At 39.4% G+C, this 256985-nt stretch overlaps 1 protein-coding gene across 2 annotated transcripts; it reads left to right on the forward strand.

The window, feature by feature from the left end:
- Positions 1 to 8223: 8223 nt before the first annotated feature.
- PTPRO (protein tyrosine phosphatase receptor type O) lies at positions 8224 to 241793 on the forward strand (the record flags this gene model as incomplete). 2 transcript variants are annotated; one of them, XM_080810594.1, is made up of 26 exons in its annotated part: positions 8224 to 8298; positions 133852 to 134125; positions 147812 to 147970; positions 149756 to 149908; positions 152148 to 152591; positions 154439 to 154600; positions 158299 to 158495; positions 171503 to 171623; positions 171966 to 172159; positions 173275 to 173386; positions 177960 to 178111; positions 180095 to 180215; positions 196766 to 196905; positions 199572 to 199704; positions 201634 to 201754; positions 205941 to 206009; positions 208380 to 208463; positions 214572 to 214607; positions 219276 to 219357; positions 227746 to 227836; positions 229181 to 229257; positions 229836 to 229970; positions 230202 to 230324; positions 233646 to 233800; positions 234880 to 235015; positions 241673 to 241793. In XM_080810594.1, the coding sequence occupies 26 exons, from the start codon at positions 8224 to 8226 to the stop codon at positions 241775 to 241777; spliced, it is 3651 nt and encodes a 1216-aa protein (XP_080666720.1). In that variant the 3' UTR covers positions 241778 to 241793. The 2 variants fall into 2 exon arrangements, with proteins under 2 accessions (XP_080666720.1, XP_080666721.1); XM_080810595.1 differs by lacking the exon at positions 208380 to 208463.
- Positions 241794 to 256985: the final 15192 nt, after the last annotated feature.

The raw sequence follows: 256985 nt of genomic DNA on the forward strand, positions 1-256985 counted from the left end.
CAGTCAAACACTGAAGGATTGCCTGAATTTTGAGTACAATTCTTATCCTAATGAAAATTATTTTCTCTTTTATGTTTCTCTCTTTGATAACTCACCAATCACAGGTACTGCACAAGGTTCTCCAGGGAAATTCGTGTGCAAATAATGTCATTACCTTGCCGTCCCCTATTTGTCATTTCTTTAAAAAAGCGGAGGTGACCTGGAATAGAGTTTCCCATCTTGAAAAATGAAACCAAAATGTTAACATAAATATTTCATATTTTTTGATAGTATAATTATCATTGGCAATTATGCTACTTTATTCATTCAACCAATAGTTCCTGATAACCTACTTTATTCCTGGAACTGACTTAAGTGCTCTGGAGAAAATGGCAAGAAAATACTTGACATATTTCCTGGGCTCACAGAGTTTACAGTCTAATGAAAGATAGACTCAAAGCACAGGGTGATAAAAATTAAAATAGAATATCAACAATAAAAAATACTAGAAGGGCTATGACACTTTAAACAATGGGATTAGTCTGAGGAAGTGAAGTTTGAGCAGAGATCAGAGATCAGATTAAAGAGAGGAGAACATTCCAGAAACAGAGAATAGACACATGTTTCCATGTCAGGAGGGAACATGGTATGTGTGAAATTTAGAAGTTCAGAGAGCAGAGAGATGAAGGTGTGACAAGAGACTTGAGATGCAGGTAAGGGATAGATGGCTTTATGGGCTAGACTGAGGAATTTATCACTATCCTAGAAGTATTTGGAAGTCACTGGTTGGATTTATGTAAGGAAGTCAGCGTGATCAGTTTTATGTTTCGAAAACTGGTTCCAACTGGCTACGGATGGACGTATCTTCCTGTTAGGTTTCAAGGTAAGGTAGAAGGAGCTAGAGAGGCTGAAGATAGACTCTTGCAATTAACAAAATATTGTAATAATTCAGGCAAGAGATAACAGTAGTTTGAATTAGGATGAAGATGATTCTATTGAGAGAAGTGAACTGACATGAGAAATATTTCAGAAATAAAATGACAAGACACTGAATCAAATTGGACATGGTGCTTTTGGAGAAGGGAGGGAACCATCAAGGGTGACTCCTTGGTCTCTGGCCCATGTGGATGGTTTGGTGTGGGTATCATATATGGAAACAGAAAATTCTGAGGTAATGTTTTGAGTTCAGTTTCAGACTTTTTAAGTTTGGGGTGTTTAAAACATTCAAAAGGAGTTTGAAACATGAAGTGAGCCGTATGGGTCTGCATGGGTCAAAAGAGGTTCTACATGACCCCATGGCTCATCCACATGGGTGAGGATTGAAGACATGACCATAGATTTGATTAGGAAGCACAAGAACAGAGGAAACTAGAAGATTTTAGGAGTAAGCATTGAAAATTGCAATGTTAAAGGACAAGGGGAGAATGATCCAGAAAGGGAGCTTTCAAAAGAATACCCATTGATATTGAGGAAAACCCAGGGTTGTGTAGGGTTATGGAAAGTCAGAGATGAGAATGTTTCAGGAAGTGGAGAGAAACCAACAGAGCATATGTTCCCAAGAGAATCCTAGTAACCTTGGTAAGACCGGTGCTGGTGAAATGATGGGAGTAGAAGCTAGACCAAAGTGGTTTAAGAGTAAGTAGGTAGCAAAAATAAATGGAGGCAGGAAAACATGCACAGCACTTGTTGAAATATTCTTGTGAAGGGGCAGTGGTGGGGGGTGAAAGGTGAGGAGAAAGAAAAGGTAGCTACTGACAGCATGAATATTTTGGTGAAGGTTTTCTTCCCTTCAATTGTAAAGATGTGAACGTGGTTCAAAAGCCAAGGGATGGAATATATTAACAGAAAGAGGTTAAAAATAAGAGGCAAGGAAGATTGGAAGAAATAGGCTCTAGAAAATAGGTAGTAGAATTATCCTTACATGGTTACTGAGAGACAGAGAGAGCTCCTTGTTTCTAACAAAAAAGCTATGGGATTCTATTTACTGTTAGAGAAAACAAAAAAGTGGTCATCTGAAGGCCAGTATTTCCTCTGTAAGGTAGAAAGTGATGTCAAAGCGCTGAAAGGGTCTGTAGGGAAGAGGGTGGGGTAATTGAGCTAAGTAGAAAAGGTTGGAAATGATTGTTGTTTGTGTAAGACAGTAAGTTAACAGAGAACTGTCATAGGCTTGACATACATTAATCCCTGATTGGATTTCATTAAAATCATCCTTTGTCCTTCTCTATATGTTCAATGCTTACCTTTATAATTTCTCAACATTATCAGACTGCCAAGCAAAACAGCTGGAATTTGTACATTCAACTCCCTTTCCCAAATTGCTCCTCTCGTCGTACTCAAGCAGGCATAGCTAGAAATATACAGCTTCCCAGTTATACCTTTTCTTCCTGTACCTTTATGAGGAGGATATCCTTCTCTTGGGTACTGGAATTTTCCCCACAACATTTAGGCCTTCCTCAGAATTTTTCTTCTAGATCCTTCTGCCAAGACAGATAATGATACCGATTCGTCAGTGACATCCCCTACTCTTCTTTGATCGACAGTCACCTTTACCCCTTCTCTCACAGTTAGATTTGACAATATTACTAAAGTTGTGATTTTTAGTGTAAAAACTGATTTGGTGTGATTGATTTAAAGTATAATTGTCAAGGCAATATTATTGTGCCTCTTGGTAAAATCCTTAGCAGTTAAGGCAGCACCTTTTCAAAATGTGTGATTAATGTTTTCTCTACACAGCACCTGAAGTCATTATGACCAAATGACCAAATAATAATATATTTGCAACCACTTTTCAAGTGACACATACGTAGACATTACGTATGAGGCATACCTACCTGTAGACTACAACACAGTAAATGTTGTATTGCATCTTTAATTTGAAGGGAAGTAAAGAATGAAAGGAAGCAAAGCTCAGCAGATGCCACTGTCACTGAACAAATAACGCATCTTGCTTGATCTGTAAAGTAGATTCAAGTTTAAGCCTTGCTTTTCTGCCAAGCTAAAGTGAATCCTCTCGTGTAGGACCTTAATGCTTTAAATTATAACTAGTCAAGAAATGCACTAATGAAAGAGAATTAAGTGAATGATCATAACAATGTCTGGGAAGCTCAGAAAACAAATATTATAAAAGCTTATTAGCTAATGCATCACCTATAAACAAAATACAGGATAAAACTGCATAACTTAAGGCTGTTTAGTATCTTCTTCTTTTTTTTTTTTTTTCCTAATTTCCAGGGCAACTAAGGAAATGTTAAGAACACGCAGTAATCCTAGAATATAATTGAAAGAAGAGAGGGTATCTAAAAATGACAATCTTCGTGCTCGCTTCGGCAGCACATATACTAAAAATGACAATCTTCTTCATTTAGGATCCTTCATTCTATAGCCTGCAGTTTGTGTCCAATGTTAAATATCTGCTCTTGTTTCTCTGTAAGTTTTCTTAATTCCTTGGAGCAGCTGATCATGTGTCATAAAACCTATACCTTGTAATACACTATTCTTATTTGTTTTTTCTTAAAACCATGCAAGAGTCAAGTAAAAGAAAAAGCCCTGAGTAGGAACTACTTAAGAAGGAAAAAAGGCCATGGGAAAAAAATTCTCCATGGAGAAGCAAAAATGACCTTCCGTGGTGAGTTTTACTGTTTTTCCAGTGTGGAAAGAGTAATACGTCTCAGCAGTTGGAACACGCGATCCACCTGAGGGCTGTCAATCATTCTCACTTTGAAAGACAGAATTTATGAGTTGTCAACATGTCTTGGAGGTGAGAAACCAGTGTTCGTGAAGAGAAAAACTAAAAGAAATGCTCAAACAAATTGAAAAGCAGAATGTTGCTTGGCCACTGGATCTTAAGCACATATTACACATAGTCTCCAGCTCGCATGTTATAACAATGGTCATATGTGTGTTATAGATGACAAACTGCATGGCTAGGACTGTGCTTTTCAATGTCAATGTCTTGAGTTTTTTTTTTTTTCTGCATTCTGTCTAAAGTAAACTGTTTGTCATTGAGCGACTCCCATAAATACGACTTTAATACCAAAACTGCTGACAGCCTTGTAGGCGATTTCAGTCGTGGAAGCCAGGGCTGAACACACTGAACTGCATTAGAGTTGGTCCCTGGAGAACAGAATTGAACTTCATTGGCAAGAGCACTGTAAGGGTTCCATTTGACTCCTCATTAAACCTCTCCGAGGGATTACAGCTCTTTCTTTCTCTGTGGTCGCTACCGCTTCTCTTTCCATAGACGAGAGAGATGTGAACACACAGGCATTGGCACATTTTCACATGTTTGGGAAAAGATGGATTTGCTTAACAAAAACAAAGCCTCTTGCAGATTTTTAGAGAGATCTGCCAGTCTCTTGTTCACTAGCAATGTTATTATTACTTGCAAAGGCTGTAGAGAGCTTTATTTCAATTTGTGCAAATTCATGTTTTAAACACCCGCCTGAGAGCACATAAGAGATTCTGTTTTGTCCGTTTATCTTTTCTCCAAGAAAAGCGGCCATAGGGGTAAAATAGTTGGTGATAAGGATCTGTGTCTTCTTTACCTGATAGTATTGTCAGGACGATGAAATCAGAACAAACAGTTTGAAAGGATCGGTGAAATACACATTACGACTTGTACTATATGCCCCCATGACAGCTCCTGCCGCTTTGGGGTCTGAAAACTAACATAAGATTTACCATACTTTGGAAGTATTCCACTGGAAAACTAGTTGATAGTTAAAAGAGGCACAGAGCGTGCCCTATAGATTGAAAATCCCAAACATCTGATGATCTAGTTTTCACATTCTTCTTGGGAGCCTCTTCTAAGAAGATTCTCAAGACTGTTACTGTTTTAAGTGCAATAAAAACAAATGAAACTCTTTTTTTTTTTTTTTCTTTATCATCAGCAACTAAGTAAAACACTCTTCTCTGGAGAGAAAATCTTCTGTGGTTATGAAATGATACTGTCAGTCTTCAGGCCATCTAATCATGGTGGTACTTAATGGAATATTAATAATGCTAATTATAAATACTTTAATGGGGAAAGTTTTGCTGGTTACCATTCACTGTTATTGTTCCCCAGAAGTGGTCCATATGTACCCATGTATGAGGGCATTAAAGGCTAAACAAATTGTGGTATAAGTGAGGAAGAAAAAATAGAAAGACAACATAGCAAGTATGATTCTGTAAAAATATACATCACTATGAAATTTCTTTTTGCATTTACAGGATGACTGTATGATCAATAGAATTGCTTTCTACTGCCCTACATATATCAGCTAAGCCTATACCTGTGTATCTACACACATACGCTCACATACATGTACACACACATTTAAAGATCTTTATATATATATATAAGCAAACCATAACATGGACACTTTAAAAATCAAACTCGATTCAAAAGAGGGATCGTTCACAACTTGTGAGTATGCTTTTGCCACTGGTCTAAACATATCTTTAGTTCTAGGCATTAAATCACTTTAGTGCCACTTTCGAGAGAGTGTGGGAATAGAATGTTGCTTTCAGGAGCTTCAAACTAAAAGGAAAACATATCAAAACAAAGCCGCTATAGGTCCAGTCCCAAGAACAAAATTTTCAGGTAGCCCATGAGTCTGACCCAGAGGGAGGGAAAAGCAGCTAATATTTTCCCAAGAGAAAGAAAAGGTCCAGGCCAAAGTATAAAGGCACTAAAAGTGAGCACATGACGGGGAAGAACATGACAACAAAAGATGCTTCTAAAAGAAGACACCAAAGACAGTATTTTCACATAAATTCAGACCATTATTCTTTGAGCATTCTATGAGCATTTAGTACACATACATACACATGTAAATATGTTCAATCTAAATTTTTCTTAGACACACATATACATACCAACCAAGTGATTTGTGTTTGGTCATTAAGTTGTCTAGCAAAAAGTTGAGTAAACATAGCCCTGGGTCATTTTTCATGCCACTACTCCCTAACTGTCGGTCTGAGGCAAACTCCTACATTCATCACCAAGGTCACCTTGTCTGTCTCCTGGTGCTGAAGCATGTCTCAAAGACAAATAGGAAGTTCCATTATTGGCAAGGCACAGCAAAGGTCATTTACATGATAATAAGAAGTGATAAATATATATACATATTTTTGAAGATTTTATTTATTTATTTGACAGAGGAGAGAGCAAGAGAGAGAGCACAAATAGGGGGAGCTGTAGGCAGAGGGAGAGGAAGAAACAGGCTCCCCGCTGAGCAGAGAGCCCCATGTGGGGATCAATCCCACCACCTTGGGATCATGACCTGAGCGGAAGGCAGATGCTTAACCCACTGAGTCACCTAGCACCCCGGAGTGATTTATGTTTGAATAGAGTACACGTAGTTTATTTTAACAGACATCTTCCAAAAACTACACATAACAACCAAAGGGACATAAATAGTTTGAAAATAAACAGCTAAGAAGTAGTTGCCTGAGCTTCTAAAAAGTCACAGATCAGTTATTCATGAGTAATTCACACTTGTTAAAAAATATATAGGTGAAGGGGGTCAAAAGTTCGAAGTTTTCAATTGCAAACTAAATAAGTCAAGCAGATGTAATATATAGGATGGTAATGGTAGTTAATATTGTATATTTGAATGTTGCTGAAAGAGTAGATCTTAGTTCCCATCACAAGAAAAAACACTGTAACATGTGATGACCATGTTAACTAGACTTGTTTTGGTGATCATTTCACAATATACAAACATTGAATCGTTATGTTGTACATCTAAAACTAATATAATGCTATATGTCAATTATATCTCAATAAAAAGATAGATCAGGACCGTCCTATTTATCTTTCACCTAGCTTTCTCCAAAAGTAACATTTTATTTAACTACAGTATGTATCAAAACCAGGAAACTGACATTGGTACAGTGCACAGATCTTATTCAAATTTCATCAGTTTTTTTTTTAAAGATGTTATTTATTGATTTGAGTTAGAGAGAGTGGGAGCCAGAGAGCATGAGTGGGGGGAGAGGTAGTGGGAGAGGGAGAACCAGGCTCCCCACTGAGCAGGGAGCCTGACTAGGGGCTCCATCCCAGGACCCCAGGATCATGACCTGAGCTCAAAGCAGGCACTTAGCTGACTGAGTCACCCAGGCGCCCCCAAATTTCACCAGTTTTACAGACATTTGTATGTGTGTGCTCTGGGCCACATGAAATTTCTATGCGTTTGATCATCTAGGCAGATTTGTGTAGCCACCACCATAATCAAGATCCGGGAACTGTTTCATCAGCACAAAGATTCCTCGTATTACCTCTCTTTAACTACAAACTTCGTCCCCGCCCCACAACTTTTGCTGGTGAGAATGTAGAATAGTATACCACTCTGGAAAGGCTCAACAGTTTCTTTAATAATTATACATTTTTCAAGTATGTTTATAAATATATGCAGTATATTGTGATCCCCCCCTCCTTGGCTTTTACATTCCACTTCAGGCAACTTGACAGACTTTGGCATCAAAAGACAGCCCCTGAAATTTGTAAGAGTTGATTTCAAATGGAAAGAGTATATAATTATACTCTTTCCTCCTGGGTAGGAGTGGGTTGGAGAGAATGGAATCCCCCCATCAAACGCACATGCCTGCACCACGCACTCCATCACTCCCATCCCAACCACCAGTTCCCTCCAAGTGTTTCTGTACTTCTATACAGCAACTGAGAGCAGATGCAGGAAGATTGAGAGGAGACTGGGATCGGGTCCCCAAGTTGCTCAAGAGGAGTCAGGGAAACCCCGCACTACTCCTCAGTCCCCAAGACTGTGGAAAGGGCTGGGGCGGAGCCTGCAGTGGGGGCTGTCCAGCGGTAAGAGGCGGCAGGCGGACCCCGGTGGGGGGCTGGGAGGCTGCTGTCACTTTATGAGTCCGCGGCGCAGAGTGAGAGTATCCTGCTGCCAGACCACGGGCTGGGTGCTGGGCCCCCGCCTCTCGCTCGCCACGCGGACCCGCGTCTCCACCGGCAGCCTCGGTGGCAGCGGCGGCGGAGCCTCGCCCACTCTGATCCCCACCCTCTCCATCCTTAGCTGTTAAAGAACGGCAGCGCCTGGCACGTTCCGGGAGGACCCCCGGCGCAGAAGAGGAAAGGGAGCAGGCGCAAGGGGACTGGAACGGCAGCATGCGCCAGCCTGGAGCAGCCTCGGCGCCCACGGTCTGAGGCGGCAGCCTCAGTTCGCCATTGTGAGCCGCCGCCGGGGGAGCTCGCACGCGCCACGGTCCCCCCGGGTCCCCTTCGGCACCGTGATGGGGCACCTGCCCACGAGACCGCGCGGCGGCCGCCGCCTCCTGTCTCTGCTGTGGCTCTTTGTGCTGCTCAAGGTAGGGGAGCATCCCCCCTGCCCCCGACTCGTGCCCGGGCGTCCTGCCCGCGTCCGCGCTCAGACGCCCCGGCTCTGCCGCGGGGGAGCGGCGCGCCCCGGGGTGCGATGATGGCCCGGCCGCGGGCAGCGCCGGCTGTGCAGCCTGGACGCAAGCTTTGTTGTTCTTCCGTGTGCCTGCCTGCTCCCGGCGGTTTTGAGGGCTGGGAGGGGGCCAGAACCGGGAAGTTTGCTCTCTCCAGCTTTCACCCTTTGTGCTCTTTTACCACCGCCGGTATCCACATCAAACGTGGGCTTGTTAATTAGTGTTTCGCCGGGCAAAATGAGGTCACTTTTCCTTCTGGTCACTACCGCACCCCGATGCTGTTTAACCTTACCGCTCTCTCCCCAGTGGTATGTGCGGTGCTTTGTCTTAATTTACTTTCTCCTGGAATTATACACCTGGGGCTGAGCTGCCTGTCCTCAGAAAGACTGCCGGGGTGGGTCGTGAGCACGGTTTTCTTTGAATAAGGAGTGTCAGCTTGAGCCTGGAGAGGACTCCCCCCTCACCCAGAGTCTTCATCTTCAACCTGATAATTCCCTTTACAAAGTCTTTACACTCCCCCCTCCCCACCTTATTTACAAAAGCTGGCACCTCTAAATTTAAAAGACAGAAAAATCTGTAAAATTCACTTTTTGAGTTTTCTTTGGATTGTGCTGCTTTAGGCTGTTATTTTGAGAAAAGTGAAAGGGGGGGCTACTTTTTTTTTTTTTAATCCTAGTTTGACAGCTATACTGCACATAAAATCTTTAAAACAAATTTCAGCTTGATGTTTGCTTGGAAAGTAGTGTGAAGTTGTGAGGTAATTGTCTACCACTTGTTTCCTCAGTGTGTCTACTTTAGTTTTGTCACGGTCCTTCCTTTCCTTTCCTGGCAAAGTAGTGTGTCCACAGGTGACCCGGAGCTGTCCTTTCAGCACCACCGTGATACTTACCTTAGAGATGGACAAAACACTAATGGATGCAAATGTTTCCTTACCAAAGAGTCACTTTTTGCTTACATGCACCATTAATTATGAATGCTTGACAAGGAAATAGTGGAACAGGACCAGTGGATTGAAAACAGCCATCAATCTGAAATATTCTATGTTTTTATTCATCTTAATGGAAAACAGGAAAAATAGTTTCAAGGAGAACGAGCAATAGAGTGAATAAATAAATTTCTAAATTATATTTAATATGTTTTTACGTTTTTCTTAAGTTGGTAATAATAATTTTGTTTAAAATCTGGTAAACAAGAAGGCTGGTCATGTGTTTTCACTATAGGAGGTTGTTCTTTTAGCACCTACCACTAATTATATTAGACTTATTTAAGCTTCCTGTTAATTTTTCTATTTGCTAAATTCTGTCATCATGATTACGTCTATGCAACACTTGTGATGAATCCAAAGTGGGAAATTGGATCATCACACATTTTTCTAAGTAACAACTAAGACTTACATGTATGACATCCGATCCAAACCTAACCTTTGACACAACTGCAGGATTTTATTTGAATTCTTCATAATGAGGGAGAATTTCAGAAATGCTCAAATAATGGATTTGAGAGTGGGGGTAGAGTGCTGCAATTAAAATGTAAAAACTGTGGCAAGACTTCTAATGAAAACTTGATATAGATGTGAGAAAATGCAGTCAATGTTGGCATAATGGTATTCTCAGTGACTGTAAGAGAGTCCCTCACAACAGGTGTATTTTTGCACATTTGCAGATTGGTGTCAATTATGGTTAACTGCATCACATAGTAAATACATTGACAAGGCTTGACATTTAAATAAACATTGTAATGGGGCAACTAATTTTGTAGAACAAGTCATTACCCTTCATTTTATGTAAGTGCAGTGTTTGTGTGACCAGGATATAAAATGTATCAGATGAAAAATATATATCTGTATATACACTGAATATCCACCACATGATAGTCTATCTTCCAGATATTTCCCATATGCTATTTCATTAATCTTATTTTGTTATAGTTGACAAGTAATATCCAAAGTGTTAAACTGGGCACAAGGGATAATGCATTTACATTTGGGAATAGTGTATTACATGATAAATTTGATACATCATATAATCTCTTTATAATTTGGAAATATATTTGCATGTACATTTGCATTTCCTGAATAAGTGTCAGTAAAGTAGACCTGAAAACGATTCCGTTATTAAATAGCACAATGTTGATTGAATCTCAGTGATAGGATCTATGTGCTGAGTCAGAAACAAACCATTTATCCAACCTCCCGAAAAGCTCTGTGGCTCTCATTATGTCAACAAATCTTTCACTACTCCATATGAAATACCTTCTATGTAAGAATAAAAATTCCTAAGATCCATAAAGTTAGAGAAACCAAAATGGGAAGCTTGATTTATAGTTTTATCTCTTCCAGTCATCAGGAGTTAGCAGCTAGGTATAAGTGATGGGAAAGTCTGAAAATTTGAATCTGTGTGACTCATTATAAGCAGTTTCATTGAGATAGCCTAAATGTGCCTGGCCATGGAAGTCTTTGTGCATCATTCCTTATCCATTACTAAGTGACAGAAACATTTAATCAAGCATCTCAGATTGTCTAAATCATCCACTGTATGTTATGAGGCTAATATCTGCATATGCACAATGTTCACTATGAAATTTTAAAATTTCATATCAGTATTGATGGAACATATAAAAATAGAAAATAAAAGTGGAACTCTATTATCAGGTATACTGGGAGCCTACCAATATGAAAACTTCTACCCACATATGAATGTAAATGGAGTATTTATCCAATGAGACTCCCTCTTGTGCATCTTCCCAGCATTCCCAGTGAAAACAATGTAATTTCTTTCACCTATCCTATCTTTACTAAACCTCTTCCTGAAAATTGCTTCCTGTATCAGTTCACTCAGTATCAGTATTTTGTCAACTAAGAAGCAAATTGTAGAATATGACATCATAGGAATTTTAATTCTTCCTTCCCTGAAATGGTGCTCATTAGTAGTCAAGTGGAATGTTTCCCTAAACTCATAGTCTTGGCACGAATCCTTCTTTCTTTCCATAACCTCCTCTCTATATTTTCTTCTCGGTCTGCTCTTACCTGATATGTAATCAAAGAACATTAAATTTGAAAGAGGCCCTCATTATATTATCTGAAAAGAGGTTTAGGTTTAATTTTATAAAGCATGAGTGTTATGATGTAGGCCATAGTACTTCTATTCAGGAGAAATATCCACTCACCAAGGTCTGTCTGCCTTTCTCCACTTCACTATCTCTCCCTCTCTCCTCTCCCACCCCTCTTTCACATGTGTGCATGCACACACACACACAGAAGTTTCACTTCCACCTGGAAGTGTCATTCACATTCTATATTCCACAATATTGGCCAATGAACCATAATCTTTTCATCTTTCTGGAGCAGCCTAACCCACCCTCCTCACAATGAAGTTTGCATTATTAACTCCTCTGTCAACTGACTCCTTTGATAAATGTTGTTTCCAGCCTTTTATTTTTATCATATCTTATTTGGTTTTTTTGTTGCTAACCTTTTAGAGAAATCCTTCCACATAGGACATCCCCAGTGAGCTGAAGAGTGTTCACTGGGCTGGGCTTCTACTGGGGATTGAGAAATAATCCTCCACTACATGCGTATTTACCCTTATTCTTTGTTGTGTGAAAGATTATTGTTATAGTAAAGAATAAGAAATTCACGCCTTACCTCTGCCACATTTTGATCCATAAGAAAATGCACATCTATATGGATAAGTAATTAAAAATGACATAAGAGTTGTACTTTGTTTTTAAATGTAGCACTATTTCTAACATCTAAATAACTAGCTTAAAGGTATTTAGACTTATAAGCACATTGACTCCTGAACTTTATCAATATAATTCCACCTGGAGTCTTGCAGGTTTGCAAAGTCCATTTGAGGTGAGAGACAGTTGGTGCCCTTACTTAGACCATTGTGATAGGTAGCAGTGTGGCACACTAAAGGCTTAAGAGGAATGACTACATATATTTAGTTCTCATTTTCTTCCTAATTTAATACTTTCAGGTGCACAGTTCCGGTGCTGTTGCATTTCCACACGTTTAGCCCCCCTGCAATGATGAGCTTTACTAGAAAGCACCTATATGCTCATTTTATTACTCCAAATACATTTATTTCTGAAATAAAGAAAAGTATATTGTAATTTTTTGGTCTTCCACTGCGCTTAGGATCTGGAATTAGGCAAAGAATAGAAGCTTCATGAACAGAATTAAAATTTGCAACATTATACAGTTTCTGCCTCAAAAGTGTTAAATACCATAATACTGACTTGTGAACACGCCTTAAAGGAAAACATGAGAAAATTATCATTATGTGAATTAAATTATTATAATTTCAGTGCAATCATTACACTAAAAAATAATAAAATGTTACCAGTTCTCTATATTAAGAACTTATTAAAAATTATAAATCAAAATACCAATGTATTATTTTTTCCAAAAATATAGCACTCTTGGTTGCTCATTTATACACCAGTGTTATCTCAGCTGCTATAGGCTATCAGTGAAAAAACAGAGTTGAAATAATAGGGGAAATAGCTTTCATTACCTCTATATGTGACCTGTAGCTTCAACCAATGCCCAGCAATGCAGGTCATGTTCTTGCCTCCTCTTCCATATCATCATTGTTCTGTGACCACTACCAACTACAACTGACAAAGATTTCTGCATGCTTCCAACAGAAATCTAATTTTTGCCATAACTTTGCCCTTGAGAGATGAAGCCTTTTCTACACCCTAGTCTTGGTTCTGTCTATGGTAGTGTCTAATCCAGGAGTGCAACTCAAAGCCTTAAAGAACTCTTCTATGATGGCCTCAAAGGCCCATTGGTATCAGCTCTTTCTGCTTAAATAAATATGTGAGAGACTGCTTTGTGCACTGTGCCCTTAATCTGAGGAGCCAAAACAAAGTTAATATGGCACAGGTGCTGGGTCCACCAATAATGGGTCCATGGTCAAAGGAGCGAGACTGATACAAAGCGAAGGTCAAGCAAAGCTTTATTTCGCGCCAAGCATCGAGAATCAAACCGACCATCAAACCGACCTGTCCCGTCCGGTCAGGGACGTGCCTTACAGAGAGGGTGACCCCTCCCTGCCTTACAGACTAACTTTTATAGAGCAAGGGCCATGTGATTGAGCCTGGCCACACACAGGTGGCCAATTGAACTACAATTTACTCTATAGTAGCTATTTGAACTAGCCTATCACCTTGGTCAGAATTGGCGCCCAAAAGGAGGGGGCCCACAGTCCTTGGTAGCTAGGGAGACAGTATGGGCGCTCTACTGATTGGATGTCTCCACCTGACCCAACTCATCCCTGCATTCGGGCTGTTATCTCCACCTGACCTGACCCACCCTTGTATTTGGGCTTTGTTACCTGGAACTGGTTTCCCGGACTTACTTTTAAGTAAGTTCCCGGGGGGGGGGGGGGGGGGGGGGGGGGGCAGGGTCAATTTAAGTTTTACTGCATAAACAACAAAATGGCTGTTCAACCTAGGTGGGGCCGCTCTGGCTAAATAGGCCCTTACACAGGTAGAATAAGAGGGTGAATGGGGTGGGATGAAGCTAAAGGCAGAATACATAGCCTCTCATCCTCTTTTCTCCTGGCGTTATTGGCTCCAACAGGTTCCATATTGTTTCTACCAGTTATTCAGAACAATATGTAAATAACGTATTAAGAACTTCTCATGTAATCTACAATCACTAATTACTCCTAATTAGTAAGTCTTTCCTTTCACAAGCTTGTCCTAGTTCTCCAGAGTACTGATCCTTAGTTGTTGGGGTATTTTTTTTCCATTTCCACATGGCACTTTCCAATTTATTTCTATTAAGTATGACCATATCTTAATCCTGTGTCAGAAAATCATTCTCAACTCTTTCATTTAGAATCTCACTCTCCAGTAAAAGATGTCTGCTTTCCTAGACATTCCAGTTACCTGCAAGGCCAACTCCATTTATTTCTGAAAATATTAAAACCACCAAACAAACAGAATGTTGTAGTGGTTTCTTGATAAGAAAAGTTTGTCCTTTTCTTTTTGCCAGGAAATTGAGATGAAAGAAGGGAAAATGATAAAAGCTTGGGAAAATGCTTCAGAAACCAGAATTAGAACTAGGACTCTGAGTCTGAGAATTGAATTACAAATTACAAATATGCATAATAATTCTGTAAGAAAATGAATATAGGGAAAACTGCAGTCCAGTTCCATTCAGTTAATCAAACATTGATTGAATATTTATTGTGTGCCAGGAATTGTACTGGATGTTGTAGGTACAGGAATGGATAACCTTCAGTTGAATCCTCACAAATGACATAGTGGAAATAGACATAGAAAAAGTCATTAAAATGTAGTATGAAGTGATGTTTTGTGTTTATTTGTTTGTTTAATAGAGGAAACCATGGTAAAATGCTAGAGGAAACTATATCTTATGGGTTGGGAGATGATTTCTTAAAGGATAACCTGAGCCTAGCCTGAGTTAGGTTAAGAAATATGGACACAAAGAGAAAACTGCACGAGCAAAGGCCCAATGTTGTAAAAAGCAGGGCAGTGTTTAGGAAAATACAAGTGTGTACAAAAGGAAAGGGAATGGTAGATGCCAGATCAGGGAGACTCCTACATGCTGTGCCAAAAAGTAGGATCTTTATTTTCTAGGTGAAGAGGATCATTGAAGGGTTAGCCAAGGTTTAGCAGGGTAAGATTTGCATTTCAAAGAGAGCTTTTGGCTGTAAGTAAAAGGTTATCCCTGAGGTAGAGCAGATCTGGAGGCAGGTCAACTGCTAGGAAGATATCATAATGGTCCCATTAAGAGATAACAAATGTTGACCCGAGGGTGTTGGGAAAAGACACTAAAAGAGGAGAGACAACGTTAAAAATAGCAAAACTGACAAGATTGGTTTGGGCCTGGGAAGAAGGTGATATTCATGCTAATTTCTAGGTAACTGACTCCTTTGCCTGAAATGTTGCAGTTTTTTTTTTTTTTTCAGTGTTCCAAGATTCATTGTTTATGCACCACACTCAGTGCTCCCTGCAATACGTGCCCTCCTTAATACCCACCACCAGGCTCATCCATTCCCCCACCTGAAATGTTGCGATTTTAATGGTGTGTCTTGGACAGTGTCCATTTTCTTCCAGCTCAGCTACCCCCTTTGCCCTCATGCTTGGTACTATTATTCCTACTCCACACTTTATTAACAGTTCCTTGATTAAACTATCTAGGATTCCCCCTGAGTATCCTACTGGGACCTTGACTGATAAAGGACATGATGAATTTAGCAGAAAACATCTTGAGTTTGAAGCCCAAAAAATCACACAAGTACTTTTTCAGTGTAAGTCTGACGTCCAGGGGCGATGGTAGACTGGGAGATGTGAATGGGGATGTCTCAGCAGAGAGCAAGGCGGAGAAGGGCAGTGGGCCACAATGGGCCTTGAGGAGCACTAACATTTAATAAGGAACCTAAGAAGATGAAGAAGAAACAGCCAGAGAGGGACAAGAGGAAAGCAGAATCAAGGAAATCCCAGGTCTAGGAAATTCCAAGTGGGAAGGATTGGCCAACAGTGTCAAACGCAAGAGGAAGATCCTATAAGGTAAGATCTGGAAAACATCTTTGGACAGGAAAATCGGAAGGCTGTTGGTCTCTGTGGAGCTTGGGAGGAACTGAGAAGTAGAGAACCGGCCACTGATTTGTCAAGCTGCATAGGTGTCAGGTCAGAGAGACCAGATTTCAGTCTTACCAACATGCGGGATGTGGAGAAAGTTGTTTCACTTGTGTGGGGGCCCCTTGGGTGATCTGTTGTATTTACCTCAGAGGATAATTGAAAGGACTCTAAACAGTGCCTAGAATACAGTAAGCACTCAGTAAGTGTTACGTGGGAAAGAAAGAAAGAAAGAAAGAAAGAAAGAAAGAAAGAAAGAGAGAGGATGGTGAAAATAGCTAAAGCAAAGGCAAAGAGGTAGAACAATAAAAATGTGTCTAGAGCAGCATCTTCCAAAATGTGCTCCATGGAACATGAGAGACTCACAGTGTCAACAGATGTTATTCTGTGGTAGCATGAATTTGGGAAATAATCTAACTTTGTATAAACTACTCTTAATTCATTATTATTAAATTTTTTGTATCAGAACTTCTCAGAACCCCTATTGTGTTAATATGCTTCATGTTTTCCAGAAGGGAGACCTACATGCTAGCATGTAGCATTTCCCCAGTTTGACTGTAGAAATCATTTTCTAATGAATTTCCTTCATGCAGAAGAATTTGCATGAAGGAAAGCAACGATTCCCAACTTTCTTATCAGGGACTGATGTTTGGGAAGCTCTGTTAGAAGAAAAAAAAAATGTACATATTCTTCTTATTTTATGGATTATGCTAAGTCTAGCTTTGGTAACTTTATGTACAGAAAGGTTCTTTGGCTTTTGGCTATTAAAAATGGAAACTTCATTTTAACCTTATTCTTCAGTATAATTATCTTAAATTACAACTTGAGAGAACAATATGTTTCGTTTGGTATTATTTGTCTTTTAGTTTTACCGCCAGTTGGTTATAAATGGTAAAATCACTATCAGCTGAGAGGCAGCTGTTCCACTTTTAGACATCCGTTTCGTCGTTTGGTTGGTTTGGCTTTGAGATGAACTATTTCTGGTTGTAGCTTTCACACATTACTACTATCTCTGTTTCACGTTAGTAGAGCACTATGTTGTGACTGCTCCTGCTTTCTTGCTTGTTCTGAATAACTACTTGCCAACAGACCTGAAAGGTGATAAAGATAAAATGTGAGAAGCTTGTCATCTCTCTGTCCTGTCCTCAGCTGTCCATCATACCACATTAAGCGGTTTCTAGCAGTCCACATTTTCTGCCTGTTACACTTTCTTCTTTTTCGTGGCTTCAACAGCCATTTGGGGGGAAGGCAACTCTCATTCTTCCCAGGAGGATCTCATGAGGAGCCATGATAAGGGTTTGAGAGTGCTCGTGTAAGAAAAATGCATGGTCCATAATAAGCATTTTATAAATGCAGATTTTTATTTTATTCCAATTTCCATTCAAAAGATATTTCCTCAACATGGCTTTCATGAACAACCAATCCAGGACCTCCCCATCAGGGGTCCCTGGGTGGCTCAGTTGGTTAAGCATCAGACTCTTGATCTCAGCTCAGATCTTGATCTTAGGGTCATAAGTTCAAGCTCTATATTGGGCTCCATGCCTGATATGGAGCCTACTTTAAAAAAAAAAAAAAAGAAAAAAGTCTCCTGAAAATTTTACCACTTTTACCCAGGTTTATTTTCTTCAGAGAATGTATCACTCACCATGTGATGTTGTACTAGATCTTTATTATGACTTACTCCTCCATTGGAAGGCTTGTAGCTTTCATAATCTAGCAAGGACTTGATCCACTGTGTTCATGCTATATCCCCAGCTGCTAGAAAAGCCCCTGGACCACAGTAGGTGTGCAATAAATACTTGTTGAATAAATGAATGAATGTCGAATGAGTAAATGGGTGAGGAAGGTCAAGTAGAAGTTATGGGACAGACTCGAGAGGAAGAGCAGTGTGCAAGCTTGCCAGGGCAGAAGGCAGCTGCTGGACAGCAAGATGAAGTCAGAGGGAGGGTCTGTCAGGCAGTAGTGCTGAGTGACCTTTGGGAGGGAGGGGAATCAGAAAGAAAAATGGTCTGGAAACGTTGTTTTGTTGATCTTGTGGAGGAAGCAATGGCTTTGTAATAAGTGAAAATGAACTTTTAGACACCCAAATAAGTTTCCTCAGGTATTATTTTCCTGGGATTTTATTAGGTCAGAATAAACCACCAAGGACAAAGGATGTGTATGGCTAAGCAACAGATGGGTTCCCTGGTGTGATGAATTCTCATCTGTAGTAAAGTAAAAACTTGGATTTTTTTGACCACTTATTTCTATCTTACTCAGTATGTGTATAATTTTTATTTTATTTTATTTATTTATTTGACAGACAGAGATCACAAGTAGGCAGAGAGGCAGGCAGAGAGAGGAAGGAAAGCAGGCTCCCTGCTGAGCAGAAAGCCTAATGTGGGGCTGGATCCCAGGACCCTGGGATCATGACCTGAGCTGAAGGCATTGGCTTAACCCACTGAGCCACCCAGGTGCCCCTCAGTATGTGTATAATTTACTTTAACTTCTAAAACAAAGTAGCTTCTGAGTTCTTAAAATATGAAAGTAAGTTCTCTTCTTGACTTTACAAATGGAAAACATCAAACTGAAAAGAATTTTATAAACAATATTTTTCCTCATTTTCCACTCGCCATGCATGAATAAATATTTCATTATCTGGGGGACCTAGGTGGCTCAGTTGGTTAAGCATCTGACTTAGGCTCAGATCATGATCTCAGGATGCTGAGGTTGAGCCCGCTGCCCTGGCTTCACACTCATTTGGGAGTCTGCTTCTCCCTCTCCTTCTACCCCTACCCCCATTCATGCTCCCACACTCTCTCTCTCTCAAATAAATAATAAATAAGTAAATAAAATCTTTAATAAAAATAAATAAATAAATAAATATTTCATTATCCAAATATGGACAGTTAAATGGGTTGATTAAATTAGTGTTGCATTCATTAAAAAAATATATATATATATATATACACACCAAAGACTGAACTGTCATGTTTTCAAATGACAAAAATACAAAAATATGATTAAAACAAATGCTCTTAGTTATGTAAATCAGTATTTCACTAGAGAACTAAAAGCTATTATGTCAGTTTCTAATATTCCAATCTATATCTGTAGTCTATTACTGTGCTGGTAAAGTGTGGAAATTTGGGTTAGTTGTAATTTTTTTCTATTAATTCAATTTTGGTTTTGTTTGTCAATTAATTAATATCCTTTAAAACTGAAAATAGGAAAAAATTGTGATCACACATTGATACACTCTCATACATGGCTATTAATTACAATTCTGTGATTAATAAATTATTTTCCTTAAGTGCAATAATCTGCTTTTTTTGAAATATCAAACCAAGGTTTCTGGAAATCTTCAAGAACACATTTATAGGAGTCTCTTTCTGTCTCTGAGTGGCTGCATCAGAATTAGACTAATTAGACTACATCATCCTCTCCCTTAGATAAACCTTCTTATTTAAATCAAGTCAGTGGCCCGTAAAATAGACATCCTAGTGATACTGCGGTGGCATTTCTATTTACTTTGACATTGTGTTGAAAGCCATAAAAGGGGAGTGTTCTTGCCAAATACTGCAAAGTAAAAGCATCATATTTACAATAAGTGCCAATGCCATTACCATAAGAAATGCCTTATTACTTGGATGTACTTAAAATTCCCAGATTTTATCTAGGAAGAGAAATTGGCTTCTTAAGTTTCTGAATAAGTTGATTAATAAGGTGAATAATAAAAAGCCAAGGGAATTGCATATTGTCTGGAATGTATTATTAAACAGTGAGTCACGTGATCCTCCCTTAAAGGATTATAGAAAAATCCTTTTGTATTTTGTATTGTATCAGTACAATAGGGTTATTTACATATAGATACAGTGATGGGATGTGGCCAGGTTCATTTTTTTCATCATCACTGAGAAATTCCTCTACAGTCTTCCCTAGCTAATTTATACTTTTTAATTAGTCTCTCGGAAATGACTAAAGGCTTCACTCAAAGTGGTTAGATACTTGGGATTTGTAATATGGAAATTCTGGTGTTGTCAAAACTGTGTTAAAATGATTGCAAGGGCTTAGAATGAAGTATTATGGACTTAATCCTAAAAACAGCTTACCAGTTGCTTCTTTTTAATTAGCTGAAACTGTTAAATCTGCTAAAAATCAGCCGTTCTTCAGAGGTGCTCCACATTGCTTCCTCGAATTCATTTTTTGCATTTTTGCAACTAACAAAAGACAGCTGTATCTTTGAGTCCTTTTTCATCTGATTGATGCACCATCTTCTTATTTATTTATTTTTTTGAAGGCTAATTGGGAACCTAATGAGACTCCTTCTATTGAAATTCTTGTTTCTGTGCCGAGGCCTTCAATTAGTCTTTTACTCCGTGCCTTCTGGAGGCTCTAAAGAAGGGAGTTCTTAATTTGGAATCTCTAAGTCAGTCTGAGTCAGGTGTGCATCACCATACACAAGAATTTTATAATAATGGATTAAGAATTCGAAAACGAATACATGTTCACTGAGGAAACTGTGTCAAATACAGCATGCAGAAAAAGAGGAAAGCAGTCATTCCTACACACTCTATTCCAAAATAACCACCATCTGGGGATATAGCATTCCAAATTTTTTCTAATGTCTGTGTATCTGAGTTTGTAAAAAGAAAAAAGTATCAAACTATCCTACTATTTCAGCATACTCTTTTTACTTAAATGTATTATGATAATTTTTTTTTCAAGCATTTTCAGTCCTCTTCAATTTAGGACCTTGGACCGTAGGTCTTTGGGTCAATTGTATTCAACTCCCAACAGTTTGCAACAGTTAAGGATGTGGATGATTATACATATCGATTATGACCACAAAATGTTGGGGATCATTCCTTATATGTATGTCTCTCACTAGTGTGACTACTTCAGGTGCCTGGGTGGTGCAGTCCATTAAGGGTCTCGACTCTCGGTTTCAGCTCAGGTTGTGATCTCGGGGGCCTGAGATTGGTCCTGCCATGGGGCTCCATGCTCAGTGCGGAGTCGGCTTGAGAGTCTCTCTTGCCCTCTTCTCTGCCCCTCCCCACCACACTCTCTCCCTCTCTCAAATAAATAAATAAATCTTATAAAGAATTAATCACGTAGAAAAAGTTCAGATGCTGTATTTGTTACCCATTTCTCCATAGCTAAATACTACACATAAAAAAATTAAGAATATGGGCTTTCTAGTCAAAAAGATGTATAATTTCTGATCTTTTCGCAGAAGACACACATTACAGTGGTTGTCTGGATCACCATCCCTTCTGTGGCCTCGTCTGCCATCTTCCCCACCATCTGCCCTCCTCAGAGGAAACCTTGTTCTGATTCGTGTTTTCTGAAAGGTGATACCATCATCCTACTTGGCCCCTGGACAGAGTGATCAGTTAAGGGGGTGAATACCTGACCCCAGGCCCATCTGGGGATTGTGCCTCACTGATCATCACCTTTGAGACTGGCATTCATCTAAGCCAAACCTATCAGAAGCTATCCCTGCAAGTATTTTCAAACTGGCAATGGTGGGGAAGAGTCCTCTCCTCTTGGTTGTGGAGTTAGGACAGGAGCTAAGACATACAGAGCTAAGACAGAGCTTGGAAACTGTCCCCAACCATAAAACCGACTCACTAAAAGACCCCCCCCCCTTTTTTTAACAGTGTAGTTTCTTCTTAAGTTTTTATTTAAATTGCAATTAACATACACTGCACGGTCAGTTTTCAGGTGCACAGTATAGTGATTGAACACTTCATGTACCATCCTGTGCTCATCACAAATGCCTTTCTTAATCCCCTTCACCTATATCACCCACCCCTCCGGCAACCATCAGTTTGTTCTCTATATCTGATTCTTGCTCTGTCTCTCTCTCTCTCTTATTTTTTTTTCCCTTTGCTTGTTTCTTTTCTTCTTTTTTAAATGTTTTTTGAGATTTTATTTGTTTATTTGGGAGAGAGAGAGCACGAGAGGAGGAGAGAGGCAGAGGGAGAGGGAGAAGCAGACTCCCCGATGAGCAGGGATCCCAGGACCTGGAGATCATGACCTGAACCGAAGGCAGACGCTTAACCATCTGAGCCACCCAGGCGTCCCTGTTTGTTTCGTTTCTTAAATTCCACATATAAGTGATATTTTTTGACTGAAAAGGAGAGAGGAACAGTAGAGACTTCAGCAAGACTATCTTTCTTTCTTTTTTTTTTATTTTATTTTTAAAAAATTATTTATTTATTTATTTGACAGAGATCACAAGTAGGCAGAGAGACAGGCAGAGAGAGAGGAGGAAGCAGGCTTCTCGCTAAGCAGAGAGCGCGACGAGGGGCTCAATCCCAGGACCCCGGGATCACGACCCGAGCCGAAGTCAGAGGCCCTAAGCCCTGTGCCACCCAGGCACCCCAAGACTATCTTTCTTTGGGACACCTGGGTGACTCAGTCACTTAAGCGTCTGCCTTCGGCTCAGGTCATGATACCAGAGTCCTGGGATTGAGACTGGCATCAGGATCCCTTGCTCGGCAAGGCATCTACTTCTCCCTCTGCCTGCTGCTCCCCCTGCTTATGCTCTCTTCTCTCTCTCTCTCAGACAAGTAAATAAATAAAAAATCTTAAAAACAAAAAAAAAGACTATCTATCTTTGCAAGACTACCTCATCTCTGAGACTCTAGAGTCACTCCACACATACTCAGAAAGATTACAAAACAGCAGTCTACTACAGTGCAATACCATCATAGCCAAGCAGGCATAATGGCAATGCTTGGAATCTTTGAGTAATCTGAAACAGTGATTATACAATTTATCATACTAACCGGGGCACTTGCAAGAGTGAAGAGATCATTATGCCAGGATAGCAGATATAAGTCGGCCTGTTCTGGGAAAATCAGGACAGATGGTTACTCCTTCCTGAACATACTAACAAAAATGTCTGATGACGAATGTACTCACTAGCTCCTCACCCGTCTCACCCATCTCTAAAAAACCAATGGTCGACCTGACCACACTGAATTAGCCATATACAAGGAACTAAAATCATCTTCATCAAAACCTACTGTGTGTGCAGCAATGTTTATAGCAGCTTTGTTTGTACTACCTAACACTGAAAATTACCACAATGGCTTTCAATAAGTGCGTGATTAAATGAACTGTGATGTATCGATACCAGGCAATACTATTTAGCAACTACCTGTACACACATTTCTTGAATGAACCTCAAGAAAATGATGCTGAGTGAAAAAAGCCAATCTCAAAAGGTTGCACACTGTAAGATTTCATTTATAGGATATCCTTGAAATAACAAAATTATAGAGATGAGAACCCGCTCACAGTTGCCAAGGGTCAAAGATTAGGTGACGAGGGGAGAGATACAAGGAGCCTTGTGACAGTGGAGGAGCTGTTTCTCTTGATCGTGGTGGTAGTTACATAAAATTGTCCCTATGATAAAGGTGTATAGGTCCATTCAGACTCATCCAAAAATTAGCACATAATAACTGGTGGAATCTGAATAAATTCTATGGATTGTACCAATGTCAATTTCATAATTTGGATATTTTATTCTTTGGATATACAAGATGTCCACATTGGAGGAGGCAGGGTGAAAGGTACATGAGACCTTCCTGTACTTTTTTTTTTGCCACATTTTATAAATCTATAATTTTCTCAAAGAAAAAGTTTAAAAAACATTATTAAGTCCTTCCTTCCCCCATCCCCCCCTTCCCGCCTTCCTCTTTCCCTCCTTCCCTTCCTTTGTTCCTTCTTTCCTTTCTTCTCTTGTGCCTGACACTCTGTTAAATATTTTAACTGACTAGTTGACAGACAGAACCTCTTTCTTATGAGGACTGTCTCAGAAAGACAATAACTATATTTGTAGGGAATGTAAAGATACCTAGGCAAATGTGAAAAATATCAGGAAAATACACAAGGACCTCAGTAAAGCACCATTAGCCACAGACTGAAATGCATTATGAGGAAGGTTGGATATTGAACAACAATCTTTTTTTTTTTTAAGATTTTATTTATTATTTGACAGACAGAGATCACAAGTAGGCAGAGAGGCAGGCAGAGAGAGGAGGAAGCAAGCGCCCCACTGAGCAGAAAGCCCGATGCGGGGCTTGATCCCAAGACCCTGGGATCATGACCTGAGCCGAAGGCAGAGGCTTTAACCCACTGAAACACTTAGGCACCCCTTGAACTACATTCTTAGAAGATTTATCTACTGAGTTCTGGAAAGGACCACAAGTTATTGGTCCTTTATAATTCCCATAACACCAATGTGAGAGACAACATTGTAATGACTCTTCAGAAAATAGTTGAAGACGAAGTGATAGAAATTACATTGTGAGAAGGACAAAAGACTGCATTGATTAAGTTATAGCATTCTTCCTTTCTTTTAGCAGTTATTAAGTAACATATCTGGAAAAAAGATAAATAAATTAAGATGAAATAGTGTAAAACAAGCTTAGGAGGTTTGAGTAAAACAGGGAAGATGAATGGAGGATATATGAAGGTGAATAGGTTTTTCACCATTTCAACCAATCAATCGTCAAGCGTATATTAAACATCTAAGAGAGGTGCTGTGCTCATCATTTTTAAGAGTCTAAGACACTGTTATGCCCCCCCCAAATCCATAATGTAAGGGGAAATAATATAAACATGTAGCAAGTTAAAAGGCAGTATGTGACTTACTACTCTAAGAGACTCCTGAAGTTATAATACATTTATTTGCAAATGAATGCGACAGAGGACTGTAGGCAGCAAAGTGTCCTTGCCTTCAGATAAGGGACAAAGCACTTAGGCTTGAAGGAGCAATATGTTCATGAAGGAAGAAGAAGTTTAATCTGAATCTGGTTCAATACTTCCCAATAAATAGACGAGATTAAGGAAAGCATCCCAGATTGGAGAAACAGAGGAACAAAGGTAGGAAAGTGAGAAAATGTAGGCTCTGTTTAGGAGGCTTGAGTAAAACAGGGTGGATGGGGATTCGGGTCCTAAGGAGGCTGAGTGGCTGGAAGCTAGGTGGGAAAGGGGGTTCTGCCCAGCCATGAGCTTCTTATTCACAATCTTCTGTACAATAGTGTTACAAAGGCAAATATTAAAATGAGCTTTAGCTCAGCCGTGGTGTGCAGGAAAAAAATTATCATACCTCATTTTAGCTTTAATTGCTTTTATAATTCTGAATTTGCTGGTAAATGCAAATGCTTAATTCTAAATACGTGCGCTCTGTCTTAATTAGATAAAATAATCCTCTGTTGGTTCGGTAGTTCAGTAAATTAGTCCCTAGACTTAAATTCCCCTGGATCATGTTGTTTATGCATTAATCTGTATGCACTCTTAGAGATAAATGGAAAATAAGTGGATTTTTTCAGAGGCAAGTTGTAACTGTCAGCATACTTTTGTCAACCTTAAAAATAAAATAGCCAATTAGTTTACCCAAAAAACGAGTTTATTCAGGAATAGCAGAGGAATTGCAATTTGGGATATGCAAACTCTACCAAACCACAGGCAAGTACAGAGAACAGAGAAGTATTCTTTTATAGAGGAAAAAAGAAATTCGGGAAAGGCTATTTGTCTACAGGAAGCGAGTGAGAGTTTGGGGTTGTGGCAACTTCTTATTGGCTGAATTGTGGTGGTTCTCATTGGCTGGGTTGTTGCTGGGCCAGGAGAAAATCTGCCCTCCTCCTGCTGGGGTAGTGAAGTAAGCTACTCCTTATCAAGTTACTTAAAGTAAGCTGCAAGGAGTGGTACATGCATCAGGACCTTTTTTTTTTTTTTTTTTTTAGATTTTATTTATTTATTTGAGAAAGAAAGAGCAAGAAAAAAGAGGGCGCGCATGAGCAGGGGGGAGGGGCAGAGGGAAAGGAAGAAGCGGATGCAGGGCAGGGAGGCTGATGTGGGGCTCCATCCCAGGACGGTAGGATCATGACCTGAGCTGCCACTTACCCACCTGAGCCACACAGGCACCACAAGATCTCCATTTTGAATGAGATTTTCTTTTACTTAGTTTCATACTTTAAAATTTATATCCTCTGCATGTGACTAAAAATTGCCATGTTTATTATAAAAATTATAATTAACATACATATTCTGTCATACTTGTAGAATTTCTCCTACAGTTTTAAAACTACAAGTAAAAATTACATTCTGCCAGACAAAACTGAATAGAGGATCTAAATATCTCTGTTATATATATAAACATCCTTCCAACGCAGCAACCAAGGTCCTACCCGTAGTGCCACATTTATTTATAAGGTATATACAAAAGGAAGCAACCAGTACAAGTATCTCTGGCAGAAATGAGAGATACGTTCTTGTAAAACTCATTGGCTTACTGGAAAGGATGGCGGTCGCTTCTTGAGGGGCTGCTGGTTATTGGGGACTGCCCCAGGGACTTTCCGTACATGATCTCACTCCACCCTTCTATAATCCTGTAATCATCATCACCATTTTAATTATGAGTCAGCTGAGTTTCAGGGAGGTATTGAAGGCATTAGGAGTGAAACCGTAGAACTTGCATACTCCATCATAGCCATTCGTGCGAAAGCTCGGACATGGCTTCCGTTTTCTCATTCACTAACTTCTATTTTCTGTCTCTTCCTCTTAAGAGAGAAATATCCTGAGACACAGGAGAACTGAATCAGTTTTTAAGTCATTGGTGAGGACTGCCATTTGGAAAGAAGTGGGGTATGGGTTACTGCTGGGGACAGTTGGTTCCTGCTCACCCAAAAATCTTTCTTGTGGTTCTCCTTGCTATCAATCAGTCTGTCAGTCCCATGTTCCGCCTTCAATTTAATGAATCGGGGGCTTCTTCCCTTGCCTAGATAATTGCACAGAGCTGAATATAACCCAGGTGTTGATGAGAAAAGCTCATACTTTAATTTTTGCACAGAGCATTTAGAATCAACAATATAAGCACCCAGGAAGATTGATGCCCTGGCTTTGGAAGCCTACCCAAGCTTCTGTGGCTTGCTGTCTTTGTGTACCGTTTACACCTTAGACAGGCCTTTCTCTCCATGAAAGATACCACCTGGACAAAAACAATTTTAACACTAATGTCTTCCTTTTGATTGCATTAGATTTGCAAATTAAACAGATTAATGGTAGTATTCTGTGTTCCTCTCAGCTCTTCTGTTTAATACTCTTATCTGACAAAGTGTAAATAGAAGACATAATTAATTACTCATGACTTGCATGTCAAGTTGCATAAAAAATTACATCCCCAAGACACTCGTTATTACATATCTGACTGTTCTGTGAAATTGCTTTTGGAAAGAAAAAGCCTACCTGAAGATAAGAGTTTTGTTTGTCTTTTCTCTTTTTATTTAATTTACTAGAGTATTTGAAAAAGGATGTGGGAGAAAAACATTAACTGCTAACATGATTTTTAAGGAGCTTTCTTCATTTGCCCAAGGATGTGTTATTTTTGCTTTTTTACATTTTTCTGTCTGGTTATGAGATGCTAAGCTCTGTATATGAAAGTTAAAAAAAAAATGATGCTTGGGGTGCCTGTGTGACTCCTTCGGTTAAGTATCTGCCTTCAGTTCAGATCATGATCCCAGGGTCCTGGGATGGAGCCCTAGGCGTTGGTCTTTGTGCTCAGCAGGGAGCCTGCTTTTCTGTTTCCCTCTGCTCCTCCCCCACCCCATCATGCTCACTCTCTCTCAAATAAATAAATAAAATCTTTTAAAAAATGATGATGCTTGCATAGAGGGAAGGCCCCAGAACATGGCTATTAACACTTTGGAATGGGGCCCGCAGAGAAATTATTAGCCAAGCACACTGTGCCATACTATCCCCTCCCTGAATTACTGGAACCTTGAGCTGGGAAGTGTACTACCAGGGCTGAAAATAAAATAGAATAACTGTTCAGCCATTTCTTCTGTCTCATCTGTTTGAGTTGATCTGAATGAAATGAGGTCTGTGCTTTAACTGGAGAGCTCAGCATTTCATATTTAGCTCTCAATCTGTTTTATGATAATTTTTGAGGGAACAGACTGCTCATGACAAAATGTGCTGTGCTATTATTAAAGGTGTCCTGCCTTTATAGATTTCTATCACTTTGGAGCAAAATGATGGGAAGATTTTTGAATGAGCACTTTTTCTAAGTTTTTAATATTTAATACGATGTAATAGGGTTTTCAAGTTGAAGAAAACCAAATACCTGATGGGGAAAAAAAAAAAAAAGTTAGGGTTTATCAATGGAACCAGGCAGCCTAGAGGAAAGATTACTTGCCCACAAACGCTTACTCACTTCACCCCTCTGTAAAAATGAAAATTGTAATCACTTCTACCTCATGGGATTACAGTGCAACATAAATGAGATGATCTCTGAAAGGATTTCATACATTGTAAGACACAATTTAAATATATGATATTATATTATTAAAAACAATTGTATCCCCTGTTTCATTTGCTCTGACACACACAGGTTTTCTTTTTTCATATTTATGTGTATCCATCCATGTGTGGAGTGCGTGTCATGCTGGGTTATACTTAATATTATAGTACGTTCTTTTGCTTTTTAAAAAATAAAGTTTACCCTACCCAAGTTAATTTTGGGTCGCCGATAATCACGTCTTGATTATATGACTGGTAAGATTGAATATACAAAATTGATTAAATATACATGTCTCATAGCAAAATATTTTCATGTCAGCTTTGCCTGTTATCTACAGATCAGATCATTGAAGAAAGAAGAATTTTTAATCAGTTTGTACATGTAATACTGTCAAGCATTCTATTCATACAGTATTTATGTATATGATCATTACTCATCTTTCTTATGGCACATTGAACCTTCATTCATTCATTCTTTCCATGAACGTTCATTGAGCGGCAATTATGTGCCAGATCCCATGCTAATCATTCAGTTTCTTCAGGTCTCACTCATCTGTGGGTATAAATTGATACATATTTACAGTAACTCCCAGTATAAAGCAGTTGGCCCCATCAGTACACATAAGGCCACAGTCTTCTTCCTATAAAGGGCCCACTTGGGTATTTCTCAGACTATCCAGTGGGACATTTGCTATGGAACCGTAGTTCCTCTCAGTGCCCCCTCCACCCTTACAGGCCCTACATTTGCCTATTAGACGTCTCCCCTAGTCCACTGGGTACTTCTTACTCCCACAATCCCAACACCTTCACTGCCTCACTCAGCATTTTCTATCCCCTTGATAACTGAGGATTTCTTACTTGGTCAAGCTTGTGTTTGGCTTTTGTTTTTCCTCTCAGAGCCTGTCAGCTGTGAGCCCATGGATTTCTGGAATTCCTGTCCCACTAATCCTTCAAGCATGTGTGAATTCCATTGAGACAGGAGCTGAGATCTGACTCCCCATCCCCATCCTGTAAAATTAACAGTAGCAAAAATTACTTCTCTAATGTGATCTGTCTCACATTTACTGTGTCTACTTTCTAGTCAAGTCAAATAAACTGGTAGACAGTGAGATAATCAAATGCTTTAATAGCATGCAGAAAGATAAACAGAAAAACATGAAGACAACCTAACTACAAAGAATGTGGAAAGATTATGTTAAATACATTCTCTTTTATGGTCTTTATAAAAATTTGGCATCTTAATTGAATGTGAAAATAGATACAAAGTCAAACTTTAATTTCTATTGGATACTCTGCCCCAGGTATTTATTTCTCAATTCCTCCATGGTTGGGATATTACAAATTTTTAAAAGCCATATTTATCTCAAAAGTATTTGCATTTTATTAAATGTCCAGGTAGCCACTTTACATGAATTCAGAATTAAATTTAAAAAATATGCTTTATTGTTCACATGAACATATCTTAAATTGAAGGAGAATTTTATTTGGGTCTATATAATCATTATCACGTTCTAATTAGAATAGAATAAAATAAATAAAATATGAAAACCAGGCTTATTTCTTGGAAAAAAATAAGAAATTTACACCATTTTGAAGTTCCCACTTCTGATTATTATTAATATTTTTAAAATCTCAGAGTTATGGAAATATGGGAAATATGTTATACTTTAAGTGTAATGCTTGCATATTACATCATTTTAAGAGTTATTAGTGAGCGTGACCCAAGTGGTTCTAAAATACACTTATTTTGAAATTTAAGTTCAAAGAGCAGATCATCTTCAAGTATTTCACAAACATGGCACAGATTTTTTTAGAGCGTACTTATCCAAAGGAATAATTCAGGAGAGCCAAATCCTACTAGACCTCCTTCCACGTAAGTCTTACAAAACTTGGATATTTGCAAATCAGTCAATGAAAAAATATCAATTTCTTCCTTTTAATTAAATAACTTAAGATTAATAAAACACCTATTAAAAGAGATGAAAGCAAATGTAGCAAATGTTATTGAAATGGCTTTATATTATAAATTAAAACTTCTATATATGATCTTTCAGATCATATAAAATTCATGCAAAATTTCCTTAATGAAGTTTTCAAAAATACTATGTGAAAAAAAATGGGTTTTAAGTTTGTGATTTCATGGCTCTTTTCATATGCTGATTTCAGTTCAATATCAAGTCTCTCTCTTTTCACAAACCATCTGGGAGATTGACAAGTCGCTTCTCACCAGATGGCCCAGCAGACCAACCTCTCACTTCCATGGCACCATACCTCCATGATAAATCCTGGAATGCTCTGGTAAAACGTTTCTGCTCAGGAAGAATTCCACAGCTTGTGGCGTTAAGGGCCCATTCACCAGTGTCCTCCTCATTTCTCCAGGTGGAGACTGGATGTGATTTCCACCAGTGCCGAAGTGTTCTAAGAAGCAGAAAAATTCATTCCAACTGTGTATGCTCACCAGCCTCCCATTTCCCTATCTTTCTACAATTTCTCTTTCTGCCTCATCTTTCCCTCTCTACTCCCTAGTCTAAACTTCTATTATTTACACTATATATAGAGAATCTTCTTTCTTCCTCTTCTCTTCTCATATATAAATCACTGGAAAATATACATTAAAGCATCAGAAAATAACTACACAGTTTTTGGTTCTGGGAGTGGGGAGGGGGTAATATCGTCCTGAATCTACAGTGCAGCTTGTTTGTATTTGGTAACAAGAAATGTAATTGCCTGTGTCATTTTATAGAATAACTTCATGTTTTAAAGTCACTGCCTGTGACTAGGCTCTCAAGGCCTTTCTAGTTTCCTTTTGTCTTTAGAAATATCAGGGAGGCACTAGACAAGTTATGAAGGGCAAGGACATGCAAAGGACTCTTTTCTTTCTTTCCTTTTTTCCCCCCCAATTTAGAGATCAAGTCTGACTTCAATTTCTTCGCCCATCCCCCTCCACTTCTGTCTTCTGAATGCCCTCTCATAAATTTTATGAATTCTTCTAGCTCTTTGGTATTCAAGAATAAGTGTGAATCAGAAATGTCTACAAATACAATAGATCTTATTTCTCTGGTGCCTTGAACATCTTTCTTTTAACATGTTCAATTTTAGCCTCCCCCTTTTTTACTCTCTTTCCTCTTTCTTGACTTTCAGGCTTTAGTGCCTCTGTATTCGCTGACAGACATAGAAACTGCCCATATCCCCAGGTCCATGTTTTGAACAATGAGCCTAAGTGCCTGCCATGTCACTCCTTTCACTTAGCAGTGGCTGAATGCCACAGATGTGCTACCAGTGTGAGCACAAACCGTATCGCATAAGAACTTTGTCTCCAGGAGCCTTATTTCAAATCTCCTTTTGACTTAAGTTTTCAAAATGCTATCTTAGGTGTTACTTTATTTCTCTCATTTTGTCCCCAGCATGGCTATTAGAACAGCATACCCCCTTATTTTGTATCTGCGGAGGTTTGTTTCTCTTTTTCTTAGATGTAGAGCCATAGGAAATTGTCCACACCTTCCCATAGATGAAAATAGCTTGAGGGAACAGCCTTTTCTCAACCCAATGGGATACAGATCCCAGGCAAGAAAGCTTAACAGCCCCTCCAGGTGTGATTTTTTAGTCTAGAAGAACATTAGCTAATCTTTCCCAGGAATCCTCTGTGTTCTATTTGTTGTGGAGAAAAAAAGAAATAAGATAATCAATGAAAGAGGATTATTGATTATTTTCTCTTGATACAGAGAAAAGAGATTAGTTTCAGCAGGTGGTGGGAGAACTACCAACTACCAATGGAATTGGACAAGATGAAAATCTGTCATCTCACTTTTCTGTTTAAAACACATAAATGGCTTTCCATAGGTCTTTGGATACAATCCACACTCTTTCATGGGCTCAAATACCCTTCTTGATGTAGTTTGGGACCACTTCTAGTATCATTTCTTCAATTTCTTCACTTTTTATGCTGTGGTTATTCTGAATTTTTCTCAGTTCCTCATACTCGACACTCATTCTCACCATCCTCCAGTCCTTTGAATGTGCATTCTCTCTGCCTAGAAAATTCCTTTATCCCATATTTTCCCCTGAACACAACAAGCATATGATCATCCTCCAGGTCCCAGCTAAGATGACCCTTTATCCACAAATCCATTCCTTTCTCTCTCTCCGCCCGACTGGGAGAAGAGCCTGTTTCTCCCTTCTCCCTAGAATTCCTCCCTACTCCATTCCTCTATGTCTGTCTGGAAAAGTCTTGTTTTTTTTCCTCAAGACACAACTTAAAATCTTGACTTCTTTGAAACCATTCCAGCCACCTTCCAACTGTGGTGGACTCCTTCCTCCTTAATGCATCCCTGTAACATGAAGATATGTCTGCCATTGGCTTAGTTGTACTGTAGTGGCAATACTTGTCCTTGCATTTGTATTCCTGGTGGGGCTGTAATATTAGCTTCTTGAGGATACTGTCGTAGAGCATATTAGGTCTTTTTTGAAATTTTAATGCCAGTGTAGTTACCATGTCTTTATTATCTTTGTATTCTGAAAATGGTCTTTCCTTGTCTGTTCACCCTAGACATGTAATTACTTTTTAATTATCTGTCTCCCAATTACTCCGTAAGCCCTGTAAGGGAGGAACTGTATTTTGCTCACCCCTCTTTACCATTCACAAAGGCTGGCACGTACAGACATTCAAATACTTTTAAAATAAATGTGTGCATTCATATTAACTTCATACAAATGATAAATCTTTCTGTAAGTAGTCACAAAAAAGACAAGACAGAGACTGTTGATGGCCCTTGATTAGCCTTTACTAATAATGCTTATGATTTATGATAAATCTGAGATTATAGAAAAATTGCTTTGGTCTGTTTGGGTATAATTCGTTTGCCATGGACCCATGAAATTTGAAGATCTAGAAAACATAGTATCTAGGATTCTTAAAAAAAGTTATAGCAAGTAAATCAGATAAGAATATCAAATTGTCTAATTAATCTATGGCCCTATAAAATCAGCTAATATAATCAAAAGACCTACATACCTATTGTCATCTACATACATTTATTTTGTCATTCAACACGCACTACCGATCACCTAAAATATGTGAAGCTCCTTTGATGGGAAGAATAATGGTCTCCAGAGTTGCCTGCATCTTGGAACCTATAAATATGCTACCTTGGGTGACAAAGGAACCTTTGTAGATGTGATTAAGATTGAAGGCATTACCAAGACTGAAATTATCCTGGAATTTCCAGTTGGGCTCAATATAATCACAGGAGTCCTTAAAACAAGTACAAAGTAGAATAGATCAGGATACACTCAGAGACCCTCAGTCCTTGCTGGCTTGGACCACAAGCCAGGGTGTACAGGCAGTTTCTAGAATCTGGGGACAGTCCTTAGTTGACAACCAGCCTGGAAATGGAAACTCGGTCCTACAAATGCGAAGAACTAAATCCTGTCAACAACCTGAATGAGCACAAAGATTCCCTCTTAGAGCCTCCAGAAAGGAATCCCTGCCAACCACCTTGATTTTAGCCCAGTGAGATGCATACAAGATTTCTTTACCTTTAGAATTGTACAATAATAAATTTGTGTTGTCTTAAGTGGCTCTATATGTAGAAATCTGCTGTGGCAGCAGTAGGAAACTAACACAGCACTGGAACGAACTCTCAGGAGAGAACAATAATCAAGATATTTTCTCAATTATAGTTTCTTCTTCAAGGCCTTCTTGAGTACCACACAATTGGTTAGGAAAACAGATGTATAGACCAATAATGCCATTACAGTGTAATTAAAACTATGATAGAAATGTATGAGTTTTATACTTTAAAAATAGTGATGGAGTTAAAGAAGAGCCAACTGTATTTGGAGCAGGGTCAGGGAAACTTTCAGAGAAGAGGAAATTTTAATATGGATTTTTAAGTGATAAATAACTAGTTTTCTAATTGAATGGAGAGAGAAAAGACACAGCACCTGTTGGAATGTTGGACTAAGAAGGAGTATGGTTTGAGACGGGGTAGATAGATGGGTATTGCAGGGACTTCATTATCATACAGATTGGTTTTGGATAAATAAGATGGAAGCAGTTTTGCTGTTAGATAGTATGATCCAGCCTCAGTGTACAGAATAAAGAGGCAAGATTGTATGCAGGGAGTCTGCTATGATATTCTTAGCAAGAAAGGATGAATTGTCTGCCATTTCCCAGAATTTTATTATGTGTCAGCAACTATACTGACACTTTACATATATAATCTAATTTAATCTTTATTGATCAGTCTTGTGAAGTAGATGTTACCTCCATCTCACTGATGAAGAAAACAAGGCTCCTTCCAAATTGAGGCATCCCTGGGTGCCGGGGTGGCTCACTTGGTTAAGCATCTCCCTTCCTCTCAGGTCATGATCCCTGGGTCCTAGGATCAAGTCCCACTCAGCAAAAGGCCTGCTTCTCCCTCTCCCACTCCCTCTGCTTGTATTCCCTCTCTCGCTCGCTCTCTCTATGTCAAGTAAATAAATAAAATCTTTTTTAAAATGATGCATTCCTCCAAAGAGGTAACAAAAATGGGATTCAAACCCTGGCACTAGTGGAATTAGAACTTGCACTCTAATCATCCAGTTTTCATGCTAGGAGCAGGGGACTGAAATAAGAAGATGGGGAGAAATTTAATACGTAAGATCAACTGGGCTTGGACTGATGAGATACGTGACAAGGAAGAGAGAAATTAGGGCAACTACAAGTTTTCTGGCGTGAATGATTGAAGACGGCACTGTTAACTAGGGCAAAGGCCATAATAGAAATGTTCTGGGACAGAGGTGGGCTGAGATAAAAGTTAAGTTTTGGATTAATTTAAGGTGTGAACAGGATATCCAAATAAAGATTTCCAGAAGCCAGGTAGACACAAGCTTGGAGTTGAGAACTAAGACAGGGACTGAAGGTGGCATTTGGAAATTATCTACCTGTAGGTAAATTTCATAAACTAGAACATTTCATATAAAAGTCTTGGAGAAATCCCCTATTTCTAAGGGACAGAATATGAGCCTATCTTTAACTCTTTGAGAGTTGCATGCTCTGCTGACTGACCCAGCGGGCTCTAATGGACAGAGAACAAGTCTATCTTTAGCTCTTTTCTGAAAGAAATTTTCACCCAGGGTAGGATATGGCTCAGCCTCACATCAGTGTGCTCCATGTCAGACTGGGGCTCATAGCAGAATGGCAGAGGACAAATGGTCCAGGGATCCTACCCATGTGTCCTGCCTGATGGGGTCAGAGCCCTGTTCCCATGAAAGACCCTCTGTGCCATAGAGCTCTGACCCTCTGTGCCTTGGCAGCCAGTGTGAATGTAAGCACTTTGCTTTAGAAAAAATTTTAACCCCTTAAAGAACATTTTGACTTCCACCTGCCCCCCCAGTTAGCTGGTTATCAGTCCACTAATAGACTGACAGCTCAGCCAAAGGAATAGTGAAGGCCGGTTTTGCAAAGAATCGTGAAATCTGGCTTGAGATCGTTAGTGGAAAATGAGAGAAATTTAAGACAAACACTGCTCCCTGTTCTCTGAGAAGAATCTTTTAAATGAAATAATTACTGTCAAATATTCTGGTATGGAATTTCTTGAAACTGCCGGGTTACTTTATTAGAGGGGGAAGCAGGCACTAACTGCAAAAGACTACCTCTGTTGTACCAGACACACAAGAAGAGATTTTCACCATTGCTGAGCTATTTATACACAGCCAGCTTCTGTGCTCAGTTCACACACATACACAACTCCCATTGATATCCGTGGAAGCTACAGACATGTGGCTGGAAGAGAACTTGGCCTACAGAGCTGCGAGGCTTGGCATTCTTGTGCTCACTATGACAACTTCAGAACTGGATCTCTTAGCACATGAGCTCTCTGAGAAGAGTTCTTGATTTCTTTTTCATTCTTCCTCATTTTCTTAGCCTTGAAATACAAAATGGAGACCAGAGACACTATTCGCCTCACGGGTCCCCTCACTGTAGGAGGGACTTGGAGAGATGGAGACCTTCCCGGTTTTGGATCAAAAACTTGACAAAATCTTTCTGTGGAAGTGCTGTAGTCCCCAGGGTACAGACTAACAGTGAAGCTTCCCAGTCACCCTGGAAATAAAGACAAAATACGTCTTTAAACAACTTTTGAACTCAGAAGATTTCCAAGTCCAAAATTTAATTTGCAAGTCACCTGTTCCAAGAAATACTTGAAATCTGTCACTAATATGTCCCTTATCTTCTTTCGTATAGAAATGGTTGCGTTTCTAGTCCAAGTGATTCTGGTGCGGAGTAGCAAGACTCCTCCCCGCCCCCACCATATGGTTACATGTCAGACAAGGGAATCAGGGTATCCAATTCCCTTGGACAGAAACACTGGTAAGCATAGGAACCAAAGAAAGATAATCGGTGTAAGCGACTTAAAAGATGAAGGGAGCACGGGGAAATGGAGACTCCTGAGATCAGGAATTGAAAGGAAACAAAATTTTAAGCTCTTTGGGGACAGTTCTCTACCGCTTAGAGAAAATTGACAAATGATACAGCCAACAGAGAGGAAAGCAAAGATATTAAAGAAAAAAATATTTTTGATCATATCATTTAAACACCTGGATCCAATCATGCCCGACTGGATTTCTCCAATACGAAAGAAAATAAATCCCTTTTATTCTTAAACTGGATTGAGTCCAGTCTCCATAATTTGTAGCCTATGAAGATTTAATTTAAAAAAAAAAAAAAAACCTGTTCATGTTAGAGATTATCTCCCCTAAAATGTACTTCTTCCATCCCATTCACACACTTGTAACATCAGCTCTACACATACAGAAACTTTCCTAAATAACCACAAGGGAAATATGTCCTTTGCAAATTACTGTGGCTACTCTGTGCACTAAAAATGATTGTAAAGCACAGAGTCTCCACGTCTCTTCTCTATAGGGAAAGAGGAAGCCTTGTGGATGCCCTTTGAGGAAGCATTTCACTGTCTTGGCTCTTGCCCAGTGCAGCACCTGACAGAGGCTGAGCCCAGCACGGAGCCCCAGTGATGGATCTGGCAACAGGGAGAGCATGTTACAGGGCTCATTCCACTTGACCAGCTACCATCACTGAATCCTTTCTCCCCAAACTGTTTGAGTGCATTTTTTAGAGAAAGGAACGGTTCGTGGTTTGTAGTAGCTACAGAATTCACTATTTGCGGAGGAGTGAACACCAAGGATGGAGGTGTTGAGGATGGGATTTTCAGAAGTGGGAAAGCCCAGAAGAGATCAGGCGTCTTCTGCCATTGTGAAGTTGCGCTGTTCCCATCATCCAAAAGATGGAGGAAATGAGATTCAACCTGGATATACACGAACTGGAGAAAGAGCTTACATAAACAGATTTAGTTACCTTCATTTAACATCCCAGTGAGTCCGCACAGAACCTTAATCATCTCTCTGTGCACTAGATCGCCATCAGTCATCCAGAAATATGTGTCAGGAATAAATATCTATGATCTACTACCTGAGGAATTTGATTTTTGAAGAAATTGTTTGCCTTCAGCATGGTCTGATTCTTGGCATCACTATCGATGCGTGTTTTCTCACATATAATGACTAATTTTCCAGACACTCACCTTAATACTCCCATTCATATGCAGGTTACAATATCCATCAGACACAGAAGTTTCTCACCACAAACACCCAGCATAAAGCTAAAATATGTTAAAGTTTAAGTAGTTTCAGTCATCTAAGAGAATTGTAAGCATTTATTGAACTATAGGGGTAACTATCAGGCAAGGCTCTGGTTAGCCACAACTTACACGTGTCATTTGTTGTAATTAAATCGTATTTATGCATTGTTTCTCTTCCATTTTAAAGTATGCATTTATTTCTTACTGAGTAATAATAGGAGAGACCATTTGAAGAGGGCTTGTTATATGCCATAGTAAGCACCTTATATACATTGTCTTACTGAATATTCACAGCAGCATGAGACAAGTAAAGTGACCCTATATTTGCAGAGGAGAAAAACAGTCCTTAGAGATGCGAAATAACCAAGCAAGTAGGATTGACTCCAAAGCCCATTCTCACATCCGCTAAGTAATCAGTTACACTGCTGTGTATTTTCATGGAACTTTGTGTAAAAGGATCTCAAAAGACCAAAATCCTCTATGCATGTAGTTACAAGGCACAGTCATCCCACTGTTCTGCATATTTTTCCTCAATATATTTCCCCTGAGTCTATACGGATCCACTCAATTGTATTATTTTTGAAATTCTTAGCAGAAAAGGAATGTAGGAAAGGGAGGATGAAGGGGAAGAGAAAGGAAGAGAGAAGCACACAGATTACAATGAATGTAGAAATCAAGGTAACTGCGACTCATGTTGGGTGACATTTCCTTCTGCCTCCTTCCAGTGCTGCCACAGGAGATGGGCTTCTTGCTGGTTGGGTTCCCCAGTCTCACTGCTTCACCTCCAGCACTCTTTTCCTACAAAGGGCTGAAGGTAATGACCAGAAATGATCTCTTTCTCATCCTTGCTCACAGGTCGGTTTGGGTTTCATGGAATCAACGGTAACTCTGCTCTCCCTCTCCCATGGATATCCATGTTTATTTCCCCATCTGTGGCCGATGACTCATCAGCAAACCCCCTTTCTCTGCCCAGGAATAGCCCATTTCTTGCCTCGGAATTTTAGTTCCCACTGTTAAGAACACACCACCAGTAAGGACCTGTATCGCCAGTGAAGCTTCCTGAGAAGCAGAATGGTTCTCATGTACAGGATGAAGGATGTAGAAACTTTTTAAAAAAGAGTTTCTTTATTTACTTGACAGAGAGATCACAAGTAGGCAGAGAAGCAAGCAGAGAGAGAGGGGGAAGGAGGCTCCCCGCTGAGCAGAGAGCCCGATGCAGGGCTCGATCCCAGAACCCTGGGATCATGACCTGAGCTGAAGGCAGAGGCTTTAACCCACTGAGCCACCCAGGCGCCCCTAGAAATTTATTTCTGATCTCCAGCGGGTTTGCAAAGGTGAAACTGAATCCTCTTCTCATCTTTCTCCTCATCTGATGTTAAAAAAAAAAAAAAAAAATGCTTGCAATCTTGCCCCACAAAAGGACATTGGAGTCAGATCTGTTTAATCTGATAATCATATATCCTCATTGAAAGTTACCGGATAGGACGCCTGGGTGGCTCAGTTGTTAGGTATCTGCCTTTGGCTTGGGTCATGATCCCAGGGCCCTGAGATCGAGCCCCACATTGGGCTCCTTGCTCAGAGGGAAGCCTGCTTCTCCCTTTCTCACTCCCCCTGCTTGTGTTCCCTCTCTGGCTGTTACTCTCTGTCAAAAAAAAAAAAAAAAAAAAAAGTTACCAGATAGTTTAATGTGTATTAGACTGAAGTGTTGGGATTAAAACTCCTTATAAGTATAAACCGAAGTTTTCTGTGGCTATTCATATTATTATATAAAAGAAAAATAACAAAAAAGTGCTTTTATTCATTTGAGAAGGTAACTGGTATTTGCTAGCAAAGGAGAGCGGCAATATAATTAACTGTGTCAAAATGTTTTCTTTGTTCACGGTTAATCTAACTGCAGCTGCTAGGAGGCAGAATGCATAAATATGACTGTGTACTTTTAATTACAGAAAATGACAGGCGTAAGTTGTGACTGGAGCCTTGCCTGATACTGTTACAGATGAAAACGTTGCTCAGAGACTCATTGAATTAATAAGTAACCTTTTGTTTTTCTGGCGTCAAAATTTTATAGATGCTAATGGCCACCAAAATAAAACAAAAATTCAGAATTTTAATCACCCCAAGGAAATGTAAATAAAATCCGTGTAACATATACAGAGAAATCATGGCACACAATAACCAATTTTTTGCCAAATAGTATTTCACGCATGGGACTTTGTCTTGGAGAAAGAAGTGTGCCATATATGTAAAGTTTCTAAAGATACCTTTAAGAATTAAATTATTTTTTCCCAATTTTCCTCTCCATTCCATGCAAAGAAGTCAGTCCCAATTTCAGTGCTTTTCCTGAGTGCTCTATTAATAATGAAGGAAAAAATAGTTTCAATTTGATGATTTTTGTGTTCGAGGGTATAGAGCAATGCCCATCCATGGAAAGATCCATATCCCTGGGCCCTGGGGTTCATTCCCCTCTGAATGTTTATGCCTGCAAGACAGTACTAACTAGAAGTGAAGTCACACTTTGTTCTTTGGAACATTGTTCCACTTGTCTACCTTTCCCAGCTGAGTAGTACAACAGAATGTTCACTAGGCTTTACATCAAACAACACATTTTATCTTCTTTGTAACCCCGAGCGAATACTTAAAACGTCTCTGAAAATCAGTTCGCTCTTCTACAAGGATGAGATGGGCTAATTAATGTTTAAATCTTAAACGTAGTAGTTATTCAAACTGTTATTTTTTTAAAAATTTCTTTCCTGCGATGATTTTCTAAATCATCCCTTTCCTTTAGATACCTTTCCTCTTTTTCTGTACAGTGTTAGGCAGACAAGGGAGGTGGTTTTGGAGTCATGGTCAAGGCTGCGGATAAGTGCTGTTTTCCAGCTTTCTTGTTGTCTCCATTCCCCTGTTTATCCCTCCACTCAGGCAGTGTGGGGGCGGCTGTCACCTTGGTGACAACAGTTTTGTGCAGCGCATGTGGTGTGAACATCGGCCTAGGGCAGGGTATAAACAGGTTCTGCTGTCGCAAGTAATTCGCTATAAGCAGATAAGCTATTGCCTTTGTTCTCTTGGAGCTCTGCTGTTGAAATACACTATTAATAGAACATGTTCGTTGAAATTGTGCCTCTCCATCTCTAATTACTGCATGCCAACCTATTCTGACTGCTACTGTCAACAACTGATGGCTGTGGCACAGTGATGGTTTCAGACTGTGCCCAAGGGGGTTCTTCCCCTCATCCTGCCTTCAGCCCCCTGCGTCACATGTGTGGTTCCTGGGCTGATTCATTTCAATGTGCCGAATGGCTTCAACGAAATAAAAATGAGCATTAAGAAAATATTTTCAAACCAGCAGATGTTCATTGTAGATCGACTCTGTTGATGGGAAAATGGAACAGTCACAGACCTTGATTAGTTAAGACAATCTATTCATTCTTGAGTTCAACTTACCTGATGTTGATGAAGACAACTGTCCAACGCCATCCTTATTCCCGCCTCCTCCCCAAGGTCTCCACACATTTCAGACCAGGCCAGAAACCACGATCTGGCTTCCTTCCTGCTGCAGGCAGTCAACTCTGCTCAGTTAGGCTTGAGGTCTTAGAGAATCTCCGATCCGGTTTCCAAGTTGCATCAATGAAAGAAACTCCACACTAAATGAATGATCCAAGTTCTCACAGTAGCCAAAGCAAAGGCGGGACAAAAATCCAGGTTTCCCATCTGTCGATCTAATATGCTTTCTGCCTCACTTCATTGTCTGTATTTTTTGCTGGTTAGCTCATGTCCCTGATGTTGCTGATAAAATGTGAACAGAAGTTGTCGGTGGAGGTACAAATCCCAGGCCAATGCGGAAAGTTCATCACTGCCAGAACTTCTTTTTGGTTTTTGTTACATCTGCTTGGGATTTTACGCTCAGTTTACATGAATTTTCTCAAAGACCCATGCTATTTTTGGACCACTTCCTCCTGATACATTCTATGGAATGAGATCAAAATGATCAAATACATTGCATGTACTTGCACACTGAATTTTAGTGTCTCCGGAATTTGCTCAAGTTCTGTAATCTAAAACCTCGGCTGAAAATGGGTTGTCCTCCAAAGCAAGTTTGCTATCAGCAAGGTGCAAGGACACCATGTAATTTCCAGAAGATCCAACCTGCTAATTCTGAAAGAAAGAGTATATTCAGGAGAGGCAAATTGTCTTTTAATAGATTGAGGAGGTGCTAATTAACACTTACTATAATACTGATTCTTACCCATGGATGAACATAGATGTATTTTTTCCATTGGTTCAAGGATTCTTTCAGGTCCTTCATGACTGTTTTATGACTTTTCAGTGCCTTTGTTTGATTTATTCTCAGGTATTAAAATGTTTTTGCTGCTGTTGATCATGTTTTTCTAATTCGTTTTTGTTGACTTGTTGAAACAGAGTTGATTTTTATGTTGATCCCGAGTCCGGCATCATAGCAGGACTCTCTTTGGCTCAAAGAGTTTGTCTTTCCACTTCCCAGCCTCATCTTCTCCCCCCAGCTTTGCTTTAACCACACTGACCTTCAACAGTTCCTAGAACTCTCCATCTATTTTCCTTACTCAGAGAGCCTTTGTTCTTCCTGTTTCCTGTGCCTCAAGTGTCTTCAGCTCTTGGAAGGATTAGCTCATTTGTCTTTATCTTTCCAGACTCCATTTGAAAATCAACATATTCAGGAGGTTGTTTCTGACCACACTATCAAAAGTGGGCTCTCCCACTACTTCACTTTTCTGAAATCACCAGCATCATGCTTTACATTTTTTGAAAAATGTATCCCAAGCTGGAAATATTTTTATTTACTTATGTATTTACATCAAAATATGAGTTTCAGCAGGGAAGGAATTTACCAGTGTGGTTCACTGTTGTCTTTTCTGCCCCCAGAATCAATTCTGTCTGACAAATAGTAGCTACTCAGAAAAATGAGAATACAGAAAGAGAGCTGAGGTTAATGATAGAAGATCTCAAGTTATAGCATAGAAGATACATTTCTAAGCCTATAATAATGTACTTTGTATCCATTGTCAAAGGACAAAAATAATATAAGACCATAATGAATATTCACGCCTAAGAAAAATTACAGAATTTTCTGTTCTACCTGCTGTCTCAAGGTAGTATGCAGGAACAATTAAAAATCAACATGCTATTGGCACCTAGCATTTAAACAGTTTGTCCTATTTTCAGACATGTGTGTGTGTGTGTGTGTGTGTGTGTGTAATGACCCTTGAATTTGCCATAGGAAAAAAAGTTATTCTGGTGTGTTAAATAAATAGATCAAGTATCAGCAGTGTGTCTGGTTTTATTGAAAAGCACAAATGATCAAATGAGTGAATGAATTAAAAAAAATGAAGTTAGTTGTGTGGAGGTTAGGCAAATATAGAAAAAACAAAATTCTTGACGTTTGTCAGGATGTAGATGCTGTGCTATGTTATAATATATGATATAGCCCTTAATGTTCAACATTAAATCAAACTTCCATGTAGAGAATAATTTTCCCTTTATTATCCCTATTCTCATACCAAGCTCCTTTATAACAGCATAACATAAGTACAAACTATCCTGTGGAACCCGTTTATGAGGATGATTCCATGTGTGTTGCTATTACTAGAATATGCATTCCCAGGGCGTCCCATTCTCCAAGCTTCTGAGCAACCCTGAAAGTCACTGAGGACTGCAGATTCACCAGGAATGGTGAAAGATACCAGTGGCTATTGCGAGAAAACAATGCAAAATGAAGTGTAAACCTGGTTGGACAATATATAAGGAATTGGGTTTTGAGTCCAGAAGCATTTTTCTTGGTCAGGCATCAGAGCTAAAGGTCAAGCTTTGTACAGTAGCGTTGTATTTACTTTTATTTTATTTTATAAATGCAAAGCAACTCCAGTATTAAAAGTTCAGCTTTTCTTAAATGTTTCTAAATAAATTTTATCTAAATATTTTATGTGAGATTTACTCTGAATATATCAGGCTTTTAGAGAGAAAACAGCAAATAGGAAATAGCTGATATTTACAAAGTATTTCCTCAGATTACTGTATCTTATTATCATATGCCCTTTCCTCTATGATATAGTTGATAAAGGTTTAAGAGATCACTAGAAAATGAATTGGGAACTACGAGTGCGGTCTAGTAAATTAGGAACCAAGGCACCAAAAGGAGTGACCTCTTAATCTAGATGTAGCTTTAACTATAATACAAATTCTAGTTCCAAAAAAATGAAATTATGACATGCATGTTCAACAGATGTTAACAGATTACATGAAAACTTTTTAAAAATGTAAATCTGGGTTAAGTATTCTCATTATTATGGTCTAATACATACAGAACTTTCTAATTCCAACTCGGAAAAGCTAAACTTATATACCAAAAATATTTTCAATTAAAATATTTTAAAACATTATATGTGGTGTTTATTATTACTTGAGCTTTTCACCTGTTATTATTTAAACTACTCTTGGAACACTTTGCAATATGGGACTGGAATGAAACTTACAAGAAGGAACAGCTATAAATTCAAGATGGTGGAAATTTAATTTCTCTGCTGACCTTGAGTATGTCTGGGAGGAAAACTGGCATTCTCTTAACAAAACAAACCAGAGTTTAGTTTCTGTATGGCGTGAAGTTTGAAAGGAATATGGAATGAAAGTAAATATTTAGAAGATTAATTCCTTGAGCTTCCTCAATATCTTGGTTTTGCAAGACTTTGAAACTATCTTCTCCAGGGACAAAAGAAAGTAATTACCTCTCCTCCACATGGTGTTTAATCATGCTCTATTTTTCAAAGAACAGCTGTGCAACTCTGGCCAGGCTACAAATTAAACACACCTCCTTCAACTTGCCTAGATTTAAAAGATAATGAGTATGTTGGGTGACAGAATCTGAATTCCAGAAGATTTTAATAGGCTGGAGCTATAGGCTGAAAATAAGATGAAAGTTATTAAGGATAAGTGCAAGATCTTCTACTTGGGTCCAAGAATCCAAGTGAGCAAACCCAGAGTGGGGAAGATATGGCTTAATAGCAAAGGAAGAGCTGAGTGGATTTGGAAACACATGAATTTAGAAGCTTTATTTGACAAGAAGCTAAATATGAATTAGTGGTTTGAACTGATTAACCAAAAAAATTAATGTGACTCATGCAACGTAAGTAAAAGGATTCGTAATTTAAGACCTAACTTAGGCTGACAGACAAAGAGTAATTGTGATGAACTTAAGGCTTGTTGCAAACAAACAAAAAAACAAATCTGGCTATTTAAAGTTTCTTCACATGGAGACTGAAAGATTTGCACTGACATAATGTTCATTTTGCTAGTTTTACTAAAACTTGAAGAGTTCCCCTTCTGACAGAATTCATAAACTTGTAGACACTTGGTGGCACCAGAATCTTATGTATATGAAGATATTAGCATATACACTGCACATAAATCAGTGAAACCAGGTGCAGCACAAATGAGATTACACTATCCCTTTAACTCACGTCACACTTTCTAAGTCTACTTTACTTTCATTATTCTGGAAAACACTGACAATTGACCATTGTACAACACAGAAGGAAAAATAAGACCTACATGAAAATCACAAAAAGATCTGGGAATCTGACATACGATACATTTTTGAGGCTTCCCCCCAGAACATAGAGAGTGCACCACGATGTGTGTGCCAGGAGATAAAATAAACCTCTAAGCATATGTAAAAGAGCGAGGTTATTAGAATCTATGTGAATATTCATTATTATAGAATTGGTGCATTTCCCAGGTGGGAAAAAAGTGTTTTCTTGTCTTCTTTCACTACAAATAAATCACTACAGTAAAAACTCTCAGGAGAGTGTCAGGTGAACTTTCTGGAAATATTTACCATAATTGATTTCTGTGGGTTTCTAAATGCTTTAGTCCAAAACCTCATTTATCAACTTTCTGTCTATTTCATTGTAATTGCTGAGTTTCCTATTACTCTATCCTGACAGGTCAAGGCAGTGCTGACACAGGAGGGTTCATGTTAGATGGAGAAGAGCACATTCCAACATGCCAGCCCAGCAATCCAGGTTCTTGACAATAATTAAATTTACAGGGGAGTTATCCTTGTTTGACAGGGAAGGAGTGCGATGATTTGCAGGACTCATTAAGTCTTAGCAACCATACTGCATACCTGCACCAAAACTTGCTGTGAATTTTTTTTTGAAGTATATGTGTTTGGTGGAACGAGAAAACATTGAATAATTTTGTTCTGCAGTGGTGGTATAGGTGATATTGCTGAACCTTACACTGGAATTCTGGAATCACGGGTCCCATTAATTGAACAATATGAGCATGCTCTTTGAAGAGACTGATACACCACATTTCACTATTCTAATACCAATTCATTGCAGTTAGAGATGCCTGGCCTGGGATCTAGAGATAGTAACATTGTCAATGTGTTGATGACCAAATCTCTTGACTTCTACATTTGACCTGTCCATTACATTTATCCTTCTCTGGACTTGACATCTTTTCCTTTCTAAAATTAAACTTTGTCCGTGCTCTGAATCATTTCCCCAACTTTGACCATTTGCCTCTGTCTTTGCAAAGAGTTCTGAACCTAATTTTAACTCTATTGCTTTTTCTACACTGGCCACATCTCTTATCCCCTTATCACCAGCAGTGGTCTTAAGGAACCCTAGACTCTGGATACCCTTGTCTCTTACCCTCCGTCTATGCACCCGGCCCTCCCTCCAAAGCTGGCTGATTTACATGATCATTTAATTTAGGTATCAAACAAAAGTATAGAAAACTTTGCTACTGTTTCCTACTGTTTGAAATGTATCAGATCCTTGGGAATTCAAAACTCTGCTCCTTGCCACATGGTTTTCCCTTTGTCTGATGAGAATCTGACTTGAAAATAACCGATTTTCTAAAAAAAAAAAAAAAAAAAAGTCAAACTTGACTTTAAGTAAATGGGAGCAGATGGAATTTGTATTTTATCTAAATAATACATCTACATTAAAGAAAAAGACTGTTTAAGGAAAATTTGTTAAGCAAGACACTGCCTCAAATAGCTTCAAACCCTTGGATGGTTGAGATTCACTGGATGCTCATTCTCTGGGTCCAGGTTCCTCCAGATTCCTAACTGTACTCCCCATTTCTCAAGCTTTTGAAAGTAGCTGCTGCCCAGAGTGAAAAGCCCTCTCTATGGAAAATGCCAAGTGCCAAAATTTTAGCCATTGGGTGTGTCATGCAGTGACTGCTGATTTTGTCCTTTCAGTAAAGGGAATGGGAAGATTTCAGCACAGAGTCTGAGCTTGAGACAAAATCAAGAGAAAGGCAGGAGAAGTAACAGGGTCCTCAGAGTAAGATGTAGGGGGAATTAGATATTTGCTGCCTTTCCTATCTCTACTTGTCCTTGATCTCTGTGCTGCTTACAATAATTGGACTTCCTGTCCCTTCTCACATCTTCCCTACTATTTCTTGTGGTTTATTCACTCTAACTCAAAAAACATTTTTTAAACTCCCAAATTTGACCTTTATTATTATCCTCATTTTATAGAGGAAGAAGTTGAGGAGCAGGGAGGTAAGGTCACACAGTTGATAAGTTGCAGAGTGAACCATTAGGCTATACATTTCCAAAGAAATTTAAAGACAGTACCCTGAACTGGAGTTCACAGTGGAGGAAAATGAAATTAGTAAAGTGTATTAATTTTTGTGACTTTTTTTTATTGCGGGCTATGTAAGACTGCCAATAAATTAATGTTATTTAAAACCACAACACAAAGGATGTTGAAATACTTGTCCCATTTAGACCCAGCCTCTGTTTTCTGGATTTTTTCATGGCTATAGAAACTTTACTGTAGAGTATTCTTTGATTGTATAAAACAGTTTTTTATTTATCTGAAATATTCTATCAAAAATTAATAAAATGGGACAGTTCCTTTTTCTCCATTCCATCAACAAAAAACATCCTCTTCAACCTAATTAGCTTGCTTTTGTTTAAAAAAAAGATTTTATTTATGTATTTGAGAGAGAGAGAGAGAGCACAAGTGGAGGGGGAGCAGAGGGAGAGAGAGAGAAGAAGGATCCCTGCTGAGCAGGGAGTCTGACTCGGTGCTCAATCCCAGGATTCTGGGATCATGACCTGAGCCCAAAGCAGACACTAACCGACTGAGCCACCCGCGTGCCCCTTAACCTGCTTACAAATACATGTCGTCAGCATAAGAAAGGCAGAACCAGAACCGGGGAATGGATCAGTGTGTACCCAGCCATGCCACCAAAGGGCTATGAAGGGCAGCGCCTGTTATTGGATAAATGGCAATATTTCAGTATGTTAAGGATAGTGTAAATCCGGCATCCTCACCCATCAGATGCGGGGACAAGAGTTGCTTATAAACATAGCTCCTGCCTTCAACTAACTCACAGCTACTTGCTAGAGTGTGTAACACTACACTTTGGTACATCAGCAAAATGACGTTAGTAACACAGCTGTACCCAAGCCGGCCAGGTGCAACACAGTCCAACAGCATAATGAGGATATCAGGTGCACACTCAGAGTCACAATTATTAGGTGACAAATGTCGCACAAAACGTATGCGTATTGTTTTGCTTTGTAATGTTCTGTTTTGTTCTTCTTGCGGTATTTTTTGTGTGGCATCCGTGAAGATAAATTATATCTGATCAGAGTGAAGAAATACTTGGGACTGTTAGTTTTTAGCCTGATATTTACTGAGAAGTTTGTCACGGATGTTTTTCTGAGATTACAGAATGGCATTTCACAGGTAAATAGCTGTTAGTCTCTGAGTTAAGATTTTGACTCATAATTTTGATCTCTAATATTGATACTTTTGCCCTAAGAATTTTGAAAGACTTTTGAAAAATGTAGTTGTAACTCAGAAAAGTGTCCCATTTTTCTTAATATGTAAAAATACGTAATATCTATAAGGGTTTAAGTGAAGATTTTAGTTAGATAAAAGCTGTATGTAAAGATCTTTCTGTTAAAAATACATGTGTAACATAATTGAGATAGCATCTAATCCATATTAATACTTAGAGAAGGGTTTCTGGATGGCTCAGGGGTTAAGCGTCTGCCTTCAGCTCAGGTTATGGTCTCAGGGTCCTGGGATCAAGCCCCACACTGGGCTCTCTGCTCAGTAGGGAGCCTGTTTCCCCCTCTCTCTGCCTGCCTCTCTGCCTACTTGTGATCTCTCTCTCTCTGTGTCAAATAAATAAGTAAATACTCAAAAAAATACTTAGAAAAATTTCTTAAGTTAGTTGACTGAAATGTTTCCTTTTTTACCTGTTGGAAAGTATGTGTGTATGTGTGTGTGTGTGTGTATCTGTTTGTCTGTGTTGGTTCTATAAATAAATAATAAGTGACCAATAAGCTGATTAGGAAGATGATAATTTTTCTTTTCTAAAAAGAAAAACAAATTATAGGTATCTGATAGATAGAAAGAAGAAGGAGGGATATTCCACAATACTGTGACCAAATCTTATTACTTTTATTGAGGTGTAATTGCCATACAACTTTATATTAGTTTTAGATGTGCAACATAATGATTCAAAATTTGTATACACCATGAAATGATCACTGTAATAGGTCTATCAAGATCTATCACAATACATCCATATATACATTTTCGATGCAGCAAAACAGAGTCTTGAGAACAGTAAATAAGGCAATTTGAGCCACATTGAGGGTAATTTCTTTTTATCTTTTGAAGCCCTATGAGGGATTTTACAGGTTATTGGGGGAAGGTAGTCAAACAGTTGTGACTGATTTTCCCATAAACCATTCCACAGCTTTGTAATTGAGGTACAATCAGTCCATAATGTCAATCATAATGTCAATCATAATGAGCAGGCCTCAGTTAACAGTGACTGTGTCTTATGGTTTTCAGTCCTGTCCATAAATTGAAGACCCCTAGGTTATTAACTCCAGTCTAGGTCTCCCCCAGAACTCCAGACTCATGTATAAAACTGTGTGCTTAGTATCTCCACTTGGATGTCTAACCTGTTCGCTTGCGTTCTTCCCCATCTCAGTCAGTGGCAATCCCATCCTCCTAGTTGGTCAGGTAAAACATTTTGAATCTTCTTTGACATCTTCCATGCTCTCAAACCCCCACACTACCCAACCACCTCGGATACAATGAAGTGCACAGAACGTATGTTTGCTTGGTGGACTGCTCTGTTTATAACTACACACTCTGAGCCAAGCCAGCAGTGGATACAGCTGTAACTCTACTCTGTCCCAGGCAACACTGCCTGTCCTTCCTCCCTTTCTGGGTCCAAGGGTGATGGAGGAGCCAATAAAGGCTGTTTGCTTTACTCTCAAGTCGATCAACCAATGGAACAATCATCTGAACACGTCTCAGTAAACCACATTAGAGGCAAAGTGCTTATAATCAGCTATGAGGCCTTTCATGACACCTTTCATGAGCCCTTTCATGGACACCTCTTACCTTTTTGACCTAAATGCCCTTCTCTACACCTGGCTCTGTTGCACTCACGGTCTTTTGCTGTTCTGCCAATGTGCCAAGTATGCCCCCACTCAGAGCTTTACACCAGCTCTTCCCTCTACCTTGAATGTCCCCTTGCACCTCCTCTCAGCCCAGAGTGGATCCCTAAGCCATATTTGGCTATTTATTCAAATTCAGATTTTCTCAGGGAGCCTCACTTGCCCACTTTATATAAGGGTTTAGTTCAACATCTCCCCATCACTTTCTACTCCATTCTTTCCTTGTTTTACTTTCCTCCTTAGCACTTTTGCTGTGGTTCAACATTTAATATGTTATTGTCTATTTCCACAATGTAAGCAGACATTTTTGTGCACTTGAAAAATTGCTGCTACATCATCAACACCTAGAACAGTACAAAAGCCCAGAGTTGAACTCAAAAAAAGTACTGTTGAGTGAATATGTTGTCAGAAATGAAGGAATAAATGCCAAATTTAATAAATGCCAAAGGAAGCATAGATGAATATGCATTTTATTAATGAGCCTGGATTTAGCCTCTAGGTAAATTTCTCCATCATATTTGTTTCTCTGAACATGTCTCCCAAGATTAATCACTGAGGATATTGTAAGTCCTATAATTCTTGCTTATCCTTACACCTTTAATTCTTACAAGTAGTTAAGTAGACTTATATTTCTGAGATGACAAAGAGGGTTATCCCTTGGTTGAAAATAAAGTAAATCTGCTGTGGGGGCTTGGAGGGGTGGGAGGGAAGAGGACAGAGATAACAGCCTCACGTTCTCCTCTATGGGCAACCCTCTTGGGGACCATGAAATCCTGGGGAGGAGAAGCACTGAGGAGGCAAATTCTGTCTCACTATAGAAGCCTTTCAGATAGATGAAGCTTAGTTTGCCAATGTACTGCTTCATTAACTCTCTAACCACCCCATGGGTGTGAAGGGGACTGCCATACATCTGGAAAGGAGTTTTAATTGGGCTTTCAGTCAATATGGTTTTATAAAACGAAAATTAAGAGGAGAAATCCTTCATTAGAAGGGTTCAGTGAACATGTAATCTGCAATGAGAAGGAAGATTTCTTTGAGTTAGTGTGTATCAAGGAGACCCACCCTATAATTAAAAACATCTCACAACTGAAAAAGTGTGACAGGAAGAGAGTAGTCATTTTTTTCTCTTTGACCTTAAAGTTTTCAACTTCAACTCTGATTTTCCCATTTACCTACTTGTGTAAATATGCCAACACTCAAAGGTTCAAAGCTTAGTGTAAACCTACCACGAAAGATGTGAAATCTCAATACATTCTTGTGGCTTATTTAAACAATTCATCCAACTTTATCTCCTTTGAAAGACTTCCTAAATTGGAAAAACTTGATGGGTTAGTTAAATATTCCATTGGAATTACTGCATTATTAATCTGAAACCTAACATAGACTATAAGATTTGCATTATATTAGCTCACGTCTCTTTCCTCATTAGCTTACTGGATACACCAAAGCTATTTATTCAATGAAAGGTGACTTTCAAGTTCTAACATTTCCTTCGTTATGTATTGATAATATTGCCCAGAATAACTCCACAGAATTTGGGAAATTCTGACAAGTAAAAACTGAGGCATGCAAATCAACAATAAAAAAATTAAGTTTATTTCCTCTTCAAAGATTAATGTAAGTATGTATGTTATTTCAATTATGTGACATATTTTAACAGAAGTTCTTCGAAAATTCTTGTGGACAGAGCCTTTGTATAAACTAAGATCGTCACAAAAACTAGTATAAGCATTTAAAATATTTTAAAGAAAAATTGGAATGTTTCTCACATGGCTGCCCCTCATTCCTAAAATCCCAGCTTCCTTTATGTTTGAACCCATCAGTGATTAAAAAAAAAATAGTGGGGGCACCTGGGTGGCTCAGTGGGTTAAAGCCTCTGCCTTTGGCTCTGGTCATGATCCCAGGGACCTGGGATCGAGCCCCGCATCAGGCTCTCTGCTCAGCAGGGAGCCTGCTTCCCCCTCTCTGCCTGTCTCTCTGCCTACTTGTGATCTCTGTCAAATAAATAAAAAAAAAATAGTAAGTAGCAAACAGCTCTATGAACAGCAACTTCAGGTCTGTCATAACAAATTCAGTGAAAAAAATCTGTAATACCAAAATAAATCCCGAAGTAGTTGAAGCCTTACATGAAATTAAAGTTGTTAAATAATTTTTAAAAATAATATTGAATATGAATTTAATTATGTCATGTAGGGGACTTCTCAAAGCATAATTCTAAAGGCATAATTTTTTTAACTTTCTGTTTTTCTGATTTCATTATAAATAAATAACAAAAGCTATGCTATACATGAATGACAGGAGTCTTCATTTTTTTATATCCTTGACACTTTTAATACATAAGCATTTTTGCAAATCAATTAAAAAGAGGAATGCTTCAATAGAAAAATGGGCAAAGGAATTAATAAGTGATTCCAAAATAGAAAGTACAAATGGAAAAAAAAGCATGAAAAAATATTAGGGAATATTATAGAAATTTATAAAGAAACTCATGAGTTCTTTAGAAGAAAATGTGTATTCTATTTTTCTTGGATGAACTATTTTATATATATCTCGTACAACCATGTATTCTTAAGTATACCTTAAATAAAAAATGTCCTTGTTAAAAAAAAAAAAAACTTTAACTGAGGGTACTCTTTTAAAACAAAGGCTATCAGAGGGAAGGAGGGTGGGGGAATGGGTGAAATAGATGAAGGGGTTAAGAGTACACTTACAATGATGAGCACGAAGTAATGTGTAGAATTGTTGAATCACTATTATTGTACACCTGAAACTAATATAACACTGTATGTTAACTATACTGGAGTTAAAATTAAACACCTGATTTTAAAAGTCAGGCACAAGTTGAAAAAAAAAAAAAGAAAACCCCACTCTTTTGCCTTTCAGAGTCACAAAAAGATGAAAATAAATCATAATTCTCTCTTTTGGCAGTGATACAGGCAAAAATTCTATAAACTTCTTAAGAACAAGTGGCATTAAAAATCAAAAGCCAATATATATATATATATATATATATATATATATATATATACACACACACACATACACATTTACTCTAGTAATTCCATTTAGGAGTCTAACCTATGGGATTAATCAAAGATGACACAAAGCCTTTGTCAAAGATGAGTGCAATGATACATATGAAGAATGTTCATTGAAACACTACTTAGAATATTAAAAAACTGAAGAGGCCTACATTTTCAACAACCAGAGATTGTAAATTGTGACATATTCATGCTTGGCAAGCACAAACAAGAATGTTGCACAAGATACCATCAACCTGGAAAATGTTGATGATGCATTGTTAAATAAAAAAATAAATGGGCTGCTTATTATGTTGCAGATTATTATGATGCAGATTACAGATCTATCTTCACTAATGTATTCATATTAGCTTTTTCAAGTGGGTACAACAGTGATTTTCCAAGTTTTACGCAATGAGTATTATATTTATAATTAGAAAGAAAGGATATTTTGTAAAAGCTGTAATACTTTACAACCAGCAAGGAATCTCTTAATGTAAAATAAGCAGCAAAACCTACAAGCTTACATTTTTTTCTTTTAAAAAGATTTTATTTATTTATTTGACGGAGATCACAAGTAGGCAGAGAGGCAGGCAGAGAGAGGAGGAAGCAGGCTCCCTGCTGAGCAGAGAGCCCAATACAGGGCTCAATCCCAGAACCCTGGGATCATGACCTGAGCCAAAGGCAGAGGCTTTAACCCACTGAGCCACCCAGGCGCCCCAAGCTTACATTTTTTTAAACACTGAAGATAGGAAAATAATAATCCCCAGGCATTACATTATATGTATGTGTGCTTGTGATTTTATAAAAATTAATATATAATAAATAAAATCATTTAATTATTGGTTGTTATTAATTATATTATTAATTCAACTAATAACAAATGTTTTGATTAATATTATTAATAGACAGTATTATTAGTATTAATTAATGACTGAATTGTGAGTAAATAATAAATTTATTAATTTGCAATACATTCAAATAGTCTTTCAAAGTGAAAGGTACTTTCACTTCACAAAATTCTTTAAATTGTGAGCTCTCCTAAAGACATTCTGTTCACTAAACGTTCTTTTAAGAATTCTGTGTGCCAAATACCTGTGATATATTAACATTGATATATATTCCTAATGAACCACTCAATCACGTGTGCAGAGAATGGTTTCTGCCTTCTTAGCATGTTGGGATGCAATTTAAAAATTGAAATCCCTGATTAACATGAATCTTGGGGCCTAAGGAGAACAAGCTAGACAAAACTTCACTTTTTTCTGTCTAGAGCAGAACCCATTCATACAGTAAAACTCCATTCTCTTTCCATAATGCCTTTTATGAAAGAGACTCTAAAGTCCATTATGGAACTGCTTAGGAGGTTCCTTGCTATTGTGAAACCCAGCCCCTCTGGAGTGACCAGGACTGCTGTATAGCCGTGGAGATACGATTTGATATCTCCTTATCTGTCTTAAAAGCGGAAGTAACAAGTAACTTCTCTAATTAAAACCACTATGATTTGGTGGGATTTTATTTTTCTTTGAGAGGGAGGACAGTATAATTACACAGATTGGAATACAGCCAAAACAGTGCAGCAAACTACTTGAAAGTGAAATACGCTCCAAGGACTTAGCTCGGGGAATCAGCTGTTGGGTGCGGGGGATGGACATGAGAAGCACATTCAGGACTCTCCCTCGTGGCTTGTGACTTGAACCCACCCCTGAAGATAAGCTAGATACTGATTTCAAAATATGAAAATAGTCAGTTTTCCTCAGTAATTTAGCCTGAGGGGGAAAAAACTATCTTATCAGTGCCCAGGATTTTCACAGGCAGTGTTGCCAAGGACATTATTTTGTGCTGGATTCAGACGCAGACTGGTACAGGCAGGTGGACCATCTATATTTGTCAGTTGATTAATTAGAGTTGGTTCTGAATCAGTTAATGACATGACTGTCACAGGGGCAAGTCGGAGTGTAAATTTATAGGACAGGCAATAATTACTGTCTCCAGATGTTTTACATGGAATCTAGTTAAAACACATGGAAAAAAACTGAAACAGAAGTAATTACAGTACCTATGAGAAGCAGTTAGCACATTCGGATCCGTATCTAAAATGCTAAGTGGGCACAGGGGCTTCATAGAAACAAACGTAATTATGGAGCATGAAGTTGAACCTAGGCTTTGCTGCCTTGGACGGTGACTACCAGCACGGTCATGGCGAATCGTCTTGTGAGAAATGCACAGTGGGACAAGAGAAGGAAGTCATTTGGGTGCTAGGAATGCCATCACAATTGAGGCCCACAGGAAAAATTTTCATCAGTTGTTTTATATTGTTTCACACCAAAGGTTATTTTGGAGAGGAAGAGAGTAGGAATGGTAGAAATTGAGAGATTTCTAAAGTTTCCCAAAGTCTATTTTGAACTTATTCTCAAATTCAGCAGTACCTTTTCATCTTTTTTTCCTACCCATTCTATTTTATGAGTGTAATATGTTATCAGATTCTTCTAGTTCCCTATTGAGGGCAATGTGTATCTGTCAAAAATTGAGGAAACAGTTAAGGAGGCTAAAATAAGAATAGATGAAGTAGTATTTATTCGAAGTGTAATTATTAAACACCTATTGTGCACAAATACTTTTATGTAACTTAGTAACTGATATATTTATTTTTTAAGAAAAGATTTTATTTATTTGACAGAGAAAGAGAGAGACACAGAGAGAGAGAGAGAGAGCAACAGAGTGCAAGCAGGGGGAGCTGCAGAGAGAGAAGGAGAAGCAGACTCTCTGCTGAGCAGGGAGCCTGATGCGGGGCTCGGTCCCAACACCCTGGGATCATGACCTGAGCCAAAGGCAGATAGATGCTCAAGTGACTGAGCCACCCAGGCACCCCAGTAACTGATATATTTAATCAGCACTCAATAAATGCTGATTTCATCTTTGTTGTTTACTAGCAAGGATAAATTCAGATGCAAAGATGTTAGAAAATATAGAAACAATAATTATAACCAAATGTATGAAATTCTAAGACAGGAATTTTTTTTTTTTAATCTGTGTTCCAGAGAGATCTTAGGGATTCAGGCCTGTGAATAAATTAGAAAAAGTGTCTATTTTTGTACTCACTTGTGCATACATTTTAGGGAGTGAGAATCCACATTATACATCATTTTCCCCAAAGATTCTATCTCTACAAAAATGTAAAGAGCAATGGGTTGAAGAAAAAGAATGAGGATCACAAATAAGTTAAGGATTGTCTGCTGATTGGTACAGACATTTGTCTATAATTGCATTTTATAAATGTTTTAAAGCACTGTATTTTTATTTCCTAGTTTTAGAATGGCACAGAACAATTCCAAGACAAGATTAATAACCATTGGGAGGACTTTCTTTTCCCAAATAGAAACTGGATCATTAAAATACTGGGAAGAGAGTAGGTAAAATGAGAGTTAATGAAGGGAGTTTGAATGTCCAGGATATTAGAGTAAAAACTTCCATCAATCCACTCCTTCATAAAAGCAATGAAAACAAGGGGGGAGGGTGGAGCGGAATTACCCAAATCAACTTTTTCAGAACTCAAGAAATTAACGACTTGCAGCAATCTGAAGAGTGTTTAATCCCCCAGCCCCCATAAAAGAAAAATTATTGCACCTCAGTGAGAATAACAAGATTTATGGCTTTTGTACTCGACCTACCCCCATGCCCTTCTCCTAGTTCTTCAGTAGCCTTGTGAAAGAACAGCCATGGAGCATGGGGGTAAGCCAAATTTGGAGTTCCTCAAGATCCCTAGGGCATCATCACTATTTGATCTATCTCAACGCTTCTGAGAAAACCCCCATTCAAAAGGCTTTGTCATTATTTAATCTGATCAGAGCTCAAAAGCCCTACCTCCAGAGTATGTGTGGAAAACAACCAACAGAAATTGTTTAATATCACAGCTACTTACAGCATCAATTGGGACAAACAAGAACATGGACAGAAAAATAAAAGGAAGGCCTGGCAAGGAAAGGTTCATAGGTCTTCGAAAAGGTCTGACATATTGCCAGGGATTTGGAAGGCCACATATATAAGCAGGGTTGTGTCCATGTGAGAAAAGACACAGAAAGCTCCAATCTCTCATCTCTGGTTGGTCTTGAGATCCTGTACAAGCAGGAGGTAAAGGCAAAGGCAGAATTATACATTCCCTGAGCATTCCTGGAATTCCTCAATAAAGGGTTCCTTGACAAAGGGTTGAAGACTTACTGGTTCAAGGCATTTAAGAAAATATGTGACCAATCATTTTCTGACCACTTAGCTAATAAAAGACTTCAGTGGCTGACCACCACAAGGAATATAGACTTTTCAGAATTAGTTCCAGAAAGTCACTAAACAATTCTCCCCTAATTAATTAATTAACAAACCCAGCATCACAAACAACAAAAAAACAACAATAAATCATGGAGAAAGGATCTGAATTTGAGATTTGCCATATTCTATGATCTCAAATATTCACTTTCCAACATGAAAAGTATGCTTGAACATAGGAAAAAATTAATCAATAGAATCTGTCCCTGATCGGAGCCAGATTTTAGACTTACTAGGCAAAGACTTTAAATCAGCAATTGTTAATATATTCAAAGAACTAAAGGAAATCATATCTAAAGAATTAAAGGAAAGTATGACAGCAATGTCTCACCAAATAAAGAATATCAATAAGGGGACAGAATTTTTTTTTTTTTAAGAGCCAATAGAAATTTTAGAATTGAGGGGTGCCAGTTGGTGGAGCAGGCAGCTCTTGATCTTGGGGTTGTGAGTTCAAGCCCCATGTTGGGTGTGAAGCCTACTTTAAAAAACAAATAAAATTTAAAATAAATTCTAGAATTGAAAGTATAATGATTGAAATGAAAAATTTGCTAGAGGAGTTCACAACAGATTCAAGCTTGCAGAAGAAAGAATTGGCAAGCTTCAAGGTAGGTCAATTGAGATTTCCCAGTTTAAGGAACAGAAAGAAAAATGAAGAGGAACAGGATCTCAAGGAGCTGTGGGTCATCAACCACCATACCAACATATGCATAATGGGAGTTGCAGAGCAGAAGAGAGAAACGGAGGTGCAGAAACAATATTGGAAGAAATCCATTTCAAACTTAATAAAGGTTTTCTTTCAATGCCCTGCCCTCTCAGTGCGCTGCTCAGGACTCAGTCTAAGTAACATTCCTACCAGAAACCTGTCTTTGTGATGGTTTTCTATATCTTCTATATAACACAACAGTATAAAGCCATTAATGTTCACCATGTTGTGTATTTTCAGTCAGCAGTGGTCAAATGTCCTTTCTAAGACTCTGTTTTGGTTTGTTCGCACCATTAATCCCCTGACAGTTGCAAACCTCAGTTGTTGCTTTACAGATGAACAAGAAGGCGAGAAGACAACAACCTCCCATGGTATTCTGCTGTTACTTCATGATAGAATTTGGTCATATTTATTGGAACAGTTTTTCTCCCTGCTTTGATCAGCACGTAGTTCCTCTTTCTCTGAATTCCCATGGAATATATGGTAAAAGACATGCTTGACTTGTTAATGGTAAAAATATACTTAATAGGCTTAACCTCCTTCTACCTTTCCTTCCCCTAAATTGAAAAGAACTCTCAGATGGGGTTTATGTTTAAGCTTCAAGATCTAAGTTGGAAAAACATCTGTCCACATTTAGTGAGAGCTTCATGGCTTTCTAACTTTATATGATTTTTAAGCTGTGAATTTAAAGTTCCCTCATCTCTAAAATAGACAATAGCTTTTTGTGGAAGGTAAACTGAGAAAAATAATTTAGAAACATCTAAAAATATTCTTATCATTCTACAACCATCTTTCTGAGCCCGGATTCTCAAGCAAACAAACCAGATGACCAAAGCTCATAGGCAATTATTTTATTAGAGAACACAATCTGGAAGCAAGAAAAGAGGAGGCAAGGAAATCACAAAGCCTGTCACCACTTGGGACCAAGCAAACTGCACAGATTTTTGACAGTCTTTCAAGGGACTGGATAAATCACTGACTGTCAGGACAGCCCATTTGGGAAGAGGAACAGAGAAGAATTTAACAGCTAGCTCCCATCTCCCAAAGCTCCAAGATTCATTCTCAGGGATAAGTTACCCACACTTCCAAGTAAAAGTGCTTGGGCTCTCCGAAAACTCTGATATCACATGCTTCAGCACCAACAGGGAAGCTCGAGGGCAAGAGGGAAGAATCCCACAGCACAGATTGTAGAGAGAGAACAGGACGTCCTGAAGCCCTTCAGAGCCCCTGCAGAGCTGCTTGGAGGTGGCTGCGGCGACCGGGGCCTCAGAGGCAAGTGATGCTAACAGGTCAGGAGATGAGGCATGGAAGCCTTGGATTTGCCAAGGCTTTTCTATACAGAGGTTCTGTATAGAAATGCAGCATTAACTCCATGTTCAAGGGACAGGTAGGAACAAATATGCTATTGCTCTGGTCTTGGGGAAAAGTGTACAAAGGTTTGATTATGCCCACTTCAAAAGGACCACAAAAATTAAAAAATTTTAGGACATCACAACTAAGCACAACTTTCGGCTTTCATTATAAACCTTTGTATGTATTTTAATTCTTCTTCGTCAGCTCACTGTAGTAGTCACCTCAGGCTGACAAAACAAAATACCATAGTTGGGGTGGCTTAAACAACAAAAATCTACTTTGTCATGGCTCTAGAGTCTGGAAAGTCCAAGATTAAGGTTCTGGCCAATTCCTGGTTCCTGGGGAACACTTTCCTCCTGGTTTATAGGCAGCTGCCTTCTTAGAATTTACGATAAGAAGAGATGACATGTTTTTTTTTTTTTTTTAAAGATTTTATTTATTTATTTGACAGACAGAGATCACAAATAGGCAGAGAGGCAGGCAGAGAGAGAGGAAGGGAAGCAGGCTCCCTGCCGAGCAGAGAGTCCGATGTGGGGCTCGATCCCAGGACCCTGGGATCATGACCTGAGCTGAAGGCAGAGGCTTTAACCCACTGAGCCACCCAGGTGCCCCGAGATGACATGTTTAAATAAATTAAAGCAGGAATAAAAAAATAAAGAGCAAGAGGTTATTAAAACTGGTCACTCATTCTTTGAAAAAGAACCAAAAAAATTTCTACATATCAGAAAATTTAATGAATAATATTAAAAATTAAATGGAGGACTTAACTAGTAGAATACATTCAACTGACAAAAAGATGATAAAATGGATCTGAACAAAGTACAAAGAATGTAGCACAGAGAACACAGCTACGGGAAGCGCAGAAGGACAGAGGGAGACAGTTCAATATATATCTAATTAAATTCCCCAAAGGAGTCAATTCTGAAATAGAATATTTGTCATAATGTAAACAAACTTTTATTCCACTATTCTGAAAATATAAGAATCATTATGTTAGGAATTGGAAAAATCTAATAATTATATCTGAATTTATTATTAGAAAACACATTTTATTTTTTGAATAAAAATACTCTCACAATAGAGACTCAAGCCAATTTTTAGTGCCTTTCTCTGTTTCTCTGCCTCTATTGTATCTCTATCTTTGTCTGTCTATATAAAGATTAGATAGATAGATATCTGATCATACAATCTGATATGCATGTATAAGTTGATATATATAACTTTATGTGTGTGTGCATATTTATTATTCTGAACAACATAAAATTGCCATTTTGAGTGTCAAAAACAGCTGCCTACAAGCAATTTTATACGGTTAAACTTACATATTCATGTTTGACTGAAGATGCCCTATATGTTACAGTCTTTCCATGTGAGGGCAGAAAGGATTCTGTTTCCCTAAGGATTCTCAGAATTCTGTCTCACACCCAGGAGCCTATATGATAGTAACATTGCTTCAGGATTGCAGAACCCCCACGCGAAGTTACAGAGCTTAGTGATGCTCATGGTAGTGATGCGCAATACTGACCTGATTTGGCCAGACCTTCACCTCTATCTCCCCATCTTCCCCCCAACAGGCAAGTTTCTAGATCTAAGGCTCTTATTTCTCCAAAATCTGTTTGTAGAAGTCCAGTAACTTCTTGGCTATTTATTTTTGCTACCAAGTATTAGTGATGCCTGATATTAGATTGCTCTAAGATGAAGATTGGAGAGGGCTTGAAATAATCAGTTAGGAAATTCTTCAAATCACATGCTCTATGAAATTCTTGCAAGCCAAACCTATCTCAGAAAGAAAAGAACACGAGCAACCTAGAGGAAAATTACTCCATGTGTACACTGCTTTCATCATGCCACCACCGCTCAAACACTTGCAAAGGTCTTCATGGCTTACGTGGTGCATTCTAGATTCCTTTATTCAATGTTCAGATTCTTCTGAAACATGCCTCCAGCCCTCATTTCCAATCTTACACCCCAGTAACCTAAGCATCTAGCACAAGGCCATCATTATCACCTCCAAAGTAAGTTGGAGCTTTAGCCTACTCCAGTAAAAAATGTTACTGCCCCAGGAAAAACCCCAAACTCCTTAGCATGTTGTTAGCAAAAAGTAGGGGGGAGCTGTCCTTACCCCACAGAACTCTTAATTTCCCACACATGGTTACTTGCTCTAGAACCCCATGATTTTCATCATGTTGTGCCTTGACCTACATGGCAATACCTACTCTTCCCTTTCAAATGTTGGTTACTCAGTGAAGACCTCCCTGACATCCTCGGCAGAGTTTGATGCCTTTTGCTTTATGCTTTCCTAGTACTTTATTTATATCTCTCCCTGCCTCTCCCCCAGGCTACAAATTCACATTTTGGGGGGGGGGAGGGTGTTGCTATCTGAGTATATCAGTGTCTACAACATAACTGGTACTGTGTATTTCTGCTGAGTGAATGAATGAACTGACAAAGGAATAAAGGGCCAATAATGCAAGTTACTTAGATAAGGGAAAATAATGTTGGAACACTAATATTTTACTGCATAACAAACTAGAAGAATCTTTAACAGTGGTTTTCAAACTCAAAAGCATATCTCCCTCATGATTCTGGTCTTCGGAGAATACTTTCTATGTTGCTACTATTCCAGAATTCAAAGATTTTTTTCTGGTTCTTCCAGAGACTATAGTTGTACATGTACGGGGCTGATTAGTTCCCTGATCTCACAGTTTGATTTATGTGAATCATGGCACTACATAAGGAAAGCCAAAGGAGATCCACTTAGCTATAAAGAGTGCTCATTATATAACAACCTCCAGCTAGGCCAACACGGAAGTGCTCAGGGAATGCTAAAGGAAATCGTGGATTTTTCTTGCAAGCACAAATGATTTTTTAATGATAAAAAACAATATGCATGCTTGTCGTCTTAGTAAAAGTATGATTAATTCCCATCATGTGAGAAAATAATATGTGGATTACCCAAGAAAGTTTTAAATCTTAAAACAAATTCCAGAAGAAAATATATAAGGACCAGAATAAATATTATATATAATTTTTATACTTCTTTTGGATAATATAGAAGAGATATCTATCAACCCATCCCATAGTTTTATCATAAAAATCTGGTTTTTAATTAAAAACACATTGAGCTTCTTTTTCTTCCCATTTTAAAAACTGCTCAGAAATTATAAGATTTGAAAGGCCTTTGGTAATAGCCAGCAAGTTCTGCCATTAACAAATGCCAAAAGAATAATGAAACACCTAATATGATAAGGTACTAATGTCTGAGTTGAATAGCCCTTTAATTAGAAAAAGTTCATATATTAGGATTCAACATTAAACAATGATTGATAGATATACCATGTGCTTTTTTCAGTAGGGTAGATAACAACATGTCCAATTTTAATGTAAATTTAGTGGTAATATTAGTGTGTTTCTCTAAAATGCTGTTTGATTAGTTTCAGAGGAGAAAAAAAAAGTCTTGATCAGTGAACACATCCATAAAGTATTAATAATAAAACTCCTTAAATGATTGTATTCTCTGAAATTGTTGCCATGGCTGGCTGGAAGGCTTTCATGCTTAATAAGCACATATATCCTTTAAAAAGTGAAATCCAGATGAGATGCTCATTCATTTTTCCATCCTAGAAAAACATCTACTCTTTTTGACCTCATTCCTTGTTCTCAGTGACTGATTGAAGAAAAAAAAAATCCTATTTTTTTTTCTGTCTTCTTAAAGAAAGCTCTATTTTGACAGTATTTTTTTTTCCTCTAGGGAATCTTTAAATAGCCAGGTAACAAGAATTCTCAGAGTGAAAGTTACAGTGAATGTGAAAGCAAAAAATGACATTCAGGACAATTTTTTCTCAAGTTTCACATTCAGAGAGCTCCATTTATTAATGAAGATACTGTGTTTCCCAAATATTGCTGTCACATTTGGGAAATTGCTTTTATCTATACTTATCCTTTCTCACAGCTTTATCTATCATCCAATTCCATCCATTCACCTTCGATCCATGTTTCAATGCCAAATGCTTTCTGGGTGAATTCCATATTCAATTCCACAGTCTAAAATTAAACTTTTCATCTCCCACCCCCCCAAAGTTGCTCTCCTCCCAGTGCTGCCTGTTTCCCATTGATACCACCAGTTGGTTATCTGGGTTCAAGAAATTGAAAAGAGTTAGCTATCCATTTACTTCATGTTTCTAGAGTCTCCAAATAAAAATTTCCTTCAAAATACTTTTCTCAAGTTTTTTTTCATGTTCTGTTTTAATCTAGGTTTCCCCTAAAAGCAGAGCCATAGACCAAAGCTTATGTCAAGGTCATTTATTTTATTTGGAAATATAATCTTAGAGAACAAGCATAGATGCAGTGGTTTTAAACAGGAAAAGAGGAAATTTGAAAATGTGCTTTTGTGAGCTGCCTCAAGAGCAACCATTGTCCAGTCTCACAGGACCTTCTAAGGAGCCTTATGAAATATGTTTGAGAAATAATGGCCTAGGCAATAGGGGGAAGCAATTCATTCATTGGTTCCCATCTCCATTATTAAGGTTGCAACTTAAGTAATGCATCTCTGGTTGTGCAAGCATGAGGGCCAAGTAGGATTCCATGATATCTCACACCATTTTGCCAAGAAGTCCCATTCAGGAAGGGTCCCATTGTCTTGGCCCCAAATAAGGTACTATAAGGCTGAACCAAGGTGAAGCTGATTAAGTATGTAATGGAACTGGTCAGTAAAGCAGGGGTTGGGGTAAGAGATGAACTAAGATGATATGAAATGACCAATACAGTTCATTCCTTGCACCACTCAGACCCACCATGTCCCTCATTAGGTAAGACCTGTCATGTGCCCCCTTCAGGGTAGTGATTGCCTGTAATCTCTGAAGAGGCTTAATTCTGTAGGTTATTGGGATGAATTCCAGTCCTCACTGTAATAGCCAGTGCCTAGACTGTAACAGATATTTACCATCTCCTTCTTCACCATTCATTCCCTTCATCCTTAGCCAATGCTTTGGCTGGCCTAGTTTTCTTGTCTGCTGGGATGGCCCTTAGTTTGATACTTAAGAGATCTGTACACGTAGTTGCCTTTCCTTTTTTGAACTATATCTGTTATAAATGTCCATTTGCATTATCCCTTGGCACAGAAACACAAATACTCACTTCTCATGAATGTTGTAGTTCGACACATATTCCCCCCTACTCCCATTATATATCACCAATCCCAGAACTTCATAGAAATTAGAGTCAGTCACCTCTATTAGAATAGAAATTATTCACCTTGCTCCTGCAAAGGCATGGGCAATCCAAAGTGACGAAGTAGTAGCTATAGTTTCAAGTTAAAGTGGAATATATTAAAAGTTCAACTTTGTCTTCTGGTAGAAACAAACCCTTTCCACAAACCAAGGCCACTAATCCTGCAGAGCCCATGTCTGTGGAGGTGAAGATCACAAATTCCACAAGTGGGTCACTGAGAAGAATGATGATATGAACCAACCCACTTTCACCCTTTAGTTCTGGGACTAGTTCTAGTTCTAGTTCCAGCTACTGGAAAGAGTACCATTTATCAGCCATTGATTTAATGCATACACCACATCCTCGAAGATAGTACCCCAAACAGACAGTACCCAAGTTTATGTCTTCCTTGGGCCTCTAACTGATCATTCCATTATTCAGCTCCTAGGTGAGGAGATATATGGTGGGACAAGTGGATTGTGTATTTAAATGTCCATTCTTCAATCCCTGTATCATAAAACTAAGATAACTATGAGAAACCATGTATATATATGTCAAATATTGTATAAGCCCTATGATGATGGTGTCAGTGGTGGCCCTTGAGACAAACAATGCAAATTCATATACAGATAAGGTGTCAATTCATGAAGGGATGAATTTTTGTTCCTTCTACTGGGATTGAGTTTGATATAATCAACCTACCACTGAGTGGCTGACTGGTTGCCTTGAAGTATGACTTCATAGAGAGGGCTTAATTTTGTTTTCTACTCCTATTACCAATAGCTAGATCAACTTTAGGGAAAGACAGCCCAGCAACTGAGCCTGCATAGCCACTGTGGTCAGTGTCTTCATGGTCACATTCTGCTAGGGTTGGGATTGCCATAGAAAGATGTTTGCTAACATCTACAGGACAAATTTTCTATCTGGTTATTGAGCTCCTCTTCTGAGGTAGATGCTCCCTACTGGGCATTAGTATGAGACAGACCAATGTACATTTTGTCCCCACTTCTAGAGATCCAATTGTGTCCATCTTCCCAAGATTTCATTGTCTCTTATCCTCCATTTTTCTTTCTTCTGAGTCCTGGAACCACTGCCCAGGTGCCCCAGACTCCATGGGAAGTGAACTTCCAAATGTTATCTTTGAAGGTCTATTCCATTCTCCTGTCCTTTAGAGTTAGCCCTATGTAAGCCTCAAGTGTAACAATTAATTATCCAGTAAAGTGAACATGAGCAATTTGTACCAGCTTAACTGTGAATCAGGCCTCAGTTTTTCCTTTGTCATTTAGTCATAAGGAAACCTAAGAGGCCATAGCTATGTGTTGTGTCATAAGAACTAATACCACACAGTTGGTTTAGGTGTCTGGCCACCTGTTTATTGTAATTTATTTGTATCTTCTGGAACTTTGCCTGCCCAATCTTGAAGGCTGCATTCATAGTAAACCTCTACTCTTCCTATCCCACTTTATGATTCAATGGGTCTAAGGATCTAGAATCACGGCACAAATTATTTTTTCCAAATGTCATGTAACTCTTTCTTGCAGGAGGAATGGCCTTGCTGTAATACCCCAGGGGTTTTTGTTGTGAGTCTTCTATTGAGGTTTTCCCCCTGGCACATAGGCAGTTTAGGATGACTAGAATACTGGCCACTTTCTACTAATCATGCCAAATTACCATTTATGTCACCAATATAACAAACTGACATGATATGTTGTGAGATATAAAAACCATCAAGGTTCCTGCCAATGATATAGTGACAGAGAGGAGATTTAATGTCCTACTGTGAAGCAAGACAGTGAATGTATATTGTTGTCCTTCCCACGTAAAAGTTAGCTGGTTTTGATTTCTCTTACCATAGGGAGTTGAGGAGAGCACATTCACCAAATCTGTTGTAGCCAAGTACCAAGTACAAGAGGCTCTAACTGAAAAGGTGCCACCTCCAACATGTGGTAACTAGGACTCCACTTGGTTCATTTTTGGTAGTTCACTGTCAAGTGCTCTGATCCTCATTTATTCAAGAACCAGCCAAATTAAGTAAATGGCATTATTAGGTGAATTATTAGGTGAATCTCCACGATTGCAACTTAAGTTTTTCAGCTATGCAGTGGTGTTAATGTCTGAGATTCTGTTGGGCACGATGTAAAATTTCTGATTGTTGTCTCTGCTGGAGGTGGTGAGGGGGGATGCAGTTCACTTTGCCTTCCCTACCGTACAGACTGGAACCCACTAATCAGGTTGCCAATGTGAAAACTCTTCCAAGTGCAGAGTAGAGCCATCCAGGAGCCTGGAGAAATAACCACAGGGTTTGTTCACGTTCCCATTAGATTCATTTGAGATGCCCTTGAACCCAAAGTCTATCACCTAGAGAAGACACCCACAAGAGTGAAAGAAACTGCACATAATAGAACAGATGAGAATTCTCATAACACTAATATTTAGGAGGGAGGCAGAGGAAAAACCTGAAGCAAAAGAGATAGAGACAGGGGGTCAGAGAGAAGAATGAAGTGACAGCCATATGCAACAAACCTAGGGCAGAATATATTTTAAGGAACAAGCAGTGGTCATCAATGTAAAATATTGCCGAGCATCACAAAGGAATTAAGAATGAAATAGGGCCAATAGACATAGAATATAAGACAACATTGTTTACCTTTGCTTGAGCAATTGAGGCAGAAAACAGAAGCAGGTGTCAGATGGTGGGGGCTTGAGAACTACAGGGAAACTAAGGACTCTGAGGCATTGAGTTTAAACTATTTCAGTAAGTTAACCCCTGAAAAGAGCAAAAGTGATAGAATGCTGACTTGGAGGGAAGGAAGAAGGAGAACAAGGTGGTGACTATTGTCACTGTTATTTAGGATTGGGGCAGCATGAAGAAGTTTTAGTCAAGATGACAGAGAGAAAGCAAAGATACAAGAGAGTGAAAAAAGAATCTTCTTGGGGTGCCTGGGTAGCTCAGTTGTTAAGTGTCTGCCTTTGGCTCAGGTCATGACCCTGGGATCCTGGGATCCCGGGATCCTGGGATCTAGCCCCGCATTGGGCTGCCTGCTTGGCGGGAGGCCTGGTTCTCCCTCTCCCCCTCCCCCTGCTTGTGTTCCCTCCCTTGCTGTGTCTCTCTCTGTCAAATAAATAAATAAAATCTTAAGAAAAAAAAAAGAATCTTCTTTCCCCTGAAAGCCTTAATTCTTTCAGTTCCATAACAAATCTCATAGCCAGCCCCTTCTTGGAATAGAATCTTTAGTCTCTTATATTGGCTAATTTTATGACCAACATCTTAATTTTATTTCCTTATTGCTTGTAGCTTAGTACAGTAAGATTTGCAAAACCATTAAGTGTCAGACTGCAGCATAGAGAAGGAAGGGAATATTTCCACAATTACCTTGCCCAAATTGAAGCTGTCCAAATTTAAATTACTAGTGCTTTTTAAGAGATAACAACCTATGCCCAAATTGAAGCTGTCCAAATTTGAATTACTAGTGCTTTTTAAGAGATAACAGCCTATTTCATTTTATTGTCTCTTAATATATGACAGCACTGCAGAATTAAAGATCACACACGCTGATGATGAAAGCCCTCGTATCAGAAAATGGGATATTCTGGTGTGCCTGAAAAGATTGATTAAGCAATGAACCAGGACAAGTGTATGGTTGTTTCAAAGTAATCAGGCCTTTGGGACTACTTAAGGTTATAAACAGAAGCAGGTGTCTAATTCCTCATGAGTCCTTTTACCATTGAGAACACAGATCACGCATGGGTGTGTGTAGTATACCATTTTTAGAGGGTGTTGTAGTCTATAAAAGTTCACTTCTTTAATTTCTCTTTACAAGTCGGGTACCTTTTTGGATGCATTCCCATAGAAATGCATCTGAATATACGTGATGTCAGAGATAAAAATGTATGTGCGAATTTGCACATAAATATACAGGTTCATATATGTAAATTGTGTATATTTGGGTGTGTATATTTGTATGTTTGCATGTGCAATTAAGGCTTCACCATACGTGCTGGACTCATTTGAATCACACTTGTGTCTTCAATTGTGACTTTAAAATTAAAATGTGCGAAAACAATTTAGTTAGGTGTTTATGATTAATTTTGAGAAAAACACATGTATCCTAAATAATACTATTGCTTTAAACATTACTGAATTACTCTGTATTTTAATTGAAGTTACTGGAAAGATTGGTTTGAGTCAGCACTCTTTTTATAGTTAAGAGCTAACTCTAAAATTCTAGATCCAAGATATGATTCTTAACATGATGTGATAATAATGTGTAATTAGTGGGAAAAAACAAACAAACAAAAGGAAACTCTTTATCGAACAAAGAATCCCGAAACAGAAATTCATGAGGCTGGTCAGATATCTACAGGCTCAAGCACTTGCTACTTAATTTTTCATCTAACACAGGCTCACTTTATAACATTGTGTAGAGTTTTATGATTCTTTTGAGGAAGAAAATAAAATGGAAGTCAAGGAAGCATTTTTATTAAGTCATTTACTCCTCTTAACACAGTCTTTCCCCTCGAACATTTACAATAAAGCAGACTTAATCCTTTGCCTTCCCATGGGAAGTCGAACACAAGAAAATGGAATTATAGAAGGATCACACACAATGTAAAACAAAGTATTTTTAGAGAGTACTCTCCCAGGAAATGGCTGAGTTACATGATGTAATTAAGGCAATCTCTGGGAGTTGTGCCATTTTGGGACGTCCAAGAGCTTGGCATTCACCTGAATTATTGGATATTCTTCCTTTGCTTCTAATGCATCGCTAAATTCTAAGACCATTCAGTGTTTGTCCTCATAAATGAGGTACTGTGATATACTGAAATAATATAATATTTTAGTCACTGGCCTACCATCCAACTTTGTAACTCAAAGATTACATTTCTTTCTAATTAGATTTGCTTTCCTTAGCCATTAAGATCGAAGCAACTGATAATGTTTATATCTCTAACAACTGTGTTTTATTTATACAAAGGAAGAACAGAACTAAACTTTCATTAAACAACAACTATGTGCCAATTACTGTGAAATATGTTTTCCCATGTGTTGTTTACTCCTTATAATAACCCTAAGAGATTAATATCATTATTTCCATTCAGCCGACAATACAAGCCAGATCTCCCTGACTGAAAAGTTCCTGCCTCAAGCTGACAGAGAGAATGCAGACCTCCTTCAATTAGAGTGTTTTGATCTGTCCTCAGTTGCCCAGTGTTCAAAAGAGCCACACTTCTGAACTTGGATTTTACAAGCTTACGTCACCTCTAAGTGAGAACACAGATATGTACTCCTTGAGGGCAGTACCTTCAGAAGATCAAATGGCCCAGAGGAGATAGAATTTATGTCTTTGTTCTTGTGTATTCATCCATAAACCAAACTTTATAGAACACCTATGTGCAATCTACTATTTTAGGAGCTGGAAACAAAGCAGAAAAAAATTCCAACGCTCAAGGATCTTACATTCCATAGCATTCTATGAGGGAAAGAATGCACATAATATACCAGAAAGCTCTAAATACCAAGTGACCCATATAACCAAAACCATACCTATTTGACAACTTAAATTCTCACAAGGTAGGCCTTGCAGAAGTTGGGAACATGCAGTATTATGGCAATGGACTACCATACCTCCTCCCTCTGTTTTTAAATATGGTTCTTTAGTACCCTGAAATAACGTTCTTTTTGCCATGTTCATTTTTGCCTTCTCTTATTACTTTTAGTCTTTGACCCTCTGGGTGGAGTGGGGGTAAAAATGGACAGGGATGGCTTCTAGTTCCAGATCTGGTAATTTATGTACTAGCTAGAGCTATATTTCTTCAGAAAAAATAACTCTCCGAATCTTGGCTTTTTATTTACTTCATCTTTACCATAAAACTAGTAACACGTACTATAGAGGGTTTTGAGAAATAAATAACATTTGAATTGTCTGCCCTATAAGTAGGCATTTACTAAATTTAGTTGATTCCTAGAGTATGTGATCCTTTGTAGAAACCTTATTTTTTAATCATGTGCCTGACTCAAAGTGGGGTCTCAATAAATTCTTGTGGATTGAATGTTCACATTTGTATTTCAAGTATTTTCAGGATAACACACTTAATGAATGTCAGTATGTATAACATAGTAGTTATCATGTATTAGGCATAGCAAATTAGTGTATAAAATTATTGCCAATTATTAGTAGGCATATCAAATTAGTGTATTAATCAGGGATGAAAACCCAGTCTTCTTAGTGTCTTCTTTTTTCCTTAAGAATAGGGTTCAACCCTTCAAAGGCTTTCTAACCATTAGACCTGACCCACAATAAAATGGATTGGATTGTTCAGAGATAAGAACTAGATTTCCACAAATGCCAACAAAGTGGCTGAATGGGCACCCATCAAGAAAGTGGAAAATGGCAGGGACTTCTAAATTAGTTGGAAATTGTCCAAGATGATTCCCAAAGTCTCTTTCTTGATGATCTCATAAGTCTAAACAATATACAATGCTTTATTTAGAAACAAGTCAGAAAAAGGAACTTTCTGTTTCCCATTACATGTTTCACAGGGACATGTCAAGCATTATTTCATCCCAAATTCTCTTTATAGATAATAAAACCATCTAACAATAATATAACTCTGCCAGGCACTGTTCTGAGTTCTTGACCCACACTAGCTCATTTAATCCTTACAGCAGTCCTCTGAAGTATAGGTACTATTCCTTTCACTGTCTTATACATAAAGAAACTAAGGCATAGAAAAGTTAAATAACTTGCCCAGAGTCAAGTAAAGAAGTGACAGAACTGGAACTCAAACCCAGGGAGTCCAGCCCAAATCCAACCAGCATGTAGTGTAAAGACTGCCCACAGGACAATACTATTTGTCACAGATCCAGAGTTTGTCCCACTAACCCAGAAGCTCCACGAAGGCATGGACCATGTATGCTTATACTCATCCTTGAATCTACAGTACCTGACATATAATAGGTAAACAATGAATGATTTTTTTTTAATATATGGAGGTTAATCTGGCTCCTATTTTTCATGTCTTTTAAAAGGTATATCACAGAGGGATGCCTGGGTGGCTCGATGGCTAAGCATCTGCCTTCAGCTCAGGTCATGGTCTCAGGGTCCTGGGATTGAGACCCGCATTGGGCTCCTTGTTCAGTGGGAAGCTTGCTTCTCCCTCTCCTTCCATCCCCTGTCCCTGGCGGTGTGTGCGTGCTCTCTCTCTCTCTCAAATAAATAAATGAAATATTTTTTTGAAAAAAGAGTCAAGGAGAACCTGGGTGGCTTAGTCATTAAGTGTCTGCCTTTGGCTCAGGTCATGATCCCAGGGTCCTGAGATTGAGCCCAATGGAGAGCTTGCTTCTCCTTCTCCCCCTGATCCCCATGCTTCTCTCTCTCAAATAAATAAATAAAATCTTTTTTTAAAAAAAGGTATACCACAGAAAAGTGGGCTGCTAACTTTTATATCCAGATTATTACTTATCTGATTAGAGGTAGTGGTTGCTAAATGCTTATTTATACTATAATTAGTACCAAAAAACCTTTAAGATGACATAACATGAATATATAAGTATTCACAGTAGGATGACCTAAATTAGAAGTCAGTAAAATCAAAAAGCAAAACCAAGGGCAGAGACATACCATGGAGATAGGTTCATATAAATACACATACAATTTTGTAGTTACTTCAAGTGGGTCACACATTTGACCTAAGCTTTTCCACAGGCACAGGGGAGAGAGAAATTGATCAATGTAAAATTTTACCTGTCTTTAAGATATAAAAGGAGTATTTCTAAGGAGAAGCAAATCTATTCTTAGTATTAAACCAGGAAGAAAGCTCTTCCAAGGATCTTCAAAAGAGACCCTGCTAAGGAAATGAACAATGTCATCCAGAACTTTCTGTGTGCATTCTTTCTACATAGCCTCTTAACAGGAGACCAAGGCATCACAGGAGCCTCATTACTGAGGAAGGAGCTGTGCAGACAGCGGGCTCTCCTGTAACCAGCTGGTGCTCAGTTTTAGTAAGAAGCTTGGGGTAAGATGCTAAACACCAAATCCTTGCATGTAGCTCTGAGTTAAAGGTAGCAATAAGTTGAAACAATACCCCCCATAAACTCTTCTCAGGCTATTTTCCTCACAGTCACCTGAGTGTCACTTTGAATCTCTTTAAACACCATCTCCCTGTTTTTTAGGCTGGAGCCTACAATCTTTCATAAGACCTACAAGGCCCTGTGTAGTCTGCTCTTCCTCCGCCTCCCAGTGGTCTCACCCACCACACCTCGTATCCCTGTACCTATTCTTCTCTCCCTTAGGCTAAATCACCCTCATTTGTTCTTCATGCCAGTGGCTCTCCATATGCCATTCCATTTGCCTGGAATGTGCTCTCCCCCTCCCCATCCTTTATCTCATTAATTGCTGCTTCTCAAAAGCCATACACTGTGGTTGTCACCTCTCCTCCCCCTCCGTAGGCTGGACACCTTGCATCATTACAGACTGTCACCACACTTTATATTTCCTTTGTGGAAAGTATCAATATTGTAATGAGCTCATTCCACTTCTTCTCCAGCTGGTTATCATATATGCATAGATGAGCATCTACTTTGCACTGGTACTTTTCTAGCCCTAAAAACATCCAGAAACAAAATATACAAACCCCCCTGCCCTCCTGTAGTTTGCATTCTAGTGTGCAAGGCTAAGTTCCTTCAATAAGATGATAGTGCTATGTGGTCGGTGATTATTTCTGCCTCGTTTACTGATGCATCCCCAGTACCAAGCACAACGTGTTGCATGGAGTTTGTATTAGTTGAAGTAACCTGAATAATGGTAGGGAGACAAAGGACCCTAAGGTTTTATTGGCTTAAAGCATTGCAGGTTTTTAATTATTCCATGTGACTGAGATCTCATAATAATATTGCCAGCCATTATGCGAGAGAGAGAAAAAAACTCTCCAGAGTTCTAACCAGCAGTTCAACCAAGAGTTAAATACTCTAGCCCAGAAGCACACGAAACACTTCCACTACAGCTCATGGTCCAAAATAGTCACCTGGCCGTATCTTACTACAAAGGGCCGAAGAATAGAACCATAATTATTTGGCAGATATCACTACTGACTATCACAGAGAGAACTTCATAAATATTTGAGGAAAATATGACTTAATAATAATGGAGAATAGTTATGATACAGATAAAAGGCTTGTGTGAATTTCTCTGTAAAATACATGTATTCATACAATGTGCACAGTAGGTATAGATTAAGCTAATGATAAAATGAGTTTTCTTTACTTCCTCATACATTATCTACCTATCGTTTGATTTAAGTCAATAAGGAATGACAAAAGTGCTCTGCCCAAAGTATAAAGTAGGTATCCTATAGACAAACAGCTGAGAATTCACTATGTATTAAAAATAGATTCTTCAGGGGCACCTGGGTGGCTCAGATGGTTAAGCGGCTGCCTTCAGCTCAGGTCATGATCCCAGGGTCCTGGGATCCAGCCCTGCATCAGGCTCCCTGCTCAGCAGAGAGCCTGCTTCTCTCTCTCCCTCTGCCTGCCGCTCTGCCTACTTGTCCTCTTTATCTCTTTGTTGAATAAATAATAAAAATCTTAAAAAAAAAAGATTCTTCAAAGGAACTATAAAATACCTCATAGGTCGGATTTCACTGGACTGGCTCACATGGCTGTTTTCTTTGCACTGCTTCACAAATTAGACTTCAAGGCATCCTGCAGGTTGACTGAGAAGGAAGATCTATCACAGATTTTGTTCCCCTTGCCAACTCTAATTTTGTATTTTGCCTGAACATTCAATTTCCTATATTTAATTAAAAATTAATTAAAATTCATTAGAGTATAAATTGTATCTCATAATTTCATTGAATTCTAACTGTGGGTCATGCTTCTTAAACACAGAAATGGTCTAGCATTTTATTTCAATATGAAGTGGGAGAATTGACAGGATTATTTTGATGCCCAGATGGGGATTTGGTATTTGTTTGACTGAATTCAGTCTTAAATTTAGAGTAAGGAAGGAGCTTTGGGAACTTAAATTAGAAAGATTAGCCAGAGCAATAAGAAAATCCAGTAGGAATTCTTTCTTTTAAGATACAAGATTTCTGTGTAATTTGTTTGCCTCTGCTTAGTAGGATTTTCAGCTGCTAAATTCTGAGACTTATGAGCCCTTCTCTGAAAGTCCACGGTCCTGTTTTAGAGCAGTACTTCCTACCTCGAGTCTCTGGACATACTTTTGGAAGACTGAGAGTTTCCTATGTAAACAGTTAAATGTTACTTTCTGGTTTAATAATTGATATGCATAAAAATGAATATAGGTACATATAACAATGTTCTAGAAAATAAGAATGATACATGCTGACATTTCTTTGAGGTCTGACTTTTATCTATTTCTTTTTAAAATTTTATTGTGGTGAGAACTCAACATGCCATCCATCCTCTTACTACACATCATTGTTGACTGGAGGAGTGGCGCTGCACAACACACCGCGCGAGCTTCTTCAGCTCACTCAGCTGAAACTTTACGCCTTGATTAATAATGTCCCATTTCACCCTCTCCCTGGGTCCTGGTAATCACCTATCACCACCTTGTCGGTCTTTGATTTTATGAAACTGACCATTCCAGACGCCTCATCTGAGTGGACTTATGCAGTACTTGTCTTTCTGGATCCTGGTTTATTTCACTTAGCTTGATGTTCTCAGAGTTCACCCTTGTTGTCACATAGGGCAGGATTGGCTTCTTTTGAAAGGCTGAAGAGTATTCCATTGTGTGTATATACTGGACATTCTGTATGGGTTCACCTGTCCGTGGGCACACAGGCTGTTTCCGCTTCTTGGCCATCGTGAGTAACTGCAGTGGCCATCAGAGTGTTTAATCTCCCCTAGAGGTCTCGATGTCTGTTATGTCACTGATACCAAGCCGTGGTCATCTAGTTATTCTAAGGATTGATATATGGAATAAAGAAAATAGTTAGGGATGAGAAAAAGAGTGGAGTCAAGCCAAGTGGAACATAAACAGTAAGCGAAGTGAAGGATAGTTTCAAAATCACCAAAGTTAGATTGGTGTTAATATGTGTTACTAAAAAGAACTGACATGTCACACTTGGTATTAAATACATGTATCCAATGCAACTTGGGGTCAGCAAACATCATCTGCTACATTAAATCAATGTTGACAGTTTAAAATTTACAGGTTTTTCCATAGGAGACTCTTAATCTCAGGAAACAAACTGAAGGTTGCTGGGGGTTGGGGGGGATGGGGTGGCGGGGTGATGGACCTTGGGGAGGGTGTGTGCTATGGTGAGTGCTGTGAATTGTGTAAGACTGGTAAATCACAGACCCGGACCCCTGAAACAAATAATACATTATATGTTAATTTTTTTAAAAAACTTATAGGTTTTGTAGTTTTATTTCTAGTGGATTGGTGAGCTTTTATTTTATAATCTATGTGCACAGGAAACATTTAGTTTCTTATTCATTTGAGAGTTTATATCTGTTTGGACTTTACAAACCAAGAATAAAATTCAGACCCTTCACCATGACCTGTAAGGCCAAGAATGAGCTGACCTCTTCCCACCTGGTCCCTTCCCATCTTGTCACATTATGTTTGGACACACTGTGCTTGACCATACCATGCTTGACCACTGTACCCTAACTCCACAGGCATTTCTGACAATTCTTAAAACACACTCAGCCCTCTCTTACCTCATCACTTTGAACACTTGGCATTTCTTCTGCCTGGATGCTTGTTAAGGCTTGTAACAAAGCTAGTTACTTCTTCTTCTTTTTTTTTTTTTTTTTAAGATTTTACTTATTTATTTGACAGACAGAGATCACAAGTAGGCAGAGAGAGAGGGGGAAGCAAGCTCCCCGCTGAGCAGAGACCCCAATCCTGAGATCATGACCCGAGCCAAAGGCAGAGGCTTAACCCACTGAGTCACCCAGGCGCCCCAAAGCTAGTTACTTCTAATCGCTCCAATTTTAACTTAACATACCCTTCCCTCATCTCCCTATCTCCTCGACCGTAATTTTCTATCAGAATCCCCCATTCATTCCCTTCATTGTAGTCAGCTCAGTTTATGACTTTATTGACCTGATTATTGCTTGACTTCCCTAAACACCAAACACATGCACACATACACACTCTGCAGAATGTGAGGTCCATAAGCACCATGACCTCATCATCTTATTCTTCATTTTATCCCCATATCTTAAGAGTGCCTGGTACAGGGACGCCTGGGTGGCTCAGTGGGTTAAGCAGCTGCCTTCGGCTCAGGTCATGATCCCACTGTCCTGGGATCAAGGCCCACATCGGGCTCCTTGCTCGGCAGGGAGCCTGCTTCTCCCTCTGCCTCTGCCTGCCGCTCTGTCTGCCTGTGCTTGCTCTCTCTCTCTCTCTCTCTCTCTAACAAATAAATAAATAAAATCTTTAAAAAAAAAAAAAAAGAATGCCTGGAACATACACTAAATAGTATTTGACTGAAAAACAAAATCCATCCCTCACTAGTCTCCATTTCTATCTTTCTAAAAATCTTTGCTAATTTTATCAGCAAAAAAAAAAATGCTGTTGTTTTTTAGTTTGCCTCTGATTACCCATGGCAATGGACATTTTTACAGGCATATTGGCCATAGTATGCTCTGTTAGTGAAATTTGTATATTTTGCCCACTTTTCTTTTAGGGAAGCTTTTAACATATCTGTAAGTGTTATTTATATAATCAGGACATTGGTCTCCACCATTTTGTGTATTACAGAAATGTGGCTTTTGTTATTTTATGATGTTTTTTTGTGCCTAATACTTTATAACATGAAGGTTGTCAGTGTTTTCAGGTGGATGCTATTAATAATTTCATAGGTGAATAATCTGAAACTAAGGAAAAATTTACAAATGTTTTAATAAGATCAGTACCATATGATCTCACTCGTATGTGGAATTTAAGAAACAAAATAAATGAACATGGGGAGGAGAGGAAAACCAAGAAAGAGAGCTCTAGAGAACAAAGTGATGGTTACCTGAATGGGTGTGTGTGGGGGATGCATTAGGTAGGTGATGGAGTTGGAGGAGGGCACTTGTGAAGGGCACCGGGTGTTGTATGGAAGTGTTCAGTCACTCCATTCTACACCTGAAACTAATACTACACTGTACATTAACAAACTGGAATCTAAATAAAAATTGAGGAGAAAAAAAAGATCTATTGAACTCAAAATTCACATTTTTTTCTACTCTACATGAAGCTGACTTGTGTACAGAGAGTCTTCATAGAGAGTCAATATGTCTCAATGCTTGGCAGAAGATAGCTACTAAATCTATATTTCTGTGCATATGTTTAAGGGAAGAAATAAGTCTGATTGTTTTTTGTCACATTCACATGAATATATCATGAATGTGATTTAGTGAAAGATCTAAGGATCCAAGGATTCCCAATTTCAGAAAGACTGTCTTGATGTTTGTATTGGAAATTGCTCACTTGCCTGCATTAAGACTGTGTGGGCCAACTGAAATGTTATGTTTCTGAGCGTTGGGCCAAATTTTTTTGTCACCTAACAGTGCTATTTCATATTAATTAGAAATTAATTGATGGTTCTATGAGCCTGGTTAATACAAATGGGAAAATGCATTAGTTTCTAATTAACTATTAGGTAGATTAAAATGTTTAATAATACAAAATCTATGAAGAGAGGAAAAAAATCAGTGGTATTCTTTTTAGTGAAAAAGTTTGTAAGCCATTACCCAAGATCATCTTTATTTTCATTTGAGGACACAGAGTATTACACTTTAAGACCAAGGATTTTAAAGTAACTCTTTCTCATTTTTAATTTATTGGAAGACAATTAATTATTACTCTTCTAAATAATATATCCTGAGTGACACGCTTTCTTTATACTAGAAGATGAGTTGGTGATAAACAGTTCTCTTTTATTAAGAATGATGGACGTATACCGTCTTAACAATGGAGCAGAAAGAAAGGAGTAAGACAAGAGGTACAGTGGAAAAAAAGTAGAAAAGGATGTGAACATGATGCTTACAATTGTGGCATCAAGTAAAAATTCCAAATATTTTTGTGTTGTTGCTAAAGGAAACTTTATTTCAGATTAAGATATTAAAGTCATTTCATTTAAATTTTCATTATACAATTTAGTATTAGTCTTTTGCTCACCGTGCCCTAAGAAGTTAGTGGCAGTGTTGGGACCAGGATTCAGGGGTCACCTGAGTCTACTATAATATTCTTATAACCATAACTCGCTATTTTTAACTCCGATGTGGTTGGATTTGTAATTACCACAAATGATGACACACACCATCCATCTTCTACTGGCCACTGTGAGCGCAGTCATTGTACATGGTTACTATTAAAATAAATTGCATGACACATGTAGGGGTACGTGCAGGGAAATGGTTTCTGTAATCCCAGCAAAGACATAAAGAGCCGTGAAACTTCAAATGAAATTCTTGTTTCTGGAACAGCGAAATCAATCATGAACCCTGCAACTTCAATCCGAGAACATGTTTTAATCAACATCAATTTTTTCTTGTAGTCTTATGTGCAATGTCCACCTTGAAATACTGTCATTTTTTAAAGTGATATAGATACAGATTTTAATCTTCTTCCTTTGGTATTATAGCCCTTCTGTTTGCTCACTTTCCCATTAGGCTGTTTTATACGCATTTTTTATTCCAGTGAGCCTTCTTGGTTAAACAAAGGTAATGATGACATGGTCTTAGATTAAATTTAGTTTTGAATGTCTTCTTAAGGGTTTGAAATCAGGTCACAGTAAAAAATAAGTGCTGTAAATTCAAAGTGTCCTGATATAATTGTGTTTGTAAAGAGTGCCTAAAATGTCACATAAAAATGATGAGGCTCAGAAAGGATCATATAATATTTTGTTAACTTTCTGACTTTTGGTTACACTTGACACAATAAGAACTAAAAAAGAAAAATCATAGAAGGAGCAAATTTTGCACCAATAGAAAGTGAAACCACACAATATTTTCCTTTTCCTGATTTTTCTCTAGTCACGAAAATAGTATGGACTTAAACATCAAATAGCATAGAATAAATAGTAAGTAGACTGTCCTGATTAGAAACAGAAATTAAGGGGTGCCTGGGTGGCTCAGTCAGTAAGGCCTCTGCCTTCAGCTCAGGTCATGATCCCAGTTTTATGGGATCGAGCCCCCAAGTCAGGCTCCCAGCTCATCAGGGAGTCTACTTCTCCCTCTCCTTCTGCTCCTCCCTTACTCGTGCACACACACTCTCTCTCTCTCAAATAAATAAATAAAATCTTTTTTAAAAAAAGAAATAGAAACTAAAATGAAGAGGTAGACATAGCGGTTTGGGTACATAAAGTATTTTGCAGTCATTTGTTATTTCTTCTATTCAATTCTGTCACCATCTGAGTGATTTCCCTGAGTTTTGGATTATATGCCACAATTCCTCAACCTACCTCAGACCCCAGGTCCCCTCATCATTTGCCTTAAGATAAGCTTCATCTCTCAGTGCTGAAATTATATTCTGACCTCCACTCTGGTCTTCTGTTTTGTTTTGTTTGGACTCAGCATTGTTTAGAGAAATCTAAGAACAAATGTCAGTCTAGACCTTCGTATAGCCTGTAGTCATAATTCAGTTTGTTCAAAGGTTCATGGAAATTCATTTTGTTCGTAAACACAAAATTACCGGTTTCTTTTCCTAATTCAATTGATCGCCAAACCTGAAAGTATTGATTGAATCCCTGGAATGTAGTACTAGGGTGTCTCACCCAAAAGGAACTTCAAGATATCATTCTTTGAGCTGTTCTGGGTCTTGTGAGAGAAACAGAAGGAGCATCCAATGCATTTCTTCCCTTCAGGTAGCTTACCGTCTCCTTGGAGCACCAAAGAAGTACGATTAATGATCACAGGCTCTATGTACATTATTGTATAGCTTGTAACTCTACTCATTACTATAACCCATGATGAACTTCCTACCCTGCAGTTACAACTGGGGTTTCTAACTTTTCTCTTTTAATAATCCAATACCTTTTTACTTTCTCTTCCTTTTTTCATTTGATTATGTTCATCAGATATGAAAATTCTATCTTATAGGATTTCAAAAAAAAAAAGGAGGGGAAAATGAATACTACAAAGAATAAGCTTAGAGATGACCATTCCTTCAAATTTGTCTTTGATCTTTGTGTAAGAGACTTGCAACCATCTATTTATTTATCAGGCTTTTTATTCTCTTTACCTTCCTGGCAATTTCAAAGTTGACTGCTCCTACAAGATGAGGAAATTAAATGATGAGAGAAAACAGGCGCTGCTGGGACAGGATGGGGAATTTGTTGGAAAGGACTCATTTGATTTCCTTAAAATCCCAGACTCTACCTCAAGATTATTCTCTTGAGTACCCTCTTTTCTTAAGCAGTATTTTTTTAAGTACCCTCTTTGACCATTATTTAATTTTGGTCTCGAGAATTGAGATTCTATTGTTCCAAGAGAGAATACAGGTTTTATATTAACCTTTTGGATACTTCCATCCTTTAGATATGCCTGGAAGCTTCCCTGTGCAGGAGCCGGGGCAGGGTGCGTGGGCAGGATTTGCAATGGTGTTTGTAATCGCTGGTTTGTTCTAGAATCATCACTGTTCTTTTTTTCATTATCTCACATTAGAAAAAGACAGATACATATAGTCATTTTAAATTTAATACTGTATAGAAGGCTGTGTTGTCAAGTATCTCTCCCCAAATAAAAATCAGAGACATCCTCAGGTCCTGATCTCAGGATTCTGGGATCGAGTCCCACATCAGGCTCCCTGCTCAGCAGGGAGCCTGCTTCTCTTTCTCTCCCTCCCTCTCCCTTCGCCTGTCTCCCCCACTTGTGTTCTCTCTCTGAAACAAACAAATAAAATTTTAAAAAGAAAAAAATCAGAGACATCCTACGTTTGACAAAAAAAAACCACAGTATTGGAGAATGGATCTGTCATGAGAGGTTCTTTTTTTTTTTTTTTTTTAAGATTTCTTTTATTTGTTTGAGAGAGAGAGAGAGAGCAAAAGAGAGAGAGAGAGCATGAGCAGAGGAAGGAGCAGAGGGAGAGGGAGAAACAGATTCCCTACTGAGCAGGAAGTCCAAAGTAGGACTTCATCACTGGACCCTGGGATCATGACCTGAGCCGAAGGTAGACACTTAACCGACTGAGCACCTGGACACCCTAAAACAATCCTATTTTCAATGAATGTGATTAGACCCCTGACTCAATTTTTAATTTATTGAGCACTTTGGCTCAGAGTTGGGCTCCCACTCAGCAAGGAGTCTCATTGTCCCTCTCCCTCTGCCCCTCCCCCCTGCTCATGCTCTCTCTCCCTCAAGACTGAGAGAGAGGGAGAGAGAGTGCAAGCCGGCAGAGCACCAAGCAGAGGAAGAGCAAGAAGCAGACTCCCTGCTGAGCAAGGAATCCTGTGACTCAATTCCATGAACTTGGCATCAGGACCTGAGCTGAAGGCAGAAGCTTAACCTACTGAGCCATCCAGGTGCCTGAGAGGTTCCATTTTTAATTTATGTCATTTGAAAAAAAAATTTTTTTAACTTTGATGGTAGTCAGACTTGCTATGTAGGTTTTTTTTTCCCACATACATTATCTTTGAGGTGTGAAAATTTTAAAAAATGCACCTGATTTTCCACTCTAAAAAGGCATATAATCCAGTGTAATTTCTCTTAGCTCCAGTTTCCTTACCTGAAAATGGTGATACTGATATCAACCTCCTTGAGCTGTTAAGAGTGGTGGATTCTTAGAAAGCACCAGGTTTGACACAAAAGGGTCCAGTGTATGGTACTGCTATTAATATTAATATTTAGTCTCATTTTCTTCAAAGTTGAGTTCAAGTCCTAGTTCCCTCTAGAAAACCTTACCTGAAAATGCGAACTTTTGTGATCATTACCTACTCTAAACACTTGTCTGTATTTTGTCTTTTGACATAAGCTACTTCATACTTATGCTAGTTTTTTTTAATGTTTGTCCAATCTCCCCAGATAGATTGTAAACCTCAAGAGGTAAGGAATGACAACACCGCTGTATATTTCTAGGACCTATTTATCAGAGTGCCTTGTGGCTAGGAGACTCTCAAGAAAAGTTGGGGTTAATTCAATTATATTTTCACTTCCTCGTTTTCTTGAAAAAATAGGATTTCTAGATTAACCTCCTAGAGGTATTATTTTAAAAATAGTATTTTTTAATGATAACTAACTTGATCGATGTCATCTGCTTACCAGACTCTAGAAACAAAGGATCTCATGGGAGTCAGCCAATGAATATCACAACTGTGTCAAAACACTGTAGCTGATTTCAAAACCTGGTTTTGTCTCTCACTGTGCCAATTTAGTTTCCCCAAGATGTTCCAAATTTGAGAGGCCTGACAACAAAGGGCTCAGAGGTCTTGCCAGCTTCATAGACCCAGTGTTGGTTGCCTCCCTGAGAAACGTGAATTTACAAAGGAGTTTTTCCCTGGCACTTACAGTTAATTAGAAGGAGCACAAGCCAACACAGTGTTTTGCTTTCATTTGTGAAAGCAACATTAACACTTCTGATAAGCAGCAGACAAGAGTGTAAAAGTAATGTTTTAGTGACAACCCATAAAAAGTGTCCTTTCATCAGCTTCTTAGAATCTGTTCCTCTCCCCTTTACTCCCAGAGTAGGGACCACTGGATTCGACGAGCTTAATATAACCTCCTGGTAATCACACCTGCCTGATTAAGGTCTAACAAAGAGTTACTAGCTAAAAGATAATGGAGGGAAAAAGAGACAGATAGGTAGAAAGAAGGGGGGAAATTTACCAATGTAGAGAAAAGCAATAAAAGTTTTCATGAAAAGAACACCATAAGTATGGCATCAATAGACACAGCTAGTGAAACACATAAGAAAAATAATTCCCTAAATGCAACATGATCTCTGGCCTTTTTCAATAGGAGGGCAAATGTTAATCAGATTTGGCACAAACTAGTTAAACTCCATGACCATTTTTTCCTCACTGGTGCCTAATTCTAACAATAGAATTTTTGTTGAATAAATCACCATCGAAAATCACTGTGGCAAAGAAAAAGAACCAAGTATGTGAGCAAAGATGGTCCTGAAATTGAATCAAGTTTCTCCCACTCCTTTTCTTAGTGTGTAGTCAGAGGCAAATTACTGCGCCTCAGTATCCTAATCTAATCATGGAGATTTTGAAGTGTTTATTCAAGGCCAAGAGCATTTCTAAGGAAATGTGCAGTGTTTGGCATTCAAGATGGTGTCTTGTGTTGTGTTTGTATAGAAGTTTTGGACTTAAAGTCTGATAATCACATTAAGCATTTTGATTATTTGCTTATTATTTAAGAGGTACCAAATCATATTTGATGGGGGTGGTGAGCTGGGCTAGTGCTTTGAAGGACAGCTCCAGAGTTGGAAGAGCTATGAAGGGGGCCTACTCTGGGAGGGTGTCAGAAAGGTGAATCCTGTAAAGGGAAGGAAGGAAGGAAGAAGGCCCGATGTTGGGAAGAGTAAGTGGAGGTTCTTGCGGATGGGATGTCCCTGGAGCCCCTCAAAAGATTACTGATGTCCACAGCGGGCTGAGGCTGGGTGGGCGGTGTTTTGTGTGTGGTTAAAGCAGGAACCAGAGGATCATCTTCTGGAGGACGTTTGACACCAAGCAAGGACAGCGCTGAAAACCTGCATATTTAGAACCATCTCTTCTATGGGAATCTGACAGCCTCTGAAATGTAAGGACTGCCTTCCTTGAGTGTGAAGCCATGGGGGGGGGCACCCCGAGCCCCAGGTACAGATCTGTCCCTCTTTGCCTTCCAGATTGGAGTATGAGTGATGTCCCCAAAAAACAAAGGCTCGTGGATCCCGAAAAGGGTGGATTAGGAAAAAAATTTATTTATCCATCTAAATTACGGGGAAAAAAATAGCTATGGTCGACATTAGAAACAAAATATAGTATGTGAAGCCTTTCTTTGAACAAGCAACCAAGTTAGGTCTTGCACAGGCCAGTGGGGGAGGGGGCATAGTAATGTTTTTAAATAATTAATAAGAAAGGTTCATAAATAACATTGGATTATTAAAGATTCCTTAAGGCAATCATATTTGCTTAGTTTCATCTCCAATGTAAGCATCAGGTATCAGTATCCATTAATTAAACTGAGGCATTATCAAAATAATAATTATATGTATTGTCTCTTATGTATCATTTACATCATATGGGTTTATAGACTCTCCATACATAATATATCTTCATGACCCAAATATACAAAAGCGATTCTGTGTAAATCACTCCTTTGTAGCTCATGGGGACAGGTGTTTTTAGAACCTTTTTACCAATAGAAAAAGACTGAGAATGAAAAAAGCAAAAAATGTGCTAGAAACCAAGTGGAAGTTAAAAATGATCCAGCATATTCTATATACATTACTTATACTTCTGATGAAAATGGATTTGTATGAATAATTTCCAGGTATAATTATGAAGATTAACTTGTTCACATAAATAATTGTACTTTGTAAATCAGATTCAAATCTGTTTTTCATTATCAGTTGGTGGAAAAGTCCTGACAATAGTAAAAATATTATTGTGTCTAATAGAAATGTAAGCAGTACTACAGAGAATACTGTAGGTGGGATTGAAATGCGGGTAATTCATGTTGGGGACACCGTAAGTTCCTTATTGAAGGAGTGATTTATTACTGACTCCTACATCCAATAGAGCTCGTGATATTTGACGATAACATCAGAAGGATAGTGGTTTAAATCTTGGCACATAGAAATTTTCTGTGCCTGACAGCTAATTTTCCAAACTGAGATCTGGATGCTACCCAATTATCTTCCTAAAGAAATTACATGGGCAATTATGCAGTATTTTTGGTAATGAGTAAATGTTAGCTCACTAAATTAAAGTCTGAAGAAATAAACTGTTATGAAAAAAGAAGTTATTATAAAAACTGGTATCTGAACTGTACCTTAAAGAGAATGGTCATTCAGTAATTTTTAAAATTACCTATTTTAAGAAGAAGGATGTTTGTTAATTCAGAAGGTACATTTACTTCCAGAGTCAATCAAAGCAATTATTCAGATTTTTTTTATTATTTATTTATTTATTTGACAGACAGAGATCACAAGCAGGCAGAAAGGCAGGCAGAGGGTGGTGGGGAGCCGGTTCCCCACTGAGCAGGGAGCCGGATGCGGGGCTCGATCCCAGGACCCTGGGATCATGACCTGAGCCGAAGGCAGAGGCTTTTTTTTTTTTTAATATTTTTATTTATTTATTTGACAGAGAGAGACAGCGAGAGAGCGAACACAAGCAGGGGGAGTGGGAGAGGGAGAAGCAGGCTTCCCGCTGAACAGGGAGCTAGATGCGGGGCTCCATCCCAGGACTCCAGGATCATGACGTGAGCTGAAGGCAGATGCCTACTGACTGAGCCACCCAGGTGCCCCCGAAGGCAGAGGCTTTAACCCACTGAGCCACCGAGGCACCCCAATTTTTCAGATTTTTAATCCCACCATCTCCTAACTTGTTTTATTCAGAGAATTATCTATGGTCTCAGTGTTTCTGGATATTTGCTTCCATTGGCTATACACAAAATGTAGGCTGTTATTTCATGTGAAATGAAGTCAAGAATTATGTGCAAGTCTTTTTCCCGGTGACCGAAGTAAGTTTTCTTTGAAGGAAGCAGTCCTATTTTTAACTTCTTTAATTTTAATATAATTTTTAGTTTTTAAATTTTTAAAAAATTCAAATATAATTAACGAACCATGTTATGTCAGTTTCAGGTGTATGATATAAGGATTCTACCATTCTCCACATTACTCAGCGCTCATCGTGATAAACACATTCCTAATCCCCTTCACCTCTTTCACCCACCCCCACCCACCTCCCCTCTGGTAACCATTTCTTTGTTCTCTATAGTTAAGACTGTTTTTTAAAACTTCTTTAAATAATCTCCTTTGTTTCTGCCTCCTGCGTATATGTCACTCTTGGAAAAGGAACAGAAAAGATGACTGTGTCTATGGAGAAGCTAAAAGCAAAAAACAGTAGGTCTTTAAGATCTCAACATAATCAACAGTGGTCCATATTCAAAACAGAATGTTCCAGGGCATCCTCACTGCTAGCCTGAAGTCTGAACAGAGCACTTGAGCACTTTCAACCTTGACCTAAGAACTTGGTCGCCACATTTGATTTTTAACATGGAGAGTCTAAAAGACAATACTAAATTTTACCTTGATGCTTCACTTAGGCCATAGTCCACTTGGAAAGTGATTTCATGTTATTCCATTTTTGAAAAAGAGCTTAATCCTCAAATAGTCTGTGATTTACAAAGACTCAGAGCATTCTTTGGGGTCATTTTACTATATTTAGCCTACCCCTGTTACAATTTGTGGGAAAATAAATTATCTTGGCTAGGCAACAAGCTTCCAGCAGTCTAAAAACAATCTAAATAATTATCACTGAATAAGGAAAAAGAAAGCCATCAAGACTCCTTGAGAGAAGCATGCTGGAAATTCTGCCAGAACCATTTACTACCGTGTTTATTGTTTTCACTCACTAGGCTCAGATTCATATGTCAGCAAAATTATGAAATGTCTTTGAGGTCACTCACACATGGTTGAAACTATGAATCCTTAACCTGGAAATGCCAGATTTTCTGGTGAGACTAGCATCTGAAAAATGCCTTATGATATTTTAAAACACAGTGTTATTATTTCCTGCCCTACAGGATACTGTTCTTTTTGAAAACCAATTCTTACCAATTAGATTTTTTCCAATATTTTGTACATTCTGAAATCAATGTACAATGTCAGCTACCACATTTTATATATATTTCAAGAGAATTAAGACTTTTTTATTAACAGTTCTATACTCTGGCTATTAAAATCAAATGGTTTCACTGTGAGAGACGTTTTCATGGCTTCATTGGATAAGGCACCAAAAATTTTTTTTCTGTTTCTTAAGACACGAGTTTAGCTGCTCCTGTTTTGGAACAAAGAAAACCCTTAATTAACATTCCTGTAACTTCTTTTTTTTTTTTTAACTCCAGTTTGTAACTAGTTGAGTCATTATCAGAAAATGACTTAGGGCGCCTGGGTGGCTCAGTTGGTTAAGCATCTGCCTTCCGCTTATGATCCCAGGCCCTGGGATTGAGCCCCCTGTTGGCCTCTCTGCTCAGCGGGGAGCCTGCTTCTCCCTCCCCCTCTGTTTACCACTCTGCTTACTCGTGCTCTTTCTCTCTCTCTCTGTCAAATAAATAAGTAACATCTTTGAAAAAAAGAGAGTGACTTAATAAACAAATTGTCTTGGATAATGTTGTATTTTGTAATTCTTTTATAAATGAATATTTGACAAATCTTTACATTCTCCTCAAAGATTTATACTACCAAGTGCTAGCTATTACTTACTGGAAACAGTATTACATTTCACAAAATACCTTAAGTGGAGGTTCTTGATGATGCATGCGTGGAGATTTGGGGAAAGCGTCATTCTTGGATAGACCATTGAAGCTCCAAGCCCCTTTCCCCATACTTTGCCCTATGTATCTCTTCCATCTGGCTGTTCCTGAGTTCTAGCCTTTTACAGGAAGCTAGTGAGCTACTGTCCTTATGAGAAAGAGACAAAAATTTGACCACAGAACAAAGGAGGATGACAACATAACAACTGGGGCCAATGCTGTGTTGCTGACTTTGAAGATGGAAGAAGGGGCTTAGAGCCAAGGAATGCACCTAATCAAGCTCCAGAAGCTGGAAAAGGCAAAGAAACTGATTGTTCCCTGGAGCCTCCAGAAGGAGCTTGGCCCTGGGACATCTTGATGTTGGCTCAGTGAAATTGATTTCAAATTCTGACCTCCAGAAATGTAAGACAAGAAATGGGTGTTGTTGTAAGCCAAAAACAAAAACAAAACAACACACACTCACACACATGCATACACACCCGCCTTTTTGTCCTTAAAGAAAAATACAACTGAAATGAATAGATGTCCTTGATACAGTTAATGACTGGGTGTGATTTTTTAGACTGGGTGACTATATGCTTTGAATAAAACTGCACTAATATGTTTTAGAATCACACTCTTTTTGGGATTGAAAAAAGATTTTAGAAGATTTTAAATGATGAAACAAATTTTTTTGAAGTGGGAAACAGATTTCATTTGAGCAAAGGGTTCCATAACTGAAAGAAACAGGGTTTAAAACTACCAACTTGGGATCAAGTAACGTTGCAAATTAAAGTTTAAAGGTCTGTGTACTGAATAACTATTTCCATTTATCTAAAAACTACAAAACATGAATTGCAAAGTAATGAGAAGGGAAACCATTGATCTTTCTGTTCATTTGCCTTTGTGTGATTTAGATTCATTTATCACAGAATCCCTAATAATGCTAGCGCCATGGTTCTGTAGGCCATACACAAAATATTCCAGAAGCCTGAAAATCCTAACACGGGGCCTTCCATCTGACAGATTGTCAGTAAATGCTTATTTCTCGATCAGAAGCTAGCGAGGCGTATTGGCATAAAACCTCTCCTTTTCTTCCCTCCTTTATTCTATCTTGCTCCAGCTCAGTCCTCTGCATGGAAGCTTTTTTATTTTTCCCTGGTAAATTGGGGACTTAAGCTTGTTTCGCTAGAGATGTGCCCTTTCTGTGGAGTATCCTTCTAAGAGTCATAAAGTTCTGGTTCATGCTTTTGACAGTCTTTATTTCAAATTTTTAGTTTCTTTAGCTGCTTCAATTATAATCATAAATTATCTTTTAGGATGGCTTCTCTTTCTCACAGTTACCTTGGCCAGAAACTCAATTATCTGAGCACCTGTAAAAGAAACAAGAAAGTGTTGGCCAACATTTTATTCTTAAAAATGCCAGAAAAGGGGGGAAATGGCTGTGATTATTTTTATTCTTGAAAAAAAAGAAATTTAATCTTCTAATATAGCCACTTAGGAAAATACCATTTCCAAATCTGTACTTGATTTTTGCATGGAAAATTGGTCTAAATCTACTCAATTATTTTTTAAGCCTACAATGTTACTATAGAGAGTGCAAGGCCAAAACTTCCCATTAATTTCTTCAAGAATAATTTCGAAAGCTAACTCCACCAAGATGGTGTGAAATCTAGAAGGCATTTGTGCATGAGAAGTTCTAAGAAGAAAAATTGTGCAGAGCTGATGTAGCAGAGATGGAAAGGCTAAGAAAGAACACAGAGACAAATACAGAAACAGCTGCCATGCACACTTCATAGAAAAATACTCACATTTTGGAAAATCTGTAAATAACCGGAATTGCTTCCCTTGCTGACCCATCCAGCTGCCCAAGGGCAAAATACCCTACAGGGCTTCTTTGCAATCTCCCAGCTAATCAGCAACTTGCTCAAGAAAAGGTGAGCAAAACTTGCTGTTCCAAATTGTCCCCAGCTTTTCCTTCTTTCTGTCCACTTTTTCTTATAAAAATCAGTGCTTTGGTTGGTTCATATCAATTTATTATACACTCTATTGATTATGGAAATAAAATAATGTGCTGAGAATGAACTATATGTCTTTTTATTACTTTTTTTCTGTTAATCTTTCAACAGGAAACAAGTGTTTAGTTTGAAGATGTATCTACATATAATTATGATAGCCAGCTTCAAATATTAAAAGGCTATCATGAAAAAGAGAGCAAAAGTTTCCGTTTTGCTGTAGAAAAATTATGCCAACAGGAGCTAATCACGTGATAAAGAGCTTTATTAAAATCAGAATACCAGTAAAGTCTCCTGTCTAACTTCAGAGATCGTATAACAGACATGGAACAATAGGTCTCACATATTTTAGTCCATAATTATTTCTCTGTGAGTCCCATAACAGTGGACCACTTGAAGACAGGGACTATATCTTATCCAACTTTGTATCTCCTATACTTAGTGCAGTGTCTAGTTCACATTCATTGAACAAGTTTTCTTGAGAAGTACTAAAAGTCACACACTTGAGATTTTGACTCTGGGTGGCTCAATCAGTCAAGCATCTGCCTTTGGCTCAGGTTCTAATCCTGGGATCAAGTCCTGCTTGGAGTTCCTTGCTCAGTGGGGAGCCTGCTTCTCCCTCTGCCTGCCACTGCCCCTGCTTGTGATCTTTCACTCTCTCTCTGGCACATCAATCAATCAATCAATCAATCTTTGGGAGAAAAAATAATTTCAGAATTTTTTGCAATGCCCTGTCCTTGTCAGGTTGAATGAATGATTGGATTGTGAGTCTCAAGCTTAACATTTCCCATACACCATGATTAACGGGCAAGCTAAATCCCGGCTCTTTGCTGTTAATCCAATTTCCCAGATCCTTATTGACAGCCCTCTGTTAGGAAATTAGAGGGTTTTTTTTGTTTTGTTTTGTTTTGTTTTTTATCTTCTGGCAGGGGTTTCACCGCTTCCTCTTCTCTTGGCAACTGAAATAATCTTCTCCGTGACTAAGTGGGGTTGTGCAGATTTCTCCAGGTTGGGAACGACAGCACGCGAGTCCCCTGGTTTTCTCTTCATTACCTTTATGAATTTGACCTTGTGTCAGTGGTTGGCCTGAAACAAATAGTAATAGAAAATCAATAACACTGTATGAGAAGAAGTGGGAAAGTGGCTTGGATACAAATTTTACATTAATTCCCTGTCTCTACAGGAACTTATTGAAAGATTCTCTAATTTTTATTTACCCAAGCCCTATTTGTACCTTCCTGAGGGCTGCGGAACTCTAGATTCCCATGCTTTGTGGAGCTATCCGAATAACTTTCTGGAAATGGTCACATCCTTTGTTCCTACACAGTCCCACTTTATGCAAAAGTACCGAGTATAGGTTAAAAAATTAATTATTAATACTTACGCAAATATAGATGTTAAGAGAAAGCAATGAGTGAATCTATTCATATTTGTTACAAGTTTTCAATAACACTAGAATATGACATAAGATAGAAGATCATTAATTCTTGTCTGTATTAAAACAGCAAAAGAACACATTGAGAATGACTAAGTCCAGTTTTCTACAGTGGTTGTGCAATGAACTGGAAATACTTCAAACCCCAATCCTCCCTATTCAGTGTGACCCACTGTCCCAACAGCATTAGAATTGTCTGGAAACTTGTCCAAACTGTAGAAATTAAGTCCTGCCCCAGACTTATTAAATAAGAATTGTATTCTTCACAAGGTCTCCAGAAAATGGTATGCACATTACGTTTGAGAAGCTACTTCAATGAGTACGTAGTAAGTACTGATCGTACTCCGATTTCTTCTTCCAAAGGAACTGATGGTAGAATCTTAACCAGAGTGATGAAGGGAATGCAGTTGAAGGACAGGAACATGGGTCTGTTCTACATTCTCAATTGTGTCTGCATTGCTCCCCCAAATCTCCTTCTGAACTAAAATTCTTCAGGAACTTTAAAGCTAAGAGTTAGTCTTTCCTGGAACATGCACTGAAATTATAGGCTTTGTGAATCAAGTCTATGCTTGGTAATTCAACAAAGCACAAAAATAGTCAAGAGCAATGCAATCCCAAGTGAGATGAGATTACCACCTGCCCACCTGTAAGTTGTTTCTTACTAGTCTGTAGCAAGACGAGAACCTTGGTAGAATGTGCATGATGAGATAAGCAGACTGTGCCAGAATGTAAATGACCTAATCACTAGGCATTCTGTTCATTTCAGCTATTTTTCTTTTCCTAGAAAAACTTTTCGATGAAGGCAGCCATGTGCTGACTTCCATTCAGGTCAGGCTCATGGGCCTTCTTGTTTGGTAAGAACTTTGAGCAGCATAGGCAAAGAAATTCAATGCAGAGGGCCTCTCTACTTGCTAAATGTGAACATGCTTAAACACTCCAAGTTCTTCATATTATAGCATAAATTAATTGCTAACATAGATTAATTTTACCGTAACTCCCTAAGGTCTATTGTGTTCACTGGTAGAATCCCAGTACCTGGCCCAGACATGGCCTTCAATAAAGATCTGTTGAATGAACGAACTACCCAGCTCAACTCCTGTCATTCTTGTTATTGTTTTGTCTTATGAGCTTCCTGAATTACCAATGTTTGGTATAGATATGGTTAGTCTTGCATACAGGGTCTTCAGCAGAAGTGATTGTAGGGACCAGTCACACTAGACACACATACGAAAGTATTATATATTACAAAAAAACTAGAAAAATTATGATAGTTTTGGAAGCTTCAAGAGTAAAATCTTGCATGGCAGATGGTACATTTTCTATGATGTAAAATTTAGAGCATTCCTAATGCATATTAAATCAGACTTTTGAGCTAGAGTACCCCAAAGATCAAAATAGATGCAATTTTGAAAGAAGAAGGGTGAGTTCAAGGCATAAACTAAATAGGCACAGATCAGCTATGATTTTATTTTTAGCAGATATTCCTTTGCTCCTTGAGAAAAGCTTCCTTTCCCTTCATTCATGCCAACAAGTCATTTATCATTTTAAGATGCTCCAAGGAGACTAATTGATGAGATATAATTTTTTCAGACCCAGGAGTTTCGGAGAAAGGTCAATGTGGTAGTAAACCTGCCTATTAAAAATAGCATTTATAAACTGTGAGAAAAGACTACATGCCAGAGGATGAAGCAATTTAGATTTCCTCCTCTTTCAGAATCCTTGGAAATAAATATTTTTATTACACATGAGAGATGTAACCACATACTTAATGAAGCTAAAGCAAAATCATTTTCTTAATAGTTAAGATGAACTTCAAGCCATCTAAGCCACAGAATAAAGAGTGGTGACCTCAAAGATTGACCTATGGGAATTCATTTTTCTTTTAATTAAAAAACGGACTATGGTAAGAAAATTACTTGGTGCACCACATTTATTTAATGCCCTTTGAGAGCATATCATTTCGGTAGACACTGTGTGCATGAGAGAGGAAAGGCACAGAAAAAGTGAAAGCTAGTATGGTTTATTTCTTTTGTTTTGTTTTTGTCTTTGGGGACTAGAGAAGTAACCCAACATTGCATAGACTTCATCAGCATGACCAAATGTGCATTCAAAGCATCCATTAAATAAACCAATGGAATCAGTCACGTATTGGACGTTGCCCCATCTGATTCACACCTGTCAGGGCCCCTTAGTTTACTTTTACAAAACTAAATCTGGTATTGTCACTTTCTTGCTTATAACTTGATGGTGTTTCTTTCATAACTTCAGAATGGTGCCCCAGTTGCTTACCAAGTCATGAGAACCTCCAGATCCCACTTCTGCCTGGTTATCCAACCTTGCCCAACTCTTGTACCACTCACTTCACACCTAATTCTCCTCCTCAGCAAGCATCAGTGTAAACCACCATATCTTTGTGGGGTTAGGAGTCTCCCACTGCCTAGAATGGGATCATATCCTTTCCATCCTGGGAGATAGTCTTTCATCTATATCAACTCAACTCAGGCATCACTTCTTGCCCATCCTACCACATTTCCTGGCCAATCCATGCCATCATAAAAGGGATCCTTGAGAGTCCTTATATTTTTGCAGGGATTAAATACAATACTATATGTAAAGTATTTAGCACAGTTCCTATAAATACTAAATAGCTATCCTTATGTATTACAATAGTTACCCTATGCTGAGAAATGATGTGATATGGAGAGACCACCCAGCTCCCCTACTCACTAGTTCCATGGAACTAGATCACTTACTGAACCTCTCTGTGTGAGTTTCCTTACTTGTGAAACAGGTACAACAATAGCTCCTACCTCACAGGTAGTTGTGAGAGTTGAGTAAGTTTGTACAGGAAAAACATTTAGTACCTGCCACTTAGTAAGTATTCTGTAAATGTTAATTATGTCGGTGATGTATTTTTAAAACATTTTTACCATAAATTTCAAATATATGGAAAATTGGAGACAATAATAAAATGATTGCCCATGTGATGAGCTCCCAGTTCTAACAGTGATCAAGTTTGTCATTATTATTTCATTTATCTACCCCTCTTTTGTCTAGATATTGTCCTCAGAGTAAGCTAAAGCAAATTCCAGACATCATATCAGGTCACCTTCAAATGCTTCCCTAAAAAAATGACTACTTCTTAAATAGAATCATAATACCTTCTACCCTCCCCACACCTTCCATATACATCTTTGTAGTTCCTACAATCTTTCGTTGAACTTAATTGTTTTCTTGTATTTCCATCTGGGCTCTGAATCTTTGTGAACAGTGGTTCTGCTTGAGTCACTTTAGATTCTAGCTCTCTGACTAGAACATAGGAGGAGCTCAATAAATACACTTTTTAAAAAGGGAGAGAAAGGGAGGGAGGAGGGGAAGGAAGGAAGGAAGGAAGGAAGGAAGGATGGAAGGAAGGAAGGAAGGATGGAAGGAAGGAAGGAAGGAAGGAAGGGAAATGGCTCACATAACAATGTAAGATGGTTGATGTTAAAAGATACAAGACAGTACAGGTAATGCCTAATCAACAGTAAGAACCAAACACTGTGGTCCAAAAGAAAAGATTCAAAAAAACCTATGTATAGGAAGGTTTGATTTGCAGGTAAGTTATTAGTTCATTGCCTGGGCCAGGTAGGGAGGAAGAAAACAAAAATAAAAGAGTGTGTTATTCTTTATCACCATGGTGCCAAAATATTTATTCTGGAATCTGTATCTGTTTCCCACTTCCAATAATTTATATTACTTATCATTACTGAAGGACAACTATATTCAGTGCTTTGTGATATCTAGTGTGAAGAAAAGAGTGTGCAAATTTCAAATATCAGATCATCTCGAATCGAATTCTAGCTTGACCTTTACTAATTCAGTGATCTTGGCAAGTCACTTTCTGTCAGAAGTTGGAGGAGGGGCTGTAAAGTATCCCCCAAACTGAGAAGGCACTTGGAGAGCAGAAAATGAAGCAAGACACCCCATAGAGTCTAGAGTTTTCTTCAAGGTAACTTACGGATCGGGGATTGGGCAGTTAACAATGCTGTGCAACTGTTCTCCACAGAGTCCAGCCCTCAGTCCACAGGTTTTATAGAGCGAAGCATGTGCAGAGAGCACTGTGGTGAGGTCCAAGGGTCTACCACTTAACAGACCTGTGGGGGCACCCGTGAGCCAGGAAGGTGGGCGAGGAAACTATGTTACCTCTACTAATTATCTAAAGAAGTTGAAGGAGGACCAGAGTGAGCCTTCCTGCATTCTGGTCAGGGCGTACATGAACCTCCAAGGGGCCTGGAACACGTAACCCTGATGCAAGTCATCGCACAGACATGAACAAGATGGAGGGCCAAAGATGGAGTCAGTACTATCAGCATTCCTACACCCTCCGTGCCTCAGTTCATTTTTGAAGTGGGCAAGTAACAGCACCTACCTCGTGGGATTGTTGAGAATACACACATGGTAGACTTAGGACCATACTTGATTTGTGATTTTTTTTTATTTTGGCTAATATTATTACTACCTAACTATAAGAAAACAATGAAATAAATGTGAAGCTTTCCATTTAAGAATGATTCAATTTAAGATACTTTTCGTGCCACGGAGTTGTTAAACAAATCTTGCAGCCATTCTAAAATAACTTACCCCAGGGAGTCGGATTTGGATATTGCCAAACCAGGGAATTAAAATACTTTTTGGTTGTCATTCACTCTTACTTCTGTCTAATGTGATTGCAAAGAGGAAAGAGAAGAAATTGCCACCACATGAAATGGATTTTCACTTTTTTTTTAAACTTTTTTTTTTTAACTGTTTTTCAAGGCATTTGAGACAAGCAACACCATGGACCCACTGCATAGTTATTAAGGTGGTGGGTTGGTGCAAATGGGACTTTATAATGAATGAAATAGCAAAAAGTACCTTGAAAAAGAATTATACTAATTGTATTATCTATAATTGAGTGTCTGCTATGTGCCAACTATTTTATATATTAGATTGAACCAAGTAATACTGCCAATATTTGACATTTTTAATCTAAGAAAATGGCCGTGGAATAAGGCTCAGCCTAAATACATCTTTCCATTCTTCCAAATCACAGCAATCTCTCTCTCTCTTTTTTTTTTCCCCATGAAGGACATCAGGGCTTAGAAAGATTAGGTGACTTGCCAAAACCACAAGGTTATAAAGAGACAGCATGGGGGATATAAGCCCAGGCTTTGGGAATCATCTCATTAGTGGCTAATTTCAACATCCTTTGCATATTTCCTGGTCATGTGAATAATACAACATGTAAGAAATATTTGTTATAGTAAATGAGAAGCTAGGCAAAATTAAATATTTAAAAGAAGGTAAATATTTAGTGATTAATCAAAGGTAATACAAAGCCTGCCACTGTGTTAGCAGAACGTGTGGATTAAAGATGTGAATCCTGTGTTACATAAAACCAAAGAACATTTCTCTTCCATGTAATAATGAGATAATTACCATCTATTGATTTGTGTACCCTGTTGTACACCCTCTCTCTAAATTCTAAAAGGTTATGATCATAGTGAAATGCAAATGGAATTTATTATTTGTTGGCTTGACTTTTTAAGGGGCAGCAAGAAAGAGAAAATACTACACATTCAGGGAGAGGATCATTTTAGAGAATTTGAAGCAAAGACTCGGTGGAAAGCAGGGTCACCTGGTGGAAAGTGCCCCTGGCTGGGGCACAGGAGAGCAGAGCTCCTGACCTACTTCTCTATAATTGCTGTGAACCTCGGGTAAATCCCTCTCCTTTCGGAGGCCTCTGATTTTACTTATCTGAAATAAGATGGCTGGACTAGATGCTCTCCAAGTTTCCTAGAGTTTTTAAAATTTATTGCTCTTGTAAAATTAGACTGTTAATTATCTTTTAAGTTTATGCTTTGCAAAGTGTTAAGATGGAAGAAATTAAATGGTAGAACATGAATTAGTTTGTGATCGGAAAAATTTTCCATATTTAATTATAGTTTATTTCTTGTAAAAGTGGACACAGAGATGGGTTATAGTAAAACCAATATTGGACAAGGGCATGAAAAAAACTGGAAATTACTAAATACTTAAACATTTTTGGAAAATCAAATATTATTCAATATTCTCTATATACACCCAATTTTACTACTTGCTGAAGTGCTAAGGTGAGTGCAAACATTTTGATTCATTAGATCTATAACATAATTTGGGGGACCTAGAAGTTTTGTTCTGTTTTGTTTTTACAAGCGTACAAGGACATCTCAGCTTTATTTGGTTTTGGAGTTGCTTCTTTGCTTTCGACATCATGCCAGTAAAGGCAAGTAATGGGATAATCATAGGTTCACTCATATCCATTGCTTCTGCCTGTCAATATCCTAATTACTTCTCTAACCCACTTAGATGACTCAGAGCCAATGCCATGAATACTGATGCTAAGAGATGATGCCATCTCCAATAAGTTGGAGACAACTTATAGTTCCATCCTGTCTTTCTGCTTTTACCCTTCCTCCAGCTAAGACTTTAAGGGCACAGTTAGAGCAGTCTGGTCATCAGAAGGGAATTCATTAGCCTTTTAAAATATGACAGCCTCATAGAACAGACAACCTACAAAAAGAAGCACCTTGGACTTGCTGGACAGCATTTCCGATTATCAGCATTTTTTTCTGGCACTTTAAGTTGTAACTGAATATTCTTAAATAAATATTGTAGGAATATGGGGTAGAACATATGTATTAACTTTTCAGTGAAATATATTCTTATTTATTTATATACAACATGCTCTATTTTAAATCTTATATTTATAGAACATCATCATTCAGATATTTGACAGGATAGGGTTTCTTTTTTTTTTTCTGAAAAGGCTTTTCCAAACCAGAGTATAAAGACAGAAATATTAAAAAGTGACATTGATTGATGGTGAAAATACCCTATTTTCTTTTAACATTCAACAGCTTTTACATTCTATGATTATGGCTGCAGTAGGAATGGATTTGTTAAAGACTGTGGAATCAAATTATAATTATCCATGAAAATAGAAAGGAAGTCTTTTAAAATAAATATTCAGTCATCACTAGCAAAGATATCATTAAGTCTGTACAATGCTCTGGCCTCTACCACATGTAGAAAAATAAACTAGGAAGAGCCTTGCTCCTTAAGGAGCTTACAGTCTTTTGGGAGATCCACACACGAAAAGATAAAACAACAGGAAGATGGTGAGCAACCCATCGTTGATACATGAACAACAACACCACAACATAATGGGTGCATGGAAGAGGGGACTCTCTTCTGAGAGCTAAGGAGGTACTCCAGAAGAGAAAACATCTGAGCTGAGTATTGAAAGAAAACAGAGACTATTGCCAGGTGAAGAAGCAGAAACGGCCTTTCCACCAGAGGAGACATCCACAGATGTGAAGGAAGTGTATGGAGTGTTTAGGGGATGGTGGCCAGGCCAGGGCAGCTTGGGTGTGAAGGTGAGCCCGCGTCCCACTGGGCAGACCATTCCATGTGAATGATTGTCACTCCACAGGTCCTGGTCTCATCCGGGAGACTAGATGGGTGTCCCTCTCCTCCTCTAGGCAGAGAGGGCTTCCTTCTGAAGCTGCAGTCATTTCACTCATGTTTAAGTTTGCGTTTTCCCAATCACTAGAGATTATAATAAGGTCGGACCACTTGGCTTTCATTTTTCTTTGATATATCTCTTTCATCCATTTTCCCCATAATAGGGGGTATAGCTCAGTGGTAGAGCATTTGACTGCATTTTCCCCATAATACATTGCTGTTTGCTTTTTGACATCCAGAAGCTCTTTACAAGTCGTGATCATCACCATTTGCCGTTTTTATGTTTGGCTTGTGATTCTCCAGCATTTTGCTTGTTTGTTAGTTTGTCCACGATTTTATCCTGTACACGTGCTTTATTTTTCTAAGTGTGGTGAACACACACTTACTACCACAGGCCCCTCCTGTAGGCCATGCCTCACCTGCCCCACAAGCTGCGAGGCTCCTGCCCTCTTTAGCCCTCATTCCTCTCCTACCACCCATCTAGAGCCCAGCCGAGTCTAAAAGCAGACTTGTTCCTTCAATGCACCTCTCCTTTCTGACTCCTCTCCTTCAACCACAATGATATCTTGAAATACTCAAATAAAGAAGGAAAAACTAGGTGTGCTGGGGGGAAAAAAAAGTTAACAAATTTACTCTTCATAACAACTCTAGGCAGAAGGTATGAATATCCCCAGATTATAAGTAAGGAGGCTGAGCCTTATCATGAGAGGTTAGTAACTTGTTCGTGTGTGTGAGTCCAGGAAATGTTCCATAGTGCAGGGTTTTGAGCCTGTGCTATCCTGCTTTCTTTAAAATTTAATGATTTGCAATTCATTTGGTGCACAATTTGAATTAGAGGTCTTTTCCCCTCGAATGTGACATCATTTGTTGTACTAGCCACTCTTTCCTGGATTGATTTGAAATAATAAACTTATTCTAAAATAGATGTTGGTATCTACATGGATTTCTTTGTAGCTCCTTGATTCTGTCTTATTGTTCAATGTGTTCCTTCCTTCACTGCTACCGCATTGTTCTAATTGTGACTCTACAGCACCGGCGCTGTTAAATGTTAGAGTAAGTGTCCTCTTTTTTTGAAATATTTGTCACTCTTCCCATGCATTTACCCTTCCAAAGAAATGTAGAAAATCAGCTTCTTAAATTCTAGAAATTTTTTTTTGGAAGGGGGTGGGTTGTAACTTGTAACATAATGTACTTTTAACTTAATTTGAAGACAACGGGCATCATCAAAATGATTATCTCTTTCATATGACAATACGTTCGTTTTCCATTTATTGAAGTATTTCTTATATGTCACAGCATTTTTATACTATTCTTCTGAAAGGTCTTATGCAATATTTGCCAAGCTTATTGCTGAGTTTTTTCCCCACTGTTTTCCACTTTTTTTAAAAAAATTTTTTATTAATGTATAATGTATTATAGCCCCAGGGATACGGGTCTGTGAATCGCCAGGTTTACACACTTCACAGTTTTCTCAGACTCTTAATGCTTTTTTTTTTCATATTATATTGCTATTTATTTTTTTATAGTTTTTATTTTTTTAAATTTCTTTTCAGTGTACCAGAATTCATTGTTTATGCACCACACCCAGTGCTCCATGCAATACATGCCCTCCATAATACCCACCACCAGGCTCACCCAATTTCTCATCCCCCACCCCTTCAAAACCCTCAGATTGTTTTTCAGAGTCCACAGTCTCTCATGGTTCATCTCCCCCTCCAATTTCCCTCAATTCTCTTCTCTCCATCTCCCCATATCCTCCGTTTTATTCTTATGCTCCACAAATAAGTGAAACCATATGATATTTGACTCTCTGCTTGACTTATTTCACTCAGCATAATCTCTTCCAGTCCCATCCATGTTGATACAAAAGTTGGGTATTCATCCTTTCTGATGGAGGCATATTACTCCATAGTGTATATGGACCACATCTTCCTTATCAATTCGTCCGTTGAAGGGCATCTTGGTTCTTTCCACAGTTTGGCAACTGTGGCCATTCACTGTTTTCCATTTTTAATGAAATCTTAAATTTCATTAAAATTTCTAATTGGATCCTGCTGATGTGTTGAAAAACTATTAATATTTGCATGTCTTGTATATAATCACTGTATTAAATTCTTATCTTAGTTCTAGTAGTTTCTTAATTAGAATTTTTCTTAGTCATACCTATGAAAATTGTTACCTTTATCTCTTCCTCTGCTGTATTTATATTTTTTAATTATATTGTCTCCTTTTTTATGTATATAATGAGAACTCTTGGTGATAATATTCTTAATTTTCTAGTTCCTGGTTTTAACTGAAATGCTTCCAATGTTTCATCATTAATATGTCCTTACACAGAAGTTTTGTTTTTATTCCTGAGCCTTTATCCATCCTTATGTTTAAATGCCACTTTATCCAGTCCAGGACTTCAGGTTCCCAATCCTTTGTCTCAACTTTTTAGATTTTTCCAAATGTAGCAATCTGTGTTTCAGAGGAGAAGTCTGCTACCAATGTGAGAGTCATTCCACTGTGGTTTGCCACGGCTTTCTGTGCTAGCTTCTAGAATTGTTTTATCCTTGGAGTTCAAAGATTTTACCTGAGTTTCATCTAAATGTATGTAGATTGGGAGTTAAGGTGGCTAGACAAAGTATCAGACACCCAGGTTAATTTAATTTCAGATAAACAGGGGTACCTGGGTGGCTCAGTCATTAAGAATCTGCCTTCGGCTCAGGTCATAATCCCATGGTCCTGGGATCGAGCTCCGCATTGGACTCCCAGCTCAGCGGGAGGCCTGCTTCTCCCTCTCCCACTGCCCCTACTTGTGTTTCCTCTCTCACTGTGTCTCTGTCAAATAAATAAATTTTAAAATCTTTAAAAAAATAACAATTTCAGATAAACAATCAATTAAAATTCTGTCTTTCTGTCTCAAATGTATTTTTATTTGCTAAATCTAACAGTCCTTGCAGAATATTTATTGTTGTTATTATTATTTTTACTTTATTATTCTTTGCCACTTTGTGAGCCTTTTTGAACTAAAGTCTTTTTTTCAGCTCAGAGAAATATATCTTTTTATTATATCTTTGACACTTTGTACTGTGTCAGAAAATTGGTTCTTGAAATCCTTGGGTATATTGAATATAGTGTTACCTTTATCCCCCAGACAAGCTGTTATTAATTTGGTTGTGTATCTCAGGTTCTTAGATGTTCACATGATAGAACAGAACCAGAATGGTGGGTGGGTGGTTGGGGGGTTTTTCCTTTAGTCTCTCTGTTCTTGTTTTTGGGGAAAAAATGGATACAGAATACCCTGAATTAATTCTCTATTTCCCATAACTTTTCTATTAAGTTTATATTTTTGTCTTTTATGTTTTATTTTGGGAGATGTTGTCAGCCAAATTAATTTTATCATTTAGACCCTCCATTAAAGTGCTAAATTTTAGTTTCATGGTTTTAATTTCTAAGAATGTTTTCTTCATCTCAGATTATTCCTTTGTCATAGTAATTTGTTCTTCTACTGTGACTCTCTGAATTCTCTTCTGTTACATTATTTTGGAATCCTCCAGGATTAATTCTGTTTAATCAGCTTTCTCCTTATACATGAAGGCATTCGTTTTCCTCAAATTCTGGTAGCCCTTGGTTATCCATTCTCATTTATACACACTCATGTTTGTAAAAGAAGGATTGTAAAAGAAGGGTTTATCAATATAGGTAACAAGGATGGCTCTCACAATAGCTGTAAAAACCTGCTTTGCAATAAATCTCTCCCCTGAATAGGAGAGGGAAATTTAGGATTTCTGGGAATGAGGTTTGGGGATGGTGGATTTCTTTCCTTATATAAGCAGGAGGAGGCAGAAAAGTTGGACCCTTTCATTACTGTCAAAGCAAGTGTTCCTCTGGGTAGCACTTTTAAGATCAAGAGCTTTAACAAAGGACCATGTGAAATTTAAGAAAACAACAACACTGCTTTTAGAACAAGTTGATTTGGAGCCATTACTACAAATAATTGCATTGCAAGGGTGCATGATTCTTAAAATAACATAGTGATCCTTAGCCACACTCACTGTGTGCCCAGCATTGTCTGCAAAAGGCAAGGGAAGGCAGAATGGTGCTATTTTCCATCTGTAGGAATAGAATCTCTTCTCTTATTTGGATATTCAACAGAAAATAATTAGTGGTCAAATTGAAAATACAGAAGCCTACTATAATACCGTTCAGTTTCTTTTTTTTTTTTTTTTTTTTTTTTAAAGATTTTGTTTATTCATTTGACAGACAGAGATCACAAGTAGGCAGAGAGGCAGACAGAGAAAGAGAGGGAAGCAGGCTCCCCGCTGAGCAGAGAGCCCGACATGGGGCTCGATCCCAGAACCCTGGGATCATGACCCGAGCTGAAGGCAGAGGCTTTAACCCACTGAGCCACCCAGGCGCCCCCCGTTCAGTTTCTTATAAAAGGATTACATATGAAAGTAGAGCTGAAGTTCTGAAAAAAGTGTGTTTGCACTTTCAAATATTTTGCTATCTAAGTGTTGGATTATGCCACACTTTTAAACCATATGGTGCAGTTTACCTGCCTTGAGGATTAAAACACACACAAAATATTTTAAGTTTTAATTTTCTTTATCTCAAGCAACTACTTTCCTTCCTCCTTTTTGTCTTATTTTTAACAAAATTTTCAAATTCAAAATACATTCTGAGTATGTATATGAAGCAGAGATGATGCTTTGCGATGTCAAAGAAGAGAAACCTTGCATCTTTCTATTTGCTATCCTTAGGGTAGGACTGTCCCACCTGTATATGGTTCAAAATGAATCTCTAGCCATCACTCTACATTCTAAGAACCAAAGGGGAGGAGGAGGATAGGAAAAGAAGAAGGCCACATGCTGCTTGTTTTTTAAGGGAACTTCTCAATATCTACCTTGAACTTACTGCCACTGAAAGGAATTTAGTCACATGGCACACTTTGCTGCAAGGAAGGCTGGGAAATGTAGTCCTTACTCCAGGTGTCCATGTCCCCAGTTCAAAATCAATGACCTGTGTTCCAGATTCAAGGAAACTGGACATGAGGACTAAATGCATGTGTGATTCTGAATAAGATTCTAGACATGAAAAATAATTTACTATAGAAACCAATGTTGGGACCATGGGTGAAACTGAAATATGGGCTGAGTTTTACATAATATTATAGTGTCAATATTAAATGTCCTAAACTTGATAACTATGTTGTGGATATATAAGAAAATGCCTTTCTTATTGAGTAAATATGCATATGTTAAGAAGTGAGAGAGGTTCTGATTTATGGAATTTACTCTCAAATGGTTTAAGTTTTTAAAAAATGCATTTTGTAATAAAATTATACATAAATTGTTGGATAATAAATATATATAATAAGATTATATAAATGGGTGGATAGATTGATATATAAAGATGATAAAGATAGATAAAGATGGACAGACAGACAGAACAAATAAACAAGACAATAAACAGACAGAACAAACAAAGCAAACTGCAAAATGTTAACGACGGGTAAATATGAGTAAACAGTCTCTAGGATTCCTTTATACTATGCTTGTAACCTGTATATGAGTGAAAATTATGTCATAACAAAAAAAGGTTTTTATATCAAAGGTTCTAAGAAAAACTTAAATAGGTTTAGGTTTGACTTAATGCCACAGAAAACACAAAGTGCTAATGCTTCAAAAAAGCAAGAAGTTCACATCTTGCTCACATAGGTGTGCGCATCTGAGCCTGGAATGGTGCCTCTTGGTGCCAGTAATGCAGACTCCTTCCATCTTGTTTCTCCATTCATGGCTCCTATTTTCCCAGTCACCACATGAGCCAAGACAAATGCTGGAATTCTGGCATCTCAGCCAAAAGGAAGGAGATAACTTGGGGGAGGGGGAAAAAAAAGCACATTCCTTTCCTTTCAGAACACTTTTGAATAGTTGCACTTTCCTGTTACATCCCAGTAACCAGGAATTGGTCCTATAACCATATATGGCTGCACCATATACACAACCTTACTTCTCCACATTCATATACTCACTAAAAATCAGGGGTTATTGTAGAAATTGGATATTGAGGATAATGAGGAGTAGCTAACACCCCATCTGAACGGGTTTTCTTTTTTTTAATCTCTTGAACCTTCCATTCATTTATCCATTCATCCATTCCAAAGATACCTCTTGAGTGCTTAACAGGTACCAGGCACTGCACTAGGATTTGAGATAAGACGATGAGAACAGACACATATTCTAAAGTCTAAAGGACGGGTGAGGATAAATTATTCAAAGAAGGGCTGAAGCAGAAAGACCAATTAGAAAAAAGAGCATATGCACAAGTCTCAAGGTGGGAGGGAGAATATCCCAGTTAAGAAACCAAAAGATCTGTCTGGTTGGGATGCAGAAAGCCAGATGGTAAGTGGGAGGAGAAGAAGCTGGAAAGATTATCAAGGTTAAAATAATGTGGGAACTAAGGCAGGCCCATAGAGGTACTTGTGTAATAGGAATCCCCTAAAGGGTTTGAGGCAGAGAGCAACACGATCAGTTTAATAATTGGAAGGATTTTCTGAATACAGTGTAAACAACAGTTTGGAAGAGTGCAAGAAGATAATAAACTTTAGAAATCCATGCAAAATAAGAGAGAAGGAAATCTGGGCAGAACCAAGACATGTTCAGGAGATAAAAACCTCAGGACACGATAATTTAGATTCAGTAAGAGAGGGAGGGTGAGGGGGGGAAAGAAGTTGAAGGTGACCCCACATTTCCAGATTGTACATTTCTAGATGGATGGTGAGATATTTCCTGACACAGGGAAATACCAAATAAAGATTACATTTAGGGGCAGGGTGTTGATTTTCAGTTTAAGAGCCTTGAGTTCAAAATATCTTTCAGACATCTGAACAGGTATTTCAGGGAGGCAGCTCAACCTACAGGTCTGGTGCTCAGAGGAAATGTCAGGACTCGAGAAGCAGATTCTAGAGTGTTTGGTACACGGATCGTTGGTAACAAAATCACAATCCCAGATGTGATCACCTGCAGAGATAATGGGAGAATTTAGAGCTTGAATATTGAAACAAACAAACAAACAAACCACAAACAACAGGCAAAAGGAGGGTGGCAAAGGGGACAGAGGAGTGGCCGGGCAGGCGGAAGCTGAGTCAGAAGTTTGTAGTGTGGTAGAAGCCAACGGAGGAGCCCTTGAGAGCACTACATGGAATCCCATTCTGCAGAGCCGTCAAGGAAGACAAGGCCAGAAAGTCAAATTTCAGGCAAGGGGGTTCTGAAATGTTACTGCAAGCATAAGGGGTGACAAATACCTCTTCAACTCATTGGAGTGGGGGGGTGGGTGTTTTGTGTTAACATGGGGACTGCTCTGAAGATGATTCTCCAATGATCCTAGTAAAGACTTAGGTTTGTTGAGGACTGCATTCTGCAGAATAAATGGAAATAGTAAAGTCATTCGTTTTTTTTAAACCACTCAATATTTCGATGTTGGTTTCAATAACACAATGTTTAATCAACTTATGAATTTCCTGTCACTCAGGGGGACAAATGGCTACTGTTTCCAGTTCTAGGGTAAGATGACTTAGATGTTTGGCCTCAGAGCCACGAGCTGGATCTTGACTAAAAAAGTGGTTATTTCCCTCAGGGACACTGCCTGGATAGCACATGAGACTCTAAAAACCAAAATTATGGCCCACTAAAACTGCCTTCAGTCTCCCAAAGAGTGGAACTGGGTTTGAGAGATGGGATTGTACGGTCATCCCTCATCATCTCAGAAGGGATTAATTAGTTATTTCACTCACATTGGAAGAATTTGGCTTCAAAAACTGTACCTTTTTACAATAAGGAACCATGTTAAGTGATCCCTTCTTATAATTAAAATATTTTAGTGGGTGAGCAACATAACTGCTAAACTAAGACCTATAGTTATTTTAACAAGCAATTACAATTGTAATGGTTCTAATAATTGTTATCATTCAACAAAATAGGTCTTTCTTTCTTTTTTTTTTTTTAAAGATTTTATTATTTTGGGGTGCTTGGGTGGCCCAGTCAGGTATGCACCCAACTCTTGGTCTTGGTTCAAGTCCCTGTGTGCCTGGACCATGGGTCCTTCTTTTCACCAGTTTGCACAAAGATTGTTTATTTGCAAATGAGTCCTTTGGTAAAAATGTCCTTCACAGAATTATTTCCTTTATTTCTACTACAAATCCTATGAAATTTTAGCGTAACTGCTAGAGACTGCAAACAATTGAAAAATTATTGCCTTATCAGGTGAAAACAGATGCAGCCCCAGATGAAATACCTTATATTCAAATGCATGAATTTCCCATTTCAAATCCAATTTCAAAATACATGTTGGCCTCTATTCAGCATTTGGGTTTTGATTCACAAGCAACAAAGTAGCTGCATGTAAATTGATTTTGGTGGCATATCTTTCAAGTAATGGTAAAGCAACTGAGGGCAAGTAAGTGCTTTATTTTCTAATAGTAAAGTCACAAAGATCAATATTTCCGGGAAAAGGGGGAAACCTTTCGCAAGGGGTCTGCAAATCCACTGAGCATCAAGCATTGTTCACAGAAACATAAGAGCTATTACTGGTACCGCCTGCTTTTCAAAAGTTCATGCATTGCCCTTTGCTTTTACAAAAGACCTACATTAGTACCTGTTTTTGCCAACCAAAAGAAATTTGAAGAGAATTTTCACTCTTACAGGAAAAGGTAGAAAGCAAAAATAGCATTCGGTGTTTGTTGGTAGAGACAGCAGGGCCCCCCCAACTTTCTTCCCCAGGAGTCACCCTGAGCATCTCAGCATCAAGCTAACAGAGCTTTGAACTGTGTCTGTAAGCATCTCCCTTTATTTTGTGCATCCATTAGCAAGATGTGTCCTGAGGTTGCAGAAAAGCCTAAGAGAGGTTATTTTGGTCCGGGAATGCGGAAAAAAAATTTTTTCCCTACAAATGAATGCTAATTGCTTCTCCACTCTATGCGATTTCAGGTTCCAAAAGGTTTCAGAGGCATGCTGTGCTTTTGGATAGCAGGGAAACCAGGCTTCCTCGGTTCTCTCCAACTTGCCTGCCCTAAGATGAGAAGCTCTGATTAATTTGTTCAATCGCTACATACACAGAGCATCCCCCATCTTCGTAACTTGTAGCTGGGAAGCTGAAATGAGGTTATTGATCTTCTCAACTATGAGAGGACAAGAGTAACTGTAACCATCAAAAATATAACAGACCTTTCAGAAGTCTGTGAACTTAGCCATTCAACTAATGGCTCATAAGGCATTATTTGCTATGATTTGGGATAGTTTTACAAAACACAATTTTCTGCTCTCTTAAAAACGAATGCAAAGAAAAACGAAAAATTTTTGTGTCTCTCAACTGACATGACACATTCATTCTCCACTTGGTTAGTGTTTTGTCATTCTCTCAAAAAGAATTTATTTATTAACATCAACACCGATGCAGCTTTGCCCTGCATGGGGCATATATCTGTTGTTCTTTCAAAATTTCAGCTGAGGTTGACTATAGTTTCTTGGGAAATGAATAGCAAAGCATCTCTTTTTCTTCTTGACAATCTCTCGACATAATTTTATTTTACCTCCATCAACTTTTCTCTTTTTCTTACATTCCTTACGTTTATATCACCACTCTTTGTTCTCTCCTGATTCAGAATTTCTGAGAAAGCCTGGTCTGGAGTAACCAGCATTCCAAGGTTAGAAGAAATAACCAGGCCCTAGTGAGAAATGATGGCTCAGTCACACGAATAGCCATATACCTGTTTCCCCAATACTAACCCATATAACCCCTTATCTTCATTGATATATCATGGAAAATGGTCCCATCAGCCAGCCATTGGCTCAGACTATGATTTCTGGCCCAGGAAGTTCTAGTCAGACTACCTAGATTGGTTTCAGTTTTTTTTGAGTTATCGATTGTAAAAGACCAAGGTTACACTCTTCCCTGCCCTTAATCTACATGAACCACTATTTCATCAGAAATAAACATGTGAAGAATTACATTAAAGCAGACATATAAAATCAAGCCCTGATTTGGTTTTTTATTATTACATGTCAGCAGACATACACCATCCTTGGGCCAAAAACAACTTCAGTGTTTACCCTCAACTGATGTGCTTTCATTGTCCCAGATTATTAATACAGTTTCAGACTGGCCCTGTCTACAGATCACTCTGGGTGGTCATGACCAAGATGCCTGAGACAGCTAGTTTCACTCTGGACTCTGTAATTGGCAAACACTCTAAAGTTTCAATCACCTGAAAGCGGAATACAATCGTCACTTAAAACTAATGCAGGCAGAGAATATGTGTTGATGGACAGAGGTTTTCCCATGTATTGATTCAGAAAGGCATGTCATAAAGCAGTATGAGCTCGTTTTTATTAAAGAACAAATCCGCAGTGAAAGAGTCAGCAAGTGTAGAGTGGCTACTTCTGGGTGATAGACGTATGACTGAGTTTTTTCCTTGGTTGTTTACGTTTTCTTATTTATTTGACCTCATTTTGGTATCGGGATCATGTATGTCTTTTACTAACATATTAAGACTCGTGGAACTGATGATTTTTTTTTTTAATTTACCATTTGTCCATTTGTTCAGTATTTTTGAATTTCAATTCAGGGCCTATTACTGTGTCTCAATATGCCATGGAAAGTGGCTGGCTTGAGGTCCCCGTAAATACGGGACACAGTCATAGAGGTGACAAAATATAGGTGCCCAAATGGAAGGGCCGAAGTTAATTGGAGTTTTTATTTTCATAGCATCTAGTTTCAAAGATATATTTGGTTGAAGAGTAGCGATTTCATAGGCCTCACCTAACAGGAAATGGAATTATATCTAAGCAGAGGAATTCCTCTCACCCTCTTCTAAATTACCATTGATCACATGCCCATAACAAATGGATAATTGTTACTTTTCTCTATTTCACAAAATATACTTTGGTACCACCATTTAGGGGGAAAAAAAAAAGTTTAACTAAAATGAACCAACTTGGACTGACATCAACAACAGGTTTTGCAAATTTCTTCTTGGTTTCTGCATTGTAAGTTTTCTACAGTAAATTAATCCTTATCTCCCTAGGGCAGGCTTTTGACATTGTCTGGAACAAAACTCAGCCAAATGTCAAAATAGGAGGGACGGAAACAGCTCAACTGAAACCTATCAGCCAAATCCAACTTAGAAGAATTTATTTATCTGGGACAGAGAGCACTTAAGAAATTGATATTGGCAAAATGGAACTTGTGGCATATTAATAAAAGGCACTAAACGTGTAGGTTTTTAGAACAGTGAATCCTCTAGCCCTCTAATGCCTCATTAATATGGCGTCAGGATATCCGGAACAACGCATAAGAGCAGTGCACCTCCTCAGTAGAATATTCTAGTGTTCTTCACAGCTTGAAAAGGAATAAATTATCCCGAACTTTTCCCTTAAACTTTGGGGTTTTGTATTTTAAATTATAGAAGATTATGTTACTTGAGGCTTCAATCTTATGAAGATGCCCCCATCTCTGTAATTAAAGGCTCCCGCTCAGGGTAAAGGGCATTATTAGAAGCAGCAGAATAAAATATAGTATTTGCTTTTCGAAACAGTCTTCTCTCCTCCCCTGCTCACTAAAGAAATGAGGGGCAAAGAGGGCCCACAAGGTCCACAAGTACCGAGCTAGCTAAAATAGTGGGAGAATCATGCAGCCCTCTCTCACTTAACTGGGGCTCAAAAGCAAAGTAAGAAAAGATCCCCTCAGGTGCCCCCAAGACCTCTGAGGAAGGGACTCCGCTTTGGAAAGAGCAGGCTAAGTTGCACTTCCCTTTTTTCCTTTTTCTTACCGCAAGAAGGCAAAAATAACAACACCACCCCAGAGAGGAACCCCTGCATGGATCATGCATTACTCGTGCTTGGCACAATGACCATGCATCATTTGGTCCTCACTTGCCCAGGTGTTGACACCAGGCCCAACCTCTAATGACTCCTTTGATATTTGCTTCTTGCAGCCTGTGTTCAGGGTATGATTCATCAAGCCCACCACAGACAGCTGCCGAAAAAGCCTAAGATGTTAGTTAGAGAACCAGCCTTACGGACTGACATGGCTTCTTACCCCACGACTCTCAATGGCAATGAAACGGAATAACATCAAGCGCCCATGCTTTTCTCTGTGTTAATAGATTTCAGGGAAGAAAGGCAGTGGAAAATATAAATGTCAGAAAAGAATGAACATTCAGGTCCAAAATGGTGCTTAAGTAAATAAAAAAAAAAAATCACAGCGGGTTCTTATTGTTCAATTCCAGTCCATTTGCCAAGAATAAAAAGACAAAGCAAGGTGAGTGAAAGGCAGGATAGCAGGCTGAGCAGGAATTTGCCACCTTAGCTTTAAATGCTTCTGAATTTATGAGTCTCTCTGTTTTACCATCGGCCTTCCCGGACCTCACTTGACCTCCATCCAGAAAGATGGGGGCAGTTTGGATGAGCAAGACAGCACTGATGTGGAATTAACTCTAGGAAGAAAATAACACACCCACCATGAAGGAATTACTAAACTTAAAAACAGTTAATGAATTAATTCCTAGTGGAATTCCTGAGGGATGCATTCAGAAATTTGATTCACGAATTTGCCACAAACCTATGCCTCATAACAGTTATATCTCCACAAATGAAGGATCCAGGAAACCCAATTTTTGAGAGTTGAACTGGCCAGCTACCTGAGTGGGTTGCATCTTAATATCTTCAAACAAAAAAAGACCATTATAGATATATTGGATTTCTGGTTCTTTTGAAACTCGTGATTCAGTATCTTATGTCAGGTTCATTTCAAAAGGATTGTGATTTATAAGGGAGAAATTGTGGATTTCGTGAAGGTCTTCTTGGGGAAATATTTATTTTGTATTGAAGTATAATTCCAGTTGAGCTGCCTCGCAGAAATGAGTGAAAATTGCTTCTGTTGTCATCGAGATAAAGGGCGGTTTCAGTTTTCAGAAATTCCAAATTATGTTCACCTGTGGCAAGAGTAACAGTAGAGTTACAGATCTATAGCCATGCCATAGAAATATAGAACTTCTCTGAAACGTGGTGATTATCTCATCTCTTTACCTGTTAGATAGTGGAATGCAAAGCATTACATGCATCTATACTTTCCCCCCTGCTTATCCATCCCAATATAACTTGGTTGCAGTATATGTTAAAAAGGATGTTTTCTTATACTAGGAATGCTCCTCATGGGATCATATGTAAAAGGATCCATCCAGGGTCATAGTTTTGTGTATTCAATCTTCCCCTTCTGATTATGCAGGAACCGTGGAAAGGAATAGAGAATTGGCCCATCTGCTTGCACATACAGGTAGTTCTTAAACAGTAGGTTCTCATCAAACACTTCTTTGAATGGTTTCCTGGTAATAATGTTCAAGTGCCGGGGCACCTGGGTGGCTCAGTGGGTTAAAGCCTCTGCCTTCAGCTCCGGTCATGATCCCAGGGTCCTGGGATCGAGCCCCGCATCGGGCTCTCTGCTCGGCGGGGAGCCTGCTTCCTCCTCTCTCTCTGCCTGCCTCTCTGCCTAGTTGTGATCTCTATCTGTCAAATAAATAAATAAAATCTTAAAAAAAAAAAAAAAAGAAGAAGAATGTTCAAGTGCCTAGCCTGGCGTTCAAGGCTTGTCTTCATTTACTCTAATCTAGCCCTTTGTCTTGTTTCTTATTCTCACGTAACCAGTGCTAAATCACTGCATAAAACCTTGGACTCTACCTGAAAATGTCCTATTCTTCACACTGTCTCGAACAAACTCTCCTCACCATTTTCACCAGCCCGAAGGATCTGATTAAATTACGTCTAAGATCCCTTCTAATTTTAAATGTAATGATTTATGATTCTAGGAAGTACCATTTCCTGCTTGAAACATTCTTTGATTCCCCAGGCTGAATATAATCTCTCTGGCTTTGTTCCCTGCTCTTTTTGCTCATTCATGGTCTGTATGTTACCTATTTGTATCCTTGTTTGTATCCCCTGCTGTATTTGCAAGTTCTCCGAGCAATGCCACATTTTGTTCACCTTGTGTCTCCTACAGCCCCAAGGCAGTACCTGGCTTTCAGGATATTGTCTCTAATTACTGAACTGCAGTGAGTACTAAGCAAAATTCCCACCAATACGGGAGTTTTATATGATGGCTTATTTACCAGCTCTTCCTCTCCTGTGTGTTGGAAGCCCTCTGCCCAAAGTAGCACAGGGAGATGGCTGTTTTCTGGTCCTAATTCACTTCCTCTTTTGCCTTGGCCACTCAGCCCTTCTGCCTATGTTGACCATGATGATGTGACTGCCTTACAGAAATTTTGCTGTTGCACCAAAATACACCGATTATAAGCCTTTCTGTCTGTAATTGCTTAATTGAGTTCTTAAAGCCCAAGCTTTCTGCCTCTGTTACATGGAGTTCATCAGATTTACCCGCTGCTCTTTCTAGATCTAAATCTGATTCCCAATCCATACATCCCTGGAAATGTACAGGTGTACCCCTGTTTTCTGACTCTTTGATAGGCCATTGCCATACGTAAAGAATTATATTTAATTGTCTGATACAGAATGGCTGATGAATTTTCTAGACCTGGAATGGGAAAAAGACTATTTAGTTCCAAGGCTTAAAGTTTTACTCCCATGATTTCCAAACCCACATTCCTCTAATGCTTTGAACACCTACTGTGTAACAGTTTCCATGCATATTGTCTTATTAGCTTCTTGGAATAATTCTAAACATAAAGTTGATAAAAACGGAAGGGTAAGATACAAAATCAAGTAAAACTAAGGCTCAAACTCTTTAATGGGCTAATGTAGGTCATAAAGCCAGTAACAGGCACCTAAGGCAGAGTCTAGTGCTCCAAGGGTGACACCCAGGGTGCCAATTTGTCAGCTGTGGTGGCCCATGGCTAGTTCTTCCCCTGGTTCACTTCGAGCCTCTGAGCCCCATCTGTGTGTTGCTCCAGGGGTGGGAATCACTCTTTCCTGAAGATGACTTCAGAATGGAATATCAGCGAATTGCCTTGTCTGCTCAGGGAGCTGTTTCACACAGCAAACACCTCCCAGTCAGATGTTCTGCTTAACCTAGGTGCTCTTGGCTTTGCTGATTAACTATTCATGCCTGTTACCAGTGAATAAAAACTAAAACTAAGACTTACTCTGCAGTGTGTTCTGTGGACCAGCAACGTTAGCACTGCCTGGGAGCTTGTTAGAAACGCAGACTCTTGGGCCTCATCCCAGACCACCTGAACTCTTATGACTTTTAAGTACTCTAGGGCACCATATGCATTTAAGATACTTCCTTTATGGTATAGTAATATCTTTAGTATGTTTGTGATTGAAGGCAATCAAAAAACTCTCAATTGCTTGGTTTTTATTCTTAATTTATTCATTATTATAAAAAAAATGATAAACTCTGAAGACAGCCTTCATTGCCTCTTGGAAAGCACTTCCTTGTTTACAATAACCTCACAACCTGAGTGCCAGATTTGACTTAGACCTCTGCAGCACGCAAAGAAAGCCCATCTAAGTCAGCTTTCTTATGGCAGAAAGAGAAAAGAAAAATCAATTGATCTGGTAGGTTTTGGAGGGCAAAATATTCTAATGGAAATATCACCGGCGAGGGTTCAAGAAGTTGTGCATGTGAAGTCTTCCTTTAGCCATAGCAACATTTTTCTGGACAAATCTCCTGGAGCAAGAGAAACAGAAGCAAAATAAACTATTGGGACTACCTCAAAGTAAAATAAAAAGCTTCTGCATAGCAAAAGAAACCATCAACAAAACTAAAAGACAAGCTCCTGAATGGGAGAAGATATTTGCTAATGATATATCCAATAAGGGGTTAATATCCAAAATATATAAAGAACTTACACAACTCAACACTGAAAAAACTAACAACCTGATTAAAAAATGGGCAGAGGACCTGAGTAGACATTTTTTCAAAGAAGACATGTAGATGGCCAATGGACACATGAAAAGATGCTAACATCACTGATTATCAGGGAAATGCAAATTGAAACCATAATGAGATATCACCTCATACCTGTAAGGATGGCTAAAATTAAAATGACAGGAAATAACAAGTGTTGGCAAGGATGTAGAGAAAAAGGAACCTTCTGTTTACTGTTGGTGGGAATGTCAATTGGTGCAGCCATTGAGGAAAACAGGAGGAAGGATCCTCAAAAAAATTGGAAAACAAATACCATATGATCCAATAATTCCACTATTGGGTCTTTACCCAAGGAAAGTGAAAACACTAATTCAAAAGGCTATCTGCACCGCTATGTTTACTGCAGCATTGTTGACAATAGCCAAGATATGGAAGCAGTCTACACATCCATCAACAGACAAGTAAATAAGGAAAATACGGTGTGTATAAATGCATATGTGCACACACTTACATGCAGTGGATTATTATACAGCCATAAAAAAGGATGAGGTCATGCCATTTAAGATGACATGGATGGACCTAGAGGATATTACCCTAAGTGAAATAAGTCAGCTTGAAAAAGACACATACCATATGATTCCGCTCACAAATGGAATCTTTAAAAAAAAAAAAATGACTAAACGAACAAAGAACAGAGTCAGATCAATAGATACAGAGATCTGTTTGTTGCCAGATGGGAAGAGAGAGAAGAGTTGGGCAAAATGGGTGAAGGGGAGTGGGAGATACAGGCTCCTGCTAGTTATGGACTGAAAAAGTCGCAGGAATAAAAGGCCCAGCATGAGGAAATACAGTCACTGATGTCGTAATAGCTGGGGATGTGCCGGGGACAGTTGGTAAGTCCACTTGTGAACTTAGCATCATGTATAAACTTGTCAAAGCACTAAGTTGTACACCTTAAATGAACAAGCATTGTGTTTCAACTATACCGCAAAAGAAATTGTCTTCCTCTAAACAGCCAGATAGCATTGGGCAGGCCCCTTCCCACCTCTGGGCGTTGGGTTTCCTCATTTTTATTAATTTTGGATCACAACATAGACTAAGGCTCCTTCCCATTCTAAACACTTGTAGGCACTCTACCACTACTTCCTTACTACATCTCTCCTTGTCCCCCTCATCTGTTTTGCTCCTGAGAAGCCCAGGTCAGTTTTGCTTCAATTATTACTAGGACTTCTAATTGATCTCCTGCTTCATGCTGCCCTCTCCCAGTCCAGGTCCACACCACCACTAGCTCTGTTCTCAAAAGAAAATCTACTCATGGCCATCTCATGCTTACCAGATTTCAGCGGCCCCAAGGTAGTGTCCAAACACTGGACGTGGCCTTCAAGGCCCTCCCTGTTCCTTGAAGGTGCTATGCTGTCCTCTATCCCAGTTTCCAGTCCCTCTTGCCTGAAATATCCCCTGCCCTCCAGCCTCGTTACCAGCCGAGTCCTGTTTATTGTCCAAGCGTCTATGTCACCATTACTGGGTAAGGTGTCCTTGTTACTGGAGTACTTTGTCATAGTATTTGATGCTTCTTATTGTTACTACTCATTAGAATGAATCCTCCTGAGGTCTGAAACCAGTCTTCCCTGCTCACAATCATGATCTTGTAGCTAACACCAAGCAAGTGCTGTGAATTATTGTTTGAATTACTTCTATTTGAATTCCTACTCTTCTACTTCCTAGTTATTGATCAAATAATAACAATAATAATGAATTCTAAATGTTGTTTTAAGGATGAGGCATAATTAATCTAAAGCACCTAGAATAAACCGTGGCATATATTAGGCACTTAAGATACACTATTACTATTGTTATTCTTTTCTTTCTTTAATTATAGCACTTAGTATGGGCTTAATTATAATTACCTGATAACTAAAAATCTCTTTCTTACTTTGAATGCTAAAGGGAATAGACAAAGAAGTAGACATATTAATCAACTACACAAATGGATCAAATTAATGGTATTTCTTTATTCCAATGAAATAGAGAATCATATTGTTATGTACTAAATATATATAATTAATCAAATTTATTATAAATTATGCAGCAATATATTTAGAAAATATTGTATTGAATTATCATAAACTATGATTAAATTCTTCCAGTAAATGTTGTATGATTTGTTTCCTCGAAGCTTAAGCTAATGGAAAAGGCCTGGGAGAAATTGCCATTTTGAAGAAAACAGATCCTGGATACTTATAACCTAAAAGGAAATCTGGCATGCGTCTCTTAATATTCTTAGAAATTACTCATTGGTTCAGCCTTTATTAATTTATAACTCTTCAAAGTTATGAATTGAAAGGGGTCCTAAAGCCCAATCTCCCATCCCGTATTTGAATCTCCATGGCACCATCCTTGCCAAGTGGATGGACGGCCTCTGCTTGAGCAATTAGACCATTAAATCTCTATTAGTTCCCATAGCAACATAGCATTTATTAATGGTTTATCTATGAGTATATAGAATATATTCTCTGCAAACCAGAAACAGATTATAGTGTAGTCATAGGAGGGAACAGGAAGGTGAACAATAGATAAGGAAACAATAGAGTTATTAATAGAAATTTAGCTTAGATTTTCTTTCTCTGTCAAGTGTTAAATAATGACAGAGGTAGAAGTCACGACCAGCAAAAATTGAAATATAAGTGTTACTGTGTCACTGGCTTATTGTTCACTCTTACACTCTTTCCCAGTTTACAAATATTTTTCACTGTCTCCCACCCATTCTTCCCTTCTGTTTCTTTAATCGTTCCTCTTCATCTGATGCCTCCTTTCTCTCCACCTGCCCCCTTGACTATTTCCCTAATCTCTCTTTTGGTTTGGCCAAATATTCTTTTATTTCTATAATGCAAAGATATGATTTTGTTTTAATAATCCAGAAACTGAACTATCATTAAAAATATTTAGACGTATTAAGAATAGGCTGGACAGACACATAAGAATATGTCATTAAAGTCTCCATTCATGTAGATTAGGTGGATGGATGATTTAGGTTTACAAATATCTGTTAAGTTCCAAATAGTAACACACTGCGATAAATAACAAGTGAAATCTGAAACTGAATGCCTGTCTTTTTTTTTTTTAAGATTTTATTTATTTATTTGACAGAGAGAGATACAGCAAAAGAAGGAACACAAGCAGGGGTAGAGGCAGAGGGAGAAGCAAGCACCCCACTGAGCAGGGAGCCTTGATCCCAGCACCCTGAGATCATGACCTGAACCGAAGGCAGGCACTGAGCTACCCAGGTGCCCCTGAATGCCTGTCTTTAGAAAGTTAAAATCTAGTGGAAATTTATAGACAGAACTAACTGAACACAGCACAAAGCAGACCATAAGAAGCCATACAAAGAGATGAAAATAAGGAATTTAAAAAAAAATTGATACAAAACAAGAGAGAAGGGGAATATTATTCAGGGAGGAGGAAATAGAAATAGAGTAATTGGTAAGTGGAAAATTAATGTTGACCATAAGTATTATATTTCAAGGTATTTAAGATAAGAAAGGCATGTTTCAAAAGAAAAAAGGCATGTTTCAGAACTTAAAATATATTGATATTAATTTTCAAACTCAGGGGCATCTGTGTGGCTCAGTCGGTTGAATATATGACTCTTGATTTCAGCTCAGGTCATGATCTCCAGGTCATGAGAACAAGCCCCACATTGGGCTCCTCACTGGGCATGGAGTCTGCTTAAGATTCTCTCTCTCCCTCTCCCTCCACCCTCCCCACTTGTGTGCTCTATAAATTATTTAGTTAATTAATTAATAAAATTAATAAAAATCATATAAACCCCACACTTAGTCATTTAATAAAAGTACTGCATGCTATGACTTTACTAAATCTTACTTATGAATTAAATAAACACTTTGCAAATAAAGATATTTTATTAAGGCAATAATGAAGATTATTATAAATTGACCTAAGGTACATGTGTCAGGCGACCAAGAACAGCTTCTGCCTTTAAGAAGAGAAACCTTAAAATAATAGGTAAAGATGTGGAAAGAAGTTTAAACATTTCTGTAAAGAATCTTATTAAAAATTTTCACCATTGCCATTAGATTCTCTACCATTGAAGTTTTCTAATGGTAAAAACCACTTTTCAAGATTATCTCAATGATGCAAGTATTTCTATTTTTCACCTTTTAAGATACATATTATAGACAGCAGTAAGAAAATATTTAATGATGAAAAACCAATTAGCAACAAGTGCAGTATGTCAAGTAAAAGCAATGCTATTTTCTTACCAAATAGCACAGCATCATTTATATAAATGCTATCCTTTCCCAAAGAATAGAATCCTTTCACTTGATGCAGTAAATTGCATACTGTCTTTTTACAGCTGTTCTGAAAGACACAGATATTTTTGAGCTTCATTTATAAAACATAAATATCAGACTATTGTTATAGCCTTCTTGTAATTCAAAATAGCATTAGTGCCAGCTGAACATATCACTCACACTGTGGAAAGTGAGAAATGGTGACATTTTAAAGCTAACATCATGAAATGAAGATGAATATATGAAATGTTACTTCAAATGGTTTAAGTAGATGTTATTAATACTTAACATGAGGATAGCAGGATCTTGGTAAAAGAAAAGCCATTTGAAATTATTTCTACTTCTTGTAGGAACAATCCACCTGCTACTAGATGTGTCTGATCCTATGTACAAAGTGATGTGTCCTGGGAGAGATGTAGATATTGGGCTGTGAGGTGACGGGAAGAGAGAGACCATTTTTCAGGAATGGTTATAAAGGTTTCTCAAAGAAGGTGGCATTTGGCCAACAGACGCATCAAAAAAAAGCTCCACATCAGTCATCATCTGGGAAATACAAATCAAAACCACAATGAGATACCATGTCACACTGGTCAGAATGGCTAAAATTAACAACTCAGGAAACAATAGATGTTGGCAAGGATGCGGAGAAAGGGGAACCCTCCTACACTGTTGGTGGGAATGCAAGCTGGTGCAGCCACTCTGGAAAACAGCATGGAGGTTCCCCAAAAAGTTAAAAGTAGAGCTTCTGTAAGACCCAGTAATTGCACTACCAGGTATTTATCCAAAGAATACAAACACAGTCATCCGAAGGGGCACCTACACCCAATGTTAATAGCAACAATGTCCACAATACTCAAAATATCCAAAGAGCCAAGTTGTTCATCAACAGATGGATGGATAAAGAAGATGTATATATAAAAGGTGTGTATATAACATACGATATATAGGACTATTACTCTGCCATCAAAAAGAATGAAATCTTGCCATTTGCAATGATGTGGATGGAACCAGAGGGTATTATGCTTAGTGAAATAAGCCAGTCAGAGAAAGATGAATATCATATGATTTCACACATAGTTGGAATTTAAGAAACAAAACAGAGGAGCATAGGGGAAGGGAGGGAAAAATAAAATAAGACAAAATCAGAGAGGGAGACAAACCATAGGAGATTATTTTTATTTTTTTATTTTTTTGATTTCTTATCAGTGTACCAGAATTCGTTGTTTATGTACCACACCTAGTGCTCCATGCAATATGTGCCCTCCATAATACCCACCACCAGGCTCACCCAATTCCCACCCCCCACCCCTTCAAAACCCTCAGGTTGTTTTTCAGAGTCCATAGGCTCTCATTGGTTCACCTCCCCTTCCAATTTCCCTCAACTCCCTTCTCCTCTCCATCTCCCCGTGTCCTCCGTGTTATTTCTTATGCTCCACAAATAAGTGAAACCATATGATAATTGACTCTCTCTGCTTGACTTATGTCACTCAGCATAATCTCTTCCAGTCCCGTCCATGTTGATACAAAAGTTGGGTATTCATCCTCTCTGGGGGAGGTATAATACTCCATAGTATATATGGACCACATCTTCCTTATCCATTCATCTGTTGAAGGGCATCTTGGTTCTTTCCACAGTTTGGTGACCATGGCCATTGCTGCTATGAATATTGGGGTACAGATGGCCCTTCTTTTCACTACATCTGTAACTTTGGGGTAAATACCCAGTAGTGCAATTGCAGGGTCATAGGGAAGCTCTATTTTTAATTTCTTAAGGAATCTCCACAGTGTTTTCCAAAGTGGCTACACCAACTTGCATTCCCACCAACAGCGTAAGAGGGTTCCCCTTTCTCCACATACTCTCCAACACACGTTGTTTCCTGTCTTCTTAATTTCGGCCATTCTAACTGGTGTAAGGTGGTATCTCAGTGTGGTTTTGATTTGAATCTCCCTGATGGGTAGTGATGATGAACATTTTTTCATGTGTCTGATAGCCATTCGTATGTCTTCATTGGAGAAGTGTCTGCTCATGTCTTCTGCCCATTTTTTGACATGATTATCTGTTTTGTGTGTGTTGAGTTTGAGAAGTTCTTTATAGATCCTGGATATAAGCCTTTTGTCTGTACTGTCATTTGCAAAAATCTTCTCCCATTCTGTGGGTTGCCTCTTTGTTTTGTTGACTGTTTCCTTTGCTGTGCCATAAGAGATTCTTAACTATAGGAAACAAACTGAAGGTTGCTGGAGGGGCTGTGGGTGAGAGGATGGGGTAACAGGATGACGGGCATTAAGGAAGGCACTTGAGGTAATGAGCACTGGGTGGGGTATACAACTGGTGAATCACTGAACTCTACCCTTGAAACTATAAATAAATACATACATAAATAAACAAACAAACAAATAAAAGGTGGCATTTTATAGAGATGTCGGTGTCAAATGGAACTGGATATTTGAAGTAGGAAAAAGGATATTTCAGGCAGAAGGAATACAAAAATAGAACCACAGAGGCAGGAAAGTGCCTGGGGCATATGGAGCAGGGAGTTTGACAAATGTGTGGGGCTCATGGAATTCCTGACAAAAATGTGGTGGCAGGTAAGATGGGATAGTACATTTGGAGACAGACTGTGGAGGGGGGTGAGTGTCACGCAAAGGAATCTGGTCCTAATTTGGTAATGAATATTAAGCCCAGGGATTCTTCCCCGAAGTTTTTAACCCAGAACATTCACACGATCTGAACCCTGCCTTTGTGGGGGTGCTCAGAAAGCACCCAGTTCCACTAGGTACTTTACACACATTATCCAATAGAGTCACCACAAAAGGATGGTTGCAAGAAGGTGAGCAAGCCCATTTTACAGAGGAGAAGCTGTCTCAGAGAAGCTGCATAACTTGTCCATGCTCAACAGTCTAATAAGCAACACTTTTTTACACTGAATTTTATGTCCATGACTCTTGATAGTCCTATTTTCATGATTTTATTGTTTAACCAAGATCTTGTAACCTCATAATTCTGTTAGTATTCATAATTTGGTATTTTGTTTTTAAATATTTAACTTATTTATTTGACAGAGAGAGACACAGCGAGAGAGGGAACACAAGCAGGAGGAGTGGGAGAGGGGGAAACAGGCTTTCCACCGAGCAGGGAGCCTGATGCAGGGCTTGATCCCAGGACCCTGGGATCATGATCTGAGCCAAAGGCAGACTCTTAACAACGGAGCCACCCAAGAGCCTCATAATTTGGTATTTTGGAGAAGAGAGAAAATGGGAGAAAGTTAGACAAGTTTAGAAGTCAATTTAATAAAACAATAAGAAATAATATTTCTAATTGAATCATATCTGTCCATATATCAAGTAAAATCAAATCTGAGCTACCATTGTTCCTGAAAAACGCACGCTGAGAAACTGCATGATTATTAATTTAGGATTTTATTATGATGTTGAGGGCTCTAACACAAGTGCAAAATTAAATCCCTTTCGTGGTCTGTTAGGTTTCCTGTGAAAATCAGAAACATTTGCAATGTAGCTAGTAAGAGCTTCCTTAGCCAGATTCATTAGCTGTAATTTCCACTTCTTTTAAACCACCAAAATTAAGCACTTAGTATGTGTAAGGCATACAATATTGCAAGTATCTTAACTACATTTTTCTCAGTGTATTCTCATAACAACTTGTAAGGGGAGCACCCTTTTCCCATTTTATAGAAAAAGAAACTAAGGTTCGGAGAGTTCTGTGTGTGATGGCACAGAATTCAATGTTCAACTTTATTTGCCATTAAGTCATTACTCTTCCTATTACTTAAAGTGACATTCATGATTCTTGGTTGCAAAGAAATTAAGTAAAAGATAGTCTGAAATGCAGCTCATGGCAGTAACACAGACTTTGGAATCAAAGGAATGTGGATCGAATTCTCTTGTCTACCACTTAAAAGCTATGTGACCTTAGATGTGTTATTTAATCTTTCTGAGGCTCAATTACCAATCTGTAAAATGCAAATAATAATGTCTATTTCAGAGGGTGGCTAAGAAGATTAAGCGAAGTAATGCCTAAAAAGTTCTTAGCACAAAGTACATTTTTAAATAAAAGTAAGCTCTAGTAATAGTAGCAGTTGTAGTGTGGTATTTCCTTGATTTCTAGGTCCCAGGTACCATCTGCGGTATAATCTGTTCCAAATATTTGGTGCAGACCTCTCTTCTGAATTCTGGATCCGTGTATCTTACCACCTACTTGACATTTGCACTTGGGTGTCCCACAGCCACCTCCTACTCATTAGGTATCAAAATGAACTAAATGAATGGTACACATCAGTCTTCTCCTGACCTTGGTAATACCTGTCGTCTTTCCTGGAGATGATGATGATAATGGTGATGATTATGGAGAGGATGATGATGATTTCATATACACATGAATGAAATCATGGAGCACATGAAATCAGCACCACCACCAGCTCACAGTGAACTCAAATCTCAGGTCTCTGAGTTCTGGGGAACATACCCTCTGAATTTCTGCTGACATCACCCTGGTCTTAACCATCTTCATTTCTCCCCTATTCTAGTTCGATTACACCTGCTTCCACCTATCCTCACCAAGGAGCTCGCTGCACTATATCCAGAAGGAGCTTCCTGCACCCTTGAGACCTAAATAAAATTGGCCTTAAATCCCTTACCATCTCTGATGGAAGTCCACATTACTTTGGGATTTTTGCCAATTTGGAGGACGTTTGCCTTCTCACTCCCTCTTCCCCAGATGCCAAGATCCACAAATAGCGCTTCCGTGCCCCAACACTTGGACGTGAAACACAGCCCGTTTAGCAAGTTTCACAAATGACCCACTCACACAAAGCATTTGTGAGTCTAGCAAATATTATTAAAGATTGGCATTTGGGAAGATGGATAAGTGTTTACTATTCAAAATGCTAACTTCAAATGGAAAATTAGGCATTTCCAGTTTTAAAATGCTCTTCGACCTCCTCCATCTGGGTATTTCCACTGGCTGATTGCCCTTCTCTCTCCCAGCATCACACCATCTTGCTGGCTCTTCTCTCTGTGTTTTTTTTTCTAGCCCCTTCCCTCTTATCTCTCCCTCTTCCTTTCTGGAATAAAGCCATTCTTTTCTTTGTAACTCGAATACTAGTTTGACTGGTTTTTTGTTCTTGTTTTTGTTTGTTTCCCTAGATTCTTCTTCTCACACCAGTTAGAAGATTCCCTTCTATCCCAAGTGGCTCAATATCAAGCACTTTTAGATTAAAAGTTCCCCCAATAAGAACTTGAGAGCCAGCAGTTAACATAATATTTTACTTCTATTACAGATGCAAATCTGATTATTTCATGCCCCTAATAACCTATAAGTGGCTTCCCATTGCCTTGAGCATAAAGTTCAACTTTTTTTAAAAAGAATCTACAAAGTATCCCATGATCCAGTCTCTAGTATTGGCCATTCTGATATTGTTCTGGTTTCTCAAATACACTGTGCTTTCTCTAGTCCCCAGGTCTTCAAATACATTGTTCTTCAGAGATCTGATGCTTTCTTCAGCTCCTCAACAGGCTAACTCTTACTGATGCCTATCCTCACCTGTTTAGACTCTTACTTCCACCAGGTTAGATCCTCCTGCTAAGGTCTTCTCAACAATGCCTTTTCCACTTATAATTATTTAATTATCCAAAATGATATATTTCCTCACTTTTGCTGTAGACCCAAAAACCATTGGGACAGCGACCAAATTTCTTTTCTTAACCATCATATCCTTAGCACCAAGCATACAGTAAGCACTCAGTTTTTAAAAACTACATGAAGGTAAGCATTGAGCAAAGTCTGTATGTAAAGTATTGCACTTCATCTCCCTAAACTTCTGGGCTTAAATTTACCTGGCACAGTCTTCTAGGAAAACCATAAAATCTCAGTGATGGTGGAGGGCATAAGAAACTATACGCATTGAAGGTCTTGTGGTTTTGTTGCTGAGGATGTTAACAACTCAGGGGAGTTAAAGGTCAGCACACACAGAAGGTCACAAGGGTCTCACCTAAATATGCTGTGAACTATGTGTTTGGTAACTTGACTGCCCTCTTTGTTAGCTATCATCAGGATTTAATTAACTGGTGTCACAGTTGGAGAGACACTTGATGCCTGTGGGGATATTTAACTGAACTCATCCATTCTAAAATAAATGATTAGCACCATCATCATTAGCTTTCAAGAAGTGGGACAGTTGCATTTTCCTAAGCATCTTTCTGAGGTAAAACTGTTTTAAAACTAGAAATACTGGAAAGGATAGAGAAAAGTTTTGGGGGATACAACATTGAAGCAAAATTCTATTTGTGAGGGCCTGATTTTATGAAAATAACACTTACTTCATAGACAGAATTCACCTGCCAGGAACCCCTATTTTTCATAACACATTAATCCAGAAGAATGTTGTGTATTTTTAGAAGTGGCCTGATCATTGAACTGTTGAGAACAAATGCATTTTGTGGCTTCCTGGACTGTGACCCCACCTCCCCCCGAGTCAGTCATCATCCAGGCACAGCTTCCCAGGTCTCAGAGCTACTCAGCACAGTAGGTCCTGGAAACTGTTCCCATGGTAACCTTCAGTCAAATAGGGCAGCTCAGGTTGTCGTACGCAGGCATAATAGAACAAAAAATACCGGATGCTCTTGTTCATGATGCCACAAAAATGGGTGATACTGATTACTGGATAAACAGACTGAAAGACAGAATAGCTATTGAACCATATATGAATCACAGTGTTAGTGTCCTAAAAAGATATGACTTCTACAACCTACATGTCCTAAAGAAAATCAATGTGAAAACATAGGTCATAAATTTTGCAGTAACAATCAGGTATTGCATTCAGAGAATCTACTAAATATTTGGTAGTGGGTTAAGTAATGCACGCATAGAATCTCATTTGTTTCCCCTCAAAAACCTATTTATCTTAGTGTTTCCATGATTTACCCGGAGTAACTGAGGCTCTCAGAATCAAAATGAGAGAGTATCACTTAAGTGGGACTTGCACCCAGGTGTGTCTGTCTCCAGAATTAATTAGGTAATTAATTAATTAAAGATTTATTTACTTATTTGAGAGAAAGAGAAAGTGTCAGCAGGAAGCAGAGCAGAGGGAGAGAGAGAGAATCATGAGCAGACACCCTGCTGAGCGTGGAGCCCACCGAGGGCTCCCTTGATCCCAGGACCCTGAGATCCTGACCTGAACTGAAACCGAGAGTCGGACACTCAACCGACTGAGCCACCCAGCTGCCCCAGAATTTCTTTTAATCTCTCAAAATTGTCTTTTTTTTTTTTGGTGATACCACCTTTTTGGAGCATCTATCAATCATAACCTAGAGGAATAAGTCATGGTTTGTGCTGAGGGAGTTCACCACCAATTAAATACAGATATGAGAAGTAGCATGTGGGAAATCATTCTGGCTCCAGGATCTGATCGTCTGAGAAGAGGAGCATAATAGAGTCATAAAATTTGTAGTTAAAGAATTGCCTTGAGTGCTAAGTCCTCCACATCATCGTAAAGTAGCCTTGAGAAACCCGTTTAATTTCTTCACACCTCAGTGTTTTCACCCGTGAAGTGAGATAATAACTTGATGGGATGTTTTGAGGATCAAATGAGAAAATGGAATTCAAAAGTGCTTTAAAAAATATAAAATGTGATACATGACTATTATTATATTCCTAAATAGCACATTGGATTTTGGCACATCTCTCCAGCAGAGCGTTTCTCTCATTTAAAAATGCCAAGTTAAATTCTTTCCTTAAGCATGTTTTGTTTAATCTCCAGAATTAAGAGTTCTACAGAGCTTGTAGTATAAGCCTGTATTAAGAATTAGGAAGTAATTACTGCATTAATATATATAATAAAATGCCACTTAACACACACATATATACACACCCAGTAACTGATAAGTAAATGCCATCTGTATTTATTGTAAATGAATGCATAGGGAGTAACAGACTTTAGTTATCATTTCTGCTTTCTGGCTGGGGAGAGCAAAGAGTATGATCAGAAGCTCAAGGTCCAAAGATAAGATGTTTGATGAAGGAAATGACACTGCAACAAATTCAGGTGTTGTGATCTGGCAGCCTCTGGACTGAGACTGACCTGCAAAGGTGTTTTCTTTGGCCAGCATAGTTTTATTTTGTTATAATTTTGCTTTTCAATGATGCTTTTAGGTAATGCATGCACCTTCCCATCGGCTAACTATTTCATCAATCAATCCTGTCACCCTAGATTGCTTCTCTCATTTATATGACCTGCCTGCCAGGTGAGTTTGGACTCCTTTACCAAAAAGAGGCAAAAAGAGATGAGGACTCTCTATCATGAAGTCATAAAAACAGAAGTGAGTGTATTTAAGCATCTAAAACATGAAAGGTTGACCTGGCGTGGATGTGGACCAAGGCACAGAGAGAAACCCATAGGTTCTACCTGAAAAGATACATTTAGGGCACTTATATTGAAGTCTGGTATTACACGGCCAATTGTAGCTATATTCACTCAGCAGGCATGCATCAACAGCTTGCTGAATGAGCTTCAGAGAAGTTTCTGGCAGTGCATTATAAGCTCTGCATAAGTTAGTGTCCTTTACAATGATAGTGTCCTCCTTATCATCATCATCATCATCGTTATTATTGGTTAGACAGGACATTAGGAAGGACAAAGGCACATAATACCGATCTTCCTCTTCACTCCTAAATAGAGTGAATCCCCAGCCTCTGGCACAATTCCTGGTATGTGCTGGCTGCTCAGTATCTGAAGATTGCAGACGTCATGGAAAATGAGGGGGAGGCCACCATCCCTAGTCTTTGAGAGCAACATCCAAATTCTATCCTGACAATTTCTGAAAGAGAGCTGTGAATAGTTCTGAGAAAGTGTCAGGGCGGGGGCTCTGCTCTGTCAGGACAGCTCCGGGGACTTGATGCTCCTGAAGGAACTGAAAAGAAGGAAGATCTTGTTGGAAAACTTCTCCCACAGCTGGACAGGAGCTAAATGGATGAATTCCACAGCGTCTGCAGAGAAGTATGGCCATAGTGCTATAGAAACACCAGACACCATTGATATCACTATTGAAAAGAATTGAGCATCCCATTACTTCTTATGTGGTAACCTTAGCACAGCAGAATTTTCTAATTGTTCCCTCTAAAATGTCCTCTAATATGTCTAATCATTGATTGGATTGCCAGCTGATGCATTAATAATGTTCTAAGTGCACGTCACACAGGCAGATATGCTTTGATCAGCATTGGCTCAGACTTTCATCGGGTCTTACCTGAAGGGTTGCAACAGCCTCCTTATAGTCTACTGGCCTTAGGTGGGCCCACTCGGGCAATCCCTAACTATACTGGTCCATGTTCCTAACTGTATCGATCTTTGCAAGCTGTGACCTAATTATGTCACTTTCCTGCATTAAAACAGACCATGATTTCTTTGGGCCTAAAAAACACCTAAATTCACATCTTGGACTAGCCTATCAACCCTCCTCTCTGAAAGTGCTACCATGATCTCACCACCCAGAGGCCTGTGGGGTCTTCTTCCCATTTTTTCAGATGATGTACTGACCTTTCTTCCCCTGGAAAACTCCTGAGAATTTTTCAAGCATCACTTTCAACTTGCAATCTTTCCTTATACCCATTGCAGAAGCAGAATTAATTGCTTTCTTCTCTACACGTCTAGAGCACTGAACAATTCTCTTGTGTTGACCGGGACTTTTGGCTGTCAATTTTGGAAACCCAGCTTAACTGACATAAGCCATCAACTGGGATTTATTCACTCATGTCCCCAAATTGCACAGGGGCATAGCCTTAGGATGACTGAACCAGGGCCTCGGACCACATCAGGGATGCTCCCTCAAGCAACTGTCTTTGTGGGGCAGAATGATAGACACGGACTTCTCCAGTTTTGCATCCATACATACTTGGAGCCAGAGGAGAAAAAACTCTTCCCCACTGATTCCAGTTATAAAATTTCAGACAAAACCTTCTATTGACTAGCTTGGTCCCCAGTAGCACCCCCTGGCTCTCTCCATGAAGGGGGAACTGGGCAGTATGATTCACCCTGACGGAGTCAAAGTACCTCCTGCTCTCATCTGGGAGTAGTGCACTGCTATTCGGAACCCCCATCGGGATCCCTTCTTGGCTTTATGGTGGGAAAGAAGCAGTGCTCCAAAACAAGAAGATATAATCAAGGGATCCCAGACAGGCAGCAAAAACAGGCATCAAACAGTTTTTCCAACTCTGCAACTAGTAACACTCAACATGCTGTTATAATTATGTATTTGGGTGAGCCTCTCTAACTTGAATCTGAGCTCTAGGAGGTGAAGCCCGCCATCTTACTCAAAGCCTGTCACTAACACCCAGCAAAAATACCTGATGCCAAGTTGGCTCTCTGCTAATGTTTATTTGTTGTTGAAATGATAGAATGGATAGCTCTCCAATGTGAAAATAACGTTAAGTGAAAATGATCACAGAATTCCATAGAGTTGTAAAGTTAGTTAAATGAATGTTTATAGAACTTCTTTAGTTGACAGGTCATTGAGAGATTCACAACTTAACTACAACACAAGAACCTTTGAGACACAGGTAATATTTATTGGGTTCATCCTATTAGTATTTTCTAAAAAGCCATTTAATTCTTACCCAAATCCCATGAGTTTATAGGAAACACCCCTATTTTAGAAATTAAGCAGTTGGGAATGCCTGGGTGGCTCAATCAGTTAAGCCTCTGCTTTTGACTCAGGTCATGATCCCAGGGTCCTGGGATCGATCCCTGCATTGGGCTCCCTGCTTAGCGGGCAGTCTGCTTTCCCCTCTCCCTCTGCTAGCTGCTCCCTCTGCTTGTGCTCTCTCCTCTCTCTTTGATAAACAAATAAAGAAAATCTTAAAAAAAAAAAAAAAAAAGCAGTTCCTTGCATTTTCCCATGTTGTCAGATAATATGTTGCAGCAAAGGAGTAGAAACTCAGGTCCTCTGATTCCAAGTCTATAGCTGTGTTCTTAAGCAGATTATTTAGCCTCTCTGAGTAAAATGGGGAGAAAGACACTTACTTCTAAAGATTGTTGTAAGGAAAAAAGGAAAAGATATAAAATGCCAAGTGCAAAGCATGGTCTAGATTAGGGGATAGATAGCTAACAGTTGCTATATTTGTCAGAGATGGTGGAAGACTTCCTATGATGTCAGACTGGAGTATGTGAGACCAGTTCTCTTCTTGTCCCACATTCCAGGTACTCATCGGGCATTTTTCTCCTCTTTAATGCTGCCCGCTCTCTCTCCAGTAGCTTCTGTCCCGTGGGACTGGCCATAGAGCAGGTTACAGGTTCCTGGGCTTCCCCTTCCTTTCTGAAGCCAAGCACCCCACCTCCCTTTGCTGCCTCGAGCATCCTCCCTCTCCTTCGGGAAAGAGAACTACTGGGAGACATAAGGATGTTTGGATCCCAGACCTTGTTCCGACATCAATTAGCTGGGTGACATTTGCACCGTTATTCTTTCAAGTGTGAAATGAGAGTGTTGGAGCAGAGAAATTTCTATATTAAATTGTATTATGCAGAAGAAATCTCAGTAAAAATATTTTCATTGCAGAGTCAAGCAATACTATTACCCAGTTTCAAAAAAAAAAAGTTTTTTTTAAATACTTCTCTATCAACCAAATAAATCCATGCTGGCCTTGCCTAAGTTGAAACCCATTTCTGTAACTTTTAACTCTTTCTTCTTGCTTTACGTCTCGGCGGGGGTTCTGTGCCTGCAGCTTGCATCTGGAATCTTCTCCTGAATATAGATTCCAGGAAAAGCTGAAGCACAGAGGACAGAGAAGAAATGGTGTAATGACATTTCTTTAGGCTCACTGCCTAGACTCACTTGGCCTGCTGCCTTATTCTCATTAGTCCCACCGACTGAATCTGATTAGCCTACCCCGATTTATTTTTGGCGACCTGGGAACACATGGGCCAATGCTTATATTCATGGCTGATACGATCATCGCCAAAGCTGTCGTTAGATTTTGGAAGATTAGTCCCTTTCCCTGAAAGATTGCTGTGTCTATGAAGTATCATTAGATACATATCTCTTAAACACTTTGCAAAATTGAGTTTATGTATCCCTCTTTCCATTATCACAGAATTTTTTGTTATTGGCCATTAAAACATAGAGCAAAAAATTCTTAATAATTCTGAGCCTGATGTTTGCACAGTTACCGTTTTCTGAATTAGTGAATCCATTTCTGTAACCAATAATGAATAAAAGCCAGAGTTCAATGTTATTAAATATTGGATGCTTGGTTGAGCTTTGCGGTTCCACCTGGATCGCTGACAATAACAGTGAGTCACATTTTCTGTATGTTTGTTATGTTTTCCAAAAGTACACAATTTTAGAAACCTACCCATGTGTGTGATGATGACAGACAATGAGGAGAAAAGGACATTTTAAAAGTCAACACAGGGGCACCTGAGTGGCTCGGTTGTTAAGCGTCAGCCTTCGGCTCAGGTCATGATCCCAGGGTCCTTGGGATGGAGCCCCGTATCAGGCTCCCTGCTCAGCGGGAAGCCTGCTTCTCCCTCTCCCACTCCCCCTGCTTGTGATCTCTTTTTCGACGTGTCTCTATCAAATAAATAAATGAAATCTTTAAAAACATATATATATAAATAAATAAAAATAAAAGTCAATCAATCCATAGTGACTGATCTGTTTTATAGAGTTCTGACTAGGACCATCCAGACCACAGAGTACCTGGCATAAGCCAGGCAGTGGTCCTTGAGCTAGAGGTGCAGCCAGAAATAAGATACAGCCCCTGCCCCTAAAGAACCTAAGGTCTCGTATGGTTAGAATGTCATGAACACAATTCAATGTTAACATAGAATTAAATTTCTGTTAATGATCGGTATTCTTTACAAATACTAGGACTTGTAAGAATTAGATTTCTAAAACAAGTAAATAATGGGAAAAAATCAGCACTTTTTTTAGGTACACTTAGAGCCTCCTTTCTGATACTGATATGTACTGTATGCTTGATTTGGCTACTGACAATATGGGCGGTACCATTAGGTTAATTCTAAAAGGCAAATGTCCACATATAATTTTAATGCAATCAGCAATTCCTTCATTCATTTAACAGAGACTTACCAGACTGAGTGTTAGGAAAACAAGTCAAGAGGGGAAGAGAAACAGACATGTGGACATAATGAAGCTCAATTTTGGTACTTGTGTAGTTCAGTGGTTAAGAGTCCAGACTAGATGTGTGACCTTGAGCAGGTGACTCAATGCTTCTGACCCTCGGTTTCCTTAACTACAAACTGACATTGATAAAAGTACCCATCTCATCAGGTCATTTTGTGTATTAAATGAGATGACTGTGTTTATAGACCTGCTTAGCTTTGTATCTGGATCCTGGTAAGTCCTAAGCAAGTTTTAGCAATTGTTCTGTCCCCCCTTCACAGAAGAGAGATCTGAGGCTCAAAGCAGGGAAATAACTTCCCGGACCCCACATACCCCGAAGATGAATTAAAAGCAAAGCAGCAATGATACAAAGTATGTGAGTCTTGTGGGAGACCAGAGAGCAGAAGGACTATTCTGCTGTACAGTATGGGAAAGAATCAGGAAGGGATATTTAAACCAACCACACCATGGCTTTTCAAATACTGTCCATAAACATTGATCTAGAAACCTTAGAGCGGTTTTCATTCCCCTGACCACTGCCTTTTCCAGTTATCCTCAGTCTGGTTCCTTCTTCAAAGAACCTGTTAGCTTCTCTGACTAAAGACTGGCTAACCTCCAGTGAGGAGGATTATCACAGGATTCTCAGTCCTGACTTTTTAAAATTATTATTATTTTCAGAACTGACAGGGGAAAAGTGAGAGAGGAAATAACTGTTTTGCAACATTCTTCTAGAATTCTTCTAGGATACCACAGCATTACTCCTTCCAGAGTGCTCCATCCGTATAGTTTCTCCAGCAGAGCTGAAACCAAGAATTTCTCTGGAAGTCGAGTGCCAAGATGATTTTCATTCATTTCATTCTTTACTCATTTCCAGTGTTTATTTTGTGTTTATTACATGACACAATCCAGGAACTGGGAGCAGCTTTTCAATGGAGAAGAGTCAAAAATAAAATCCTGAGTAGATCCGTAGTCATAAGAGGGTTAAGCTCTCTCTTTCTGCTTTTCCTTGAACACTAAAATACCTGGGTGGTGCTTATCACAAACATTAGTTTTGGAAAAACAAGCTCAGCATAATTTTATTGCTAACGATCTCAATTTGACCTTCATTTCCTTTTGTTTTTCTCTTTTCTTGAACAGAATGCCACAACATTCCATGTAACAGTTCAAGATGATAATAGCATCGTTGTGTCTTTAGAAGCCTCAGATGTCATGAGCCCATCATCTGTGTATGTTGTGAAGATAACTGGGGAATCAAAAAATTACTTCTTCGAATTTGAGGACTTCAACAGCACTTTGCCTCCTCCTGTTACCTTTAAGGCTAATTACCATGGCCTTTATTATATAATCACTCTGGTAGTGGTAAATGGAAATGTGGTTACCAAGCCATCCAGATCAATCACTGTGTTAACAAGTAAGCATCATTTGTAGTATTGTCCTCTGTGTTTCTTCTTTGGGTATATTCTCATGGGGCCCTGACTGAAAGAACAACAGCCCAGGATGGCAAGTCCAATCACCTTGAAGTTGAGCAGCATAAATTCAAAGTTCGCTTTTTGTTGAAAATATGGTTTTGTGCCAACATTTGATAATGTTTAACTGTTACCTTCTGTTAAAGAAAAATCTGTTTCAAACCCAAAAAAGTAAACCTCAATGAGACAATATATTTTCAGGTTGAATAATAATTTTAGATTCATGATTTGACCATATAATTTTTTGATATATAACTGAATAGTATGATTATAACTAAGCTATTTTTTTCCAGAACACATACTCTTATATTAAGCCATTTGGGTTTTGAGACAAGGAATTTATACTCATATTTAGCCTTCTCAAAATTAATTATACATTTTTAGCTGAGAGAGAGTAAAAGATATTATTTATCGGTTTCTATTCTTGACCTCACCCTCCAAAAAGCCTTGGCTTCCACTGCCCAAGAAAAATACCAAAAAACCCCTCAAATCATTGGCATTTTAACCTTCAGTAGTTCATGTCTTAAACCATTAATGCTGACATTAAGAATTTTTAGGAGTAATTTTAACTATATGTGATTTTTACTTTTCTCTCTGGAACTTTAATACCTAATCTCAAATTGAGATATAACTTTATGAATATGTTAGAAGAAGAAATGTTATCTCTAAGATGGCAGAGTTTACCACTAGAGCAATTTAATGGCTCGGTAAAGTTCATTTTGCTTATTATCCTTCAGTGCTAATTTTCCAGTGGCTGTGATTTTCTTAAATGCCAGCTACTTGAAGTCATTTTCGCCACAAATAAGGAAAAGGACATAGTGATTTTTTTTCTCTTGGGAGAAAAGGAAAGAGAAACATCAGGAAGCAAGAACTCAGAATCAAGCTAGAAGACATATTTTTAATATGTCTGTCAAAAATTAATTAATGTTTCCCTTCGCAGAGTCCTAGAATCAGTATTGAATCCTAAAAAATTAGGAATGGAATGACATAAACCCAAGACCTTCAAGGTTTATAAATATAATGAGCAAATCCAAGACCTAGTAGAATTAAAGGAAGAGCCTGTCTTTTCTAAAATACCGTTTTAAACAAGTTGCAGAGGGAGGTGAACTGGGCGTTAATAGGTCCAGGTAGCAGATCTAGGTAAACAACGGTGATAATACAGTTCCTTGAAATCTGAAACTGTGCCTTACCAACTTCACAATCTCATGGGCACCTAGCATTAACTTTACACTTAATAAGTGTCCAATAAATATTAATTCAATTCAGTTGAGAAAGTAATAGAAGAAAGAACTGGCGCGGGGGTTGGGGGAGACTAAGGCATAAAGCAAAATAAAAGTGTAGTTATTGTTGTTGACCTAACATTCATTAGCATGTGCTTAAGCTACCCCAGACCAGAAAAAGCTCCAACAGTCAGCCCCTTAGCTGATGATTCATAAAGTTATTTGATTAGTAAGCTAATGATAAATAAATGTTAAGTAGGCACATGATAAGAGATTTTCATTATATCTCCTGGACATTTTAGTGTGTGCCATGAGTTGTATTCAAAATACTTGTTTATTTTCTTTTGTGATTTCTTTTTCAACATGTGGGCTTAGAAAGTGTGCTGCTGAATATCCATTTTGCAATTTTTCAGAGACCCTTTTATTCATTTCTAGGTAAACTCTGTGGTGATCAGAGAACATACTTTATGTGATTTCAGGTACTTTAAAATTGCCGCAGTTTGTTTTATGGCCCCAAATATGGTATGTTTTGGTGTGTATTCTGTGGGCAGCTGTTGGGTGAAATTTTGATGAATTTCAGTTAGGTCAAGTTGGTTGTTCAATCTTCTCCACCCTTACTGATTTTCTGTCTACTTGTTCTAAAAATGATGGTTAGTGGTATGTGAAAATCTCTAACTATATCTATTGTCTTTTTTTTACTTCTTTTAGTTTACTTCTTTTAATTTGTACTTCTTCTTTTGTACTTCTTTTAGTTTATGCTTTACATATTTGAAATTTATGTGAAGTTTGAAGCTTTTCATCTTTACACTTTTAATATTATTTTTATGATTATGTTAGTTTCAGGTATACAACACAATGATTTGATATTTGTATATTCTACAAGATGATCACCACAGTAAGTCAAGTTACCGTTGTCACCATTCAGTCTCAATTTTTTTTTCTTGCAGTGAAAACACTTAAGATTTATTCTCTTGACGACTTTCAAATACGCAATACAATATTATTGACTACAGTCACCATACTGTACATTACATCCCTATGACTTATTTATTTTATAACTGAAGTTTGTACCCCTCGACCCCCTTCACCCATTTTGCCCACCCCACCACCCCTCTTTCCTCTGGAAACCACCATTCTGTTCTTTGCTTCTATGAGTTTTTCTTTGCTTTGTTTGTTTTTTAGATTCCACATATAAGTGGGATCATACAGTATCTGTCTATCTTTTTCTAACTTATTTCACTTCACAAAATACCCTTACATTCTGTCAAGCTGTTGCAGATGACAAGATTTGATTCTTTTTTCATGGTTGAGTAGTATTCCATTGCTCATAGATATACCACATCTTCTTTATCCATTCATCCATTGGTGGATGCTCAGGTTGTTTTCATATCTTGGTTATTGTAAATAATGCTACTATGAACATGGAGGTATATTGTTTCAAATTATATACATATAATTTGAAAAGTTATACATATATATATCATATATATATCTTACATATATCATATACATCTTTTCAAATTAATTTTTAATTTTTTGAGAAATCTCCATACCGTTTTCCATAGTGGCTATTCTAGTTTACATTCCTACCAAGAGTGCACAAGAGTTCCTTTCCTCCACATTCTTACCAATACTTGTTATTTCTTGTCTTTTTGATAATAACCATTCTGACAGGTGTGAGGTGATACCGCTTTTGATTTGCATTTCCCTGATGCTTAGTGACGTTGACTATCTTTTCATGTGTTTTGGAGCCATCTGCATGTCTTCTTTGGAAAAAATGTCTAGTTAGATTCTCTGATGATAATAATAATTAGTAATATAATAGTTCGTGATATATCACTAATTAGTGTCCTTTCTTTTCAGCTTAGAGAGTCCCTTAACATATCTTGTAAGGCCAGTTTGGTAGTGATGAATTCCTCCAGCATTTGCTTGTCTGCAAATTTTTTTCTCTTTCAAATCTTAATGATAACCTTGCCAGATCGAATACTCTTGGTTAGAAATTTTTTTCCTTTCAGCACATTGAATGTATTTGCCATCCCCTTCTGGTCTGTAAAGTTTCTGCTGAAAAATATGGTAATATTGGGGGGTTTTTTTGTTTGTTTGTTTGTTTGTTTGTTTGTTTTTTGAGAGAGAGAGAGAGAGTGAACACAAGCAGGGGAAGCAGCAGGCGGAGGGAGAAGCAGGCTCTCCACTGAGCAAGAATCCTGATGCAGGAGTAGATCTCAGGATCATGACCAGAGTGGAAATCAGACACTTTATTGACTGAGTCACCCAGGCTCCCAAATGCTAATATCCTTATGAGATTTCCTTTGTATGTACCTTCTCTTGCTCCTTTTAAGATTCTCTCTTTATCTTTAAATTTTGACATTTTAATCACAATGTGTCTTGAGGGGATCTCTTTCAGTTTTTCTTATTTGGAACTCTCTGGGCTAAGTAGCCACTAATTTTTTATTTTATTTAATTTTGATTCATTCTAAGTTTAATTAAAATAACCACAGGTGGCTAACAGCTATTTTATTGGACAGACAGTTCTAAACTGTCATTGAAAACACATCCAGCCTTTATGAATTTATTAAAATCTATCTTCTTTCCTGCTTTGATGGAGCCCCCCTCCTCCTGCCATGCTCTGCCAAAGGTGAAGCAGTTAATGTCCCTTCTGTTTGCAGGGGGTTTGTCACTCTTGGGTATTTAGTTCATTTGGTTGCCTTATAATCTCAGATCTCTGCTAGATTCAAGAAAAATCATGATCTCATGGATTATTTGACTTTTTCTTCTTGTTGAGGGCTGAGAGAGTGACATTGACTTGTAAATTTCTACATCCTAAGTGGAAGAGGAAATCTACATTGATTTCTAAAAAGCAAAAACTAACTAATGATGGTTTCTTGTCTCTCCTACTGTATGTCATTTTTAAAGACTCAATTATATCATCCTCAATTTAAAAAGAGAAATTAGGTTCAGAATATAAGAATCGGGAATTAAGGCACAAATATTTCTGTGACCTTATGCATGAGGTGACATTAGGTGACATTTGGTTTCAGCTTCCTCCTTTAAAAAAGAGGGAATTAAAGTATGTGATGACTAAGATTAGTTTTGAGCTCTAAAATCACCACTATTTGTCAGTGAACGATGCATTTTTGCCATCTTTATTTTTATAACAGGAAGCTTTTTTTAAAGTTTAGGAGACATTAATAGTATCTGCTCAAAGAGATGACACATTACTCTTGAGAATAAAAGGGTATATTTGGTGCAGTCATTTATTGTGTGGTAGATACTTGTCTTGATGAAATAAGCAGTGACAAAGTAATTGGCTCCAGGGCCATCCTTTGATAGTTCTCTATAGCTGTCCTGAGTCTGGTGCTCTTAGAGAATGCTGAAAAACATGGCAAAAAATAAATTCAGCACAAAGAAGACATTTGGCCAGCTCAAAGGAGTTTTGCAACCCTTAAGCTCTGACATCTGATTAATATTTAATTGATTAAGAATTTTCAGTATATTGTCTGCACTTTAGAGAGAAGTCATTTCTTCATAGATAAAATAACACATGAAAACAATTGCTTACAGATTGGAGAAATGTTATTACCCACTGCTGTCTTGTGTGTTAGTAAAATCTGAGAGGTAGTAGTTGTAAACATTGCAGAACACTTTAGAGACACTCTATGAATAGAATCTCATGTATTCTATAATATATTGTATAAATATAAACATGCATTAATACATTATGCAAATGTAAATTCATGTATTATAAATAAAATAATGCATGAATTTTTATTTTATTTATTGTGCACATTCTGTATGTCATGTCCTTCATACACACATTGAAAGATGGTACATTATAGTGTAAAAGACAAAAAATCCATTACAAAAACATGATAAATGCTCTAAGAAAATTATGTGAAAGAGATTGCCCAGCCTTCCTCAGCAAACATTGGGAAGGCACCTCAGAAGATACAATCATGGATGGTGTAGTGAAAATGAATAAAGAATGGAAAGTGTTACAATGGAGTCAAAGGGAATCATATTTGAAAAGAGTGGACCTTCTTGTGAATTGCAAGGAGTTAACATATCTAGCACCTATCATTCCAGAAAATAATAAGGAAGGTAGCTAGAAAGATTGGGAGGAAACTTGACTACCTCACAAGAGTTTAGACTTTAATCCATAAGTGATGAGGAATGGTGACAGATACAAAGAAATGACATAAGAAGATTTTATTGAGGAAAGCTCCTTCTCAGAGCTGTAAGTCATAGTATCCTGAAGTCTACATTGCAATGGGCAAATTATCAAGCGAGTATTTTTTTTTTATTTTTATAACATATAATGTGTTATTAGCCCCAGGGGTACAAGTCTGTGAATCAACAGGTCTATGCACTTCACAGCATTCACCATAGCACATACCTTCCCCAATGTCCATAACTGAACCACCTTCTCCCTATCCCTGTCCCCCTGGCAACCCTCAGTTTGTTTTGTGAAATTAAGTGTCTCTTATAGTTTGTCTCCCTCCCAATCCCATCTTGTTTCATTTTTTCCTTCCCTACTCCCCAAACCCCCCACTTCGCCTCTCAACTTCCTCATATCAGGGAGATCATATGATAATTATCTTTCTTTGATTTACTTATTTCGCTCAGCATAATACCCTCTAGTTCCATCCATGTCATCACAAATGGCAAGATTTCATTTCTTTTGATGGCTACATAGTATTCCATTGTGTATATATACCACATCTTCTTTATCCATTCATCTGTTGATGGACATCTAGGTTCTTTCCATAGTTTGGCTATTGTGGACATTGCTGCTATAAACATTTGAGTGCACGTGCCCCTTTGGATCACTACATTTGTATCTTTAGGGTAAATACCCAGTAGTGCAATTCCTGAGTTGTAGGGTAGCTCTATTTTCAACTCTTTGAGGAACCTCCATGCTATTTTCCAGAGTGGCTGCACCAGCTTGCATTCCCACCAACAGTGTAGAAGGGTTCCCCTTTCTCTGCATCCTCACCAGCATCTGTCTTTTCCTGACTTGTTAATTTTAGCCATTCTGACTGGCGTGAGATGGTATCTTATTGTGGTTTTGATTTGTATTTCCCTGATGCCAAGTGATATGGAGCACCTTTTCATGTGTCTTTTGGCCATCTGGATGTATTCTTTGCAAAAATGTCTGTTCATGTCCTCTGCCCACTTCTTGATTGGATTATTTGTTCTTTGGGTGTTGAGTTTGATAAGTTCTTTATAGATTTTGGATACTAGCCCTTTATCTGATATGTCATTTGCAAATATCTTCTCCCATTCTGTCAGTTGTCTTTTGGTTCAAGCAGGTATTTTTGAGTAGTGGTTCAAAGTATGAACTTTAAAGCCAACAAGGTAATCTAGAAACCATTAGTGTAGCACTAGGTAAGTTATTACTTTCTTTAAATCTCAGTTTTTAAATCTTTAATCTTAGTAAGATTTTTCTGTAAAGACTTAGATGATAGAGTTTTAGCTTCTGGGGGCTGCACAGACTGTTGGGATTATTCAGCTCTAGTGTTGCAGCACAAAAGCAGCCACAGGGAGTACATAAGTAAACAAGCATGGCTGCATTCTAATAAAACTTTATTTAAAGACATTAAAATTTAGGGGCACCTGGGTGGCTCAGCGGGTTAAGCCTCTGCCTTCCGCCCAGGTCATGATCTCAGGGTCCTGGGATTGAACCCCACATCCGGCTCTCCACTTGGTGGGGAGTCTGCTTCCCCCTCTCTCTCTACCTGCCTCTCTGCCTACTTATGATCTCTCTCTCTGTCAAATAAATAAAATAAAATAAAATACACTAAAATTTAAAATTCATATAATTCTGATATATCATAAGATATTATTCCTCTGTTAATTTTTGTTAACCATCTAACAATTTAAATGCTATTCTTAGCTCACAAGTCATAGAAAAACAAGTGGCAGGCCAGATTTATCTTGTTTGCAGTTTTGGTGGAGGCTACCATAAAGTAATGTAATATTTTATAATGTGAAAAATATTAAAATACATTCCTTAACAAAATGTGTAGCATTTCATATAAGATCAATAAATGTAAACAATACCAATGACATTAAACAGAAAATTACTCGAGAGTTTGGAAGCAAAGGAGAGTCAATACAGATCAGGCAGGGCAAAGTCAGGAAGGTGCAAGTGACAGGGGTAAGGCAGAGACTGACAAACTGAGAATATCAGGTGGCCTGCAGGCTTAGAGGTTTTGGGCAGAAACAAGTAGAAAAATTAAGGTGAGACTGGAGTCAAGGAGAAAAATAGAGAAAGCTGTTGAAATATTCCAGGAAGGAAGTGGTGAAGACTTGAATAAAGTTCATGGGTTTGATCGTGACCATGACTTTGGACCATGGGCTGCAGCTGCTGCCAGCTCACGCCAGTGGCCTGCGTGGATAGAGCTAAGCTGTCAGGTTAGGTTCCAAAACATCATCTAAACATAAGTTAGAAGCTCTGGCCTGGGACCTGGGATCAGTCCCTTTTATTTCTGCTCCTGACATCAGAAGTGAGAGCCCTGGGGTGCCTGGGTGGCTCAGTCAGTGAAGCGTCTGACTCTTAAATTCAGCTCAGGTCATGATCTCAGGGTCATGAGATTGAGCCTGGCACCGTCTCCACACTGAGTGGGGAGCCTGCTTATTATTCTCTTTCTCCTGTTCCCTCTGCCCCACCCCACCCACTCACACTCGTTCTCTCTCTCTTTAAAAAAAAACAAAAACAAAAACAAAAAAACTGAGGGCCTAATCACAGGTTTCTTTCCCTCAAGAGGACTGTGTCAGAACAGACATATTCTTAGATTGGTCACATCAAAAGCAAGGACGCTGGCCACTGATCCAACAGCTCCTTTAGTTTTAGTCCATCAAAACAGAGCCATCTCAGAAAGAAGCACCTCTTGGCTCTTAGCAGTTACCAAGGAGCACAGAGTTAATTCTGATTTCTTTAAACAGTATTTGCTCTACATTTGTCTTGTTCCCTTATGTTCTGTCTCAGTTACTTCCAGAACTTTAAGGACTTTCTTATTCATGATTGTCATGGACGATTCAAATGTAGTTAAGGGACATAAAACGGTCTTTGTTTAAACATCAGATTTTATTACGTGGGACATCTAAATGAGAAAAAAAAATCATATTAAATGTCATTTTAATTTTTTTTTTATTGAAAGAAAAAATGGGAATTTCATGTTAGGATTTCTTGCATAAATAATTCAGTGAGTATCTGCTTGTGACACACTTTTTGCTCCTACCACAAATCAAAAAGAAAACCAGAAGTATATTGGTAGGCTCAAAAATAAGATAGGTAGGGGCGCCTGGGTGGCTCAGTGGGTTGAAGCCTCTGCCTTCGGCTCAGGTCATGATCCCATCATCCTGGGCTCTCTCATCATCATCTCTCATCATCTCATCATCATTGGGCTCTCTGCTCAGCAGGGAGCCTGCTTCCTCCCTTCTCTCTCTGCCTGCCTCTATGCCTACTTGTGATCTGTCTGTCAAATAAATAAATAAAATCTTAAAAAAAAATAATAAGATAAGTATCTCTATGAATCAGAAACAAAATAGAAGTTCCAAGGGGGGAGATAGCCTGAAGACCTGGGGCCCCTGTGCTCTGCATCTGAAAGAACACAGCCCTGATCTTGGGCCCCAATACAGTAAGGACTGAAATGCTCCATACAAGGTAGGGCACAGACCCAAGATTTCTGTTTGGTGTGGAGATTCTTTCCATCTGTGATAGAATTATAGATGGAGGCCTTGGGATGTAGGGAATACACATTCAGTCTTATTATCAAGGAGAAGCTTAGTAACCCTCTGACTCAGGGAATGAATTTGTGATAGCCACCATATCATCCACAATATCAAGAACTTCAGAATAATATGAATATGCCCTGGTTCTAGACTGGGAGCTGGGGTGAGATGAACAAAAGCAATGGCTAAATTGTCTCAACAGCAAGAATAAGCAAGAAACAGGGCAATAAGAAGACACAAAGTCAGCCTTGGGCCTGTATTTCAAAGCACACGATGAAATCTACATTAAAAAAAGATAGACATCAAACATTCATAATATTGCAGATTAAATTTTGTATAGCAATTTGACAACAAATTTATAGTATTTTATGATAGTCAAAAAGATAAATATAAGAATTCCATCCATTCAAAAGGATCAAAAACATAATGAAGCAAAGATTGGCAGAAATTAAATAAAAATGCATCAAATAAACACAAATTAAAATTTTTTAGAAGTGAAAAATACAATTATTTAATTTAATATTTAGTTGCTTAGACTAGGCAAAACTCACTTAATCAGTCAAATTTAAATTCAATTAAAAAAACTTCAACTGATGAGATAAATTCTGCACTGATGCATTTAAATAGTAAATTGAAAGGTATTATTTGTGATTGCCTCATAATGTAGCACAGTTCTCAGATATGAAGGTGGGAGAGGCTCTAACTAAGGAGGTTAAGAGTTCAGGAAAAAGAGAGTGAAGAGAATAATGGGTACAATATTTCAAGAGTTGATTATGAAAATTTCCAAGACTTGAATGACATGAATCCACAGATTGGCAAAGCATTCCAAATACCTAGTAGGGTAATTCAAAAGTAAGACGACATCCAGCTATGTGGTGGTGAAATCATAGATTATCAAGGACAAATAAAAAGTGTAGAAGGTATCAAAGGAAAAAAAATCCATAATATGTAGAAAGGAATAAGTGTTAGGCTCACTGAAGTTTTCTGTTCCCCGATAATTGATTCAAGAAGACAATGGAGCAATAGCTTCAAAATACTTAGAGGAAATCTTATAATTTTATATCCAGCTAAACTACATCAAGAGTAAAGATAGAGAGGCACCTGGGGGACTCAGTTGGTTAAACATCTGCCTTCAACTCAGGTCATGATCCCAAGGTCCTGGGATCAAGCCCCACATCCAGCTCCCTGCTCAGTGGAGAGCCTGCCTCTCCCTTTCCCTCTGCTGCTCCCACCCAACTCATGAACTCTGTCTCTCAAATAAATAAAATCTTTTTTTAAAAAGCAAAAAATAAAGACTAAAGATAAAGAACTTTTCCAGAATAAAAAGCCTAGGAGAATTTAACACGTAGACTTTAACTTAAATAACTAAATGATATGTTTTAACAAGGAAGGTGAATCCAGAAGGAAGGCATAGGACACATACACACACAAAAATGACAGTGAGAATGCAACAGATGACGAAAATTGCATTACAAATTAGCAGGAGAATATGGAAAAAGAAGTCATGAAACAGGCAAAAGAACCAAACAATTTTAAGAAAACGAAAGCTGAATAACCAATAAACCTAAGAAAAGATAATCAACCTCCTTTGTGAATAAGAAATTAAAACAGAGACAAAATTTCATATGTCTCAGAGTGGCAAAAACTAAAAAGGTTGATATGAGCAAGCTTTGAAAAAAGAATATGAAGAAAGATGACCTATCATACACTGCTGATGGAAATGTAAATTGACATAGGGTTAGAACACATTTTCAGAATATCTCACAATGGAAGATGTGCATACCCTACTATCCAGGATCTGGATAGTCCAGAAACATGTCTCAAGACATTTATTGCAACATTATTTACAAAAAATGAATGATTGAAAACAATCTAACAAAATAACAACTAAACTGTATAGTTTGTTTAATTCTAAAGTGAACACTGAAACAAAGTTTCTAGAGATACTTGCGTCAAGGTGGACAAATCTCAAAAGCAGTGATAGTTGATAAAAGTAAGCTGCAGAATGATTCATATAATATACCGTTCATGTAATATATAAATGCAAAATAACATTTCATATGGATATGGGGCACATAAATACAAAAGTAAAAAACTCATCAGAAGATAACCACCACATTCAGACTACTAATTTACCTTAGGCCATCATGGGAGGCAAATGGGATCTGAGTGAATTGTATGAGGGAGTTTCAAATATATTTTGTAATACTTAGTTTCTTGAAAAATAAAGACCTGAGGACAAAAAAAGGAATAAACAAATAAAAGTAATAAATGACACATTTTCTAACAACTCTGTTTCTCTGTCCAGTCCTGCCTGGTGCCTAAGACAAGAAATGGAAGAGTAAAGGGTAGCTGGCAGAGAAAGGAAAATTTAATTAGATCAAGATTTAACCTTGTCATCACTGAAAAACACTTGAGTAATAACAGCTCTGGTTTATAGCACTTCACATAATTTCTAAAAAGAAAAATAACGAGGGAAGTCACTGGAGAGACAGTAAAATATTTTTAGAGAGTGCATTTGAGTTCTATTGAAAATAGTAATTCTTGGATTGAATATGCCTCAGTAATGCCTGGGTTTGGACTTTAGAATTTGCTGCTGACCTGGGTTACTTATGTCGAAGCCAAGAGAACTGTAGGAAGCAAACAGGCAAGTAGGCATTTCAAAAAAATTCTGTTTAAAGTGAAGTAGCTTGCAACAGCCAAAAAAAAAAAAAAAAAAAAATCACAAAATAAAATAGCTATGCTGTAATCCTCATCTCTTGAATTTCAAAATTAGACTATGTCTTTGATGTGCAGATGCCATGCCTCAGGGCCTGAAAGAATGGGTGGACCTCTCACTTCTCTTTTCAGTAGGACAGAACCCTGGTGAGGCTGAGATACTGGACAGCAGGAGTAGAATAGCCCCTGCTCTGTGCCTGCCTTTTTTTGTTAGCTTTCATCTTGGTTCCCTTAGATACAGAGGCAGCAGGTGGATTTGGTAGACTCTGTGGCTTAGTAATTAGACAGGGTTGAAAGAAAGATCTTCAAATAGTTCAAAATTTGGGGTGGGGGGTGGGGAGGTTAATCAAAGAGAAATACACAGTCTTCCCGGATTGCTGGGTGGGTTGGGTGGGTGGTTGGTTTACATGACACAAGTGAGTTCACTCTGTAGATGTTATCTTTAAGCAAAAAGACCAAGGACAAGTCAAAGGTAAACTAGAGACATTTTAACCAGAGAATACAGCATGTAGTCTACCTGGACATGATCACAATATATGTTGTAATCTGAAGGTCTTTCCTGATTTTTTTTGGTAGATGTTAGCTTGGTTTTTAAGAAAATTCCAGGAAAAAAATTAAAGCTTTAACATGTTGCTTCAGTCCTTCCTGGATCTCTTCAATCAAAAGCAAAAGCTAAAATAGATTATGATCCAGAGGGCAAATGAAAAATATTTACCTACAGATTAAGACAAAGTAGTTCCTTGATACTTGGGGAATAAATTAAATCAGATTTTGGTGTCCTCGGGTATTGAAACTTGAAATTTTAAAAGTATAAAATTTAAAGCAAGGATATTGCTTTCATTTAGGCTGTAAATGATGTCTGAGAATCCTCTAATGATAAGACTTTGAATCAAAATTATTTTTGTCAGTAATACAATAGTTGACTCCAAACCGAATATTTAAATGATTTTCTCAAATCAAATGAATGCATATAAAACTTATCCAACTGCCCCCCTTCAGAAGGGTGAGGGAGCTCAGTCATTTTTACAAGAATTTTGCTGAAGAATGGGATATAGAGGAGATGCAGATGTGAATCGAGTTGCAGTTTTAAAAAATTAGTATCTAGTGGGACAGCTGGGTGGTTCAGTTGGTTAAGCATCTGCCCTCAGCTCAAGTCATGATCCCAGGGGCCTGGGACCAAGTCCCGCATCCGGCTCCCTGCTCAGTGGGGAGCCTGTTTCTCCCTCTCCCTCTCTCTCTGTCTCTGTCTCTGATGAACAGATAATAAAATATTTTTTTTAAAAATGAGTATTTAAAAAGTTTTGTAATGAGTTAACAGCTCAAGCAAAATAGAAATAAACATTTTTTTAAACTTCTGCAGGAAGAGTGGTTTGATAAAACTCTAATTTATCTCAACACAGTGTGGCTTGCAATTTTATAGTTAATAGAGAAAAATAAATGTTAAGTTTATACAAAGAAACAAATGATCACATAAACATTTATCCTTGGTCAGAGCCAAAATGTATTTTCTGTTACTGGTCTGTTATTAACATCAAGTTTTCTTGGCTTGGAAAAAAGAAAAATGAACTAGGAATTTGGAGATATAGACTCTGCCACATACTTGTTAAGTTACCTTTGACAAATAATTTAAGGTCTCTGAGAAATCATCATTCTTTTTATCTGTTGAATAGCAATATTCATATTTTCCTCATCCTAGATCTCAGGGTTATTGCAAAAAGCATATGGAAAAAAATGAATATGAAATTTTTTTTGAAAGTTGCAACACCACATAAATGTACTTTGTTAATTACTTCTCTGGAGATCAGTCAACTCATGAGTAGGGGGGTGTTTCGTGCTTGTGGGTAATAAAAGTGTGGAAATTGTTCTGATAGATGTAATTTTTGGTGCTTCCAAGTATTGATAATGGCCTTTCTCCCTTTTTCTCCACTTCCCCTTTGTGCATTTACTTCCATTCTGCAGAACCCCTACCTGTAACCAGTGTTTCAATATATGACTATAAACCTTCTCCTGAAACAGGAGTCCTGTTTGAAATTCATTATCCAGAAAAATACAATGTTTTCACAAGAGTAAACATCAGCTACTGGGAAGGGAAAGACTTCCGAACAATGCTATATAAAGGTAAGAAGCAAAAGGAAGGGTGATAAATATCACCTTTAAAATACCCTTTTTTATGTGATGTTCGCCAAATGGTCTTCTGTCTTACTTGAAAGAGGTCTTATGATTCACTATCTGACCATGGAAGAGCCATTAAAAATAGTTATTAATTTATGAAAATCTTGTCATGAGGAATCTTAGAACATCTGGTTTGCTAGTCACAGGCAATGCATAAGCATAAGAAATACTCAAATTATTATCCCTTGTATGTTAGTCTTGCCAAAGGCAGCATGTCTGATACAAGAAATAAATTCAAACATAAACTTAGAAACACCTCACCTAACGGTTTCCTTCTGGGTGTGTTAGAAGGGCATTTCTAGAACAAAGAAGCTAGAAAGGCACCTTCTACCAGGTTTTGCTTGGAGGTGATCCAAGATTATTCTTAAATGCAAATGATAATGCTTTTTTTTCCTTTGGATATGTTTATCTGTATGGCCAGCTAAATGATTGCATTAATATACAAAAATTGGTTTCATTGTTTATACTGGCCTAATGGGGACCCTGTGGGAAGATGAGAAAAAAAGATCCTATGGGACTTTATCATTTCAAAAGAACCTGGTCACCTTCTCCAAGTAGACTGTTGGGGAGAAGGAAAGAGGAAAGGAGGGAGGGCATTCAGCTCCACTAGGAGTGAATTGGGAAGAAAAGAAACTTAGATACTCTCAGGATACAAAACTATAACATTTCTCTGTGAGGACTTAGATGATGGTTATCAAAGTTCACTGGTTGTAACTGGAAATAGGTACTGGTGAGATGAAAAAGGAATACTGAGGCACACGGGTCATGGTATTCTGTTAAGTGTCATTTTGACTTGCTGTTTTCATAAACTCATTTCTTCCATGGATTTCATTTTTATGAGACATGGTTTAAAACAATGCAGTGAATTTATGTTTTTTGAAGCTTTAAAGCATCAAATAAATATAAACATAGACTCCACAAATTATGCATTTTTAAATTTTCAATGAAAACTAATTTTCTGCAAATTAATAAATGGGGCCTTATTTGCTTATGGATCACATGCAAATACAAGTTCATGAATGATTGAAAAGCATCTGGAATTTTTGTGGAACTAGAAGCCAGGAGTTTTAAAATAAATTGATAAATATGTTCTCCTTTTTAAGTTAATTAAATTTTAAATTTATTTTCAGCTTTTAGTTCTATAAGTGGCACTTTTAGTTTCTTTTCCACATTTCCTTCTAATTTGGACTGGAATCTTAATTTTATTATTTTCTTTAATGTTTTTCAAATAAAATCCCGATCTTCCTTCCTTCCTTCCTTCTTTTCTTCTTAAATCAGGTGCTGCCAACTGGCAGATAAACCATTCTACTTCAAAAACAGTCCAGTTTTTACAAGTAAGCCTAGTGAAAACATGTCTTACGAAATCACTTTTTCCTAAGTCATAAGGTGGCAAAATATCTTTGATTTTTATCACAAAATAAATGGCTAACATAAACCTAATCTCTGCAATTTCTGCATGTTATCTTCTCCATTTAATACACAAAATGTTCCTATAATAAAGATTTAATTCCACTGTATCCAATTCCTGCAGAAAAAGCTTTGCAGGATTTTGGATATAAAGATCCAAATTTTCATCTTTAATCTTGATTAGGCCAATTTTGTATTACTGAGGGTGCTGGAAGTTGCAGGAAATAATATCTTACAGTTATTTAATCATAATTGTTTAGGACTTTCTAGAAGTATGTGGCATTTAGGAGATCAAAAATTTAATATAATTGTTTTTATTCTCAGATTTCTTTAAGGGAAAAACAGTATTTAATCACTGGCTGCCAGGAATATGTTATAGTAACATCACTTTTCAACTGGTATCTGAGGCAACTTTTAATAAAAGTACTCTTGTGGAGTACAGTGGTGTCAGTCATGAGCCCAAACAGCATAGAACTGGTAAGTTTTCTGAAGAATCAAATTTAGTTTAAAGACAATTAAACTATATGCTTATTGCATGTATACTTTTTATCATTGTGAAAAAAATTCTGTGCTAGAGCTAAGAAATAAAATAAATATATATTTGTAATAGTCTAAAACAAATTCTCTATCAATGGGAAAGGAATGAAGTACAATTTTCATCCTTGCGCAGGGGCCATGCTAATCTTCTCTGTATCGTTCCTGAAGTACAATTTTCAAAAGAAAAATCTAAACTATATCAATGTAGGGGCGCCTGGATGGCTCAGTGGGTTAAAGCCTCTGCCTTCAGCTCAGGTCATGATCCTAGGGTCCTGGGATCGAGCCCCACATCAGGCTCTCTGCTCAGCAGGGAGCCTGCTTCCTCCTCTCTCTCTTCCTGCTTCTCTGCCTACTTGTGATCTCTGTCTGTCAAATAAATAAATAAAATCTTAAAAAAAATAAAATACATCAATGTTATCATAAATTTATAATCTTTGAATGGGAAAAAACTACATGATACTACCAAAAGTTATAATTAAGTAACTTAACCTGACCAAGTAGACATCGGTTATTCTATAACCTGGCAAAATTCTCATATGACAATAAAAATGACAGGAGATGTTCTAGGACAGAATATCAGATTATTAAAAGAAAATATTGAAATTCAGTTGTGTCTAAACTTGCAGTGTTTAATCTTAGTAGCATCACTGATAGGAAGCATTGTTATAGGATGGATGGATGGATGGGTATGTAAATGGAAGAATGGATGGAAATAATTATATACCTACTAAGTGCCTGTCACCAATACCAATGTAATTGACATTGCCCATGCCTAATGTGCCCGAATTACTCTTTAGGAATGTTGGAGATGACTTTCATATGAACATTGGGAATGGATTGTAATAGATCACCCCTGAGACCCTGCCAGTCTGAATTCTAAGATGTCATGATTTCCGTTAAGTAAGACAAGACAAAGAAACTAATTCAGCTAAATAAGTTAGTCACATAATGGCAACATCTAAGACTCTATTTGTATTTTTCATCATTCAATTCAAGTAAGGAAACATTATCAATTGAGCGACTTCTACTAGGAAGTTGTTCTAAGTATGAGAGAGATGAAGACAGAATCTGGTGGAATAAGTTCCCTGTCCTCAAAAATGGTAGGGGCATAACACAAATGGCAATCACACAAGGCAGAACTGATATGTGTCCTAAGAGGTACAAAGTTATGTAACTGCACAAAGGAGGGAAAGATTAATTTTTTTTTTCGAAGTTCACGGAAGAGGTGATATTTCAGCTGCTATTTGAAGGACAGATAGAAACAGTTGCAGGTAGAGACCAGATAGTGTGCCTTCATAATTTTCTACCCATAGAAAGGTATGCTTCCCTAATTCATACATGGATTTTGTGCTCAAATGTTTCATTCTGGAGAGGTGAGGAGTGAAGCCATATTTCTAACATGCGTATTAATGTTTCTAAAGGCACATATGTGTCTCTGCCTACTTGTGATCTCTCTCTCTCTCTCACTCTCTCTGTCAAATAAATAAATCTTAAAAAATTTTTTAAAAAAAAGAAAACCTGGGGCACCTGTGTGGCTCAGTGGGTTAAGTCTCTGCATTCAGCTCAGGTCATGATCTCAGGGTCCTTGGATCAAGCCCCGCATCTGGCTCTCTGCTCAGCAGGGAGCTTGCTTCCCCTCTCTCTCTGCTGGTCTCTGCCTACTTGTGATCTCTCTCTCTCTTTCTCTGTCGAATAGATAAATAAATCTTAAAAAATAAAAAAATAAATAAAGGCACATATGCAACTCTCTTAAGTGCGATTGTCACAGGCAGTATTTTTATCTTGATAGCTAGAGTACACTGTAGTTGCTTTTTTGTAAAAAAGATCCAGTGGCAGAGACTCAGGTTTTTTAAGAGGAGATTTTGACAAGCTAAAGAATATTTATGAAACTCTACTTTGGACATGGTTAGATTACCACTTGGACAAGCATCATATCACTAGTTAATGTATTTGAAGTATGAGTGGTAATATACCCATGTGTACACATCGCATACAAAATCTCAGACAAATGTGGAATTTGACACCACAATAGTTCTTGATGTAGATTATCTTTGTATAGTAGAAGTAAAACTAACCTCTATTTTGTACAACCACTTGTGTATTTGACTCACTAATAGATTAAGTATTCACTACAACAGAATGAAAAATTACTGGAAAATAAAAATTCTCTCTCTTACAGCCCCTTATCCACCTCGAAATATCTCGGTTCGTATTGTAAACTTGAACAAAAACAATTGGGAAGAACAGAGTGGCAGTTTCCCAGAGGAATCATTCATTAGATCACAAGAGATGGTGGGAAAAGACAAACTCTTCCATTTCACGGATGAAGCCTCTGAAAGTCCCTCTGGCAACATTTCTTCCGGTTGGCCCGATTTCAACAGCAGCGACGACGAAACTACATCCCAGCCCTATTGGTGGGGCAGCGCCCCCGCCAACCCCGAAAGTGAAGATGACTTTGTCAGTGTCCTTCCCGTGGAATATGAAAATAACAGTATGCTCAGTGAGACTGAGAAATCAACAGCAGGCTCTCTCTCATTTTTTCCTGTACAAATGATCCTGAATTGGTTACCACCCAAACCACCCACTGCCTTCGATGGGTTCCATATCCACATAGAAAGAGAAGGTAAAGTGATAGGAAATCAGCAAAAATAAGAACTGATGCGCAAAGGAAAGGGCACTGACATATGTTAAAACTAAAATATTTAGGAAGAAAGACTGATGGGAGACAGTTACTATTTAGAGAAAAAATGGTCAAGAAAGGGAAGAATTTGAGTAGCAATGCTCCCTAACACCAGAAAACACAATTAAATAGGTAGGATCAGAATCCAAGGTTTAGGTAGTTTCTAAGTTTTGAGTATTCACAACTTGCTTACATTTCACTAACCAACATATCACATACCCCAGGCCACTGAGGAAAATCTTCTGTTTGGAAAGAGTTAGAATTGAAGTTCTAACAATCCCAAATTACAAAATATCCTGGAGAAATTTTCTACTTCCTAGGACACTGTTTATGAAACATGTAGCAAAACAATCTTTCTGACAAGAAGGCTACCTTCCCAAGGGGGCCAGCCCCAGGTCTGGCTCATCTAGCGACTCTCATTTGCCTCAGGGTGGGCCCCTGGGAGACCAGCACTACTCTACATTTTCCTGAAGAGGAGCTGGTCGTAAAATAGAAAATGCACAGCAACTAGTATTTTCACCGTAGCTGCCGTATCCTGGACCATGGTCATTGACTAACATCCCAGAGTTGTTCTTCGTATTTTAGTCCACTAACTCATGAAAAACAGGGCCCTGGCCTGCAGTCAGTGTGGGTCATGAATCACACCTAAATGGTCATTTGGCAGGTTATTATAGTTATTTGCTATTTGTTTTGTTTCTTCAATAACATGCTTCATTTTATACTTTCTAGTCTAGTAGTTTGAGTGGCAAATGTTGTCAAGTTGTCAAAAATTTGAAGTTCATAATATGATAGCTTTATTTTCAAGGCAGGACACTAGTATCAGGTAACATCATAGAGTGCCTATTGTTTACTCTTATTTTATTTTATAGAATAAGACACCAAAATTTGTGGATTCCTCTACCCTGGGTTATAGAACAATCGACCATACCCAAATATCATATAAAATTGAAATCTTTTGCCATTTCCAATTATTTGAGTCAAAAGTCTTCACATTTACCTGGCATTACTTGTATAAAAGATATCTGTCTTCATCTGCCTTTAATGTCTTTTGTTTTTTCTGTTCCACAGTATATTCTGTGGAAAATAGGGTCTTGTAACTCACAATTTTTTTTACTGAGAATTTCCATGAACGTTCAGTCATGCTTTTATCTGACTGCAGTGTGTTCTTTTGAAGGCTATTGTAGTCACCAACTGATGAGAACAACTTCAAATGAAGTAATAAACAGCAGGATTGGACTTTGAAGCAATGCAAAATCATTTTTACTTTTAGAAAGTAAAATCTGGAAGAAGAAAGATGAAGGACAACGGTTACAAGAGTCAGAAAATCTACCCAGAAGAATTATTTCCAGCTAGAAATAATTCAATTTATTTTAAAGCATCTCTGGGTATTTCATACTACCACAAAGAACCGATAAGATACTTACTACTGTTATTTTTTTATATATCCAGATGAGAAAGTCAACTATGCAATCTTCTCCTGACATTCTACTTCTATTCTGTGCATATGGTGTTGTTGGGTAATAGTATCTAAGAATATGCAGTATATACTCATCCCTAAGCTTTTTGATTCAGATATCATATTTTAGTTTGGTTATTTAAAAGTATTGTGAAAAGCAATTTGAATACTTGGCCATGTTTCTTTTCTAGTGCCTTTGATGAAGATGTATAACTGAACTTGACAAAAGAAAGGAAACAGTATAAAAATACGAATTTTTTGTATTGACTTGTCTACATTCAAGGCCCTTCCAGGTTTCGATTCATATATATTCTCTTTTTTATATATGATGCAGAAAACTTTACTGAATATTTGACAGTGGATGAAGAAGCACACGAATTTGTCGCAGAACTGAAGGAGCCTGGGAAATACAAGTTATCCGTGATGACCTTTAGCTCCTCAGGATCTTGTGAAACTCGAAAAAGCCAGTCAGCAAAATCACTCAGTTTTTATATCAGTAAGTACCAAAGAGATTATTTTGCACTTACAGGGGAGTTAGGACAAGAGAGCTGGGGAGATTAATGGTGTTCAGGCATCAATTATTCATCAAACCTCAGAGACCCTGAGAAATCATCAAGGTCAGAAGAGGCTCAGATCCATGAGATTTTGACAGCAGAAGAAATACATGCATGTTTCATAGTAACAAACTTACCCAGAGATTTAACTTACGGATTTTTTTATTATGGTGATAATTAAACATTTATTAAGCTGACCTTCCACACCAGCTGTAACAAACCCTCCAAGGACACAGACACCCTGTTTAGGACCTGTGACTTTCATGTGAGGCCGTATAGAAAATTGATATTGTTGGACTGAGGGAGAAGTCTCATTAGAATATTGAGCTGAGAGAGCTCAAAAGAAAACCAGAGATGTAAGTGTTGTGGGACCTAGGTGGCCACCATAAATTTGGCCCAAGAAGACAAAGCTAGAGCATTCTAAAAGCCCCAATTCAAGTCTTCGGGTGGCTTCCCCTGATTCCATGAGGGGCAATAATGGAGCAAATAACTAGCCTCCAGAAGCTGCAGCAATTGTGCAAGTCTGTAATGTTCTTAGCTAATCGGAATATGCTCACCAGAGGTTTCAAGGCCAAAAATCAGTTACCTCATTTATCATTTTTATCCATTGCCTTCTGGCTTAAAGAACAAGCCAGAAGGCAATGGATAAAAATGACTCTTCAAAAAAGATGACCACCACACACTTCGTGAACTTCTCCAAAGGCAAATACCACCTTTCAGCAAATAATCCTCAAAAGGGTGGATGGGAGAATGAGGAGGATAAAGGGAAGAGATCCATTTATTTAATAGCTGAAAAATGTTGAAAAGGTCCCATGTAGCATTTCTACTTAAGAAACCAAAAATGTTGGGACGCCTGGGTGGCTCAGTGGGTTAAACCTCTGCCTTCGGCTCAGGTCATGATCTCAGGGTCCTGGGATCGAGCCCCTCATCAGGATCTCTGCTCAGCAGGGAGCCTGCTTCCCGCCCCGCCCTCTCTCTCTGCCTTGCTCTCTGCCTACTTGTGATCTCTGTCTGTCAAATAAATAAATAAAATCTTAAAAAAAAAAATGTTGCCATTGGTAAGAGGCCTAAAGACCCATAAGGTATACAGAAAGAATAGTCAGGATTTTGCCTGCATGGCTTTCAGGTAGTCACTCAAGAATGAGAATGAACTTTACTATTTGGTTCTTCCTGTGAAGCTAAAATGTTTCATTCACCAGAAGGTTTTCGGGTCCTTCAGTAGAGATGCATCCCAAGTGTCAAGGCTTCTAGAAAAATCTCCCTCAGCTATTCTGAATATGCTGGTCCTTCCCTTCTCTGAATTTCTACTGTGTTTCATAATGCACAACACAAAATACAGAGCTTATTTGTGTATAATATTTTTCTAGATTTGTTTTATTTGTGTACATCTTATTTCTCATACCAAATTATAAAATCCTACTCTGGGGTTATACTTCTAATTTATTAATTCTGTTGTACCTTCAACAAATGAACAACTTTCATGTGTTAGGCACTCTGCTCTAGAGTATCTAAATTGAGACTGTGCCAGAATTGCTCAGAAATATGATTATTTCAAAGAGATGTATCTTAATATTCATCTAGAAGAATATAGGACACTAAAAATTCTGGTTTTTTTCTCTCACATTAAAAGAATAATATTTTTAGTGTTTAGGCTATTCTGATCTACAGTAATGAGTTACTCAGGGGTACTACATATACATCTTTAGTTTAAAACTGGAAACTATAGATACAAATAACATCCTGGAACTCAGTAAGCCGCCTCAACATAGTACAGGCTCATACCAGCCGAACGATATTCACGGCCCATTTTCCTGACCAGATTGTTCTGGTGTTAATCTATGACATTAATATTTATTAAATTCCATTAAGATTTATGTTTCTCTTGTTGCATTATGATTTGTATTTCTGTGGTTTTGAAGGCTTTCCTCAGAGATGAGAAGAAAGGTACACATTTACATTCGTCCCCCAACAGCTTTACATTTCAGTGATCCCATGTTTCAGGTGGGAAAAAAACCCAAGGCACAGAAAGGTTAGTGACTTTCCCAAGTGTTCAAATGAGGACTAGAACCCAGGAATATTTGATAGCAAAGTCCATTTCCACATAGCCTGCAGTGACCCATGACCTTGGTTTGATTATCAGGGTTAGTCCTAAGGTAAAATCACTGAACTAGGGAATTTGTTTTGCTTTTGCTTCCTCCCACTTCGGCTCTCTGTGCCCCAGCTACCCCAGTAATCTTCCTAACGGTGATGAAAACACTTAACAATTACAGAGTTCTCTAACACCTATGATCTCATTTGATCTCAGTGACTGATGGCATCATGATAAATTGTCACAAAACACTGAGCCAGGAGACCAGAGGTCTAGGTTGGCCCCCAGACACTTACTAGCTGTGTGAAAGTCATACACATCTCTGGACCTCAGTTTTCTCATCTCTTGAATGAGGTATTGGATCTCTCAAGTTTTCAATTCTAACATTTCAGTGGTTTAATCCATTTAGCCCGTGCATTGACAGAGATTCAGAGAAGTTATACATTTGTCCAAGGTCAAAGTCAAAGCCGAGTTTTGATCAACTTTCCCATCTCCAAACCAGGGCTTTTGACAGTTCCTAGTGCCCCCAGAGGTTTCATGCAGGGGTTAAGAGCATGGATTCTGGAACCAGCCTTCCTGTGGGTGAATCTACTTACCCATTCTCTGCCTCAGTGCCCTCATTTGAAAGTGGAATTAATACCTGTACTTATCTCATAGGTCTGTTATGAAAATTAAAGGGTTAATATATGTAAGCATATACAAGTCTAAAGCAGAGCCTAGAACATGCCGAGTGTTCTATCTCTTTGCCATCATTATCATTGTCATTTTTTTATGGTCATTCTCTCCCTGACCCCATTGGCTGTGAGCCCGAGACGGCTCTTCCAAGGAGGGCCACTTGCTCCTTTCCCCCTCCCGGATCCCAGCCAAGCAATACAGCTCCCTATTAAGACACTGAGACCTGTATCCTAACAAATAAAGGAAAGTTGCACATGTGCATTTCAACAAAGAACTTCCACAGAAAATAACTGCCTCAACACTTCTTGAGTCCTTACCACGGGTCAGGCACGGTGCTAATAACCACTGGAGAAACTTAAGAGAACAAAGCTAATGGTGGGCACTTCTGACGAGATACTTTATAATGAGGAACCCACCTCATCCCTCAAATGATCACCCAGCTCTCAGGCAGCTTCTGTAACTAAGCCTGCCGGTTGCCTATTTCTTCTCTCAATATAGTCGCACACCGTCTCTTTGATCCTGCTGCTACCAAATTTGAAATCTTTTCACATGATGGCAGTTGAGGTTAATTTGAATCTCAAAGTCATTATTTATAGAGACAGAAGATCCTAACAGCAGAGGAATTCTAAACACTGATGAAATTCACCCGCTACCACACCCACTCTGCGTTGAAAAAGAAGTCGATTCTCTCTGGTGAAGAATTTACTGGAATAACCTCAGAGGCAGGGGACAGAGGGCCGTGCCCATCCAGCCACCAGTCTTACCTTGACTCTGTGTGTAAGGGTGAAAGGAAAAAACAAGTTTTTAAAACTCGACTCTTGTATCTCCACCAGCTCAGCATGAAACCTCCTTTATGCTCTTATTTGAAATGTTCAGGCCCTTCAGGAGAATGGATTGAAGAACTGACTGAGAAGCCCCAGCACGTGAGTGTCCACGTCCTAAGCTCAACGACTGCGCTGATGTCTTGGACGTCTTCCCAGGAGAACTACAATGGCACCATCGTGTCTGTGGTGTCGCTCACCTGCCAGAAACAGAAGGAGAGCCAGAGGCTAGAAAAGCAGTACTGTACTCAGGTAAAGGAACTGGGGGAAATGCTGAAGGGCTTGCTCACTCACATCCTGAAGCCCAGAGAGCAGGCAGAGCCAGGAGGCCATTGCAAGCAGATGGGGGTGGGGGGGCTCCTCTCGGGGGGGACGTGTTGTGAGCAGGAAACGAGTGTGCATGTGTGCGCGGTTCTTCAGTTATAGTCTTCCTCCCTCCCCCTCTGAGCACTAGCATCGCTCTTTTATTTTCACTCCTCATTCAAGACACTTAACAATGTGCCAGGTACTTGGTAGGATAGATGCTGGGATTCTAGAAAATTGCTATGTATCTGCCTCTGGCAGAGTTTATAATCTAGTGAGAACAATGCATAAGTGAGCATACAGTTACTGTGGAGTATGAAATAAGGCCTAGGCTACAAGTAACTGATCAAGAAGCCCTGTGAATTCACAAAAAGAAAGAACTGGGCATGAGGAGATATACTGAGGTAAGAGGATTTAGAAACTGGCCAGAAAATTGTTACCCGGGGGAGGAAACAACCAAGCAGAAGGTTCTGGGAGTTTATTTGTTTAATTTAATTAATTTACTTATTTTTCTCACCATAGCACATAATTTCCCCAATGTCCATCACCCAGCCACCCCATCCCTCCCACACCCTCCCTTCCAGCAACCCTCAGTTTGTTTCCTGAGATTAAGAGTCAGTTTGTCTCCATCTCTGGTTTCATCTTGTTTCGTTTTTCTCTCCCTTCCCCCATGATCCTCAGTCTTGTTTCTCAGATTCCTCATATCAATGAGATCATACGATAGTTGTCTTTCTCTGATTGACTTATTTCATTCAGCATAATACCCTCTAGTTCCATTCAAGTCGATGCAAATGGCAAGATTTCATTTTTGATGGCTGCATAGTATTCCATTCAATATATATATCACTCTTCTTTATCCATTCATCTGTTGATGGACATCTAGGCTCTTTCCATAGTTTGGCTATTGTGGACATTGCTGCTATAAACATTCAGGTGCGTGGGCCCCTTTGGATCACTATATTTGTATCTTTAGCGTAAATACACAATAGTGCAGTTGCTGGGTCATAGGGTAGCTCTCTTTTCAACTTTTTGAGGAACCTCCATACTCTTTTCCAGAGTGGCTGCACCAGCTTGCATTCCCACCAACAGTGCAGGAGGGTTCCCCTTTCTCCACATCCTCACCAACACCTGTTTTTTCCTGACTGGTTAATATTTTAGCCATTCTGACTGGTGTGAGGTGGTAGTTCACTGTGGTTTTGATTTGTATTTCCCTGATGCCAAGTGATGTTGAGCACTTTTTCATGTGTCTGTTGGCCATTTGGATGTCTTCTTTTCAGAAATGTCTGTTCATGTCTTCTGCCCATTTCTTGATTGGATTATTTGTTCTTTGGGTATTAAATTTGATAAGTTCTTTTTTTTTTTTTTTTTAGATTTTATCCATTTATTTGACAGACAAAGATCACAAGTAGGCAGAGAGGCAGGCAGTGGGGGAGGGGAAGCAGGCTTCCTACTGAGCAGAGAGCCCGATGTAGGGCTCAATCCCCGGACCCTGGGATAGTGACCTGAGCCGAAAGCAGAGGCTTAACCTGCTGAGCCACCCAGGTGCCCCTGATAAGTTCTTTATAGATTTGGATACTAGCCCTTTATCTTATGTGTCATTTGCAAATATCTTCTCCCATTCTGTTAGTTACCTTTTGGTTTTATTGACTGTTTCCTTTGTTGTGCAAAAGTTTTTTTTGTTTGTTTGTTTGTTTTTTTTTATCTTGATGAGTTCCAATAGTTCATTTTTATCCTTGCTTCCCTTGTCTTTGGTGATTTTTCTAGGAAGAATTTGCTACAGCTAATGTCAAAGAGGTTGCTGCTTGTTCTTCTCAAAGATTTTGATGGATTCCTGTCTCACATTGAGGTCTTTCATCCATTTTGAGTCTATTTTTGTGTGTGGTTTACAGAAATGATCCAGTTTCATTCTTCTGCATGTGGCTGTGCAATTTTCCTAATGCCATTTGTTGAAGAGACTGTCTTTTTTCCATTGGACATTCTTTCCTGCTTTATCGAAGATTAGTTGGCCGTAGAGTTAAGGTCCATTTCTGGGCTTTCTCTTCAGTTCCATTGACCTGTGTTCTGTTTTTGTGTCAGTACCATACTTTCTTGATGATTACAGCTTTGTAATAGAGCTTGAAGTCTAGAATTGTAATGCCACCAACTTTGGTTTTCTTTTTCAACATTCCTCCAAATATTCGGGGTCTTTTCTGGTTCCATATAAATTTTTGGATTATTTGTTCCAGTTCTTTGAAAAAAGTTGATGATATTTTGACAGAGATGGCATTAAATGTGTAGATTGCTCTGGGTAGCATAGACATTTTCACAATATTTTTCTTTCAGTCCATGAGCATGGAACATTTTTCCATTTCGTTGTGTCTTCCTCAATTTCTTTCATGAGTACTCTATAGTTTTCTGAGTACAGGTTCTTTGCATCTTTGGTTAGGTTTATTCTTAGTTATCATATGGTTTGGGGTGCAATTATAAACTCCTTAATTTATCTTTCCTCTGTCTTGTTGTTGGTGTATAGAAATGCAACTGATTTCTGTATATTGATTTTATATCCTGAGAATTTACTGAATTCTTATATGAGTTCTAGCAGTTTTAGAGCAGAGTCTTTTGGGTTTTCCACATAAAAGTATCATATCATCTGCAAAGAGTGAGGGTTTGACTTCTTCTTTACCAATTCAGATGCCTTTTATTTCTTTTTGTTTTCTGATTACTGAGGCTAGGACTTCTAGTACTATGTTGAATAGCAGTGGTGATAGTGGGCAGCCCTGCTGTGTTCCTGACCTTAAGGGAAAAGCTCTCAGTTTTTCCCTATTGACAATGATATTTGCTATGGGCTTTTCATAGATAGCTTTTATGATATTGAGGTATGTACCCTCTATCCCTACACTTTGAAAAGTTTTGATCAAGAAAGGATACTGTACTTTGTCAAATGCTTTCTCAGAATCTATTGAGAGTATCATGTTTCTGGTTCTTTCTTTTATTAATGTATTGTATCACATTGATTGATTTGCAGTTGTTGAACCAACCTTGCAGCCCAGGAATAAACCCCACTTGTTCGCTGTGAATAACCCTTTTAATGTACTGTTCGATCCTATTGGCTAGTATTTTGGTGAGAATACTTACATCAATGTTCATCAGGGATTTTGCTCTGTAATTCTCCTTTTTGATGGGGTCTTTGTCTGGTTTTGGAATCAAGGTAATGCTGGCCTCATAAAATGAGTTTGGAAGTTTTCCTTCCATTTCTATTTTTTGGAACAGTTTCAGGAGAGTAGGTATTAATTCTTCTTTAAATGTTTGGTAGAATTCCCCTGGGAAGTTGTCTGGCCATGGGCTCTTGTTAAAATTGGGAGATTTTTGATGACTGATTCAATCTCCTTACTGGTTATGGGTCTGTTCAGGTTTTCTTTTTCTTCCTGGTTAAATTTTGATAGTTTATATGTCTCTAGGAATGCATCCATTTCTTCAGATTATCATATTTGCTGACATATAGTTGCTCATAATATGTTCTTATAATTGTTTGTATTTCTCTGGAGTTGGTTGAGATCTCTCCTCTTTCATTCATGATTTTATTAACTTGGGTCTTTCTCTTTTCTTTTTGATAAGTCTGGCCAGGGGTTTATCAACCTTATTAATTATTTCAAAGAACAAGCTCCTAGGTTCGTTGATCTGTTCTTCTGTTCTTTTGGTTTCTATTTCATTGATTTCTGCTCTCATCTTTATGCTTGCTCTTTTCCTGCTGGGTTTAGGCTTTCTTTGCTGCTCTTTCACTAGCTCCTGTAGGTGTAGGGTTAAGTTGTTACTTGGGAACTTTCTTGTTTCTTGAGAAAGGCTTGTATTGCTATATAATTTCCTTTCAGGACCACCTTTGCTGCATCCCCAAGATTTTGAACAGTTGTGTTTTCATTTTTATTTGTTTCCATGAATTTTTTAAATTCTTCTTTAATTTTCTGGTTGACCCATTCATTCTTTAGTAGGATGCTTGTTAGCCTCTATGTATTTGAGTTCTTTCCACCTTTCTTGTGGTTGAGGTCTAGTTTCAAAGTATTGTGCTCTGAAAATATGCAGGGAATGATCCCAATCTTTTGGTACCAGCTGAGACTTAATTTGTGATCCAGGATGTGATCTATTCTGGAGAATGTTTCATGTGCACTAGAGAAGAATGTGTATTCTGTTGCTTTGGGATGGAATATTCTGAATATATCTGTGATGTCCATCTGGTCCAGTGTGTCACTTAAAATCTTCATTTCCTTGTCGATCTTTTGCTTAGATGCTCTGTCATTTCAGTGAGGGGGGTGTTAAAGCCCCCTACTATTATTGTATTATTGTCGATGTGTTTCTTTGATTTTGTTATTAATTGGTTTATATAGTTGGCTGCTCCCATGTTAGGAGCATAGTTACAATTGTTAGCACTTCTTGTTGGACAGACCCTTTAAGTATGATATAGTGTCCTTTCTCATCTCTTATTATAGTTTTGGCTTAAAATCTAATGTGTCTGGGGGTGCCTGGGTGGCTCAGTGGGATAAAGCATCTGCCTTCGGCTCAGGTCATGATCTCAGGGTCCTGGGATTGAGCCCCGCATCAGACTTTCTGCTCTGCAGGGACCCTGCTTCCTCCTCTCTCTCTGCTTGCCTCTCTGCCTACTGGTGATCTCTGTCTGTCAAATAAATAAATCAAATCTTTAAAAAAATATCTAATGTGTCTGCTATAAGGATTGCCACGCCTGCTTTCTTTTGATGTCCATTAGCATGATAAATTGTTTTCTACCCCCTCACTTTAATGAAGGGATAGAATATGACTATGACTATGAAAATTTAAAAAGATTTTTTGAAAAGGTATTGATAAGATAAAAGAGTTTAAAAAGGTTAAAATAGGAAAGAGGAAAAATTTTTAAAAATAGAATAAGAAGAAAATAAAATTTAAAAAATGTAACTTTGAAAGACTAAAGAATCACTGGGAAAAAACCATGAATTCTATGTGCAGCATTCCCTTAACTCTGGAGTTCCACAGTTCTCATTGATTGGTTAACTTGATCTTGACTGGATGTTCTTAAGACTTTCTCCGGGAGGGCCTGTTGCAGTGATTCTCAAATGTCTTTGCCCACAGCGGGAACTGCAACACCCTTGCTAGAGACCAGGCTAAGCAATCTGCTCAGGTTCGCTCTCTGTAGCTTTTGTTCCCTGAATGCTTTCCGTACAGCTTTGGAGGACAGAAATGAAAATGGCGGCCTCCCAATCTCTGGCCCAAGAGGAGCCAAGAGCTTGGGGGCCCCACTCCTCAGTGTGCCCTCAGAGAAAAGCCATCAATCACTCTCATCTCTGGCTGCACTCTGAGCTCACCCAACCTGTGACCGAACATTTCTGTCTCTGGGACACAGCCCCATTTGGAGTCTCCAACCCAGCAGATTCCTGCCTCACACCCCACGCAGGGGTCTCCCCAGATCTGCCACTTGTGGGGTCCCTGCTAGAAGAGCAGTGGCCTGACAGTGCCTCAGATCATGGTTTAAGGTAACCGAAAGCTGAGAGCCCTCCCCGCCTTCCATCCCCCGGCTCCATCTCTGCAGCGGCTTCCCCACTGTGATACCTGGGAGCTCGGTGGCACTCATGCAGCCCCGGTTTTCCATGACCCCAAGGCTCCTGAGACCACACTGTCCCTGCGAGGGCTCCACCCCCCACTTAGCCTCTGGAACGACATCCCTCAGTGGAGCAGACTTCTAAAAGTTCCAATTTTGTGCTCTGATTCTCTACTGCTTTCCGGGAGCCAACTCCTATCCCCTATGATCTCTCTTCCTGTATATCCCCTTGGATTCACTCTCCGCAAGTCCTACCTTCCAGAAAGTGGTCGCTTTTCTGTTCCTAGAATTGCTGCTCTTCTTCTCTTCAATCTCCTATTGAGTTTATAGGTGTTCAGAGTGTTTTGATAACTATCTAGCTGAATTCCTGGACAGGCGAAATTTAGTTCTCCTACTCCACCACCATCTTGCTCCTCCTCCTGGTTCTAAGGAGTTTTTGTTTGTTTGTTTGTTTTACTTTTTCTATTCTTTTTCTTGTTACTTGAACTATAAAAGTAATTCATGCTCACTGAAAAAATTATTCAAAAATTAAAAGAACTGGGGTGCCTCGGTGGCTCAGTGGGTTAAGCCTCTGCTTTCCACTTAGGTCATGATCTCAGGGTCCTGGGATTGAGACCTGCATCAGGCTCTCTGTTTGGCAGGGAGCCTGCTTCCCTCTTTCTCTCTGTCTACTTGTGATCTCTCTCTCTCTCTGTCAAATAAATAAATAAAATCTTTAAAAAAAATTAAAAGAACTAAAGTAAAAAATTCCTCTTTCACTATTCACAACTGAGAAGAGCTTTGAAGGATAAATAGGAGTTAGCTGAATGCAAGGGAGCATAAGGAGAATGCAGAAATGGGGTGGAAATCAGTAGTTCTGGGAATAGCTACCAGAATGAGCTCATGCACACAACCATCAGTCCTGAGTGAAAGCTTACCACATGGGCCCCAGGAAAGACCTTGCTTTCCATCACCCTGAGTATCCACATGGAGACTGGAGTCCAGAACTATTTTCCCAACACCTGGTTTTGTTTTTTCATAAGATCAAATTTACTGATTCCTGGTGACTTGCAAAGACAATATTTACTTCTCTAAAAGCAAAAAAATTAATTTATCAACTCATGTGTCATACGCTGGAAATATAATACTCAAAAGGAGGTTTGCTATATGAAAGTTTTGTGGAATGTTTTCATTTATCCAATGAAAATAAGGCATTTAGTGAAGTTCAAAGAGTGAGAAACTTTAAGTTGATAAGAGGAATTCAGGAATCATGGCTTTTGGAGGACTAGAAAAGTTTAAGAGTATTGAGATAAGCCCTTACTTGCTGATAAGGCTACCCCTTGACTTGAATTAAAGTAAGGAGTAAATATGCTAAACCGATTAAGTTGTAATCACAACTCACCATGCGGCTTAGTAGCTTCCCTTCTTGAGCATAGGAAAGACAGCTCACTCATTACATTGGTAGAAAAATGTGTTTCTCTTACAGAACATGACACAGAACTTGACTGCCCCAACGTACATTTCTTCACCCCTCATCTAATGTACAAATTACATATCTTTTGCATAGAAGCCAAAGGCTAACAGGATAGATAGAAATTGTAAATTATAAATGAGCCAGAGAAGGCTGGTTTCAGTGCACTTGGACAATGCCTTCTTGAGATGCAAACGTGAAACTCTTAAGGATTATAGGCACAGAGACCAATATTTAAAGTGGAGGGCAAGATCTAGACCACTGTGTGAAGTGTTATCTCAATTACAAGAACATTTTGAAGATTTGTTATTACACCAACATTATCCATAGCCCCACTAAACACACACACACATACACACATATATTTGGATAAGGAAACATCAGTTGAAAAGATCTGGAAAACAGAGGTGCCTGGGTGCCTGGTTAAGCATCTGACTCTTGACTCTTAGTCTCTGCTCAGGTCATGATCTCAGGGTTGTGAGATGGGGCCCCCTCATCGGACTCCTCGCTCAGCATGGAGTCAGCTTAGGATTCTCTCTATCCCTCTCCTTCTGCCCCTTTCCCCCAAATAAACATATAGATCTTAAAAAAAAAAAAAATCTCAAAAACTGGCCTGCAGTCATGTGGCCATTAATCAAAAGAAACCAGAAGATTATTATCACCAGTATCAGTCTGATTTGGGTTTATTTCCCAAAGCAACCATTATCCAAAAAGAAAAAATAATACTATTTCTTTAAATCTATATTCAGTGGTACTGTGATTACATTAAAATTCAAGATGCATCAGCTTGCATTCCCACTAAGAGTGTAGGAGGGTTCCCCTTTCTCCACATCCTCACCAACATCTGTCGTTTCCTGACTTGTTAATTTTAGCCATTCTGACTGGTGTGAGATGGTATCTCATTGTGGTTTTGATTTCTATTTCCCTGATGCCGAGTGATGTTGAGCACTTTTTCATGTGTCTGTTGGCCATTTGGATGTCTTCTTTTCAGAAATGTCTGTTCATGTCTTCTGTCCATTTCTTGATTGGATTATTTGTTCTTTGGGTGTTAAGTTGAAAATAGAGCTACCCTATGACCCAGCAATCGCACTACTGGGTACTATTTGCAGCCATCTAAAGAAATGAATCTTGCCATTTGCAATGACATGGATGGAACTAGAGGGCATTATGCTGAGTGAAATAAGTCAATCAGAGAAAGACATTTATCATATGATTTCTCTGATATGAGGAATTCGAGAGGCAGGGCAGGGGACTGTGGGGGGTAGGGAAGGGAAAAATGAAACAAGATGGGATTGGGAGGGAGACAACTATAAGAGACTCTTAATCTCACAAAACAAACTGAAGGTTGCTGTGGGTGGGGGGTAGCGATAGGATGGCTGGGTTATGGACATTGGGGAGGGTATGTGCTTTGGTGAGTGCTGTGAAATGTGTAAGTCTGATGATTCACAGACCTGTACCCCTGGGGCAAATAATACATTATATGTTAATAAAAATAATTTTTAAAAAATTCAAGATGCAGCTCAAAACTAAGAGTGGTTCTAAAGCCAAACATACAATGGTGCCCCCTCCCCCAGTTTGTGGTTTCACTTTCCATGGATTCAGTTTCCCATGGTTACCGTGGCCAGAAACCAATGATCCTCCTCCAACATATAGTCAGAAGGTTGACAGTAGCCTAACAACAGGTCACAATGCCTATACATCATTCACCTCACTTCTTCTCATCATGTGGGCATTTTATCATCTCGCAGCATCATACGAAAGGTGGGTGTAATACAAGATCTTTGGAGAGAGGCCTCATTCACATAACTTTATTACAATATATGGTCATAATTGTTTTTATTACTGGTTATTGTTAATCTCTTACTCTGCTAATTTGTAAATTAAACTTGACAATAGGTATGTTTGTACAGGAAAAAAAACATAGTCCACGTAGGGCTCAGTACTACCCAAGGTTTCAGGCATCCACTAGGGGGGTCTTAAAATAAATCCCTTGCAGATAAGGGGGGACTACTGTATTAACAGTTAATGTAAGGTTTTACTATTTTATACTTTCATGCTCCCTACTTTTCTTCTACGACTGACTATACCAAAGGATCCTTGTTTTATGTATCACCTAGATCACCTGTGAGACCCAACGTTAGTACCATTAGTCTTCCTGACACCAACCCTGATGTCTGGGTGCTGGGCTGGTCCTGTGTCACGTCCTAGAAATCAAACAAATTTGACTTGAACTTTGAGTTCATGATGCTTAGGGTCTGGCCTTCCCTGTAGGTACATTGTACCCATGAATTTGAGTTTGTCCTCATCATGTATATGCTCTCCATGTCCAGTTCTTGTTTTGTGTATGATTTGCTTGCAGATGTTTGTAGAAAAGGGTATTTTGTGATGTATGCCTCCTAAGAACCATCTCAGTGCTATTCATTAATAAATATATGTTGAACATCAAGTCTGGGCTCCATCGGTGTTAAACATAAAGGACCTGGTCAATTCTTCAAAGCAAATGTGCTTTCAGTACTGTCTCCAAAGACTCACACACAATCATAAATTTCAGGATTAAAAAAGCCATCTAATACATGTATGTATATTTATTTTTATATGTGATCTGCTTTGACCCCTGTGTGTTCTCTGACAATGTACGTAACCTGCAATTTAATAGTCTGTCAGGTATTTCTTATGCTAAGACATCTTTCCTCCTATTTCTTTAACTGGGGGAGAAACAGGACTGGTGCCTCATCAGAAGAGCATTGGGCAGAACTGAATTCTCTGGAATGGAGACGAAGCCCATTGGAAATGGGAGAGAGGAAATAGTGGAATGCAAAGATGGGATGAAAATTGGGGGAGGTGATGTGAAATGATCCTCTGGGGAATAAAATACTTATTACTTAATCAGTAGTATTTAGGGGGATTTCTCCTGCCTGCCTTTAATCTACTTATCCCAAGGTGATCTGGAATATTTACAAGGGAATGGAGGGGTAGACATAGATACAGGCTGGTGGCTCAGCAAATATTCAAAAACGAGGTGGCAGGAGGGAGTTGGTTTTTATTATTTATTACCAAGGTCATTTTTTTAAAATAGTCTGATGTATATACATGTAGTTTCTTCTTTATTAAAAAAAAAAAAAATGTAGGGGTGCCTGAGTGTCTCAGTCAGTTAAGCGTCTGACTTCGGCTCGGGTCTTAATCTTGGGGTCCTGGGGTGGAACCCCATATGGAGCCCTGTGACAAGCCCCACCTTTAGCCCTGCCTTGAGCTCCAGGTAGGAGGTGATGGCTCCGTTCTCAGTGGGGTGTCTGCTTTCCCTCTCCCTCTGCCCCCACCCCACCCATGTTCTCTCTCTCTCTCAAATAAATTAGTAAAACCTTTTAAAAAACAAGTAAATGTCCCTAGGGTGAATTTGTTACAATTGCATATTTTTTGTATGGAGGGATAATTGATGTAGAACATATTTTCAGAGGTACAACATAATGATTCAACCGTCGTATACTTTGTGAAATGATCATCACAATACGCCTAGTTGCCATCCTTCACCACACAGAGTTACAATTTTTTTCTTGTGATGAGAACTTTTTAAGATTTATTCTTTTAGCAATTTCCAAATATGCAGCACAATATTACTGACTATAGTCACCGAGCTGTACATTACATCCGCGTGACCGGTTTATTTTATAACCGGAAATTTGTACCTCTTGACCCCCTTCACCCATATCATCCATCACCCAAAACCCCTGCCCTCTGGCAACCACTATTCTGTTCCCCATACTTGTGAGTTTTGTTTCATTTTGTTTGTTCATTTGTTTTGCTTTTTATTTTCCACATAGTGAAATCATACAGTATCTATCTTTCTCCAACTTATTTCACTAACATGGTACTCTCGGGATATTAAATTTGATGGCATATTTAAGTGGTTCTGATTTCACATAATCATTTGCATAATCAGAATCAACAACTTGCTTAAAATATTATCCAGCCGAAGAAACTAACACAACCCTAAAGCAGTCTACACTTTTTCTGTTCTGTTACTCTAAATATCCTAAATGAGCTAAGTTAGCATTGGCAGGCATGCTTAGCTGTATGATGTGTTGTTCAGTTTTAAAGAAAAGTTCGGAGCGATGTTAATAATGTAACACGTATATGATTCAATATCACATTGTTTATGTATATCTGTGTGGAGGAGGGTCTGGAAGATAGCCCACTAAAATGTTGGAAATGAGGGGAGGAGGACAGAAAAATTGCCAGTTTACTTCATTTGCTCTTCTACTGTGTGAGTAATCTCTACGATGAGCATTATTTATTTATGACATAGGAACTGATTTTAAAGAAATAAGACAGCATTACTTAGTTTTGCACAATATACATGTCTTGTTCGTAGTTTGTCTCTTCAGGAAATACTCTGTCTGATGAGGAGAGCTGGCCAACTTTGCCTGGACGGTTCCAGCAGAATTCACCTTCGAAAACATGGGCAAAAGGTTCTCATATGAGTGTAAATAGGAAAGAAAGGAGGGAAATGCTGATGTATTCATTCAACTTAATTTTATTTTGCTTAACTTATTAGTAAAGAAATTATGGTATGCCGATTCCTCCCCACACACACACTTAACATTTAGAGCAAGTTCTACCAATTCAAAGTGTACAATTTCTACTGTGTAGAATCAGTTTTTGGTATTGGAAAGGCTTAAAATTCATATTATATCACCAATTCTGTTTCTTCTTAAAATCATAATGAAACTTAATAATAATTTTTTAAAGCCTTATAGTGTAGGTAAGCTGTCAATGGTACTATTCTCCGTTGATTTATGCTTCTTTCCACAGCAATTGCATGTTATGCACCCTAGAGGACAAAAAAAATTGCTGAGTAATGAGTTAACTTTATTGATACTCTAGTTTAAGCATCCTCACCACTCTGTGAGGTATAGAATAGTATTATCTATAGTTTACCAATCAAGAAGCCAAGGTAAGCATTAAAAATAAATTATAGATAAATTCCCATTCTTACAAGGAAGTAGACTCAGGGTTTGACTTCAGGCAGTCTGAATAGAGAGCCTGTGTTCTTTCTACTAAGCAAGACTGTCTTCAACATTAGAGGCCCTAAAGGTCAAAGTCACACATTCCTTGACATGTAAGCTAAAGCATCAATCCTCGGGAACACCAACATTTAACCTTAGCAAGAACATTTCATTCATCTACTTGTTCTGTTCTCTTTATTACATTTGTTATCAAACCAAGAGTTTTCTTTCTTTCTTTTTTTTAGGAACAGCAAGGAGAGCTCATCTAAATGAGAAATATTTCCTACCACATTCTTTTATGGGGTCACAATAGCCTGGAGAAGTACTTTCTGCCATCCCTCCATGCTTAGTCCCATGACTTACCCGTAGCAGCCTGCAGAGGTCACAGCACTAGGCTTCCAGTCCCAGCGCTGAATCTAAATATGTGACCTTGGCCATATCCTGGCTTTACTTTCTTGATCTATTAAATGAGAGATTTGGAGCAGATAATCTCTGAGGTCATTTCCATCTCTATAATTAGATATTATATGCTTCTAAGTGACGAGAGACTGAAGACATTGCTGCACTGATCTTTGTATGTTTTTAGCTGACATTACAGTTTAGGATGTCAGACTCCCCTTATGGTATTGCTGATTTGATTATGGTTAGAGGCTGATGTGTCTCCAGTGTATGTAGTTAAAATTGACATTGATGGGTATAAAACAGTTCACGGGGCTTATTAAATCCAGCCATAGAATTTGAATGTTCTGGGTTCCCTTCAGTGTTCACATAAACTATAAATCATCCTAATTCTGAAATGTGACCTTCCCCAGAATGAGCAAAGGCTTCTGGATTTCAAAGTCATCTGTGGCTCCACAAGGAGTCCCTGAATGTGATATCAGCTTTTGTGTCACATTATGAAAGCCCAGCTCTAAATAAATCATATCGGGTGTTTGGTTTAAAGGTGAACTCAAGCAAATCTATTATTGAAAATCTGGTTCCTGGTGCCCAGTACCAGGTTGTGATGTACCTAAGAAAAGGCCCTTTGATTGGACCACCTTCAGATCCTGTCACATTTGCTATCGGTAAGCTGCCAGCCTTGAGAATAACTTTATCAGGGTACTTTTTGGGCGGTGGGAGTCCAATGCTCAGGTCCAAGTCATTATCATCATATATGGGGAGACCATACTTATTCACCCAATATTTTACATCCAGAGGAATAAATGACAACCACTGTATACCAGGAGGATATGGTTAGCATCTATGACTCAGAAAAAATAACATCAGAGGCGAATATGGTTTATTCAATGATCATATCAAAACAGTGAAAACCCTAGTTATTAAGAACTTTGAAGCCATTGCTAAGATATTAAACATTCCTTCTTGGCTCTTTTTTTTTTTTTTCATCCCTCCCCACTTCTTCATAGTTCCAACAGGGATAAAGGATTTGATGCTCTACCCTTTGGGTCCTACAGCCGTGGTTCTGAGCTGGAGCAGACCTTACTTAGGTGTGTTCAGAAAATACGTCGTTGAAATGTTTTATTTCAACCCTGCAACAATGACATCAGAGTGGACAACGTACTATGAAATAGCAGCGACTGTCTCCTTGACTGCATCTGTGGTAAGTAGCTGTCACACTTCCCTGTAAAGAGACGTGCCTTTCTATGCCAGATGTATCAGAAAAAGTTACCTATAAATATGCATGGGGGCTTGCTACTTTCAAGAGTTTTCTAGTTGTTTTTGCTTTCTGGACTATTTCTGTTTTGGGGAGAGATTGAGAGAGAAAGAGAGAGAGAGAAAGAAAAAGAGAGGAGGGGGAGAGAAGTAATTATGTGAAACAAGGTTTCACCCCTAATTGAGCGTATCCACATTTTAGTAGAGCTATCAAGTGCTTATTGTTCCTCTCTGCTCCTGAGGAGGAAAACACACAAAAAAAATTTGCTTTAGTCATTCAATAATGAGTTGACACCATTCAAAGCTAATGATGACTATTCTTAACATCCACACATCCGTTAAATACCTCTCATGTCAAGTCATTAGAGGACGCTTTTCAAGAGAACAGGTAAAGATTACTCTTTCTGAGACTGGAATATTTTCTGAAGTGCAGGATCTACAGGTCCCGCATGAAGTACTTATTTGCCTCCCAGCAAGGACGCACGTTTATAGTCCAAATTGGGAGAATATGGAGTTGTGAGAGGCCGATTTTCTTAGAAATAGGGGGATGCGTATGCACAATCACTTACAAATTAGTACTACTTCACATGTGTAAGACAACTTAGGAAACTGCAAAACAAAACCAATGTTGGAAATATTTGACTCTATACCTTTGTATCCCTTTTTAAAAATTATGTTTGTAGGGCACCTGGGTGGCTCAGTCAGTTAAGCATCTGCCTTCGGCTCAGGCCATGATCTCAGGGTCCTGGGATGGGTCCGCTGCCAGCTCAGCAAGGAGCCTGCTTCTCCCTCTACCCCTCCCCTCTGCTCGTGCTCTCTCTTTCCCTTTCTCTCAAAAATAAATAAATAAAATATTTTTTAAAATTATGCTTGCATATCATTCTATTTACACCTTACCTCAGTCCAGAAAGAATTTTTAATGGAAAATTTGGGAACTACAAAAAGGCACAGAAATAAAATTAAAGACTAGTTACTGATTATTTTCATGACCTAATAGAAGTAACTCAATTCCAAAAACATGATTTTCTTCCCTTTAGTCTTTTGTCTCATTGTTCTTTTTAGAGGATAGCCAATCTGTTGCCAGCATGGTACTACAACTTTCGAGTCACCATGGTAACATGGGGAGACCCGGAATTGAGCTGTTGTGACAGCTCCACCATCAGCTTCATAACAGGTGAGTGATGTGTGGGAACTGCTTCTGGGGGGAGAGAAGACTGTTTTGAGGAGTTTCTGAAGAGATGCTCCTCCAGAAAGTTCGAGTTGTTCACCGGGCACTGATTGAGCATCAGTTTCACTGACGGCAGTATGCTCGATTCTAAAAATTCATTGTTTGTTCAAATGATAGTTTTTAAAAATTTAAATATGCTTTTATTCTGACTTATTGTCCTTTATTTATGTGCCCCATTCGGAATTGATGAGAATTGAATTGTAGCAGACAGAGCTTTCAGCTTCCCACTGAGATGAATTGATTGTACCCATTCGATGATTGTATTTGCTAGAGTGCCTCCATCTCCTTATTACATAAGCCATTTTTAAGGTCACAGGCTGATGACAGTGTTGTCCATTGCAGCAATGAAAATGGGCTTTGGTGACAGGTGGACCTGGGTTTGAATCCGGATCTGCCACCTACCCTGAGCAACCTGTGTGTGTTAACTTTCCTAAGCCTCAGTTTTTTTAAGTGTAAAATGGATATGATAATGGTATCTATTATTCTTTTCCATTTAAATACATCACTTAGGGGACACCTGAGTGGCTCAGTCAGTTAGGGGTCCCACTCTTGATTTTGGGTCAGGTCATGATCTCAGAGTTGTGAGATTAAGCCCTGAGTCGGGCTCCACTCTGGGCATGGAGCATGCTTGGGATTCTCTCTCTCCCTCTCCCTCTGCCTTTCCCCTCACCACCCCCTCCCACTTTCTCTTCCCTTCCAAAAGAAAAAAAAAATAGCGAAATATGTGGCAGAAAGTTTTAGTACGTAAACAACTGTTAGCTCATTATCATATAATGGAGATAGCAGAGGTGGTCAGAGATGGCAACGGAAAGGGGAAATTCATCAAAGAAACACTAACACTTTTTGAATCCTATTTAAACAAAGGTTTTTCAGGAACTTCTGGTTGGACTGAAAGGCTATTATTAGTTTTATGTTAAGAGGAGAAATGAGAAAAACATGTCTAGATGAAGAATAATGTTAGCAAAATACTTTCTTCTCTGGACATTCAGTTTTACTCTATCAAACTTTATCAAGATGAAAGAAAATGGAAAGAAATTAATCATGTGGTGGTGCTTGGCTGGCTCAGTTGGTAGAGCATGTGACTTTTGATCTTGGAGTTGTGAGTTCAAGCCCCATATTGGGTGTTGACATTACTTAAAAATAAAATCTTAAAAAAAGAAATTAATCATGTGAACTCTTACACTATCAATGTATACAGTACATCTCCTTCCTTTACTAACAATAGTAATACAATAGAATAGTGATACAATAGAATACAAGAGCTCCTTGTATTCTAGATGCTAACAGTAAACTAGAGTAGAAAAATGAAAAAATACCAAAAAGTTAGAAAATACCAGCTATGTGACAAGTACTGTGTTAGTTTCTTGACTATATTAATAATTGTGCACTTGGGGCACCTGGGTGGCTCAGTGGGTTAAAGCCTCTGCCTTCAGCTAAGGTCATGATCCCAGGGTCCTGGGATCGAGCCCCGTATCCGGCTCTCTGCTCAGTGGGAAGCCTGCTTCTCTTCCTCTCTCTCTCTGCCTGCCTCTCTGCCTACTTGTGATCTCTGTCTGTTAAATAAATAAATAAATAAATAAGTCTTTAAAAAAATAATTGCATACTTAATTTTAATGAAATTTTACTGTATAAATAATTCATTAGGCTTAACTTTATTGACATTGCCTCTCTGAGAATACTCTTTCCTTCTCAGACAGAGCAGATGTCTGGAAAAAGCCCAGACTTTGCATCTGAACACTTGGTTGAGCAGACCGGGCTTTGCAAAAATCTCTAGCTGTTGAACCCAAAGCAAATTATTTTAGTGATCCTGGACTTCTCTCTTCTCATTGGCAGAATTCAAAATGCTACCTAACAACTGGCTAATAGAGCAAAACCAATTGTATTAGAACTCACTGCAATAAGGCAGGAAACTGCCTTGATAGGTTCTTTGCAGTATCTTTGAAGGGGCACAACAGAAATGAAAAAGTAACAGGATTTGGAGTTCTGGACTCAAGTGGTTGTGTTGTGCCTTTCAAAGCTGGGAACCAGGATCTGGCAAAGGTTATGTGCCTAGCAAATCTGGATAGTTATAAGGTTAATAGGTGAGCTACTTGCCTAGGTGAGCTATTGTCTCCAGTAAATTGGGTTTCTGGGAATTTCTTATCCTTTCCTGGGACAATCTACTAAGTCATTCTGACCCTGACAGTTCGCTGTCTCATCTAAGCATATAAACACATAGTCTCAATTCTCACATCTCTAAAATGGGCATAAGAATTTCACAGGTAGTGTGAGAATGAAATTATGTCATATAAATCACTATTAAAATATCTCTGGTGACTGACTTTTATTTTTATACCTATTTTTAAAAAACAGTTGAAAATTTAGCCTTGTCTCATTTTGGTTTTCTTCCTTCATTTCAAGTTGAAAGCAAACAAAGCATGCTTCTCTTACCTCTGCTTTAGTTGTGAGCCAAAATGCCAAATCGTGTGATATAAAAGGATGTAGGAATAAAATATCTGAGTCAGATGTGATTTATTAGGATCTCAGGTCCCCTGTCTTTGTTGGGCAACTTTGTCTGCAAGTCAAATGCATAGTAATTATGCTAGTGTACCAAATAATGTCTAATAAACAAAGAGTGACATCTTGTGGCCTTTCAGTAATATGCCGCATTTTAAAGCAACAATACGGATAAAAATCTAAAGACTTGGTTAATACCCGTGAGGGGGAGCTTTCCACTTCTGGATTCACAATTTTATATACATCTCTTGTCCTTACTAGAATTAAAACATGAGAAACTATCCTTCAAAGAAATACAAGGATAGATACATACATATAATGAACTACATAGAAATAAATTAAGAGAAAAGAAGCCAAAAGTATTATTTTCTTTATTAGACTATTCTGAAATAAGATGCAGATTTGTGTTACTTGCTAGATACATTATTGGTATTTCAAGATTTTATTGTCAAACCTATAGAAATACTACTCTAATTTCACATGAAGCAGAATTTTTTAAAGATTTTATTTATTTATTTGGGAGAGAAAGCACAAGTAGGGGGAAGAGCACAGGGAATGGAAGAAGCAGGCTCCCCACTGAGCAGGAAGCCTGACATCGGGTTCCATTCCAGGTTTCTGGGATCATGACCTGAGCCTGAGGCAGATGCTTAACCAACTGAGCCAACCAGGCACTCCTGAAACAGAAATGGTTTTTACTCTATATATTACAAATCTCTTTAAATTTTTTAAAAGATTTTATTTAGGGGCACCTGGGTGGCTCAGTGGGTTAAGGCCTGCCTGCCTCTCTGCCTACTTGCGATCTCTATCTGTCGGATAAATAAATAAAATCTTTTAAAAAAAAGATTTTATTTATTTATTTGACAGAGAGAGAGAGATCGCAAGTAGGCAGAGAGGCAGGCAGGGTGGGGGAGGGGGGCGGCGGGAAGCAAGCTCCTCGCTGAGTAGAAAGCTGGATGCGGGGCTTGATTCCAGGACCCTGAGATCATGACCTGAGCCAAAGGCAGATGCTTAACCACTGAGTCACCCAGGTGCACTACAAATCTCTTTAGTGAAGAATTGTTCTTGAAAGCATAGTTATGAATGCTTATTATGAGTACTAATAGCATCTTGAGGAAGATGAATCTTCATGGTTTATGGAAATTCTCCTCCAATTCTTTCAACTGGTTTTGTGCTGTCTTTCAGGATGGAATACCTGCTTGTCTTCAAACCAACATACACATACATGGACTTTACATTCAACTCTGTACATGTTTCCTAAAATCCTCAGAATTATCAGTTAGTTTAAAAAATAATTAAAATATGCTTTCAGAGCTTATATATCATAAAGCTTTTAATGAACTCTCCTCCCCACTAGAAATAATTTAAACTTAAATGTGTAAGAAAAATTTAAAAATTAATAAACTCAGTGTTAGAATTTAGCAAAGAGCCCTTTTTGCTTTCCGTACTACTTACTTTAGCAACATTTATTAAGAGCCTCCTTTTTGCAAAGCACTGGTTAGACACGGTCAATGATATTGCCTTGTTATTTTATAGAAACAGTAATTATTTTCTGTCCCTCTAAGTATTGACCCTACTGTCCTTTATTTCCATACACACTTTGCTGCACCACAATGAAAAAATGTACTTTTATAGGACCCCAAATTTTTTAGTACTCTTGGAAAATAAGTTCAGCCATGTCTTACACTATTAATTTATTGATGCAGCAAGTATACTCAAAGAAGTGAGTATTTCAGGAATCTTGTAGCTGGGAAATTGGTATAAAAGACCTGATATCCTCGGGTATGGATAGGTCTGACTGCCTTGTGTCTGAGCCATACAAGATGGGGTCCCAGAAAACAAGTATCTGCCTTTGACTGCCAACCTGCCCCATGCTACTGAGCGGTTCAGGCATCCCCGGGACCATCGTATGGTGTGAACTTTAATTCTCTAAATTAACTCTACATGAGATTTCATGCTCTGTTGAGAAGTACTTTAATTATTATTAGCCTTTTAAACTAACGTGCACCTCTTTCTTTCCTCGTAGCCCCAGTTGCTCCAGAAATCACATCCGTGGAGTATTACAACAGTCTGTTATACATCAGTTGGACGTACGGTGATGATACAACTGACCTCTCCCATTCTAGAATGTTACACTGGATGGTTGTTGCAGAAGGAAAGAAGAAAATTAAAAAGAGTGTATGTTTCTTTGAATCCCAACATGGGGCATCTGAATATTCTTTAATGTAAACTATTGAAAACCATTAAGCAAACATTTATTGAAACATTAAACAGATGTCTTATGATTCTTGGCACTATTTTAGGCTCCCGTGAGAGAACAATTTTTTTTTTATGTTATATCAGTCACCATACCTTACATCATTAGTTTGTGATATAATGTTCCAGGATTCATTGTTTACATATAACACCCAGTACTCCATGCAATATGTGCCCTCCTTAATACCCATCACCGGGGTAACTCATCCCTCCACTCCCCTCCCCTCTAAAACCCTCGATTTATTTCTCAGAGTCCACAGTATCTCATGGTTTATCTCCCCCTCTGGTTTCTCCTCCTTCATTTTTCCCTTCCTTTTCCTAATATTCTCCATGTTATTCCTTATGCTCCACAAGTAAGTGAAACCATGTGACAATTGACTTTCTCTGCTTGACTTATTTCACTCAGCATAACCTCCAGTCCCGTCCATGTTGATGGAGAATTTGGGTATTCATCCTTTCTGATGGCTGCGTAATATTCCATTGTATATATGGACCACAGCTTCTTTACCCATTTGTCTACTAAAGGGCATCTCCACTCTTTCCACAGTTTGGCTATTGTAGACAGTGCTTCTATGAACATTGGGGTACATGTGGCCCTTCTTTTCACTACATCTGTGTCTTTGGGATAAATCCCAGTAGTGCAATTGTAGGGTCATAGGGTAGCTTTATTTTTAATTTTTTGATAAATCTCCACACTGTTTCCCAAAGTGGCTGCACCAACTTGCATTCCCACCAGCAGTGTAAGAGGGTTCCCCTTTCTCCACATCCTCTCCAAGATTTGTTGTTTCTTGCCTTGTTAATTTTTGCCATTCTAACAGGTGTGAGGTGGTACCATGAGAGAAAAATGAAGAAAGGACAATCAAGAAAAATTGTATTCTTCCTTTCATAGAATTCACCTTTTAATCTTTAATACTGAGCTGTAATAGTTATAACTAGTAATTCATTTACATTTACAGTTAACAATTTGAGCTTTTCCTTCAGGATGGCAAACATTTTCAAGAAAACCACATTTAATATGTTTTGATATTTTCTCTATATATCACCAATGCCTAAATATTTGGGTATGTTGGAAATACTGATTTCTTTTCTTCTGCTTTATTAAGCTTTTTTGAAATTGCATTAGTTAGGGTAGAGACTACATTACTGTAAAAAAAAAAAAAAGGACAACAAAGATTGTGGCTCAAAGAAAATAGAAGTTTGTTTCTCTCATGCTAGCACAGAACGATCAGGGCACCTCTGCTGTAAGGGATCAATCATCCAGGGCTCCAGATACTTTCTATCTTGCTGTTCCATCTACCATGGTGTAGTCTTCATTTGCACAGGTGAACCTTCCTAGTCATTAGATCCATATTCTAGCCTGCGGGGAGAGGAAAAGAGAAGATGTGGAAGCCCAGCATTTACAGGGCGTGAACAGAATTATAAGCTGCCCATGTGACTTCCACTGACAATTGATTGGTCAGAGGTGGGTCACATGGTCTCCTCTACCCATAGGGGAGACTGGGAAATAAGAAGCCAGGCAGCTATAGACATGACTAGGTTTCTTCTGAGCTTCCCAGCTAAGGCTGAGTAATGTACACATCAGTACCAATCTAGCAAATGCCTTTTCTAAAATTTGCTGTGAAGATGAGGAAAAATATCAAAGGAATACATATTCGAGATAGAAAATTAATTGCAAAAAATATTCTGACACACACTATGCATGTTTAGAGCTACCTTGCATTTGGCTCAGTTGAGGAATTTATATCATTTTCAAAGGAAACAAAGTATCCATTAGCTTGTAATCAACTGTAGATTGATTACACAGAACAGAGAGGGAATGCCTCCTATAGTCCCGTAGTTGTTTGGAGCCGTATTCTAGTTCAAGTTCATTAGAAGTTTAAACCCCGATTTTGATGGATCTTGCAGGTCACACGCAATGTCATGACTGCAATTCTCAGCCTGCCTCCAGGAGATATCTACAACCTCTCAGTAACCGCTTGCACGGAACGAGGAAGTAATACCTCCACGCTCCGCCTGGTCAAGTTAGGTAAGAAGAATGCACACGAGTGTGTGTGTGTGTGTGTGTGTGTGTGTGTGTGTGTGTGTGAGAAAATAGTCATGTCCAGAGAACTGGTGTTTGCATCCGTTGATTTGTCATGGTCTTCTCAATTCAGTGAAATAACGGAAACATGGCTCACTCTCTTTTATAAGTGCAAAATAAACATGTATACTACTAAAAGAGTTAGGTTCAACTTAATACGAGTTTCTGTGAATGGAATGTTTACTCTGCTGAGAGACAAGAGTATTCACCATCCTTAGTGAGATTAGAGAAACCAAGGAGTCTGAGGAATTTAGAGGAAACAAGACTTTAGAGGTTATCTAGTGTGGTGTTCTCAACCCTGCCAGACACCAATCCCTTCTCATAGGAGCATTATGAGATGTCCTCCTTAATACCTCAAATTGAAACTCATACACAAAATCATCCACATGTTGATTTTCTAAGTTGACAGTTTCCTAACTCTAATCTAAAACCAAGATAAAAGAAAAAAATGTATAACAAAATTGTACGGATCTCCTGCGTATTTGTTCAGATACAGTTTTTCTAGAAGTCATAATGAAATTGCCTAATGACTACACTTAATCAAAACGAACAAGTTTGAGTTTACAAGACGCAAAGGAAATCAGTAGTCCTTCCAGACAAGTAAAAAAGTAAATGGGGGAGTGAATAAAATAACTGAGCAAGCATAACTACAGGTGGACCCTTGAATAAAACCTACGTTATTATAATAAGAGACTAGATGTATTTGCATATGATGAGAGAAAGAGGAAAATAACCTTAATTAAAGTAAAGAGAACATGCCAAGAAAAATAATGGGCTGTGGATGAGGGAAAATGAGGAAAGTATAATATTCTTGCAAATGAGCTAGAAATTATTGTGTAGCGTAGTGTCAAAATAATTATTTATCTTATGAAATACAACTAGGAAGTGACACTATTTAACACAGAATGCATCTTCTACATTCAACAATCTTCCATGCAGTGAAGTATACATTTAGTTTCTGATACATAAAGGGACCTCAGAGATAATATTCCATAATCAGCAGCAGGCAAAAAAGGATAGATTGGCAGACAGTTGTGGGTAGTCTCCGTATCCAAGGGGCAAGCTGGAAATGTACTTCAATGTGTCATTCTCCTGGCAGAGATCTCCTTTTCCTATTTCAAAAAGGAAAAATATAGAGAATAGCAATACAAATATTTTCAAAATGCTTAATGCAACTTACATCACTGTTTCAGACGTCTGCTTATTTAGACTCTGTATCTAAGTCTAGTCATAAGAATGTCAAATTGTCACCATTATTACACATGTTCAGATGTGCATCTGGAAGTAAAATTGATCCAGGTTGAGGGGCACCTGGGTGGCCCAGTCGGTTAAGCATCTGACTCTTGGTTTTGGCTCAGATCATGATCCCGGGGTCATGAGATCGAACCCCACATCGGGCTCTGCACTCAACATGGAGTCTGGTTCAGATTCTCTTCCTCTTTCTCTACCCTTCTCCCTACCTGTGCGCTCTCTCTCCCTCTCTGTCTCTCAAATCAATCAATAAATAAAATCTTTAAAAAAAACAAAAAAGACTGATCCAGGGTGTCTTATAAGCAGCTTATACACCCTGAGTAGCATTGCTGGCAGTGATGTACCTTTAGAAAACTCCTAGAAAATCCCTAAAAGGGGCACCTGGGTGGCTCAGCGGGTTAAGCCTCTGTCTTCGGCTCACATCATGATCTCAGGGTCCTAGGATTGCATCAGGCTCTCTGCTCAGCGGGGAGCCTGCTTCCCCCTCTCTCTCTGCCTACCTCTCTGCCTACTTGTGATCTCTTTCTCTGTCAAAGAAATAAATAAAATCTTTTAAAAAAGGAAAAAGAAAATCCCAAACAGAACAAAGCACAGTCTTTCCTTAGTTTCCCCAATAGTTGTATTTCTCTGTAATTCAACACATAAGACACTAAGTCTTAAATCTTTTTGTGTGTGTCTCATATTTGCCATGGCAAAAATTAAATTCTTGCACTGGAACTCTTTAAAATTAAATAGGTAGTTGGAAATATATAACACGTTAAATAGATACTATGGGCAGAAAAATTAAATTATTGAATAATTTGTAAATAACACCTTAATTCTTCTTCATGACAACTTCCTTCTAAATTATTTTACCTAACTTCTTGAAAAACTTTTCCAATGTTATTGTGCGGTAAAGTACTTTATAGTGGATCTATACCAGTGTGACATAACAAAGGTATGTGGGATGTGGGACATGGGACAGTTTTTCTGTTTGGAGCTTTCTAGATCATTTCAGGACATCTAGCACTTCTACTTCCTGCCCACAGAAGCCCAGTTAGCAACCTTCCTTGTGACTATTAAAAATATTCCTGCAAATTTACAAACATCCTCTCACTGTGAACCACAACTTCAATTTCATTCAGGCAATCCGATCTGCAGGCAATCTGATCTTCTTCCCCAGCTATCTTTACTTCAGTTCCAGGAATGTGGAGATCACCAGCTTCCAACCTTGTATGATCTTTCTAAAATTGCCTGCCAATTCATTCCAACTGTTATGTCTGATTTTGTCCTCTGTGGATATAAAAATCAGTTCAAAACTTGTTTCCAGGTAACTAGAATTTACTTAAAGATTATGTTCACCCTTTCCATGCCTTTCTTTTCCCCAGCTTTATGATCACAAGAAGCTGTAAGTGTTTCTGGGGTCTTAGCTGCTTTCTCTAACTCATTTTGGGTTTTTTAAGTCACCCTTGAAGTTCAAAGATAGGTCTTACCAAAGGACCATTTGGTGAACCTATTGCAAGTTTCAGTGTTATTTTTATTTGACATAATGGCTGATATCTTGATCAGGAGTGTGAGTTAAAGTCATGAGCTGGTACAATTACACTCACACTACATAGATATAGGAGTAAAAACCATGATAGTTTCCAAATTTATCATGAGCTTTGAGCCTCCATGTCTTCCTATTAACAGACCTGAACTACCTAAACCAGCTTAGAAATACCCTTTAAACTTTTCAAGAAGAGAATGCAAGTTTCCACAGAAATTCTTTCTTGGAGTCAGTAAGGTTTTCCCTTTTGTGATCTAAATAGCAGACGAAATATTGCCTCTATATTGTTCCCCTCTGAAAATAAGACAATGTGTATATAATGGGCCTGAACTCAGCCTTTTTCCCCCTGAAAACTAAATAACTTCACTTTTTATCCGTTTGTCTAAAAATTTATTTTCTATTCTACTAATCACATTATTGTGTTTTTTCAGTTCTTCCAATTTTCCATAACACACAAGGCCGTGCCTACTTTAGATGCTCGATAGATACTTATAAAACCACACTGCAACCACAGACCTCAGAACTGAAAATAATATTGTAAGTTTTACCATTCAGAGAAGTAAAATAACATTTCACCTTTGTAATAACTGATTGCAGGTGTTTTTTTATTTCACAGAACTTTCATTCTAGTCACTTTATGTTTCTTTATAGCACTCACTTGGTATACAGAGAAGTCATATTAATTCTACTTTACAGAAACATACAACTTTGGTACACAGATTATTCAGGCTTGTTTGAATCTAAATGATGTTGTTAGACCTGGGACCAAAACTGGCTGGGCTGGTGCATCTGGATGGCTCAGTCAGTTAAGTGTCATACTTCTGATTTTAGATCAGGTCATGATCTCCAGGTGGGAGATCAAGCCCAGTGTTGGGTTCCATGCTGGGCGTGGAGCCTGCTTAAGATTCTTTCTCTCCCTCTCCCTGGCACTCTGCCCTCCCCCTCCCTCTCTAAACAAACAAACAAACTGGCTGGCTTACCTTGAGTTCAATTTCTCTGTGATAAAAACCCTCTTCTCATAATGGCTCTACTTGCCATTATGGAGGGCAGATTTAACATCTGTGGAAAGAAACCAGGCTACCAGTGAATCTGGTATAATATAAATTAACCCAAGAGGGCATGTGCACAGGTAGAGAACCCTCAAAGCAATTGGCAAGAATTTTCTTTTCTTTTTTTTTTTTAAATTTATTTGACACAGAGAGAGAGAGAGAGAGAGATCATAAGTAGGCAGAGAGGCAGGCAGAGAGAGGGGGAAGCAGGCTTCCCACTGAGCAGAGAACCCAATGCTGGGCTCAATCCCAGGACCCTGAGATCATGACCCAAGCCAAAGCCAGAAACTTAACTCACTGATCCTCCCAGGTGCCCCAAGGATTTTCAACTATTATGTCATCAGTAGCATCCAGGAGAAGACATCTACCAACAGTGGTGCTGTTGGCAGGGCACTGAGCCAGTCATCTTATTAAGAATTTTAAGTTGCCAGCAGTCTCACGGTACCATGGTGGTGTGTGATGAGAGCTACTTTGGCAGTCCATACAAATGTCAATCAAATCTCCACTAAGACGTGTCATTTTAAAAGAACTTATTGGTTGATATGCAACTGTGGCTTCAACCAGCCACCAGTCATAACTTGTGGTCTTGGTGAACCCACATAAAACTCTGGGCCAACTTTAAGAGGATTTGGTTAAGTTAACATCTGACAATCAACCATTTTAAAAAAAAAAAAGGAAGAAAGGAAAAGAAATAGAGATGGGAAGTGTTGGGAATATCACAAAATAGCTCTATGGTTGTGGAGTATTCACTCATTCGTTCATTTAACAAATACATACTGAGAACCTTCTAAGAATTGCCCAGATGCAAACAATCTGAGGGTTTTGGAGGGGTGAGGGGTGGGAGGTTGCATGAGCCTGGTGGTGAGTATTATGGAGGGCACGTGTTGCATGGAACACTGGGTGTAGTCCATAAACAATGAATTCTGTAACACTGAAAAGAAATTTAAAAAATAAATAAAAATATAAAAATAAAAATAACTGTAAAACAAAAACAAACAAACAAAACAAAAAGAATTGCCCAGATGCCAGACTACTTGTAGTAATGAATAGTAATGAATTCAAAGGACTACTTTTAGTTTCTGTTCACAAGGAGCTTATGATCTACTAAAGGGGAGATGGTAAGAAATCTTGTATGGCGTATTAAAACAGGGTAATGTGGGACAGATTGCATATGCAACAAGACCTTTCTCTGAGGAAGCAGTGGTGAGAGATAGGAATAACAAGAAAGGATCTGCCGTGAAAAGTTTGGGAAGGGGCATGCTGAGCAGAGGGAAGAAGCCGAGATCAGATTATGTAAGATATTTATAAGGTGGAGTTGAGATTTTATTTTGAGTACACTAAGAAGGCATGGAGAGAATTAAAAATAAACAATCTAACCTACTTAAAATAATCCCTCTTTTTGCTCAAGGGAGGAACAATTGTTAGGTCAGCAGTGAAGACAGGAAGATCAATTAAGGAATCATGGGTCCTAAGCTTGAAAATAATGTTCTAGGGGCACCTGCGTGCTCAGTCAGTTGGGCAGCCAACTCTTTTCTTGATTTTAGCTCAGGACATGGTCTTGGGGTCGTGGGATCAAGGCCCATGTTGGGCTCTGTGCTCAGTGTGGAGTCTGCTTGAGATTCTCTCTCTCTTTCTGCCCCCTCCCCCATTTCTCTCTTTCAGATAAATAAATAAATCTTTAAAAATCTTTAAAAACAGCATTCTAGTTTGGTAATTTCCATGGGAAATGATGGCAAATTTGACAAAATTCAGGAGTTATTTTGGAGCTTCTGTCCACAGAGCTTTCTGGTGAAGTGAAAATAGGAAATAATAGAAAGGGAAAATAAGAATGACTTCTAGGCTTTACTCTTAAACAACTAGGGTGGATGGTGGTACAATTCACTGAGATCGAGGACTAGAAAAACTAGAAGAGGAATAAATTAGGGGTAGGGTGAGAAACATAGATTCTTCTTTGGACATAAAAAAATCTAGAGGATATCCAAGTACAGCTGTCAAATAAAATGATTATTGTTATATGTCTAGAGACAAAATCAGGGAGAATTCTGGACTGGAGATTTAAATTTCACAGTGTCGAAATCACCAACTATATAAGTAGATATAGAAAAGAACCACTCCAGCACTTAGACACTGAGCAGAGGAGTCATCAGCAAGAGAGGCTGGGAAGGTACAGCCACTGAGGTCAGATAATAACAGAAACAGAATGTATCCAGCACCATTGTCAAACTTCAGTATCCCGACCACAGTTGTGTTCAGACAGGTTCAAGATAAGGAAATCTTCGATGTGCTAGGAGAGATTTGGAGATAATTGAGTACAATGCCTTCATTTGAGCAACTGGGGATCTAGAGAAATCTGACTTTACACGTTGAGTCTGGGTGGAGAAAGAGTGTTTCAGTCCTTTTTATTCGTCTGCTGCTTATGTTTTCCTAGATTTGGAGTGTATTTTTTTTTTCTAAAAACTTCATTTTTTTTAGTGAATACTTCTAACAGGGAAGGGAGGAGTTTCACACCCACTTGGGTGGCTTTCTCTGTTCCTCTTTTGGAATTTGGGTATTAATAACATCAGCTTCATTATCTTAATCTCAATCATGAAAGGTTTTATATAGATCAGAAATCTTTAAGGCATAGTTTTACTATAAATAAAAAGAATCAAAATACTTTCAGATGTTAGGAATTTGGGGCATATTACAATCTCGCTTTCTCTCTCTCTCTCTCTCTCTCCCCCCCATAATATTTCAGTAGATTAAAAATAATTATTTACATTTTGATGAAAAATATTTTCTGACTTTATAAAAGCTAGTACATAGTACTGTCCTTTATGATCTTTGTTTATTCTTATGTTGAAATCACTGAGTTCACAATTTTAGAAATAGTTGCTTGGATATATGCAATCCTTATTTTTCGTAGGAAGTGAGTGAAGTGTTGTGAGTCAAATCACACTGAAACCTAAGGTACTCCTCCCTGTCCCCCGGGCCCTTTTCTTGGATCCTCTCCTAGTAAGTGACTGCCTTGTTATCCCTCTCACCCCCCACCAAAAAGAAACGAGTTTAATAAGACACGAATGTGAATAAATTGTGTCAATGTAACATAGAGAAAAGGAAAGAAAGATGGATGAATGAGTGCATGGAAGGGAAGGGAAGGAGAAAGCGAAAGAAGAAAGAAAATATGCTTATTAATTCTATCCATCCATCCATCTATCTATAATTATTTACTTACTTATTTATAGATGCCAGTCAAAAAAAAAAGGCTAATAAATGAAGATACTATACTTTTAAAAAATTAATTCAGATCAAGTCCTGTGTCGGGCTCCCAGTTCAGTGGGTAATTTGCTTCTCCCACTCCCTTTTTTTCTACTTGTGCACACATTCTCTCTCTCTCTCTGTCTCAAATAAATAAATTTTTTAAAAATGAAAATAAAAAATTAATTCTATCCATCAGCAAATATTTATTTAGCATTTACTATGTGCTACATACTAATCTAGGTGTTGAGGGTACAGAAATGAACAAAACTGACAAAAATTTCTACCTTCATTCTAGTGGAAAAAAAGAGGCAATAAACATAAATATATGGATGTCAGATGATGATGCATGTTTTGGAGAAAAATGAAGCCGTGAGAAAAGTGTTATGGGGAGTAAAGTGAAATTTTTGTAGGAGGCGGCGTAGGTTAAGCTTTACGGTGAAGGTGTATTTCAGTCAAAATCTGAGTGTGTAAAGAAGTGAGCCAAACAGATAACTGGAAGGTTTTATAGGCAGAGGGAACCACAGGTACAGAACTCCAACAGCAGTAGTGTACCTGGAAGGTTCAAGGAAAAGTCAGGAAGGCAGTAGGCTGAAGTGGAAGGAACGAGGGGGAGAGTAGTGGTTAAAAGGACAGAGATGTAACAAGGGAACAGATCATGTAGGGTCATTGAAAAGACGTTTCATTCTGAGTGAGATAATACTCCACTGGAGGGTTCAAGTGACGGAGTCACATGACCTGACAAGTTTCACAAGATCACTTCGGTAAGAATAGAGTGTTCAGAGATCAAGGTAAAATGGGAAACCAGGTAGATAAGATGATCATACATCCCAGTTACCATAGATAATAACGGTTTACACCTGTTACGGATCAGTTAAAGGCCAGTCACCCTCTATTGCAATCGTTTTCTTCTCCAAAGAGTATTTCAATTTGGACGCTTTTGATCAATTACATAGTTACCTTAAATTTAGGAGGCTGTTGCATCTATCCAAATAAAAGGTTATTCTTGCCTGCACCAGGGTGGTAGCTGAGAAGGTGATGAACAGGGATAAGCTTCAGAATGTATCTTGAAGATGAAGCTGAGAGAGTCTACTGCTGGGTTTTAGATGTTGTCTATGAACAAACAAAGTAAGTCTAAGGAGATGCCAAGATATGGGGCCTGAGCAGTCAGAAGGACAGAGCTGCTATTTTTTGAGATGGGGAAGATAATGAGAGAGGCAGATTTGGATGAAAGACCAGAAGCTGAGGTTTGGATGCATCAACATTTGAAGGTGCCTGTTAAGCATTAAAGAACAGATGTTGAGGAGTGCCTGGGTGGCTTGGTGGGTGAAAGCCTCTGCCTTTGGCTCAGGTCATGATCCCAGGGTCCTGGGATCGAGCCTCCCACTGGGCTCTCTGCTCAGTGGGGAGCCCGCTTCCCCCTCTCTCTATGCCTGCCTCTCTGCCTCCTTGTGATCTCTGTCAAATAAGCAAATTTTAAAAAAAATCTTTTAAAAAAAAAGAACAGATGTTGAAATAAATAAATCTTAAAAAAAAAAGAAGAAGAAGAAGAACAGTTGTTGAGTGGGCAGTTAGATAAAGGAGCTCAGAATCTGGAAGATTTCAGACCTGGGAAGTATATATTTGAGAGTAGTCAAGAAACAAATCTGATGAGGTTATCAGGGGATGAATAAAGGAAAAAGAATGCTATCCAAGAACTGAGCCCTGACACTCCAGCTTTAAGAAATGGAGGTGGTGTGAGGGAACCAGCAAAAGAGCCTGAGAAGGAGTGGCCAGTCAAGTAAAAAGGAACACAAAGAAGTGTGATGTCCAAAGAGCCAAGCAAAGAAAGTGCTTGATTGATAAACTCGTCGAGCCTGCTGGAAAGTCAAGGAAGTTGTGAAATGAGAATTGACTGCTGATGTGAGCAACCCAGAAGTCATTGGTGATTTGGGGAGGAGGCACTTGGGTGGAGTGTGGTAAAGACAAAATACGTTATTAAAAGTAATTCAAGAGAGAATAAAAGAACAACCGAAGACAGCTGGAATAACAAAACTTTCTAGGGGTGTGATTACAAAGAGGAGAGAAAAAATGAGCAGGAGCTAAAGATAGAATCCAAGAGTTTTTATCTGTTTGGTTGGATTTGTTTTCTCTTTCTTTTTCTTTCTATTTTTTTGAAGTGGGTGGAAACGGCTCTTCAATGGGCTAATCAGAATGATTCAACAGACCAGGGAAAATTAATGGGGCTGGATGTTTAGAGGTGACACTCATTAAATGATGTCCTTGCTTGGGCCCAAAGTGGAAGGACTCTGGGTGCCACTGGAAGGGGTGGCCTAAGACTGAGTGAATCTGTAGTTAGGAAGAGTGAGAGTATATGGGCACCAATGGGGATGTAAGTCAGGCGGGTGCCATGATGGAAGCTTATGGAGGATTTCTACTGATTTCTTACAAACATGTATTCTTTAGGTTTTCAGAGGATCATGACTGCCATGCTACCTTTCTTGTAGAGTCCTTCAGGGCCAGCAGGCTCATGCCAACATTATCTTCTGGGTTGAACTATCAGACATGCCACTGTTCCATGGCTCTGTCCCTCGTCCCAAGACCAACTGATGCCCCTTCTCAATCTCTTTCTCTCCCACGTCTTACTATGGTCTTGTGAGTTTCACTGCCATTTGTCAGCTGCCCACAGCCAAGCCACACAACTTCAGTACTTCCCTAAAACCACTTCTCCTGTATACCATAAAGCGACTTGCAGAGTCTGTAAGTTTCTGTTCAAATCTGGATGATGGACAGATAGGGCCATGACTGTGATGTCTGGCGCCAATCTCCATGTACAAGCAAGTACCCACCCTGGAAATGTTGGTCTTCTAGAAAGAGGAACTTTTCAGGAGGCTCCATCATCCTCAGTTATATGGAAATGAATGTCAAATACCCACATTTGGCAGGGGGGGATCTGGGTGTAGAAAGGACCCTTAACTAGGCATACGGAGATCTGGATCCCAGTTTTTGCTCTCACAGGCAAGCTGTGTTACCTTAGAAAGTGGGATAGGGCCTCTGGGTTTCAGTGGCCTCGTCTAAAGTGAACAAAATGACCTTTAATAACCCTTCCAGTTTTAGAATGTAGTTCATACCTGTTCAGGGTAAAGGCAACAAGGCTAATGATACAATAAGAGTAGTGACCTTTTTATAAGAATTTGGCAAAAATAAGTTGTAGTTAAATAAAAATGCTAGGTAAAAAAACCATATTCTTGGAACCGAAAAAAGGAGGAAGTCAGAAATGTTGTTTTGAAACTAAGTAAGGTTAAATGAGAGCTTTCTTTGAAAAATTCTAACCTTTAGAAGTTACTAGAGCTGGTAAAACCGTAAAAACACCCCGTGACTCACAGAATGGGTTATTACAATTGCTATCATGGAGCCATAAAGAATTTATTTAAAATGTAATAGAAATCACGGGTATTTTAAATTCCTGAGAAAATCCTATGTTTTGCATATGGAAAGGGCCTGATTACACTATAATATTTGCCCTAGTTTTTTTAATATTTTCCCATGTTGTTTTTCAATTTTCTCATTACTTATTAAAAGAATCTCCCATAATTGAAAGGAGAATAGGCTTAGTAAACTTTAAATTTAACCCAGGTTTCTGTTATTTAATATAAATTTTCATTTTAATTTCACTGCCTACCAATCTCAACTCACCATGAATGATTTCTCTAACACTTTTTTCCCCCTTCAAATTGTGCTTTCTTTTGCTGATGTTGTTTTTGAACAAGCTGGACATAATTTATGTGGCTTGCACTGCGTAAGTCGCAAATATTTTCTTTGACCAAATCGAATATGTTAGGCTTACACTCCTTCAGATAGAACTGCTTGCCTTGAGGAAAATAAAAAATAGATTTATTTAAAAGATGGACAATAATATAAATGTTAAAGGCCATCCTTTGTGTATGAACAGTACACTAGCCTATTTCTGTCAGTGATGCTGAGAATTGAAAATGGATTTTATCATATCGATCATTTTTTACAGTGTTTTTTTCTCTTTAATTCCCCTTATCACCAATGTCACACATTTGTAAAAGGACTCACCAGGTTTAGAGGTATAAACTACAAACAGATTGAAACTAGTGGGCCCTTGGGGATATAATCTTGGCCTCATTAACATCATTCCATCGGCAGCTAAACTAATGGATCCCATTAAAATAAGAAACAAGGTAATAATTGTCAGAAAAAGATGGATTTGAGACAATAAACACATTCTCTTCTGTTCCAACGCAAAATATTACAACCTGACTCCCTTTGGGATTTCCTAGGAAAGGAAGGAATTTGCTGCCAGAGCAAAGAGTAAGAGTCAGGCCCCCGCTCATCCTTTACCCAAGGTCACCTTCACTACCTCTCCTCCCCCCACCGAGATCCTAGGGAACAGCTTGAGCCTCTCATAATCCAACCTAAATTAAATGTAGAGATAGCCTTACAGCTTTCCTTTCTTCCCATGTTCTGGGCCTTGTACTTAATTTCTTTACAAAATTAAGTTGGACTCTCCTCTCAAATAGGAGAGGAATTGAAAAGGAAAGAGAAGGAAAGAAGAGGGCCAGACAGTTGAGTATGTTAGAAAGCAGTGTTAGAAAGCTCTTAGAGAATATTTTAAAGCCAACAACCCCATAGTTTCGAAAAGAGTCCATCTGTCTCCTTTTCCCATTTCCACGGGTTCTCACATCAAATATCATGGACTCCAGAGTGATTTTAAACAAAAGGAAATCGGACATTACGAAGCCTGGGAATTTTGAAGAAGTTAATGTTAAGAGGTCATTTTGAGAAGTAGAAAGTGCTAGCCAGGGGATGTTCTATAAGTAATATCTTCCTATGTTCTCAAAAGTGACTTTGGGTATGTTATCTTAAAGCTCATTTACTTTTCGTAACATCATTGAGGCCTTCCTCTCCCTCCCTTTTATGAGCTGGGCTGGATTTGATATTTTGAAGAGTAAGAGAACTGTATTCATTTGCTAGAGCTGCCCTGACAAAATGTCGCAGATTGGGTGGCTTGATCAACAGGAACTTATTTTCTCACAGTTCCGGAGGCGAAAAGTCCCAAATGCAGGTATCAGCAGATTTGGTTTCTCTGAGGCCTTTCTGCTGGGCTTGCAGGTGAACTCACCTTCCAGCTGTGTCCTCACATGGCTTTTCTGTGTTCCCATTTGTCTTTGGTTTCTCCTTGTCTGTCCAAATTCCCTGTTCTTATAAGCACGACGGTCAGATTGGATTGAGGTCCACCTAAGGGTCTCATTTTAACTTACCTCCTGAAAGGCCCTATCTCCAACCACATTCACATTCTTGAGGTACAGGGGCTTAGGACTTCTACCTAGGAATTTGGGTGAACACAATTCATCCCATAACAGAGACACAGACCAAAAAAAAAAAAAGGCTTTTATAATATTTAGACACTTTTACAATATTTAGACACTGCTGGGGTGCCTGGGTGGTTCAGTCAGTTAAGTGTCTGTCATGTCAGGTCATGATCAGGGTCCTGGGATCGAGCCCCGCCATCAAGCTCCCTGCTCAGCAGAGAGTCTGCTTCTCCCTCTCCCTCTGCTGCTTCCCCTCTTTCTGTGCCCGTTCTCTCTCGCTCTCTCACTCTCTGTCAAATAAATAAGTAACATCTTTTAAAAAATGACATTTAGCCACTACTCCCTTCTGGTCTTGTGCCCGAGGATGGGAAAGAGGAATCATCTAAGTCATGTTTGGCTACAGAGTTCAGCTGACTTTGCCTTCTTAGGAGAGGAGCTCGATAACAGAAGGGGGGAACCTCCAACCAGCTTCTGCCAAGAATTTCCACACTTCTGCTCTACTAAACGGGAAGGAATGCTCTAACCCTGTACTGTATAATTAAAATACAATGAGAGCCGAAGATGTAATTTTAAATTTTCTAGTAGCCACATTAAAAAATACTAAGAACAGGTGGGTGTGATTGAGTTTAATATACCTTATTTAACCAAATACATCAACACAGTATCATCCTAACATGGAATTGATATAAAGATTTATATGTGAAATATCTTTACTCTTATTTTATACTAAATCTTCAATATTCAATCTGTATTTCCCTCTTGCAGCTCCTGTCAGTGTAGACTAGCCACATTTCAAGTACTCCATAGCTACATGTGGTAATATCTACTGTGTTGGACAGTACAGTTCTAAGATTTTAATACATTTTCTGGGGCAGATGTTGTCTTGAGTAGTGAAACTTAATTAGAAGCCCTTCCCAATCCAGTTATACTTCCACTTATGAAATATTGCAATGACTTTCTTTGTTTCCTTTGGAATAGTTGGTGCAATTTCTCCCCAGTACATGTAAGGAAATATACCTGTCACGGAGATCCTAAACAGCCCTTAAGCAGGCCATTTGTGCATGTTACTCGTTGACCTAAGGAGCTAAAATGCATATGTCCTTCAGAAAAGGATACAGTGATAATGGGTACAGTGACCTTGGAATAATCCATTGCCCCTATATACCACTTGAAAAGAAAACTTTGTTACGTGGCTGGTCAAAGGTCCCAGACCCTTTGGAGATTTTCCCGAGGATCCTATCACCTAGATCCACATTTTTTTAGCCAGACCCAGAGAAACCGCTACTCCAGTATCCAAGTCATATTCTTTGGACCACTGGGAACACTTGTAATTAATGACACTGACAGCTGATAATTTTACCAATATGATCACTATAAAAAGACAGAGAACATCAAACTATAGCCCCAATATGCCTGGTCTTGCCTGATACTTAAATCCTAATAACTCTGATTAATGAATCTTGACTTATGGTTTAAATCAGCCAATAGAGAAGATTTATTGAAAAATTGCAGGTGTCTAGTTCAAGGTGAAAACAAAATAATTTATAACACATGGGCCCTGTTCTTAAAGCATCTAGTAGAACTGAGGAGATTTAGGACTTTCCTCACATAGATCAAATAGGGTAATAGAAGGTTAGAGGAGGGATAGATCGTTAAGAGACAGAGTCAACAGATAAGGCTTCAGGGAGGTGAAGTCTTTTTCCTGATTTTAGGATGATCCAAGCAGAAGAAAAGGTATACTGAGTTGAGAAAGAGTACTGCTTGTATGATAGTCAGCAAGAAAACTGGCTGTACCAAGGGGGCAGGGGACAGTGGTGAAGCCGTGAAGTGTGGCCTGTGGCCGATATAAGTAGGATCTTTAAAACTTGGTGTATTTGAATTTGATGCAATAGACATCGATCACAGTAGATGATTACCCAGATAGGACTTAACATAAGCAAAGTGGTATTTCAAGATGATTTAAGCCCTCATTGACATATGAAGAAAGAACTGATTAAAAGCAGGAAAAAAGAATGAAGAGGCTATTGTAAAGATTGATCAAGTGTGATGACAAAAGCCTGAACATGCAATATAATAAAAAGAATAGACACAAGGAAGAGATGACAAGAATTTAACAATATATTCTCTGAACTTGAGAAGCCAGAGGAGAGCCTCAAGATTGTTGGCCCTGACAAGGGAAGTAATGGGGTTTCTCATGGAGGAAACACAGAAGGTAGGTGATTGGAAGTACATGGGTAAAAGGTGAGAGCTGGAGATCAGGACTTGGGCATTGTTCACATTGGATAGCTAACCTGAGTTTATCTACCCATCAGGAAAAAAAAAATACATAGATGTTCTAGGGACTCTAATCACTGTAGGATACTCACTGTGAGGGTGTGTTTTGGAAAGAGAAACAACCAAGGCTCAGCCTAAAAATCATCCATCTCTGCCCCAGACAACCTCACACTTGCTTCCAAAGACTCAAGTTCTGCATGAGTAAGAATCACTGGAGGACCTACCCTCTGACTCATCCCTTTTCACAGTGACAGTTATAAAGGATGTGGGCAGTGGAAGCTGACCCCACGTTTCATCAACAGTTTTCATCAGAGGGGAAGTGAAACGATACACAGTACAACGTTTGGGGGAGGGGACGACTCATTGCAAATGAGAAAGGGGTCCTGACATCTGTTGTCAATTACAAGACAACCCCCGCTCCCTTTCCTCCTTCAACTCTTCAGGCAAACCTCATCGAGTTGTCTCTGTCTCTGGAAAGAAAATTGCTTCTTTTTGGTAGGACACAAATTTAAGTTGCCTGCAATAAATCACAGGAAGGATGGTTTGACATACTACATGCTTCTGAATAGGGCCACGATGATGATATTCTAGAAAGAAGGTCCAGACCTTCCCACGCAGAGATCATGGACATGTCAAAGGAGTGGAGTGGTCTCCAAGGGCTTCTTCAAGCACTGCTGATATCCAGGAACTAAGGAACTGACTTGGAAGCATGGGACAAATAATTAAAAAGAATCCAAGTAACAGACACACAGCATGCGTTGTCTGACAGGGCACGCCAATGGGCAGAGTATGATGTTCTGTAAACCCAACAGCTAGCAATAATATGTCCAAACAAGGACATACTGACAGAGGGTAGCAAGGACTCTGGCTGAAGCACCTGGGTTCAGGCATAGTGCTTTGAGCGCTAGAGGAATTCAAGAGAAAGAAAACACCCCAAATGACAGGGCACAGGGAGGAGAGTAGGAGAGATTCAGGTATGGGGGAACAAGACACAAGACCACTTCCTAAAACTGGAGAACAGGCAGGGGTTTGGTCTCAAGCCAACAAAGCCCGTGACTCACTTACTGGAAATGAGTACGAAGGGGCACAGTTTGTTTGACTAATGGATTAATGTATAGATTAAGATTAAATGTCTAAAAGAAAAAGATAAAGAATCAGTTCTCTAACACTTTATTAACCATCCAGTCCCCTTCCATTAATCCTCTTCTTTAAAAAAAAAAAAAAAAATCCTATCTACTTAGCTTTACCCCTCTTAATTTCAACTAAATTTTCAAGAAGCCATTCCTCGAATTGAATTATTCCAAATAGTCTCCAGAAAAGGAAGACAGGCTTTTGGCTAAGTACCAGACTGAATGTCTCCGTTAGATGGGAGCAAACCACTTTCATTCGTTTTTCTCAGCCATTCAAGTATAGATATTTGTTTCTCCTGCAGCAAGTTCTTTATCACCAGGGCAGTGCTTACCTCCAGTGCAGATGACACCAAAACTATTAATAGATTATGGATATAATAAAGCTGAAGTAGAAAACAGAAGTGTTCTAAAAAGGGAAGTATAAAATGGAAGGGGGAGAAAAAAGCAAATTATTCTGCCTTCCAAGTTAGATGACGACTGTATTGGGACATATTGCAAAAACAATAATGTAACATTTCGATGTTACAATAACGAAATAACATTTCGATATTACAATAAATCATGTTATTGTTACAATAACAATAACATAACATTTCTTAACTACCTGTATTTGGGATTTTTTTTTGCCTGTTTTATCCTGTCAATTGGTGAAAGAAGAAAGAATGTATTAAATTAAATGAAATTTTTAAAAAACTCTGCCTTTGCTCAGAACCAGCTCCTCCGAAATCACTGTTCGCCGTGAATAAAACCCAGACTTCAGTGACTTTGCTGTGGGTGGAAGAGGGAGTAGCTGATTTCTTTGAAGTCTTCTGTCAGCAAGTTGGCTCAAGTCAAGAAACAAAACTCCAGGTACTGTGCTTTTTGGTTGTCCTTGTCTGAGTTCATTTTGATTAAGGCTAATTATCTGAGTAAATTAAAGTCTTATATTTGTTGAAACTATAGAAAATGAAAACAAAAGTTCATCTGCATTTTTGTGTTTCAGTGATAGAAATTAACAGTCAGCTTAGGGCAAGCCTTAAAAATAAGAACCAATTTGCCAAATTGCAAAGTTGATTTTCATCTCCGCATGTATCTTTTGTCCCTCATCCTTAGCTGCCCTGGGTCATACTGAAAACTGAAAGGGGTTCATTTTTCCTATTGCCAATAAATTGATCAGAGGGATAGACACTGTCATATAAAATATAATTTAACAAATATCAACTAATTGCCAGTTATGTGAAAGGCACTATGTGCAACACAAATGGTAGAGTCAATACTTTAAAATTGTTTTCATGTAGTTATGGATATTGCATCAGTCTAGAAATAATTAAGTTAAAATGCAGGTGCCATAGAGAGGTCCATTCTACTAAGAGAATTTAAAGAAGGGACTGTTTCTAGTTACTAAGGAGGACAATTTTGCTTGGGAAAATGAAGGCTGAGAGAGGTGATCGTTAAAGATTTAGAATCGCAAATAGCAGATAGAATGACTGCTGAGTTATTCACCAGGTCAAATCAAAGGCAAGGAGAGAGAAGAACCAGTAGCTCCAAGGGTAACAAAGCCACAAGAAAAAAAAAAAAAGTATTTTATAGCCAGACATGGAAGGGAAAGGTCAAGTTTGTGAGGGACGTCACAAGACGCAGTGTACAGACTAATTCTGTGAACATGAATAATTGATGCTTTTTAAATAATGCAGTTCATGAGATTGAAAAGAAGAAAGGATTTCTGGGAGTAGAAATCTTTTCATATGAGTGTTAAGATAATTTGCTTTGATTTCTTTCCCCTTTTGATATTCTCTTGTACAAACTTATCTCTTTTTTGATCTGTATTGAAGAGCTCATCTTTTTTTCCCTATTCTAAGAATCCTTTTTGCAAATAACTGCTTTGCCAGTAGCAGATTTTCTTCTCTGCACCTACAGTAATGCCTCCCCTTAAGAAAACAATGGTTATACAGCTACTTACTATAACAGAGTCTTGCTAGCAAAAGTCTTTCCTTAGAATCATTCTTTTATAGATGAGTAAAAGAGGTGGAATTGGAAATAAGTGCTGTTGGCTCTCATCTCTTTAGGCAGGAGTGTTTCAGATCCCTGTTTGGGAAAAGAATGTTCTGCTGGCTCATATTTTTATATTGTACTGTGGTAGTTGTCACTGGTCTAACCATTGGCCCATCAAATTAACAATTTGTTCTACTCAAGAATACGTTAATATTAAATGTTTTTGAGAACACAAAATTGCCGTGACTTTGGCGAATGCTGTTTAAAAGCTGGGAATGCAGACAAAGGGGATAGTGTCCTTAATATACAAAGAGCAACTAAAAATAGAAAAAAATACAGACAAATAACCCAAAACAAATATTTCATAGGAAATAAACACTAAAGACACTTAAACATATGGAAAGATGATCAAGTTCACTCACAATAAAAGAAATGCAAAATGAACCTACAATGAGGTGCAATTTCCTCTAACTAGATTGGAAAAACTCAGAGTTTACAGATATATTAGATTGGAAGGAGATGGATTGGAAGGAGAAGAGATGTTGTCACACAGCATCACATGCAGCAGGATAACTTGGAATATGCCTATAGAAGAAAATTTCTTGGGACACCTGGGTGGCTCAGTCAGTTAAGTGTCTGCCTTGGGCTCAGGTCATACCCCAGGGTCCTGGGATCGAGTCCTGCATCAGGCTCCCTGCTCAGCAGTGAGTCTGCTTCTCCCTCTTCCTCTTCCTCTCCCCACACCAGTCATGCTCTCTCTCTTTCCCTCTCTCAAATAAATAAATAAAATCTTCAAAAAATGAAAAATTTAAAAGAAGACAATCTATCAATAGATTTCAAAATTTTGAAAAATGTTCAAATTTTGGGCCCATCATTCAGCTGGGGGGCAAAATGAATACCCACATCTATATGTACATCCATACATATGCACACACACACACACACACACACACACACACACACAGGTTTTGTGTATGAATCTGTATGTGTGTACATGCATACACACATATGTGTATTAAGCGTGTGTGTGTGTGTCCATATATGTTTGTTCTCATAATTAAAAATTTGTCTGTTGTAGCATGGTTAGTAATAGCAAAAAATCAGAGACAACTGAGACATTCCTCAGGAGGGGACTGGTTAAATATTTCGGTGAATTTCTGCACAGCCTTTAAGAAGAATCGATCAGCTTTATCTGTGCTGGTGTGGGAAGAGCACCAAAATATACCGATAACCAAGGTAAAACATGCAAACCATGTTATCACTTAGGTTTTGCTTAGCTGTATCTTATGTTTTCACATTCATAAAATATAGATGGGAAGGAAAAAAAAAAAAAAAACCTGACAACAATGGCGCCTTCTGTGGAGGAGAACTGGGTAGATAGAAAGTAGGGAAAGAAGGAAACTTACTTTTCACTGCTGTCCTTTTGCATCTTTTAAACACTTTACTCTGTTTATGTATTACCCACTCAACTCTGAAGAACAGACTAAAAAAACACAAAACAGATGAAGATAATATGACACTCATCTTATGTTCTGCATCTCCAGGAACCAATTGCTGTTTCCTCCCATGTTGTGACCATCTCCAGCCTCCTTCCTGCCACTGCCTACAACTGTAGTGTCACCAGCTTCAGCCACGACAGCCCCAGTGTCCCCACATTCATAGCCGTCTCGACAATGGGTAATTACTTGCGTTCGTGGCATCTGTTGTCTTTGGAAGTTCTATCTTTCTAGATTTTCCTTCCATTGTCTTTTCAAATATAGGTAGTCTATGCTTTTACTAGAACCACGTTCTGTTGAAACATTCAGGCTCTGGGGACAGGGAGACCGTCACTGCACTTACTCCCTGTGTGATTGAGGGAAAGATATTGACCAGCTATGAACCTCTGCTTTCCCATCTACAAAACTGGAATCATAATATACCCGCCTTGTTGAGCTGTATTGACACATAGAAATGAAGCGCTGAAAGCCCTAATATCCACCGTGTGACTGAGAGCTGCTCCCGTCCACTCCACGGGCCTCATCCTCCTCCCCAGCGGTGGCCACAGTATCCTGATCCACTCGGGCTCTCCTGTGGTCTCCTGGGCCCTCAGTCATCCCTGGTCAAGTGATGACATTACTAAATTCCTGGGACAAAACGGGCAAGTTCCCAATCAAGCCAAACTATCGGCGGGGTGGGGGGGGGGTGTTGGTATTGTGGAATTAGAAATAATGAAAACTCTAGAAAAATGGTGCTTCCCCCCCCCTTTTTTTTCCTTCTGAGTTATATGTGTCACTGCCTTGTTGTTGGAGGCTGACTCAGCAGTCCGAGATCACCCACGAAGACACCTGTGTAACAGTGCCGCTCTCAGTGTCACGTGATCCCTTCACTGGCTGCATTCCCATTTCTGTCGCATTCATCGTATGTGTTTCTACTCAATGATGATGAGAGCCACCTTCTGTTTGTTTTCTGTTTTAAATTTTTATTTTTCCGGAAAAGGGGACCAAAAATGGACCCACAAAGGATATTAATAGTCTCTCACTTCTGTGTGCTTGGACGCCATTCCAAGTAGCCTTTCCTGTTCACTATTCCTTGTCATGGCTACAGCAACCCAGTGAAGTAGGTGTATTATTCAACTTACTTACGAGTGAGGAAAATGAAGCCTGGAGAGACAGATAAAATAGCTTCTCCGAATGGCAGCTAGTAGTCAAATGAACTTGAAAAAGGTCTCCTGACCATGAGTCTAATGTTCCTTCTGTTCAATTACTCTGCCTGGAAGTGGGAGTCCTGCTGGCCCAAATGGGAAGTGGAAAACAAACAGAGACGTAGGGACTGAATGTGCCCCCAGTTCTGTGATTTTATGGTCAATGCAGAGGATGGTGTCATTCTCCCCTGCTCTGGTCCTTCTCTGGTTAAGAGTTTTATGAAAACATTTGAAATATATTCTCACTTCAGATGTGCATGTGCCACAGCAGCCTCCATATAAGTAGAGAGAAGGGACATAGCCCTGTTTTTAAAGACCCTATGCCTTATTAATAGGTTTAATCTCTTGAGTTGTGCAGATGGAAAACCTCTCAACATATGGTTACAGATCATCAGAATGCGTGCTTCTAGCGACGTGTTAAGTGCTGCAGCAGATGGTAGCTTGCTAATGCCTTTTTCATATACATTATTCGTTGTGAGCATAATATACAGTTGTGCTTTCTGACTTTAAAGTCATAGGCATAAAATGAAAACCTGCCACTCTCTAAACTTCTGAAAACCCTAAACAGTCATAATACATGGTGATGACTTCTAGATTTTTTTTTTTTTTTTTTTAGTTTCAAAGGAATTTAAACTATGGTCCAGGCATTATTCACATTGTACAGTTCTCCTGGATAAGAACATTTGGGATGTAATGCTTTGAGATGAACACAATCCTGCCAGGCACCTGAACGCCATTTTTCAACCTACTTTACAAGGTTGTATTTGACCATGAGGAAGTCATTGTCGGCTTGGGGAAATATCACTATTGCTGTTGTTGTCATCATTATATGTTCAGTGGTGTTAAAAATCAATGGAAAATGATGAGTGGTTTGGTTAGTTTCATGTAATAAAGTTATAATGAAAATGCATGGCTTTTCTCTTCAGTTACAGAGATGAACCCTAATGTGGTAGTCATCTCAGTGTTGGCCATCCTCAGCACTCTGTTAATTGGACTGCTGCTCGTGACCCTTATCATTCTGAGGAAAAAGCATCTCCAGATGGCAAGGTAAGGTCAGTTTGGTTGATTTTTTTACACAAGGGCTTTAAAACATTTTAATTTATCTTACAGATCTGCTTTCGCAGACCAAAATTGTACAGCAGGGCTTTCAAGTATTTTAACTCATAATTTAATTTATGAATGTTTTAAAAATTATTTTAATAATATTAAAATATTTTAATGTATAATTTAAAATACTTTAATTTAATATTTAAATTGTATAGCGGTAAGTTTGATTTTGGTTTTCAGTATCTGTTTTGTGTTTTTGAAGTAGACTTTTAAATGTTATCTTAGAAAACATGATCATGGAAAAGACAAAGCAAAAGATTGTTTACACAAATCCAGACCTCTTGTCATTTTAAGAGACCCATGCAAAGAGATCCACTAGTGACATTTGGATACTTTCAAACATACTTTGGAGAAAAATAAAGATCTCTGGCTACTCAATATGATTCATGAGAAGAGTGAATATATGAAGAGACCACAAGAAAGGGAAAAAAAGTCCCTCTCTTCATCAGTTCTGCCAAAGCTGTTTTATCAGAAAACATTTGTAGAGTTTATGATTAGATCCATTGGAGGTCCCCTATTAGTTTTGTTCCTACTACTCAGAGTTCAGGCAGTTTTCATTTTTCTTGCAGCTAGAAAAGACTTTTGATTTATGATTTTAGTGATTCCCTATTCCTTTGACCACCGATGCATTTCTTATCAAAGCACATTCTCAAGTATTTTCAGCAGTCCCCTATATTATCAGAAAAATCCATCAATTCTCTTAAAAATTGTTACCTAGGGACGCCTGGGTGGCTCAGTTGGTTAAGCCACTGCCTTTGGCTCAGGCCATGATCGCAGGGTCCTGGGATCAAGGCCCGCATCGGGCTCCTTGCTCCGAAGGGAGCCTGTTTCTCTCTCTGCCTCTGCCTGCCACTCTGCCTGCTTGTGTGTGCGTGCTCTCTCTCTCTCTCTGTCTGACAAATAAATAAATAAATAAAATATTTTTAAAAAAAATTGTTACCTCGAATACTGCTGGGTTTGGGAAATTTGGTTCAAATTTTTATTTACCCAGTGTTAGCCTGCTGAATTGTCTATCAACATCCTTCTTTCTCAGAGTTCTATCAGTTGCCTAGTCATAAATAAACTTATCAATCCAATAATGATCTAATCAGTGTCTTATCTGGCATAACTAAATAAAAATCAGACATCCAAGCTGTCTATTAGGAAATTGAGAACATGGCTGGAGATATGTACGTAAAGAAATATATTTAAAGGTATAAACTGACCTACCCCAGAAAGGAGATAAAAATGGGATTCCCTGAGGCATCAGGGTGGCTCAGTCAGTTAAGCATCTGCCTTCGGCTCAGGTCATGATCCCAGGGTCCTGGAATAGAGTCCTACATCAGGCTCCCTGTTCAGCGGGAAACCTGCTTCTCCCTCTCCCACTCCCCCCGCTTGTGTTCCCTCTTTTGCTGTGTCTCTCTCTGTCAAATAAGTAAATAAAATCTTTTTTAAAAATGGGATTCCCTGAACATAGAGAAAAGAGATTGGTTTTGAATATAAAAATCAAGCTTTATGACTGTTGGCATTTAAACTAATCTTAGAAGCTACTGGGGCTCATATTGAGAGCTCTGAAATTACACTCCTTGGGATCAGATCCTAATTTACAATCTATATGACCTTGTGCAGTTCACTGAAACTTCATTCATTAATATGAACAAATATTAATGGCTATTTTGATAAATATTAATGGCCACCCGCTATGTGCCAGACTCTCCCAGATGCTTGCGGTATGACAGTATATAAAATGGACAAGAATTTCTGCCTTCATGGAGCTCCTATTCTAGCAGAGGAGGTAGACAATAAATTACACTGATGTAAGCAAAAAGGTTGTGTGGTATGTGAGCCGATAGAAAGGGAAAAACAATAGAACAGTAAGGGAAATTAAGAGTACAGATGTCTGGAGTATACAGACAGGAGCTCAGGGAGCTGGATAGGTCTCAATGAAGAGATGGTACTTGAGAAAAGATGTGAAGAATATAAGGGAGTTAGCCATGTGTTTTCTGGCAGAAGAGTATGAGCAGTAGAGGGAAGGGCCAGTGGAAAGGCCCTGAGGCAGGAACATGTTCACAAAGTAGCAGGAAGGTTAGTGCAGCTAACGTAGAGGAAATGAAGGGGGGAGCAGCAGGAGATAATGTCAAATTACACAGAGCCTTGTAAACCTACAACTCTCGCTGTTATTCTGAGTCGAGCCACTGCAGGACTTGGGGCAGAAGAGCCAGCTTGCATGAGAAAACAGTCTCTAGGGGTGCCTGAGTGGCTCAGTGGGTTAAAGCCTCTGCCTTCAGCTCAGGTCGTGATCCCAGGGTCCTGGGATCGAGCCCCACATCGGGCTTTCTGCTCAGCGGGGAGCCTGCTTCCCCCTCTCTCTCTCTGTCTGCCTCTCTGCCTACTTGTGACCTCTGTCTGCCAAATAAATAAATCAAATCTTTAAAAAAAAAAAAAAAGAAAAACTAATGAAGTGTATAAAGTAACAAAGTGTATAGCAAAGTGTATAGAGCCTGGGAGCAGGGGGAAGACTGTTTACGGAGAAGAGATGGGAATAGCCCCTACGTTAGTGGGTGGTGAGGAGCAAGGGTGCCGTAACTGGAAAGCACGCAGCAAATGTGAGCTCATAATAGAAATAGTGGCGGGGCTGGTAATAAGCGTGGTGACAGGTACGATTCCAGGAGCCCTCTTGGTGCGTGCAGCAAGATGTTTAGAAGTGGTTCTGCTTCAGCCAGGCTACCATTAGAGCAGAGATTCCTCCCATTTTTTGTGTCATGATCCTTTCCGGCAATCTGATTAAGCCTGTGGCGCTCTTCCAAGAATAACGCTTTCTTTTTAAGTGCAAAAAATAAAATACATAGGATTAAAAAGAAATTAATTCTATGAAAATGCATGTAATGCATTTAAAAAACAAATGCATTACATGTTACTTTATTAATATATTAGATAATATTTAGTAGGGTATCTAATAACTCTCATGATTTCATCAGAGTGATGATTATGAACAATACTTCAACATCTGCAGCAGGTTCATTATAGAAAAACATCTGTAGTTTCTGTGGTTAGCAATTTCACCAGTACTGATGATACTATTGTGGTCTATTGCCTATTTTAGTAATTAAAAGAATTGCTAAATTTCAGGTAGAGGTTGTGAAAACAAGAGTACTTTTTGCCTACTATGTTCATGGAGCTCTAAATTCCATCCTTGAACCCCAGATAAGAACCTTTGAATTACAGGGTAAAATAATTCCTATATATGGGAAATTGAAAGAGGAAAATGAATTGATGATGTGTAATTTTTAACACAGCATGATATAACAATATAGTGCATTTTTCAAAGAAGAAAACGGTTCTCAGAACATGGTAATAAGAACAGGGAGATCGTTAAGGTGATTAGCAGGTATGTCAATAATGTCAAAATCTCTGCTTCAATTCTGAGTAAGTCCATCAATTTCATCTAGGGGGGAAAATGAGATGCGTGAGTGCTGGTGAGCTGTGTTGTTTATCCTTGACATTAGGCAAAGGTGATAAAGGCATGAGAATATGTACACCTTTGCCTTCCACTTCTGGAAAAAAAAACAAACTTTAATAATATTTTCTACTGACAGATTAATAAGCAACCTTTTGGATAAGAGGCTCTGCATGAGCCAATCTGATTCAGTATGTCTCACTCTTTCTCCTCTCACCTCAAGTGATGAATCTCATGGGCATCCTGACATGAGGGGAACATTTTGGAGGAAAAAAAAATCCAATTTGATCCACCACCATTTTAGAGAAGAAATCAAAATGCTTTAAAATCAACCCCACAAAGAATATGTGCTAAAAACAGAAAACCCTCAGGCTAGGAGGCTTTGTGGAAAATATTATACCCCAAATAGTTCAAAGATTTATGTTAGGATCATGAGTGCCCTTTGGAAAGGATTGTAAACCAAATCCTCTTGGCTTCAAATAACATGATTAGGGCATGTGCAACCTTATGAAAAACTTTTTTATCTTTCTATTTTACATTGCATGCAAAAGAGGAACACATGGAATTTATATTAGCTTATTTTTTTAATTGAATGCTGTGATGATAAGCCAGTAGAGGCTTTCTTTTATGTCAAGGTAAAAGAGTTCTCTGTCAAGCAGTAACCTTGATTTTGTGGTTCCTTTCGAACAGGGAATGCGGAGCAGGAACCTTTGTCAATTTTGCATCTTTGGAGAGGGATGGAAAGCTTCCATACAATTGGTGAGCGTCACTTTGGAACAAGCCTCTAGATAGCTTATCTATGCTGTGTGTGTGCTCCAGACTTTATTTTACTCTTTTGGAGGGTTACATGGGTTTGTCTGATTGTGCTTTCACAACTTTGGAAAGAGTGGACCTTCCAAAGTTAGATTTTTGTCACTGAATATATTAGTTTGTATAGGTTTACTATGTTATGAGGTAGAGAAAATATCTTAGTCTGCTGACCATTCACTATATTAAACAAAGGACTAATACAGGCATGGGTGTAGCCCCAAACCTTGCTGAAGAAGGGCTTCACTGCAGGAGTCACACTGAAGGAGTAAGTGGTGACGATGGCACAGGACAGACCCCAGTGAGGCAGCAGGAGACAGGGCAGCATCTCTATTTCCAACTGACATTTCAGTGCCTGAGAATACGAGCCCCCACTTCTGTTCAGAATCGAGGAGACATATTCAGTCCAGGGCTCTCGACTCTTACACTTACGGGTAAATAAATAGCAAAGGCAATAAAGTCCCATGGGAAAACCTGGCCTTATTTTATTTTTTTCCCCATGCTTGAGTATTAAGGACCTAAAAGGAGGAGGTATTTGGAGAATTAAGAAAGCATTATCAGGAGACTAAATTGCTTGATATTATACCTTAACACTGATATGTGAGAATTAACAATCCTATCCGCTGTGCACTGCAATGGGTACCCAACAAAACTGTTAATGAAGTCACCATTTAATATAAAGCCAGCACTGCTTACATGATCAGGTTGGTTTCTTTTGCAAGCCACCATGCAAAGCACATAATTTAAATGGATACATTTCATGTTAATCCTTGGTAAATGGTCTTTCTTTTTCTTGTTTTCCTAATCCCCTAAAATGGTGATCTTCAAAAAATAGATAGGTGAGACTAGAAACTTTACAGAATCCGTGAAGAAGGGAGGGCTTTAATTGGAATATAACTTCTGCTTCCCTGAATGGGTATCTAGCAGTGGAAAGTCTACTTGAAATAGGATTCTTTTTAATAAGACAATATGTTGTACTATTTTTAAATTTTAGCCTGAATGGAATTTTGCTATTTAACTATAACTAATCCAACTGTAAAGAAGGAAAACTCATAACCCCTCAATGGGGAAAAGTTATTCAACAGTTTTTTCTAGGTTTCTTCAAATATATTAACAGTCTTGCCAAGTTTAAGAAACTTAAATCACTGATCCTTGTCTGCCCCCCCCCTTTAAAAAGGCCCAGTCACAAAGCAGGGAAGAACAGCCCATCTAGAAATTGACCCAATCATACCTGGGACTCAGGGCAGCTGTCTATGTATTGACTAACTGCACACTCAGTCCCAATTGATAGAATATGGGACACCAGTTATGGGAGAGCTAAGGCAAAAGAGAATTCACTTCAGGACCTTTCTAGAAAATCTACAAAACTCTCCCCCTGCTCTTGGCAAAGACAGTTTTGCCAGCACCAGCCTGTTCTGGCTGACAGAATAGATTTCTCAGTGGAAACTTGTAGTGACTAAAGTGACAAAGTGACAGCATTTCTCCTCCTACTTCCCAGTGTAGCTATAGACGCAGACATGGGCTATTTTAAAATCAACATTAATGAATGCTCTATTTTGCACATGGTTTAAATACCTGGAATTTCATTCACATCCTACTTTTTAGACCAGTAGGCTGAATTAGAAACAAAGTACGAGGAAATACTCTTGCTCTCACTCAGCTCAATATTAGTCATATTACGGACCAGGCAGGTTCATGAGCTACTTGTCTTGAATCAATGATACCTGAGCACCCTCCCATAGCTCTGTTTTAAGGGTTATTTTTCAGCGATGGTGAATTTACTTAAACTAAAAGTAATATAGAAAGTCACACCTGAGAGTGCAGCTTTATAAGAATGCGCCCCAGAAGCTTGAGGTCTTTCCCAGAATCAGCATAGGCAGAAATTGACCTTTGGTAGATATTTCCTCACACAAGCCGCTGTTAGTGATCAAATGATGCTATAATGGTTCCTTAAAATAGGTTCATGCATGGCAGAGATAATAATATGCAAGAATAAGACTGAAGATAATTAATGAGGTATTTAAGAGCCTCATTAAACTGAATGTAAAATGTAATCACTTAATAGCAGACTAATCGACACAAAATAAGTTGAAAGGAATATATCTGATTACCGTATGGATGTGTGTGAATAAAACTGGTGTTGGCAATATGAGAGCACGTAAACCCTCACGTTTCAGATGGAATAATATTTAATTGTAATTAAGATGCTTGTCATTTTAATTGATCCCTGTAGGTGATTTACTGATATCTGTTCACAGTTTATGTTACTAACTCTTGCCACTTTTTCATCTTTACATCTGTTATATCTATTAATGCTCACAGGCGTAGGAGTATATTTGCTTTCTTAACCCTGCTACCCTCATGTCTTTGGACTGATTATCTTTTGGCATTTTATATTAATCCTTGGTAAGTGATTTTTTTTTTTTTTTTACTGTTTACGTAACACAAAGTCTATAAAGTTAGCTCTCCAGAAGTAAAACCGAAAGGAAAAATTCTCTTTAATTATCTGATGTGTTTGGGAAGCATCTAAAATTATTAATCATGTGTTGAAATGGATTAAAAGAGTTTATGGTACCAACATGCTAACTAACTATAATGTTTTTCCAATTAAAATTTTCTTCTCGGGATGTTCTTGGCAAGCTTCTCTTCCATTTACTACAAGTCATTTGTTTCTTCATTCAGTCAATGCATTGGCTTCTCATCTTTGTAAATGATGCTTTCCATTTTCCTTACCATCTCCATCCATTAGAAGGCCTCGTATTTCCAAAACGGAAGAAATGCATTTAGGTAGAGAAGTGCAGAATATTATTTGTTTGCGGTGTAAGTGTTTTCATAGTAATGCTAACTCAATGAATATTGAGCAACTAAGTGCAAAGCCTCATTATTTAATTATCTTATTTAATTGTCCCCACAACTCTGCACAGCCCCATCCTAGACACATGGAAATAGAGGCTTAAGGAGATTATCTTAACATCATACCACTATATAGAGAATCCAGGTTCCAATCCACAGTGTCTCCAAAATCTATTCTTTTCTCCATAAAAAGCAGCTTCTTTAAATTCTCCTTTTCTTAAATTTTAAATCATCTTAATAATCAAATCTCAAATAGTATCCTTTTCAGTTTGCATAAAATCTAATAACAATAATTTTGAAATCTGGGACTAACATATCTAGAAGAACTGTTTCCTTTCCTGAGCAGCAGGAGAAAAGGTAGTAGTTTCCTGACCAAAAACAAAAATCATTGTCCTGAAGTATCCAAGGTGTTTAGGTACTAAATTATGTACGGACAGATCCAGATATATGAACAAGTTCAGAAGAACTTAGAAAAAAGCAATAAAAATAGCTCATGAGGGGCCCCTGGGTGGCTCAGTGGGCTCAGGTCATGATCCCAGGGTCCTGGGATAGAGCCCTGCATCCGGCTCTCTACTCGGCAGGGAGCCTGCTTCCTCCTCTCTCTCTGCCTGCTTCTCTGCCTACTTGTGATCTCTGTCAAATAAATAAATAAAATCTTAAAAAAAAAAAAAATAGCTCATGAACTGGAAAAAATGGCGCCTGAGTGGGGAGAGTGGGGGAAGAGTGAAAGATGAAAAGCAATCTATAGAGTTATTTATTCCAAAAGGCAGTTGATCAAATGTTCCTCAGCTCCTCCAAGGACAGAATAAACACAGCCAGCAAGGTTAGGATTTCAAGTTGCAATGGAAGAAATACCAAAAAGGACTTCCTCACAAAAGAAATTAATACCAGCATGGGGAGAGGGTTGTTTTGTTTTGTTTTGTTTTGTTTTGAAGAGACCAGAGGAAAAGTGTTGAAACATGGTAGACACTGATGTGCTAAGTAATGGAATCAGAAGAATGTCCTAGATGATGACTCATTCGCTGTTACTCCAAGTTGGGTTTAATAACAGTTTTGAGTATAGGGCTTTACAATAGCCAAAACGATATTTTAAACATTTGACATCAGATAGTATTCAGGTACGAGTAGTGCCAAAATTCCTTCAAAATTTTGACCTTCAAAATATGCATCACTTTTCACTCAACACCTACTAATCGTTCTCAAGTATTCTACCTATCGTCAGAATACTTGTACCCAATACCCTTAAAGTACCCTCCATGATTTCAGTTCAAATGCAAGCAAGAAAGATGCATATACTATTGTATTAATTTTTCTGCTTAATTCTCTGACTTTCCCACAGTATGGTTTCTACCCTTGTATCAGGCCTGTGCTTTTTTTGCATATCTTTCTTAATAGGTCTCCCTGATGCACACATCTTCAAATTCCAACAACCCCTTCACGGTCTGCTATTTATAGTACGGATCAACTAGCATGAGACCCAACTTAGGGGGGAAACTTTCAGTAGTTGTGTTTGTCTTTTTGTTTAGAGTCTTTTTGTTTGTTTGTTTGTTTAAAAAAGAAACAAACCTTCAGTCATTTTTAGAAGAATGGTCTTGAGACTGTAAATGGTTATCTCCAGGTGAGAAGAGAAGGCAAAACATGGCGCCCCAGGCTTTCTGTCACTTTCAGTAAGCCATACACATAGAAACCAATGAGAATACACTAAACATGAACTCTGTTTTCAGCCCTAGGCTTGTGCTAGGTCACATACAACAAAAGGAAAATACACAATCCTTGTTTTGTTTTGTTTTGTTTTCTTCAGGTACAGCTAGCCTAGCACTCCCAAAGCCACCCAAGGTCCCTACTGTTGGCAACTTTTCTCTTCTTCTAGTAACACATGGATGTTTCCCCCTGCTTTCATTTCCTAGATAGTCATTTTTAAACCTCCTCCAGATGCGTCTACTTCATATTTCACCTTGTCTGTTAACAACCACTAGAAACAGAGCCACCCACCCACCTCCTTCCTCACACACAGCCTGGTCTCTTCTCTAAACTGCCAACTTCGTGGGAATAGATGTTCCCATTAATTTTTTTTTAAATCTTCCTGATGGGTGGTCCGTGTGGATATCAGGAAACGCTTTCTCTCTCATCGTGTTGCTCGAATCTTCTCCCAGGGCGATAGCAAAACCGGAGCCGGTCACCAGTGCCCGAGGTGGCTTAGTCTTAAGATGGTATTTTGCCAGGATTTCTGGCTACCCTCATCTCTATTCGGGTTTCCTAGTCAGAGAAAACCATTTCTTTTGGACCAGCTCTATCTGGATTCATTGTTACTACTCTTTTTATGAACGCCATAGTCACCTCCTGCTCTGCTGAAGTATTCATCTGCCTGCTCGAAACCCGCCACAGTTGTCATTTTAACCGTGAAGCAACATTTAGTTTAAACTGCTCAGCTTTCCTCCTGGTTATTGCATATTTTATTCAGAGAATGATATAACTCTGAACGCCTTTTTAAGAGTTGGAGATGATATCCAGTTAGCTCATGAAAAAGTAAGTAGCGCTTGGGAAGTTGGGGACAGTTAGAGTATTGTGGGTTGTTTCAGGGTGGTTTTGTTTGTTTGTTTTTAGTCATTGTAAATCCCATTCTTCTTCCATTGCCTCTTTTCATATTACCCTTCGCAATGAATTCCTGTCTGTCCGGCTTTCCAAGATCTCATAACCATGAAGGACTTACGCATCTTAACTTCTTGCAGTCATTAAGATTTTGAACCTTCCCTAACTGATAAAACTAAAAGAGAAAATTAACAGATGTGCATGACCGTGTATGCCTATATGCTGTTTGTCTATGCGTGTTATCAATGACTCAAAAAATCTTTTGCAATGACAGGATGACACCCTAAACATCACCTCAAATGTTCATGATAACAGGCACACACATTAGCTCTTTCCATAAAGTCCCGATGTCCAAATGGCTGGCAAAAACCTTCATTTACATGTTTAAAAGTGAATCGTCCCCTAATTTAAGTCTTAGAATTAGCGCAACAATTGAAAAGGTAGGAAAATTCCATCTGCATGGCCGTGCAGTCTCATAATTCAGTCCTGTCCTTGTCCCACAGCCTAAGGATATGAGAATTTGGAATCTTTGGGAATTCTGCAAAATCTAAGCAGAACATGAAGGTTGTACACAAATCATGAAGACATACACTTAAACGTACACTTTTGGCATTAAGTTATTGAAAACATGTGGTAGAATTTTACATTCTATGTAAAATTCAATCAATGAATGATATTGAAAGAAAAAAAGTGCCTGTCTTCCAGGAATCAGGTTTCTACACAGCTGATGAACAGTAGCAGCTTAATATTTCAGCACTGAATTTATTCAGTGTCACTCTACCACATACATTTGTTTCTTCCCAGTTTCCCTTAAAGTCTGTTTGGGTAGGAAAAGTTTGGTTTGGGGTTTGTTTTTGTCTTTCCCACTCCCAATCGCCAAATATGTTGGAAGCCTCCTGACTTCACCAAACCATTAGTTATCTCAGCGAACATTCCTCTGTCATAAAGGACCAAAGTCATTAGCTCCCATGACACAAAGTGAATGTGGGATTCCTAAAGTTAACCACATTGCCCTCACAAGAGCTGAGTAGAAATTATTCAAAAGCTGTTCTTTTAGGTTCCCAAATGCCTAGAAGATACAACTCTATCCAACATCACAGTGGTGTTTTGAGGGGGTGAGGGAGAGCCAAAATAAAGAGTGGAATGTCTGTTCCCTCTACATCCCAAACGTGAAAGACAGAAGATGAGGGAGAACAAACAGCTATGGAATGGATTGTTGTCACTCAGAAGTAGGAAGAAGTAAAAACGGCCTGCAACCAGGAAATGAGAACCAGGAACACCATTTGCCTCAATGGGTATTTCCCCTGAGTTTCCCGTCCTTTGTAACTTCCCTTCCAACCACCAGTTCCACTTTCCGAGCCTAGTATCAAACTCCTCATTGAATCATTAAGTAAAATTGTGGGGGCAACACAGCAAAGGTGTTTTGTTTCAACCCAATTCATGAAATTCGGGTTTCCTAGTCAGTGTTTCAGTTGACTCATGAAACACTTAGTGAGCACCACAGTGTGTCCTATTACCTGTGCTCAGCTCTTGTAGTAGGATGAGGGAAGGGGGAAGGATTGTGTAGCAAGGAGCACAGAAGCAACTGACAGACCCTGGGAGAGACAGTCTGTGAACAACACGCTACAAGAACAGTGTTCCATTGTGCTACAGACTTTCTAGAAATGAAGGTACTCGGATATTCACAATTCTAATTTTTATTTTTTTAAAGATTTTGTTTATTTATTTAGAAAGAATGAGCACGAGCAGGGGGAGGGGGAGAGGGAGAGAGAGATTCTCAAGCAGACTGAGCTGAGCAGGGAGCCTGACTCGGGGCTTAATCTTGCAAGCCCGAGATCATGACCTGAGCTGAAATCAAGAGGCAGGTGCCTTAACCAACTGAGCCACCTAACCACCCCCACAATTTTTAATATGATAAATATTCTGGCACATGAGAGTCTTCAGATCACACTGCTTATTTACTACAGATGGCTTAATTTCTGCAAGTTTGAGTGCTTCTATCAGTACTTAAAGACCTTGGAAAACTATTTGTAAAAACTGTCACTCAATCATATCAATATTTATCATTTATATAAAACAATAAAAATACAGTAATGGAGTGTTTCAGCAGAGACCATATTCGCATTCACTAACTTAGGTCAGTTATCTCTTGTTGGTTGAAAACGATTACCCTAAATACCCCCTAAAAATGTAATTAACCGAAGCATGCATTAGCATTGCCCGTGTTTGAGCTTACAGAATAGCAATGAATTACGAACTAGTAAGTAATAGGTACAATTCTTCAAATAGCTTAAAAAAATAGTTCAAAATTGAGTAAGAACAATGTCATAGTAGAATTCTATGATATGTGCCAGGGTGCCTGGGTGGTGCTGTCAGTCAAGCATCCAAATCTTGGTTTCCACTCAGGTCATGATCTCAGGGTCATGAGATCGAGCTCCACATCAGGCTCTATGCTCAGCACAGAGTCTGCTTGAGATTTTCTCTGCCTCTCCCTCTGCCCCTCCTGCTTGTGCACACACACACTCTCTCTCTCAAGTAAATAAATAAATCTTAAAAACTAAAAAAAAAAAAAAAAAAAAGATACATGCCAACACGGAGAGTCACATTCCCAGGGAAGGTACTGAAAAGGTTCTTTGAATCTTTGACAACCAACATGTCCACCCTCCCAGACATGTAGGTCTCCCTTTTATTCCCCAATTCTTTCCTTCTCACCTATAGATCTTAGAGTTTTCAGGCAACATATATTTCTATTTATTTATAAAATACTTCAGCCACTTAACCCCTAGTAGCAAGAGATTTTATTTCTAGAATTTAGTATTTGGCAAACCCAAAATGTAAAGTACAAGTATGTTCCTGTAATCTAATAGACTGTTTAATAAGGTAATCTAAAATTATTATCATTATCTTATTATTTAAGGAAAAGTAATTAACAAACTGAAGGTATGTTTAATGAAAATTAAATAAAATTGGGGTGTCTGATGTAATTATTTAAAGCTCTTGAAGTTTCATCATTATGTCAATCGATTCTTTTGCCCAAATAAAGCTGTCTTTTTTTTTTTTTTTAATTCTCAGGAGTAAAAATGGTTTAAAGAAGAGGAAACTGACTAAGTAAGTTGTTTTTTTATTATTGAGATATAAGTGACCTAGAACAGTGTGTAAGTTTCAGGTGTGCCATGTGTTGATTTAATACACTGATATAACGCAGTATGAGTCCCACCGTAGCATTCAGCCAACACCTCCATCCTGTCACATAATTACTGTTTCTTTTTGTGGTGAAAACATTAAAGATTAGTCTTAGAAGCTTTGAAGTATATAATATGGTAAGTTTTCCTTACTGTTTCTTTTTAAAACATTTTTAAGTTTTTCCCAGTGATCTTCACTTCGCAAATCAAAATGATTGCTTGTCTTCCAATAGGAGGGATGCTTAAGAAAGAGGCAAATGTAGGGGCCCCTGGCTGGCTGAGTTGGAGAATCATGCGACTCTTGATCTCAGGGTCATGAGTTCAAGCCCCACATTGCGTATAGAGATTACTTAAAGAAAGAAAACATTAAAAAGAAGCAAGGGTATATTTCAACAGCTCAACCTTTATGTGTGGGGGTGTTTACACATATGGGTGGCAGAGGCCACTATGAAAGTGCATCACAGAAAACAAGTCAGGAATAAGGAAAATTGTCATCATATGAAAACAGAAAGAATGCACTGTTGGGAATTATAAAAGTCTTGTAGGAGGAGGTCTGCCATTCTAAATCGAGAAAACCTCTAATAGTTCACTAAATCAAAGTTGTACAAAAATCTTTGCCATTTTATACTTGAAATGCTGTGCTTAGTGCAGGGAAAGGCTTTTACTCTATTTGATATTATAATCAGTACTTTGAGAAACGCTGTCTCAGGAAGTCTTTGTAATAAATAGAAAAGAATAATTACTGTAGCTAGCCTTGGTTTCACTTATCTACTGAATTGCTAAGTCATAAGAATTAAGATTCTGGAGCAAAAAATTACCCATCAGTTGATTTCAAAGGTCTAATTAGATTGTCACCTCCAGGCCATTAGTTAAAACTCTGCAGATAAAGAGTGGAACATTTCCATACCTAGAGTTTATCCTTGATATTTGCCTAGGATAAAATATTGATGAATTAATAGGAGGCAATTAGGGATTCCAGTCAAATCTGTGGTATTCATGGCAAAAATTAACAAGGCAGGAAACAACAAATGTTGGCAGGTATATGGAGAAAGGGAAACTCTCTTATACTGTTGGTGGGACAGCAAGCTGATATAGCCACTTTTGAAAACAGTATGGAATTTCCTCAAAGAGTTAAAAATAGAGCTACCCTATAACCCAGCAAATGCACTAGGGGGTATTTACCCCAAAGATACAGATGTAGTGAAAAGAAGGGGCACATGCACCCCAATGTTCAAAGCAGCAATGTCCACAACAGCCAAACTGTAGAAGGAGCCAAGATGACCTTCAACAATGAATGGATAAAGAAGATGTGGTCCATATATACACTAGAATATTTCTCAGCCGTCAGAAAGGATGAATACTCACCATTGGCATCAACATGACTAGAACTGGAAGGGAATTATGCTGAGTGAAATAAGTCAAGCAGAGAAAGACAATTACCATATGGTTTCACTCATATGTGGAACATAAGGAATATCATGGAGGACATTCAGGGAAGGAAGGGAAAACTGAAGTGGGGGGAATCAGAAGGGGAGAAGAACCATGAGAGACTATGGACTCTGGAAAATAGTCTGAGGATTTCAGAGGGGAGGAGGTGAAGGGACAGATAGGGTAGCTGAGTGATGGGTATTAAGGAGGGCATGTGTTATAATCAGCACTGGGTATTATATGCAAATAATGAATCACGGAACACTACATCAAAAACCAATGATGGGGGTGCCTGGGTGGCTCAGTGGGTTGAGCCTCTGCCTTCGGCTCAGGTCATGATCTCGGGGTCCTGGGATCAAGCCCCGCGTCGGGCTCTCTGCTCAGCAGGGAGCCTGCTTCTCCCTCTCTCTCTGCCTGCTGCTCTGCCTACTTGTGATTCTATCTCTCTCTCTGTCAAATAAATGAAATAAAATCTTGGAAAAAAAAAAAAGAAGATAGGACTTTAACATTCTCACTGTCAAGAAAGGGGCCTTTCTCTGTTTAAAAAAAAAAACCAATGATGTACCATATGGTGGCTAACTAAACATCATTAAAAAATGTTTTTTAAATTAAAAAATATCTGTGGCATTCATGCTAGTGGAGTACATTAAAAAAAAAAAGTTGATGCAAAATATTTCTATTTACCCTTGAGTGACATACAGATTTTTTCAGGTACAGATAGATAACAGAATAATTTTTTCCTAAATCTATTTCAAATCAGTGTGTGTTCCATTGGCATATATCAACTGATGCAGAAGAGACAACAGCAACCAAAACAGAAGAGAGCTAGTGTCACCTCAAAAGAATGATTTGACAGGAACAGAAAGACTTTGTTGCCCAAAATTTTTGGTTGGGTTGTTAAGTGATGTGGAGAGGCATGTTAGAAGAGAGGGTCTCCGGACCAAAATGGGAGACTCTGTCAGGCTTGCTTCTCCCAAGACCTGGCAGGGAGAAAGAGAAGCAAGACATGGACAGAAGTCTGGGTAGAGTACAGTTGTGGCAGACCCTGCCCACAAGCCACATCATATCACATCACGTCACATCACATCACATCACGTCATGTCCAATCAGCTTCCTCCTTCCTTTTTCTCATTTTCTTTCTGGTCCTTCCTCCTTCTCCAAAAGCCTTCTCTAAAAATCCCTCTAAAAGAGGGGAGCCCCTGGGCACCTGGGTGGCTCAGTGGGTTAAGCCTCTGCCTTCATCCATGCTTCCATTCTCCTTGTAACAGGATGAAAGCTAGAATCGTTAAACCCAACCTTAAGGTCAATGCACTGCTCAAAGACAACAGCCAGAGAGGGCAGGTCTAAGGGAATTCATTCTAGGACTGGAGCTCCACCTTTAGTCATTCTCTTGGAAGGTGGCAAATCTGACGTGAGGGTATCTTTTAACCAGAAACATTCTCCTGCGGGGCTGGTCAGCATTCCCCTGCTGAGGAGCCATGTGATCTTGAACTACTCACATTACTCACTTGAGTAATGGCGGTTCCACTTGAAGCATGGGGCTGATGTTGCCCATGTCTACTTCAGAGATCAACTGAGCAATAAAACATATGCGAAGATGTATGCTCTGTGGTGTGTTTTATGGAACCAAGTCATTAATGCTATTAAGTGAAACAATTAAAATTCAAGTGTAATCTGGGAGGTGTAATGCCCTTTAAAATCTACTAAAATCTTAACATAATCTGTCATATTGGTTAATCAACAACTTTAAACAAACAGCTATTCATAATACTATGCATTTGCTAATAGGACATGAGGCCACAGGTAGAGGATACAGTGGAGAAATTTGCAGTAAGACTAAGGGAAAGGTCTCTGTGGATCCTGCCAAAGTGGAAAGGCTTGGACTAGTTGTCAGAGCTCAGCATCGTGCAAAGCTTAGGGAGCAGGTTGGTGTAGGTAAAATCCAGGAAGGATAAGCAGCTATGGAAAACTGTAGAAAATAAAATATAATTCTTATTCACAAAAAGAAGAAGGAAAGAGGTGAGAACTTCAGCTAGAGATACAGACACATAAGCTCAGATGCATTACTTTATTGTGTCTTTGAGCCTTTTTGATACTTTTATAGATACACAAGCCTCTAAACATGGCTCTCAAAGAAGGAGGTTCCAGAAGCTTTCCGGATATGTGCTTCATTGCCCTGACCCTCCTCTGCCCTGAGAAGACAGTGTAGCTAGCAGTACAGTGTCTATACTTGTAAAGCTGTTTAAACTTCTAAGGTTCTTTAATATACTGTGTGTTAACGTTGGAAGGTAAGTATGACCATAGTATTTTATAGAGGAGAATGTTGAATCTCACAAGATTCAATTTTCCATGATCACACAGTAAGTAAAATAAAACCATATCTCAAACAGTTCTCCAGACTCTAATCCTTTGTGATTTCCCAACAATCAGAATTTTCTAGAAACAACATATATACATGTATGTATGTAAGCATGCATATATATATATAATTTTTTAAAGATTTTATTTATTTATTTGTCAGAGAGAGAAAGAACACAGTAGGGGGAGTGGCAGGCAGAGCAGGCAGAGGGAGAAGCAGGCTCCCTGCTGAGCAAGGAAGAACTTGATCCCAGGGCTCCGAGATCATGGCCTGAGCCAAAGGCAGACACTGAACCAACTGATCCACCAAGGCATCCCATATATATATAATATTTTATTGCTGGAATTAGAGCCGATTGAAAATCTAGAGCTCTTTCCCATCTCAAGGAAGTATAATATATAAAGCCCTCTTTTTAATCACAACATACTAGGAACTGATTGCTTTAACAACAAAAAAAGATTGGAGCAAGTAAAGCTGCTTTTTTCTCCAAGAAAATCATTCGTGTTTGAAAAGTATGACATTAAACAGTATAGATAGCTGCCAACCAGATTTTTTTTATTTTTTAATTAATTTATTTATTTTAATAAACATATAATGTATTTTTATCCCCAAGGGTACAGGTCTGTGAATCGCCAGGTTTATACATTTCACAGCACTCATCATAGCACATACCCTCCCCAATGTCCATATCCCCACTACCCTCTCCCGTCCCCCCTCCCCCCAGCAACCCTCAGTCTGTTTTTTGAGATTGAGTCTTTTATTGCCAACCAGATTTTTAAAACATATATTTTTTTGTGTTTGGTAAAGCCCAGTTCAACTGGATGACTTTGACGCCTACATCAAGGATATGGCCAAAGACTCTGACTATAAATTTTCTCTTCAGTTTGAGGTGAGTAGATCAAGTATGTCCTACCTTCTGTGGTAGATGAGGCATGGGTCTTGGCATATTGGGACTGGTGTCATTTCCCAGCTCACTGGGCTTGCAATATGATTCAACATGGGCAGCATGGTGGTGTCTCATTGGCTGGTGCAGAGTGAGGACATGCACCCTTTGCAGGTCAGGCTAGAGCGACACCACTGGAGGAAAAGAGAAAACAAATGTGGGTAGTGGGGTGAACATACAATCAATCAGTCAATCAATCTGCCAAGTCCCTCATCAGCTGGGGATATCTTAGGTCTGCACGAAGCAGCAGGAGTCCTTGCGTGGGTATCCTAAGAGGGAATATAAGGATGAGAAGAACTTCACTCATGAGCAAATACAAAACCCCCTAATACGACCCACCTTGTGATCAGAAATCCCACACAGAGCCCAGCTTAGTCACCCATTGCACACAAGTGTGCGAGAAGTTTTAGATGTCACACTAAATGCTGTATCTCAAAGAATAGAACTTTGGCGTGAACTGGAGAGCTATGGCAAGGATGGGATTTCAGAAAGAAAGGAAACTTTCTATAAGAACACATATGCTAAACTCAGGAAAAAAATAGAGGTCTGGGTGATTCTGATAATGGTGATGAAAATTGTGATGGATGTACACTTTCAAATTCATTGAAGCCTCCAGCTCTCTTCCCTACACAATGATGTCACCTTGGTGACACAGCTAGCATCACTGCCCTCACTGGGAGGATTAGGAATCCCTCCCAGGTTATGCCATCAAGTCCCAGTGTGATTATTCCTGGGCTTCTCTAGTGCATCATCATAAAGAAAATTCAGTGAGTCATTTTCTGGTAAAAAGAAAAGATGATTTTAGTTGTGAATGACACACCATTCAGACTCCAGGGAGGAAAGGGAGCAGCTCAGTCTCAGAAATGATTGGAACCAAAGGCCCCACCCCTGCAGAGACCACCCCCGCCCCTTTCTCATTTCTGCTTCTTTCTCTGTCTTGACTCTCTCACTTTTGCTGCAAACCAACCTCTTTCTCACAGTGGAAAACAACTACCCACAACCCCTGGGCATCACATCCGAGAGTTTCCAAAGGAAACTGTTGACTCTCCTTATTCAGAGTTTAAAAATTAACAGGAGAGAATAACTGATGGGCTGGCCTTGGTTGTGACGTCCACTCAAGCCAATTGCAGCCTGAGAGGGCAGAGTCACGTAGGAACAGGACAGCTCTTATTGGAACCACTTAGCTAAACCAATGGGGAACACTATTCCCCCCAAAAGAAAGGACACTGGAGAATCAAGCAATTAATGATTACATCCTAGCTTCAGATGTTTCAAAAATGTGAAAAGTAGAATAATAAATTCTATGTGCTAAATGCTTAATTTATACCATGCTGAGAGTTTTTATACATTCAATATATAAATGAACACATTCAGGTTTATTCTGTAAGAATTACAAAGGAGGTAAGAATGTACTAAAGTGGGAATCCAAACCCCTTAGTTCTCATGACTGTTTAGGTATTAATTAATATTGAAAAAAGCCACAATTTCTCATCTCCTCAATTTGTTCATCCTTTCAATGAGAAGGCTGAACTAGATCAGTGATTCTCAACTGGGCCAGTATGAGGCAGTCCCTTAGGGAGAGAGTTTGGAGTGTGTGCAAGTATTTTTGGTTCTCATAATGCCTTGGGAAGAAGCTACTATTGGTGTTCAATGGAGAAAGGGACAAGGATGAAAAATACTCTGCAATGAGTGGGACAGTCCTGCATGATAAAGAATTGTCCCAGGCAAGTAGTATTCCATTCACATGGCTAAGTGTGGGAGGAGGGCACATCCAAGCTTTCTAACTCAAGCGTATTAGAGTTCTCCAGAGAAACAGACCAATAAGAAATATATATATTTATATATATATAAACACTAATACAGTACAATAATTTAATTCATCCATAAGTTCATTACAATATATACTTCTTATACAATTGAGAACCCTTATGTATTATAGTATGTATATCCTATATACAGTAATATAATAGAAGAAATACAGTAATATAATAGAAATAAAGAGACAGTCTTATTTTAAGGAACAGGCTCACAACAGTTGTGGAAGCTCACAAGTCTGAAAACCACAGGGCAGGGTGTGGACAGGGAAGAGTTGATGTTGCTGCTCAATCCAAAAGCAAGCAGGAGGCAGAATTTCCTCCTCCTCAGGGCACCTCAGTCATTTCTCTTAGGGTCTTCATCTGATGGATGAGGCCCACCCACGTTATGGAGAGTAGTCTGCTTTCTCAAAGCCTACAGATTTTAATGTTAATTACATCTTAAAAAAACAAACAAAAACAAAAAACAAAAAGCAAACAAACAAACAAAAACCTCCCCACAACATCTAGACTGATGTCTGGCCAAGCACTATCTAGCCCGGCCAAGCTGACACATGAAATTACCCATCACACCATGATTTGAAGGAGTGTTTGGTATCTTTATTTTCTCCGAAGCTTTTCTCCATATATCTTTGTTCTTAATACATTGTTGATCCTATATGTAACTTGATTGGTGCCAAGTCCTGATAGTGTGTCCCCATTCTGGTGAGAAAATACAAATTATTCTCCAGAAGTCTGCTTTAAGTCCATACAGCTCAGGCGGTGATTTCTGAGCTAATATTTGCCCAAGCAGTGACCCACGGGCCTGATTCACTTCATTTTTCATTCACCAGCTCTCAGGCACCGCCAGCCTCCAACGCCCCCTGCTGCTGACCCCTCAGGTTCCATGTCTGGGTACCCTCATCTGTTTTCAAAGACTCATACCCATACCTGATTTTATGATGTATGTCAGACCTTTCACACGGCAGCCGTCAAATTTTCCGAAATTGGTAATTAATCAAAACTTAAGAAGGGAAAAAAAAAAGGTTTCCTGCTCTAATAAGAACCCAGGAGGGTATTAAAATGGCCCAATCAGCTGGTCTAGCTAAATTCAGTAGCTGAACAGTTATTTGTTCTGTTTGTATGAATGTTTAATACTTGTATTCATTTGGATACTGACGTTGAAAGATCACACTCATACTGAGAAATTACATCATTTATAAGCATTATGCTAATTGAAATGAATGTCTGGGTTTGCATATATAACCAATACAGCTATAAGTCATACATGAAGCTATATGACTTGCTAATGTGCACTCACTAAATGCATTCCTTTTTCACTCTGCATCTGATTTTGGAACTGCTGGGGAAGATTGATTATTCTTCTGATGAAAATGTGCATCTTTTCTTAAGGAGGCTTGGGACTCAGGGATTAGGTTCAATTCCTCATTTCGTATGTCTCATACAGAAGGGTTTTGAGGAGCCAGAATTTAGAGCTTGAAGTTGGAGAGCCCATGAGACCTACCATATATTGCTCATTCTGCCATTAATTTCTGTGTTTTGTATTTGTTTCATCAGGATGCTAGCAAAAGCCCTCACCATCTCTGTTCAGAAATGTGGTTCCAAAGGCCAAAATAAACTGCATTCCTTGCCACATTGCTATTGAGGGATGAGCCTGGATTTCTGCTAGTAGCTCCCATTGGCAGCTCTTTTTTACTTGTGTTCCAGGCCAATTCACTGGAGACCTACATGCAGCCATTGTTGAAATAAGTCACCTTGAAGTCTCTTACTCCAGGGGTCTTGCTTGGTTCCCAGACCTGAGTCTTCCCTCCTCTTGTTTCTAATCTTCTAATCTTTTAATCTTTCTAATTTCCCTCCTCTTGTTTCTAATCTTCTGTTTCCAGGTGCCTATACTAGCAATCTGTCCAGCAGCTGGAGCATGACCCCTAAATCCCATCCTAGTGCCCAGGGCCCTGCCAGACTTCCCTGAACTTGGCGTCCTTCTCCTCCAGTCCTCCATCACCTCCCCAAGACATCCATTTCTACTGTACCCCATTCTTCCTTTAGAGTATCAGTCCTGGGTTGAATTGTGTCCCCCAAAGATATGTTGAGCCCTAAGCACTCAGTACCTCCGAATATGACCTTATTTGGAAACAGGGTCATTACAGATGTAATTAGTTAAGATGAAGTCATGCTGGAGCAGTGTGGGCTCCAAGTCAGACTGGTGTCCCTATGGAAACAGAGCTGTGTGAAGACACAGAGACAAATAGGGAGAACATCATGTGGTGACCAAGGCAGCAACTGGAGTTATAGGGTGGCAAGTGAAGGAATATCAAAGGTTGCCAGCAAACCATCAGACACGAAGAAGAGACGGGAAGGATGCCCTAATATTCCTCCATAAATGACAGACGTCAGAAGTCCCTGCTAACACCTCGACTGCAGACATACAGCTTCCAGAACTATAAGACAATTTCTGTTGCTCTGAGCCACCCAGCTTGTGGTACTTTCTTAGGGGCAGCCCTCAGAAATGAATACAGAGCCTCACTAAACACCTCATTCTAAATCCCAGCTCCTTTTGTATTTACCTGAAAACCAGCCAGACCTTGCCCAGTTCCACCAAGCCTTGCATCGGCCACAGATGGCTCCACCACTGTCAACACCACCAGTGACGTTGTGTCTCCCCACTTGTTCCGTAGTCCAGTAATCAAACTCACCTGACTCTGTGGTCCAAACGGTCCCAAATACTTAGATCCTGCTGACACTCTTACAGACTCTAGAGCCGGAATAGAGTTTGCGGTCCTCTTGGAAGGTGACTGCGCAGATTACGAGCTGCCTGTGTCCTCCCAAAATTGATATGTGGACAAGATGGAGGCTTGGGAAGGTAAGTAGGGTTAGGCAAGAAAGGTCACATGAGTGCACAGTGAGATGGTAATCACACTCAAGTCATGAAAAGCCCCAGAATGAAAACTACCTTGTCAGCACCTTGATATTAGCCTGCTCAGCTTCCAGAACTGTGAGGAATACATGTCCATTATTTAAACCACCCAGTCTATGGTACTTTGCGGGCAGCTGGACCCGACTAACACAGTATCTATGTTTGTGCTTTGCTGTCCCCAACCTACCCCAGGGTCATAGACTGCCACTGGGCTTTGGGGACTGTAGTAGTTTCTCAGGGCTGCCATAACAAATTACCACAGTCTTGGTCACTTAAAACAACAGAATTTGTTCTCTCAGAATTCTAGAGGCCGGAAGTCCAAAATCAAAGTAGACTGCCAACCCAACGTAGACTGCCATTCGACTTTGGGGACGATAGTAGTTTCTCAGGGCTGCCATAACAAATTACCACAGTCTTGGTCACTTAAAGCAACAGAGTTTGTTCTCTCAGAATTCTAGAGGCCGGAAGTCCAAAATCAAAATGTTATCAAGGCCATGTGTCCTTTGAAGTCTCTAGGGGAAAATCCTTCTTTGCTTCCTCCGGCTTCTGGAGGCTCCAGGCGCTCCTTGGCTTACAGCCGCATGATTCCAACCTATGTCTCTTCCTTTGTACGGCCTTCTCTCTGGGATACAGGGCCCACCCAGATAATGCAGAATAATCTTGTCTTATGATCCCTAACTTAACTGCACCTGCAAAGCCTCTTCTTTAATAAGACCACATTCACAGGTCCTGGGGGTTGGCGTGTGGACGCATCTTTTGGGGAGCCACCACTCTACCCGCTGTGGATGATTCCGTAGCCCCCGGGAAGAAACACACCGTCATAAATCATAACAGAAACCAAACTGGCAAATGAAAATTCAAAAATGATTTATGTCGGTTTCAGGCCATCACCTCGTCCTTTGCCTTTATGAAGATTAAAGCCTCCGGAGCTTCCATATGGTTGGAAAGAGAATAACTAACTGCAAAGCTACTGAACCGGGAAACTTAGTATTTGATTTTCCACTTAGTGACAGGCTAAATTAGAAAAGATTGTGAAGCATTTTGTGCACCCCCGCCGTTCCTGCTCTGCCTCGATTCAGAGGCAATTTACATTTACAGTGTTCAGCCAATTAAACCTCTCTTACCGGCTTAGGGCACTTCCAGCAGGGAGGCAACACACAATTAAAGTTCTATCAGTTAGTCGGCTTCCATATGTGCTCCCGTTCCCGGCTCCAATCTGTTTCCACACTTTTCTTTCGTCACCGAGGCCTCTTCCTGTGGCTCATCAGTCTGTCTTCAAAGCAGGGGACTTGGGGAGAAGGTTGTGGGTCTGTTAGTGCAAATGGCAGAGGAGGGAGAAGTTACAGGTCAGGGCAAGGCAAAACAAAGTATCCAAACAGAAGCATCTCCCCGCCATCATCAGGAGTGCCGTATTCACATGCGTTGCATTTGATCGTTCCCGTTCCTGTGGAGAGTCATTCTACGGGACTGAGGGATGGAAAGTTGTTAGCCTTATCTTACAGATAACTGAACTGATGTTACCAAGTGTTGAGCTACTTTTCCAAGACCCTACGTTTTATGAGTGGTACACCAAAAGAAGCCAGATGTTTTGACCAACTATCTCTAAAGACACTCTCTAAAGGAGGTAGAATTCCAAAAGATTTTAAGCAAACTAATTAACCATTGCAACCAAATTAAGCAATGGAATCATCATTTAAATTAGCTTCTAGCTGCCAAAGAACCAACCTTAACATAACACTGATTTGGTTGGAGTTTGCTAAAAATAAATTTTGTTACTTAAAAGAACAATATAGTCAATCTTTGAAAACCCTTTAAAATGGAAAAACCACTTATAAAGTAACAGTGACATGCTTCTGGTTAAAGGCCTTTCGCAAGCAAGGATTTTGCCTGAGACAGAAAAACTCCCTTTGTGAATTGAGGATCAAAGTCAGCAAAGCTTCTCTTTAAGGTTGGCTTCAGCTTGGACCCCAGAGCTCAGGATTTCATGATCTTAAAAAGCCCAAAGGGTTGCAGAATGAAGGAAGGAGAGAGAGCTGAGTGATTCAGGTAGGTCCATCCGTGTGGACTGCAGTTTGCATCCCAGTAAGCTGTCAAGGAACTTCTATGTGGATGCAGCAAAAGACCCAAGAACTTGGTCTCTTTAAAGTATATGCTTTGCAAAGAACGTTCAAATCAAGACAGAAGGGCCATGAAAGAGATATGCCTCTTCAGTCTCTCAGAACATCACCAATGTCCCCAACCCCCTTCAGAAGTCTTTCAAAGACGCTCCCAAACTCCTCCCCCAGATATGTATTCTCACTCCTGATTCACTGGAGTAAAAATTGGAAGGAATTGTGAAGAGTAAACCATGTGTGCAACATTAACATCCTATCTGAGTAAAAAAAAAAAAAAATTACAGCAAGTGGTTTCTCTACTGCTTCAGTTAGTAGGCTCACAGAGAGGTGCATATTATCTACATCATTCCATTTCTAGATGGTTGTATATGCCATTCACTAATAGTTCCCTGAACTTTGTACAGAAACATAACCAGATCTGCTGCACTGGTTGTGCACTGCCCAACTCCAGGAAGCTATTCACACCAATCACAGTATGAACGACAACTCCTGGGAAATCCAGGTGGCCTGACCATAACTGCTTGTTTCCAATAAGACACATGAGATGAATGCTTAGAGGCCCCCCTAGCCTCTAACATAATCTTGCTGTAGTGTGATGGTTTTCTGTTTATACAAAAGTTGCCCTACCAATGCACATTTTGATGATAGGATTTATAGGAGTATAGATATGTACTTAGAGGCACGTACTTGGTTGTTCCTATTTTCACTGAAAGCTTTGCCTATCCACTACTGATTCATTCTTACTGTCCGATTTATTTCCAGATACTTAGTGCCTGTAGGTCTTACTTCTTATAACATGGGGAATATTCCCTACTTGTTACTCATTCTTTTACTACTTTCTCTAAGGCTATTGCCTGTAGGAGAAATACCTACATTTCCCCATAGAACAGAAAGGTTTACAGGTAGTGTGTACATTTCAGTAAATATATACCTCTAAAACTCTGAAATGGGTCTCGGTTTTCAAGTTTTTGAAACAATTCTTACCTTCTCCATGTGATCACTGAGCGATTCAGGAGATTTATGTATTGTATTGACCCTAATTCCTGCAATAATGCTATAGGAGCATCCTATAGGGTAAATCTCAAAATCTCAGGGATCCACAACAATATTTCTTTTTTTTTCCTCCATCAAGGGTCTATAGGACAGAATCAGGTCTGCTGCAAGCCTCTCCTCATTCTGGGGCCAGCAGCTTCCCTGGGCATGTTCTTTTCACGGCAGATGGCAGTCGCACAGGAGGGAAAACCAAGCTGAGCAAGCACACTTAAAGCTTCTGATCAGAATGATCCCTACCCAGGTTTATCGGCCAAAACAAGCTGAGAACAGTGGAGTGGAGAAGTGCGCTCCATCCCAAGAGGGAGTAGCTGGAACCTCGTGTGGAGGAGGGGGTGTGATGATTCTATTACAGACAGGGAGTGAGGAATAATCCAGTGTGAACCATAATCCAATCCACACCAAATACCGAAATCTCAACTCTGTTCTCTGTCATTTGCAGGAGTTGAAATTGATTGGACTGGACATTTCACACTTCGCAGCAGACCTTCCGCTGAACCGATGTAAAAATCGTTACACAAACATCCTACCGTGTAAGATTGTCACTAGAACCTCTCCTACTCGTGTCTCTCAAGGGCTGACTGACTGTTACTGCAGATTCATCACTTTCAGTAATCTCTGGCTAAGCCCAGCTGCCATCGAGATCCTCTAGGCCATCTCTGCGACTGCATTGGTCCCATTTGTGCTTTGATGTTGTTAGATTCCATCCTATGTAGGAATATTGAATTTCTTTGTTTTCCACTGAATTGTGTCTGATGATCAGGAAAGACTGACCATTTGGCTCTTTGGAGATCAGAAATCTTAGCCAAATTAGGATAAGATAATCTGAGCTATCATAAACTATTTTCAATCAACTCCCTGACAAGGGAAGGAGACCGATGTACTCAAATGCCTCTTCTTTCTTCCTTCTGGCAGGTTTTCTTGTTGCTTACCATTTTGTAATAAAAGCAACATTTGAGGAAAAAAAGTAATATGAAGCACTTACTGGACAAATAAAATACTTTTCTTTTTTTTTTTTTTTAAGGATTTTATTTATTTGGCAGAGAGAGGTCACAAGTAGGCGGAGAGGCAGGCAGAGAGAGAGGGGGAAGCAGGCTCCCCGCCGAGCAGAGAGCCCGATGCGGGGCTCGATCCCAGGACCCTGAGATCATGACCTGAGCCGAAGCCAGAGGCTTAACCCACTGAGCCACCCAGGCGCCCCAATAAAATACTTTTCAATGTAGGTTTAGCTTTCTTCTCTGCCACACTGGCTAGAGGTGGGGGCAGGGGGTAGTGCTGGGAGAAATGCAGAAGAGGTAGGAGGAGAGCTGAAAAAGCTCTAGAAGGAGGACTCTCTCCTTAATCGGTCTTCTTGATGAAATTGCACAGTGTCATCATTATAACACTTCACATCTGTACACATTCCAGAATGTACTTTTCTTATCTAAAGTCTGTTTACACAAAGTCCGTGCAACGCCTAGGTTTCCGAAAGGTGTGGATTTTCTGGATGTGCTGGGTGACATGGGAATCATGGATTCAGGTTACATCCTCTAGCCTTCCAGACAACCTCCCTGATATTTCAGTTCCTCTAATGATCACATCCTCTAGCCTTCCAGACAACCTCCCTGATATTTCAGTTCCTCTAATGATCCTGCACCATGTCCCCACAGCCCAGAGACAAGGACAGGGGAGCTGATGGAGAGGAAACACTGGCTGAGGTGTGTTTCTGTATTTACTTAAACAAGAAACTAAGACTGAGGTGTGGCTGAAATATCAGGGTAAAATAAACTCGACCTGCCCTGTCACGGGCTGATCTGACTTGCTATTTGGATGGAGAAGGTCGAGACAATTCTTTCTGCTCCCATTTTTAATCCTTCTCTTCTTGGTGTTCTTTACAGATGACTTTAGCCGTGTGAGATTAGTCTCCATGAATGAAGAGGAAGGCACGGACTATATCAATGCCAACTACATTCCTGTAAGTAAAAGACCATAATAAAATAAAATAAAATAATGTTTTAAAATCAGGCATCCCAATTCTAGCTCAGCAAGAAGGGGACTATTCAGGGAGGCATCCAGTTGCTGTAAAGAGAGCCATTCTCCCCCTGCTCCCCAGCTCTCAGGAACAGTTTCCATTATTCCTCTTCAGAATAACGAAGGGCGGGGGGAGCCCATAGATGAGTAATGGTTGGCTTTCTCCATAAAGATCTGGTGAAAGTGAAAGTAAATAATCACCCTAAAGATCACCTTTCTCATGTATAAACTTCAATTTCGGCAACTCAACTCCAAGGGCTCCCCCCGAGCCCCTGTGCTTTAAAAACAGTGGCTGTTCTCATAGAAGAGGTGTGAGAACAAGGCTTCCAATCACACAGACCTGAAAAGGTCCATTACTCTGATCACCTCTTCGATGAAAAGGGGAGAGAACACGACCCAGGCTGTGTGATCCTTTGCCAGGCTGATACCCGGTAAATTCTCAGGTTTCCCTCCTTCGTGTGGAGCAGCGTTTGGTGTTGAGGGTGGCCCCTTAGGTGACGACTTTGTCACTTCATCCTTCAGGGATACAACTCGCCTCAGGAGTATATTGCCACACAGGGGCCACTGCCTGAGACCAGAAATGACTTTTGGAAGATGGTTCTACAACAGAAGTCCCAGATCATTGTCATGCTCACTCAGTGTAATGAGAAAAGAAGGGTAAGTGCTTGAGAGGGGGGGGTCCCCACTGGGACAGCACAACCCGTACCCGCCATGGCCATGGCTTGAGTGCTTACCGTGTACCAGAGACTTCCACTTGCTCCATTTTTCATCCTCGCAATAGTACGACACGGTTCTTCAGAGACAAGGACTTCTGTTTTTCCTAAGTGAGCACTGGCTCTTTCTTCCATCACTTGTTTTTTTTGAAAAGTTGTGCCATTATCTCCTCAGGTGAAATGCGACCATTACTGGCCGTTCACGGAAGAGCCCATAGCTTACGGAGACATCACCGTGGAGATGATCTCGGAGGAAGAGCGGGACGACTGGGCCCGCAGACACTTCCGGATTAACTATGTAAGTCACAAAGCACACGTTTAGGTGCTGTCCCCATGCTGAGGTGAAGCCCAGGTGTCAGAGGCCAACCCACCATCATGTCAGACTGTGAGCTCTTCACACTTTGCAACGCTGCTTTCTTCAAGAGATAAATCCTACTTTGAACGTATTCATTTCCCATTTCATCCACAATGGTGTGGGAAGCAAGTACCCTGTTTTAATAAGCTTTGTAATCCCAACCCTTAGCCACTTACAAAATCTTTGTGGGATGAATAAATGAGGGGGTGAATGAATGATTTCAAAAATAGTAAAACGCTTGGAAAGCTCACAGACGTTCCTCAGAGAAAAATATTTGACAACCTGAATGCCCTTTGAATCCTTCTTTGTTTCTTGGCTATTTCAGCCAGAAAGACAGTGTAAACGTCTGGGTAAAGGTAGAACAAATAATTCCCCGGGTTTGCATCCAGGAGAAAAGAGAGTGCCAAGCGCAAAATAGGGCCTGTTCCATGCCTGTTTCCTTGACAGAGAAGAGTCACATAGATCAGTGTCTGGTCAGTACTATGCGTCTCGTCCTTGGTCTTAAATGGTCACCTAGCTTTCAACGATAATCGTTTCACGGTCTTAAAACACTAAAATAAAACATGGAATAAATAGTGTTTTCTGGTACGGTGTGTATACCGTAGTTACAAACATTTGGTCCTAGAGTGCCCCCTTTTGGCCATAAACACAGAATCTAAATTTTACGCTTCCTGGATGAAAGTTATATTGCAAAAGAACATTGTGCTGTGTTAATGGATGTTTTTCTATTTGTTTCCATTTTTGTTCACATTCTTCTTTACTCCCTTCATACCGACACATGGGAGCTTTCAGAGTACAACCAGATAAAAGCACATGGATGAGGAAATCGGAGTGAGAGAAATTTCGGAATGGCTAAGATGTAACAAGGATGGTTTTCTCATTTAATAAGAAAGGAGGAAAATGACCATAACATGAAATTTGAAAACTTGGCCTGAACTGAGTAGGAACTGGGGACTAAAACCAGCAAAAATGTGTTTGTTCCCATTGATGCGCGCCTTGTTATTCAGCTGACTGGGATCACCCCGGTACAAAGAACTCTGTCTTGTAGCTGTAGAGAGACTAGTGACAATTTAAGTGTTTCCTAGTTACCACTTAGCATATTTTAGCTGGATATATTTTCAGATCAATTATATATATATATATATATGCAAAATTTATCTGAAAAATATGTATAATAATACACACACACACACACGCACACACACATACGTATATATTGCCTACCATGTGCAGGTCTTTGCTCGAAGCCTATAATCAGCCTTTGAAAAGAGCAAACATTTTGGGGAAGTTTCTCTGGGCAACCAAAGTTATCTAGTGATTGCGTGTGCTTCAGTCCTCATGGTGCTGAGTAATGGAGTCGTTCTGCGCAATTTATTATGCTTGGGTTACTTCCTGGCCATACCTCCTGGAAACAGCGGTGAGAGTCGCCTGTGTCTTCGCAGACTTGCGCGCGCATGCTCCATGTGTCTGAGAAGGAGCCCTTGAAGGCAGTGAGGGAAGGGCTGCGTGTGGCTGGGGAAGGAGAGGCTTACGGGACGAGGGGGCGGGAGGAGGTGCAAGTGGGGCACTGGCTTATTTATATGTTTGCACAGATCTTACATGTATATGCTTTATTTATGTATTTACTTATATTTATACAAATTTACTCCACCCAAGACCACTGATTCTTAGGAATTCATTTCTCCCAAATACCTGAACCTAACTTTAGTTTCATAACCAGGCCAAATTCTTCCAAATTACGGCACAGTATTCCATTCACCCAGTGGATTCTAGGCTCTTAGAATGTTTGAGGGAAGGGGGATGAATTAGATCTTTGTGAGGCCTGGATTTGGAATATTTCTGACAATTGATAATAAGAACAGAATAAATCTTTATGCTTATAAATTAATAGAGACTAAAAGGAGTAAGTCTTGGGGCGCGTGGGTTGCTCAGTCTGTTAAGGATCAGACTCTTGGTTTTGGCTCAGGTTATGACCTCAGGGCCGTGAGATCGGGCTCTGAATGGGGCTCTGTTCTCAGCGCGGTGTCCGCTTGAGACTCTCCCTCTCCCTGCCCCTTCCCCTACTCTTTCTCTCTCTCAAATAAATAAATCTTAAAAAAGAAGAAGAAGAAGAAGAAGAAGAAGAAGAAGAAGAAGAAGAAGAAGAAGAAGAAGAAGAAAGAAGAAGAGAAGAAGAGTGAATCTTGAAGGCCCATACCCTCACTGATAATTACTCAGTTCTGAGGGGACAAGAATGTATTTGACATATGGGTTAATATGAATGAGATAAAAATACAAAACATACCAACCCACTGGGATTGCCAGAACCAACTGTATACCTACGCTGAGCTGGATGGGAGAGGGTGGTGGTAATTAGGTATAGTGATGACCGTATCTACCAGGTCCCATCCTTCACAGACATGAGCACACTTAATTCTCACAACCATCCTTGTGATGGGCTATTTTATCCTATAACATCTAAAAGGGCTCATCTTAGGCGTGAGAAAACATGTTCAGCAAGTTTTTCTTGGGTCAGAGCACAAGACAGGGATTTTCCTATTGGTGAGGTTCTAAAAGTGTAAACTTGGGTAAAATCTCTATGGGAGCCAGGTAAGCAGGATAGGACAGGGCTGGGAAGGAGCTACACACAGCAGCGGGTTTCTCTGAATTCTGGCCTCAGCTGGATCCCATGGAGATGGCCAGGGCAGTGAATGGCACCATGCTGTTAGTTTACTCCCTGACATAAGGGGGCAGGCGCTTTGTACCCCAGGATCCGTCATTCCTCAGCTGTGGGCTGCCCTCCTCAGGAAAACACATCACCCTGGGCATACCCCAGCAAGGCAGGTCCCTTTGTAGAAGTCAGCCATGAGGAGGATGCAGCCATATGCTGTTAGCAGCAGCTAGAAAAGGGGTGCATCAGCCTGGTGAAGAGGACCCAGGGACAGGAAGGAACCAATAGCACCTTCCACTGGATTCATGGACCAACGCTGATGCAGTTGCCAAAAGGCCGAGCTGGGAGGCAAACCCCGATCCACTGGAGCTCTTATCTCTACAAAGCCATGGATTCACCTCTTTACCCTACTCTTTGAAGTGTTATACAATTAGTTTTTTGTTTTTTTTTTTTACAATTAGTTTGCTTTGTGCCAGACACCATCCTCAGGGCTGGGAAGGGAAGGGGGACCGGCCAGGGTGCGAACGGGCTTTAACTTCTGAGGCCGGGGAGGCCCAGGCCATCTGGCGGGCACACTGTGACACTCACGCTTGTGTTGGCTTTTCCACCTAAAGGCGGACGAGACGCAGGATGTGATGCATTTCAACTACACGGCGTGGCCCGATCACGGGGTACCCACAGCAAATGCGGCCGAGAGCATCCTGCAGTTCGTACACGTGGTTCGACAGCAAGCTACGAAGAGCAAAGGCCCCATGATCGTGCACTGCAGGTAACCTTGTCAGCCCTGTCTTCCCTGGTGGTACCACAGGCTCTGCTTTACAAAGCCAAGAGCCCAACCCTCCATATACCCCGGTCCCACTGAATTTACCATGACATGAGCTCTGACTTTCTAAAATTTACAGGTAACAGATATCTTACTAGATACGTGATTTGCTTATAAAATGGCTTTTCTTTTTCCCCATAGTCTATGAGGTAGATCCTATTAGTCTCACTTTCAGATAAAAAGAAAAAAAAAAAAAAAGACCCGAGAAGTGGGGAGGTAAAGGGATTCACATAAATTCATGCAGCTGGAATGGGGAAGGATTAGGGCTCAAATCCATGCCTTCAGGCGCTCTTGGTGATTCTGAGTGGCTTATAACATGGCCAAACACAAAGTGAGACTAAAAATCACTAATCACAGCACTAAATAATATAAATATTCTTGACCTCCTGCAAATGGCTGTCGCCCCAGAGCTAGAGCTAGTGTGTGGTCTCTCAAGCCAACTTTCCAGCAGGGGGTGTGACCGAACTCCAAGGATACAAGGAAAACTGGAATTGTTTTTTGTGTATCAGCTCCCTGAGACCAGGAAGCAAGTCTCCAGCAGGCTCCCTCTGGACTCCTTACCTTCCTCAGGAAACAGGGGGCCCCACACCTCTTTGAGGGAGGCAGCAGGGCGACTCAGAAATGTGACAGAAATGTGACACTGAAAGACACACCAATGAGCGCCTGGGTGGCTCAGACAGTTAACCATTTGCCTTTGGCTCAGGTTATGATCTCAGGGTCCTGGGATCAAGTCCTGCATCCCGCCTGCATTTCCCTGCCCAGTGGGGAGTCTGCTTCTCCCTCTCCCAGCCATCCCCCCCCAGCCCCGCCATTCGTTGAGTTCTCTCTCTCAAATTAAAACAAAACAAAACAAAACCACCAACCACAATTGTGTATTTCAAAATCAGGAAAATATTCTCAGGAATATTTCTTCCTTTTTCTCAGTGGTGCCACCTATAGTTTGGGGGCTTTTCTAGTGGCCAATGTGTTTGCAACCATATAAAATCACTGTCTGAGGAACATGCTGTCTGGACACTCTCTTGCAGTGCGGGAGTCGGCCGGACGGGAACATTCATTGCCCTGGACAGGCTCCTGCAGCACATTCGGGACCATGAGTTTGTCGACATCTTAGGGCTGGTGTCGGAAATGCGATCATACCGGATGTCTATGGTGCAGACAGAGGTAAGAGTGGAATCAAAATGTATTTTCAAATATGCCCTGGACTGAGAAACTTCTCGTGATTCAGTCTCATGTTTCAAAACAATTGTCTCAGGTTTTTTTCTGCCTCTGCTCTTCCCAGTTTCTTAGTGTGCGTGTTCAAACTGTTTAAGGTACAAAAAAAAAAATAGATATTAGCCTCTAGAAATCCATTCAGTGTATAGTGCTAGCCCTGCAGTTGGCGTCCTATGCCCTTTAGTAATCCAAGGCACACGGATGTATCTACAATATCTATAATAGAATAAAACCTCTTTGGACAGACCGAGTTCAGTGAAGGTGACAGCCAATCTGGGTAAATGCCACCAAGAGGAGACCGTGGAACTGACGTGATTTAATTTATATTTGAAATGCTAGATGTGATTCGATAAGTTTGGCATTAGTTCGTCCTTTATGTGACTCTGTCCCAATGCACTTTGGATGATGATCAGGGGCTGGATTTATGCTTTCTGTCCCTCTTATGATGTTAAGGATTTCTAGCTCCCAACGGAGCAGTGCTGCCAGTGTCCTTGATGTAAAGGAATGGGTTTACCATTGTAACGACATGGGAGCATCCCCAGAAATACCCACCCGTGTTGTGTGCTCCCTCTTCCTCCTCTTCCGTCCCATCCTCTCCTGCCTAGAAGCCTCAGAATGCACTCCGGCGGGAGTGGTTAGCCCTGGGCTGCTGCCTGCACACAGCATCACACACCCACCCAGCAGCAGCGTGTGGGCTCCTGGGTGCCTCCGAAACCCACGCACAGTAGCTGGTTCAGAACCCTCGTTACCGTGAGGTACTTGCGACCTCTCAGCTTGGAGCATACAATAACCCTTTTTGCTCAGGGAGTGTGGGGGCGGAACGCCTGTAGAGTAGAAAACAACCTGACCTGACCTACTCAAGTTCCAAGAGATGAAATGCTGCCTTCGTCTTCCCCATGCTTTTCCTACTAAGCACCACTAGGTGTCAGTATAACTCAAAGAGCCTGTAGTAATGGTAGGTCTCTGTTCACGCTTCCGGTTTCTGTCTTTCTTTCTTTCTTTCTTTCCTTTTTTTTTTTTTTTCCATGTTTTGTTATTCACCATACAGTACATCATCAGTTTTTGATGTAGTGTTCCAAGATTCATTATTGACATATAACACCCAGTGCTCCATGAAATCCGTGCCCTCCTTAATATCCACCACCGGGCTCACCCATTCCCTCTGGCCCCTCCCCTTCTAAAACCCTCAGTTTGATTCCCAGAGGCCACAGACTCTCGTGGTTCATAACCCCCCCACCCCCCGTGCCCCACCCCACCCCGATTTCCTCACCTTCATTTTTCCCTTCCTTCTCCTAATGTCCTCCATGCTATTCCTTACGTTCCACAAATAAAGGCAACCATATGATAATTGACTTTCTCCCCTTGACTTGTTTCACTCAGCATGATCTCCTCCAGTCCCATCCATGTTGATGCAAAAGTTGGGTATTCATCCTTTCTGATGGCTGCGTAATATTCCACTGTGCATATGGACGACACTTCTTTATCAATTCTTCTGCTGAAGGGCATCTCAGTTCTTCCCACGCTTCTGGTTTCTCCTCTCCTACTCTTTACTTTTCTTCCCTGCTTCCCCACTCCCATCTGACAAAGGCTCAATACAGCCAACCCAAGCGATTTATTTCTGTGCTTTACCAAGATCATACCACTTTGGAAAGAGTGACCCATTCACATGCAGGTCTCATTGATGATGTGTTTATTTGCTCACTTCCTTGAGCCCACTCACATCCCAGCCCAGCTGCCTTCTAATTTACAGCAGTGGGGACACGAACATTACCTTGTTGGTGTAAGCTCAAAATGTTCTGCTTCCCCAGAGGAGCCCACTACCTAGTGATTAAACAGTGCTTTATGAATCGGTCCATATTTTTGGTTTTCACTCCCATAAATTTACATCCTAATATGTGGTTAAAACTCCCCATTATGTATATTAATTCCCAAACTTCAAAGGGCCACTCCTTATTTTAAGTATTTTGGATGTGATGAATTGTCTGCCCCGTTGACTTAATTTATGCCTCTTATAATTTTATAGACTTTGATTATAGCCTATTTGCCTTGGCTTTCCCAATTACAGAATCCTAATGCCTTTTTAAAAACTACCTTCACAGGGACGCCTGGGTGGCTCAGTTGGTTAAGCAGCTGCCTTCGGCTCGGGTCATGGTCCCGGCGTCCTGGGATCGAGTCCCACATCGGGCTCCTTGCTTGGCGGGGAGCCTGCTTCTCCCTCTGCCTCTGCCTGTGCTTGCATGCTCTCCCTCTCTCTCTCTGACAAATTAAAAAAAAAAAAAGGTTAAATTAAAAACTACCTTCACATGGCAGACCCTCCATCCAATTTGCAACACCATTTATCTCTTCTCAAGTGTGGTAATGGCACCGAACTAGAGCAGTCAGCCCGTGTGTGTTGGCAAAGCTGAGGAAGTGTTTTGCGTTCTCCCTAATTTTCTAGTCCCAAATCTTGGTTGTTTGGCTTTATTGTTTCCAGCAGCATTTTTAGGCTGACATCTCCAGGGAAACGGTCTTTTTAAAGGGCAATATCCCTTCCCTGAACTCTGGTGGGAAAACTCAAAGTCAGCAAAAGAGGCAGAGGTCACCATAAGTTACTGATTTTTTCCAACTGTTCCAGCTTCGCTCTTGAGTTCCCTCGGGATTCTGCAGCGGAGGCTCTCTAGCTTGAGCTATTTATTTATGTCTGTTTCGTTAGTTATGTCTGGAACATCTTGTTCGTTTACCTTTGTTTTTCTTGGTTCCTGTGCTCTTCATGGTTCAACCTGGATTCTGAATGTTAGGGTTTTCCTAACATCCTCCTTGAGCCCATTCATAATACCCCAGTCCTTGCTGCCTTCGACCTTACTGATGTTAACAAATAAGGAGCAAAGTAACAAATTATTTTCTTTGGTTTTATCACCCCATCCCAGTGATTTTTAAGAGGCAGGAGTGATTCTCCAGCTGATTTCCAATTATATAAACCACCTGTGTGCTATGAACCAGGTTCCCTCTCATGGCTGGTTTTGTAATTTTCCTGCCTCCTCTAGACGGCTCGTCATCTCGATTCTACCTGCCTCACTCCAGAAATAGCAGAACTAACTGACTGAAACAGTCTGTCCTGAGACGCACATTTCCGGTCATGGCAACATGCTGCGCGGGCTGCACTTTGATGTGTTCTCTTCTCTTCTCAACTGGTGGGGCACAGGCTATGAGCTTCTCCCCAGGAGCAGCAAGGGGTAGTTAGGGAGTTGGGGTCCGCAGGCCAGACTCTGTGAATCGGCCTGGGCCACTTACGGCCGCCGCACACCCACCTTCCCCTCTCGTAGCTCCCTGTCCCCATGTGTAAAATGTGAGTGATGCCTTCATGAACAGCTGTAGCGTATCCATTAAATGAAGAGTGGAATCTAGACAAGCATTTTGAAGCCATAAAGTGCTCTCTATGGGGTGGCGTTCACCTCTCTTGGCTTCTCTTCTATTTTTATCAAAGGTTTTGTTTGATTTTCCTCTAATAGGCTTTCCCTGGAGGTCAGTTAGGGCTTTGTCCTGAGCAGCCATCATCCCGATCAGCGGCTTAGACTTCTCAGGGGCTCTCAGGGACGCATCTGTAAATAGTCTCGCATTTACTTTTCCTGGGGTCCAGCTTCTTTTTTTTCTTCGTGACACAAAGTTTGGCCACTGGCCAGTTCTGAATTGAAAAACAAGGCACGCTCTGGCCTGGAGGTGCCCAGTGCTTGACAGAAGCCCAGAACCAACGGGGTGTTGTGTGATAATGAGAAGAGGTGGTCAGTTATGGATGGGATACTATCACAAAATAAGGGAATGCACTTACTCCAAAGCTTGTTGAAAAATACAGATGAGGCTGAGGTATCAACCTTGAAGTGTTAATCTAACCTTTATAAAGTTGTCATACAAAAGACCCTTAACTTCTGTGAATATCATGACTGGCTTTTATGTCAAGGTTTTTTCTGATGGTATTACTTACAGAGAAGCTCTAGGAAATAAAGAAAAAAGGTAAAGGGTCATGAGGTTACTTTGATTTCATGGCACCAAGACAGCTACGCTCAGTATTTTGATGTATTTCACCTCTATCCTCATTCAAGTATGATTTTTATACAATTACACCTTATATGCTATGTGTACATCTACTAACTTTACACTGTAATTTCCCACTTAACATTTTGCTATCATATCATCCCAAATTGTCCAAAACTCTATAAATCTCATTTTAAAGACTGAATAATTTTTATATAGATCTGCTGGGTCTTATTTAAACCATTCTTCTTTTTAGAGGACATGAAATTGAATCCTTTCCCACTTATTTACTATCTGTGTCCACAAGGCCATTTACTAGCACATTAGTAATAATGCCTCCACCAACAATAGATAAAAATGACAGCTTCAACAAACTCAAGCCATCAGGGAGCATTACCATGTCGTGGACATGGTAATGGACATGTCATGGACTTTAGCTTTGCTCATGTCATGGACAAGATACAATTGTGTCAACTTACTTTTTTTATTATGTTCCCATCTTTTGCGTATGTTTTAATATTTCCTCAGTTTACTTCAGAAAACTCTTCATAAGTGCAGTGAGTACTAGGCATGAGGAATAAAAAGATATAGTCCCTCCCTTCCAGGAGTATTTGGTCTCATTGCTGATATATTTTATCAGTCAGTTTAAGTGTGTGTGTCACTGAGTCGAGGAATTTTAAACAAAAATAAAGGTATCGAGATATGTTTGTTAGATTATTCCTTTCTGCCTGTGGATGTCTGCCAAGTAAGCATCATTAAAGTCTCCCTTCCCACCGCCATTATATCTAAGTCAGTCTCCTAAGAGCTTGAACAGCGGCGAAAACTCTTCACCAGAGATCTGAGCTTTCAAACAACTGATAAGAGGCTGAGGAGCCATTTTTGAGTAATGGGGAATGCTCACAGACTGTGTGGTCATGAGAGATCCAAACACCAAGTGCTCCAGAGGCTCTGGGTTTGTCAAGTATGGCCCCGTGGAGGCAGTAGAGGCAGCCACGAAGCAAGGCCACACAAGGGGGGTGGAAGAGTTGTGCAACCAAAGAGGGTTGTATCAAGAGAAGATTCTCAAAGACCTCATGCCCACTTCATTGTGAAAAAGGTTTTTGTTGGTGGCATTAAAGAAGACACTGAAGAACATCATCTGAGAGATTATTTTGAACAGTATGGAAAATCAAAGTGATTGAAATCATGACCAACCAAGGCAGTGGCAAAAACAGGGTTTGCTTTTATAACGCTTGATGACCATGACCCTTTAGACAAGATTGTCATTCAAAAATCCCACACTGTCAATGTCCACAACTGTGAAGTAAGGAAAGTCCGAGCTACGCAAGAGATGGTTAGTGCTTCATGCATCCAAAGAGGTCAAAGTGGTTCTGTAAACTTTGGTGGTGGTCATGGAGGTGGTTTTTGTGGAAATGACAACTTTGCTCATGAGGAAACTGGGGAGGTGGCTTTGGTGGCAGTCGAGGAGGTGGTGGTTACGTGGTGGTGGTGAGGATGGCTATCATGGATTTGATAATGATGGAAGCAATTTTGGAGGAAGGAGAAGCTGTCATGATTTTGGCAACTACAACAACCAATCTTCAAAGCTGGGACCCATGGAAGGACTAAATTTCGGAGGCAGCAGCTCTGGCCCCTGTGGTGGTGGAAGCCAATACTTTACCAAACCACGAAACCAGGTGGCTATGGCAGCTCCAGCAGTAGTGATGGCAGCGGCAGAAGGTTTTCACTACCGCCAGGAAACAAGGCTTAGCAGGAAAGGAGAGCCAGAGAAGCTACAGGTTACAACACATTTGTGACCTCAGCCAAGCACAGTGTAGCAGCAGGGCCTTGCTGCTACAAAGAAGACATGTTTTAGACAAAACTCAGGTGCATGAGCAAAAAACTCGAGGACTAGGTTTATGACAAATTGTATAACAGGTTATTTTAGTTTCTATTCTATAGAAAGTGTAAATCATTCCAACAATGGGTTTTAATTGGATTTTTTTTTTTGCACCCATGCTATTGATTGCTAAATGTCTGATCTTGATACTGAATAAATGTGTTTTTTTTTAAAAGGTATCAACATTTTGTCACAATTTTAGAAAATAGTTTTCCTTCCCAGCTTCCAATTTACCCCTTTTATTATTCATTTTACTTTGTTTTATATACAGTAGTTTGAAATTTTTATTTGTAATTTATTACCTTGCTTTGAAGTTTAGAAAGTCCTTCCTCAAAGTAATCAGAGAAAAACTAACCTGCATTCAGCAACCCCCCCCCCGCTTTTTTAAGGCTTAATTTATTAACCTTCCCAGAATTCATTTTGGTATACTATGAGATGATACACAATTTTTTTTTCAAAATAGGCCTATGATTTATTGATTGGATAGTCATTGCCGCTAGCGTTAAGCTGTGATGACCTAAGTTCTATTATTAATCAAAATATTTTTACAGTCTATTCTCTTGGATTTTCTAGTTATAAAATTATCTCCTAAATAATGAACATTTTTTCCTTTGACATCAGATCAGAGTATCTAATCCCGCTGTAGTAGGAAAGCACTATATCTTTGCGTGTGTTTGCACAATACCTTGCTCTGAACCTGCTTTGGTCTTCTGCTCCAGGAGCAGTACATTTTCATCCATCAGTGTGTGCAACTGATGTGGATGAAGAAGAAGCAGCAGTTCTGCATCAGCGATGTCATCTATGAGAACGTTAGCAAGTCCTAGTTCAGAATCCAGAGCGGTAAGTAAAGACGAGGCCATCGTCGGCGCTCTGTCTTCGAACCATGGGAGGGGACATGATGGGATATAACAGAAGGCAGCAGCCGCCAGCTGTATTGATTCTGACCCCCCCAAATGTATAGGGAGACAGTACTACCATGCAGATCTTAGCACTTCGGCGCACCTTGGCTGGGGGATATGACAGGCTGGAGCTTCGGCAACCCATTATGATTCAATCTTCCTTCCCTCCATCCAGAACCTTCAGCTGTCCTGATATTGGATCCGTGTCTGAGATATCAGGATGCTGCCATCCCACTCTATTTATCTTGTGTTTTGTGCAAATATTTTATTGATAACGAGGGTCATACAAGGGGTTACAAAGGACATATGAGCTGGAGTATACATCCCAAAGGAAAAAAAAATTGACACTAGTCTTGGAAGAGTGGAGTGGAGGAAAGCCTTGCTTCCGTCCATTATGTGAACACTTACTTGAGAACTTCCTGAAAACATTACTAACATATTCAATGCCTTGTGCTCAACTTTAAGTAGGAGATCTTATTTTGGAGCTGTTATACTCTTAGCTGAAGGAACAATATACCAGTTCAAGTCAGCAAACAGTGTGAAACATATCTGAGTACAATGAGGTGGGGGGGACAATTCACAGGGTTGGGAGAGGACAGGAGTGCATTGTAGGATTCATATGGAAGGATAAAGAGCATATGGATCAGTGGGTAACCGGATAGGATTCGTATTCTATCGTCATAATGGGTAAAGACTGAGAGACAAATTTGCCTAAAAGGGAAAGATATTTAGATTCACAAAAGGGACTTAAAGGGGGAAAGATGCCCAGATAAGCCTGTGTCCACACCGGTGATGGGGTTGAGTGTAAAGAGAGCAAACAGTGGAATCAGGAGGAAAATGCTCTACTTCTAGCCCCAGACCTGTCAGTGTGTGGCTTGTCCCTGCCCGGCTGCTCACTGTTTCTCTCTCTCTCTCTCTCTCTCTCTCATTTGCAGGACAGGACATGGTGTGCACCCATCCTTCCTTGCTTCCAGAGTTTTTTAGGGGCCCTCCTGGCCATTTTGCTAAGAAGAGCCCCTACTTTGTCATATGAGGCCAAGGAGATAATCGGTCTCCCTGAAGCACCGGGAAGACTTAGCCTTAAAGAGCCTACAGTGTCTTTCGGACTCCTTCACTTCTGGACATTTAATAATGGACCAAATTCAACGGAACACCACAGAGGTCCAGACGCTCTGCAAAGGGCAGGAAGCACAGCACTTCCAGAGAGTTTCCTTGGCCCTTGGTTGGTTGGGCTGAGTTTTTTGGTGGTTGTTTTTAAGTGCAATAATTTTTGTATGTGTGATTTTATCAGGAAGTTGAATCGTTTTCTACCCACACGACCAACCAAGCCCGTAGCCCAAGAGAGAACAGGAATTGTTAGTATCAAATTGTACCTCATTGTTAAAAAGCGGCCTGGCCACACATGAGGAAATGTTAATTCTACTTCAAGGAAATTGAACCAGTGATACCTGTCCTCTGGCATTAAGCTGCTGGACCAGGAGCGGGGCGGGTGGAGGGGTGGAGAGCGAGAACGGTTCTACCCACAGATCAACTGCGTATCTTTTCCAAATATGAAAAGCTGCAATTCAGCTTCAAGTAGAGTAGAAAAAAATATTTAAGTCTTAATTGTTCTAGTTCTTGATGGTTCTCTTCCTTATTAACAGTTAAGCGTTGTTTTCCCCTGGGCCCTCTTGAACTAATAATGTCACTGTCCAGATTCTTTTTTCACCAAACCAGATCTGGTTCGGAGCAGTTTGAAGGACTCTTAAGACTCCACTGCCGTCTGAGCAACCTTGGTGCCTAGAGTTTGCATTCCTTTTTCTGTGGACCTGCATACATGTGAAAGCTATTTCTCTGAGAACTATATAGGCTGTGAAAACGCACTTTCCTTCCCCCCCGAAGAGCTGGGGGTTTATGACGTTAGGGCAACGAACTGCAAGCATGCTAGGGTGATAATTTGGCTTCTGTCCAAAAAATTGGCTGTTGTCTCTATGGACTCCAACGGAGGTTTCTTTTGGTTCTGTTTCCGTTTGGGTTGTCAGTTTCATTTTAACCCGTGTAACTAGTAACATTTTCTTCTTCTGGATTTTGTATAATTACAGTACATGGTTGTGTATTGTGATCTACAGGCTGTCAAGAGGGACCCTGACAGCCCTGTGAAGCCTGTTACTTTGTGTCACTTCCTTAAAAATAAGAGCTGGTGGTATGAATACACCAAGGAAAGCTTTTGGAGCTGAGAGTAAACAGAAGCTGATGGCTTCACTGTGGCTGTCCTGCCTTCCCGCGTGTGCTTCCGGAGGCTTTGTTCTTCTCTGCGTATCTGATCACTACCCCTTGCCCTGGCTTCCCTTCACTCCCGATCATCTTCACGGAGCCATGTACCTAGGAGCAGCTTAATAATTTATCAGTGACCTTAGTGGCGGTGAAGGATGCCAAGCGAGCAGCTCCGCACCCCACCGGCTCTTGTCACTGAGAAGGCCTGGCCACAGCAGACCTTGGCACGGTGCTTTGCGAGAGCGGGCCAGTGAGCCGCAGGTTCACCTTGCAGGGAGAGCGGCAGAGGACGCCCAGACCCCACGGCTTAACAGCTCGGGCTCCTCGGGCGGGCCTTGTCAGGTCTCCACTCGCCTCCCACCTCCTCTTCTCACCCCTCCTGTTCCTTTCCCTTCCTGGACATGTTAATCATGTGTCACTCCATTCTCAGGGGCTAAAGAAAGGTGGCAAATGGATGTGTGACATTCTCAGATTTTCACACAAGGACAGGTCCGGAGCGACATGGGCAACCTCAGATGGAGCCGATAAGATGTGGGGGTAAGCTGGAATTCATTTCGGTTTCGCAGACCGGAATATTACTCCCCCTGAAACTTAAAGCACTTCGTGAATATTTCATGTTTTTCTTGAGCACCCCTTCCGTGTCGGGATCAAATAGTACCAGATCAAATTTCCCAAAAGAGATGATGAAGTATCCAGGGTTTAGACTGAAGACTCAGAGCTGAGAGCACAGAAAGTTCCCACAAAAGCACTTTACCAGTCTTTCCTTCAGGGCTCTCCACGGCCGTCACAGTGTTCACAGGGACACGGATGCTCCTGCGGCTGCAGAATTTATAGCGAGGAAAGCATCCATCTGTCAGAAGGCGTGGATTTTCCTCCCAACAGATGCCTTGGGACTTCTCCCTCCTGAGTCTCCGTTCACGAACTGTAGAATGCCCCACCACAGCTCCAGATTTTTCAGAGATAAAGAGTAAGAGCGTCAGTAGGATACTCTGTGCTTTGTAGCTTGCCCTCTCACATACCCTAAAACCACTTTAATCAGCTTCATTTCCCCTCCGGGACTCAATGTGAGCATTCAGAGTGGAGGCTCCCAGGGCCTCTGTATTATTAATAAGGGTTTTGTTGCTGCTGCTGCTGTTGTTGTTGTTGTTGTTGTTGTAATCATCTGAGGAGTGTTACAAGGTTCTGAACACGGGTGCGAGCACATAGAGGTCATGAGAGCCTACATGGTGCATGGAAAGAGAGGAAGACTTCGGAATCACAAAATATTTAACTTTCAGTGCGTGGAGATCCAGTTTTTTCACTGTGAAAGTCAATTTCTAAAGTTAATTGAGAAACTACCATGAGGGCCTAATTTATAAGGTTAATATTTAATACCAATCTATCCTTCACTACACATTATTATATGATTTTATTTAACTTGAAAAGGGAAAAAAAAGTGATGGATGACAACATTTTTTTGGACAGCATTTTAACTCAAGGCTTAATCATTTTCCACTACAAAGTCAACGTGACCCCTCAAAATGAGAGTAGTAAGATTATTTTAATCTCTTATAAAATCCTTGATCAGATTTTCTAAAGTCTTTTTCTAAAAGCTGTCCCTCCCACCCCCACCCCCTGCTCCCTCCACCGCCCCAAAAGGTGATACATCTCTCAAAGAAGGCTGTGGTGTCAACACAGAAGGCAGGGTCTGGAGACGTTGGATCTGAATTTTTTGCAGACCATATGATTGCTGCTTGCTAGAGGATTGGCCCTTAGCCAAGGAGTTAGAGTTACTGAATCCAATCTCTAAGAGCCAAAATCCTCCCTGCTTTCTAGCAAGGAGGCCTTCCTTTCCACCTCAGGAAATGTCTGATGTAATGTGCTTCAAATAAGCTGGCTCCTTTCCTGGCCCACAGCTTTCTAGCCGGGTACTTGGCACGGGCTCAGAGTCCAGAGGCCATGCCCGGGACTAAATATAACATCTCCTTTGGCCAAAGGGGTTATAAAGCAACAAAAACACAACACATGCAAACTTCTACCCCTCGTTTTTCACAGCCCCATTTGGAAGCATTTGGAACATTTGGAAAAACAAAACAAAACTTGAGCTATGACATCTCTTGATGCCTGGCCTTTCAGAAAACTGAAGTTTTGTTTTTGGTTTTAGCCAATGCTGATGGCCAGGCCTGATCCTGGTGGGTCACTCGATGAAAGACGGAGTGTGATGTGTGACTCTAGGAGCTGGATCATGACACGACATTTAGAAACTGAAGGCCATCCAGAACCATTAGTGATGTGGAAAACAGCAGGTCAAAGTTCCAAACTCGAGAGAAGGGGGCTGTGAAGCCCGGAGTAAAGGAAGAATCCTTTGTTTATTCAAACATTAATGCAATGAATGTTTGTTGATCAAATCCTGTTGAACAAATCTACCCCTGACCAGTGAAAGATTTCTTGACGACTTGGGATACACTGGGCACCACGAGAAACACAAGCGGGGCCATATGTTTACTTTCCAAAATGTGCCATGAAATCTGTTTGGTTGTTGTTGGAAGGACCGAGAAAACAGTAGTCAAGTCTTTTACACCGTGTTTCATTTACAGATCTCAAAACGTTGTCAGTGTATTTTCTGCCGTGCCTACCAGTCAACATAATGGTGTTGGGCTTCCTTTCCCCTATGGCTTGTAGAACAACCACACTAGCTTTCTCGTTGTTCTTGTGGCTGCTCCGTCACCACACATGCTGACAAGGTCCCTGTCCCTTGAGGAGAATCACCAAACTAGCCTCCTCTCCTCAAAACAGGATTCTCCTCAACCATATATAGCCCTGGTAGGTGGCGAGTTCTTTTGTACTGAGCCCTTCCCGCGTGCAGAATTGCCCCTCACCAGGTGGTCCATCCCTTCGTTGGTCAGAAAGCATTTCCTTCTCTGTTTACACATCTAACCATCCTGTTGCTAACATTAAGAATGTCTGAGTCTATACTCCCCGTGGTTATAGGCTTGAAGCCCAAATCGTGTCCCCATTTTGGTAAAGGGGCAGGTGCTGTGTGTGCACACTCGCGCTCAGAGCTGCTCTGAACAGAGGCCTAATTTCAAACCATTCCATTTGAGAAACAGTCAACTTCTAACCCTCTCAAAAAATCATTTATTTACTCAACATCCCCTATGAGACACTGGGGCTAGGAAGATGGATGAGACAAGTTTCCTGCTTTGAGGAATTTCTGTTCTATTAGGGGAAGTTAGAAGTGAAAGTAAAGGCAACGAAGTGTTACAGGCGCTGTGATAGGAAAACATAAAGCACCTAACCTGGGCCCAAGAGCGGGACAGGTGATTTTTTTCTACGAGGGTCAAAAAAGGCTACTCTGCCAAATAAAAGAGTTAAAGACTGCAGAGCCCCATTAAGAAAGACTTGTGATGTACACTCATTCCTACATTCAGCAAGCGTTTGTAAAACCCACTGTATCCGTCACCAGGGCCCATACGGGCAACTTAACCCCCAACTTAGAAGGAGGTTAGCACTTAACTGACTTTTCTTTCTAGCTGACTCCAAAGTGACCATTTATTTCCAAGCCTGTGCAGACACCTCTAGCTCATGTGTTATTCAGCAGAATCCAGTGGATTTACTGTTATGGCTGATGAAACAGAGCACATCAGGCCTGCATTTTCCAGCTGTTTACAGTTCATGCTGTCCAAGGGAACATAGGCAGAAATGGTCAGTTCTACCCCCTGGCCTGTGACCCCTGAAAATCACTCAGGAGCAACCTTCCATCTCTGCCTCTCTGTCTGCCTGTCTATCTCTCTCGGAATCACTACCCAGAGCAGGAGTACCTGCCTTCAGGCCCATGATGGGACCGAGGAACACATTTCCCTTATGTGCTCACAGTGATTCTGATATGGCCAGCCTGGGCAGTCAAGCCGTTCTGCACGAATACGGCAGCACAAGGATATAGTTTATGACCGAGTGTGGCCTCTGTTACCATGGGAGATTTCCAGAGCAGTGCTGTGTACTTCCCAATAAAATTCCCAGAAGGCAGGTGAGAAACGAAACAGAGCAGAGCAAGGTTACCCCACAATGCACACAAGTGCTCAGGAAAAGGCCACAGGAGCAATGATGGTTCTTTTCATAAACTTCTCTATGGACATATGTGCATTCTTCTCCAGAAGTGGTCTTCCCTTGCGTTAGAGCTCTCCTTCTCTTTGTTATCCCTTTTTAAACCCTATCATAAGACGACCATTACTTCAGAAACCCATTTGAATTCTTTAGCCCTACGTGGGGCTGTTGGCTCTGAATCAAAGTCCTGGATTCCTACGAACAATAGGGCCCACTGTGGTTTCACCTCAATAAAAGCCCAAACGTACAGGAGGCCGTGAGGCTTGGCAAGTCTGCTGATATTCAGTAATCCTTCGCTATGTGTCTGTTACAGTAAGTTTCAGAGCAGTGGCTAGGAGTTCAAAGCCAGTGGACACAACATACTTGTGTTCACTTCTAAGAACACCAATAAGTCCAAGGGCTTTAAACTAGGAAAAGTTCACTGGAAACACTACTGCTTTTACAGTTACAAAACAGAATGGTCTTGGAAGGGTTCCTTTATGTCCAAAGCCGAACCAGATCACATCCTCCCTTCACCAGTGAGGGAGATTGGGAAGCAGATGAGCCGAGGGGCCAGCAGTATAGCAGAGCAGGGCTGTTCAGAACAAGAGACGATGGATGGGGAGAGACTTGAGCTGAGACTCTGGCTCTCTGTAACTCAGTTGTCTCATCTGTGAAATGGGCATGGTGATGGTGGCTTTATGGTGGCACAGGGCTTCAAGAAGATACAGTAACATGTGGTAGGATCAAAAGCAATACCTGGAAAAACACGGCATAGTGCTTGGCTCCCTGAGACGAGCCAACAGCCCACTGTCCCCAAGGGCCACTCCCCCAAGGGGAATTCTTGAATAAATTTGATCAGAGAAGTTGGTCCCTGAATTGGGCTGGGTCAGTTTCCCCAGGGTGACAAGTGAACCCCCACCCCCGCTACACCTAGTCACATAGCTCAGCATACAAAGGAGGTGCAGCCTGTGACGCAGTGTGGACTCTTGTGTCACAGGGATGGGGTCTCCAAGCAGGAGCTTACCCTCCAGAGCAGAGTCCTGGACTGTCCGTGCCTGCCTTCCTGCTCTGATTCTCTATTGCCAAGTGCTTGTGCCTAAGTGGGAGTAAGAAGAGCTCCCTCTACAGTGTTGTGTTGAAGATTCAACGTGAAGCCTTTACTTTGGTGCCTGGTGGCTTAAGGAGGCAGAGTGACGTCGCTGAACAAGGACGGACTTGGGAGTTAGGGCAGCCTGTGCTCAGACACGCTGTAGCAGCAAGCCCTGGAGATATGACTGCCCATCTCTAAGCTGAAGTGTCCCCACAAAAGCAAAGTAATACCAACCATGTGGAGTTGTGTTTGCGTAAAAGACCAGCCGGGGCCTAACAGAGCTGGCACGGAATAAAGGCTGTCCAATTCCCCAAGTCCCTCGGCATGTCCAGATGGCCAAACCTGCCACTAGTTCCAGCATGGCGACTTCTCCCCAGTGCACATGTGTAGGTGATTCCGTGATGCCCTGTGGGCGCACTTCCCACGTGATGCCCTCCCCGAGGCCTGCTCCCTAGACTCACGGGAACAACCCTCTGGGTTCAGTTGTTGCTCAGCTTGGAGCCAGCAAGTCTGTAAGACAGGCTTCTGCCTCATCTGCACACTCACCTCTGCATCCGACTGGGCTGTGGGAGACTCAGTTTGACAATTGCTACAAGAGGCAGGTGAGAAGCATCCAAGCCATTCCAGATAGCTGTTTTAATTTGCATTTTGTAAATCCATTGTGCTGTCCCCAAGGCAGAGACTAACAATAGTCCCTTCCTCCTTTTCTTTTCCTATTGCTGCAAGACGAATAAATGAATTACCTAAATGTCTAAATTCTGCCCTATGACTAGATTGGTTGTAGAGAGGAGGTAATAAACTAACTTCCCTGTGTTGTTTTCCTAATGTAAATGTGTCTTCCCTCACTGGCTGCAGGATCATGGGTTGCTACAAGTTACTCTTGCTCTAGACCTCCTTGCCTTGCAAAGGGCTGTATTTTGTGAGCTAGGCAACAGATCATGGCAGTCATCTTAGCCTGTGGCGCAATGACTCTGCCACTTTCATCTCTTCCCGGGTGCAAATCACACTGTTTTACCACATGACTCCCAGGAGCTGAAGAAGACCCTGCCGTTCTTCTGTTTACTGCATAAAGTACACCACAGATTAACTTCCAGCAAGTGTGCATCTCTTCCTGGTTCTGCTCGGGCTATCACAGGGAAAAACCGGGACCAAAATCAACTAATATTTGTCAATCTATTGGCATCTTTTATGATTTCTACTTCAAAGCATAAGTATGAACCTAAGAGGGGCGCCTGAGTGGTTCAGTCAGTTAAGCAGCTGCCTTCAGCTCAGGTCAGAATCCCAGGACATCGGGCTCCCGGCTCAGCAGGATGTCTGCTTCTCACACTCTCTCTGTCTCTCTCTCCCTCGCTCCATCACTCATTCTCTCTCAAATAAACAAATAAAATCTTAAAAAACAAACAAACTAAGAAAGGATGTCCAAAGGCAATCTTCCTGTCTAAATAAAGTGCTGTTTTGGAGGGGCAGTCAGCCACCTGAAATTTCCCAAAGATGTAAATGATGACTGAGACCAAGTCTAGTTGTGGCCATGGGATGATCAGCTCCCAATCCCCCTTCAAGTTCACCTGCAAGGGTCTTTGTAGAGGAGGGAATCTATGGGATCTGGGCCAGTGATTTCCAAAGGAGGCTGCAAATCTCCTCTCTGCAGCTTCAGTGAAAGAAACTCTCATTTTACCTATTTGATATGGTGGTATCCTGCATAAAATTTCAGGTCTTGAAAAGATGCTTTGTAAGCTTAAATTTTTTTGTATACTGACCTATGGTATCTGAGTAAAGATTTGCAGCCTCTACAGAAGTCCAAGAGAGTTGAATCCAAATTTAGTTTTTCTACGTACTGTGTGACTTTGTACATGCTACTTAACTCATATATGAGTCTCAATTTTCCCATCTGTAAAATGGGGTTAATATGTGAAAGATCTTAGAATACTGAGTTCAGTTCTTTTTCCCCTTCCCTTAGACTAGATGGGAGGCAGAAAAGAAAGCCTTAGCATATGATATCAGCTTAAAAGTAAGAAACTTTAAAGCAGGACCAGGTACAGATATTAATTTCTCATCGTGTGAGTATATTATTCCTTGTTTTCCCATTAACTGAAAGAAACTGTGCTCATGGGGGGGGGATGATAGGAGTAACTAAAGTAGGACAAATTATGTTTTACTCCACAGCCAGGCTTGAGGGATAAGAAAAGAAGCAGGAATTGGGCCAAGAGCCTGGGACTACACTCAGGAAGGAAAGAGCCCGTGAGACCAGCCCGGACGAGGACCATCTGGGCCCGGCAGGAGCCCTGACTCATTGCCCACCCCGTCCCTACCCCAAAGCAAAGGCGGTCCCCACCCCAAATGCCCAAGGCTCTTCAGGAAGCACCTCAGCTATTAAAATATCCCCTTTGATACAGAAATCTAGATTTAGGACTTTAGTCCTCTCAGAGCAATTGATGGCTGTATCTTTCCCCAGTTCAGATTAGACACTACTCAGTGTAGTTCTTAGTAATTCCTTTTAGCTTATCAGATTTTTACTAGCTGTTTATTTTATCACCTTTCTTTTACAAATTTGATGGGGTAAACCCAAATATTTGGATACTGGAGGATACTCTTTGCCTGGTAACTAGGCTCCTTCTCCACCAAAACCCTGAGAGCTTCCCGTAACACTGAGTTCCGAACACCAGCTGCTTCAGCCTCTTTCCTGTCCTCTACTCTGAGGACAGAAAGGAACAAAGGCGCCTGGAAAGGAGGTTGTGGGAGAAGATCTTGTAGAGGCCTGTAGCCAAGAGGACACCGAGGAAACAAAATGGTGGAGAGAGAATGGGTGAAGAGGGGAAAGATATGAGTCCAGACTGCCATTTCTGTCTGGGACCCAGGACTGCTGGAAATACCACCTTTCTCTGGGTGTTGCCTATAACAACTGCAGCTTTTTGTTTCTTAAATTTCATTTTGTTTTAAATAAGGAAAAGAAGCCCCCAGAGAAGGAGGATAGAATGGTACCTGCCTGCCCCTCCCACATTATTCCTAGGGGCCCCTTACATAACTCTATCAAGATCTCTGACTAGACTAACTCGGAAGCATGCTCTTTGGGAAAAACTTAATGTCACAGCAGAAAATCACAGCCTCTAGGAACCACCCCCCCCAACTGCTGGTTTTAGGGTGTACATTAGCCTCCAGGAGATCAGTAAGACTAGCTCCCAGGAAAAATAATGCAAGCCTCACAGTTCTTTTGATTTTATGTTTCCTGAGGCCAGAGTCTGTATCTAGAGTTCTCCTCCATATTTAATTCTTTAAGTAGACAATACATGTTTATTGAATGAACAGTGTCTTCTCCTACTTAGAAACAATCAGTCTCTATAGAAACACCTTTGTTGAGTCTGGACTTTCTAATCCTGTTCCAGTCTCTAGGCATTGAGCTGAAAGTGAGCACACCTAGCCCTGGAGAGATCTCTACATAACCCCTAGGGTAGCCTCCATAAATCTATTTTTAGAAAACAAATGAATCTCAATTTCCTATATATTTTCTTAGAGAAAAATACGAAAGAAAGAGTTTAAAGTAACTAGGATATCTCTCTCATTTATTTCCTATGACTCAGTGCCTATTAAGTAGAGGAGAGATAAAGAGAGAATTTACGGCTCACTTTTTATAAGCAGTACAAGTACAATCATTGTATAAGTACAATCATTGGGACAAGGAAACTCACTGGCTCTTCAGGGATAATTCCCCAACTGCAGTACAGCAAGGTAGCTCCAAGCAGAGCTCGTTAGTCCTACCAAAATGAGGAGGCAAAAACCAGAGTCAGGGCACTGGAAGTGGCTAGAATTTCTAAAGAAGAGCACCCAGAGAGGAGGCACCGGTTTGCATAGGGCAACGTCACCCAGTGTGTAGCAGAGAGTGGCCGCTACAAGGTTGGGAGTCCAGGAAAGCTACCAGAGGTAGCAATGTTGGAGGACATGAGAGGTCCAGCCCAGCAAAAGTGAAGAGACCTGTTTAACACCTTCCAATACTTTGGGAATCCATCTGAGATAAAAAAATAACCTGAAAATTCAACCCCAAAAGAAAATCCCTTAGAAGTAAGGACTCCACAGTAAAAACTACTCTTGATAGGTGCAGACAAAGCCAAAAATTAAGCCCTGGCCAGATATGCAGAAGAGAGAGTTTGTAGATAAAGAACCATCAAGTCAGAAGACACTGAGCCATCATGACCACACTCAACCACACTTGAGCCATCATGACCATCCTAGCAAAGTTTAAAACCAAAGCCATACAATTTGGAAGTGATCAGCCAGTGCAGAATTGCTTGGTAGAAACAAGAATAAATATTCTTCAAAGACAGAAAACACATTCTAGAGTATCGGAGACATCTCGACAATGCCAAGTATATCATAAAAAATTACTACACATGCAAAGAAAGAGCAAACTAGAACTCATGGGGTGGGGAGGGAGAAAAAAAGCAAACAACAGAAACTGAGCTTGAGATGGCCCCAATGTTGGATTTAGTAGATGAGGATTATAAAGCAAGTTTTATGCATTATAGTAATAAAACAAATACTTTAATGAGCGAATAGATAGTCTTGGCAGAGAAATGAAAGCTAAATAAAAGTATGAAATGTAAATCCTAGAATAAAATACAATAACTGAAAAAAATTTTTTTGTATTAACAGCGTATTGCAAAAAAGATCACAAGCGTAGGGGTAGAAGAGCCAGTGACCTGAATACATAATAACAAATTTTCCAATCTAAAGAATGGGAAAATTTTGTTTATAATTAAGAGATTCTGAGATCTTCCGGATGGTATCAAGTGGTCTACCCTACATGTAATAGGAGGCCAAGGAGAAGAAAAGAGAAGGGAGAAAAAGGTATTAGAAGGAATACGGGCTTCAATAATGGGAAAACAGGACTCAGTCATTAAATCCCACACAGGATAAATACCAAGAAAACTACATTTATCAGCTTTATAATCAAGCTGCTGAAAATGAAAGACACTGGAAAAAAACTCTTGAAAACAGTCAGAAGGAAAAGCAAGAATGATGACTGACTGACTGACTGATCAGAAGCCAAAAGTCAGTGGAATAACACTTTTAGAGTTCTAGAATAAAAACTGGCAACCTAGATTTCTGTATTCCGTGAAATGTGTACTTTAAAAAGCAAGGTGATGCCAAGTTTGGGCCCAGATGGACTCAAAGAACCTAGATTTAAACCTGAAACAATTAAAAAACAAATGTATGAAATTCACGAAAGAACAGTTTCAAAATATTAGACACTGGGCATTGAATGACCGTGATCATTTAAAGAGGAAAATCAAATGAAAAATTCCTCTAATTGCTCAGCTTTCTGCCTAGAAATTGTGTCCAACCTGCAGTGCAGGGAGGGAGAACCCATGTGGAGTTAAGCAGACTCTCTGAGTTGAAAACACAAAGCTTGCAGTATAGCAAGGACAGAGGGGCTAAAGTTCACAGCACAGAGGAACGACAGGAGAAAGCTTCGGGGAGAGCTCTGGAGATCTTCGTAGGATCCCCAGAGTCTTATGTTGAGTGCGTATCTGTACAAGTGTATGAGAAAATGGCCCAAGGCTGAGGAAAGAAAGCCCTGAAAGGCTTGGAGGAACAACTGTCAGAGATCACACAGAACCAGGAATAGTTGTTATTACCATCAGCTAGAGCAGAAAGCATCCTAATTCATGGAACAGTATCCTGGGTACGCAAAACGGTTGTGTCTCAATAGTGAGGTGAGATTAGATTTAATGCAAATGCTATTCAAGTACCACTAATAGAGACAAGGTCAGAAAGAACCAGACTCCTCGCAAGTAACTTAACAGCATCCCAAAACAGAGCACGAGATATTTATAAGAATACAAAATTATTCAACAAGGTAAAACTTAGAATGTCTTTCATCCAATTAAAAACCACTGGGCATACAAAGAAGCAAAAAAAAAAAAACAAGACCCATAATACAGAAAAAATAAAAATAAAAAATACCTACTCATTATCAAGATGATAAAATTCATAAACAAGAATATTAAGACATTATTTTAACCGTTTTCTCTGATTGATAGAGTCAAAGAATTATTGAACAAATTGAGACATGGAAGATTTTTTAAAGTATCAAATCAAACTTTTAGAGATGAAAACCCTAATCTCTGAGATGAAAAACACAATGAAAGAGACTAAAAGCAGACTAGAAATTCTAGAAGACAAGAATAGTGAACCTGAAGACAGCAACAGAAACCACCCAGAATGAAACACAGAGAAAGAGGACTGGGCGAAGAATTAACAGAGCATTAATGAACTTGGGGAAACTTCAGATGGCCTAATACACATGCAATTGGACCCTTTCAATGCCAGAAAGGCAGGGAGGACCAAAAAAGGTAATAATTGCTCAACATTTTGCCTAGTTTAATAAAAACTGTAATCCCACAATCCCAAGAAACAAGAAAAAAATGACACAAAGGTCATGCCATCATCACATGACTTCACACCAGTGAAGAGCTCTCAACTTTGGCAGCAGCAATTATTCGAGTAACAAGTGATTCTAGTTTCTAGTTTCCACCTCCCCCGCCCCCCACATTTTCAGAACCAGCAACAGGACACCCTCTCAGAGATACCAGCATCAACGGTCCAGAATCCTCTCCTCAAAGCTTTCTGTCCCCGCTCCTCAGGGCATCTCTCCTTTGTGCTCCTGAGACACCAGCACCAACACCAGCACTTCCCCCAGGGTTCTGGGTCCAAGCTTCCTAGGGCCCTTCCCCCAGGCTCCTAACACGCTGATAAACCCAAACCGTCCCTTTGCTCCCCTAGCCCGAGAGGAGGAGGCTGCCTCCTATCCTAACCACCTCTCTGATAGCTCAGCTTTTTTTGTTTTGTTTTTTGCCTTTTTAACCAATTCTATTAAATGCCATTTAAATAACAGAGAAGGATGATTACCTCTTGTTAGGCCAAAGTATGAAGTTTTAAAGAGGACTGTATGGAATCTCAAATACACATAGAAAAGTTAAAGTATACAGACTAAGTAGCCAGAATTAGAATGGGTTGGTTCCTGAGCTTTTTCAAATCCATCCCTCTATTCTCAGCTTTGTGATCTGGAGCTTTGTCAGGTGTGTTCCCAACAGATTCTGCCCAAAGAGTATGCTGTGGGGAGATGGGAAGCTAGAGGGGAACAAGGCACCTGCTCCCTTCTGTCTTACTTCTGGCTCATATTAACATCACCTGAATAACGGTTCTTCACTCCGTAAGTAGCAACTGACCCCCAGTAGGCTCCAGTTACCATTTGTGTTTTCTGGCACTCCCCAGAGCAGCCTCATCACGCCCTCACAGAAGTCTGAGTACCAGCTGGCTGGCATGGTCTCCTGAGGTCTGTATCCTTCTCTGAATTCCTGAGGTCACAGACTAGAAAGGCCATGCGCCATGCCTCCTTCTCAGAGGTTTCTTTACCAGCTCTGGAGTCTTTCTTCTAAACTTCTCAGGTACCAGGGACCGAACTCCCCAGATGTCTGGATCCGAACTCCACAGTACCTCTCCTTCGAGATTCTAAATTCCGAGAATCCCATCTCTTCCCTTTGTCCCCACAGCCCTGAAGGAAGCAACTGCTTTCTGCAATCGCCACCACTGTGCTATTTTCCATTGGAATTTCATAGCCTAACGACATCTTTATAAATTACATCAATTCTTTTAATATCATATATGTCACATTTCACTCAGGCTATTTTAACTCTTCTATTTTCTCTTGTCTTATCCCTACATTTTCAG

Source organism: Martes martes (assembly GCF_963455335.1).
Source record: "Martes martes genome assembly, chromosome: 8".
In the NCBI taxonomy this organism is placed as follows: domain Eukaryota; kingdom Metazoa; phylum Chordata; class Mammalia; order Carnivora; family Mustelidae; genus Martes; species Martes martes.